Raw genomic sequence first — 236,052 nt, 5'->3', positions numbered from 1 at the left:
TCTTGAATTTAAAGCTTTTAGGGTACTTTTGGAACAGCAAAGATGGTGGTAGAAGCAGAACAGGAGAATGAAAATAGAGGTTTTAAGATTGTATTCCAGGGTCATAGTCATCAAAATCAAAGCAAATGTAACTGTTGACTTTGTGCATTCAGTTTTAATCTCTTAAAATTAAAGTTAATTTAGATGGTGCTTTAAAATAAATCCACAAATAAGTGTCTGGAGTGGTTTTGGGAAGCTTCTGAATGCTGACACTTGCTGCTTGTCAAACTATGGGTCACTGCTCATGAAAATCATTCCACACAGGAAATCTTGCAGTCTGGAGAAGTGAGAAACTAACAAACTGGAGACAGAAAGTTTAAGTTCAATTCAACCAAAGCACAAGAGCATGTTCATTAAAAAAAGAAGGATTTTAAAAGATTCAAACCACTTAACTTATAACCTATAATAATAATAAATAAAGTACTGTACATCCCAAGGTAGTTTGGATTTAGGATATAGTTTTGAATGCTTTAATAAAAAAAACAAAACACAAAAAACACCTTCTTTTGAGAATAAATGCTTGCTGATCATCCGTAAAAAGCCAAACATAGAACTATTTCTATGTCCCCTGAGATGTGCAGCTTGAATGCTGCTATTTGTAATCTTCTGAATTTTATTGTGCATGTAGGCAGTTTGTGAACTCCACACTAACTCTGTTGAAAAAATGGTGGCATGCAGTGATTCTGCAAGTCTTAAAAACCCTGTATTTGGTTAGAAACAATGCAAAAACAATGTATTTAAAAATAAATCTTATTTTATATCTTATATGTTACGACCCGGCTCGAAATGACCGTAACAGGAGCGGGGTGTCCCATGACTTCCCACGCCCAAACAGACACAGTCACAGCATCGGACTTTTAACAATAGTTTATTCACAACAATGGTAGTGGCAGTGTATAATTTCGGGGTGAGCTAAGGCCAACACAACAAACAAAACTCAACCTAGGCTTCGGTTCACCTCTGACCTGTTCAAGGAAAAGAAAAGAAAGAAATAACACAGTCTGACCTCCCTGGTCTAAAAACACAGGAGAAAAGAAGGCTTCCCAAAATAATCGGCAGCTCACCCCTACTTGCTCCGCACTTCACACACATGCCCGACCTTTTAACCAAATAGCTACGGCCGCTCCGTCTGGACCTGAGGCAAGTGCACGGGAAGTCTGCCACACCCCCCGCACCGCAGCTTTTCAGTCGCCCTTTTATAGTTCATGTCCACAGCAGGAACCAGTTACATCAGGTCGTTCCTTAGGTCCACCAATCACAGCCGAGCCCCTGCACAGGTGAATTTGCATACACACATTAGGAAACAAATAACCCACCAACACACGCACGTAACATTATACTTGATTGCAGCTATATTGTGTTAAACTAAAATCCTTATAAAAGCGAGTGTCTCGTAATTTTACAGCTATTTCAAAATACCTTCACGCACATGCATCCATGTGTAAAAATACGTTTTTATACAGCTCTGTGCAATCCTTTGAAGGTAGCATAACATAAGCAGCATGGAAAGTGATAGGAAAACAGCACATACCTGTTTCACATATAGGACCTGCACAAAGGAACACACAGTGGTAAATATAACCAAACTACATAAACAAATGAAAGATTCAAATCGACTAATGATTAAGTGACATTTAGCTTTAGGAACACAGATGTACTGAATGTAACCAATGCTACCACAAACAGAGATAGTATGCAGAGCCAAGGTTACATGTGCTGTGTTTACATTAAAGCATTATGATTGACTAAAACATAACAGAACACAAAATAACAATATATGCAAGTGACAAATGGTAAATGAATTCAGTCCTAGCCATGATTCAGTAGCTTGTAAAGCCAGCTTGAGCTGATATAACTTGAATTTGTGGAGAGATTTTGACCTACTCTTCTCTAAAATTCAGTGCATTGAGGTTTGTGGACATTTGTTTATGTGCTGTCAGGACTTTCAGTGGGCCACTGCAACACCGCTAGTTTCCGTTTATAGACATTTTGTTGTAGATTTGCTGCTGTGTTTGGCATCATTGTACTCTTTATTCCTGTCACAGAGATGACCTCGTATTTAACTCTACAATACTTTGGTGTTCAGAAGAGTTCATGGTCAACTCAATGACTGCCCGGTACCCAGCTTTTGTGGGTGGAAAACAAACCCAAATGATCATCTCTCCACCACCTTACTCGACAGCTGGTGTGAGCTGTTGGTGCTGAAATGCTGAGTTTGGTTTTTAGGCCAGTTTGGTTTGGTTTCATCTGAATAAAGTACATTGTTCCAGAAGTCTTGCAGTTTTCTTCAGATGCAGCTTTGCTAGGATAAGCTAAGCTAAGCCATGCTGCCATGTTCTTTTTACTGAGAGTGAACCTGTCATGAATCGCTGTGTGGCAGGCAAGCAGGAGCGGTGGACCCAAAATGCAGAACTCAGACACGGAAGTGAAACTTAAGGCGCGGCTTTATTGCTGGGAAAAACCTCGTACAACTAAACTCACCAAAAGAAAACCAAAAGTCAGAACAGCGGAACCAAGGACTGAAACACTGGAAAGAAACACTAAACTGGAGCAGGAGACCAAACACTAGGAACATAGAAGCAGAACACACAGCTAGTTGAGGGTACGACGCGACACTGACACAGAGAAACACAGGGCTTAAATACACAGACGGCAGAATCAAGGGATGAGAGACAGGAGGGGAACACACCTGGGAGAAATCACAGCTGACGAGACAGGGGAAACGTAAACTGAGCACACTCACATATGACACAAACCTTCACAATAAAACAGGAAACTCAGACACATGGAACCAGACAAGACATTGACCTAACCAGACAGATTCACAAACAGATGGGGTGACACCATAGACAGAGACAGACTCAAAGGCAGACCAAATATAACACACAGAACTCAAACAATAATAATCATCATCATCATAAACTAGAAAATGATAACTAAAAGCGCTGGGTCACCGACCCAGGACCATGACAGAACCTTTCCAAACAAGCCATACTTAGAGTCTGTAGAGTCTGAGATGTAGCTCTTAGATTTCTTTGAGTATTGCATGGTTTGACTGTGCAATGCTGGGATTTGCTTGGACATCCACTCCTGGGGAGATTGTGGCATTGTGTTTACACGCACCTGAATAGGCCAAACCCGCAAACTGTAAAAACCTCTGCTTTGATATAGGTGTTCACACAGATAATCACGTAAACAAGTTATCTTTCATTAGTTTTTCTGCATAAAGTCATGGAGTAAACTTAAAGCTTGCAAGAAAATTCATGAAATGTAGTTTTATTTGCCCCAAAATAAGTCTCTCAAAAGGCTTCTCTTAACTAGGGTTGCCAACTCCCTGAAAAATAAATAAGGGACACCTCGTGGCCAGGGCCGGGCAACCCAGTTGTCTTCACCCTTCCCAGTGTGGTAGCTCTTTTTTTGTGTGTGTGAAATTATTTTTTAACCATTTGACTTGAATTTGATTTAAGCAGATGCATATTCTTTGTGATATGACCATATGGGAAACAAATGATCATTTAGCCATTTATTTTTAGCTCAAAATGACAACATTAACACAGTAAAACAGGTCTCTTTCTTAAACAGAAGCCTGTCATGCTTAACTTTTGAGAATATAAGTAAATCTTTCTTTAAAAGAACTCTGTCCTGCTTAACTTAAAATTATATAAATTAATAGAAAGCAATAGAACGAAAAATATTCTTGTAACAGTGCACATATAGTGCATTTAGTACAATTGGCTTCAGTTGAGGTATTATTTCAGCTTTTCTAATCAGCTGCTCCTGTTTGTAAACCCACTTGTTCCCATGATTACGCACCTTAACTCATCATCATTATTCATCTATGTATTACTTTTATGTATTAGTCATCAATTTGTTGTAATCATCCATCCTTGCAGTTGTTTATTACACAAAATAAATTATATTATCACACTTCTGGCCACATAGCGCTGATATTCACCGCACATGCCCATATTAACCTTAACCAGAGGGTTTAAACAACAAACCAGTGTTTACATACCATATCTGCTTCTGCCGTGGCCTGGTGGACAAGAAATTGGTTAAGGGTTCCCCGAGCTTTCACGCCCCTCATGTTCTTCTTGTGCCCACCACTAGAAGCATGCCTATGGAAAAAGTGCGCCGGCACACAGTGCAGTGCGCTTTATAGGTGTTATCGTGCACGATTTTGGCCTTCATCGTGCCTCGTGTAGTATACGTGGGGTAACGAGAAGCGATTAACACCTCACGACCAGCTCCCGATCATCAATCGCTCGTGAGGGTGTCACCACAGCCGCTCACACTGCTCACGCGCAAACACGTAAACATCGGTGAAAAAGACGGCGCAGCACGGCTGTGCAGCGTGTGATCTGGACACAAGTGATGGAGGCACTTGTAGAACTTTGGAAAGCTCATCCGAGCCTTTTCGATGTGGCATCACAAAATTATCACGACCACAACAACCGTGAAAACAGTTGGATTTACACTGCTGCTCAATCACAGCTGCCTGATCATGTTTTTCATTAGCAATTTAGCAAAGTTGATGGTGGTGTGTCTGTGTGAGTGTAAGACGGAGAGAGAGAGCGACAGATTGTCTGTTATAACCTTCATGTTATGTTGGCACAGTGTGAGCACTCAGGTCGCATCAGAGCATCGGGCCGTATAGTGTGAGACCTGCATCGTGACCTGCAAACTTCTAATCCCTGCGAGTCAATCGTGCAGTTTGAGCAAGAGCTGAATAACGTGACTGAAAAAAATCGCACAGTGTCTGCCCAGCTTTAGGTGTACTGTCATCCGAGACGTGCACCGCAGTGTCGGCGTTTGTTTCCCTGTTGGCCATGCTTGTTGTTGTGGTCATCTGTTGTCTTCCGGTATTTTCTCCGCAAGCGACCTTTCCTCGACCAATGAGATAATCTGAATTGTCATACTCGAATTGTCATAAGTGTGCTGTCAGCTCATTGGTCACAAAGCAGGAGAGGGGCTGGGAATTATGTTTTCAAACAAAGCGTTAATTCCATAAACATTTATAGACTACTTTTGATTCTCACTGTATTACGGGACAAAGTGCGTCCCTTATTAGCTCAATACGGGACGTGTACTTTTGTTTCGAAATACGGGACGATTCCGTTTTTTAAGGGACGGTTGGCAACCCTACTCTTAACCCTCATCTCTTCTCCTATTACACTTCGGGATTCTTTTCATGCCGTGTATTTCATAATATCTCTGAAACTGGCCAGCCTGCATTCCTGAGCTGTCACCCACTGAAAAAACATTTGGAGCATTACAAAATGAATAATACAACAAAGCAGGCTCTTACCTCCTGAGCAGCTGAAATCCTGCTGCAACAGTGCAAAACCATTTGGACTCCTTAGCTCCCAAACACTCAGAGGAGAAGAGATGATGCAACACAGTGGTGCCCTGCACACTAATGGTACTCCATACAGTCACATATGATTGCTTGTGAGCTGTGCACCAAAAACAAGCTATATGGTGTCTCTTTCTAGCCCAGAAATGGCTGTTCCATGATTTCCTGACTTTGATTTATCAGACCAGATTACAGCTTTCCACTTTGGCTCAGTCCACCTTAAACGAGCACATGCTGACAACAGATGAACATTTTTCTAATTCACTCATTCATTCATTCTTAATAATATTGCAGGGTCTTCACCTTACAATATAATCTAAGAAAACTGGTTCAGTCTTTAACCAAGAAGATCCTATGAAAGCGTATTTGTTAACAACAGGAATTTAATGTGAGGAGTTGTGATGTGTCCTCATCAAAAGCCCAGATGAATTTTTTTGTTTGTTTAGGCCTACTTTTTGTTCCGTTATTTGAGGTTATGGATGTTATTTGACTGGAGGCATAACACACAGACACACGAGACGCCCCATTACTCCTATGAGTGTCCTTTATTATTTTTCCATCCCCCCCCACAACAACAACCCAGCAGAAACGTTCCTACCACTTAACATTTACCATGATACTACATCCCCCCTACTAAATAGGATGTGATGCTGGAATATAACCAAGAAAACAGATTAGACCCGCACGCTTTAAAGTATACTATTACTATGTCCTTGTGCTTTATCTGGTAACAGCTTGTTTACTGAACTCGCTTGGTTTCAAACCAGACTACTCAGAATGTCCAAAAATAAACTCTCAAAGTATACAACTCTGAACACTAAGCATAAGTGCACATTTCTGAACTATTCAGTGCAGCTACAAACAACATGTTTAAACAGTGCAACCATTTGCTTTATTTCTCATTGTCTCTATGAGGGATGGGGTAGACTACCCAGCCCTCAGCCTGAGTGTGGGGATTATTCTGCCCCAGTGCTCACTCAGTTCCAAGCCCTATGAGCAAACATAGTCTTTTAGGTATGCTGGAGGCCTCCTGTGAGATAGTGTCTGGAACCGACACAATCTGTGCAGCTGGAACAGAGTTCTCAGGTGAAGCCTCTGGTGGATCGCCAGAAATCTCTGGTGCCCCAGGTGTCCATGTAAGATGGTAACGGTTTCTTCTCAGCGTGCCCTTTGCTGTCTCGATGATGTAGGACCTCGGTGAGCCTGCCATGGACACGACTGTCCCTCTAGTATCCATGTCTGAGACCCACACTTTGTCTCCAGGATTGAGCTGAAGCATATCATGTGCTCTGTGTCTGCGGTTGTAGTTTTGTCTTTGCTTTTGTCTGTACGATTGTTCTATAGCTTTGAGCTTGTCTGTGTCCGTACCTCTTGGATGTAGCTGTGATGGGATGACAGGAATAGTTGTCCTTATCCGTCTACCCATGAGAAGCTCCGTTGGGCTGTAGCCATTTGCCAATGGAGTGGTCCGGTATGCCATAAGGGCGAGATAGGGATCGCCAGACTTTTTAAGAAGACTTTTGATGGTCCTGACTGCCCTCTCGGCCTCCCCATTGCTCTGAGGGAAGTGGGGACTGGATGTCTCATGGCTAAAACCCCATTCTTGTGCAAATCTTTTGAAGGAATCAGACGAAAACTGAGGTCCATTATCAGAGCGAACCCGCTCTGGTATGCCATGACGTGCAAAGATTGATTTACAGTGCACGATCACTGCCTCTGATGTTGTAGATGTCAGTTTGGCAACTTCGAAGAATCTGGAAAAGTAATCCACAATGACCAGGTACTGTTTATTCTCTATCTGGAACAGATCAGTTCCCACCATGGCCCACGGTCTTTGTGGGAACTCGGTAGGTAGCATGGTTTCTTTGTGGTTAGTCCGCTCACGGCAGCAAGTGTCACAGGTCCCAATCACTTTTATCAGCTCACTGCTCAGGCCTGGCCACCAAACAGATTGTTTAGCTCTCTCTCTGCATTTCGTTATTCCTAGGTGTCCCTCATGTAGTTTAGACAGAATGTCTGCTCTGAGCGATGTGGGAATCGCTATTCTGCTCCCATAAAGAAGCAAACCATTGTGGACTGTGAGGTCACCTGAAAATGGCAGATAAGGCTGGAAAACCCTTTCGATGGAGTACTTATCTGGCCATCCTTCCACACAGAACTTCTTCAGCTGGCTTAGAATGCTGTCATTGTCCTGATGTGTCTGGATTTCTCTGAGTCGTGGCTCTGTGGCTGGCAGGCTTGCTATGACGGACTCCACATACAAGTTGATTTCTTCCTCCGGCAAACCCTCAGTTGTGTCACATACAGGAGCTCTGGACAGTACATCTGCTGTTGCAATGTCTCTACCAGGAACATGAGATATGGTATAAGAGAACCTCATCAATCGCATGCGTAGACGTTGTATACGAGGTGGAAGCTCGTCCAGGCCCTTGGAGCCAAGCAACGAGACCAGAGGTTTGTGGTCTGTTTCAATGTGGAATGTTTTCCCAATTAGGAACTCTGCAAACCTCTCACAGGCCCATGTTGAAGCGAGGGCCTCCTTCTCAATTTGAGCATATCGCTGCTCTGTCGCGCTGAGAGCTTTTGAAGCGTATGCTACTGGTTTCCACCCTAGATCGGCGTGCCGCTGGAGAAGCACTGCTCCCAAGCCATACGAAGATGAATCAGCTGATACGCACGTTTCAGCATTTGGATCATACAGAGCAAGCCCTGGGGGTGTTGTCAGTTCTTTTTTGATGCCGTCGAAAGCCTGCTGCTGCTGTGGCCCCCATGACCACAGGTTGGACTTCTTCAGTAGATCTCTTAGGGGGCGCGTTTTTTCCGCCAGGTGAGGAAGAAACTTTCCTAGGTGATTCACCATGCCCAGGAAGCGTCTCACCTCACTTACGTTGCTGGGCTCATCCATGGAACTCACGGCATGCGCCTTGTCAGGATCTGCGCTAACCCCCGATGCCTCAATGACCTGCCCCAGGAACTTTATCCTGTTCTTGGAGAACTCACACTTGTCGTTCAATGTTACTCCAGCCTCCTGCAGTCGAACCAGTGCTTTTCGAAGTCTCTCATCATGCTCTGCTTGTGACGTCCCCCAGATGAGCACATCATCCATCTGGCAGAGGACTCCTTCTAAACCCTCAAGAATGCGTGCCATCCGTTTCTGGAAGTGTTCTGGGGCTGATGAGATTCCAAAGCACAGACGATTATAACAATACCGACCAAAAGGTGTAATAAAGGTCGTGAGCAAAGAAGAGTCCCTGGATAAGGGAATCTGCCAAAATCCTGCATTGGCATCCAGCTTTGAAAACACTTTTGCTCCTGCAAGCTGTCCTAGTGTGTGTTCTACTGAAGGGAGTGGATGCTTCTCTCTCATGACATATTTGTTTAGTTCAGTGAGATCGCTGCATATTCTCACTTTGCCTGTGCGCTTAGGAACCACCACCATAGGCGCGCACCAATCAGTGGGCTCCTCCACCTTGGAAATGACACCCTGCTGCTCCATCCTGTTCAGCTCTTCTTTAACCTTTGGTAAGAGTGGAAGAGAGATTCGCCTAGGGGTCGAGAGGGAAAACGGCTGTGCCTCTGGTTTCAGAACAATATTGTACTCCCCCTCCATTTTGCCTAAGCCGTTGAAAAGCTTGGGGAATTCTTGTTTGACAGCGTCAATAGAGTCTAAGCTAATATGATTAACTCTAGCAACCAGCTGTAGTGCCACTGCAGCATGCCCGCTCAGCAGCGGTGTGCATAAACCCTTTACGACATAAATGTCTTCTTTGGTTTTGTGGTTGTTCTTGCTGAGAGTGGCTGTGAACATGCCTTTTACCTTCAGACGTGTTCCTCCTGGGCCCTGCAGAACCCTTTTGGGCTTATCCAATCTCCCCAACTGATGCTGTGTGTAGAAAGTCTCTGGGACTGCTGTGACATCCGCTCCGGTGTCGATTTTAAAGAATGTGTTGCATTTGTCCACATGTATCTCTGTTACCCATGGACTCTCTTTGGTGTCCGCAGAGAGGGAACCCAAGAAAGCGACCTCATCATCTGTATCGCTGTTCTCTGAAACTGTTGCAGCATTGACTTCACACAGTTTTTTGTTTCTGCACCTCCTGGCAAAATGTCCTTTTTTCTTACAGTAATTACATGCGGCTTCCCTCGCAGGGCATTGTTGAAGATTGTGACCTTTTATGTCTCCACATCTTCTGCATTGTGTCTTTTTTTCTTTCTGTGTTTTGGCGGTTTGTTTATGTAGCGGTGTCAGCTGCTTGGGACGTGCCCCTTCTTGCCGTTTAGCATGGACACGGTTCAGTTGTGAGTTGGTAATATCCATTTTAAAGTTAGTGCTTAGCATCTCTTGTTGCTTCTTTACAAGCTCACTTTGTCGGGCTCTGTTAAGCGCTTTCTCTAGCGTTAGTTCTGGATCCATTTGTAGCTGTTCTGTCAATCGATTGTCTTTCAGACCCACGACAAATCTGTCTCGCACCATTTCGTCATGCAAAGTCCCGTATCCACAATGTTCTGCCAGACAATGCAGTGCAGTATGGAAGTTGTCAACTGACTCACCCGTCTCTTGTTGGCGCTGGTTAAACTTCGCTCGCTCAAATATGATGTTTCTTCGGGCTACGAAGTGAGCATCCAACCTCCTTTTAACGGTCTCATAATCGCTCGCCTCTTCGGGAGTCAGGTGCAGGGATACCAATATGTCCTCTGCCTCCTCGCCCATAGTGTAGATAAGGGCGTTCACTTGATTTTCGTCCGCTTGCGTCTCCAATCCAGACGCGATGCGAAATCTGTCAAAACGCTTTATCCATTTGGTCCAGTGAACTTCTCCGGCGGGGTGACTTGAAACTGACTCATGACGCCACGTCTCTTTTCGCGCAGCTCCTCTATGGCCGACCTTTAACCTGGCACCGACGCCGAAACCTTTCACTTATGCCCAACTAACGTTTCCAGTTGTCTTCTGACACCATGTTCCGTTATTTGAGGTTATGGATGTTATTTGACTGGAGGCATAACACACAGACACACGAGACGCCCCATTACTCCTATGAGTGTCCTTTATTATTTTTCCATCCCCCCCCACAACAACAACCCAGCAGAAACGTTCCTACCACTTAACATTTACCTGATACTACACTTTTGAGGGTTTATGTTAGGGCTGTTCGATATAACGATATATATCGGATGAGGATATAAAAACGTCTATAGTTTCATTTTACGCTGTCGTTTGTTTCATGATGTCGCAAAATAAACTATTTACGGCAATATTTTTTCACCATTTTGATGGTCACTGTAGTGCCTATATTAATTTCGTAAAGTTCTCTCTTTCTCTTATATTTTATATAACCACACTATGGACAGACAAGCACCTGTTTTTATGCGTTGTGGTTAGCAACAACGATGGTAACACCATCGCGTGTCCGCTTGTTTATTTTCCACATAAACCTTTCACAATAAAGCTCAAGATCCTGTTGAGACTTTTCAAAATAAACTGAATCACGTGAAATAGCAGATTGTTTACGGATGACAAGTAAAAAAGAGCCGCCAGGTGCTAAAAAATAAACCTTAGACTCAAACGTTAGAACAGGCTTTTCCCCGCAGCACGCCGTGTAATAAATACAAAGAAAACGGCGGCTGTTACAACTTATGTCTAAAAATGTATAGTTTCATGCATCGGTTAAAACACTCGACTCCAGCTACATGACGCGCAGCTGGAAACACTTCCAGCAAGACGAGCTGCCCGAGATTCACAGAATTTACAGAAAATGTTACATTTTTGTGATTTATATCGTTATCGGACGATAGAATTCTTATATCGGGATATGAGATTTTGGTCATATCGCACAGCCCTAGTTTATGTGTAACCTGTGAATATTGGGGTGCTTTGTTTATTTTTTAAATGTGTCACATGTATTTTGTAACTCTTTGTCTCACAAAGTAGTTTGAGCTACTTTTTAAAAGCATCTTTAGTTGCTCCTAGTTTAACTCCTGGCTCTAGTTTCTCTAATACTACCTGAGCATGTCTGTGAAGATGCCCCTGCTTTTCAGTAATCACTTTCAGTCACACATTTTCCGGTTATATCAATCATAATCCTCGTGACCCGAGACCATGTGAAATAGGATTACATCCTTGCCACCCACACACACACAACCCTCCCACACACAAACGCACTCTTTGAAGTGAAGACTGATATGGCTGGAGATTTGTCCTTTCATAGCGAGTCAGATATTAATGTTCGTTTAATTGCCTAACATGACTGAAGGAATGAGGTGTGTGTATGAGTGAGTGCTGTCCATGTGCACAAGTTGTGTAAGCTTATTAGCAGCGCCACTGGTCTGAGGAGGAGATTGAGGTTAGTCTAAGCCCTAATCCTCGTGGACCTTATGCTTGTTATACAGCGACAAAATCCTGGCTCCACCCCTTTTGCAAAGACACACAAGAACACACACATACTCTCACACACTCACACACACGTGCGTCACAACAACACAGTTTCCCTGCCTCCTTGTTTACTGCTCAGCTCCATCTCAACTCTTCCTCTCTTGTCTCGCTCTCAGGAGGAAAGCGAAAAAAGGGGAGGAAGAGGAGGAGGTGGTGGGCACTGTGGAGTAGTTTCCCAGTCGTCATGACGACCTCACACCCCACCATCCTGCTATCTTCTTGTTACCACGGTGACCTGATCCCGTTTCATCTCCGCTCTTCTTGATGATCCGGATTGGCTCGATAAATAAGTGCGATCCGGGAGTGCCTCTTCTTATTTCAGGAACGAGCTTGCGGACGCGAGAACAGATCCCACGCAGGGACGCAGATTGGAGGACAGGACTGGGAATGCTGTGGGAGTAACTCCGGAGCGTTGCCTGGAAACAGCAGCATGCCAGTACAACAGATAACTGTGGTTCCGTCCAGGGACATAGCCAACAATGGCAAGAGTGCTCTTCGCTCCAAAGACAAGACCGAGGTGAGTCTCTGACCTCGAAATTTCACTAAGGGTGAGTAAAGGCTTTGTGTGACCGTTGTGTTGTTGTTTTTTTGGTTAAGGCTTAAAAGTAGCATAAAGTTGGTGATTTAAGATTGCAAAAAAGTTGTTTCTGCTGTCAGAAGGCTGAGGTAAATCGATTCAGTATTAATCTTGTGGACATTGTGTGTGTGTGTGTGTGTGTGTGTGTGTGTGTGTGTGTGTGTGTGTGTGTGTGTGTGTGTGCGCGCGCACGCTTCTGTGCGTGTTTTTTATCAGCCTTCAGTTTCAGTTCCCAGGCTTTTCAGCTCACTCACTAAACAACACACATGTACAGTATAGATGTATCACAGATCCTTCACTTGGGGTTTGGTGCTTTGAGGTAGAGCCTGACATCATAGCTATCATATCACAGACTGAAGGATTAAATTACATCACATCAGTTCACAGCAAGTAAAATATCCCACAGTGACACATCATGGCACACACACAGCTGTAGGAGCTGATGGAGCACAGCTCATATACGTAAGCATTTTTCATGCAGGAGAGCTCGCTAAACAAATTGAATGGTCAAATTTATCATCTTGATATTTAAGCTGTATACAATTTTAATATAGCATCAACTTATCCAAAATAACATTCCATCTTAAAATACTCCTTGATATCTGCAGTTCTTCAGTTGCTGATTAAAGTTTTCCACCATCAGAGCAATGGTTTCATAATGTCAGGAATGGGCCTAAACTTGACCTCACTTCACTTCATGGTATGCTGTGGTACAAAAACTGCTACACATCTGGTCACAGGTGATAAAGTCAGATGCATAGCATAGTGCTGTATTTCTCTGACAGTACTGATAAAGAACAGGATGAGTATAATGCCCATACATTATCTAACAAATAATACTCATACATAATTTGTTGAATAAGTCTTCCCAGGCTAGTTTCTTTGTTTTTGATATCCCCCTAATCATTACAAATCTGCTTATGAAGCGAGAAATTGCTGAAATAGCTGTGCCAGCTTCCTCAGGTTGGTGCAGTGTTGTGTTTTCTTCTTAATCTTGTAGAGCAGTCCCAAAAGTATACAGACTTTTGGAAATGTTCATCATTTCATTACATTGTGGGGGGGTTTTTTTGTTTTGTTTTGGGTTTTTTTGTTGCAATTTTCCTCTTTTTTTCAGTTGCAGCTGAGAACAATCCAGTGAAGAAAATACAGTTAATGGACTCAAAGTTAATCTGAATAAATCAACCATGATACATCATGTGTACCATTACTGTTTGGTTACACCAGTGGTTTAAGGCTGGATTTGTGGGGCACTTCCACCAGAGGAACCTTATCCTGCTTCTATTGCAGAAACACCTGCAATAACTGTAATATCTAAACATTGGTGTTTGTACAGTAAGCTGTTCTGATCTTGTTTAAAAATGTATTCTACTTTTACCACAGGGATAGAATATTATTTTTGCACCATCAGTGTGATTCCTTGTTAGTGAGCTCTTAGCCAAAAACTTCTTGGCATGGTGTGCAGAGTGTCCTTAAAAGTTTGAGGAAAATGGATAAGAAAATAGCAGATGAAGAAGTGGCAGGCCTAAAAACTATCTGCAGCAGATGAACACTATCTGAGAGTCATGTACTGAAGAAATGGGAAAAAAAATCCAGCAAATACCTGACACAAAACCTGAGAGATGCATCCGGACCTTCAGCAGATCCATCTACTGTTGGAAGGGTTGCTGTCAAGAAGTCATTCTTTAGGAAGGGAAACGGGAAGAAAAGGTTGAGGTATGTCAAATTGCAAAACAACTGCGCTGAAAATCAGGGGCAACAGGTCTCATGGAGTGATGAATCCAAATGTTACATTTTTGGTTCAAATTACCATTACATAAGGAGGAGGTCAGGAGAGTCTAGGGCCTTTTGTAATGTGGAGGTGGAGGCTCTGTATGGTTTTGGGCTGCATTTCAGCCGGTGGTGTTGGAGATCTTGTCAGAACTGATGGATTTGCAGTACTACATGGAATAAATGGAAATACAGTATATGAAGTAAAAACAGAGTTTGTACAATTTTGGCAAGCTTGTACGTCAGAATTTAGTATAACCACTTTTGATCATCAGCACAGCCTGAACTCTCTATTTCTTGTAAGTTTTCAAGTCGTCTTCAGGAATAGTTCTCCAGGCTTCTTGAAGAACATTCAGAGCTCTTCTTTGTATGTTGGCTGCCTTTTGTTCTGTTCTCTGTTGAGAAGATATCACACTGCTTCAGTAACGTTGAGGTCATGGCTCTGATCCATGACTGATGGTGTTTTATCGTCTGTTTTTCTATCCAGGTATGTTTTCACTGCATTGGCAGTGTTTTTGGTGATCTTGGTCATGCTGAAAAACGATGCTGCTGCTAATCAGACACTTTCCAGATGGTGAGATGCATAGTTGTTACATTTGGATTTCCATGTTTTTAAATGCTACGGCTTGTGCTCGTAAAGCACTGAAACACTGTTCCTTTCTACCGTTTTGATCTGCATCTTAAGACGATCTGTTTATGGTTGATATTCGGCTGAAGTTTCAACAAAAAACAAACAAAAAAATATATTGTTGGAACAATCAGAACTTGATAATAAAGTCAGGATTTGCTGACAGTTGTTGGTCAGTTTGGTCTGTGACTCTGGGTTTCTTATGGAATTGTATCTGTTGTTTTCACCTGAACTTTCACTGTGGCTCAGTGAACACTTTGTGTTATAAAGACACAAATGCTCTGAGGTTGTTTAAAGCTGGAATTTTGTCAAATGCACCGTTTTCAAATATAAAGTGTGCAGCTGCAGTGTCACGGTTGGTTGTCTAAATGTGGCTGTAGGTGTGTTTGATCGTATGCCAAACTACAGAACCAAAATACATCCCTCAGTCCATGCTACATCACTTAATCCCCTCTGAAGAAACATGCACATGTCCACACACAGACTCGCCAGAGTTTCTGCTGTGCATCAGAGCCAGAGTGCCAACAGAGGATTCGAGGTTCAGGTGAGCGACAGCAGTACGCTACCTCTGAAACTTCACTTCATTACTGGAGAGCTATCAGTTATAGCTTATAGAAGCTAAATCTAGAGGAATTATGTGTTTTGCTGGAGTCTTATGATGGTCAGTTTCTTATTGCCCTCTTTTGCTGTGGCATTTAAAAGTTGATGCACTTAAAAAATTTGATGTCGTGTATTTTCTCTAAGAATTCATGACCAAAGTATTTTTGTGAGTGTTTAGCCCTGATATTAGGAATTGTAGAATAGCATTTGCTCTTATATCTTTGAATAGTATTTTTTAATCTCTGTTATGTGCCAGCCAAAGAATTGAAGTGTCAGTACTGTACCAGTGCTATGAACGCAGTCATTATTATGGTATTATGGTGCTTTATGCTCGTCTGCTAAGGGTAAAGCTTCTTTTTGCTTTTCTCTTGATTAACCTTTGTTGTCACATAGATGTATTTCGAATTGATGTAATGTCCTTTCGTTTAGAAAGGCAAGAAACTGTTTTACATATTCACACAATGAGCAAGCTAGAAAACGTCTATAAATACACAAAGTGTTATTTTGTCTGCTAGACTGCTGTTGTGCAGTTAGACACATCTCACCCCTTTATCATGTAAAGCATATTGTGCACACGTGCTTTATAAAAGACAGGTTAACTATCTGACTGGGTCTGTGCAGTATTTATTTTTAGGTGTAGGACAAACTTGTGCTGCCTCCCTTGTTTTTGGCCTCTTTTCTTACCTGAGAGGTGCTTCTTCTTTATTTGTACGTATGCTCCATCAAAGGAAGTGTGCTTGAATTGTTTGGGCTTTGTTGGCCTTAGAAGGGTGAAAGACTCAGTTGCAGGGTATCGATAAGTTGTAGCAACTCACACATGACGTGTTTTGGAACTTTATCTATGAGTTAAGGTTGGTCCCAGATGTGTTTAGCCTAGCATAGCACAAAGACTAGAAGCAGGAGGAAACAGTTGGCCTGGCAGGCTCAAGTCTGTTTCCTGTTGATTTCTTTTTTGTTGTTTTAAGCAATGTTAAACACTATTTAGAGCAACAGAATGCAAGAAGGAAAATGGTATTAATCGCCCCATCTATTACTTTTTTAAAATAATAAAACAGCACATACATGTCCATGCACGTCTTTTCCAAAAGATATTCTAGTTTGGTAAAATAAATCAGTTTTGTTGGAGAATGTCTGCTTTAGCTCACTGGTTGTGTAGCTGATGTTGGTTGTGTTTTGGGGGTAAGCATTAATGTTAATGGAAAAAACTCCAAACAAAATCAAGATCTCATTATTTCCTTTCATAGCTGTAGTCTTTGATCACCCACTTCTGGGGGGTTTTTTTGTTTGTTTTTTTGACGCATTAGAGGTTTACCACAACACGGAAACCAACCTGACTGGAAGGAATTACACGACTCCCAGGCATCAGTAGTTGTATCTTCTTAGAAATACCCTTTTTATTATGAAACTTTGGAAAGATGATGTGAGTAATTATAACTGGTCACATACATGTGAACACGTGTCCATCTCCTCTAAAAGGCAGAGGAGTGTTTGCTTTGAATCCAAGCAGGGCTGCACTGATTTAAAAGTGGCCATCAGAAAATCCCTTGATCAGCTTAGATGATGCAGTTCTCTGCTTGTCAGTGTCTCTTATTTATTTCAGTGATTTTCACAGAGTGTACCTACAACTGTGGCTGTGTATGGGCTGATGCAAGCTCAGGTTTTCCTATTTTATGTCAAGTATTTAAAAAAATAGATCTATGGAAAAACCACGCACATTTAACATTCCAACTTTGAACTCCACAAACATCCTGTAAGATACATAAAACTTAACAAATCTCAGCCCTTTAAAGTGTCCACTTTCATACTGACAGGTGTTATAGATACTCTATAATATATGACATTAGGATCAGATGGGTACTGGTTTTGGGAAAAGTTGCAGTTACATCTTTGGTTTTAGGATTTATTGACAGAAAGGAAAATACAGCCAGCTTTATCCATGATGTCCATTGTCCTTTTAACTCCTGCCAGTTCATTCTCCACTGCCCACCCACAGCAGTAGCAGACAGTTGGTAGGTTATTAGCTTGAGCTCATTGCATGTATGATACTTAAAACAGTATCCAACAAATATCTGCAACAAAGCCAGATTTAATCCCATAATGCAGGTGCAAAGGTCCATGTGGCTGAGGATGAAAGCGAACCAGAAAAATAATTGCTCGCTGTGACTGCTTCGGTTCATCTGCATTACTTATTCAGCAATCTGTAGCTTTCCCAACTCACAACCAGCTGATTTCATTTGAATTGAGCCATGTTGTTGATGTGGTTCATACGTAAACTAGAAGCTAGGTTTCAGTGATATGATGGTAAGAATTTTGGGATCAGGACAGATCGAAAGTGTCTGGAAAATAATTTGGCACCAAATTATTATGGAGAAGATATTTTCCTTCTTGGTGGTTTACCAGCTGGTCGTCACTTGGTAGCTCCCACTCGCCACCATCTCATTGGTAAGTAAAGCTGCTGCAGGCCACAGATGTCTGCTGGCGAAGCCCAAGGTCTAATAGGTGAGTTCAGACAATCAGCGCTCAGGGCAGATTCTAGAAAAAGTGCCTTAAGTTGCCTTTAAATAGAGACACATTGCAGAGCAGCATCTTGAGCTCTTAGCAGGACAACCAGGTAATAGGATTGGCTGGCTTTAGCTCAGGTCACAATGAAGCAGCAAGGACATGAGGCTGTGCACGACTCTTGATGCTGGATTTTCATCGGTAAACACAGTAGGACTGATCAGCGCTGAATACCTGCTGGTGTTAAAAGCAGCTTAGTTTGATTATTGGAGTTTTGTTTTTATTGCAGATTTAAACTTTAGTGTCTTTTCTACAAAAACAGACACATTTCTCACCTCGCCTATTTTTGGAGGTCTTGGTGTTGGGTGGGTGGGGGCACGGGGAAGATTTAAACTTTAGTTTGAACGTTAACAGCATGCCTGATGTGTGTAATCATTTGATTTAAATTATAATGATTGCAGTTTGAAGGTGAAGCCGCCAGGTGATTTAGAAGTTATTGCTAAAGCTATTATGCGGCATTCATTTCTCAAAAAAAAAAAAAGAAAAGAAACAAACAAATATAAATGAAAAAAACAAAACCCTTTTGCTGCTTTTCTGTGCATTAATATTCACCTTCCTGAACTTGACATGGGCATATTTGAGTAGTTTAAAAGACTTTATCTATCATTATCATACACAGAAAAAAAAAAAAAGCAGCAGCAGCTCTGCAGCAGATTGCACTAACACATATTCGGGTGAATCAGCCATTAGCTGAAGTCGACACAAGGGCTGTAAAATATTGTTCCAATATGATTTTATGGTTCTGTCTGGTGTTGTGTGCCAAAGAAATCATTGGTTTAAAAGCCTCAGGCTCCACAGCTGCTGCGCACTATTAAAGCATCACATCCTTCAGCGTGTTTATTGGGCTCTAATGATTTTCTGTCTCTCCATCTCCCCTGCAGGGGAGGAAGGCACCTGGGCGCTCAGGGAGTCGATCCAGCAACATCTCCAAGGTAACTGTTAAATATCGGTGCTTAAAGCATTAAAATTAAGGTCACAGTTCATAGTGTACGGTAGCATTGCATGGGAAAGCACAGTTTGATGTACGAGAATGTGGTTAGGGTGTGTGTCACACTTAGAGTAGAGATGGATGTTCACAAAACACCAAGTGCACACTGATGCATGACTCACACAGAGTACTCAATTTTCATTTAAGGTCCATTAGTTCAGATTTCTCATATAAACATCAATCATCATTTGAAAAGCTACAGATCACTTTTTTTTTTATCACATCTATAAGTCTTTTCTATTTTTTTTTTCGCACGGCCTTCAAATAAATAAGGCTCGCTACCCTCACGCTGGTTTTTAGCAGCACTAGGCAGCTGTTTTTAACAAAAACAACATCACCGGCTGAAGACTGTCTTCAGTGTATTCCGATGAATCATCTGAGACTAAACCCGATTTGAAAGTAGAAATCATAACACGGAAGTTAAGTTTTTTACATGACCAGAAATGCAGCTCAAATAGCTCTAGTTACTCTACTTTTGCCAGAGGCGGAAATAAGCAGTTTTTTGTTCACATATTAGCTAAAAGAGCTTCAAAAAGCAGCAGCGATTTTATGGGTGCATAAATGAGGTGCAACCTACTCAGTGTCACTGATTATTGAATGCAAGCACAGTGGAAGAAAACTTTTTGCAGTGTGTAGGAGAGAATCTAAAAGCTGTTTTCCCTCAGAAATTAATGATTCACCTTCAATCTTATTGTAGTATTTTATATATATCTACTGTCTATATTTTATGCATTAGGTAAGTTAAATTGTCAGTACCTACAGTAAGAGTTACAGTAAAGGGTCACCCACATGACAAATGATAGTACATTAAGGAGTATGTTTGATACTCAAATCTTAGGGTTTTGGGTATTTCAGGAGTACCTTCTACAAAAAATAAATGAATAAAAAAATTAAAATGCAACCACATTTGAGCACCAGTAAACATTTACTGGCACCTGATTCATAAAACAATGTGTGATTGGTTGTTTAGTAACTCATAAGTAATTGTAGAATGCACTAAATAGAGGATGTTGGTGGTTGCAGGCTAGCAACTCGACTGCAGGGCTCACTACAGCCTCAAGGACATCCATAACACCATCCGCTCAGGACATATGCAGGTAAGATTGGCTTCTCTTGCAGTTACAGTTACCTGGGAAGAGAGACTCCATTCCTTGACTATCTGCAAATATCTGTTCAGACATCTCTTTTAAAGCCAGGAGCAGCCAGCCTTCTCTCTGTGATATTAACATGCACACTTCTCTTCTGAGTGGGAGACTGAATTAGCATGGTCGGCTGCACCCCAAGGGCATAACAAACTTAAAATGTGTGCTGTGGCGCTCCCATAGTGCAATCAATGGGGGGAGATGACTGATTGCAGAAATGGAAACCTTCAGCTTGTTATACCCACTGGTGCCGTGTTGGCCACACTGACAGGCTCAGTCCTTTGGCTTCATGGTCGAAACAAGCCTCTGTGTGTGTGTGTGTGTGTGTGTGTGTGTGTGTGTGTGTGTGTGTGTGTGTGTGTGTGTGTGTTAGCACCTTAATTTGCTGTCCTAAGTTCAGTCCATGTCCACTGCCTGCTTGTTTGATTATTTAGTCTGATCATAAGCTGTAGTTTCCATTCTGTTTCCTATTATCCATTTCCTGTTTTGCAGCGGCAGCTTCTGTCCAACTACTCTCAGCTTCAAATGAAACAGAAGCTGTGTTAGCAACCTCTAATAGCAAATAACTCTTTGTTATCTACATTAATTAAAGAAGAATGAGATATTCTGTGATCATAACGTGTTTCCAAGTATAAGAGAGAAATCATAGGCAGCCCTAATTCTGTCACTTAGAAATTAATCTGAATGACAGCAGAGAATATATAAAGAGAAGTGTCATTTTACCGTAAATACACCAGAAAGCCTGAAAAAGAAAAGAATCAGTGTTGCAATGGTGTAAAGTCCAGTTACTTGTTACTGTAAGTAATCAAAATCAAAAATGGTAGCATAAATTGTTACTAGTAAATTGACTAAACTTAATCTTTAAAATCATGCAGCTATGTTTCAGCCCATTGCTTTAGTTATGACAGATTTATGTTTTTCCATCTTGTTTCACTTTATTTCATCTCCATCTGTGTGTGAATGTGTGTGTGTGTGTTTAGTTCTGGACAGCTGACCCGCTTAGAGGAGGATGTGTCTGAGTCACGCAAACACAAAAAGCACACGCACAACTCCTCTGCAATGACGGTCACTGGCACCACTCTGGGCTCATCGGCTCAGGCACAGAAAAAGCAGGTGAAGCGACGTCACCGCCGCAAGAGAAGCAGCTGCACGGCCATCGACTGCGTGGAAACCAATGGCAAGCACGACCACAGCGACCGGAGCCTCAGCTCTGACCGTAGTGAGCTGGGCGAGAAGAGGGAGCACTCCTTCAGGAACCGGAGGGATCTCCCGCCTCGCTTCCGGTGCACAGGTGCGCCGCATTCAGACTCCTCTGAGGATGAGGCGTGCCGCGAGAGCCGCAGCTGGAGCAAAGAGAAAGCCAGAAGAGCGCGCCGCCGCAGCGGGAGCAGCCGGGACAGGGAGGTGATAAACCCACACAAAGGAGGAGAAGACAAAGCCGAGATCATGGAGCTGCAATCTGTGGGCTCAGATGAAGGGAAAGAGAGTCAACCTCTGATGGAGGACAGCAGCGGCCTTAAGAAGCGCCACAACCACGGGAGCTCAGTGAAGAGAGACGGCCATGCATCGCAGAGGGATCGATCGCAGGGCAGAGATAAGGATACGAAGAGCTACAAGTCACAGAGCCCAAGAGGCAGCTCCTCATTGGCCGATGACGGCGAGGAGCTCATCACCAAGAGATACCAGGAGAAGGGTTCAGGGGGCGGGGATATGTCAGTGCCCACACTCCAGAAACACTGTGGTGCGAATGGGAACACACCGCATCCCTGCTCTGACGACTCTGAGCTGGAGGTCTGCAGGTTAGTTACATAAGTGTGAAAACTGATCATGTACTGACCCCAAGTTTATCTTCATTGCCCAGATGAGGCCAAACAAACAAAGACAAAGAGAGGCACTAAAATAAAACAGTGCAGAGACTGCAGGTCATTTCTCCTCCTTCTGTCTGTGTGCAGGATCTGCCACTGTGAGGGGGACGACGAGTGTCCGTTGATAATGCCCTGTCGCTGCACGGGAAGCCTCAGTTTTGTTCATCAGGCCTGTCTCAACCAGTGGATCAAATCCTCCGACACTCGCTGCTGTGAACTCTGCAAATTTGACTTCATCATGGAGACGAAGCTCAAACCTTTAAGCAAGGTACGCCGCACACACTTAGGTCTTCCTGAAAAGCGTTAAGCGCTGAGATATGCAGGGCAGTTCTGAGCGTGTTTCTCTGTCTCCCTCCTGTGTTCGCGCCTCTTTCTTCCAGTGGGAGAAGCTACACATGTCGAAGAGCGAGAGGAGGAAGATCTTCTGTTCAGTGCTGTTTCACCTGATAGCGATAGTGTGTATGTTGTGGTCGGTCTACATTCTGGTGAGGAGAACTGCTGAAGAGATCCGACTCGGAAAGAACGGTCAGTGCTTTCCCTTCGCCTCCCCGCCGCTCACACGCCAGAGTCAGGCAGCATGCAGTACGGTCCCTGTGGTGTCTCCTTCACTGTTTGCATGTCAACACGTGTGTCCATAGTTACATGTTGGATACTATTTCTCACCACATGTAACATAAACAAAAAGCCTTCTTTTTTTATTATCATCTACTATGATCAATGTGTGGATCTATATTTATAATTATAATTAAATTGTCTGCTGATAGTTTGTCTTTTTTAAATGAGAATTATAATTGAATGTCACCTTTCACCCACTTACTTCACTTTCTTTTTCTGGATGTGCGTAGCGTTTGTTAATGCACCCTATGAGCCATAAAATCCCTCAGATTTCATATTCACCTCTTCTCTTATAGAATAACCGACAAATACACAGAATTAGTAAGAACTCCTAAAATGGGTGCATTAATGTGTGGGTGTTGTTTTCCTTTTCATTGATTCATTCATACAGATGGCATGAGTGAGTGGAAAGGAGTTTCCACTCACTCACACAGAGTAGGTTTAACTTCTTTAATGTTTCTTTTCTGGTGTAGTCAGTTACTTATGGCCGGTATTGATGTGGGTGGAATGGATTTATACAGGATTGTAACCATGCAAAGTGTATTAGCTTCAACTCTACTGGTACAATATGTCAAAGAATACAGTGTGCATAATCCACTCCCAACATGCCCCCACAGCACCCCACAGGGTACCTTTAACCTGCAGGTATGCCTGACTCTGGTTAAGTGATTTTAAAAAGTTTCGCCTGTTTGGGTATATTAGGTACATTATACATTAGGTGTTTTACTGTGATAGTCGTCCCTAAACATTAGACACATTAGGCGTCCTGCTCTAGTGTGGAAGACGGACTTTGCTTTTAGACATCCTCTGAAGAGTTAACTTGCAGTTTCTCAGACAGTTTATAACATTTGAAAGTCTCAAAATAAATGTGTGAAGCTGCTGAACTGAGCATGTTTAGCAATACTTGTGGTATGTGGCCAAGTAACTACATCGCGCTTGCCATATTCACAGGCCACTTTATTAGGTACATGTGTTCAACTGCCAATTAAAAGAAATATCTAATCAGCCAATCACATTGGCTGGTTAGATATGGTCAAGATCATCTGCTGATGTTCAAACTGAGCATCAGAATGAAGAAGTAGGGCCATTTAAGTGACGGGACGCCGTCATGGTTGTTGGTGCCAAATGGGCTCATCTGGGTAGTTCAGAAACTGTTGATGGACTAAGATTTTCCCACACAACCAGTGTGCAGCGGTTCTATGGAACGAAATTCCTTGCTAATGCCACAGATCAGAGGAGATGGGCCAGACTGATTTTGTCCCCTTATGAGAACAGTATGCACATCTCCTGATAACGCACCATGTCACACAATGTTCAAATCAATGTATTAACTGTACACAAATGGCCTCCACAGTCACCAGACCTCGGTCCAAAAGAGCAGCTTTGTGATGTGGTGGAACGAGAGATTCACATCACGACTGTGCAGCTGACAAATCTGCAGCTACTGTGTGATGTTGTTGTGTCAATATGGACCAAAATGTGTTTCCGGCACCTTGTTGAATCTGTGCAACGAAGAATCAAGGCAGCGGGACCTAATGAAGTTGAAAGTCACTGTTAACGAATATAAAAGAGCTTTTAGTTTAATGTGTCATTTTTGTGTTTCTGGGGAAATTAACATTTACTGAAAATGTTTCAATTTTATTATAATCAGATTTTTATTGCATTAACATGCAGTAAAAGTCAGTGTTACCTTACTGAACAGAAATCTTTGCATTTTTCAAGTAAACTGTCGCCGCTGGTGCATTTTCTTTTGACACTGGTCAAATAGTCTTTCTGGGACTGTTTGCAGGAAAATCTTTGTCAAGTCTGCGATGTGTTTACAGGAAGTTATTTTGACAAAGGTGACACATTCTTTGGTAATTCTAAGAGAAACACCTACCAAATTTATTGGAAAGTGAAACCCAAAGACCAACTGTCTGCAACAATAAGGTTTCAGATGTTATACTTCAAAGACAGGAAGGTTCCCACTGCAGCCTCGGAGTATAATCTTAACAACATAATAATAATAATTTTTTTAAAACAGCCGGATGGAGAAAACCACTTGGAAACTAATGCAAAAGTAATTTGCATGGTACACTACTTATACCTGAAATCTGTGAGATGAACACTCTCAGGAATGTGAAGATGATGCGATTGTTGATCAGTATCCTCTGATCCACGAGTTATCCTTCAAGTCACAGTTAACACCCCTCAGTGCTCTTCTACATTCATGGTTGTGTTCAGTGGTGGTGTGTGTCGTGTTGTGTTTACGATGTAGGACGTAAGAGTAGATGCAGAAAAATACATATGACCTATAAAATCATAAGCATTAATATTTAGAGTATTTCTACAGTGTTTGCACAATAGAATATTTTCTCCAGAGATTAAAAAGAGAAATCGCTCTTGATTGCAGCCGAATTATGGAGAGTTTCTCTTCTGAAGTACTATACGCCGCAGGGTAAGCACAGCTCTGCACATGCCACCATCTTGACCCCTCACACGTCTGCGAGGGGCACTAACAGCTGCTGTGTGTGTGTCGGTGTCCTTTCAGGTGTGCTGGAGTGGCCCTTCTGGACTAAGCTGATTGTGGTGGCCATTGGCTTCACGGGTGGCCTCATCTTTATGTACATCCAGTGTAAAGTCTACCTGCAGCTGTGGCGCCGCCTCAAGGCCTTCAATCGCATCATCACTGTGCAGAACTGTCCTGAGAAGGACCTGCACAACCCCCAGGCCCGGCAAAGCACCATCGCCAATGGCAGGCATGAAACCGTGGAGGTGCCGGTCAGCCAGGCCCCAGCTCCGGCAGCTCCGATGGACTCTGACACGTCAGTGGAGGCTGCCGTGGCGCCGGCGCAAAACCCTGTTTGACTCATCTCCTCCTGCTCCGAGAACAGTCCATAATCCCACTCTGCTCATGGTAATGTCAATGAGCACAGTGAGATTTGGACTTGTGCAGTGTTGTAATGTTGTTCTCAACTCCAGTGGGTGCTGTTGGACAAACGAACTGATCCAGTCCTTCGGTGATCCAGAAAAGTTGGGGTCAGAAGGGCTTCACGAAGAAAAGAAGAGGGGCAGAGTGTGGAGAGAGGACAGAAACAAAGCCATCGGCACAGAACGCTCGTAAAGACCGTGTTTTGTGGTTTACCGACACTATTTTATCCCAGTATGCACTTTCTCAACCTGCACTGATATGAGTTAAAGATGTGAACACTCTGCAGATGCTCATCAAAGGTCTCAGTATGTTTCAAATGAATCACGCATATGACTCGTAATCAGTCCCCACATCAGCTGACACTGTCACACATCCACAAGGCGGGACAATTAATAAGCTGCTTCAGCTTTTACCACCCAGCTTCTCTGACCTGCTTTCACTGATGCTGCCACTGTTCTGTGAGGGGGACTTGCTGCTGCTCTTGCTGAGAGCTGGGAAGTCCCAGAAGAGAGCCTACACAGTCCTGATTGGCCCAGCTGAAGCCTCGCATGAATTGTAGAATCAGAGATGCAACATTGTAGCAGATAAGGGCTACTCTGAAACGCTCCAGATTCAGTCACTGCAGCCACGGTGCTGACTCTGAGACCTGTAACACATCTGTGCCCCTGGTGTTCACTGAGACTTCTCCATTTAGAAGTTGAGCTGCTGTCGTATTTTTGAAAAAAACATATGGACCAATCACTTTACATGAAGTGCAGATCTATGACCCGCAGACACACTACTCAAAAGTTTTTAATGAATTTGGAAAAGTTGTCAAAAGTGAGAGTGAGGCAGGATAAAAAAATACAATAGCTTGAGTTTGTTTTAAACCTGCCTGATCGGGCCTGTGTGACAAGCTCTGAAGCATACTGAGACCTTTACTCTCCTTTTGGACAATCAGGTCTTCAGACACCAAAGAGTCAGATGTTATAAGTAGAGAAACAGACCGTAAACTGAACCTTTAGCTCAGTCGGAGATCTAAAAACGTAATAGTCTGAAAGTTATCGTCAGATTATTTGTTAAAATAGAAAGTCTACAGTAGCCCAGTCGTTTGCAGCTTCGGAGGTCCTGAGCTGGACAACCTTTATTTATATGTCGATGTAACTAGAGCTTTCATGGTTTCCCCCCATTCATGTTTTTACATTAGATTATGAGCATTTCTCTTGATTCGAACCAACACAAAGTCGGCCTACTCAAAGCGACTGTTACTCACACATGACCACTTTTATAGTCTCGATTTGGTTTCTCACCTCACAGAAAATACAGTTTCCTCTGTGTCTTAAACCCACCGCAACCGCTATTTTCTAAATAAAACAGAGCATTCTGGTTACATGAAACGCATATTTGTTTGTGCAATAAATGATGAATGTAGAAACCTCTGAAAGGCTGGTGTGAAGTCACTGAGAAACTTTTAGCAGGAGTTCAGACTGGGAAAAAAAAAATCTGACTTTGCTATTTGAGGCTGTAGCACCATCTCGTGGACGGTCCAGGAATAGCAGCAGCATTTTCTCACACATCACATTAAGTGTGCTGAAAGTCTTAATACTCCAGCAGGTCCAACATGAAGAGTCTCAGTGGGAGTCTGAAATCTCATCCATTTGCTCACTGTCCAAATCGCTTCCATCTTCCTCATTATCATCATTCTCCTGATTCTCCTCGCCCTCGTGTTTCTCCTCTCCTTCCTTCTTTGACTCTAAACTTTTGTTCGAGACCTTGCGCAGTTTAATATTCGGAAGTTTCTTCAGGTCCCCAGTCCACTCTCTGCAAAATTTAAAAATGCAACAATACTAATGACCAGTCTTCAAAATCGAATCATTTCAAGTTCAGACTTAAGAGTCCATGTATGCACTTTTATCAGCTGATCAGCCAATCCGTGAAATGATGGAAGCTGAATAATTATAACATCTTCTCAAACAAAGAGAAACAAGAGGTTGAGTTTAGCTCATTAAAGCTCGTCCACTCACCTAAAGGTCTTCAGATGTTTTCCATTGATGATGTCGGGGATTTCTGAAACACCGCAGCAGAGGATCAGACAGTTTTACAGCCAGAGGTGTCTATAAATTACTCGTTTTTTTTTATTTCTTTTTTTTAAAAACGAGGACTCACCGAAACCGACACCCTCAAACTGTGCCCGCTCTCGCTCGATGGTCTGTTTGATTACGGCCTCTCTGGCGCCATGGAGACGACCCTGCCGACCTTTGATCCCATTCATGAGTTCAATCTGCTCAAGTTCAGAGTCAAATCTGTGGAGGTATCTGAAGACAGAAAACATACTACTGTTCATACACTTTGTTGCTTCATTTTATTTTAGGATACATATACAAGTATTTCATGAGTTTAAAACACTTTCATTGGGGGAAAAATATAATTTATGCGTAAAGTCAATGTTTACAGTATTTAACCTTCTTCTTCATGAGATCTGCAGTTCTTTGTGGTGTGCTGGATATCAGTGTCCGGGCAAAATCCTGACTGATTGCGATTCATTCCTGGCTCATCAGTGCTCCAGGTTCATCACAGGTTCTGGGGTTCTGCTTGTTCACGTTCAAGGACTGTAACTAGATTATGGTGGCATTAGGATCTAGGTAGTTAATTTGATGATCTTCAGGCCGCTTAATTACCATTTTTTCCTCGGGACACGGTGCTCCTTTGTGCTGGAAAATGCAAAGATTGTCACCAAACTGTTCTGGGAGCGATAAAAGAAGCTGGTCTTTTAAGATGTTTTTATTGGCGACAAACTGATCGACTTGGGAACACAATCAGGATTTTCCCCTGACATGGATATCCAGCACACCATAGAGAACTGCAGAAGTTATGAAGAAAAGTCAGTGCTGTAAATTCCTTGCTTAAACTGTTATTTATGTGACCACAAAAGACTCTGAAACTCATAAAACACACATATGATTGATCTGTATCTTCGTTTCACATAAAAAGGAATACATTCGAATAAAAACTGCACAAAATTAACGCCACGGCTCAAACTTTTGGTTGTGATTGTTGAAGGTGATGGTTTCTGTTTATAGTCGGAGTGGAACCGACCAATCATGGTAGAGGGGGTTGGGTTCATGCAGGCTGGAGAATAAAACGAGGGCTGTATTAGGGCTGCCACGATTACGTCGACTATCAAAATTGTCGACGACTGATTTAATAGTCGATGCGTCGTTTGAAGCTTTGTAAGATCACAAAAGACGCAGGAATAATTAGTAAGATTTAAGAGTGTAATAACGGACTGAAACAGAAGATGGCACCGCTGCATGTACAAGGATGGCAGCTGCCGTTACACCCCGAAGAAGAAGTAGCTCTGTCCCAGAATTCATAGCGCAGCCCAGCTCAGTTTCCAACAATGGCGGCAGCTAATTAGTTTTAATATTACTCTTTCTGGGTCACAAAATAAACGTTTAACATATTTTCAGGCAAGAATGTAGCTGTGTAAACCTCAAATATCTGCTCAGTTTATCAAGACACCACATATTTTCAAAAGCGCGCCGACGTTTTCGGAGACGTCTGTTAGCGAATAGCTGGATAGCTAGCCGGGGGCAAGGCTAACTAGAGCCTGTGAGAACACCGAAATCGTTTTCAAACCCACCGCCGTCTTTCGCTACTCAGATTAAACATATATAAGTCACTGAGATAACTTAAAAATGTTATTGTTTGGCTTTTTTTTAGTATTTTATTTGTTCCTGAGTAAATCGGTTTGGCTGAGATTAAAGTTATAGTTTTTACACAGCTGAATAAACGTCAAGCAGACAACTGATCATCAGAAGTGTGAGATGCTCCAGAATTTACTCCAGTGTCCTGTTATATTTTAGATAGAAAGGAGTTTATTAAACTTCACCGAGACAATCTGCAAATTTCATTCAAATTTAATAAACTATCATCTTGTCTTTATTTTTAGTTAGCACCTTAAACACTTAAAGCTGTAAGCTAATGATAGTTATATAAGAGCAGATGCTGCTGGTGCAATAAGCTGTAGTTTTACGTCCAATGGATGATGATCTGATTAGTCGACTAATCACAAAAATAATCAGTGACTAGTCGACTATCAAAATAATCGTTTGTGGCAGCCCTAGGCTCTATTTGCCCAAATGAAATCATCACCTGCTGTCTGATGACATGTAGCGTTTTGTAAACAATGGCCAGCTGATGGATGATGAAGTCTCAGCCCTGAAAACATGAACCACTCTCACCAGAGACTGGGGCAGCTCACAGACTGGCTGATGGGCTCACAGTTTAATGCATGTACGGGCTCTCTCTCTCTTTTTGTTTGTGCACTTCCAAATGAAAAATAATGTACTCCAAATTCAAAATGAACATAAGCCCAGAGCCAAACCTCTCAATGATGTCGCAGGCGTCTTTTTTTGTGTAAGTCGCCTTAGCTGGATCCAGCTCACTCTGAAACCACAAGAGCTTCTCACCTGTGATTGGAGATACAAGAAAAAAAGGAAAGAAAACATCAATAAACACCTTTTTCTTTTTTGCTCTTGCAATAACATGAACGAAAAGCTTGCTCTCACCAATGTTGCTTAGACGAGTAGCTTTCTCAGTCTTTTGCCTGCAGCATCAGAAAGAAACCAGTTAAACCTCCTTTAAATCATCACACAGACGCTGTTTACTTCACACAAGAGGTTAAAGAAAACTGTCAAGGCAGGATGAAGTGTCTCAATCAGCCCAAGTTACATTTAATAACATGTCCCTGGAGCCACGCTCGTATTTGCATCTGCAGACTCGCAGCGCGGAGGCGGAGACATGGCAAGAGTTTAACACAATGCTCAAATGTGAGGCTAACAACATGCTATTGATTCGTTAAGGTGAGCTGATCTCTGCGGCCATCTACAAACCTCTCTTTCCTCCTAAGTCTGCACTCCTCTCGGGCCATATAAGCTGCCTTCCGGCTGTACGGATGAACCACTTTCTCCGCAGGTTTTCCCCTCTGAATCTTCGGCTAAAAAACACGACGAGCTCCGATCATTTAGAGGCCTTTTATTAACGCTACACAAACAGAAAACCCCACAGTTCAACATACTCACCATTTTAACTGTGGAAACACGTGTGCTGCGGGGTCTGTTGACAGCTGGACCGGAAGTGGTCCGTCTTCAAATTAAATCCGGACGTCGTGCGGGGAAACTAGAGAGGTTCCTCCAACTTAATGAGATACCTCTACTACTACTGCTACTAATAATAATGAAATTTTAAGATGCGATCAAAAATAAATTGAGAAATTTATACACACACACACACACACACACACACACACACACACACACACACACACACACACACACACACACACGTATATATAATAAGAAATTAATGAAAATTAATGAATTTTTCCTCTTCATGTTTTTATAATTAAAGAAATGTAAACACTGAAACAGACTGCACAATAAATATGGATACATTACAAATTCTGTAGCTAAATTACACAAAGTAATCACTCCATGAATAAAATTAAAATGATAAAGAATGGTGCTTTATTCTCCTTCTTATCCATTTTTTAAGTAAAACCCAGACATTTGGATCTGCTTCACTCCAATACTGATATTGCGTTTATTGTTGAGAAAACAAGTGTACTTGATTTGATCTATATCTGTGTTTGGCAAGATTTAGGTGCTACTCCTTGACTCAGGAATAAGTATCTGTAGAGAAGAGGAAATTATAATATCAACATTCATGTCCACACGGGTGCTGAATGAATGCAGCAGCATTAGTGGGACCAGTTGAGACCAGTCGGACTCCCCCTGCACTGCAGGCTTCATTGAAAAGATTGGATATGAGGAGAGGAGCGAGCCTCCGTCTGCCTGAAATGCACTCATTTTGGAGCTACAGGCAGGCCCATAAGTTTTTGGACAGTTATACTTTTTGTGTGTGTTTGTTTTTGTAATTTTGCATCTGCATTCGTGGATTTTTATAGAATAGAAAAATATGGTCGATGTAAGTTTTATCACACTAAAGCATTTATGAAATGTGAGTAAGCAGACTAACCATGTATGAATAGCTCTGTCTCCCAAGCCTAGTCACAGTTAATAAGGTGGGATGCCTTTCTGCCACAGTCTTTTTTCTCTGTCAGTAGTGACGGGAGAATTCATTTACTTATATAAAATAATAATATACTAGGATAATACCCCATTAAGAGTAAGACACCTGGTGGTACTTGCTGAGCATTGAGTCTGACTTGGGTTAATGAGCTCTCAATTATAGACTACTCTCTCCACACAAGTACAAACTGCTGCACAGATCTGCTGTGGGAGAAGTATTGCAAAAGTCGGGTGTAAAGAAACAGCCAATTTAAAAGCTGAGTGATGTGAAACTGATGACTTGTGTGTAAATTCAGTGATTTGAGCAAGACGTCAAGACTTTTCAACCATTAATATCTCCTACGCTTGCAGATTTATTACACACACACAGATGTGATAAAACAGTTCCTTAAGTCTCTTGAAAGCCTTCTGAGCAGATTCATGCCAGCTGATTGGAAACTTTGGAGAGGTGAGAGTGGTTTCCTGCTTGGTCTGGGTGAGTTAGTGTTTTTCCGTAGTGCCTGGCGCTGCTCCTCTGGGTCATCATCACTCCTCCCAGGGCTTCCAGCTGGAGCTGATTAGACCGGCAGTACTTAAGACCAGCGCTTACAACTAACCCTTGCCAGAATGTCTGCTAACCTATGTTAGTTTGCAGCTACTTGTATCCTGTGTTAATCATAGTGCCATAGTACCTTCTCTTGTCTTCTCTGTCAGTTTATGGACATACTCTCTCCATCTTACCATAATTTCTCCAACCTGGATGCTGGTCACTTCTGCTCCATCAAAGCCAGTAATATCTCACTGAATGATATCCATCCACACCTGCCTGCCCCCCTTTCACTGCTTGGAACCTGAGGATCAATCCTCACTGGACCCACCAAGACCACAACCACTCCAACCAAGACCTTCCCCTCCAGCTCACTCTACCTGCAAATAGGTAAGACTTTAGACATTTCACCTGGACTTTGCTCGCACTTCTCAGAACCACCTTGACTCTCTTTTCGCTCTGTTTCAGTGCCCCAGTCAGCCAACTCTTGAGCCACAGTTTCTCTGCCAAGTCCGTTTTCTCATTGCTGGCAACTGAGCCCTGACATTAGTGGCAGTACAATCTTATTGTGTTTACGGATGAGCTTACGGTAGAAATTGGCAAGGCCAAGGAAACACTGAAAATGTTTTCTGGTAGCTGGTTCAGGGCAAGTCCATAACTCCCTGGACTCTGGCTGGGGTCTGTGCTAATTTGATCATTTGACGACACAGCCAAGGGACAAGATAGAGTAAGGATTAAAATTTAAACTTCTCACTTTTCACATACAATTTGTTCTCCAGTAAGTGATGGAAAACCTGACGAATGACAGACTGACTCTCAGAGAGGTTCCTGGAAAAGATCCAGATCTTTTCAAGAAAGGTAAACACAAACTAGTTCAGAAAGTCTCAGATGATGTCATTTACCAATATCAGAGTTGTTGGTGCGTCAGAATGGCATTACTAAGTATTCAAAATGAGCAAGTTGGGTTTTGAATGTTGTTTTCTATCCATCTCCTTGACTGATATGAACAAGATTACAAGTATTGCATAAATCCACTTAAAAAAAAAACAAAAACAAAAAAACAAACAGAGAAAAACAGATGTAATGGGTATTTATTTTTAACAGTAATGTTGTTCAAACCTCGAAATATCAATGCAACAGCAAAGGGACCTGTCTGTTGTTGTTGTAGCTGTTAGAACTGATGTCTGAAAGCCAACAAAGATGCCCAACGGATTTACTTTGCCAAGTGGATCATCACGGCCTTGCTTTTTTGGTCCATTTGATCAACCTTTGTTGTTATTATTTATTTCATTTTATTTTCAGTTGTTACAGACATGGCTGGGGGATAGGAAAGAGAGAAAGAAAGATGAAGGGGGACAGTGAGAAAGGACACTTAAAAAGGAAACAAATCTCCCAGATCACCTGTTGAGAGAAAAAGCAAAAACGAGGGCGACATAATAAACACAGCACCATCGCATTAATCTAGCTAACAGTAAATACTAAATATTGAATGTTGTTGTGCAGCACGCAGGACTGACAACGATTGCTGTGACTTAAATAGTCACAGCAATCGTTGCTTGAACCAGAAGAAGAGCTTTTGTTCCACGTGAGGATTGTGGTTGCTTAATGAAGGGTGTCCTAATACCAGGGGCTTCAAAGAGATGCATCTCAATATGTTTGGAGTGGTTGGCTGATAATGAGAGCTACCACTTCTGTAGGATGGGTGATATCTGGAATGTAGATACTAATGTGGATAAGTGAAGTGTTTCTGGCAGCTCCCCCAAAGGAATATTGAGCTTGATGGCTTTGGTTTGAGCCCCAAAATGTGTTTGTCTTTGGAATCTATGAGTGCTCGAAGTGAATGGGAAACTATCTGAGAGGTGAATTTAGCGCTGAGCAGAAGTCTATGTAGAGATGCTTGATTAATTTTGCCTGCCGTTATCCCTACTATGACTGCTGGATGTTGGTTAACCGCAAAGAACAGGTGTCAATAAAATGTCCTTTTGTGCGACAATAGAAACTCACCAGCTGTGATCCCTTCCTCTCTCTCATGGAGGGATACAGATTCTTCTCCCTGCCTGCTTCCTTAGCCAGTCAGCAACTGTTACTTTGACAAAAGGTGATGAGTTTATGTGATGCTGTGTCACAAGTTCAAGCCTTTGTTAAACACACTAATGAATTTTTTCAGGAAGGCTATCTTTAACTATGCCCCAATTCAGGGGCTACTACCTTCGAAGGCTGCAATTGAAGGCCGATTATTATGTCACAGCCAGGTGCTGAAGGCTGTCCCAATTCGAAGGCTGCTCCAAATGCGGCCGACAAACGCTCCTTCATTTCCCCGAATTTGAAGGATAGGTCGGATGTATCGAAGGAAACGCCATGATTCCCAGAAATAGTCTCTCTTCCTCTTTTTGCCCTAAAAACAAACACATTAGAATTTTCACGAGCTGATACAAACTCTCCGATGTGAATGTTTCATCATTCAGTGCAGTCACAGGCACATGTATGAATGCTGGCACTTTGGACATACGTAGTTGTCTTTGGTGGACCGCTGTGGATGCTCGTTTGTGTGACGCCATCTTTCTGTCTCCGCCCGATCGAAATATTTCGCCTGCTCATCTTTTGAGAGCAACTTCCACTGTGGACAGAAGAGCACAGGAACACACTGTCAGCATATACAAATGCACAGCTACACTGTTACTACACATTACTACAGGACAGCTGGTACACATGCATAAACACGAGCACAAAACACGAACAGATCCATAAATGTATGTAGAGTTAGTTACACACTTACTCTCGCTCCCGCAACTGCATTCACAGCTGCACTCCCACTCATGTTCAATTCAGCCACCACCTTTGGCCTCTGCTCTTTCAGATAGACCATGAAGGCATTTGGTGGCTTCTTAATAGAAGGGCGTCCGTCATCCTGATGGGATTGACGCGGTCGTTTTCTACAGGGATAAAACACAGAGTAAGAGCACATGTCAACACTGTGAGAAACCTGCAGGACGGTGAGAAAAAGCAGCACAGCAAGCTTACCTTGGAGTGGACCTGGTGGGTGGAGGAGCAAGAACAGTGTCTGGTGGTGCTTTGGGGATCACATTTACAGGCCACTGATACAGTAGCTTCTGTGGAGGGAGGGAGAAGGTTAAAACCCCACGATACTGACACTTAGTCCAGCACTTCAGAGGCTAATAATGATAAGCGCCACAGAAACATGTACGTGTGGACAAATTCAAACTTTGGTAATTTAATCTTCACCAGATTCAAAGAAGATTGCATGAACAACACAAAGTGATCAGTGGGAGGAGAACATGTGCATAAAACTACATTTATACATAGCTTCACTTTGCGCTCCTCACTTATTTTTGGAATTATAATTACAGACAGTGATTAAGTTTACTGATCAGCAAAGCTTCACACCACAGTTATACAAAGGTAAAATACAAGGAAGGTGGCAGCAGAAAAACAATTTTTCTTTCATCTGGCCTGAAGTATCTGACAGTTTTAAGCACCTTTATCAGTAAACACCTGCCACCACCTCTGGCTGTCTCACCTGGCCATCAGTTCCTGGCTGAGTGAGGAGGTGAGCTTCCACCGGGATAATGGGAGTGACCATCAATGGAGCTTGCTCCTGAAACAGAGATGGAGCTGATCCCAGGAAAGATTCTCCAGTATGATTCATTGCTGCTAGCTGAGGGGAGGCGGATGGTCCAGCAGGAACAGGAGGAGGAGGTGGAGGGTTGGGTGTTTGCTGTTGTATTTCATACCTGGTGTCCATTTTAGTGACACAGGGCTTATGTGGCGTTTTTTATTTGAACTCGGCCAGAAGAAAGACACTGATTCTGTCTGGGATCCTGTGGCACACATACATAGGAGGTTTTGATTCTGTTAGACAGAGACTGACACCTTACATAATACACAACTAAACCCAGGACAACTATTGTGTGACTTACCAGTTAAAATCAGTATCAAATGTAAATATTATATTGATTTTATTAAAAATTCAACAACCTTTAAATGTGTTGTATTTGTAAACTAATTGAAACCAAACTGAAAAATGTAAAAACATTCAAACCAATGAATACACAAAACTATCAACTATTGCAGCTATCATTAAATGTCTGCATGTACATATAATCACTAGTTCTTAATTTGTTATATCACACAATCAGATTTTAAAGTGTACTTTTTCTGATAGTACTACTGCACTTTTTGTTCAGACTTTTACATGTTGTGAATTACTTAGTTCACTGTTCACTCATCCACAGTCATCATCATGGCTGGATTTCCCTCTTGAGGGTCCCCAGGGCAGTTTTTCTGAGCCTCCCACTCATGGGGCTATTATGGTAGAAAAAGCATTTGTGCATGATTTCACTGTTTTCTGCTAATCCAAATGTTTGTATCAGAAAGCCTGGTTATACTTTGACAGTGATATGCCCTCCTCTTTGACAGTGTTTTTTTTAATTTGGTTAGATATGTTGAAGTTGTTTTTTTTCATCGTGGTGTTGTTGAGCTGAGACAAAACAACCAAAACTATGTTTATCCAAAAACCTATGGACTGAAATATATTTTGAAAATGAATGCATTGCAGGCACACAGAGTCTTGTTCCCCATCATCATATCTGATCTTTTCAGGCAAACCTAACTGGTCTCAACTCGCCCCAGAGGCGAAACTACAAAAACGTTTGTCCAACAAATTATGGACGCAGCTGTCTCTGTTGTAGATCCCTGAGGTGGAGTTTTGTTTTTCTGCTTATGTGGCCTATTGTGAAATATTTTGAAGTCAAATGGACTCTTGGGTGGAACCACAGATTGCTTATAGACGTTACAAAACACATTCAGTCTCCACCAGAGATTTTTCTTTTAGAAAAAGTAACAACACATGCAATCTTATTTCTATAAAATAGTGAAATAGAATTATTAACAGAAACAGAAATACTGAAGTGAAAAACAGAGTGGCACTGATGGTATGACTCATGGTATACGTAAACGCTTCTGTGGAAGAGACGCTAGTCACGGATGATTAGACACTGCCAATGCTGTAAAAGCAAATCACAGCGCAAGACTGGATAACCCAGAACTGCAGATAATAGAGCTGTCTATATCTGCAAGAATGAAAAGCTTCCAAAATTTTTAGTACTGATTTATAGACAATAATAATAATAATAATAATAATAATAATAATAATAATAATAATAATAATAAGCATTTAATGAGAAATCGGTTTGGCCTGAAGAGCAAAACAAAACAAGAAAAGACGCTCACTGTTAAACACATTAATGCACGCCTTTTAAGCACTGCTTCTGGTAAAGTCTTAAATCAGGGGTGTGAAACATCAGCATTTTGCTTCTTGTTGATTCAAACCACCTGTATCTTTTGTGTTGTGTCAGGAAGGGTCAAACTCTGCCACATCAAACATGCAAAGCTACCTGCTGCGGAGGCAAGAAACCAGCTGAAGGTAGGTTTTTCAAACAACCTCCTGAGATATAAAAATAATTTTCCTGCACATTTCCATTCATTCTCTGCCTCTCTACCATAGGGTCCAAAGCGGGTACACCATGGACAGATCACTGATCTGACGCAGGGCTAACACAGAGAGACAGACAACAATTCACACTGACAATTTAGAATCACCAGTTAACCCAACGCCACTAACTGCCTGTCCTTGGACTTGGGAGGATGCCAGAGTACCCAGAGGGAAACCACAAAAAAAAATAAAACAGGGAAATTTGCCCAGAATGGTCCCAGTTGAACTCTTTGTTGCTGTGAGGCAACAGCACTAACAACTGCACCACCATATTACCCAAACAGTTCTGGTTTTGTATTTTATTAAGAAATAAGTAAGACGAAGAAGAAGACTTCTGCAAAAGTTCTATGCAGGGGCCCGATTGAGCCTTCTGGCTGGCTAAAATGATACATGAAAAATATTTTTTAGCGACTACTGACGAAATTGACAGATGCTTTTTGTTTTGTAAGGAATTTTAAAAAGACTTATTTATTGAAGACACCGATGGTTTTTAGCCACAGCTACACCTGTTGGTCTTCAAGGTTTTTGGGCCAAACAGTCTCAAACACGAGGCTCACACGGTTGAGCACATCTATTTTAACCCCAAAACACAACCCATTTCCCCAATTCAATGCTGAAAACTCTACTAGGTGGTGATGTGGTGGGTGTATGCACTGTTGTGTGTATTGGGAAGCAAGTGGGTGCAATGCAGACTTTCTTGTCCCCATAAGGATGAAGCCTTCTCAGCAGCACCATGAGGTTTGCAGGGGTTTGATTCTTGACTCGTGGCTGTAAAATCTGATAAGACATTTACTTTTCTTCAGTCAGGCTCAAATAGAAAACCTGTGCTAACTTCATATCATGTCAAACCATAATTGTGAAAATTTTACTGAACATTTATATCAGAACGCTCAAAACATGCAGCCCAACTTCTCTATGTCCATTTATATTCAATTAGATATTCATTTTCTATCATTTCATTTATTCTTGTTTGTGCTAACAGAGTCTCATTCTTCTTCTTTTCATGGGAATCGAACAGTAATTCTGTGGTATACATTTTATCCCCACGTGACTCTTGAGGTGATCTGAACAGATAAAGCTGATGGAAATCGCAAAGCCCGGCCGTCATGTTGAAACACATCACCGTCGCATTTCTAACGATGAGAAGAGAAACTGTGGTCTTTTTAAAGTAGGCCAAGAACCCACAGCAGCTGACTGATAACCAAGGCAGCATGACCCTGAGGTTCATGATCAGTGTTTCACCACAAACAGTGGCTCAAGCGCCAGCTATAGTGGACACAGCAGACACGCAGCAGTTTCACACTTGGATCATTTAATGCGGTAGCTCGGTGACAGCTTTCTTCTCTTGGCAGAGCTCACGCCACCTGTTTTTTTCTTTTCTTCCTTTTTTCCTTCCTTAAAGTTTGTTCAGCTTCCCCCTTCACTCTGTTGAGCTGCATACCTAACCACCAAGAATGCCATGAGGCGTGTGGCTACAAGCACACAGCTGATTGCATCACATCTCAGAGCGTCTGAGGGTGTGCGAGTGAGACAGAGAATCGTTTTTCTTCTTCTTCTATTTAACGTTAAGTCATATCAGGAAGTGCGATGCTGTGACAGTACAGAAGGAAGCGGGCGCACAATGGCACTATGTCTGTCTCTTGGATTGGTAACATGAGCACCCCGAGGGTGAAGGTCCCCCTGCTCCTGCTGCTGCTGCTGACCACTGTGCTGCCTGGGACAGGTAGGACCGGGGACATTAGTTTCTTTACTTTCAAACAAAGCAGTGCTCTCCGCTTTCCTGCCTCCTCCCCGCTTTTGCCTTTTGTGCGCTTCAGTTTTTCTTTTGGGGCACTCTGAGAACGTCTTTTTGACTGAAAATCAAAGGCTCCTATTGCTCACGCTTTCAAAATCAAAAAAACTTCTCCTATAGTTAAAATGTAACAAGCAGAAATTGACAGTATAGGGCTAGAAGAGTCACAGGTTTGACTGTGAGATGAGCGCCATGTGTAGAAATCAGTTACCTGTCTTTATAGTTTTATAAGTCTATAACAAGGTCAGCCAAAGCTGCCTCTTACAGGCGTCACAGTCTACAGTTAGTACACTCTGAAAAGGACAGTTTCAACACAACGTTATTGTTTTTTACTGAGTGGAAAACTTGCTTTAAACCAGTTGCTCAACATCATCACCTCCTAGTCCTCGGTTTTGCAACAGTTTTGATTTTTTTTGCAATCATTTGGACTAAACTAGACGGAAGTGCTGAGTTCCTGTGCGATCTGACTCGGGTTCGCTGTTTTTCACAATGTTGCCAATGAACTCAAGCAGAAGTAACAGTCTTCAGCCCCAGGTGTGTTTCACTTTTGCTATGAAATGCTGCAGATGCTTTACTTTCAAGTGTTCGCCGTCCAATTTCAATGACATAACAGCTCCCCAACACAAAGTAACGAGCTGTGTCCAAATACAGGGTTTGGCCAAGAAGAAATGGAACAAAGCGGGTCAGGGAATGACACAGTAACCACAGGTGAGGTGTAAATAATATGCTGCAAAAGTATGTGGACATGTTTTTTCTGTCAGTGCTCTGAGAAACAGATGTCTTAGTTTGTCTCAATCTTGATATCTTGATATCTCTAACTGAAGGCCTGAAGTTAAAAAAGAGATACTTGCTCATAAGATCACCATAGAGAGTAACCTGCGCGCATATATGTATAACCTTTGCCTTGAATTCCCTTTATTGAAACAATATCTTATAATAATATAATTAAAATTTACTTCAATTTATGTGTCTTTTAAGCATTTATTTGATGCATCAGTTTACAGCAGAACTTAACACCAATGTATTTATATACATTGGTGTGGATTTTAATCTTTTTTTCTGTCGTACTGGAGTTCCTGAGTGCACTTACACTGAAATTTTGGAGAGGAGAGCCCTCCCCTCTCCCCCAGATCCTTAAAGAATCACTTCTCCTCAGGTCTGCACTGAGCCTGTGGGCTGGGCTGTAAATTAAGCATTTACAAGTCTGAACTTGCAAAGAGGGGAAAGAAATCCCACCATGTGACGGTGTTTCAGTATTAATCAGCCCACTCAGCTGCAGTTCTGCAGACGCTGTCACCCACTTCAACACGTTCTCTTGGATAAACATCCAACAGTGAGCATGACTTCACCACCAAACGTCAGGTGCCCACCTCGCTGAATGGGGGAAAATCCCAGAGTCTCCAACACTGTGGCGAACGTCTGCAAAATATGATTTCTTTTAAAAATCGCGAGTATTTATGACTTTTTCCTCTAATGTGTTACAAGTGTTTTGTTTTTTCTGCGATGTTCACTCAGAGACTCATGCGTGCCTCTACTTATCAATACAGCCATTTTATTGCTTTTTTCTGCCACTAAGGTGTATTAAAGTAGCTTTTACTTTCCTGTACTTATTTTAAAGCTGTAGTGACTAATTTTTAGATCAGCGTTTCCCACGAAAGAGACAACACAACACGCTTTAATGTCTCATGACCCATGCAGCCAGCGATTCTTACAAAATTTCAGAGTATTAGCGTCCCTGCCCTCAAATACTCTGAATCATTTCAGAATGTACAACACTAATCGAAAGCATGACATGAATCATTCAGTGACTGTAAAGGAGGAAGGAGAGGGGCTTATGCTTTTCAAATTAACACAGAATTGTATTCTTTTTCTTTTCATTTCGTTTCTTTTTTAAAATTTATTTCTGCTGTTTATGGTTTTAGCTCTGATAAATGTATTTTCTCTGGGAGTCTGCCTAATTTAAATATATTTGTTTTTACTTTGAGAGTGCTTTTCAGTTACTTGTGCAGGCGTTGCCTACACATTAACTAAAATTACTAAGAATTTAAGCATCTTTGGACTTCATCAATGTTAATTTTGTAAGGGAGCTTATGGAACAATTTTTTTTAAAATTTCCTGCCCAATATAAACTTAAAATCATCACAAACCTCCAAGTGAATGTGTCACATCATAAAAAACAGCTTCAGGAAATGGTATGAAACCTCGTTCTTCTTCTTTCCTCTCCCCGCAGTCGCCTCGCATTTATCTTGTGACCCTTTGAATGATGCCTGAACCCTAGTTCAACTCTAGCGACGACAACAATAACACTATTTTTTTTTTTAACACATCCTCGGGTTTCTGCAAAGAGAGAAATTTTACTTACGTTTTGTTGCTAAAAATGAAAGCGGGCCTCGTATTGGGGTAATTGTGTTGCTTTTACTTAAGCAGTAATCTGGATATTGGATATTTTTAGCTTTACGATATTAGGTTTTTCTTTGTTGCTCTGTTTCTTTCATATTACAATAAAAAAAAACTGTTATGATGTTACTACAGCATCTTTTTTGTATTTGGTTTTCAATTTAGATGCTTAGCAACCACACTTTTTGGATATCTACATACTTTTGTCCAGGAGTATGAACACATCTGCTCTTTCTGTTGTTCCCAGTTGTTACTGACACCAGTATAGTCATCAATCAGACCAGTTCAAATGGGACTCTGTACGGTGGGTCCACAGCAGCTTTTATTTTACATGAAATCATTTTCCCCTCATCATTACATGTGAATGATGCTTTGCTTTGTTTTTTATCATCATTTGTTCTGTTTTTGCTCCCTTTTCATTTTGGATGAAACCATCTCACAATTTCTGGTTGTTTCTACTCGGGGTTCATGCAGAAGGCAGTGCCTCCGGTAGTGGTATGTATAACTGACTGCTTCTTTTACCACATGAGTAATGATTGCATTAATTATCACCTGTGCAACTGTAGTAGTCACTGGGCTGAATTGAATGTAATGTCAGTAATGCCCCATGGTTTTAATTCCTGTGAAAATCCCCTCTTTGCATATTTTTATGCCAGTGAACAAATTTTAAGACCGTTACGAGGCCTGGGTGAAACGAATGATTAAACTGCTGTCTTCCTTCCACAGTTGCCACATCAATAGATGAAAACTCCATGGATGAAACTGAATCATCAGGCCTGGACCCCATCATTATCATTATCCCTGCAGTGCTGGTGGTCTTAATCATCTGCATGATAGTTTGTGGCATTTTCATCAACCGCAAGTGGAACAAACAAAAGAGAAATCCAGGTATGTCAATCAGAGGAGGGAATATTTTAAAGTTTCACTTCTCTCACTTAATCCTGGTGTCATAGATTATTAGGCAGAGGACTCACTCGCAGGACTCTGAAGTTTAGAGAGAAGGTGAGGGTTTATTTACAATGTGACACCAAGTGAGGATATATACATATATACAGTGAGACAGATAACACAGGGGGTGGAGCTTCAACTTAATCCACAACTCACTCAGAAAGTCCACTCCAAAATGCTCATGCTCACTCACACACATCCACAGAAATCCAGACGGCAGGGAAGACGTGCAGGGAATCTAGAAGGCCTGTACACAGAGAAAAACAAAAAGTCCAAAAACAAACAAAAAGTGAAGGACTGGGGGTGATAGACTGAAGTATCTGAAATAATTTAGTGTTTGGTGGTTTTTAATGACTACTGCAATTCTCTTCTGCATGGTCTCCCCCAAAAATCCCTCCATAAGCTTCAACTGGTTCAGAACTCTGCTGCTCGAATTATCACCAGAACCCCCTCCTACCAGCACATCACCCCTGTTCTTCAGGAAATTCACTGGCTCCCTGTGAAATTGCGGATAATTTTCAAACTTCTTCTGCTCACCTTCAAGGCCATTCATAACCTCGCTCCTTCTTACCTTTCTGACCTGTTAACCACCACTTGTTCTGCCCGTTCACTTCGTTCTTCTTCTTCTATCCAGCTTACTGTACCTTCCTTCCGCCTCACCACCATGGGAAGCAGAGCTTTCAGCTGCTCTGCTCCCAGGCTGTGGAACTCTCTGCCCCCAGAAATAAGAAATATTGGTTCTCTCCCCCAGTTTAAATCCCAACTCAAAACTCATCTGTTCAAATCTGCATATTCACTGTGAATCCACTGTTTGTTCATTTTATCTTGTGCTTGTATTTTATTGTTCTTATTCTGCCATTGTTTTACTAAGTGTTTTATCCTATTGTAAAGTGTCCTTGGGTGACTTGAAAGGCGCTCATAAATAAAATGTATTATTATTATTATTTAATGTACAGATTATCTGATTTGTTTTTTTGTTTTTTTATGACTGCGGCCTTGACTGCTGCATATTCTCTGCTTGTAGACCTGAGTAAGGAAGATCCATATTTGGATGGATCCAGTACAGAGAAGGTGCCGATGTAAGTGTCACCCATGTCATTTTGCTACAACTGCTTATTGAACCTGTTAAAGAACTGATATCATCTCGATGTTCAGCGCTTTGTGAGAATAACTTCCTGCTTGTGGCTGCAGCTGAATGATACTGAGAGCTGTAAAGAAAACATATACTACCCCCTGGCTTCTGTGCAATCTTTTACTATAATACTACAAACACGTCTTTCTTTTTTATTTAAGTCCGACTTATTAAAGATTAAAAAATGTGGCTCTGAAGTCCTTTGAAATTATATTTGATGTGATGATACAAAAGAAAGAAAAAAAATATGACTCTCAGTCCTTCTTTGCGTCTTTCAGGCCGATGTTTGAAGAGGACGTGCCCTCTGTACTCGAGCTCGAAATGGAAGAGTTGGACGAGTGGATGAAAAAGGATGGTAGGTTTCACTGGATGAAGAAGAGAATTTGGAAACAAAAATACTGTGGCTAGGAATCTGATAGAAATACAGATCACAAAAGAAATACGTCGAAGTTCACTGACATCCAGGTTTTGGTGGTGTCGAGTGACTAAAAAGAAGGCACCAGGTCTTCTTTTTGTCTCTTAACCAAGAGACTCTGTCAGTTCTGAAACAACTGGCCAAGCGTCACAGGTATTTAAGCCCCAGCGAGGGAGGCTGTGCCCTTGGAGGTTGTCCTGAAGGTCACTGACATGCCATTAATCGTATGTGAGTCATGACATGAGTTAGGGTGTGGAAAAAAAGTCTTGCCACTGTCACTGGAGCTAAAGTGCCAGTAATGCTCTCAGACAAAAACTGGTTCAACCGAAAGATAAAACGCAAGCTGAGCATCATAGTGTAGTGCAGTGACAGGTGCTCAGACTTTTGCAACCACTCCACCAACGTGGAGAGCCACCCGCACAGGGAAAGACCCAGCTGGTTTGAGAGAGGCGTGAAGGAGGTGCCACAGTTTATCCAGCAGATGTCGCTGTTGTTTACATCAAGTAATCTCCAGCAGAGCTTCTTACGCTGAAGTTGCTTTATTCCACACTGACTGATCTCATGACTTTTCTTTGAATTCTTTGCATAGGTGAAACTGCAGAGGACTCTAAATGTCTGTAACTGAATTTAAGGTGAGCATACCTGTGCATATTATCAAGTTATTAACATTTACAGACTATTTTGAGAATAATTTCTCTCAATTGCAACCTCACTTAGGATTTGTTTATATATTAGATCATTAGATCTCCAAAATGTGTTTTTAAACCAAATGATGATCAAGCATGAAGAAGTGTAGAGTTTTGAGTGACATTTTCCTGCTGCCTACTAACAAAACTTCACTTAATATTGATTTTCTCATAGTACAAACACAGAGCGTTGCGCAAACAAATTACTTATAGCATGTTGCACAACAATGCTAACACAACACAGATCAACAGCTGACTCGGGCAATAAAAAGTGTTTCCAAGCCGTTTCCTCTCTGCTGCCAGCCTCTGTTTGTTGTGATGCACCAGCTGGTTTTCAGCAGAGCTGTGACTGATGAACTGTGACCCTTTCGTCACTGCACATGTTTGAAAGCGCAAACACCACTAACATCTGTTAGTGATTACAACAGGCATGCGTGGAAGTGTGGTGCAACTCAACCCTGGAATAGTCTCCTTTACTGGAAGAGCCGGGAAGGCGAGGTCAAGGTCCGCTCCGCGAACTGTTGACCAACGTCATTTACACATTGCTTTTTCCCAGGGTTTTATTTCCAAAGCTGTACAAGGGCTAGAGGTTACTTGCATTCAACTAGGAGGCACTTTGTACACACGAGGTTACACAAGAGATCTCAAAACAGAAGTAAATGTGATGTTGGTGTTGCTGCGGTTGCTCAATGCGATGCCATCTAGCGTGGCAGCTGTGCCCTGTTTGTCAGACCTGTGAATTTCCACGGTGACTCGGGCACAATGGTGGCTGGGAGTAAGAAAAGAAAGCATATGCAGTGTTGCTGAAAGCAAGTTTGTTAAAATAACCTAGAATAAGTTTAACCTTTGTGACATTCAGACGAAAACCAGTCTCATGACCAGTTTTAACCTAGTGATTAATTCGAGGATCCTGCAGGCTTCATTTATGTTGCCCATGAATGTAGATGCTTTTAGGTGCTTCAGTCAACTACAGCTTCATACCAGACCTCTTCATCAGCTTATTTACCACTCAAATATGAAGCTCTGGTTAGTGTGTAGCAAGAACGGAGGCTGTGAAAGGCATTGAGAGCAGAGCTAAACAGGAAGTTTCTGATGTTTGTGAAGCAAAACAATGAGCTGAAAAACACCAAAATGCAGATGCTTGGTTCTAAAGCGTGTGAAACCTTTATTCTACACAAGAATAGATTCATTGCCAAATATGCTCAGGAAAACAGGATGAATATCGGCCACTGCAAACGTTGCTTTCAAGTTAAGCACCTCCGCTCTGACTTTTCACACTTATGTTTTTTTTAGTCGTGTGTGGGATCATCACCTTTCCAGCTCAGCTCACGGGTAGCAGAGGAGCTGTGAAGTGAAGGTTTTATTGTTTTGTTGCTGCCAGAGTCTGAGGTTTGTGATTAGTGATCCTTCTTTGACGCTGCGTGAACCAGTGCTTACCATGTGTGCAGCGAGGCTGTGATGGACTGTACGGCACTGTGAGTCAGTGAATGTGGCACACTAGAGATGGAGTTGGGCTGAATTATGCTGTAATTTAAACCCTTTTGATCCCAAATATCAGCTGAAAAACTACCCGAATGTGTCAGTTTTACCACATCAGCTGCAAACACAGGACACTGGAGTTACATTTTAGAAGGTTGACCTTTAAGTCTGACATGTCTACCTCTTTCTCTTTCCCATGATTCCCTGTCTGCAGGTTAAAGGAGACACTGTCAACACAACGCAAGCCAGCACTGATGTTTGAACCTCCTCCACCAGCAATAATCCAGCCATGTGACTGTCTGGAAACAACAACACTTAACACTCATTTTTACAATTTTGCTGGAAAACAGCAACAAAAATTCAACCTCAAATTTTTTCTAATGCAACACCTCTGATAGCCGTTAGTGAACAGCAGCATATAACAACCGAACCAAAACCGTCTCTCTGTGATCCGTTTCACACCACATGGTGTTCTGCTTTAATATGCTGCCAGGTACATGTACAGTATTTTATGGCTCAGATTCATAATGTAGTAACTGATGATGTTACAATTAGGTCAATATCTCTCTCCTCTCCATCATAGATTGCACTGTTCTTTGTTTCTGCTTATGGCTTTTTCCTAAGCTCAAAGCCATTTTGTTGCATTACACTATGAGTCCCTCCAGCTGGAGGTTTTAAAGGGGAGATATCCAGCTGAATGCATGACAGAGAAGCAACTTTTTTAAGTGTTTTGTTTGAAATCTCAAAGCCTGTTTCTAAAGCTTTGGATAAATTATTTCCCGTCATCGAAGCAGCTCTCAGAAAGCTGCACCCGATAAGATTTTTATCTCTCCACAGATAACAAATAACTCGTTGACTGAACACTTTATATTCTTTCCTTTGTCTTTGAAAGTGTTGAATCAAAGCAGTTGTAACATTGATCCAAATGTGAGCTCTACTTTCTTATAGCGTCAGTCAGTATTGTGCGGGATCCTGCACTGTAAATATGAGAATACAGTATACCAAAAGATGTTTGTAAATATTTCATAAAGGCACTTGTGTCATTGATTTGCTGATGGTGCTTTAAGTAAAATTTCAATAAATAAAACCTTGCCATAAAATTCGTCTCTCTTTGTGTGTGTGTGTGTGTGTGTCTTTGTCTTTGTTTTCCACGAAGATGGATCCCCTTGAAATTTAGACATCACAGTCAACTGATGATGAATCCTGTACTGGTTATGGTGGTGCTTACGTTTCCTTGAGTGCCACTGTTCAGTTTGGATTTTTGATTGTCTTGAAATTTGACTGTAGGAATATCAGCAGCTCAAACCTTTTACTTCACCCAGTAAAATTTTGTATCCTAGTGATTTTGGTTTTTTCCTCTTGTTGTGTACCCATGAAATTACAATTTGTGGATCTGGTCTGTGTGTGTGTGTGTTTCGTCTAAACTAGTGCTTGCCCATGTTAGAGTAGTCCTTGAACCTTTCTGGAGTGTTAGCATGCTAATATTACTGGTATTCACATTTATAGATGTGAAAAAAGAAAAGAAGGAGGTCTTATATGTTAAACGTGGGTTGATTTAAGCTGTTGCTAGGTGGTTGCTAGGCATGTATAAATCAGGTTTTATGGCTATAGATGAAATCTTGCGAAGGTGTGAAACTAAAACAACAGGATGTTTTCATATGGTGCTAAAAATAGATAATTTTAACCCGTTGCTAGGTGGTTGCCAAGCAATGTGGTGATGTCATAATATATCATGCACAGTTCAACACTTTGGATATAAAGCAGATTTTACTGTGATTAAATTAAGACTATAGGATGTTTTCATAAGATGTTGTCAGTGCACGAATCCATAAACAGGCCGTCTTAACTCATTGTGAGGCCGTTGCTAGGCAGCATGATGCAATTATCTGATATAGATAAGAACCTTCAGAAGCCTAAAGGGAGATGAACCTGTGTGCCAAGTTTGGTTGCTCAACTTCTGATGTTCTAGGAGGAGTTGGCGGACAAAGAAACAAATAAACGCAATTTCTCTCTTTCTCACACACACACACACACACACACACACACACACACACACACACACACACACACACACACACAGTAAGATGCAATCATTTCATTTTTATGACTAAGTACCTGTAAAAACAAACCCAGCTGAAGCCTGTGGTTTTGGCTAATTAGCGCCTCTTTTTCTAACACACTAAACATGTAGCGCTGCACAGAAAGCTGCTTTTCTTTTTATACTGTGTGTGATTCTAATGTTTTAGCCATTGTGCTGAAAAATATGCAGCCCGTGAAGTCATAAATGAAACTGTAGCTCGATGCAACAATGGCTAAAGCTCTTTTAAAGCAACCACTGGAGAGCTGGCTTGCTCGGGGGTTGTGTTTTTTTAAGCGAGTACCTCTTTTCACAGTTCTGCTTCTTTGCACAACACTTACAGCATCCCCTCCCCTGACCACTGGCATTAGTCAGTGCAGTAAGGTTTGTAACAAGCTGAGATTGTGTGGTACCACCAGGAGCATGGTTGCTGCTTTATCATTGTTTGCTGCTCGTAAACACCAACACCTGTTACGCCCATATCCACACGCTGTTTATATTGAAGTAAGTCAGGTTAAAGAACACCAAAGTAGCACCACTTACCTAAAAATTGCACATTCAAGACCACATTACATGATTTCCTATTTTCAGCTTCATGTTAGTGAAACTCAGAGTGGTTGAAGTTACATTTTCATTCATTGCACCACTTTAAAGTGGTGACATTTGTGTTCATTCAGGCCCATAAGTATTTGACACAGCTTCTCTGATTCAGCCTTTTGTCTCTTTCATAGGTTTATTTTGGTTTTTCAGCCATGGATGGCCTCCTTCACTTCACATGCAATAATATTTCTTTGGACAGTGGAAAACTACCAAATAGGCATTCAACACTTGGAATCACCTGGGTGTGAAACTGATGGCTGGTTTTCCAATTACTTTTGATCCTCTTTGGTTAAACAGCTTGAATTAAATGCTGAAAGTCTGTGCTTTAATCACATGCTATTTGTTTGATTTAAAATCTTCTCTGGTGGTTTACAGAGGCAAAGTTAGAAAAAAAATGCCATGGTCCAAATACCTATGGATCTAACTGTATATAACAGCAGATTAAAGCACAATAAGACACGTGTTTCTGTCACTGTGGGCCTACACTCCGCTTTAGCTCATACTGCCTTGAATCCACTGATGAACCTCTCCTGTTTCCATCTACAAGCTCTGTTTGTCTGATGGACACTTGTGAAAAGCTGATGGGATTTATACCACAGGAAGGTCTGAGGGAGCGAGGCCAGACGATCCATGCAAAGCAATGAATACAAATGAGAAAGAAGTCTCTCACAGCACTTTTCCCCCTCCTGTTCTCCCTCTTTCCCATTAAATTTCCAGACAGCAGTTCTGTCTGTCACCGCACGCATAGTGTCAGCGCTGACTTAACACCGAGATTTTGACAATCAACAGCTAACAGAGTAGAAAATTACTCTTTACATGCATGTATCAAACTTACTTGGTATCAACATTATCAAGTAGCCGTTCTCTGGCTGTAATTTGATAGGGTTTCAGTTTGGGGCATCGCACCGAGGTTACGTTTTTAAGACCTGCAGAAAAAGAAGCTTTTAGTTTACCTTATATGTAGTTAAATAGCACTCTTCAAAACAGAACAGAAGCTTTCCACTGCTCCCTCATTCACAAGGGTTCATCACAGCAAGTAGCTCTACATATTTGTTAGATTTTTTTTAATGCTGGATGCCAGATTAATGGCACCATCCCAAAGAGGTTTGTGTGTCCTCCTGTGATCAGAATGGCGAGATTTTGCTCATTAGGTGAATGTGTAAGCGCTACCCTGTAGAGGGAAGTGCTAAACAATAATTAACACAACAATTTTGAGATCCTCAGTCATGGAGGCTGAACTGCAAAGGCTCAATCACCTTTAATGATCAAACATGTGGCTGGGACCACTGACGAGGCCCTGCCACAAGGTCTCAGGCATAGGGCGAGCACATACAGACGCAGCAGCTGGTACACGTAGGCAGGAGTTTTAAAAAACAGCAATAAAACCTTAAAATGTATTCTAAAACTAACAGGTGGCCTCTGAAGGGCTGTAAGAACAAATGGGGGTCACTCCTTTAGCTAGGTGTTAAAAGCTCAGCAGCAGGATTTTGAGTTTTGTTGCCTCACACCTTTATTACAGCTTCTTCACTTATCCTAAACAATGTGCTACAGAAATCTTCTAAAGAAATCCAAATAAGCTTCTGTACACTGACTCCTAGACAGTCATTAAAGAGGTCTTTCAGTTTGCAAAAAAATTCTCAGGACGAGGTTTGATAAATGTCAAAATGATATCACTCATAAGTGTTTCGAGAGCTTGAGAAGCCAAACGACACATTTCAACTGAGTGTTTGTTATAAGGCACTTGGGCTGCTTTTGGAACTTCACTATTGGGTACTAAACGTTAATAATTCTGCTATTTTTGACCTTTGGTTGCTCTGACTTTGCTGCAGAGCTAGAATATGCTCTCCATGGCTTGCCTCTTTGCTATATTTCTGACACTTTAGTCTTATGAAACCTTCATTCTTTCTGACCCTCATATTGTTTGTTTGCTGCAGGGTTTAAATCACTTAAGGGTAATTCATGACTTTCTTACAGACATATCATTAGATTAAGCTAGTTTCACTACTACTTATGTTTGTTTACGCTTTCTCTCCAATTGGTCCTTCTTAGTTGACTTGCTAGTATATTTAAAAATAGAATGAAAGACAGAGCCTTGAACTTCCAGCCCCTCTTGTGTGGAACAGTTTGGATTCAGGACACAGACGCCTTCTCTGTTTTTAACATTAGGCTTAAAACTTTCCTTTTTGATAAAGCTTTTTATTAGAACTGGATCAGGTGACCCTGAGTCATCCCTTAGTTATGCTGCGATAGGCCTAGGCTGCTGTTCTTCTTCACTCACCTTTTTTCATGTGTTTATACACCAGTCTGCATTTAATCATTAGTTATTATTAATCTCTGGCTCTCTTTCTTCAATTGAAAAATTGAAGTAGTGTTTTTGTTTTTTAATTGGAAAATGTATCATTTAGGAAAATATTCCCAGACCTAACCTTCTCAGAAGTAAGGATTTCTTGTTCGTCCTTGTCTTCAGAGGGGTTAAAAGTACACAAATTATTTAGGTAAGTAAAAGTACAAATGCGTGTTCCAAAAAAATACTTTAGTTAGAATTTAAATACTGTTTCAACAATTCAAGTAAAAGTGAAAAGCATGTACTCAAAGTAAGAAAGTAAATCGTCTTTGAAGGGCGTTTTTGCCAGTTAGCTTTTTGTGCAAAGCTAAGAACCTCATGCTATATTCATGTGCTAATAAAAGGATATTAGAGCATAGAAATACAAACATTTTTGTTTTTTCTTTCACTTTGCTTCCACAACTAAAAATACAGTGAGAAATATTGCATTTGAAATGATCAGACACTTAAAAATCATCCCTACCTTTATGCTGGCACTAGCTTGATTCTGCCCACCGAATCTTGTTATCGGCACCAAAAATTCTGTCCAAATTCTATAGGCTCGTGATTTAGGCCCAAATCAGTTTGATATTTGAAATAAAAAACTTCCATTATATGAAGTGATGATCCTCTTTTGAAATGAGTAGAAAGTACAAATAGTTATTTGCACTTTTAATCATCATTGCTGAAAGCTGCAGCACAAATGAAGTTGATCATTATGCTATAATTACACTGTGATCCAGTGAAAGCTTGATGACAAAGTGAAGATGCACTTCAGACTCTGGCTTTCAGGTCGATGTGCTCCAGCAGCAGGTGTGGAATTTAATTTACTGGTGGGATCAGAGGATCAGATTATGGTTAAACTGGTTTGAATAAAACAGCAAAGTGATTCAAATCAAACATGACCCGAGCGCTTTCATCTTCTACTTGTGGCAAAGGAATCTCTCACAAAGGTGTGTATATTCGCAGATATGTGGGTGGACAGGTGCATTTATAACTTTGCTTAAAGGCATGTCTGTCACGGTGAGCAGACATATGATGTAATCCCCTCCAGGATTCACTCATAACATCATATTTCCAAAGCCCCCGTCTTCTCCAAATTTACAGGCTTTGTTGACTGAATCAGTGTCTACCCAGCAGGCACTGTTGCTGCCTGTCACACTCTATCAGCTCGATTTTCACAGACGCACCAGCATCCGTGTTTGTTTGCCTTCGAGAGTTGACAAACTGTGTGCGATGTCACAGAGCGTCATCTGTCTGTCGCAGTCGCCGCGTTCAGCCATTCTTGGGCAACGTTTGAGTGGAAAACAGGGACGAGGAAGTCTGCGAGCGTCATTAAAAGAAGACTTTCAGGTCTGATTTCGATACGTTGGAGTCGTGATGCACAATTTAATGCACATTATTTCCTCTGCGTCCCATTAAAGGTTGCTTCAGAGACATCTGCCAGGGCTGTAAATGTCTCTCTAGCTTTCTAGTTTGTGAGTGTTTGCAGTGCATAAACTATTTGCTATGCTTTCTTTTTTGTGTATATCTACTTCTTTAGACCTCTAAAAATGTTTTTATTAAGACAATTCAAGAGGAAAAATGCTTCCTTGCTTCTAATAATATATGTTACCTCTAAAGGCCTTAACCTGTGACGAGGAGTCAAAAACAAGGCAAAAAGGCCTGGAAATCACTGTTTTAAACAATCATTAGGAAGCTCTAGGGAAAGTTCCATGTTTAGGTGTGGTGATGACCACAACAGCAGGCAGAGAAATCCCCCTGACACAAAATTTTCAAGCTGTGGTTCAGATTTCTTTGAGAACTCACTTACAGGACCTCTTTCCATAAAGCCCAGCTACAGCAGCTTTCAAACCCTATTTGAGAGAAAATTTAGCTAGAAAGTGTGGATATTTACAGTCATTCTTTGTTTCCAGGGTGTGCTTTCATTGACCGGATGCCAGCCTCAATTCCACACTTCTCATGATCACATGTTTGGTGCTTAGTGATATCTCAGGGTTTCAGACTCTCCCTGCAGGATCCAGATACAGGCCATGAAAATGACCATGAGCCAAAGCTAACCACAGCTGGCACCACATGGCTAACTTGAGCAGGAGCAGCCTCACACTAATCCACAATAACTCTCTTCTTTTTTTTTTTGCCTTTGAATAAATGCGGCTCAATATTCTGGGAAGAATTAGGGCAGCCTACATGATTTCTGACGTGCTGTGTAAATTTCCATTTATAGCCTCTCACTTCCTGTGTTATTACTCAAACTTTAATGATTAGAAAATATATATTTTCAGTTTCCAGTCATGAATACAAAAAATGTTTTATTAGTATATATAAAAATATTATTACATGTATTATTGTTGCTGATCTTCACCTAAGCATTGGTTTTGCCTCTTTTCATAAAAGGTGTCTATCTATCTATCTATCTATCTATCTATCTATCTATCTATCTATCTATCTATCTATCTATCTATCTATCTATCTATCTATCTATCTATCTATCTATCTATCTATCTATCTATCTATCTATCTATCTATCTGGGTTTTTAAAGCTCTTCTTTGGACGTTTGCTGCCTTTTATTCTGTTGTCTGTCAAGATGATCACAGACTGCTTCAATAATGTTGAGCTCCGGGCTCTGAGGAGGCTGATCCATGACTGATGGTGTTCAGTTGTTTGTTTTTCTATCCAGATCTGATTTTACATATTTTACATTCTTACCAGATGGTATTACATAGCGGATCAAAACCGGACTGCACTTTTCTGCGAAATGCAGCCCCAAACCATGACAGAGTCTCCATCGTGTTTTACAGATGGTTGTAGACACCCATTCACTGACAATGATCAGACCTGTTGCCACTGAGTTTCAGTCCAGTTCTTGTGTAATTTGGCATATCACAGCCTTTTCTCCCTGTTTCCTTTTCTTAAGAATCACTTATTGAAAGCCACGCTTCCACTGAGACCATTTGTGATGAAGCTTCAGTGAACAGTAGATCAGCCGCGTCAGGTCTTTGCTAGATTTTTTTCCTATTTCATAAGGAGATGACTTCCAAATACTGTTCATCTGCAGTGGATTGTTTTTTAGGCTTTCCACTGGTCCTTTTGTCCTCCTCTTGTCCTGTTTCCTCAACTTTTATTTATTTGTGACTGCATGTTAATTGTAAAGATACAATGTACAATGTAATACATGTAAATTGCCTAAAGATACACTTTAAAATTAGATCTTTGCTAAGTTGTCTATTATGTGTAGACACAACACTCGCTCATCTCTTGGTTTAGGTGCCCTTTTTATCCTTGAGTGAGTCTTAGGTCATTGTTAGAGCTTAACAAAAAAATTAAACAAAAAACAAAAAAACAACTACAAGAAAGTCTGGCTCTTTGGAAGAAACAAGGGGTCGATCAAGACTTTTGTACTGTAAAAATTCTTCATATAATGATAAACAAATGCTTTGATCGCAAGTAAGTGTTGTATGAGGGTAAGATGCTTTGTTCATGACTTTTATACATCATAAAACTGAAAAAACTTATACAAAACCAAACCTAGAGGTTTTACTGATCAGCAGTGATGTTCTTCTGTGGTTAGTAAGCAGAACTTTTCCTCTGTTTTACTGGTTACTATGATTTGGATCATTCTCATGTTTAGATCAGTATACAGCTCTGAGTCGCCCCTGGATTTGATTAGAGGCAGCCAACTGGGAGTGTGAGCTCCTTCAAAACAGCCCCCAGACCCAGAAGAGGGAGCCTGTTTATAAGCAGTTAAGTAACTTTGATGTCTTGTGTAACTCAGAGGTTCAAAGGATGGGAGCAGTGATCTGGAGCCCCCACTCCTGCAGCCCCCTCCCAAAGGTCACCCAGATTGAACCAGATCACAGCACTCCAGCTACAGTGAATGAGGAGGAAACAGAGCAGAGGGATACCTAATTAAATCATTCATTTATTCATATAAAAAAGAATGATGAATTAATTTATTAAGTGAAAGAATTACCTAAACCTTCCTTGACCTGTGTGAAAAAAATAAGAGCTGCAATCAAATGTTTGTGCTAACTGCCAATGAGTCATTCACATCAAGTATTTTCACCACATTGAGGGGTTTTCCAACATAGACTTTTTAAGGTATCAACTTTAACTAGGTCACTCGCAAACCCCATTGTTTTTTTTAGCCATTCAGAGGTAGGTTTATACGGTCGTTAAGTGATGACATGACGAATCCTACTTCCGGGCCTAAAGTAGTCTGCGTTTAATATGGCTTTTGTGTTGTTAACATTGTTAATGTTATGTATTTTCTTCTATTTAATCTCAAAAAGCTCCTAAAAAAAGCTCCTAAAACAGTCAGTGATCACTGTTGACCTCCCTCGGCTTTTATTACCGCTAATCATTTATTTAAGCTCAGTTTTTAAAACCTTAGGATGTAACTACAGCCCAGCCCATGAAGCAGTATATGAATGACTAACCTCGTATTGTGGATGGATTATCTCAGTTGTTCTCCTGGCTGAAGTTTGGTCTTTTAACAGCATCCTGGCATGCGATTACATTTGTTCCTGACCACCGAGAACACTCACATTAACTTTTATCGAGTGGAAAAAAATTGAGCTTGTTTATATTATGCTAACATAGCTGTGTCGCTAGCGGTCACGTAGCACATAATTATATACCAGCTAGCCCAACTTCAGTAACCCTACAAACATCACTGCTGTTTAGTTTTCTGTCTTCATTTATGTTGGAAGTGATAACAGAGCTGTACGTTTTAATTTGTTTCCAAAACCCCGCAGTCAGGACATGCTATATTGTATTTAGATAGAAGCTAGCGAGCTAACTTCCTGCTAACTTCTAACTCCGTTAAATGTCATAAATTCCGTTTTCATGGATGCCTGGATGTTAAACTCAATTGTTACACCTGGTATTAAAGATGAAAGACTTTAGACAGTTTTTCAACTCTCAGTAATGCCATAGTGATCGTTTGATATATGGACCTGCAGCGAAGTTTAGGCCCAGACATGGCTAGTGACGTCAGACTTAACGACCGGATTGTTGTGTTTCTGATCATTGTCCTCTTGAGGGGGCATGAACTGATGGCCAGACACTTTCCTTCAGGAGTTTCTGGTAGAGAGCAGAATGATTCAATCAATAATAGCAAGCCTTTCAGGTCCTAAAGCAGCAAAGCATCCCTAGACCATTGCACTACCACCACCATGTTTTACTGTTGCTATGGTGGTTTTTTTTTTTTTATGAAATACTGTGCTGAGCTTTATGCAGATGTAATGGGACTCACCTTCCAAAAATAAACTTTTGTCTCATTAGTCCACAGAATATTTTCCCAGAAGTCTTGGGGATCATCAAGATGCATTTAGTCAGCACTGGTTTTCTCCTTGACCCATGGATGCTATTTTTCATGACCTCTAACCTTAACAGAGACAAGTGAGGCATGCAGTCCTTTAAATGTTGTTCTGGGTTCTTCTGTGACCTCCTGGATGAGTCATCAACATGTTTTGGAGTTATTTTGGTAGGCTGGTCACTCCTAGGAAGGTTCACCACTGTTTCAAGTTTTCTACGTTTGTGGTGATGGCTCACTGTGCTTCACTGGAATCCCAAAGCCTTATAAACAACTTTGTTCCCATTTCCAGATGGACAGATATCAATGATTTTGTTTCTTAGCTGTTCTTGAGTTTCTTTAGATTGTGGTATGATGTGTTGCTTTTTGAGGTTTTTTTTAGCCTGCTTCATTTTGTCTAACAGGCTTGATTTCAATTCAATTCAATTTTATTTATATAGTGCCAAATCACAACAACAATCCCCTCAAGGCGCTTTATATTGTACAGTAGATCATACAATAATATATTCAGAGAAAACCCAACAATCATATGACCCCCTATGAGCAAGCACTTTGGCGACAGTGGGAAGGAAAAACTCCCTTTTAACAGGAAGAAACCTCCGGGAGAACCAGGCTCAGGGAGGGGCGGCCATCTGCTACGACCGGTTGGGGTGGGAGAAGGAAAACAGGATAAAAGACATGCTGTGGAAGAGAGACAGAGGTTAATAACAGATATGATTCAATGCAGAGAGGTCTATTAACACATAGTGAGTGAGAAAGGTGACTGGAAAGGAAAAACTCAATGCATCATGGAAATCCCCCGGCAGCCTACGTCTATTGCATCATAACTAAGGGAGGATTCAGGGTCACCTAGCAAAAAGGAAAGTTTTAAGCCTAATCTTAAAAGTAGAGATAGTGTCTGTCTCCCGAATCCAAAACGGAAGCTGGTTCCACCGAAGAGGGGTCTGAAAACTGAAGCCTCTCCCTCCCATTCTACTTTTAAATACTCTAGGAACAACAAGTAAGCCAGCAGTGCGAGAGCGAAGTGCTATTTAAGTGACTTCTTAATTTAACAGGTCTGGCAGTAATCACACCTGAGTGTGGCTACTGAAACTGAAATCAACTTTTCAAATAAATAAATGGTGAATCACAGTTCATTCATGATTTAACAAGAAGAGGACAATTACTTTTTCACACAGCTCCAGGTTGCTTTGGATAGCCTTTTCCTTTAATAAATGAAATCATCGTTTAAAAACTGCATTTTGTATTTACTCTGGTTATCTCTGTCTAATATTAAATTTTTTTTGATGATCTGAAACGTGACAAATATAAAAAAAAACAAGTAATCAGGAATGGGGCAAATACGTTTCTATATTGTAGCCATAGGCTTAGACCTGGGAATGGTCATCACGACCATTAACAACAAAAATGATAATTCTAATATTAATTGTCATATAAATAATAAGGAGAAGATGACAAGACAAAGAAAAGAAAAACGAGGTGAAGTTAATCTGATGGCTTATCTAGAGTGTCTCACATTCACCAGGGACCCAGCTCCGTTAGGCACAGGAAAAGGTCATAAAAGGAAGAACTACTGCTTGAGCCTTACAGGACACCCCCCACCCCAGGAAGGTAGGCACATCACGCACGTCACATGTGTATCTATGTTTTCTCCGGACCTATGCATGTTGCATTGGCTCTAAAGTTGCTAAAGTCGGGTTTAAGGCCATGATATAAATGCTTTCACAAACCCCTCTTTGAAGCCTTGTCAAAATAAAAATAATAACGTAATAATAAAAGTACTGCAGAGAGGGAGAAATAAACTCCAGGGGAATATGTTTGGAATATTTCGAAATAAAATCCCAATCAACTACTATCTTTAATTTCTACTTTAAAAAACAAAAAACAAACTCATTTGTCTCCATAAATAAATGTCTCTATAAATGTTTCCATAAATTTGTCAGTTATTTTTGTGATTTTTTTTTTAAAAAGTGGAATTTTAACATTTAACACGAATCAATTCGTAAGACTTGATCCGCCATTGGTTGCATTTATAAAAATTAACCTACTTTATTTATTTTTCACATGGACGTATATCTCACGTAAGCGCGCACAGGAGCAAACAAAAACGTGCCATCATCAAGTTGCGACAGCCCTTCTCTCCAGTCGGTGGAGAGCCAGGAGAGGAGCAGACCTGGCCCCTGTTGAGGAGCTTGCGGACGGCAAGTCTTTTACTACTGACGCGCTATATGGGCTCCGTGGGTTTCTTCTGCCTCTTGTAATGATCGTAAATCACCGTGTAAGAGCACAGAGTCAACGGGTCGAGCAGTGCACTGGTCAGTTTGGCAGAGCAGCTAGCGTTAGCAGTGTTTGACTAGCCAGTTAACAGTATACGAACTTGGCTTGTGGAGGCTAGTTAGCAGGTCGTGCTAGCGTGCTAGCCTCGGTTGGTCAGGTGCAGTGACTGCTGCTGCTGGGAGACCCAAGAAGGAGCGTTTACCTCCAAGCGTTAGCTTCTTCAAGCCTCAAAGGATACCTCGCTGTGGATACCCGACCGGGAGGAAGCGCTGGAAAGTCCTGCTACTTGTGTCCATCGCCACATTTCCCAGGTAAATAAAAACAATGCGAATTACAAAGTACAGCACCGCAGCTCGGGGATATTGCAGCGGTGGACCGGTGGGGAAAAGGGCCTAGCATTAGCCTGCTAACGCAGTCGCTAGCTATTAGCAGTGCTAACGTTAGCCAGCTTGTGTTGATGTGGAGCTTGGTAGCGCTCAGAGTTGAAGTTTAAGTTAGCAGATTTAGCTGAATGTGCTGCACGGGATGAAGTTTGTTGCCTACTTCGGCTGCCTCTCCGGCCAGCGCTGGGCTTTTTAAACAAACCGAGTCAACAGCTGCAGAGTGCGAGGACTTTAATGCCCGTGCACGCATTAATCCGATAACCGTGGGTCTTTAACTTGACTTTAACTCAGTCAGTCTACATCTTTAAAAAGTCACTGATTTGCCTCGAGGTTTTGAGGTAATGTACAGCATACAACTTTCTGTTCTTAAACCCTCGATCAGAAAAAGGAAACGTCCTAAAGAAAGCAATGTACTGGGAAGAAGCCACAGGAAGAGCAAGTTGATGTCTGTGTGCAGAGCAAACGATGAATCTAAAGTATGGACGTCAGGATGGTCAAATTATAGATTGCAAACCTGTATGAACAGTTTGAGACATGCCATGAAACACATAGCTGCACAGACTCCACTCCTCCTGGGCAGCTGCCAGGCAGCTTAAACACACCAGAGGCAACTTTGCTTCACTATTCACATATAAAGGAGAAAGGAAAGGAGCACAAAAGCACGAAGTGTAGTAGAAAAATGCTGTTTAGTATGGCAGCTCCTATTTCTTCATCTGTTCAAGGGTTTCTGTTTAAAAAAATGTTTATAGCGCCACTGCAAAGGTCACTTCTGTTAATTTTATAAAGTTATCCAAATCCAGACTTTATCTTGGGGAACAGAGGACTAAATTCATGGGATGTTGACAGCTGAGAGATTTAAGACTTTTAAGGTTATTGTGGCTGTGCTCTGATTTCTTGCAAATCACAGGACTTGAAATTGTTTTGTCACAGGAGGCAGCTTTAGTTAAACCAACACTGAGCTGACAGCTTGATGCACAGTCCACATCCCTTATTCAGTTAGTCGCCTAACATGCTGTAAATGCAGCCTAATGCAACAGTCTTGCAAGCCGTTATGAATATTATGTTCCTCTTTTGTCCAGACATTTTTAGAAAGTTGTTGATCTAAAACTGTATGGCCATTTCTTTTTACTGGTGCCTTAATGTTTACTCTCCTGTGGTGGACAGGCTTGTCTTTGTGTCCCTGACATCCAATTGTTTCAGTTCTAACAGAGTCGCAACAGCAGAGTACAAACCAGCCCAACAATACGTATTATTTTCAGTTCTTCATTATGCTTGTGAGACCTTAGCTTGTGTTTCATCGTGTAAGCCTTAATTACATTGTTTTTACCATAGTTTTTTTTGTTTTGTATTGTTGATTAAATGCAATGTAACTCGAGTCAAACATGAACTTGGAACTACCCAGATTTCTACTCCGCTGTGTAAAACTGGAGTGCATCAAGTTTAAACTCAAACTTGACCACAACCCCTCATATGCAGCGATAGCCAAACCCAAATGGGTGTGCATTCATTACATATTTCTCTTAAACAACAGAAGTGCAGTACTGAAGCGCACCATTAAACGGTTTCAGATTCAATTCTCTCTTATTTAACCATGCTGCATCTTTCTCTTGTGCTGTTTTGTCAGTTTGGATCAAATTGTGGAGCTCATGTTAATTTCAGTTTGGGAGGGAGTCGTGAGGTCAGGTCAGATGACCAACTTTGGTTAAGATGCACAGATGTCAGCCAGTCCATTTGAATGAATCTTCTGTCACTTCCCTTCTATATTTGTTACGCTGCTATTCTAAGAGCGATGCTTTGCACACACATACTTGTGTAATCTGTGCAGTATAAAGCACCACATTGATTACAAAAGTGCAGCAGCACTGTTGCATATCTTTTGCCATACTGAGTTTGACTGCAGAAGTGTGGACACACTGCTGATAGGATATCATTCAGTTGCCAAATTACATAATTTACAGCTTTCTTTAAAAAAAAAAAAAAAAAAAAAAGGAGATACAACATTTCTCTGGAAGAGTGTCAACAAAAGCTGAGCACCAGAAGCTTCATAAAGGGAGCATTTATTTCAGTGCTGTTGTATTGATTGCTGGTTAAAAATGTGCTTTGGGTTGCACATAACAGATGAAACGGTCCGATCAGCCAGGAGCTGGAAATCTGCCTCTGTTTGATCAAAAATTGATGATGTTCTTTTTCTCAGCACTGGTGTTTATTAATCATTAGAAATGGAAGGATAAAATGGGTCTCATTTGTTAGTACTGGCTTAACTTTGTGTCATATTGAAGTGACCTATGTATGCATGCCCAAGATTGACGATCAGAGATCTGTTAAGGACAATATTTTATTACATTTTTTGTACCTGTTCAGTTTCCTTTAAGTGCCTGCAAACATTTATTGTATAGAAGACGAAGGCTTTCTGAACCCATAGTATTACTAATTATGATCAGACTGCAAATAGCCTGTATTGTCATTATGAACAAATCTGGATGTTATTTTCTTGATTAGCCAATCTGTTTCTGAGAATTGCTCTTGCTGTGTCCTGTTGTCCGATCAACTGTCCAAAACACAAAGATAAGGTCATTTACTGTTGCATAATCCTGAAGAGGGGGAAAAAATCCAACCCAAAACCCAGCAAATCCTCATATTTAGAAGATGAAGCCAACCAATGTTTAACACTTGAGTTTGTAAAATCACTGACAGTTAATAGATCTCCCTAAATAGTAGGGGGGGGGGGCTCAATGCAGCATAGTATTGCGATATTTTTTTGTGCCGATATAGTATCAATACAAGAACACCAAATATCGATATTTTATTAAATAAATTAAAATAATCTGGGAATCTCCTGCACCAGCATCCTGAAATAAGGTTATCAGAACAAATTTAATAAACCATCCAACACTGGATGCATTTAGCTTGACAAAGTTATTTCCTAATTCCGAGCAAGCTCAGTCACACTAGTAGGAATAGGACAGGACGGCAACCTCCTTACATTTACCAGAAGAAGTGGTGGGTGTCTGGCGACTGTATTGAATTTTTCACATTCCGCAAGTGATGGCAATTTGTGGTAACTAAATGGTTGCCCACGCCTTCAGGGTTTGCACATTCAAAGCCACTTTTGATCGTAAGGGGAATGCACAGGTCGGCAAACAGTTGCAGTCTGACTTGGACTGACTGTACTCTGAGAGATGTTGAAGGTTTGCAAATAATTACTATCTGACTTATAAATGCAGACAGATTGCAAGCACGTTGCCTTAAATCTGAGTCTTTGTCAATGAGCACAACTTGAAGAGACTTGATTTGACTGGCTGCCAGCTGGTTGTATTCTGGCTTTATTCCTGTAGAACAGTTGCAGAATGCAGATGTGATAGTTGGATTTCTGTCTATGTAGACAGCAACAGATATGTGGTTTTTCAACAGCCCCTATTCAGTCTCAGACTGACTCCGTCTTATGGCAACATTTATAGCAGGTTTTAGTGACAGGGTTGATTTTTGCAGCAAAAAAAAAAAGAAGTGGGATAACTATGTTTTGATAAAACAGATATTGCCTAAGTTTAACATAATTAGCAGTTTGAAAAAGGTGATAAATTGCAGTTTGTTATTGTGCACTGCAAAAAGTTAATTGCAATAAAACGCTAACATGATCATTTCTGTCAGGTGAGCAGTCATTGCAGTTTAAAATTATTTTCAACACCTATGACATGTACAACCACTTTACTTGATGCTGTGTGCCTGATCATACCAGTGTGTGATGCTCTGCATTCTCATGTGATGAATGTTCAGATTTTTCCAAGATTATTTCAGATTTTTATGGCTTTTTCTGCAGCGCGTCTCTCTGCCGTCTGTAAAAAGCCAGGCGGCGGAGCAGATGAATAGGAATGGCAGATGTAGTTGTTTTGAGAGGATGGTTTTAATTTGGTCTTTTACTGCGTTGAACAGGTTGTTGTTTGGCAGCACTTCTGAAACTGTGTTGGAAGAGGCTGTTTTAATATGTACAAACTAAGCTGCTCTCTGGGGTTTGTTTTTCATAGCCAGCCCATTATGTACCCCCTTTGAAAATGGTTGCAACAAGAACATTATTAACATTATTAAACCCTTCAGTTAAATGTATGCTGGGTTTTTTGTTTTGGGTTTTTTTGGGGGGGGGGGGGGGGGATGTATGCTGGGTTTTTTGTTTTGGGTTTTTTTGGGGGGGGGGGGGGGGGATGTACTCTATCTTCTCCTCTCTCCTCCAGCAGGGCAGTGTATGCTAATGAAGATCAGAGAATTCACATTCAAGGATAGGCTGAAAGTGTTTAAGACGAACTGCATATTTTCAATTTATTTTTACACAAAAATATGGATCAGTATTGATAGGATTTTAGTTATTCCATTATCGATTGTTTCCAAAGGTCAAATACTTTATCTTTGTTGTGATTCCTGTTTTTCTTGTGTTTGGGGAGAGGGAGAGATACAAGCAATCTTCCCACCTGCCTTCACTGCCAACTGTATGTTTCCCCCACTCTGTGCATCTCTCTTTTATTTTCTTTTTTTCTTTTTCTTTTTCTTTGTTTTTCTCCCCTCAAATTTGGTTGTTGGTGTGTGTCGGAGAGCTGCTACTGCCCTGGTCAGGACTAGCAACTTTTCTGCCACCAGCAGCAGCAGAGCTTCTAGCTTTAAACAAGATTCAAGGTTGTTGAAGAGAGGGAGAGAGAGTGGGGGGGAGAAGACAAAAGCTTAGCTTCTTTAAAGCTGGAAATCTGTAACCTGTTATGAGTACAGGGTAAATGACAGAAACAAGGTAAAGCCTCTCATATTGCAGTGAAATGAAACTGGTACACAAAATTAGGTTAAAAAAATTACTTGAAAGTTTAGTTTATGGATTGCTGCAAGCCCTTAAAGATTATGACAGGGTATCCTGGACGTTGTTTGCGTAAAGCTTCACATTCCCACACTCCTTACTGTTGCTGTGTTACTGACATCAGGGCTTTCCTAATACTGTTCTCATGGACGGTGAGATTTCCTGTCTTTGAAACTTGTGTTGGCAAAGCATGAAGATGGTGGACATTGTTTACGTTGCATATGGGGAGACTGGCCTTAGTAAATCCACACTCAGTCTGAAATCTTCAACTGAGGAAAACATATATGCATATTTTGTAACCAGTGAGTGAATCAGTCTGCTTTCCAGATGCTGGCTATTCCTAACAAAGCTACTACTCAGGGTTGCTTGTCTAGTTTTAAGACTCCTTACATATGGAGAGAGATAGTACAAGTCAGTTACTCTGTGGGGGTTGTGTTTTCAAGTGGTAAACGGATGTTCAAGCCACTGTTTATGTTTGGAGGAAAGCTTAAAAGTGGGAAGTGTTGCTTGAATCTTTGAGTTGTGTCTAATATACCAAATTGAGAGGGTAATGGGATTTCTACAGATGGACAGCTTTGGAGCAGAGGGGACAGATGGTTGAAAGACATTAGGTTTAAATGGTGCAATCCACAGAGGGAAACGGGAAAGGGGTGACAGCAGCAAATGTGTAGAGAGGTGCTGTGTAGTTTGCATACTTAAAGACTTATTCAGCTGTGTATGTAAACTGGGAAATGAGGAGGGAAATGAAACTGTCTTCATAAGCATGGGAAGGACATTAAAGGGGCTTTTCCGTGGGGAGTTCCAAGAGGATCTCCAGTCTCAAGGAAATCTCTTGAAGAGTAACTTAAAGTCATCAAGTGGTCCTTTGTGGCAACAAAGTACAGCAACATAAAGAAAAAAGGGCACAATTATTGTTATTAGGGTCAGACATTACAACACACACTAGAGCCTTTATCTCCACTGCTGCCTCTCCTCAGCTTGAGAACCTGCAATTCTTTGTAATGATGGCTTACCTTGTTTTAAAATTAGCATTGTTGTTGGGGGCGTTACTGGGAGTTGTGAGTAGACATGAAACCAGAAAAGTAAAATAGCTGTTTAGTTATTTCTGGTGATTTTAATTCTGTGGCCTGATATGAAGAATTCTGTATACGTGTCTGCTGCCTGGGCAAGGCCTTTCCTGATGCAGCTGCAGTTAGTCACATCGACACATTAGAGGAGTGGTTCTTAAACAGTGGGTGACTCCCACAGGTGGAGTATAGGGGTGGGGTGGGGACAATGACGACAAAGGGTTTTATTAAGAATTTGCTTAAAGTTAATTTGCTTAAAGTTACCTGGTTTGATTTATATGTATGTGTAGGTCTGGGCGATATATCGAGTTTTTAAAAAATATCGATATATTTTTATACGAGATATAAGGTGTGACAATATCCTTTATATCGATATAGTCTACGTTATAATTATACTTGTGGAGCCGCAAGTTTGCCTCTCTTTCGTCCACTTTTGTCTTTACGCAACGTTACTCGGCCTCGCCCCTCCTTCACTGAACACAGCTCCCCCTCCTCCCCCATCGCTTCACCTGCAGGAAGCGACAAGATGTTAACGGAGATTTGCCGTGTCCGAGTTACTGCACTTCGCCCCGTGCGTGGGACTGGACGCCGTCAACGTGTTAGCTAGCTAACCACGCTAACGAGCTAACCACGCTAACGCCATGCAGCCCAGAGGCGCTGCACAGCCTAAAATCCTTGCATTTTCTCAAAAGTTGACAGCGCGCCTTATGTATGAATTCTGTTTGTGCTTGATGGCCGCGAACCGATTTTTATGTGGAACACGGCGCTCAGCAATCTGTCAAAAAAATGTTTTAGTACGACGTTGGTAAGCTACGGTGCTGCACCGCTTGATGGATTGTCAGAGCATTACGGCTACCGAGGAGCCTTCGTGGAGTGATACGTACTGTGCTTCAACGTAATATTACCTTACTGTGTATAAGGACTATAAATGGCACCTGTTAAGAGACGTGGTTACGAAGAGGATTTCAAACTCAATGCTGTCAGTCACACAGTAGAAGTTGGGAACAGAGCAGCTGTGAAATCTGTCTTTGTTATTATGCTCAGCGTCTTTTAGTTTACATTTTGACTGCACAATTGTGAGCTTTTTGTTATGCACAAAAACAACATTGTTTTCTTTTATTTATGGAGCATTATTATTTAATAAATGCTCATAATTTATTTTTGAGTAAATCTTATGTACATCTATGCTCTATGTTAATAGAAATGCCTGTGTGACATCTGGGACACAGCTTGGACTAAGAACTCTCTTTTTGTTCTTACTTTATGGCTTTAAAAAAAAAAAAATCGAGATATGAATTTTGGGTCATATCGCCCAGCCCTATGTATGTGTATATATGATACGATCATTATAGTAATATGACCATGATGTCAATGCCACGACATCCCCGCATGATATCTATGAAACCTATCTAATTCACAGCTTCAGGCCTTCCCTAGCTATCTTATCTTACGCTATCAGACGCACATTTTCTCTTCCTCCTATACTCATGAAGAATGTAATAGTTATAATATTTGAATTCTCTTTCTCGGCTTATTGCATACCTCCATCATCTGTAACTTTGTCGTTAGCAGTGTGATACCATCCTCTGTTTTGTGCCTTTTAAAAATGCTCTCTTCTAAATGCTTGCTTTATCAGTTTGAGTTACTCTGAGGATTTACTGGAGCCTTAAGAGCAAAGTATGGGTTTATTCTGTGCTTGTAAACGGCCCGTTTGCTCAGTATCTGTGAGGCGCAAGGAGTATGTTAATAATTCAGTGCTGTGCCATGTAGCTCTGAGCTGGGTAATGAACATGGGGAGAAATCTCCCAGGCATTTTGCTTTGATGTGGGCTGTGTTTTGAACACTAGGTGACACAGTGCAGGGACAGAAGAAAGTGGCAGTCTGGGACAAAAGTCAAGAGTGGATATATTAGGGTCCACAATTATACTGCAGCAGAGCATATTATCAACAGCCAAAGATATGAAAGTACAAATAGCATCTCTTTGTCTTTGTCCTCTGAGAAGGAATACTTTATTTCTTCTTTGAAGTGTTGATCAGGCACAACTCGAACAGTGAGCTGCTTTCACACCCAATTGATGGCTACGTACTAAATATCTATGTACTGGTTACGTGCTGGAGCTGAAACTAGAGGAGCAAGTTTTACATAAACACAAATGAGCACTTTTCACACATGCACTATACCCCCTTAAACGTTTTGATGAAAGTGCATGTGAAAAGAAAGTGTTAGAGGCAGCCAGATCAGACTTTGCCAGCACCCTGGAACAAAGTGCACGTGTATGCTTGTGCACAGGTGAGAATTTACAGCAGTATCTTTTCACGAGCTTTTTGAAAGTGAGTCGCTCAGATTTACATAATTGTAACAGTTGTAACTTTACAGATTTGTTATAATCTTAAAAATTATCTCCACATCAATTATATATGTGTGTGTGTGTGTGTATATATATATATATATATATATATATATATATATATATATATATATATATATATATATATATATATATATATAAATAAATATTTTTTTTTTCTTTTCCATTGACGTGGCGTGTGTATGTCACTTCAGGCACACAAGGCACCACATAGTCACAGTTTATAAGTCCCTATTGAAGACCTGAACTTTCAATAAGTAACTTTTACTAAATGTGGATCTATAATGCCTCACTACACATAGAAGTAGTTTTCATAATCAGAGTTACTAGCGAAACATAGAGCCTCCATGGTATGAAAAGTCTGCTACAATGCAGTTTCTGCCAGGAAACTTTTTCAGTTCAGCTCATTTATATAGGACCAAATTTTTATACTAAAAGGTAAAGACCCTACAATCAAACAATCAATCCCCTGTGAGCAAGGACTTTATGATAGTTGGAAGGAAAAGCTCCCTTTTTAAAAGGAAGAAATCTCCAGAAGAACCAGGCTCTTCGAGGGGCAGGGGCAGGTGAACAGGAGACTAGACTAAGGGAGAGACAAGACACAAATATAATGACATGCTGCAATGGTATATCCTCCTGAGAACCAGCCTTTTCATTTGTGGCCTGTGCAATGGACATTTTTGGATGTTTTTTGGTCTATATATTTTGACTTATTTGAGCTACCTTAATAAGTCTTGTTGTGCTAAATAGAGAACATCCTTTCCATTGATATCTCATGCGTTTGGGTGGCCTCTTTTAGCTCCAAAGAGGAAGGAAATCAAAACGTTCAATCGGAAGAATCTCTTTTCCTCAGTTCTCAGGAGGATATAAATGTATGATGAATGAAAAGAGGTGAGTGGAATAGTAGTGCTTAGTGCGTCACATGAAATCCTGCAGGCTGTGTCTGTAGCAGCATAATTAAGGGATAGTTCAGGGTCACCTAAATGAGCATCAACTATAGTCTTTATCAAAGAGGAATCCAAACTGGGAGCTGTTTCCTGAGGTGAAGGGCCTGAAGGCTCTGCCACCCATTCTACTTTTAGAAACCACAAGTAAGCCTGAAGTATGAGAGTGAAGTGCTCTGTTAGGGTAATATGATATTATAAGAACTTTAGGATATATTAACCCTGTCAACACTGGGGAAATGGGGAAAGATGGTAATTAGTAGACATACGTGGATGGCTGTCATTTGACCAGATAAAATGGTTTTAGTGTTGTGTATAGTTATTATTTTTTTTAAATATTTGTTTTTCATTTGAAAAATATGGGGAAAATATTCATGGCAGCATGCTAATAATAAACATTAGCTTACTTGGCTGTTGAACCTTTTTGTTTCTATTGTGTCTAAACCTCCCACTATGCTTGAGCCTGTTATGGGAGTCAACTAAAGTTAGGCAGGCTGCTGGGGCTGGAATATACAGCCTAAACCCAGTAATGGATTATACAGCACTTGTATTGTCAAATTTCACTCATACCACACATTGATTTGGGTACTGCGGCTTGTTCTGGCAATATTGTGGGTCTGCTGGCGGACTGACAGAATGCCGTCACTTTGACAGATTGATAAAGCCACCGATGTTCCTATGTCTTCATACGTTTAAAAGGGACAAAAGTGATTTGAGCCGTCTAGCCTTTTCTTTTGTAATTTCCCATCACAAAATGCCTTCAGGCTGTGGGTCATTTTGTTCAGTCCTTTTCCATCTCACCTTAACACAATTGCATCTCTTCACTGCCTCCCACAACCCATTTCCTCTCAAATGCCCACCGGTCCTTCTCTGAGACTGCAGCAGAGGTGCAGCACAAAACCTGTTTGAAAGGCCTCTTTGCTGTTGGCATGGAAACGTCTGCCTTTGTGAATGGAGGCTTCCCTTACATGCCTGGTCAGAGGTCTCCCGATGTCTCATGGTCCAAGAGGACCTGGCCAGACCTCTGTGCCACATCACCAAGCCTGTGTTGAAGTCATGAAGTCAGGCACTTCTGCTCACGTAGTTTGTGTCTGTTCCTTGTTCACATTGTGTTACTGCAAGTCTCGACTTGACTTACATGAACTAGAGTGCTCTCAATCATGTCCTGCTGTAGTAACTGAAAACTAAAATTTAGAGAACTTTACAATAAAATTTGGGAGGGAGTAGTTTGTGCAAAGTCCTGGATTTGTTTGAACTAGTTTCACAGCACTTCACTTTGGAACGGGTTCAGAAATCTGGCTAAACTTCTGTGATTAGTGGCTCTCTGCTAATATTTATAAAATGTAGCGTGAAAAGAATATTTTATCTTCCTGCTCAGAGACTGAAGTTCATTGGTTAGAGCTATTGGTTAATTAATTGAGCATCTATCCCTCAGCAAAATGAGCATTTTACACATTACTGAAATAGGATAATATCCTGAGCATCACAGCTGGGTTTTTGTTTTTAAATACATAATACAGTATTTTAAAGATTAATTGGTCATACTGAGTGATTTGTTTGTGGAACAGTCATACAGTTTGGCAGGCTTCCCTGTAGGTTAATGACCTATTAGTTAAAAGGTAGATATACTGACCTTTTTATTACAATTGTTTTGACGTTCTAGACAAAAATGAAATGTTTCAGACATTGAGCATCCTCATATTGCCGTAGGCCTACAACTGTTGAATAGCTACTGTTTCATAATAAGCTGGCATTTCATCAGCCCAAAAAGAGGTCAGAATGAATAAACTCAACAAAGGAATGCAGGTTGTGTCTAAATTAGTCCATGATTAGATGTCATGAAAGAAAATCAACAGGTCTCTATTCCCTGTGGACCACAACAGAGAAGCCTTGACCTAATTATTCATTTTCTTTTTCCTAACAAAAGAGCTGAGTTTATTGCAGAATCCTGCGCTTGTCTTTTGCTGCTGTCTTCACTTGGCACAGACCTCACATCTTGCAGTTTCCCACATTGGCTGAGAACAGTAAATCTTAGTTTCGCCATAAATGTGGTGTTTATTGTTGGCGTTTCTATATGATGTGGGTTCTACATGACACCAACACAACATAACAATCTGCGGTTTTAAGTTATTTTGTGTGTGTGATTTCAATACATTTAATCAAAGTCGTTTCTTTTTCCATGGCAGTGTGTGACACAGAAATTGCCTTAAAACTCTGCAGTGAAATTCAGAGTTATGCAGATTACAGCTCTCTGGCCCACATTTTCCTCCTCATGGATGAATTATTTACTGTTTATCAAAAAAGTAGGTGTGGAGTGTGTAGCTGCTTAAGCTCTGGTCACACTTACTGTAGCTCTGTAATACTTTAACAGTGTGAATTTTTTCTTCTTCTATACACATATTTTAAGAATACATATTGTAACATTGCCCAAGGTTCACATCTCATGATGGTCGTGAGTGGCATTGTCGTTGCAGCTGTTAGTCTTCAAGCTCTTGTATGTGTTTGCGTTGAATGTGAAGTAAGGCTGTTTTTCTGTTCTACTAAATATTTAATTTACTTTCAGTATTTGGTACGAGTGGTTACATTTATTTTACTTTGATGCAAGTTTGAGGCACTCTAGGAATGTGTTGCATTGTCATGGTAGGATATCCTCCCTCAGACTTGACCTGGGTTGCTTTCCACCAGGGACGCAGGCAGCTGGCAGCTCAGTTAAAGTGCCTTTAAGTCTATTAGAGAGGATAATCCTTGAGGGAGAGTTTCGGTGAACAGAGGGAACAGGCAGAACAGTCAGTCGATTCACTTTCCTTGCCATCCAGCTCGTCCCATGTACTTCCCCTCTCCAACCTCGCAGCCAATCGTTCAACACATGGCCACCATATGCTTTCTTCATTACTCGCCAAAGGAAACACGGCTGCCCCAAACAGGACCTTGAAAAAGGAGAGGAAAAATAATCATGTGAATTTCCTTTGCTCTGCTTCAGAAATAACAGTGTAAATAGTCTCTGAGGTGCATGTAGTACATCACAAGTTAAACTGTTTGTGCATCTGATGTTTTCTGTACCTCACTTTGTTGGTTTCTATACCCCCCCTTCCAGCCTCCTGCCTTCCACCTTCACTGTCCCTGGCGCAGTCGGTGGTTCAGCAACACTTCAAAGGAGGAAGGTCTGTGGCGCTGCAGATAACACATTGTACCCCCTGCCCCTCAAGCACAGGCAAGCTTTTCCAGAGCTACTACGCAATCCATTGACTGACAGATTTTCTTTTCTTTAGAAAACTGTTGTTTTTTACTTCTTTACTGACTTTTATGTTTTTTTGTCCTCCTCTCCAGTATGAATGATTTAAATTTTTAACTGTTGTGCAGAGCATAAGGTTTAAATGCCCACTTCTATTTGAAATGCATTGTTGGCTTGAAACATATTCATGCAGTGATGAAACTTTAAAAGGAGAAGATATGTTGTTAATATAGAGGAGTTGTAGTCCAATATATTCCTGTATATTCACTGGCGACTAGGGTCGCCAGTGAATGTGCATGAGACATGTTGGCATGTGTTGTTCTACTAGATTAGGGAGTACAATAAGAAAAACTAGGTATCCATGGTGGTAGCAGTTGTCTGTTTCCAAGGGACTGTAATCCTGGCCGTATTAGCCGATAGGTAAATGGCAGGTGAATATCTGGTCATATGTGCACTTATGTAATGGGGTTCGTAAGTGTAACATGGTTTTGAATACTTTGAGAGAGAGATTGTTTTGCTGTTGACACCTGTATTTAAATAATGTATTTTGTTCACCCTTGGCCCACAGTCAAGTTTTTTTTTTTTTTTTTTTCCCTGAGAAAGAAACTGACAAATCCAACCAAATCTTTTTATACTGAAACATGATCACTGTATTATAAGCCACCCTACGAAACTATTTTAGCATTCCTTTATGGCTTTGAGTAGTTTTCAGTATCTGTTCATCTCCAGGTCATTTTCTTATCCATTTATTGCAAATATAGGAAAAAAGTAAATATGTGGACTATCGTTTCCAAAAGCCCAGTCTTTACATGTTTTCTTTGTTTGAAAGCTATTCGTTAATAATGAAACGGCCTCACAAAATTATCACAGCTGTATTTCTCATTAATTGACCTGTCAATTAACTACTTGTTGCAACAGTTCAACGTATGATTCAGTGGTTGACATTTGTTTTTGTCTTTCCCTTTTCTCTGATACATATATATATATTTTTTTCCCCCCTGATTTTTATTTTTATTTTTTATTTTTACATTTTTGTCTCTTTTGGGCTGAGCTGTGTAAATGCTATATAATAGTTTTAAAATTAGCTACAGGGGTTAAAGTAAAGGTATACTTTAGTGGGGACTGGAAGTTCGTCTACCTGAAAATAGTGGTTTGCATAATCATCCTGAGCATCTGTGGTGTTGAATTTATTTATATAGTAGGAGGAGTTTATATTTATGTAAATATTCTTTGTGTTCTATTTATATAAATACTTTGGGCTCCACCAGCAGCATCACTGACAGATGCACACGGGCTTCCAGCTAATCACCTGTTACAGGTAGAGTACAAAAGCCAGCTAGTTGCTTTCAGTACTTGCGGGTGTACCGCTTAACGTCAATTAATTAGATTGTAGCTGTTTAAATTAAACTCCCATCTCATCTTTCCTTAAAGTGATTGCTAGTCAAGCTCACAGTTAAAATAGGTGAGGAGTGAGGGATGGTGTTTTAGACACTTCACTTCATTTAACTACTGCGGCATCCCGTTCTACATATTTATTAGGGGTGCAATGATACTCGTATCGATATTGAACCGTTCGATACAGTGCTTTCGGTTCGGTACGCATATGTATCGAACAATACAAAATTTTAAATTTATTTTATCAACTTTTCTTCCGACGATGCTTTCTGTGTTGAACGCTCAGTGGATCTGCGCTCGACAGTGCAGCCTAGGCGGAGTAGTCGAACGCAGATTCACTGAGCGCAGGGCAAGCTAGCGACACAGAAGTTAAGCTCTCCTTGCAACATGGCAAATTGAACCTCCCCCACCCTCATTCAGATCTGGCGTTTGGAACTATTTTGGTTTTCATGTGACGTATGACCCTGAAGGTAAGCGCGTCATGGACTAAAGTAAAACAGTATGTTGGATGTGCCACGCAATGCTCAGTTACATGGGTGGGAACTAGTGTGTTAGCGCAGTTAGCCGTTAACGTGTTGGCCGTCCAGCCCCATGCACGGGGCGATCCGCGGTAGCTCGTTAACGGAGATTTGCCGTGTTGTGGCGTTAACGTCATTTCAACGAGATTTACGCTGACACACAACGAATATGACTGCACATCATCCTAGTGCAAAGACAAGTGGAAGCAGACAAAAACAACAAGCACGCATGCTACTAACTTTACCCGAGTCATTTAGACAGCCGTTAGCACATGATTCTCCTTATGGGGACCTGATATGTTTAATATGCTGCTGAGAATATAGCCCAGAAGAAGCGTATAGTATAGCTTTTATTTTGGAAAGAGCCATTTCTCTGTGATAAACTCTTTTCCAAAGATGAGTGATTTCTCCATCAGATTTATTTTTTTTATTACTTTGTTGTTTCAGCAACATTAAATTTAAACACTGTACTTTTGAGTTAAAATATATATTTATAATTTTAATAAATGACAAATTAAAAAGGCATGAACATTTTTTTTTTTTTTGTATCGAAAAAAAATATCGAACCGTGACACCAAAGTATTGAACCGAACCGTGAATTTTGTGTATCGTTGCACCCCTAATATATAAAGCGCCGCACATATAAGAATATGGTTGACCACTCAGTGTTAGTGTATGCTAATACTTAGTCATGGCATCTGTTGGCCTATCAATGTTTCCATGGTAGCGGCACAGTGCTGTTCAGGTTTCTCATGATTTCCTCTGGGATGAAACACCTCTCACTCCAAGAACATCTCTGTCAGCTTGTTGATTGCTCTGATACACATGGCCTTTGCAGATACAAGACTGTTATACAAGCATGCATTTATGTAATCAGGAGCCAGATGAAATCCTACCAAGTATATGAAAAGCATGTAACATTATGGCACTGGTGGGGAGAAGGATGGAGAGAGGAATACATTTAAATTCTAGTCTAACCTCTAATGAGATCTACTGTAAATTAAAGGTTGTATCTGCATTCACAGCAAAAGGGGCAGGTGGTGCAGGGAAATAGCAGCAGCTTCTGCTGCTGTTGTGACATTTTACTCTGGCATATGCTTTTTGGTTCCATGAAAATTGATCATCCTCTAAATTCATCCTTTAAATTATACGATGATAACCACAGGAATAACTTGATAACCTGCCAGTTCTCTCACTGACATTTACATGCTTGCTGTTTGTAAGTTTAAATGATTGCTCATTATTTTTAGCTATTGGAAGCTCATTTACACTTAAGTATTTACAATACAGCTGAAGCTGAACTATCATTTTAGGTCAATGTAACACTGTGCTGTGGATCAAAATTGACCAAAATTCACTTAAGAAAAAAAAAAAGTGGTCTTTTCCAAGTTTTACCTAGGATCATTTCTTTTCTGTCTAGTTTGTTGGTGGATGACTTTTATCTACAGGGTAACAGGTGGGTCCAGTATCCAAAAATTACTCAAGAGTAGCATTACTTTAAAATATTTTTACTCAAGTAAAAGTGAAAAGTAGTCGTCCAAAAAGTTACTTAAGTAGGAGTAAAAAAGTAGTTGGTGAAAAGACTACTCAAGTAGCGAGTAACTATTTGTAATGTCTGATTTATTTTTTAAATAAATGCTATTAGACAAACAAATGAATAAATATGCACTGTAGTATTTTCAAAAAGGCAAGTTTATTTATATAGCACAATTCAACAACAATGTGGTTCAAAGTGCTGTACAGAGACTCTAAAAAATAAAAACAAATAAAAAGCATGATTTAAAATGAAAAAAAAAAAAAGGAACAGTAGATAAAATCAATAGTTCTGAGAGTTTGTTCCAGATATATGGAGCATAAAAGCTGAATGCATCTTCTCCGTGTCTGGTTCTGACTCTGGGAACTGATAAAAAACCGGATCCAGGTGACCTGAGGGATCTGGAAGGTTCATACTGGGTCAGGAGGTCACTGATGTATTTTGGTCCTAAACCATTCAGAGCTTTATAGACCAAAAAGAACATATGTAAAAAAATTAAGGCACAACAATTCTAATTTCCAGATTAAGTTTTTCACAACAAAGCTTTTTTAACCAATACATACAGTAAATAATATAAATATATGAACAGTGCAAACCATTTCCAGTGACAAGATATACTGTATACTTATATTCACTTTTACTCTAAATGGTACAGCAGCCTCAGAAAACATTAGAACGACACAACTTCAACATATGTGTATATACAAGGCAGCTCACTTTTACCATAAATTGTGTGGTTGTGCATCTTTTTCTGTATATTTAGCAAAAACGTGCCATTTCTTCACTCAGTAAAATGATGGTTACGCTTCAGCAGCAGTTTGCTCTAAAGGTTCTTGCTGTGAAGCTGTAACTGTTTAGCAGTGAACGAGGAGTCCTGCCTGACTAAAGAGTCCTTCACAAGCTCTAGATGCAGCAAGAACTGTATTGATTTTGATTGACAGCTTCTTGATGTGAGGAAAGCTATGCAATAGATCCACACCTCCAGCAATTGGACATGAATGGTAGCTCTCCAGCTCCAATGCTTCTGGCTTTCCTGACCCCATGGATCTAAAGAAGTCATCTTGATCAGATAGCTGGCCTCATCCAGCTCTGTGCCTAGTTGGCGTCTGATGAAGTTCAGACCTGTGGAAAGATGTATGGTTTTCAAAAGAATTAAGTCTGGGCATCATAGTGCTGTATAGACTCCCAAGCTGCAGATGTTTGGCATGAAAATTTGATCACACTGGAGATGTTTTTACTAACTCTTATTGGAAAAACAATCTTATCATTCATATCCCACGCAAACAGTTTGCAATGAATTCCAGATTAAGTTTAAAATAAGAACGTATATTCTTATTTCTATTGCACATACGTTCTATTGCAGTGCTAGCCAATAGGTCCTCCTCGCACTGTTTGGCTGTTACTCCGGGGAAAGACGAGAAAGACGGTGATGAAAGCTGTGACTGGGGCTGCAATGTAGCCACTAATCTCTGCATGGCTGTCCTGAGAACGCAAACAGCTCAGTCTGCATGGCTGCCAAAAGATGAAACCCTGTCCCTTCCAACCACAAGGGAGGGGAGACGGATGAAGCTAGCCTCCTAACGCAGGATGTTTAAACTAAACAAGCTGCTGTTTCACATAATAAACCCTGTCAACCGCAGTATTGCCTTCCGATTTAACAGTTAAAGCAGTAGAGATGAGCTGTCTTTACATGTGCATGGAACTCTAGCTTCATTAACCAGGCTAGCTGTTAGCTTATAGCTCACGCTAGCTAACCAGCAAGAGGTTAAAAGGACAGCCAAAGCTGCGGACACAACACCCACAAACTTGTCTCACTACAATGTAGTGCCGAAAATATGATGTGATTCTAGTTTAATCAAACTGGGGGCAGGAGGAAAACCGCTCCAATCCTCGACGCCCAGTGTCCTGAAACTATTAACCGCGTCTTCACCGCAACACACCAGAATAAAATCATTAGGTCATTAGCAAGACTCTGTAGTACTTGACTGCATGCTGAGGTGGCAGTTTAGCCATTTAATTCATGTTGGACTATGGACATATCAAAAAGTTGACCCTCAAGGAATTGAGCTTGACATAGCTGCTGTAACATAGACTGACATCCACCTAACCACAGCTAAAAAGAAATTCAGAGTAAACTTACCGCAACATATTTTCCTCAGTACAGGGTGAATACTGATGTAATGCACCTTGGAATGACACAAGCTGTATTCCATTCACTTTTGTGATTTTTATTTTTTTATTTTTCTCCCCACAGCTGATGGGGTATTGGCACCACCCCTCCTAGCAGGCTGGCAGGCAGCGTGGACAAGTTTCTGAATACGATAACTCAGTAAAGAGGTGACGTAGTATTTTTAAATTGATAACAAGAGTATATCTATTAAAAATCTTAGATGTGTTCAAATTTCAGCAATCTGTATCTTGAGGTCAGAAGTCAAGTTTTTGCAAAATGACCAAATGCGATGACTGAAGAAGAAAGTCACCTAGGATTCTCAAATTTATACCATACGTGTGTCTACTAGGAGGCTGAGTGGTAGCACTGGCGACAGCCAATATTTTTTAATGTTGAACTGGAGGATGAAAATGGTGTTTCCTCCTATAATGGTAATCTAGCAAATTTAGTTAGGGAATTGTGTCTTATTCATGTTTGAATATGCTCTTGATACTCAATGGAAAGGTTGTAGCATTGCATATGTTCTCTCTCTCTTGGTTTATGGTTGTGTCCATGAGTATTTGCGGTGAAGAACTAAGTAAGAGTAGCCCACAGACCAGTTGTACCACATGCTCTGGGCACTGTGTGTTTCTGAGCTATTAGTGAAACTTGGAGAAAAGTGAAGTCAAACGGGAAACTGACACTCTTCACCTTCAAAGTAGTTGGTGTTTGCAGACAAATCGGCATCTTCCATGTAAACTGTCAACCAAAGCAAATGCAAGGTGGTTTGTGGTGCAGCACCCTTTTTGTGATTTCATCCATTGACTGAAAGAAACAACCAGCAACTGCTCACCAACCAGTTACAGAACATGATCCCCACTGGTTGCCATATGATTGCTGACCAGTCTCTAGGTCTGTGTGACTGGAACCAGCATTCCTGAGTGAATCAGCAACTTCTCTGCTGCCTGCCAGATTTAGACGCACAGCTCCTGGTTGGTTTTGTCCAGTGTGCTCTGTGCCATCTTAAAAGTGGCATTTGTACACTGACTTTAATTGTTCAAATTACAAATGAAGCTATTGCACTCATCCTAATGCATGTTTTTATTTAATTTTATACTTGAGTAAACATTTCTTCTTGACAGCATGGAGTGCTTTTAGTGCTTTAACTGTTACAGAAAGATCTATGGCCACTTTCCGGCCAATTTCTCTGCAGCACTGGCAAGATACTAAACTGTAATTCCAAAATCGAGGTTCATACAGACTCATCTATCTTTGTTATAGCATTAATCAGCTCTGCATCAATTGTCAGGTCAGACATACGTGATCTTACCCACTCATTAGTTCTGCTTTTTCCAGCATCTGCTCTGAATGGGGTTTCTTTGTGTGGGGCAAACTACAGACAATTAGAGTTATAAGCCAAGTCATGATTGGGATGTTCAGGTCTCAGCTACTTGGTGTAGAGAGCTCCTAGAGTTGAAGGAAAAAAACTATTGCTGTTGGAGGTGGGGTCAGATAGGAAATGAGGCTGCATTCCAGCCATGATTTATGAACTGTCTTTATTCTCTTTGTACTAGTGGCTACTTTGCAGCTGCTCCAGATGCTGTCACTGACTTCAGTAGAGCTGTATCCATCTCAGCTTACATGTTCAAAGCCAGTCATATGTTGCCACATAACCAAAGCCAATGTGGTTTGAGGAAGTAAATGTGGCAAAGTTAAAGATCCTCCCGTAGGTTTGACTTTTTTCCTTTTTATTTTAACCTCCTTCCTTTTTGCTTTTCACTAAGACATCATCTGTGGCTTTCATTCACTAAATAAATATCCCAAATGAAGCTCTGGTGTAGACCACAAAGCTTGGAACTGAAACTAAATGCAGAACAACTACACAATGATTCACGTCTTAAGCCTGGACCAGTATGACTAGATTAGACCCGTTTTATTAATAATCTCTGTGCGTCTGTAGCACGCTGCTGTGTGAGAACATGTTAATCACACTAGGCTCAAAGTTCACAACAGGAATTAAAGACTTTCCTTCAACACCTGTCAGTGCACTGAAGACTTTGTACAGTATCAGTAAATGAAATCGATTGGAGTGGAAGGAGTTGCATTAAGTTTGCAGTATGAAGTTGGATTTGCCAGTAGTTACATGCAGGTAATGGTGGTTGATTTCTGTAAGTTATATTAAGATTTTAAAGGTGGAGCAGTGATTGTTCATTAAATTTCCTTGCTTGGTCTCAACAGTGTTTCATAATGAAGTCAAGAGTTCAGACTGTCATAAGTGCCCATCCTGACAAACTAAGCCTCCTTTTTTCCCACTTTGGCTGTTTTTAATCTACTTTTTTTTGGGTTTTTTGTTTTTGTTCCCAAAATCTGATGTGGCATAAATTTACGAAGATTATCCAAAAGTAATGAAGGCTGTTCTGAAGAGTCCTCTAATGCAGTTATCTAAATTTGTGTAAGAACGCGGAGCTGCTGTGGTTGTAATGTTTCCTAATTTGTAACATAACATTGTAATATGAAGGAGTTGTGGAGTTCATAAACATGTAAGAGAGACTGACGATGTGACGTTTCCTTTAAATTTATATCATACAAATTGAAGTACTTGGAACATGATTTCTTATATTTTCAGTGAGGACATTTTCCTTTTTATTTATTTATTTTTTGAAGTATTTCAGAGGTTTTGGTCAATTTAAGACTGTTGCATAACTCGTGCGTCTGTCTCAAACTTTGACCAGAGTTAGTCAGAGTGAATGAAGGCCAGGAAACACAGCAGTTGCATTCTTACATGTGAGCTCATATTCTTTGGCATCTAGATGCGTATGACAGCCTTGAAGTTGCAGGCACCCATGACCTCTGTGTTCAATTGACTCTGAGAAACTTTCAGAATGTTTCCTAGAAAGCTCTGGACTGACTCCCTTTTAAATGGAGTCAAAGGTTAACTTAATTTGTTTCTGAATACAAGAGTTTGCTAACATGCAACCTGTATCGTGGGCTACACAGAAGTAGCAGACCTTTGTGCAAATTGTTACTCACCCTCACTCTTGTCAATAGTAGACTAACTGTTGTCTGATCACCTTACATTATTTAATGGGTATTTGTTTTGAAGTTCAGATCATGACTGCGCCTTTGACGGAGCATTCAAACTTTGTTGGCTCACAAATAAAATTACAAGTGTGGTTTTCTCAACTGTACCCTAAACAATATTTGATTATTTGTTTGTGTGCATGTATGGGTGATGCCTTTGAACACAGACCTAGAGACTGTCTAGGGAAGTCCATTTCCCAGCTGGTTGCTGGGAAATTTCTGTTGCCCACAGTTTGCATGGAAGCGACTGACCTGTCTGCAAACACGAAAATAAGTTGCACCTTTTAAACCTTGAAGGTGAATGTTCTGTGTTTCCAGTTTGAGTTGCACTTCCATGTTTTACTACAGCTCAATGAGCAGTTGACATATGTTTATTCACAAGTTGGGGTCTCCCATGCAACCTATGGGCGACTGAGACCATCGCAAAGGGATTTCTAGAGTAAGACCCTCTTTACCAGAAGTTCCTGACTGTCACAAAGTGGATAAATGGTTGCAAATGCTGCTCTGCTTAAAAACAGAAGTGCATTGTCTGCAATAAACTTTCATCATTCATAAATTAGCACTTTAAACAAAGAATAGTCGTACAGTCAGATATTCATACTTTGCTTTGTAATGTGCAACAAACATGAGAGGGAGAGAGCACATGTCATTATCTCCTCTCTCCTTTAGCATTCCTCACAAAATCCACTTTCCTGAAGGAGAAATCACTTTTTGTGTAAAATTGATATTTATAGGAATTTTGTTGCTCAAAACCTCTCATATCTGAACAGGTCCAACAGTAGCTGTCTGTGACATGATTACACGGTGAATGATTTCCTTCTGTGCAACTTCGATGCTGCACGTCATTACAGATAAAGGCTGTGAGATTCCTGAATCGTGAAGCTGGTCTCTCTGCAACCTTTCTGTCTCACAGTTATCAAGTGTCAAACAGCTGGAAACCCTCTCTTGGCAGCTGTTCATTTCCCACAACTCAGTGTCAATATCTCGTTTTATTTACATGAACTATCATTTTCGCTCTCAGCCTGGGAGTGTGCTGGGGAGTGTAGCAGGAACAATTTCTCAGATTGAAACGCCTCTCTTGTTTCGTTTTGGCTTGTTAAACAAATTAAATTAAATTTTGATAGCTGACACATTCATCCTGTTGCCCAACCCTCTCCCCATGTCATACTTTGACTCATGGTGTAATGTCTTGAGTACTTGGGTTGCAAGAATACTTGCTGACTTAAGTTTTGACCATGTGATTACTTGCTATCCTCAAACCTGTGCCTAGAGCTAAGCTCCCCTACCCTATATACTTTATGAACACTTATTATGGTGCAGTGTTATTTCTGGGGCAGTATGAAATATTAAAGTTAAAGTCTGTCTTTTTAGGACCCGTGATATTGCCATAGCAGGTCCTAAGCGGAAGGAAAAAGTCAGTTACCATTCATCAAAGAGGCTGACCAACTTGTCTGGGCAGTAGGCGTTTAAGCTGCCTCCTTTAAAAGTTGTCTGAAGGATCAGTTACCTCTTTGTTTTATTTCATCAGATTAATTTAGTCAGGTAATGACTAACATTTTACTCACTCTTTAACCTAAAACTAAATCTATTCTTCTTTTCTTAATGTACAACTACAGTGACTGTAGTACTCTGATTACTGCAAAGCTGCAGGTGACCTACAGTCAGTATTGTGGCTGAGCTCATCTTGTGTGCACACAGATGGAAGGCTGAAGCAACAGCTGTTGCTGCTACTTTGCTAACATGTGCCATGTAGAGATTGTGTCGGTAATGCTGGTTCTCAGATGTTGGCCAAAGGAAACACCCAACCACAGGCTTCAAACCAAGATGCAGTTTCCCCCCAAAATATTTTTAGCTTCTTTTTGAAATGAGGGGGGAAAAAAACATGCCATGTAATTGTAGCATCAATACATCTATGATTTCCTGAAGACATTTTTAATTTCAGTTCAGCTTTAAAGTAACATGTTTTTGTGGGAGCTGCCAGAAGCTCTGTTCACTTCCCATCGGACGAGACGGGAAGAACTGACGCATCTATGATGGTGACTCACCGGTACATGCTGATGCAGGTGTTGTATGTTGTGCCAGGTGGTTGAATTGTTCTTTGGCAAACCTTGTTGAAGAGTTGTCGTGCTTTGTCTGGGGTTTGCAGGAGAAATTGAAATCCCATCATTCTTACCTCACTACTCTTGTTTTCTTCTCTCATATTCCAGACAGCCCCGTAGCTTGTGAACTCTGTAATCCCTCAGATTGCTGTACTGACTGCTCACTCTTTGTCCACAGAAAGAATCAGCTCTTGGAGTCAGATTTGGAGGGGTAGAAGACCAGTTGTGGCCTAAACTAAGAGACACAGAGAGAACTGTAAGTAAATGCTGCTTGGTTAAATGTGTACTGCATTGTGTGTGTGTGTGTGTGTGTGTGTGTGTGTGTGGTTTTTATTTTTTTTGTTTGTTTGTTTGTTTTTTGGGGGGGGGACAAGAAGTGTGTGTGTGTGTGTGTGTGTGTGTGTGTGTGTTCTAGTAAATCTTTTTTTTGTATCAACATATAGAAACACACATTACTGCAGATGTGTAACAAAGGATAAACAAAACAAATTACTGTTACAGAAATATATGTAATGCTGAATTATGGCGTGTGCCGCGTGTTACAGCATTGACAAACTGAACAACATAAACAAGCACATTATGAAATCTGCTGTGCCTATGGTCGCCTCTCTGCTTATGTATAGACCATTTTGCAGTTTCTTATTTTCAGAAATGCTGCAAATCACATCCACAAACATTATAAATGGGCTCAAGTTTATGCTGTTTGTTGTTGTCGGCAGCTGATGGGATGTAAGCTTGAGCCCAGTTGTTTCCTAGCAACAGATTTCCCATGAAAGTGTCTGTTATCAAGTGAGTTCATTCCTACTTCACGGTGTTATCAAATACCATAAATAAGTTCTCAGCCTATAGGAAACACAATTTAATGATTTGAAAATATGAAGGATAAATTATTGACTACAAGCTTGGATAATGTTGAGATTTAGAGATGGCTCTCTTTTTGAATCTATAAGAGACTTTATGGATATGATGTGAATACTGTCACATCTCTACCTTAAGTGCTCAAAATTTAAATTCAATTATAAAATGTATGTGTTATATTTAAACATATATTTGAGGTAGTGAAAATGTCCAAGTTACAGTTGGTCAGAGCTCAAGTTAACAAGTCAAATTGCTCAGTCTGTCTGCTTATAAGTTCTGAACCAATATTAACGCTACCATTTGTTACCAAAATACACAGTAATCAGTTTTTACCCTTCAGCTGTAAAAGGCTGATGGGAAGGGACGTCAAACAAGTCTGTGAATGGAATAACTCCTAAGCATAGGAGTAGTTTCAATTTGATACCATTGTTGTATCTACTAAAATCTCGGATGAGTTTGAAGCTGGGACAGAGGTCAGGTTTTTTCTAAATCTTGTAAATGCAAAAACTTGAGAACAAGGCGATGAAGGACTTTGAAATTGATACCATAGGGGTAGCTACTAGGCTAGGAAACTGAGCAGTATCACTGGCTTCCACCAGTATTTTTCTTTGGTACCTTAGGCAGTGTATGTGCTGAGGCAGCAATATAGGCGGGTAACATTTGTTCTGTTCTATTCTTACATATTGAAGAAAGAAACCCACAAGCACAGGAAAAACTACATATGGAAGATTGTGATTAGCGCAGGTGCAGCAGCGATTAGCATTACTGAGGACTTTGTGTTCGAAGGGGGCTGGAGGTGATCACCGAGGGAATGATAATTGATAGGCAAAGGGAACTATGCAAATTCTGATATTTGCATATTCTCCCCCTATAGCATAGATGGTGGTGGTGTTAATCAAAGGGCACTTTGCAACTTCCCTATTGACAGTGCATGTTTGAAAGGCCACAAACACAAGAACCAGCTATGTGAACAGTTGCACGGAGCTTAAATGGCTAATCCACCACTTATTGTGCATTGACTTTTGTTGACAATAAAACAAAACCTTTTTCCATGCATAACTAATCTTAGAGAAATCAAATTGTTTCTTGTGTTTGAAAGGGGAAAATAAATCTGCCGTTATATTGCATTTGCTATCCATCCATCCCTTTTCTTCCGCTTATCTGAGGCCGGGTCGTGGGGGCAGCAGCCTAAGCAGAGAAGCCCAGACCTCCATCTCCTCCAGCTTGTCCGGGGGAACACCAAGGTGTTCCCAGGCCAGCCGAGAGATTTAATTTCTCCAGCGTGTCCTGGGTCTGCCTCAGGGCCGCTTCCCAGTGGGGATATGCCCGGAACACCTCACCTAGGAGGTGCCCAGGTGGCATCCTTATCAAATGCCTGAATCCCCTCAACTGGCTCCTTTCAATGTGGAGGAGCAGCAGCTCTACACTGAGCCCTTCCCGGGTAGCTGAACTTCTCACCCTCTCTCTAAGGGAGAGGCCAGCTACCCTTTGGAGGAAGTTCATTTTCGCCGCTTCTATCCGCAATCTCGTTCTTTTGGTCACTACCCACAGCTCGTGAAATTGAGAGCTTCGCTTTTACACTCTGCTCTCTTCACCACGATGGACCGGTACAGCGTCCGCATCACTGCAGCCGCTGCACTAATCCCTCTGTTGATCTCCTGCTACATTCTCCCATCACTCTAGAACAAGACCCCTGGACACAAGGGCCCTCCGCGAATTGTTACCTTATCATGGTGGAGGGGTTTGTGTGTCTCAGGGATCCTAGGGGCTATGTTGTCCGTGGGCTTTTGCCCCCTGGTAGGGTCTCCCATGACAAATTGGTCCTGGGTGAGGGACCAGACAAAAAGCCATTCAGAAGACTCCCGTGAGTGCACGATCAAGGGAACAGTTCCCCCTGCCTGGGATGGGGTTACCGGGGCACCGCCCTGGAGCCCGGCCCGTGGAGGGTCCCCGAGGCCAAGCATCTGGTGGTCAGCGTTTTCTGGTTTTTAAATGATCAAGTATTATAACTTAAACTTTCATTAGGGCTGGGCCATATTATACCGTTCACGGTAATACCGGTATAATGTTAGGCAACGATAGGAAAATGAAATATCGCGATAGAATATGAGTAAAACGCGCATGCGCAGTGCCTTTGTTTTCATACGCACATGGCCGATTGTTGAGTGAAACAGATGAAGCCCTTAAATCTGGGAGTAATCTGGGTCCTAAACTCCGTATACTTCAGGTCAAACGAACACTGCAGCATCACTAAGAGTTAAAAACTGTCTAAATTCTTTCATCTTTAATAAAACGATCAGCATTGCTGCTTTACCAGGTGTAACTATGAAGTTTAACTTCCAGGCATCCATGAAAACAAAATGTATTACATTTAACGGAGTTAGAAGCTAGCAGGAAGCTAGCGGAAGTTAGCTCGCTAGTTTCGCTAGTTACCTAAGCATGATATAGCATGTTCTGACTGAGAGATTTCTGAAAAAAATCAAACGTACAGCTCTGCTATCACTTCCAACATAAATGAAGACAGGAAACTAAACAGCAGTGACGTTTGTAGGGTTACTGAAGTTGGGCTAGCTGGTATATAATGATGTGCTACGTGATCGCTAGCGACACAGCTATGTTAGCATAACATAAACAGTGAAGCTGGAGGACGAACACTAACACTTTCCCACTTATAAAAGTTAACGTTAAGGTTCCTCATGGTTAGAGACAAATGCAATCGCATGGCAGGATGCTGTAAAAGGACCAATCTTCAGTCAGGAGAACAACTGAGATAATCCATCCACAATATGAGGTCAGTCATTAATATACTGCAACAACATGGGAATAGAGCCGCTGCCAGAGAATTCAACATTAATGAATCAATGGTACAGAAGTGGAGGAAGCAAGAAGAATGAGTTTAATAAAGTTTGATTTATCTGACTGCTTTGTTTCGCTTAATGTGCCTTATAATCCCGTGCACCTTACGGTCCGAAAAATGCGTACTGCACACTGCAGTTTAATGTTGCAAAGCACCTCTTTTTAACTTCAGTGGATATTATACATGGTTATGCTCAGGATATGTCAGCCCATTTCTACTGGAAATGCCTTTTGGTTAAACTTTCAGCAAGGAATTTGCATTTGCACTGTTACATTTTTATAAAGCTTTAATGTACATAAAAACCAGCTTCTTGTTTAAGTGAAAATAAATGGAAGGTTGTCTTTTTGCGCTAGTAATGTTGTGGAGTTGTATTTTGTCTCGCATCAATTATATCGTCAGTTATATCGTTATCGCAAATTTTCAAATATATATCGTGATAAATGTTTTTGGCCATATCGCCCTGCTCTAACTTTCATATAAAAAATCTTTAAATTCAGAGTAACTTGATGTTTGCTCGGCACGTCAAACCTTTCTGGCTATCGGAAACTTTCCCAATCAAAAGAAACAGCATTGGCAAACTTGTCAGATGATCAGAAAAATGTATTTTTTGTGAGACCTCCTTTTTTGAGTCATAGTAAACAATACTTTAGATATGCAAATATTGATCATTTTTTACCTTGATCTCCATTCAAGTGTGACCTTTTTTACTTAATAAAAAAAAAAAAGTGTTTAGCACATTGCTCCCAGTTAATGTGAATGTGTTTTCTGCGTTGAGCTGTACGGGTGACTCTTCCATAAAGCCAAGAGTGTGGTGCAAGGCATGAATTATTCATCCCATGCACGCGCTGGTGAATTAAAGGTAAAGTAATAGCACATAGCTGAGGCTTGCTTGGCTCACTGCTGCATTTTTAAAGTGTGGATTGGCACTCAAATGTCCAAATGTTAACGTTGTCTTTCCTCCTAAAACTGTTGCTCTGCTCTCATGGACCGGATAAAGGACATTTGATAGGGAGTTTGAATAATTCAGGTTGATGGTCTGGGATTGGATTTTCTTTCAAGTTTAACTTTGTCGTTTGTATTGCCACTTGGTGCTTTTTGTTCCAGACGTGAATGCTTGCTATGGTGACCTTTACAAAAACAATAAAACAAGCATATGCATATTTAATATGTGGTGATTGCCTGAGTGATGGTAACGAGATGGCTTATTGTATAAATATCAGTGCATGGGTGCAATAATGTGACACTCTTCCTCTTTTCATGAATGATGGAATTGTTATCAAGGAGGAACTTGACTCTGAAATGACAAATATTTCTACAGAAGAAAGATGTATCGTTATTTCTGATGGTAGAACAGTCACTGAGCTGTGCGTTTGCCTGCTAGGAGGAGTTTTTGCCTTTTTATGTTGAGCATATTAAAGAATAGCCTCCCGTCAAAAGCTGACCTTATGCGGCTGAATATCTGTAGGAGGTACACTGCTGTCATTTTCTGAAAAGGTTCTTTAAATTTAAATGCAAAACTGCTTCCTAAGCAGACTGAAGGACTGAGATTTCACTATCCTGTGTGTCTCTCCCTAATCAGTCCCACACCTCTCACCCACTCATTCTCTGTAAATAATTCAGAACAGCCTTTTGCCTACTTCAGAGAAGAGCATTCTCACAATGATGATGAGGGATGGCCAGGGATGGTAAAAATTGCTGCTAATGCACATTTCAGAAATGCAGAAAGTTTAAATGGCTGTGACATTTTAAATCGGGACCCACTGCTGGTAATTGGCTTTGTGCGTATCTGTGGATAGTCACACAGGTCCAATAAAACACGAGTGAAAGTGTAGCAGAAAGGATTCAATTGGATCTTTAAATAAATGCTCTCATTTTTCACATTAAAGAAGGGAAGTTATTTAACGGGACTCTCTAATATGTTAAACCCTGTAAAGGCTGAACCATGAGAGTTTTTGAAGCTGAAGTGTTTATTGAACCTTCTGACAGATTAGTTTGAATTTGAATCAGTGTTGCTAAATCCAGCATTTGGGGGCAATTTATCATTGTCCCAAAATGATCATTGGTCTCAAAACGTCGTGAATCAAATATGATAAACTTGGTGTTACAGTAATATAGGTCACTATTTTATGAGGCCAGACTCACTGTTTATTTTCACACCCAATATTTGACTAAAACTAACATTGGCTAAAACACCAAAGTTTAATCTCTCATCTGCAACAAAATCTTGAGATTAAAATAAGAGCTATATGCTACTTTTCTTACGTGATGATGATGTTTGTTTTCATGAAACCAGTTTAAAAAAAATGGACGCCCTAAAGTTGTCCTGATACATTTGTCCATGCAGTCTGTTGAATTAGACGTATATTGATCCATTTAGCTAACCTCTTGTAACATGACTAACGCCTCATCTTTTCTTGTAATTTGGAGATGATTTTAGTTAGAGGTGATTATCTTGCCAGTTGTTTAAATGAGTTCTGTATGGGGATTATTAGTTTTAAATGATTTATTCATTTCCATCAAGACATGGGAAAACTGTAATAAAAGTATTTATAAAACTTAAGTAACCGATTAAGCTTATACCTCAAACCTGTTTGTTCATGAACAAATCAGCTGCTGGTGTGCTGTTTTGTCTTGTAAAGCTGCGTAGAAACGTGTAACACCAGTAGGTGTTGATGTAAGGGTCTGTTAACTGTTGAAGGGCGTGGTTAACTCTTGATCAGTTATTCATGCTTTTGACTCCTTGTTCAAAACAGGAAGTCCTATGTCCCTGTGTTGGAGACAGGAAGTTGTAACTTTTCTGTGTCTGTTTTCATTGTCCTAGAGTGAATGAATGTTATTAATGGGGTGTGGGTTTGTGTGTTTGCGTTTGCACAGCCTTAAGTAGTGAGAAATGATCCTAAATTAGCCTTTTTATCAGCAGCTGTTGGATATTTTCGGCTTTGCCCACTAGAGTGCAGCCTACTCAGAGGAAAAAGGATTGCCTGCATCCTTAGTCAGATATGCTTGTTGTATGGTATTATCACATTACCTATAGAGACACACACAGATGTGTGGCTGTCTAAACTCAGCATGAGTGTCGGTTCTTCATTGTACAGATTGACTTCAGTGTAATTTTTTTCTCAGCGTGCCAACATTTGGATACTGCAGGATAATTAAGGACATCATTTGCAAGCCCACTTAAATGTTTCACTAATTGCTTTGAAGAGATTAATGGCAGCATGTTAATTATCACATATTTGCCACTTGATTAACCAATGAAATAATTAGTCAACAAATTTGATCTTTTTAAAGGGCGTGTGTGTGTGTACACTCCTAGAGATTTAAATTATTCAGACTGGTCACTGAGTATTATGAATAATGTTGCATGAATGCTTGAGTAATGTTCAGTTTTTTGTTATTTTGGAGTCTTTGTTTTGCCCTTTAGGTTTCTTCATTAACGTCTACACCACATTAGAGTGTTTACATTTAACGGTCAGACTGCGCTAGTGTGCTTGACCTCACAGAAGGCAGCATTTTGTAAAAATGTTGAAGCTGAATTGGAGAAAAAAGAATACATTAATTGGCTTTTAAAAGACTTTAGTTTACATACATAATGTCTCTTACGTACGCTCCATGAACAGCTGAGTTTCAACAAAAACATCACATCACTCGTTTTTTTTTTTTTTTTTTTTTTTTGGACCTGTCTGCATACCCTTGGTTTTATGCAACACTTCTAATTGACTCTTTCAGAGTTTGGAGTTTTAATTCAGACCCGTTACTTTCAGGTAGAGGTCGGTGAGCTACAGCAAGAGTGGGAGCAGCTATCCTTCTCTCTGAGCTCTCACTTTACTTTCAAATGCCAAATTCTCAGCACAGTTGTTGTATTTGACAAATGTGAATTATGAGATGATCAGACCACAGTAATTGTGAACTGTGTTGATGCAATGTGTAGTTACTTTAGCTACCCCCCTGAAACCCTACACCTTAGTCTACACCGTAACCTAACATGCGTCTCCCTAGAAAGGTAGATTTATCACTTTTTTTTTGTTTAAAGACCTACAGCATTCCTGGCTGACCTGGCATTTAAGATTTTCAAATTGATATCATACGTTTATCTACTGGGAAGCTGAGAGGTAGCACTGGTGACTGCAAGCGTTTGTCCCTCTAATTTTTCCACTTCTTTAAACAATAAATGTAATAAGATGTGTCTGATAAATTTAAAAGATGTCCAAAAAAGTAGCCGGGAATGCAGAGGAAGTGCTGTGGTGGTGCTGAACAGGCCAGTTGTTGTGTTGACTGGCTTGTAGTTGCATTTCAATGGAAGGGGCACATCAGGTTACAATGTAGATTTCCCACTGAAGCATAGTTCAGGTGCAACTCCTGCTGGTTGCCCAGTTTCTTTGTGGAAAAGAGAGAGGAGCTGTAATGGGTTTGTCAAGTGGGGAAGCGACCTTGTTGCCATGGGTTGGAAGACTGCTGGCTGTAAGCTACTTCAGATTTTCATAGCTCATGCTTCACACCTCAAAGTGGGGCTGCTCAAATAACGATATATATCGGATGACAATATAAAAACGTCTATCGTTTCATTTTACGCTATAATTTGTTTTGTGGTGTCGCAAAATAAACTGTTTACGGCAATATTTTTTTCATCATTTTGATGGTCACTGTAGTGGCTATATTAGTTAACGTTCTCTCTTTCTCTTATAGTTAATATAACCACACTATGGACAGACAAGTGCCTGTTTTTATGCCACTGCGTGTCTGCTTGTTTATTTTCCACATAAACCTTTCACAATAAAGCTCAAGATCCCGTTGAGACTTCAAAATAAACTGAATCACTTGAAAGAGTATGTAGAGAGTTTACGGATGATAAGCAAAAAAAAAAGAGCCGTCAGGTGCTAAAAAATAAATCTTAGATTCAAACGTTAGAACAAGCTTCACCTGCAGCACGCCGTGTAATCATGTTTCATGCATCGGTTAAAACATTCGACTCCAGGTACTCGACGCCCAGCTGGAAACACTTCATGCAAGTCGAGCTGCCCGAGATTCACAGAATTTACAGAAAATGTTAAATTTTCGTGATTTATATAATTATCGGGACGATAACGACGATACATGTCTTATATCGGGATATTAGCTTTTGGTCATATCGCACAGCCCTACCTCAAAGTATAAAAAACTCATACCACTTCATTGTATGGGACTTTTTAAGAGTGTAGATTGGTTTGGATTGAGATAAATGAATGGAGATTCACCAATGCAGGACGTGATGGAACTCTGTACAGTATAGACTTTGTTTGGTAATTACTATATTCACTTATTCTTAGCATGTCATGGTTATATTTTTCCTATGTTATATGCAAAGCTCCGTGAGCTGCCGACGTGCCAGTTAGATGCTCTATAAAGCTGCAGTGTGTAAGCTTTGTCGTTATTTCTTCGTCTGAGATTCTGGGCTGTGGTGCAGCCACCCTCCTTTTATAGATCAATACTGAGGCAGTGAGCTGACACAGTGAAAAGCAATATTCATAAATAATGAACAGAGCACCCTTTCACCCTGCCCTGTCTGTCACTCCTGGGCAAGAAGAGAACAAAAGTATAAACACATGTATTTAGCTTACATTTTGCCAGACACTGCCTCAGTGTTGGTGACTGCATTACGTGTTGGCACGCTTGCCTGCTTCCTTGTTCCGGGCTGATGGTGTTATACCTTTTGGTACAGATTGTCTCTGATGATTGCAGATAAAGCCTTTTGTGTTTGGAGTGTTTCATTTCTCTCCTGATGGGCCGTTTGTTTTTGGATAGATGGCAACCCGGTGATTGAGGAAAGCTACGCCATTGAATCACAGTGAGCTGTCTTATGTAGTATCATTCCCATCAACAGCCCAGAGATGTGCCAGTGAGCACTGATAACAGCTTTAAGTGCTTCATCATTTCTCTTTGCAGCAACTTTTCATGTTAGGCACAGCTCGTACTTGGTCACAGCTGTACATCAAATGTGATGCACCTCATTGAATAAACAGATGGAACAGTTTTTACATTTTTGCAGTATTCCCACAAAATGAGACTAACAGTCATTTGTAGAGTGGATCTGTACATCGCTAAATTAAGGGCTCTGTGGTGAAGTCTAGTTTGTACTACTTCAAGGTGTGTTGAAATGCAATACAAAATGAAGGACAGAATTGTTCTGCTTACACGGAAAATAAAACTGCTCGGTGCACAAACTGAGAGTTGACATTGGACATGAAGGCGAAGCGTCACCTCCTGCTAAATATTGAAGTAAAGTCTGTTCAGTGCGTAGCTGTGTGCGTTTTATATAACAAACGAGAGTCTGCTGATGCTGCCATACTTGTTTCGATTTCACTAATCAACCACAAGAAGGCAGGTAGGGGAATGAATACAGGAATGGTCCACAGCATGCTTATGGTGATCTAATACATGTGTGACTGCTTTGACCAAGGCACCAAAAATGGCGCAATCTTTTGGTTACAGCTTTGCTGGTTGTTGTGTTAACGATGATGATGATGATGATTTGAGAGAAGAAAACCTCCACTTGAGGATATTGACCACACAAGCACATTTACATCGGATTAAAATTGAAATGACACCAAAACTCAACAAAAGCATTAGTAGTCATTGGTTATAACTGAGGTTGGCTGGGGAGATCGAGTGTCATGAATTTGTATTTTCTTCCTGCTGGGTTTTAATATGAAACTCATAAAACCCATTCTCATTTCTTCCAAGAGTGCAGCCTTTGCATATTATTTGTCGTTACTGAATATGAAATGTAATTTTTATGGCTACATATTTTTTCACTTTCTTTCATTACAGTTTCCTGCTAGTGATTGTACCAAATGTTAGGTGTTGGTTATGAGACAGAGCTGAGATCTGCTGGTAAATATGAACAATAGCTGTCTCTTTTTGCTTTTACTAAGCTAAAAACACAGAAGCCCTCCGACAACAAGGGTCACAGCTCTCTCTGTTTTCGGACATGGCTGAGGCCCTTTAATATCTGTTCTGAGTCTGTGCTGGGCATCAGTGCCATCCTCTATGGCACAGGTGTTGAACTCCAGGCCTCTAGGGCCGGTGTCCTGCAGGGTTTAGATGCGTCCTTGATCCAACACAGCTGATTTAACTGACTAAATTACCTCTTCAACATATCTTTAAGTTCTCCAGAAGCCTGGTAATGACCTGATCACTTGACTCAGGTGTGTTGACCCAGGGTGAAATCTAAAACCTGCAGGACACCGGCCCTCGAGGCCTGGAGTTCGACACCCCTGCTCTATGGTGTAGTGTTATGGGGCAGTAGACTGAGAATAGCAAAGAGAAACCTGCTTTACGAACTCACCAGGATCACCTGTAACATTGTAGGTGTAGAACTTGATTCTCTGGTGGTGGTGTTGGAAAGCTTTGAATATCAGGAAGTACTTCATGTGCTGAGTCACATGCCAAGGGCATGGCCTGGTCCATCCCTAACATGTTTGACAACTTAAAAAAATGTTTTTCTGTCTTTCTTTCTTTTTCTCTTTTTTTACATTTTGAAACTTCCTATCTTATGTAGCAAAGCTGTTTACTCCTGGGATTCATAAAATATTCAGATTCAAAAATCCCCACCAATATATAAATGTTTGAGAGGTCCAGTTCAGTTCCACCTAATTAGCTGATGTGAAGCTTGGACAGCTATGGGCTGCAGTAGCCTGTGTTGACATATGTTGGCACTTAATTAAGCATAACTACTCTTGGTGGTCATTATTAGCATATTCTTGGCTTGACAAATTTCTCCCTCTTTCACTGTCTTTGATGTTGGTGATTTCTAGTTGTATAACACTGTGTGCCATTAATAGAAAGCTATTGTTGGTCCTTCAAAAGGGGCCCAGTCTCATTTTATTGTGCATCTGTCTTTGTCTTGCTGTTCATCCCGCCCCTCCCATTCGTTGTTTTTCCCACTTTCAAGGAGCTCAGGCTTTATGAGCTCTGATAACTATTAGCTTGAGTGCTGAATAATGTGCAGGTTGTCCCTGAGCACAGATTCCACAGGTTGAGCATCTGTGATGAGGTGAGCGGGGAATGTGTGGGTTCAACAAAGCTGGGACATGAGACACAAGGGAATTAAAAAGGATGTATATTGAATATGCTGCAGGTGTTTAAACTAGGTGTGTGCAGGTGGCATGTGCCATGTAAAACTGTGCTCTATTAGTTGCTCCATTACAAGCTTAATAACTAAATTACTGCAGTGGAGCAAAATAACAACAGATTGCAGAGTTCCTCTTTAGTTTTTCTTAATCAGTTAAAGTAACTGTCACACTGAAGATTTTCAGCTCTTTATTTCCTTCATTGTTACAGTGATCATCAGCAGCAAGCTGACCACAGTTACAGTTTATCACCCACCATAATAATCCTGCCTCCACCGTTATTGTCTCCTAAACGCTGGACCCCTCCCCCACCGCATCCTGACTGTATCCTGCTTATCAGTCCTCCTGGTGCTTGCTGAGTGGCTTGGATTTCTTATAATATTCAGTCCACTGCTTCCTCAATTAATGGAGCAACTCGGAGCTCGAATGTCATATGAGGAAAAACATTTTAATCGGCAAGTTGGAGGAGCTCAGTCTGAGTGGCTTACCGCTGGAGGAGGAGGTGGTGGTGGGGTGCACAGTGGTGGCAACAGCCTTGTCGGGGATAGCATCCTCATTGCACAGCAGTCGAAGGCAGTGAAGGGAATGGAAAGAAACGGATGGAAATTGTGAGAGACAGAGGGGAGTAGTGTCAGACACTGCGTCCGGTGTATTATTTGCAGCCAAAATAAGGTGTTCTGTGGATGGAAGTGAGTTTGGCCAAAAAAAAAAAGAAAAAAAAAAGGGGGAGGGAGACTAGAGCAGGAGGCGTGTTGTTCAGAGATAGAAGTACAGCAGAGGGAGTGGAGTAAGTGGGAAGCAATCACAAGGGAAATGGACCGACAAACTGTACTTCCCAACTCAAGTACCTTCACTGTGGATTAAGGTGAGCCGCAGCATCTGTATTTTTACTAAAACCAGCCTTATCTCTGGCGGGAGTACCTGTGGATTAGTGCCATGTGGAACACAGTACAGCAAAGGCATCAGCTTTGAGGACAACTGAGGGGATTCAGAAAGGACCAGGAAGTGGCTGCGGCTCACAGCTAGTCTCTTTTCTCCACACCCCAGAACAGCCAGGCTACTAATGAGCAAGTCGATGTGTGGCTGTGGCTGCAGCATCATCTCCTCTCTGATGAAGAGACTGGGCCGCACAGCTTGCTGCTCAGATCTCCTCTCCTGCAGCCACACTTCAGAACAGCTGCAGCGACTGGCCACTGCCTGCCCACCTCGACCAAAGGTAATAGTGTGCCAGCTTCCATTGACACAGCCACGTCATGTGTCCGGAGACACTGGAATTGTGCTCTTTGTGAGCAATTCAAGAACCATATAGGTCCTGGCAGCATATGAGGGTGGTGAAGCGTAGTGTCCTTGTGTATCTGCTTTGGTTGTCTGAAATGATTTTTCAGGTATAAGAACTGTGCAACCAAGGAAAGCGGCACAGTAATTGATTCTCTAATGGAACCAGGTGATTTAATGGATGTCTTGCTGCCTTGACAACAGTAGACTTGCTAGCAGGGTGCACAGTCACTTAAATAGATGCCTTCAGTCTGCATGTGGTTTACAGTGATTGCTGCTACCCCCCTCCCTGTTGGAGAAAAAGCTTTTTCTAATGGAACAAATAAAAGCCAAACAAGACTGTGCACACGTCTGAGTGCCCTTTCACATTCGGCTGTGTGTGACGAGTGTTTGACTTTACTTTAATGCAGGTTTCTGTCGCATGGCTGTAGCTTCTAGGGTTCCCTCTGCTTCCCTGCTTGTTGTGCACACGATTGTTTTAGTAGTAAGCTGGCACTGAATGGGAATTTTAGCCCCTTCCAGAGTCTTCCTGGCAGTTGGCCATTCTCACAAACAGAGGAGATTGATTCTCTTGGTTTCCAAGAAGATTTATGCTCTCATGAGTAATGATTTAAGAAAAAAAATCCACAAAGGAAAATGTTGTGGTATTATTGAGCTGTTGCATGGCAACAATTCAAATGAAAGAGAGGTAATGAGTGACGATTTTAGAGTACGTGCAGTGCTTATAGACAAAGCCTTAATATCCCTTATGTTGAACAGAAGTCATTGTTTTCCAGAGGAAAGCACTGACATAAAATGAAACATTTTGCTGTGGAAATGAATGTGGGGAGATGATATCCCTCCAATCTAGCAGCTCAAGGACTTGAGTTTCACTTTTTCCTCAGACATCACAGGGCACCAGCTCAAAATAGAGACATTGATTAATTGCTTCTGCATCGAACTGAAGGGGAAAGATGTTTCAACAAACGCTGTGTATTTATAGGATTACAAGAAACCATCCCAAATATTGCGTTTCTTATCTCAAAGGATTAATAATTGGAAACGTCACTCTTTTAAGGCTCACAAGGTTTTGTGTTACATGTTGCAGTCTAGAGGCAGAATGTGTCCTTCAGCTTTTATAATATTGGTCTGGTCCATCTTTGCTAATCTCCTTCTGTTAATGCAGTTTAATTTGGGCAAAGTCACTATGCAGTGCCACATTTTGCTAGATCTTCAGCTGCATCTGCGATGTTGTCTGAACAACCAATATTTCCCTGACACTGGAACTGTTCAAGTCAGTTCAGTGTGATTTATTGCTCCAATTTGAAGTTGAGCTCAGTCTTCTAATTTTGTTTCCTTATTCCCAACATGGTTTGTCTCGTAGATAAATCCACTGGCGTTGAAATGATTCCCCCCCCCCCCCCCCCCCCCCAGCTTAGGACAGATTTTTCACTTTATCAAAACTGGAAATAATTCACTGTTTTTTAGTTTTCAAAACCATTATCAAACACAGATATACTCTGTGCAAGTTAACATGAATTATGTCATTGTTATTGAAAATTCAACGCATTACATTTGTAATGACTGCGGAACAAAATACTTTTCTACAGCTTAAGTAGCATTTTGAGGCTTACCCTGCTATTTGTAGTTTAAATACCTGCTAAGGATTTAGTTTTAAAGACCATGAACTGTATTTTTGAAATTTAATGTATGTTTCTTTAACACTGGACAAGATGATTTAAGACCTACACCTTTTTTTTATTTTTTTTATTTTTTTATTTTTTTTATAAATTTAATAAAGACTGCCCAAAGGGCATTCAGGCCTAATGAGTCGTGATGAACAATTAACATGCATTTATTGAACTTGCATTGCATATTGGCCTGGGACTACCCTAGAAATTATTGAGAAAATACATTTACAGGCAATTTCAAATTTCCTGCCAATTTCAAATTTCCTACTTCTGGCATCCACATATTAGAACTGGGACTGGACTGCAGCTCAGTCTGCTTTGGGGTTTTTAGTTTGATTCGGCAGTCATTTGAATGCTGTAGCTGTTTTAACACACAACACTCGGCTGTTATAGTGTAGCTCAAACACAAGGTTTCAGTGTGTTCTTGGTTTATTTCTATAGCCGGAGGAAACGAGTTTAGATGCAGGCTGTGTGGTGGGGCAGGAGTGTTGGCTGGCTACACTGACAGAGTTAATGCATACCTGTCCACCCCGTCACAGGAGCTAGAGAATGGTCCAAATCCATCCAAGAGAAGATGGCATGCCTTTGCTGTTGAGTCTAAATGTTGAGTTTGTGCACTGAGACTCAAGTAATGTCTGTGTGTACCACAGCTGAAGCTTCATCTATGTGGTGTCAACTTGGAACAGCATACAGAATAAAAATCCCTAACCCTTCCCCAACCAGTAGCTGTACTCAGTGACTGCCTGGATGTCTATACAGATCAAATCCCATTAAAACAAACAAAAAAAATTAAATAGTTTTAATTTGAATGATTTGCATGTTATTGAGCGACATTCACTACAGCCTAAACACAATTTGGGCTCCCACAGATTGAGACCAGGGATGTCCATGCTCATGTGGCACACAAATTACAATCAATTTGTGTATGAAACACACCTGTCCACAATCAGTTTCTTCTATTCCAACCTCTCCACCACCATGGGTGAGACAAAAAGGGCTGTCAAAGGATGTCAGGGGCAAGATTGTAGACCTGCACAAGGCTTTAATGTGTTACAAGACCATCAGCAGGAAGCTTGGTGAGAAGGTGACAACTGCTGGTTCGATTATTTGGTACTAGGAAAAATATAAAATGATAATCAATCACCTTTGGTCTGAAGTTCCAAGCAAGATCTTACCTCAGGGGATGAGGATGATTATGAGAGTGGTGGTGGATTGGCCCAAAGCTGCACAGGATTGTTAATGATCTGAAGGCAGTTGGGCCCGCAGTCACCAAGAACACCATTGGGATTATGCCTATGTAATGGAGTGAAGTCTTGTAACTAGGACTGGGCGATATATCGAGTTTTTAAATATATTGATATATTTTTATACGAGATATGAGATGTGACAATACCGTTTATATTAATATAGTCTACGTTACGTTATAACTATACTGGTGGAGCTGCAAGTTTGCCTCTCTTTCGTCCACTTTTGTCTCTACGCTGCGTTACTCTGCCTCGCCTCTCTCCTTCACTGAACACAACTCCCCCTCCCCCATCACTTCACCTGTAGGCAATGACAAGATGGACACGGCAGCTATCAAAGAGGAGCTGGTCGGTAAAAAGAAAACAATTGGAGATTACTATTTTAGTGTTGTCACCGTGACGTTAACGCCATAACTGCATTAACGGGGCAAATCTGTTAACGAGTTACCACGGATCACCCCGTGCGTAGGGCTGGACGGCGTCAGCGCGTTAACAAGCTAACCGCGCTAACGCGTTGACGCCTAAAATCCTTTCATTTTCTTAAAAATCGACAGTGTGCCTTATGTATGAATTCTGGTTGTGCTTACTGACCACGAACAGATTTTATGTGGTACACAGCGCTTTCAAAAAATGTTTTGGTACGACTTTGGTAAGCTACGGAGCTGCACTGCTTAAAGGATTGTTGGAGCATTACGGCTACCGAGGAGCCTCGCGGAGTAAGACGTACTCTGCTTCAGCGTAATATTACCGTATTGTGTGTGTATGAGGACCACAAATGGCACCTGTTAAGAGACATGGTTACAAAGACGATTTCAAACTCAAGGCTGCCAGTCACGCAGTAGAACTTGGGAACAGAGTCTTTGTTATTATGCTCTGCGTCTTTTAGTTTACATTTTGACTGCACAATTGTGAGCTTTTTGTTATGCACAAAAATAACATTTTTATTTTATTTATGGATCATTATTATTTAATAAATGCTGATCATTTATTTCTGAGTAAGTTTTTTTTCTTGTATATCTACACTGTATCTTAATAAAAGTGCCTATGTGAGATTTGGGACACAGCTTTGACTAAGAACTCTTTTTGTTCTTACTTTATGGCTTTAAAGAAATATCGAGATGTATATCGCCATCCAGCTAAAGAATATCGAGATATGAAGTTTGGGTCATATTGCCTGGTCATGTTGCCTAGTCCTACTTGTAACTTGACCTCCTGTGTTTGGAGGAAGGAAAACACACCATCCCCACAGTTAAGCACAGAGGTAGAACCATTTTGCTTCAGGGCTGTTTGTCTGCTAAGGGTACAGGGTGATTTTACTGCACCGACTCACTGGAGATTAGTCGGTGGACAGAGCTCCAGCATGACAATGACCCAAAACATACCAGAAAGTCAACAAAGGTGTGTCTAAAGAAGCACATTAAGGCCATGGAGTGGTCGTGCCAGTCTCCTGACCTCAGTCTTGTAGAAAATTTGTGGATGGAGGTGAAGCTTTGAGTTAAGTGGCAGCCAAGAAACCTGAAAGATTGAGTTTCTGGAAAGAGGAGTGGACCAGAATACATCCTGCGAGGTGTGCAAACCTGGTGACCAACTACAAGAAACGTCTTACAGCTGTGAATTGCCAACAAGGGTTTCTCCAAGTACTGAGTCATGATTTGCTTGGAGATCAAATATTTAATTTACTCAATGAAATGCAAATCAAATTTTAACTTTTTTTCATTTCTGGATTTTTATTAAAAATTTCTGTTTCTATTCTATCTCCATTAAAATGAAACTACCATAAAAATTAGACCCTCAATTTCTTTGAAAGTGACCAAAGTTATAAATTCAGCAGGTGATCAAATAAACATTTTCCTTTAAAGGAACTGCAAACTGCTGAGCACACATTGTAAGCCTTATAACAAATGGATGAATCATTTTCCATAAAAGTAGGATTGAAATTAAATTTAGTAATTTACTTTATTTGCACCGCAGTCAGAGAAATTATGAAATGTGTACATGAAATGGAATAATCATCTTTTCAAACAAATTGGACTAATAAGTTTTAGATGTTTTATACATCTTGTTTATGTCCAAGTACATTTCATCACTCTTGAGATTGCCTATAATGTCATACAACAAATGGAAACACACGGTTGGCAATAGTAAAGTGCCTATTTTCATAAGTCTACATGGAATTGTTTTATTTTGTTTTTTGACTTCCTTTTTAATATCTCACTATATACTTGTGGACCTTTACTAACCACACTGAAACCTATTTGTTTCTTTGCTTGTTTAACTTTTAATGCGATACTGTTTCTCAGTCTCACATGAATATGGAACAAGATAAATAAAATGAGGCCAAAAGGTCTGTCGGACTGCAAAGTCTCAGTTGGAGCATTTATCTTAGCTCAGGAAATGGCCCTTAAAACTTTCTTCTGTAAGTTTCTTAAATGCATCACGATTTACAGTAATTTATATCTGTAAGGCTGAAATAGGAAATGATGCAAGAATATCAGTCCCTAAAGTAACGTGCTTTAGGGCCCAATTAAATAGATGCGGTCTTAAGTGGCACACCACACTATAGATGGCAATAGCAGTAAATACAGACAGGATATTCTTCCACTTGAGGGCATCAGATAACGTTGTTGTTTTCCTACATATTATGTGTAATCAGACAGTTCACTTCCAGTCGTAGCAAAATAACACAGCAGACAATACTGACTTCTTACCTGTCTTTTGGGTCTTAACAGATTAAGAGAGGGATGGAAAATGTTCATCTGCCAGTGGTGTGCTTATCTTTGCTCTCCCTCCCTCCCTCTCTTTTTTTTGTTGTTCCACAAACTAGCTGCTGTGTCAGATTAGTGAAGTTTGAAAGCTGGAGGACAAACTGTGAACTAAATGATGCTAAAATGGTCCATAGCATCTCATAGAACTGCATCATTGCGGCTAAAGCTCAAAGGAGTTGTGTGAAAGAGGGACTCCTAAGATTATCTTTAATTTTCTCTTTGGTCTGAGACGTCACAGGACTGATGCACCAAATGATGTTTCATTCTAGGAAAGTTTGGGGCGTGTTAGGTGGCTTTTAAATCATGAACAAAGCTGTTCATCTGTCTCTAAACCAAGTGTGTGTTTTTTGTGATCATAATCTCATAACAATCTTGATACTAGAGCAGGGCGATATGACCAAAAATATTTATCATGATATACATTTGAAAATTTGCGATAACGATATAATTGACACTAGACAAAATACTTTACAACTCCACAACTTTATTAGTGCAAAAACCCCCCCCCATCAATGTATTTTCATTTAAACAAGCAGCTGTTTATTATGTGCATTAAAGTTATATAAAAAATTTACAGTGAAAATGCAAATTCCTTGCTGACAGTTTAACCAAAAGGCATTTCTAGTGGAAATTGGACAACATATCCTCAGCATAACCATGTATAATATCCACAAAACTTAAAAACAATACGGTAATATTATGTTGAAGAACAGTACTTATCACTCTGCGAGGCTCCTGCCTACGATAGCCGTAATGCTCCGACAATCCATCAAGTGGTGCGGGTTCGTAGCTTAGCAAAGTCGTACTCAAACATTTGACAGATTTTCGAGCGCCATGTACCACATAAAATCGTTTCGAGGTCAGTAAACACAACCAGAATTCATACATAAGGCACACAGGATTATAAGGGACACTGTCGATTTTCAGAAAAATCAAAGGATTGATTTTAAGTGTGCCGTATTTTCCAAAAAAACACGGTAATAACGACGGCCCACTAGCATGCTCTACCAAAAATAGTGCTTTGTTGTGTATCTGACGGACGAAAGCTAAACCAGTTCCACACCACTGAAGTTGCAGCATTTTTACAAACCAATTCTGGTTCACCCGTTTCATTATACCGGTATTACCGTGAATGGTATGATATGGCCCAGCCCTACTTGATACAATTCTGTGCATTTGCTCTCAGAGGCTTTCTATCAGGAGCCACAAATTCACACCTGCCCTCACTAGTTTTCCAGAGCTATTTTTGTCCACTTCACAGCTTTTGCTGGACTAAGAATAGCAACTGATGAATGAAACTTGTGTGTGAATACGAAAGGCCATTTGGCAAGTCTTTGCTCACTACAAGTGTTACTGCTTTCTCTGCTTTGTTACCTGCATTGAAACACCACTTCACCGACTTTAACTGTACAAGCTGCAGGTCTGATCATGTCTTCTACCTATATTTAAGCTTTTGAACAAGAACTGAAACTTCAGGGTTAAAAACAAAACACATATTTACCACATCTTGTCTTTATTTCCCTCCCTCGTCTTCCTGTCAGCCTTTGTCACCTCCATAACCAATTTCAAGTTGGACACCAATTGCTGAATCTTGGCCATTCCGGTAAAAGGCAGGAACAACTTCAGCTATTCATAGCCTTCCTCTTCTGAGCTCACAGAAATGAACTGGCAGTCCCATGGGGTGTGTGTGTGTGGGGTGGGCTGTGCAATCTGAGATAGGTCTAATGCTTCCCACCACAGCGTTGGGACTATGCAGCAAAGAGGAAGACGAGCCTTACAAAGGGACCAGTGACTTTTTCCTCAAGGTCAAAGCAGTTGGTATGAACTGAAGCAGATAAAGCATGTGAGCGTCCCCAAAATACTTCTCATCACTCGTTTTGCGCATCGAGAAGATTTGGAAGTGCAGTATGCATCACTGATTCTTAATTTGTCACACTTAAGATTAGCTAGAGGCCTCGTGGGCATATAGAAGGACGGTTTAAGCTACATTGACAAAGCTTATGTGCCATTTAACAAAATAAAAACTTCCCTTTAGACTGTGTAGTGTCAGTAGGGAACAGAGGACCTCATATGTCAGACAGCAAACTGCTGCACAGCTTGTAACTGACCTGTTTTCCCTCTGTGGTTGTGCATCGTATCTGTAGCTCTACTGTATTGGTAGCAGGAAAGTAGCTTGGTTTAGCTATGATATTTTAACTGCTTCATGATACACTTGCGAGTACCTTGTACTTGCCTTTGTTTTTGCTTTCTTGTTCACGCCCACCTTTTAATGCATGCACAGTTTGTATGTTTGCAAGAATAAACTTGCAGTTTGTCTCAGAGCTGCACATGTGTCACTGATACTAAGGTCTAAAGATGGAGGCTGATTTGCATGCTACATACTCAACCTACTACCACTTGCATGAGGCAAATCCACAAGTCGCACGTCCCACTTACCTTTACTTGTATAATCCTTTCTTACCACACACTTGGTCACAGTAAAATGTGTTTGTTGGGTTAGTTTACCTTGAATACTTGAATGTAAGTGCTCGGAGTTCTTATCAAAATAAAAAAGGCAGTCATTGTTTTGAAAGTTTTGAAATGATGTAGGGTGAATCTGGTCAAAAGGTTGTTAATCTTTTGGAGTGTAATCATGATCCACAATCTAATTTTAATTTGGCTCTGCTGTGGGTGTTCATTTGGTGGCCCATGCAGAAGGTTTGTCACCTCGGTTTAAGCGCTAAAAGCTCATTTCACCCATTACTGCATCTTGTTTTTGTTTAATTTTGAAAGCTCGGAGTGACTAATGGTTTATCTCAAGAGCCTTTTTTTGCACTTGCTTTTCTGTTCTTCATTGTTCATTTACCAAGTTTACCAAGTTATTCATTCACAATACACAGTCATTGTTTCCAGTAATTGTTGTCCTAATTGTATATTATCTATCTACACATCCTCCTAACCTCTTATCCAGTTCAGGATTTGGAGACTGTCACCGCTGTCACTGGGTAAGAGGTGGGATAGCTTCGGGACTGGCTACCACAGGGCCATGTGCGATTGCTTTAACTGTTTTAATCAGTCATCCTTTAAATGACTCGCATAGCAGAACTTTTATTTAATGACTTTGTCAGTATAATATCGCCAAAAAGCAGATCTTGTCTTAAATTTAAACTGTCCTGTCATCTTGGACCTGTCTACACATCTTCCTGGAATTCGATCAGGGTCACTGGCATGTGCTTCACAGCAGCTTCATGGTTCTCAGACTCTTGCAACAGGGGGAGAGAACAAGGTCCCAGAAGGACGTCATTTTAAAGGGGAAGCCTTGGCTGGTAGCATACACCACTTTTACCACAACATCCACATTGCACTTATACTCTATTTCTCACAGTCATTACCAGATGTAAACAAATGGATGCGATGCCTGCGATGGTTCTTCATGCAATGATTCAGCAGTATTAGATAAACTGCACAACAGTACCCACTGGCAGGGCAAGTAGCCACTTTTGTATTTGGTAAGGATAACCAAATACAAAGTGAAACTAACTTAAATAATATTTTCTATAAAAAAAATAAAAATGAACAACCAGGTTTGGTGATGTTGTTGAACTGACTTTTTTCCATTTTTATTTTTTAAAATGGTTAATCAAGTAAAAAGGGCAGTGCAGTGGGTGTGAATCCACTATCTATCTGCCTGGGACCTTTCTGTACGGCATATATTCCTTCTCTCTGTGTGCACGTGGGTGGTTTCAGATCAGGTACTCCCACAGTCTAAAGACATGCAGTTAGTGGGGTTAGATTATTTGTTTGTTTTTGGTTTTTTTAAAATTGGACATGGGTTTGAATGTGAGGGTGAATGGTTGTCTAAGATAAACAAAGATGAACCGCAAGCCCTCAATAGAAGAAAGTACATAGAAGGATGATCAGTAAAAGTGTAGACACGACAGGAAAAAGTTGAAACACTGTGATAAGATGATGATGGCTGTAAAAAGGTATAAAAATACAGATATGATGAATGTGATAATTTCATGGTGCTGTCAGTTTGTCAGTGTCCTATAATTGTTCAGTTTTAACATGAACGTTCAATTTATTAGTCTGTTTCCCCACTGTGCATTTCTTCCTTACGTCATCTTTAATAACTTTAGTCACTTTATCATCTTTCATTTGATGGGATCAATCAAGAAGTATCATGAGGTAGTGAGTCTGGTAGGTCAGACTAGCAGGGAAATGCATTAAGTCCTTGCATGTTTTAATAAAATCATCAATACATGGAGCCAGCCTGTCAATAGTCCCATCATAGCAGAAAGCATTATGACATATTGTAATGCTGATGGTTTGTCCCACTTCTAGGCATCAAGCGCAATAGTATTTCTGGCCAGGTTTACCCTGTACGATCCAAACAAATGCATTTTTATTTCATTTGCTCAAAGAAAGTGGTGCATTTTTTTTCTTTTTTCTGTTTTGTATGTTGTTCTTTTTGAACACAGTCCGTAAAAGCTGACCTCATCCAGCGTTCCTCGTCATCACCGACACACCAGTATTCATAGATAATAGTTCAGTGACTCAGTAATGCTTTTCAAAGCGAGATTTTGTAAACAGTGAATTGAGGAGTTTGTCACTGGTAATATGTCTTTTCCTGTACCTGTAACAGCTGCTGAGCTTTATGAATTTACACATACTGCTTTATTTGTTCAGTGATTTCTTACTCATGTTGCTTTGAACCCAGCTCAGTCTGAGAAAACTGTGCAGTTCTTGGACAAGCTTTTCCTTGCATTGATGGTGTCCTATATTTTCAAATTTCAAACAGCCTGACTTTAATTTTATTTACAAATAAGAATAAACACACTGCACTTAAATGAATACAACTATTGTAGGGTGATGTATATTTTGCACATAGTATTGATCTGCACTCAGCTTTGTGTATTGCTGCCTCTGTCACTCGAAGAGTGAGGTGGTGACAAAACTCGGACTGTCCTTCAGTTCCATATATATTTTCAGATATTTCAAAGGAAAGCAATGCAACTTGTTTATGTTGACACATCCCAGTAAATTCTTTGTAGGAACACACAACTGTCTTTTCTGTAGACCGAAGAGTGTTTTTTAAAGACTTCAGGAACATTAATGCGGTGTGGCTTTTGTGCTCAGTGGATTGGATTTTCTTTTCTTGTTCACTTTGGCTTTGTTGGAAGTAAGAACACTAGTAGCACTCAAGGCTGTTCTGCCCATCCATCTGCATTTGAGCATCCACTGCTGTGTGATCTGAAGCCAAGTACAATCACTCCCACATTTTTCCTTGTCTGCTGCTGAGCAGCATCAGTGCATCTCAACGAGCGAATGTCTAATAACAGTTATTTTAATTCAGAGAAAACAAAGGAACGTGTATAACACAGACATGTTCCCTCCTGATGAGCATTTTGCCCGACTGTCTGAAGACAGTAGAAAACAATCACTAAATGTTTATCAGTTTCTCATTTGGGTTAATGCTCACATATATTTTTGTGTCTGTCTTTGCAGAATGTCAAACCCTTCTCCTCCTCAGACAGCCTAGCGAAGGTCCAGGAGGTAGCAAGCTGGCTTTTGGAAATGAACCAGGAACTGCTGTCGGGGGGCAGCAGCAGCAGCGGCGGGCGGAGTCGGGGGCCTGGGGGCCCGGCAGTGCGAGGTAACGCCTCCTCCACGGCTCGGGCACCCCAGCAGGCGGCAGAGGAGGGCGATGAGGATGAACACATGAACCGGGTGGTTGAGGAGGAAGAGCAGCTGCCGCAGAGGGTGAGGCAAACTGACATTTAAGAAATTTTTGATTTCAAAGTTGATTACAGAGAAAATGTCTGTGGAAATATGAACTTGCGTAAGAAGACTTAAGTTATGTAACCTAAACATCGAAGTTTGCGCTAGATTCACAGTTTGGTGACCAGGCAAGAGTCTCTGTGCAAGATCACATGCAACAGATTGAGTTTCTCACGAGATCATTCCTCACTGATATTGTATTTTGGTTTTCTGGCTCTTCACAGCCCGAGGCGTCGCAGGTTGATGGCGAGCGAGAACAACCATGGGCGCCGAGCGAGTCCGGAGCCAGCGACGGCCCTCGGGAGGACGGGGAAGGGGAGGAAGACGAAGAGGGCCTGCCAAACGGCGTGAACGGAGGTGACAAAGGAGCCCGATGGATGTGGGGGGCAGAGCAGCGACGACTGCGAGGGCAGCCGCTTGCTGCTGAAGAGGAGGAAGAGGAAGAGGAGGAGAACAACAATAGCAGCACCCACCAAGAGGAGGAGGAGGAGGCAGAGGAGAGGACAGAGGGAGGGGAGGAGCAAGGGAGGGAAGAGGAGGAGCGGGAAGAGGGTGAGGAGGAGGAAGAGGAGGATGAGGAAGAGATGGACCAAGACAGTGATGACTTTGAACATTCAGCGGAGAGCGGGAGGGAGGAGGAAGAGGAGGAAGGCTCTCTCTCTCTCAGGAACAGTGTGTCTGCCCCCAATAATAATGAGGACTCGGGATGTACACGCCAAAGCTCTTCCAACAAAAAGGTAAGCAAAGCTATTTGTATTGAACAGTTTACACTGGAACTACTTTCCAGTGACGAAAGTAGTTCCAGTGTAAACTGTTTAAATGTGTGCAGGATATTTTTCGGTGCTGTGAGCATCATCATTAAGGATGTCGCTGCAACTCCAGAAAAACTTATTGTTTATGTCATTTATACATCTCTGTGTGAAACTGTTGAATGTGTTGCACTTGCGCCTACGTGGTCCATATTTAAGATGGTAGCACCCTCTTGTGGAAAACGCTTGTTATTGCAGGAGCTGAACCATCTGCTTGGAAATAATTGGATACTGGAACTGCATTATATATTTGGAAGGACAAGTAAACATTGTTGAAAAATTATTATTATTATTATTATTATTATTATTTTTTTTTTTTCTTTTTTTTTTTTTTTTGGCCTGTCCCGTTTGGCTCTTTTGCCATCAGAATTGTTGTCTAAAGGCAAAGAAAGATGCCCAACGGATTTACTTTACCAAACTGACCATCCCAGCCTTGCCGTAATGGTCCATTTGATTCACCTTTTATTGTTTATTTTATTTTCACTTACTGAATACGGGACAGACTTGACTGGGGGAAAGAAGGGGAGAAAGAAAGAGGGAAAGAGAAACAGCTGAGAAGAGGGACGGGGGAGAAGGGCAAAAGACAAAAACCAACAGAACGGGCAGAGAAAAAAAAATGCATTGTTGAAAAATTATAAAGATGAACCTGAATGGCTGAGATGAAAAGTATAAAAGCATTGTTTTAAGTAAGTGCTGAAATTGCATTTGTTAATGGCAGTTTTGGCTCAAGACTGAGTTGATTCAGAAGAGAAAACAGCTGGGATTTGGGTTTAAATCTGTTCATGGTCTGATGTGTCTGGAAGACTTGAAGGCACGTTTTCCCCGTACTCATAAGTACACCAGATAGCCCCACCTTTTGCTATAGCATAGACCAGGGGTGTCAAACATAAGGTAAACACACAAACATAAGGAAGTTTCACCGGCCCAGCCCACATAAGGTCACAGGGAGCTGTATGTGGCTCATGACATAAACTTTGCCATCCTCGACAGTAGAGTGGACCCTCCTTGCCACTCAGTGCTGGCAGAGTAATGATAGAGTGCTGAGAGTTTTCCTTATAGTGACTGCTCACTCATATCAATTGCTGAACTTTTATGAAAATCCTGACAGGTCAGCGCCTGCAGGTGCAAATTAAAGGTTACTGCAAAGAATACGGCTTTGTGCCTCTCAAACATTGTCACCCTGTTGGAAGTTGTTTCTTTGGGGGTGGCAGAGCTCACCATATATTTGGAAATAATGTGAATCTTCAGTGTTCAAATCAACTGAACACTAGAGCGAGATCATGTGGCGACATGCTCGTCACAACAGCTCATAACGGCTACTCCGCGCTTGCAAGTTTGAGTGACAAGTCCTGCCTTGAACTGCATGATTACAATCAATGTAAAGGTGGCTGCTAATGCTTGTGAAGCTTGTTGCGACTTGAGGAAACTGATGTGAAGACTCTCCTGAAATATGTGGAGAAGAACTGTTTAAAAAGAGCAAAGTCGCTGATTCTTTCTGTTGTGACTTAGATAAAATGCTCATACTGGAGATGCGTATTTACTAGTGTACTAGTCTTTGCTTGATACAGTTTGATACTTTACTGAGACTTTTCATGGTATTTTTTCTCTCCCCTGTGTCACACATGCATACTAATTTTGTCATGACAGGTTAATCCTGAGCATAAATATTAAAAGAAAGCACAATTTCCTTTCTCTGCTTTAGCTCTACTCCAGGAACATTTTGTACTGGCTTTTGCAGTAAAATAATAACCGCGTACTACACACACCCACAGCCTGCTCCCGGAGACAGTATTTCATTCATATGTGCAATATCCAGGCGCTGTTTTAGGAGCTGGTAAAAGCACCTTCATGCCTCACTGATTGATGTCTGACATGATGTGTAATGATTGTAGCTGGAAGCGAGGCAGCGCTTGATGTTCTAAAACTAATTCAAAAGGCTCTGATGCACCAGTGCTTCAACAGTAACGCTGGTGTCCAGTTTCAGTGATGAGTCTTTCAGTGTGGCCTTCACAGCACCTATATTTAAAAGCCAGAAATCGAGCTGGTTGGGAAGTTTTCGAGAGGCTCAGCGTGACAATCATATTTTTGTTTAGCAATTTGGATGGAACGAGCAAAGTAGTAAATCTGTGGCTGACAACTTTTAGTACCAAAGGTTTAGTAAGTGTTTAGGTCTCCATCCAAATGTCATTGTTTAACAGTCTCTGTACATGGCAGATACTAACAACATATTTTCACTTTGCACATATTTGTTGTGTATATTTAAATTTTGAGCATCTTAATCCAATATTTGTCAAGTTCTTAGTCCCGTTTTGGCAGACATCCTGAGACTTCATTGGCCACTTATTTTAGGCATTATCTAATTTAACTTTAATATCACGGGGTCATGAAAATACATATCCCCCCACCCCAGAAATTAAACTTCTACCACAAATCTCCCTTATGTTTGTTTTAACTTTGACTTATAATTTCCATTGGCTGTCCAACGTTTTTTACTATTTTGTCAGATTATTCCTTCCTTTTTTAATATACTCTTGGAGCAATGTGGAGGACTTAAGAGGAAAGTTCTCTTCTCAGCAGTGACTGAAGTTATGGATTTTTCAATAGCTCTGCAGTCTTTGCTGTTTTGCTCTCTAAAATCTCTTTGAGCAATACTTTCAAGAAGTTTTAGTATAGATGTTGAAGAGCATGTGGCATTGTTTCCTGTGTGTCATACCAGAGAGTCGGTGTTGTGTGAGGTTTAGTGTGAGAGGCTTTGATGCTGATTTTGTCCTTGCTTATATTATCTTAAATATAGCCATTAGCCTGAATTTGCTCCCCCTGTGCCTCTCACCATCTGACACAGCTGTCAGATATGTTTTCCAGGGTCTCAGTCAGTGTAGTGGGCCAGCTGGCTTTGATGTTGATGAACACATTTATTTCAGCTGTGGATGCTGTATGCTTGGAATTAGGAGGTGGTGCAGGAGGACTGCTTTGACATTTATCATTAGTTCAAGTGAGAAGGTGAAGCTCAGAAGAAGAAGCTTGTGTAAGTCATTCATCACAGTCACACGTGTATTGTTACTGAGCTGAATTTAGTTTTATTTGATACCCGAGGAGCAACCCCCCACCCTCAAAAAAACCATGAAAACTTAATTTCAGAACTCTGTGGATACAATATTAAAAAACTGATGTGATCAGAGGAGTAAAATAGAAACACGTCATGATATATGTGGTAAAATAACAAGGTGGGTAGGAGGAACAAAGATGTAAATGCAGAACACAAAGAAAGGAGCTGGGTTGTAAAAATAACCACATTAGCTTAGGTTTGAAAGCAGAGCCACTGTGATACAGGGATAGAACTGGTTCCGGTGCTTTAAGACTATTCCTACCAGTCCATTCACCTTTGTTTCGCACTGAGCACATTGTGAAAATATGTGAACTTGTTGTCTAATGTAAATGCTCATTGCCCGGGTTGCGATTCTGCAGAAAATTTATTTTGCTTTCCAGGGCATGGGTCGCAGGGGCAGGCAACAGGCTAAGCAAGGATGCCCAGACCTCCTACCTCCTCCAGCTTATCCAGGGGAACACAGAGGCATTCCCAGAGATGTAATCTCTCCAGCATATCCTGGGTCTGCGGTGGGATATGCCCTAAACACCTTACCCAGGAGCCATTCTTGCTTTCTTTCATTGTGCAGTAGCAGCAGTACTACTCTATGCCCGGATGGCTGAGCTCCTCACCCTGTCTCTTGAGGGAGAAGGCAGCAACCCTTTAGAGCAGGGCTGGGGGACTTACAGGCCTCAAGGGCCGGTGTCCTGCAGGTTTTAGATGCGTCTTTGATCCAACACAGCTGATTTAAATGGCTAAATAAGCTCCTTGAAGCTCCTAGCTCCTATGAACTAATCATTTAATTCAGGTGTGTTGACCCAGGGTGATATCTAAAACATGCAGGACACTGGTCCTTGAGGCCTGGACTTCCCCACCCCTGCTTTTAGAGAAAGCTCATTTCCTCCTCCACTTGTATCGACCTCGTTCTTTTAGACACTGACAAAAGAAGTCGGGACCATAGGTGAGGATAGGGACGTATATCGACCAGTAAATCTAGAGCTTCACTTTTATACTTGGCTTTGTTTACGGCAGTAGACTGATGCAGCGTCACTACAGCTGCAGCCCCAGCCCATCTGTCTCCTGCTCCCATCAATTGTGATGACACTCAAACATAAAGCGATGATGAACTAAATTACAATAGGAAGACTGAGATTCTGGAGAGTTAGCAGCATGAGAAGTTAGCAGCAGGTGGTTTCACGGTTTGATCCAGGAGCTGAAGCTGTGTCACAGCTGTTCTAGAGCATAATTCAGGATGTCAGAGGTGCAGAGTTAGGACCACATCTGAAGAGTCAGAGTAATAATTTCAGAAAGCTGAAAAAATGGTACTTATCATTTATGTAGTCAGTACTGCAGCGCGGTTTGAGCTACGATGGCACTGTATTTATATTAGGTTACGTTTATATGCAGCTGTAAAATGGAGCATAGTTTAGCAAAGAAGAAAAATAAATGCCTAAGAAATTGCACAGCTGCTATGTACAACTGCATTAAGATTAGGTGAGTAGAAACCACAGACAGAATTTATGCGTCTGGTGTGGTCCACTGTTTCCATACAGGAAGACCAAACCCTGGTCTTTTTGTGTAGAGATTGCGTACGGAAAGGCTTGGGGGGGGGGCAGCAAACACAAAGTGATACTATCTCTCATAAACTGCCTCACTACTTCACCCCTTTCTGAGTTAGTCTCCAAAAATTCGAGAGCTGCAGGTGCACCTACGAGCAAAAATGTTTCCTTCCGTCTCAGTCTTCACACCCACGCTTTTTGAAGTTGATCACATCAAGTTACCATGGCGACTTTGTGCTGATGCACTACTCGGCCCCCTCATTGCTGCTTGAGCTATATTTGAATTTATTCTCTTATTTAAAGTGACCAGCAGCCCGTCCGTGTCTATTTACTGAGTCATTCATTCTTAAAATAATTCAGGTTGGTTTTAAAGACTCCATGGAGACAAATATTTCACTTGAAATATAAATCTGTTAATTTGGACTATTTACGAACTATAGGAGAATATATATTTGCAATCTGTGATGTTCGTTCATTTAAAGCTTAGAATTATTTTACCACGTTGGAGAACCAGAGTTAATGTGCTTGATTAGAGCTTGACAACCTGATATTACATGACAGCATGGTTTGTTCCTGTAGTTCGGATAGAAAATGTACAGTTCTGATGATACATGTGTGTCAACAGTGGAAGATCAGCACGTGTGTGGTTGGGTCATGTTGCTAAAGTTTGCAAACTTAAAAATATATAATATATATAGATGTATGAAAGTTCAAGCAGCTCTGTAAAATTCTAAACTTGAAAAATATTCCGCACTCTGCATGTCCCGGAATGTCCTGTGTGCACAGATTGTGTTCCCAGGTGCCGTAGGCTCAAGTCGCCCAAATGAGAATCTTCACCCTCTCCTCTTACTCAACACTCCCATCTTGTGATCTTGTGCGAACGAGGTGAGACTTCGGGTCATGCTCATCAGTTGACCTTCTAAATACATCAAGAGCCTTATGAATCTAGATACTGGCTGCGCATTAAGATTGCTGAAGGTCTAAAGAGCAAAGATGGTCTGGATTCAACTGAAAACGTAACTCAGATTTACATTTTAAACACACTCCTTCCTGTTCAAAGGTATGTGAACTAAAAGGGCATGCAGAACATATGTTCATGTATTAAATAACTTAAATGAATATATGGTGTTGAGGTAACATGATCCCGCTTGGCTGTAGCAGGTGTATCTCAGTACAATGTCTCATATAAATTAGTCGATGGGAAGGCGGTTTATAAAAATAAATGTTTAAGGATATTTTAATTTGGCACTACAGGTTTATTACAATAGTTTTTAACAGGTAAAAGGTCAAGGTGCAAATAAAAATGGTTTGTTTTACTGTTTCCTTTCTCTGCAGAATGATCTATTATATCTACTACTGTAACTCTTGAATTTGAAACCCTTTGATGCAAATCAGCATCACAAAAACAAACATTAAATGTTTTACGGTATTTTAAGAGTACAATTCAAATGGGAAAGCACATTGCAAAATCCAGTTAAATTGCATCTTAATTACACTTTTAAACAGTTTTTAAATAAGCAGGAACATAATATACCCATTTTGTTCTCACTACAGTACACTGCTGCCTGTCCGTCTTAGAATTAATTTTAATATATCACTCATGAATAAGGCATTATGTGATCTTACAGGATTAGATGTCTCATCATGACTCATCAGAGACCTTTGGTGGCAAGTGGATCTGCAGAGCCACAATAAGGCAAAACAGGAAGGTGCGATAAGGGGAGAGGGTACCGACCTCCACTGTGATAGAATAAAGTATTGAATTATTTGGATTCAAAGAAGATGGAAATAAACTGTCAGTGCCGCCATGTGCAGGTCCGTTAAATAATTTTGCCTTAACTTAAAAAAATAAAAAAGGGGAGGGGGGGGAGAAAAAAGAAACTACTGTACGTTATCCTGACCACAGTCCAGCTGTCTGGGTAATAAGTTGGATGAAATCTGCATAAATTTACATCTGAGGATAAAGGTGGGTGGGGAACTTGTTTGAAAATCTGAGAAGCTATCAGAAGAAAAAAAGGAATAATATCTCAGCTACAATGGATGATACAGAGATTAATGAAAGTCGAGCAAACTCTTTCAGAAACCCCATAATTGGATTTTCTTTATCTTTGTGAGTAATTACAAAAGGACATATTAGGAGCTGCGTCTGCTCATGACTTTGGTGGCATTGACTCCAGTCAGGTCGAAATATTTCTCACGGTATCCCCGTTTCCATAAGAACGTATTTAAATCTGTATTTATGAATAACACGATGACGAATGCTTAAATTCATAATGTGCATTAAACTGCAGTCGGCTCTGTACACAAGCAAAGTTTTTATATTGTCTTAGATGGAATGACTAATAACTTCTTAGCAAACTTGGACACAATTTATAACACACACACACACACACACACACACACACACACACACACACACACACACACACCTCTATTCGCTGCCACCAATTAAATATATTTCCAAAGAGAAGGCAGATGTAGGTGGCATCTCCCACACACTGGCCTTATCACACAGGCAGGAATGAGCCACAAAGGACCAGTGTTCTCAGCCTCCCACATGAAAGCAACTAGTTTGAGTCATTACCGATATATATTGATGACGATTTACTTTCACAGAGGCCCTCATTATAAACTAATACACCTCCACTGGCCTGCTGAATTGTTCTTTTTGTGTGTGTGCGTGTGTGTGTGTGTGTGTGTGTGTGTCTACACAAATAACACAGATAACTCTATTTCAAAAATAGTTTAGTTTGGCTAATTAAGGTAGTTAACTCCTGCTCTGATAATTAACCAATTCTCACGTTGCGCCTTTCTGAAGCATTCCTGGCATTCATTACAGCCACCTTCAGCTGATTCTTGTTTTGGGGTTACTCTGCATATAACTTCCAGGTTATGTATTCTCATTTTCTTCATGCAGGTCTTTTTGCGAGCTGGACTTCTGTTTTGTTTTTGTTTTTTAACCTGGGCTTTCTTGAGCCCCTATTTGAACATACCCAAACCTACCACAGCAAGTCACTGTTTCAGCAATATAAAACTCTCAGTTGCTTCCCATTAACTAACACTTTCATTCTTGCAGCTCATTAAGAGAATTTAACTTTCATTTTTATTCACCCCTCTCTTATTGAGGGGTGTTTATACGGTTTATCCCAAAGTCAAGGGTATTCCTGAAAGTTCAAGTAACAAAACAAATATTAAGTAACCGGCTTAACCAAAATATATATATTGCTGTGTAGCTCAATAAAATAAACAATGAATATCTGATATTAAAATCACTAGTAATGGAAATTTTTAATAAACGACAAAATAAAATAATCAAAAATCAAGAAAGGAAAAACAGAATATGAAGTGGCTTACTCAGTGCAGTACAAACAGCATAGCAAATATCAGATCATGTATAGTATAGTGTACTAGTGTACTGCAGGGTTGAAACAAGCACCTACAAAATCCAGTTCTTAGTTGAAGATCATGTAAGCAGTGCGTTGTATCACAAAAGATTTTAGATGTAGCTTTTTCAGTGCAGCATATTTGTCCCAGACCTTCACACCAGAGGGAGGCAGTGGTGTGAGGGGTCATGTTCATACACAATCCAGGTGGTGGTTGGCTTTCGGCGGCTCAGCTCAGATTGCCGATGCAGAGGAGCAGAAAGAGTGATGTAATCCCCCCTCCAGAAACTTTCACTTTAATCATTTATATGTACCATGGAGGTGTTTAAAGATAATAGCAGAGTGCTGCCTTTTTCCACTTCATTATATATTATAGTTTTGGAATACCTTGATATTATTATCGTTTAACTAATTTAAGGCTGATGGGTTTTCTGTCATTGTCACACAGTATAAATATATTTCATCTATATTTCATCTGAGTCTGTAGAGATTTACTTTTCACAATCACCTCAAGTTCTCCAAAACTGCTGTGATGGGCTATGAAGGTAGTTTGGCAGCATTTAAGCAGAATTTATGCTCGGCCCGAACCAGTTTAATAGCCGGACCAATGAGTACTACTCATGAATCTGAAGGGGTTCCTCAGACCATGTCATTGCTTGGCTCCTTTTCCAGGAGCAGTTGAAAATAAAGAAAATAATGACCTGGCACTCCCACTCTTTGCCCCTCACACACAACCCAAGTTTTTATCCCGTCACATCAGTCACTTTGAAAAGCTGGGAGTGACCCGTGTAATGATGTTGAGTTACTCCAAGCCAAACATTCTTGGCCTCTGGCCTCCAGTAGTCTTTTCAGGGATTGCAACCCCTCTGACCCATTAGTAACAGTGAGGCAAAGTAATTTAAAAAAAAAAAGAAAAAAGGAGAGATAAATGTAATAATACAATAAATTTGTAATAGGCCATGACATATTGTCAGTATCTATTAGAATGGTATGAGGTTTCTTTTAATTGTTCCTGTTTGGCTAACTCTTGATTATTTTTAAGCTTGTGGGATGCATGTTCCTGTCTACTTTGTGCCAGGGATATTTTTTGCCCTTTTATGATGGTGCATAACCCCAGGCCACTTTCCACCCCATAGCAAACTGGGAACTTAAAATACATTTTTCACTGGAAGGATAATCTTTAGGTTTCTTGGTCGTGGACAAAGCAAATTGATATTTATTGATAACGTTCAGGGTTTTTGGATTATGTGAAATTGTTCTATAATGAAAGAAGAACAAGCAAAAAACAACACCTGCATGACTTGCAGTTTAACAACTTACTTTGGGGTGATCATGTTGTAGCAGACTGGAATAGCGTGTCTTTCACATAGCTTGTTGACCTAAGATTAGTCTGAAAGCTCAAGTAACCTACAAGGCCTGAACCATATCAGAAAAAAGCGGCCGCTCACTGGTGCCTCACTGGTTAGTACACATTGGATGTGGACTAATAGTAGTGGTTATTTTCTCTATGGGAAAACTAAATGGTCCCGTTCATCGTTTCGGATAAGTGGAGGAATGGGGCATCCATCTTTTCAGAGTAGTCAATAGTCATCAGACAATTTTATTTTGTGCATATGTGTAAGGCGACACTCTGCATCTCTTGTCTCAGAGGATTGGTGCGCCCGTGTCTTGGCACACCAAGCTGAACTTGGATGCCTTGTGCCAACAAACAATTGACTGAGCTTTTAACAGGCAACATTAGTTGTTTTGGAGTATAGCAGATTTTTTTTTGTTTTTGTTTTTTTACATTTTTATTTTGTTGTTTATTTTACATCACATTTCCTCAATTTGAGTATTCACCTAGTCTCTCTTTGACTTTTGAGAACAACATAAAAAACAAGTCTTTGTTTCTCTGCACGGGCTGCAACCTGCATAACTGAAGAGACAGATTTTATTGGGATTTGTCTCCATTTGCAGTCTACTGGTACTTTCAGTTGTTGACGTGTTGGAGGTTGTCATTCATCTGCCTTGTTAGCCATTATACTTTTCGCTGAAAACCAGTTGTTCCGAAGAGCTTAGACAATTTCCTGTTTCCACTGTGATGATACATCCTCTGGACAGGATCTCTTGATTGGAAACTTGTTGCAATCATCTGATGATCATGATCAGCCTGAGTGATTGTTAGTGGAAGACCTCAGTCCTCTAGGCTTGCCCAGATCTCACTGTCAGATGTGTATAGGAAGCACCACAGCTTTATAGAGTGCTTGCTTTGTTTTTCTTGATGTCCAGACCTTCTCCAACATCTATTTGGCTGTAGCTCCAGAGCTGACGCCACCTAGAAATGCAAGTTTGTGTTGGATGACCATGGTTTTTGGTTGACAACAGGCACCATTTCTTGCCTCAAGTGTTTAAGGAGTGAGTGACAGGCTGGAGGATGATGCACCAACTGGAGGCTGGTGATCGGTCTTATTCCTGGGGTTCCTAGTTGTGATCAGTTGACCTATAGAAAAAAAATAGCGTTTTTTAAAAATTTATTTTATTTATTAACGAAACCTTGAATCTATTGAATGTGGTCGCCATTGTTAGTCCAGCAGGTTCAGTTGCTTGTTCCAACTGTGCTAAACATACTGTTAAAAGCCATGGGTGTTGGTCTGCCTACAACACTCAATGGCGTCCAGCGGCTGACTGTCAGAGTGGTGTGTCGGGGTCCTCGGCGTACTGTCGGATGCTCAGGCCCTGTAATCCTCCTCAAACAATAGTGGATGTGAGAATAGAAGGGAGGTTAAGCCCTGTAGGTCTTTTGTTACCATGTGCTCGGGCATTTAAATGCACAGAGGGATAGTTGTGTTTTGCCACTCACTCGAACTGGAGATTCATTTGTATTCGCTGCCAATTATGAAAGGTTTTTTCTGCTGCATATTAATTTTCTTTTTTGTAAGTTGGCATAAAAGCGTACGTAGAGAATGTACATATCCATTTTCTCTGCCCCTTCTCTCGTTCTGCCATTTGGACCTTCACATCACTATTCCTTTACATCTCTGACACTGTGTTCGTGTGGTGCACGGTTTAATTAAAAACCATCGCATCCTGCTGCTGCTTCGCTTTCATAGCTTCATGTGAAAACACATGCACTAGACTTCAAAGTGCATCCCTCACTGATTAAGTGAATTCTTGTTTAAATGCATGTGTCACACATACTGACGTTGGACAGCTGTGTCGCCTCCTGAAATATCCTCAGCCTCTTTGCTGACAAAGTTACTGACATTCCCTAACATCACGGTTCAGGGATGAACCAGAGAAGGTTGGTGTAAAACAAATCCTTCCTTCCACAGGCATGTTGACATCTGATTCCAATAAAGATATCTGTTTTTTTGTCGTATGCTGACAATTTTGTGTGTTCAAGTTAAATGGGCTAAATGATGATGTAGGCCACAGAGGTAGGAGGACCAGGAGGGGCTCAGAGAATGACTACAATGAGGAAGTTCCCTGGATACACGTGCTGCAACAGACGACTCTTGGTACACATTCCACCACAGAGGGGTCATGAGAGCAGATTCCACGGTGCCTGTCTGAGGGGGGAGAGGCTGCTGGATCCATCCTCTTTTCAGGCCCCGACAGCAGCTGCTCTGCCTGGCTTGGGCGCAACAGTGACCTCACACTCCGGAGATATTTTAAAGGGTGCCAGTCAGCATGAGCTCTGAGTAGGTAGGAGCTCGACAAGTGCAGTTTTAACACATCTGCTGCACAATGTTCGAGAGATCCGAGGGAGATCCAGCAGTGGTGTAAGAAAAAGTATCTACTTGCAAGTTGGTCGGTTTTCAGAGCCCCTTAGTGGGAAATGATACGTTAGACATCTCTTTCTTTCCTTTTCTGTTTCTTGTTTCTTGCAATGCTGCGGCATTGCCCTATTCCCCGTTTCTCGTCATCCGGCGCTCAGAGAAAGATGCCGAATGTTTCGTGTAACAAAGAGAAGACTCTACACGTCCCGCCAGAGAGCCAGGCACTCAACCCGGCTGATTCTAAAGACATCGCCACGGAATCACTACCTCCTCAGAAAGTACTCAAGATATTCAGCATCAACATCATTGCTCAGGGTTTGCCTTTCTATCGTAGACGGGTGAGTGTTGTACATATTCAGCCAGTCGCAGAGTTTGGGTTTGGCCGATCCGGAAATGCCAGAGGTCATCGAACACGCTTACCCCTTTTCACCTTGGTTGGTGTTGCTTTTATAGCTGCCTGTTTATAGAAAACGGCAAATCAAAAAAATTAAGCTGCTGTGTTGCTTTCGTTCGTTACTACTCTAGTAATAGTTTGCATTGACAGGGTTATAACTGAGTTAAGCGAATGTTTTTCTGACAAATTGTAAACGTAATAGACTTGTTTTTGTTACATGCTACAGATAAATTAAAAATCTTGACCTAACCCCCCCACTCCTTTTTCCCCTTTTTTAACATTTCTTCTTTCTTTTTCCACAGTACGTTGATTGGTAGTGATATGACTAGTTTAAAAATGGCAAATGTAAATACAAATTTGTCCTTTTGTCATCTCACTATGCACTGATACAAGCTTCGCGTGCCCCAGCTCCACCCATGGCAGGGGACGGACACCAGCTTATAGCCTTAAAAAGGCCGTAAACTACGAGCCTATTTTTAGGGGAAGTTTTTGGATAAAGTATTGATTAAATGGAAAACCTTAAAACAAAAGTGTCTTCAGCTGTTGACTTATGATAGGCTATAGAGCAACTGATCCTGCCTTCTATGACATTTGTTTTTTCTTTTCTTTTTTGTTAATTGGCAAATACGTTTGCATTTTTTTGTTTTTGTTTTTTTTATTTTAATGTAGAAATCAGTATTGTTGGTTGAAGCCATAAAATTACGTTACTACTTAATTACGGAATTAGTTAAGTTGCCTGTAATGGTAACACTGCTCGCGTTGAAACTTTACTTTGACTCATGTGCTCACTGGAATCGGTGTGATAATTTAATGTGATTGGAAATTAATGAAATCAGATTGCCAGAAATCAGCTTCCCAACTGAAAACAAAAAAACTTTAAGACCACCTTATTGTCAGATTAAATGCACAAAAGTACAATTCAAAGTCTATAACACAGTTGAGGGTTGGTTTCGTTTTCACAATTTTGCAATGAAGCGAGTAATACAGGCAGTAATGTAGTAGTTGTATTTTGTCAAACTTTTTTTTTTTTTTTTTAAATTGTCGATAAGAAGGAATGTGTGGTTTGTTAGGTTTCTTTTGTTGGTTTTGTTTTTTTCCCTTAAAATGTTACTTAAAATCAACTTCATTAGCTGGAAAGCTTTCTTATTGTACTCAGCAACATTGTACTCACGCTCCATTTAAAGAATCTGATTTGGTGGGGAACTTAAATATTAGAGCAGTGACAGCAGATGTTTTTATTGAGCCATAATTGTCCTGGTGACCTTTCGCCAATTATCTGGGTGCTGTGATTGGAGTTATAGATAGATTAGTCAAAAATGTCACCACTGGATCTGCCACAAAAGTCTGAAGAGGACTCTGATGGTGAGGAGAGAGGTTGTGAAATATGGACTGAAATAGAAATGAGAATAGATGTGACAGTCACTGGGGAGGGTCGGCTTGTCCTTTTCTTCTTCTTGGGTTTTCTTCCAGAACAAAGCAAGCTGCTTTGTTGATTCGATTTTTTAAAAACGAAATGTCTGTTAAGATTTGTGCCTTTTATGTAATGGCCTGTATCATAGGTTAAAAGGATAAACTGTGGTATGTCACAACAGGCAGTTTCTTCAGTTTAAACAGGAACAGGATGGGTAAACAAAGCAGAGTTCAAACCTTCATTGCACTTTGTTTTACAGCAAAGTGTTTTATTATCTCTAATTACTATGTATGAATATAGCCTGCAGTTTTCATGCTGACTAAAAATGTCAATACAATACAATAAAACCCATTCTATGGTGAATGTAGTATAGTAGCAGCGTGTAAAAATCCAAATAGCTCAGCAAATTAAATGGAACAAAATAAAATACAATAAAACTGCTAAAAAAATAAATAAAAAATAAAGGTAAAGAAAAGTTGATTAGCCATTTTTCCAAATCTGAATTATATCTGCCACATCATCATTTATTTGCAGTTTATTGTTTAAAATTGTATTGTGCAGTTTTATTTAGGTTTTTCAGGAGAAACAAAATAACAAAGATGTAGAAGTCTAGAACTCGTGTTTCAAATATGGTACACTTGGCTTTCAAGCATTAAGCAAGAAAACTGCAAAAATGATCGAAGAGGTAAAGTCAAAGGATGAAACTCTTCTATCTTGGGCTTTTTATATCGTCATCCGATATATATCGTTATATCGAACAGCCCTACTTCTATCTTCATCACTGTTTATGCAGCAGACTCGGCAATGGAAATACCAAAGCATATGTGCTTTGTTTAAGAATGCTTTTGTTTTACTATTTCGTTGGTTTAACATACACACGTATGTCTGAAAAGAATCTTGAGCTTCCATGTCGTTTACTTTGGAGTAAGAACTAAATGGAAAGGTCCCACAAGGCCGGTTCTTGCTTACACTGCTGCATGTAGAGCACATGCCACGTGGACTATGCTGCATATGTGACAGCTGTCAGTGAATGGCATAGCAGGGGTTTCTTATGGTCTCTGTGGTTTAGTATAACCTGGCAGTATGAACGCATTTTAAGCTTGGACTTTCTGCTTTGTTGCTCACAAAATGTTTTCTTACAATTATTATTATTATTATTTTTTTTCAATTGTTAAAGAGGTTTTACTAAGAGGTTATTTCTTGCATCTATATGTCTGCTGAGTATCTCAGAGGGTTGCACCCAGGCTCTAAACCTTCTCATACTCTGCTGATTAAAAATGAAACTACTTTTAGTTGCTCCCTTATTAAGAAGAGGTCTCCACAGCGGGTAGCTCCACATGTTGGTTTTGTTTTTTTTAAAACACCAGATGCCCTTTCTGACACACCCCAAAGGGTTTTGTCTCCTCGTGGGATCAAACCTGAGATCTTTCACTTGTGAGGCAAACATATAAACCACTAAAGTTTGGAGCTACTGCTGTGCTGATTAAAATAGTCTTGAATTACTCCAGTATTAAGGTGACCAGGGGAATCCGCACTGCCATCTCCTCCAACAGCTTGATACCTATTCTGGCTGCCGGAAACACAGTCACGATATAGAACATTAACAGCAGGACATTTTAGTTGGGGTATTAATTTTCTCAGCCACCACACCCTGCACTGCAGGGCTGTTGAGTAAGGCAATCTATTCTTGCCCATAGCAGCTATGCCTGCATCAACGGCTATCAGCAAGAAGCATCTGTGGTTTGAGCAGGTGCTCCGGGCATGCTACAACTTTCTTTAGCAAGTTTCTCACACCTCAGTCTCCTGTAGGTTTGTCCATGAGTAAGTTCAATAGTGATACAGATCTATATATTGGCCTGCTTTAGACTGTTCATTAGGATTGTGAATTTTAATTATACCAGTGGTTAATTGGGCTGAGACTTTTCCAGTCAGATACAGTTGTTGCCATTTTAACTGCTCTCTTCTAGAAAAACTACAAACCTGCTACTGTTATGAAAACCTTTATGGTGGTTATGGCAGCAAAGATCTGATGCTTGTTTTTCAGGTTGTATCTCTACAGCCTTCTCTCCTAGTTCCCTTGGGCACTTTAAGATTATATGTGTCATCAGTTTTATGATGATGCATATAGTTTAGGAACATCGGGTGCGATTGTAGTCATATTTTATATGTAGTCAAAGAATTGGTCATAATAAACAAGATTCTTCACTGTGTGTATTATGACTGCGGACATGCATAGAAGTATACTCTCGCTTGACTAGTTGGTGATGGCATACATGCGCAGGTCGGTAAATCTGGTTTCCTGTCTATTTTTGAGAACATGTGCCTGGAGACACTGAAGCCGCGCTCACTTTCGATTCGAGTCGTGTGTCCCTGACCGGCACGTGACAACTAGGGTGACATGATATACACACCGGATCCTGCTCCTTGGAGGTCAGATGATTTGATGGAGGCTCAAGTGTTATTTGTCGTTGGTCAACTGTTTTCCGTTCTGAAAACCTTGATTTCACCTCAGTTTATTGCAGTGTTTTGACTGTGCTTGCTTATTTTTAGCAGAGGAGGACAGAACTTGGCTTCCCAATTAAATGTTTGACGGTACACACTAGATGCACTATTTACAAGACTGTGTAACAGGAGCAAAATGCAGTTCTCTGCTGCTTTATAATGAGAAATGGCCACAGCAAAAACACGACTACAGCAACACTGAAATTGCCTGATTTAAAAATATGGACTTTGTTAACAAGATCAGCAAGACCATTTAATTGATCTTTATTATGCACTGTCCACTTTAAGTAAGGTAAATTATTCTGAGTGCCCAGCATATTTGGAATAATTTAATTTTAAGCTATCTTTTTTCACCTTAAAAGTTCTACCAGACTTCTTCTTTATTCAGCAGCACTCGTGTTTCACCATATCACTGCCTGCCTGCAAGAAACGGGTTAAGCATTTTAAATAAACTAAAGCCCTCCTGACAGCATCATTCAGTTCTACAAACGGCATCAGTCGGGCATCTTAACCATTTTTGTCCTGTTTAGCCAAATACAGAATATTGTGTTTGACAGGATAAGAAGCTAATTAATCTTTTGAAGTTTGCATCCTTTATTTTTGTTCCTCCTTCTTTCCTTTCTATTACTGATGCAATGCGTTGTAACATACTGGAGGGAGGTTGGCATGAAGCTCCAGAGAGAGCCCCCTCTTTGTTTGGTGTTGCTATTGAACTGGTTGATGAAAGTGCTCGAGCACTTACAAACTTACATGGATATGTACTTCATGGCATGTTAGGTATTTGAGTTTTTTGTTTGCATCTTACAGCAGTAACCCCGAAAAGCAGGAAAAAAAACTGAACTGTGCATTTTTTCTAAAACCAAGGCTATGTTCAAGAGATCTTGTTTATTATGTTGACTTAGTCATTCTGCAACCAAAGATGCAAACAGTCTGGTCTTAGGTTTTCAGTTAAGTGCTGTTTAGCTGTTTAAAAAAATAAATAAAGCAAAATTAATTTTAGTTAATTAATTTGTTAATTTAGACTATTAACAATCTAAATTTAAATGGTCTGTTGTGCAGTAGCATGCATTTGCACATGTTGCTGTTCTGTGTTAATGTCTAAAGTCTGCTTGCTGCACAGTTGTCGGACTTCTTTAAAACTTTTTTAAAAACTGAGTTCTCACATGAAGTTATAATTGAAAGTTGACTGATTTTTCTGCTCCAAATTTCAAGCGCTCTCTGCTGAACTAAGGTCCAAACCACAGTGCATTGCAAGAGAGTGGATTCTATTGCCCTTCGCTGCAAATAACAGAGGGAAGGCATCTGCCATTGGCTATTCTGAGAAGGAGTCCCATTCCAGGGAGTATACAGATCCAGTCGGATAGCTACTCACATCAGCCAAACACTTTTGTTTACCCGTGTGAAGCAGACTCAACACTGCGGCAGAAAACGGCCTATGTGGTTTGCTTGTGACTAAATTAAGTCTGCTTGGGCTTTTTATAAATATTATGACTTTGTGGGGGAAACATGAAATGAAAAGGAAAATGTTGTTCTTCTCAATTTTATTTTGCATGTAATTTCCAATGTCAAGTTGGCCTAGCTGATCGGTTAACTTGAGCCTGAACTAAATACCTCTCGAGTTCAAGCTGCTGGTGTACAGTGTTGTAGTGTTGTGGTGCTTTACATACAGAGCATGCTGCATAGCAATGTGCCTCCACCTGCCACAGGGCTGCCTGAAGGCTCTGACATTTCCCACGCTGTTAGACAGGAGCCGAGAAAAGATAAACTGCCTTTTAGTGTCCCAGCTCCTAAACATCGCCTTTTAAAACTGAAAACATGAAGCAAAATAAAACCTCAAACACTTTCTTTCACACAAATGCACACCCACGTCTCTTTAAATAATTCATCTGAGTTGTGGTGTATGGAACACATTCTTCTTTCATAATTCAGCACAATTGGATGCGCCATAGCCTTAAATCCGAGCCAACTCTAGTTTGTTTGTTTGTTTTCCCCCGCCTGTCCCGTTTGGTTCTTTTGCCATCAAAATTGTCTAAAGGCCAAGAAAGATGCCCAACGGATTTACTTTACCAAATGGAGCACCTGTGTGTACACCTGTGAGCATGAGTGCGCATGTATTTAAAAGGTTCCTTCATGTAATGATCTGCTAGAGGGTGTAGGGAGCCATAGCCCCGTCCTCCAGGGCATGAAGCAGGCATGGAGGAGATCCAGGCTCCAGACATCAGAGACCCTCAGAGCACAAGAGGCCAAGGCAGACCAACAGAGGGGCAACCGTGCCACTCTCCGGGAAAGAGCTGAGGAGAGTCACAGATGAGTGGTCACTCAGCAGCCGCGGAGCAGACGCCAGGGGGGGTTGCAGTGACGTGCCCATGAGCTCCACCGACAGCCAGAGTGACCGAGCCCCAGGCCCACAGGCGGAGGGCACCCCACCCGCCTCTAGTTTGTTTTTAACCCCTGCACCAAGTTCTTTATCACCCCAACCATTTATCCTGTCAATTACCCAGTGTTGAGCTTATCAAACATTTTTTGTGGTCTACGGAGTGATTTACTCGTCTCACACTGATCCTTTTGAAGTGTAGTTTGGATTAAATTGGAGAAAAAATGAAACGTAAATGAATTAAATCATTTTTCAGAGCACCATGTTTTAATATCTTTCTGCAGTAGTCTTCGATAAGACTATCAGAATAACAGCAAGTTATAAATCCCTGGATTGTCACAATTGCTAATTGAACCTGCTTTGGTAGGTTGGGTGAATATAATAAATGGTACTACTTTAACATGTTCAAAATAAAGGTTCAATACAAATACAGAAATATATTAATTGATTTTCAAACATTTTCACTACAAATGTAACTCTGGAAAATGTTACGAAATATACAGTGTTGTGCAAAAGTCTTTAGTCACTACTAATTCCACTATATTTGGCTAGGAAGATGAGAGTCAAAGTTATTGAACAGAAAAACCTCATTTTAAATACAATGTATATAAGGTAAAAACAAAGTCAGTTTTTGTTATGACCACCTCTTCTTCATCAGAATTTTCTCAGGCACCTTTCTTTTTGTTTTCTTTAAGCAGTCTTCAGGAAAGTTGTCCAGGGTTTGTGAAGGACATTCAAAGGTCTTTTTTTGGATGTTGGCTGTTTTTTATGTTCTGTCAAGATGATTCCACACTACAATAATGTTGAAGTCTGGTCTCTGGGGAGGCCAATCCATGACTGATACTGTTCCAGTGTATTTTTCGATCCAGGTATGCTTTACTGTATTAAAGTATCATTAAACAAGAATGTCGTTGTAAAGTATGAGGACTGAAACTGAGTGAAAAAGCAGCCAATGTCCACTGAAAAGCTTGGAATAACCTTCAGGAAGCTTGGAGGACTGTTGCTCAAGACCACTTAAAAAATTTGTGTTTTTTTCTCCTTGAAATTGAAACACAGAGAAACGAGGGGTGACTCAAGACTTTGACATTGCACTGTACAGTGGTTTGCAGATCAGTGAACCCTACATTTAATTAAAAAATTGTACAGTGGCAAAAAAAATATTGAAAGTATTTTTTAATGCTCATGTTGAATTTCATGTCAAGTGTGCAGTGGCATGTTTGCTGCAGTGTTGCATCATTGATGATGTATAAATAAGTGCACATTATTTTGTGCCATTGAACTGGTGTTACCTTTTCTGTACAGACTTCCCGTCTTACTACCTACAGTCAGCGTCAGACTTCAGTGGGCAAAGTATAAGGTATAGAATTCAGATGATGGTTGTAACCATGCTGACTGTTTTGTTTTTGGCGTCAGTGGTGTTAACCTCAATTTTAATTTTAAAACAGTGTTTTGAAATGACAGGGCCTTAGCTGTCTGGTGTCTTACCCCTGTCTGAGTATCAGCATTTCTCATCACTGACCTTCAGCGAGCCGCTGCTGTGCCTTTCACAGCGACCTGCTCGCTGTAATCTGGACATCAGTGAAGACAGACTGTGAACGGATAACTGACTGGCAGTAACTGATGCGACCGTCTGCATAGTTTATCTAATCGGTGTATGAACCCTGCTGTCTGAGTCAGTGTGTGGTCTCCCTGCTTTAATGTGCGCTTGTGTTGTGCTGCAGTGCAGTCTGGACATTACAGACCGTGACTCCCTGTACTGTTAAACCGCTGCAAAAATGTCAGTGTCTAATGTCAGCTTTGTGGGCTTTTCCTTATTTTTGCTACGCTGTGTAAAGCGTTATCTGTAATCTGACATTTACTTTGTGAGGTTTCTTTGAGAGGTTTTTAAAACTCAAAGAAAGGACAGTGAAAGTCGGGTCTGTTTTACACCCTGAAGAGTTTCATATGGAGTATTTGTAAGGGCAAATAACACTGAACTTGGGTCTTTTTTTTTTCTCTTTTTTTTTTTTTAAATAAATGAACCTACAGTTGATAAATCAGATCCAACTTTTATAATTGCAGGCATGGTATTGTAGGTAAAGTGAGGTATGCATGTCCATACCTTACAGGTGCCAGAGGGGTCTGTTGTTCAGAGATTGAGAAGAGATTTGAATATTTGCTCAGCAACAAGAGGATTACACTCTCTGAGGAACGCAAGGTCTCTAGCAGGGCAAGGCGAGCAGTCGGCCTTTATAAGATAGGATAGAAAGACGGATGAATAAAACTTGTGGTACTGTAGTGGAGCAGTTCGGCTGAAGTCATTTTTCACAACACCCTGGTTTTTTTGACTTTTTCAGATAATTCAGAAACTAACACTGGTGAACATCTTGTTAAAAACAACAATAAAGAAACAACCTTTTATTTTACCCAAACTATAAATCCATAAAAGATCTTGCATTTTATACTATAGTGAAGATGTTCTTTTTTGTAGCCCTCTTAAAGAAGTAGAATTTTCTCCGAGCCTAAAAGAACGCCTAATCTTTCTCTAATCCACCGTGCAGCACTAATCTCTGTACAATGCTTTGTGACGTTCAGGTATAACACCAGAATTGAAATGAACACAATACCCTCTGAGACATACAATAGCTGCTTGTGGCAGTGTCCATATTAAGCCCATGTGACTTGATTCCTCATCTGACATTGATTAGCAGTATGTACAGCGTGAGGGATGATGGATGACTGCCAGGTTTCGGCCATGACATCCATGTTTATAATTTGCTCAGTTTATAAATGACCTTCGCTGTGATGTATTGTACCTTCAGGTCTGACATGTAAGGCCAAGTTCAGGCCAAAAATAGCATTCTGTAAAAACCACAAGGGGCCACATTGCTACAGGTACCAGTGAGAAAATGAAATATGATCTAAGAGGTTTAGTTTCAGGAGAACATCAGTGAGTTTGAAGGCTTATCACATCCCTAAATGCCGCACCAGGGAAGGATTGTCTATCTCCGGTGTGATCACGATGGTCGTCGTTTGATCTTCAGTCACAATGTTCACGAGGTAAACAATAGAATTAACACAGTTGACGTTACAAAGTAAGTTCACAGGAGCGCACTTGTCTGTATTGGCCTGACAAATATAGCCTGTTGTAGCAGAGGACCTTAGTTTGTTTATGACATGTTGCTGTCAGTCATAATCAGGCTTGTTTGATTTTTATGGCCTTCTTACTGTGGCATTCATACTTTAATTTGACTTTCATGTTCATGACTGAGGATAATATGAATCCTTCCTGTGCTATAGAGAAGCATCTCTACTCTTCCAAGGACATAGCTCTCCTTTATGTCATTAACACTATAGCAAAGTGGAAATTACTGCACCTTTTTCAGTTTGCCCTCTGTGGGCACAGAACAGAAGGAGGATGAGTGCATGCCTGGCAGAGTACTGATTTCGCTCTTCATAAAACATCTACTCACGCTCTGCCTACCTTATATCACTTTCATAATTCTCTTGCTGCAGTCTTCCCCCTCCTCTCATTCATTCAGTTATTCTTCCATCAGGAAAGGTGAAGCCTGGCCTTATCTCTGAGCAGCAGAGCCTAGACCGTCACTCTTTACACTGGATGGGCTTCTTATTGTTCTAAATAAATGAAGTCATGGCATTTCACTACAAGTAGTTTCTTATAAGTGAGAATTTCTCCAAAGAGTGTCATTGCAACAAGTGTAAGCCTTGCACAGACGGGCGTATAAATATTGAACATTTTGAGGTAGTGGTTGACACATTTGCTTAACACGCCAAAGATCCTCTGTTTAAGATGGGGAAGGAGACAGATTCCTGGGAGGCCTGCTTCAAATCCACCTCCATCGTCCCGATACCCAAAAACTCCAACCCATCTTGCCTCAATGATTACCGCCCAGTAGCACTCACCCCCATCATCACTAAGTGCTTAGAGCAGCTGGTCCTAGCACACTTCAAATCCTGTCTCCCCCCCACCCTGGACCCCCACCAATTCGCATACCGCCAGAACAGGAGCACAGAGGATGCAGTCTCCATCGCAATGCACTCTGTCCTCTCACACCTGGACAACAACAACACCTACGCCAGAATGCTGTTTATAGACTTCAGTTCAGCATTCAATACAATCCACCCCTCACAACTCATCAGGAAACTGACAGATCTGGGCATCAGTTCCCTCATCTGCAAATGGTTACTGGACTTCCTGACCAACCGCCCCCAACATGTCCGGCTGGATAACCACTGCTCATCTACCATCACAATGAACACCGGTGTACCACAAGGCTGTGTGATGAGCCCTTTCCTCTACTCCCTCTTCACCCACGACTGCAGACCTGCTGATGGTTCCAACACCATCATTAAGTTTGCAGATGACACCACGGTGATTGGCCTCATCAGTGACAACGATGAGGCCGCCTACAGGGAGGAGGTGGATCGTCTGGCTGAGTGGTGCGACAGAAACAACCTGCTGCTTAACACTGAGAAGACCAAGGAGCTCATCGTGGACTACAGGAGGAATGCTGACCCACATCCACCCATCCACATTAAGGGGACGGCTGTGGAGCGTGTGAGCAGCTTCAAGTTCCTGGGAGTCCACATCTCCGAGGATCTCACCTGGACGACCAACTGCTCCAAGCTGGTCAAGAAGGCTCACCAGCGCCTCTTCTTCTTGAGGACTCTGAGGAAGAACCACCTGTCCTCAGACATCCTGGTGAACTTCTATCGCTGCACCATCGAGAGCATCCTGACCAACTGTATAACAGTCTGGTACGGGAACTGCTCTGCCTCGGACCGGAAGGGGTTGCAGAGGGTCGTGAAAACTGCCCAGCGCATCGCCGGAGCACCACTTCCTGCCATAAAAGACATCTACAGGAAGCGGTGTCTGAAAAGGGCTGGGAAAATCAAAGACCCCAGTCACCCATCGCATGGACTCTTTACCCTCCTGCCCTCTGGGAGGCGCTACAGGAGCTTCCGGACTAAGACCACCAGGTACCGGAACAGCTTCTTCCCCACAGCTGTCAGACTCCTGAACTCTGCCTCCTGACATCTGACCCACGTTAAACTCATGCACTGAACATACACACACCCACAATGGACAACTGTACCCTCAAACACACAATAATAACATGGACTGAACCACCACTCACAACCACTAGCACTTTATATAGCCTCTGTAGAAACTATCTACACCCTCACTTATCTTAACTGCACTACTGTATAGCTCTGTGTAAATAATCATTCTGTACATTCGATAATCTTTAATCCTACAACTGTTTACAACTTGCATAGTTCCCATTCTGTATAGCTGTATATCTCAGATTCTGTAAAGTTATTTATTTCATATTCTGTATAGTTTTTCATATTTATATCCTGTTCATAGCCTGTACATAGCTTGTACTCACGACAGCCTGTACATACTTATAGTTATAGAATATTCACAACATACTTCATACCGTGTACATTATAACATACCATAATAGACCCATTTCTGTAATATACTCACATATCTATATTATTGCTAATATATATTGTAATAGATCTATATCACTAAAGCACTTCTGGATGGATGCAAACTGCATTTCGTTGCCCTGTACCTGTGCATGTGCAATGACAATAAAGTTGAATTCTATTCTATTCTATGTAGCTTCATACCTTTTTTTTGGGGGGGGGGGGATATTTAATTTTAACTTCTATACGTTTGGCTATTGATAACTGATATTAAAGTTTGGTGACCTACCTATTATAGATAAATAGTAGATTAGAAACACAGCTGTGCAACCGGCCAGAATCACTACTTTTGTTTATTTTTATCAGTTAAGATTGAAATTCTCAGCTTGCCATTACATTAGGGACTAAATCTGTTGGAGTTGTTCTATAGTCCCGCATGTAGTAAACACACAGTGATGTGAACCCCCCAAAAAAATCACTTTTTAAATTTTTTTTTTTTTTTTTTTTTTTTGTTGTTGTTGTTGTTGTTACATTTGTTATTCCCCCTCCTTTAATTTTTTAATTTTAACCTTAATGGCTGTTTTGTAAATTACACACCCATTAGACTACAAGACATGAAAACAGGGTATGCTTTGTGTCTGACAAGCTGCTACCCTATGACTGTGCAGTATCCTTGATTTCTCATTCCATAGATGGTTTTAAATATGGATGTTGCTTCCAGGTCGGAAAAGCGAAGCTGCATTTTGTCTGAAGGCCACCAGATGGTGATAGTTGTGGTTGGCTTCTCGTCCCTGTAAACATGAGCTTACTGATGAGCTTGTAGTTGTTTTGCATCATTTTGAATAAAATTGTTATTGCAAATCTTGGTTTCAAAAAGGTTGATTGTTCAGCATCTGCTTATTATTAAAAAAAATGTGTTTGTTTAATAGAACACATGAGCAAAACTTCATTCTGCTTCTGATGGAGGGATACCTACACTGCATTAAAAATGGAGTTGTTTCAATGCTGACATGCCATGCAGCATGCGCCTACAATACAGATAAGACCTCAGTTGCTAAAACTGTAAAGCCACTGAACAAAATATTAAGCATTAGCAACTCGCTAACAAAGCAGGGAGTGGCTGAGTCATAGTGAAACTGAGTTGTTGGTGAAGTATTTGGTCTGAATTCTGTTAATTAAAAAGTCTTGATTTGCTTTTGAGAAAGTGTTTGGATTGAAAATATTTTGGTAATTATGATATTATCTTTCAGCTTGAATGTTTCCGAAGTATAGAAGTTGAGCTTTAAACAGAATCAGTGGGGTGACAAAAGTAAAAGATAAATAATGATTTAAACGTAAACTGGGTGTGGGGGGAGAAAGTGAAAAATAATTGCAATTTCATTTCTGTGACTAGATGCCTTGGTCTTCTCACAGCATGCAGACCTCTATGACTTCTGCGTGGGAGTTGTAGTTTGCACGGCTTGCTTTCAGACTACTCCACAGTAGCACTGTTCTTGATTGTTTCAGCTCTGGTTTGTTGCTTTTAAGCCAAACACAGAAATTGCTTTTACCTTTCAGCGGTCGGTGCAGTAAAGGCTCAGTGCCGAGTCCATTTCTGTCGATGCTGTTCTGAACAATTGGTGAAGAAACTAAGAAACCAAAATCGATTGCGATGAGCCAAAAGAGGATTGCTTCATCACCTTCACAATGTTGCATCAGCACCCACTACACACACCTTTATAATCGAGGTGTGAAACCCACTATTTTGTAGTATTTGCAATACAGCCTCACAAAGACCAGGCAGGCCTTTTTTATTTTATTTTTTATACCCACACAAACATTTCCTTAGGTCTGTAACATATTATTATAATAAAGGAGTCTTTGATTGCATTGGGAGGCGTTTGTGTGGGTATTTGTGGACATCATACAATCCAAAAACCTTAGTGTGGTTGAGATCAAACCATAAACAGAGTTAGATGGCTGTGATCAGAAGCTTTTGTACTCAAAACTTGTGTAATTATGTCGTAATGTAGTAATTATCTTAGTAACAACCCTACTCTATATAAGTCTCAGTCCACCCACAAAAAATTATTCTGAATTACATGCGGTCTTATCTAGAAATGCAATTGTTTGTGGCCTCACTTGCTCTTGGCTCTGAGTTGATGGGGCTTTCAGATTGAACAGCTCTGGGGACTGTCTGACGTGGGTGTTGGTACTTTCTGCATCCAGGAGTGTGGCAAGGTCGATGTGGTTTAATGTTGTCATCAAAGGATGAGCACGAGGCTCTGAGCATATGTTGTGACACTAAAATGCAATGCTCGAACTAACCCTGCATCCTTCAGAATGACTCCAAAAAGATTTGCATCGGCAAACTAGTATAAATCTGACCTGAGGGTAACTGCCTTCTTCAGTATCCACAACGCTAACAAGAACTCCGATGTGATGTTATTTCCAACCAGTGGTTGGTGTAAAAGTAAAGATTTTGGCATTTTCTTTATTGTCTATGGGCTAAATAAGGCCTGGACTTCATTAATCTGTGTTTCTATATATTTTATTAATGTTGTTCACAAGCCTAACATTTTATGTGCTTTTTTCACTTTAATTGTGGCTGCTGGTGCATTCATCAGCTCAAATCAGAATAGACTTATTTCTGGACCAATACCAAGATACTTTCTTAAAGGCCCTGCTTGTGCTAAGAACTGGTTGAACTAAGATTCTGTGCTGCAGATACACAAGTTTTGATGCAAATTTTATCTTGTTTTAAAGCATCGGTACAAAGTAGTTTAACCAAAAACTCCTCATAGCAATTTATTTCACTAATGAGTCCCTAGAAACGTAATTTGGTCACTGCTGTGAATTTTCATCTGTCCTGTTGGTTACAGGACAGGTTGCCTGCCCCTCAGCGGACTCTTTTGGGTTAACATCAAACATCCTGCCCAAACAGCTGCCGGGTTGATTTTCATTTATTAGATAGAAGAGGAGTAGGAGCAGGAGTTGGAGAAGGAGTTTGAGAAGTATGGTGTCTCTCCCCCCATTTTGGTTTATCTGCAGTGGCTTTACACTCTAAAAACTAAAAAACTAAAAATGTGTATTTTGTGTGCCTGTTTGTAAAAAAAAAAAAAAAAAAAAAAAAAAAAAAAAAAAAAGCACTTTCACTAATACAGTTTTGTGTTTTTTCTTTTCTTCCATGTCTCCCTTCCTCCTCACTATTTGCTGTTAACTTGCAGGTAAGACAAAAGTCCTCTTTTTAAAAATAAAATAAAATTCTTTATTCTGTCTGGTTATTAGTGCTGCTATTTCCATCTCATGCAACTGAAATTAAGTAATAGTATCCCAATGTGCTTTTGTTCTGAAGCAACTCAGAATGCTACTCTGCTGCCTCTAGGGGGCAGCATCAACTAAATGTTAAATGGTTGCTGTGGCAGCTTTAGGAGTTCTGTCCCATGTCCAGACATCGCTAAGACAATTTGTGCATTAAAGCTGCAGCTTAATTAGCATCTGTTGGATTAACCTTGTCTTGCTTTGGTGAGTGTATTGGTTGTGCTTTGTGGAAAGAGTGCAGCAAACTCTGAGTCCTCTGTGTTGTTTCTGTAGTTGGTTTTGTATCTTAGTGGCTCTCTGTGGTTATGGTTTAGTTGTGAAATCATGGGCACTGTCAGTCACCTCTGTTGTGCATTAATATTGTATGACTGGTTTCTACACCCATATCTTTTATGAGAATTAATATGCAGAAGCAGTGCATGTGCCTCACAAGGTAGCGTCCGCTGTCTTTCAAGCACCAATTCTCTCTCTCTTCTTCACTCATTTTCCACAGGCAGACATTACCGGCTAAGGGCTTCAATAAATGTTCAGGTTTTTATGATGACTATGAGTGCAACACTCAATACTGCATTAACCGTTTAAAGAAGCTCTTGTTCTGAGTGTTGCACATCGCTGTAGCTGTAATTCAGTGGTTATTCGGCCAAAAAAAAACCTCAGAACATTTCTTGGGAAATGTTTCCCAGCAAGGTCGGTACTAAAAGGTTGATTTGTGTTCATTAGAGTTTTGGTTTGAGAAACGACTTACATTTGACAGCAAAATAAAAAGTAAAATGCCAACAATCTATTCAAATAGTTCTGTTAATAGTTCAGACTAATCTGGGAAAAATGCAGGATTCCTACACTTTCATGACTACAGCTTGTCTAAATTTTAGATCTTGTTGGCAATGACTGGTTCATTTAAGCTCATGGGCACTGCTGACCAATGTTTGCTCTAAGCTGCGCGCGCGCGTGCGTGCGTAATTGCGCGCTGCTGGCACGGTCTCTGCTCACAGAAAATCTGCGTTGCACACACAAAAAAAATCTACCTGAATTGAAATTAGAGCTGGGCGATAGAACGATAACGATATGTATCGCGATATAACTTTTACTCGATAGAGAAATTAAGCTATCGCGATAGACTTCGCCGCTCTTGTCCTCTTAAAATAAATTTTTTTTTTTTTAAAAAAGGTCAGCCAATCCAAACTAAGTAGCGCAGAGCCGAACCAATCACAGCCGCAGCGTCACGTCGCGTGACTTGTTACGTACAGCACAAGTGCCAAGCCGCACGTGTGTTTGTTTGGGAAGCAGGCAGTGGGTAATGGAGCCAGCGCGTAATGGAGGAAATGAGTGTGCCGACTAGAAAAATCAACCGAGCGTGACCGAAGAGAAAACAGATGATGGTTCCAATGCCGGAGAGATTGTCGAACGGAAGAGCCATAGAAGTTCCGTAGTGTGAAGGTATTTCGGCTATTTCAAGTCTGACAAAAAACAGAGTAGCGTGCACTGTAAATTGCACGCTACTCGGCAAGAAAGCAAGTCTGGAAATACAATAAACTGGTGCATGCGTCACACTGTGCGCCACGTTATTGTTTCGGTGAAATGAATTTCTACAATACTGTTACTGTTAATTCTACTCTGCAGTGTTTAAATGCTTACATATACACACAGTTACTGTCCGTCCACACATACGACTCGGGTCTGCTTCTATGCCCCAGCTTTGTTTACTTTTTCCCACCGAGGCTTCTAGACTTCTGATTGGCCAACATTTCTGCACGGTTAGGAATCTAGCGCCACCTGCTGCTTTGGCATGTTCATAACAGCGTTTTCCTTCATTTCTGCGTTTATGTGTAGACGGGATTATTTTTTTAAAACGAAAACGGAAAATCTCCGTTTTCAAAAATACCCGTGTACGTGTGGACGTAGCCTCAGTCTCTGACTGGAAGCGCTAATTCGTCATTCGGCTTTTGTCAGACTAAAGTAACTGTTAAAACTGTTTGAAAAGCTCAGCTATACAACAAGGAGAGATTGAGAATTTCCTTTTAGTTCTCAGTTTATTTGATACTGACAAAAGTTAGTCAGTTTTGTCTGTTCTTCTGTAAAACAAACTAAGATTTATTTTTAGAATTAATATTTTGTTTCTAAGTGGAATTGACAATTTAGTCTGTTTCGTTTGTTCTGTTTTGAAACTTAAACGCTTTAGCGGCTGCCTTTTGTGTAGTTTGCAATATTTGCCTTTATTTATCTGAAAAAGTCTCATGTTCCTTAAGTACATCTACCCTGTTGAACTTATTATGGGAAATAAATATTTAAATCAAAACAAGCTGCTGATTATTTCACGTTTTACTTGTGAGCAACGGCACATTTAAATCTTACAAATATAGTTATTTGGCTTATATCGTGATAGATATCGTTATCGCCTGAAATGAAAAAAAAACATATCGTGATATGAAAAAATCTCATATCGCCCAGCTCTAATTGAAATTAAAATTAATACTTTAACAATTCTGTTTTGCAGTGTTAGTCAGTAAGTGACTGGCTGCTCCCGTATGGGATTAGAACGATGCCACCTTATCCCATAGTCCAGCCACTGATGTGATTCACATTCGTATATACGCAGCTAATCAACGTCGACGGGCTATGACAGCGTCCTTATGTGCCGACACCGGTGTTTTAGCTAGCAAAGCGGCGTGGCTGATGTGGAGTGAAGCCACGTTAATGACAACGTGTACAACCACAGACGGAACAATTGAGGGAAAAAGTGTGGACTTTATACCAGTTTTTAAATTGTGTTGATAGGCCACAAAAACCAGAGTTATGATAAAAATATCTGCATTGTTTGGTTTTCTTCCTGAATGCTATTGTTGTTTATATTTACTGCGCGAAGAAACTGTAAAAACGGCGTTTTATAAGGAAAATGCTTGAAAGCACTCTCAGCCTGTGAGCAATAACACCCCCCCTCCACCACCATGTCGACCAATCAAAAAATGATATGACAACATGGCATTTGTTTAGGAAGGGGGGAAGTTTTAGGAGTGACGGCGGTGTTTTGAGATGTGAGAGATTTGCCATGTTTGGCGCAAATCTTGTGTAGTTAGGGTGTTGTGTAGTCACTAGTTTTGTTGTGTGTGTCAGAACAATGAGGCGACTGCTGAATGTTACAGGTGTTACAGGAGTGATACATCTGCTGTTGTCAGGCCTGCAGGTTATCAGGCTGTTGTTCTCCTTTATCTCATAATGGACAGAAATAATTTTTTGGAGTGGCACAAACAATTTGTGCGGCATCAAATTTGATGCAGAACAGCTGATTGTTCTATAAATAAAATGAAATGTTTATTTAAAAAAACGCCTTGGCTGCATTTTTAGGGAAACAGCTGCAAAAAACGTTAATGTTTGCAAAACTCAGTTACTTTTTTGAAGAAGTAACTATATAATTAATTGCCCAGCATTGGTCATTATATACTGTATTTTGAAGACAGAGTTACAGGACTCTCTCCCAGACCAGACTCAATAAATAAATGCAAAAAGGTCACATGTTGAGCCACCATGAAGTACCAAAGTATAGGAATGACCTCAGACACATTGCCACTACAGTAAAAGCATACCTGGATAGAAAAACACACAACAGAACACCATTGGTCATGGATTTGACTCCCCAGAGGCCAGACTTCAACATTATTGAAGCTGTGTGGGATCACCTTGACCGAGAACAGAAGAAAGGCAGCCAACATCCAAAGAAAAGCTTTGAGTGTCCTTGAAGAAACCTGGAGAATTATTCCTGAAGACGACTTAAAGAAATTAGAAGAAAATTTGCCTGACAAAGTTCAGGCTGTGTTGAAAAAGAAAGGTGACTTAGTTGTACAAACGTTTTCCCTTGCATACTGTAACCAACAACTACAACAACTGGGGTTGTTGTTGAAATTTTACTTTCGAATTTTACTAGCAATATATGAGGGCTCAAGACTTTTGCACAGCACCGTATAGCCTCATCTGACACTTGATGCAGCTCTATATTCATAACCACCAAAAATACTCAAATCATGAATGCCCTGTTTGATTGTGTGTGCGTGCGCGCGTGATTTCTGATTAAACAAGGTGAGAAACACAAACTTAATCCAATCCCCCCCCATACATATTCTTACTGCTCAGGACTGCTTTCACCACAAGTTTAATAAAAGCATTGTCCATGTAGAAAAGAGTAAGAATCTCATTTCAGCTTCTCATATCGATTCTTATATTCTGCTGCCTGAGGGCATATGCCAGAGTATACACACTTTATCTTGGCATGAAAGAAAATTATTTTGCTGCTGTGGCACAATGATGGTGTGTAAAAGCACTACTTGAAACCCTCCACTATTCTCTCGGATGTTATCACCCTCTCATATTGCTCAGACATTAGACCATAGACCCAAAAAGCATGTCACAATTAATTATTTTATGTATTCTTCCACCAAGATGGTGTTCAGTTTCTTTTTATAATTAGAATTTCTCGCCCATTTTACAGCACAGTTTAGATTTCCAGTGACCGTAACAGTTCTGCAAAGTGTTTGTTTTTTTTAAAGTTTAGTTTTAATTGAGAATTCTCAGCCACTGAAAACCTAAACTATTGCACATGTTGTTTGAACCAACACTGCAAAACCTCTTTCTTGATATGAACTGCAGTATTACCAAACCTTTGAACTTGTGACGGTATTAAATTTACTTAGTTTTTGCAGGTTAGTTAAACTTTTAAACTGATTTAATATTTCCCCTTTCTTCGTCTGTTACGAGGAGTTGCTGTTTTCTTGATTTGGTCTTGTATAATGGACAACAAAATATAAACGCAACAGGTGCTTTGCTACATTTACCTGTTCAAATGCTTCTCAAGTGTCTGAGCCAATCACATGGCAGCAACTAAATGTATTTAGGTCAATATGACCTGTAAAGGCCAAACAAGTGGGCCAGTGAGTGAGTAGATTAAAGGTTTGGAGTGTTTATTAGACAAACAGCAATTAAAGGAGTGTTATCCTGAAAATTATAAATTCATGCTAGTAATCAGTGGTTGTTCCCCTAGGACAGAGATGTCAAATGCATTTTACATCGTGGTCCACATACAGCCTATTTTGATCTTAAGTGATCATGTTTGTTCACGTTTTCTTTTGTTTGAAAGTTTACATTACAACTGCAAAAGAACACTTTGCCATGACAGGCTTTTCAAATGAATGAAAACTAATTACACAAGGTCACAACTTGTGACTGTACTGTGTTTCTCGGTCCCCCAACAGTTTAGCTCAGTTTGTTAGTTTGTTTCTTTGTTTGCATGGCCAGGAATTGAATATTTATCCTGATGCAGTTCCCTGCTGAATGTGAATTTTGATTAGCAATTAAAGACCTCCTTAAGGCAGTATAACAAACCAATCAATATTCTCTCCTCTGATGAGAATAGAGGGAGCACGTTATAGAGATTAATTTACTAATACAAAATGGAAAATCAATGATGGGTTCCACGCATGCAGAAATGCACACAGCGCTGACCCTCTGGAACTGTGTTAGCGGTCTGCTATATTATTGTGATGGATGGCAGTGAAGGGGATTCTATGGTTACATTAGATTTTCCAACTGTGTTTCCTAACTGGGCAGCAACATCCGGGTCCTTTCATTTAAACAGATCTGATGTAATTAGTGCTGCGTCATTACTGTTTCTTACCCCTCCCACTTTGTTTACCATTAACAAAATGGAAAAACACGGCCGTCTCCCAGGTTATCCAAATTTGTTACTCTGAAGTTAAACAAAAAAGAATTGGGAATTTATAGCATTATATTATGGTAAATGGTAGATGGACTGGTTCTTATGTAGCGCTTTTGTAGTCTACTTGAGCACTGAAAGTATTTTGTATAACATGCCTCATTGTACACCAAAGTGCTTTCTGCACATCTACACTTGGTTCAGGGGCGCAGGAATAGAGATTGACAGACCACGTGACTTTCGCGCATTGCTTTGTGGGTACCCGTGGCAACAAAATCAAAACACTGCATCAAGCGCTAGCATTTCCAGCAGCGGTAATCATTAATTCTGCGGTTTTAATCCCTACTTGCATTTTATTTGCCTCAAAAACAGTTATGTCCAAAACGACGGAGAACACGGCAGGTCCGTACAAAGACAGACGTGACGAGAAGGGGGGAAAAAAGTACGAGGAAAAAAATCAAAGGAGTGAAAGGGTCAGACCCATACGAGCATACAGAGTGGAGTAAGGACGTTAGCGTGCTGCCCAACTTTCATCACGCACATATTTATTATTATGGTCCTAAGTTTTAGTGCATACGCTCACAAAATGTTTAGTAACTTCAGATCCCTGCAACAAGCCCAGGTCCAGTTTACTTTGGTGATTTGGGCTATTCCATTTAACAGCTGTTGTTAATTTATTTCTTTATCTCCTGTACAGGCCAACGCAATCTATTTGTCTTTTCAGGTTGTAGTATTACACAACATTTTCAGATCTAATAGAAATAAAATGAGTGTTTCGTAATTCATTCAATTTATTGTCTTTATTTATTCCTGGCATTATTGTTTCATTCTATTACAGAATCATACAAGAAAGACGCAAAATTGTATTCCATTGTGCTGTTTTAGCTGCTTTGGTTTCTCCCACAAAACGCTACGTCCAGATGAACAGAATCAACTTTTGGAGATTTACTTTCCTGGATGATTGAGACTGCATCAAGACATAAAAATGAGTACAACGCTGTATTTTTAAATGTGATTCTTTTGATCCTGCAAACGCACTGAATTCTTTTCTGTCCCTCATAAGACATTTGCAAAGGCCATAATAAAAACCTGAATCATGTTTTTAATAGCTAAAATTTCTTATTGTTGATTGGGCTACTTTTAATCCCCCCAGGGTCCTTTTAAATTTATACCTAATAAGCTTGATTGAGTAATATTAAATTCACCTACACCTTAATCAGAATAAATAGGCCCAAACTGAAATATTCCTTGGTTGGAATTATCCCTCTCATGAACTGATCAGCCTGAACACAATTAAAAAAACAATTAAACCCGATTACTCTCTTAAAACCGTAAGACAAGAACGAGAACTGCGCCTCAGGCTGATGGATATAGGAACCATCATTTGCATGACATGCTGATCATTTCTGTTGCCATTGGCACATGTAGTCAATCAAAATGTGGGGAAAAGTGTATTCAGAGCTGAGAAATTAGGCCATCTACATTATAATCCTACTGGAGCATTTTTCTGAACATTCAGGATGCAAAATGTCAGGTTGAATTCTTCAGCCAGAAAATGCACAATATTAAATCCACAAAGTTTTCATGCATATAAAAGTCAGTGGAGATGAAGTTTGATATAGTGGAGTCACTTAAGGCTCTCGCTACCCACATTGTGTGCTTCACGCTTCATCTCCCCTGATCTTCCCAGGGCCTCTCTCCACACCTCCTCAGATCAGCATGCTACAGTGGATCTCAGAAAGTGCTGATTTGGTCAGACTGGCCTCTTTAATTTGTGATGAGTGTGGGAGAGTAGGACCCCACCGGGAGCCCAGAGCTCCTTGTGGCCAGGTTGTGCTGCGACTCCATCCCCCTAGCCAGCTGTAGGTGCATCTGCCAAGTCAGCGCCAGGTACAAAGTTCTCACCACCACTAAGAGAAGCACAGTTTGAATAGAATTTTCCTTTTTATGTGTGATAGAGACATGAATTTGACGTTTTCATTGGGCGCTGCCGGTAAAATCAGCCTTTAATGTGAAGGGAATGCATATCAGCTGACCTTTATTTACTATTAGGCTATATTACTTTGTCTTTTCATCTTTTAAGCTGAGCTCCCAACTTGTGCCAGTGTACAAATTTAAGTTTTACAGTTCAAGCTTTTACAACCTTTAGAGCTGCCAGGCTTTTATAGCATTTTGTCATTTATGGACCTTTAACAAACCGTGAAACAGGAAACTATGTTGTAAAACCTTGGGGTTTGTTCAAGGTAATCACAAAAGACATTTAATTTCACAGTATTTGTTTTTGTGCAGTGGCAGATAGTACAATGTTTGTCTTCAGTACTTCTTAAATTCTCATTTTTCTTTCATAAGCAAACATTAAAGCTAACATCCAGTAATGTGAAGATTACGTGAAGATGGCAGACTGAAGGCAGAAGAGTCCAGATGGTCTTACCTTTAAGTTTCATCCTAAATTTTAAAGAGTTACAAAAGTTTGCAGAGATTGCAGAAAGTTGAGGGCAAGATCACAAAAAAGTCAGTGATATTCTAATAACTGAAAATCAAAGAGGTTATTGAACACATACAAAATTCAATTCTTCCAAAAAACATAAATACTCAGATAAAGTTTTAAACACAAGAGGCATATGCACACACATACTGCCGTAATATCTTTCAGATTTTAGTATGCGTGCATCTGTTTGTTTTACTCTTTATAATTACGAGGAAATTGTCTTTCTTCTTGTCCCTGGAGTTGTTTTAGCATTTTAAAAAATACTAAAAGCCCCAAAATGTTGTGTTTTCTTATGTAGATGATGTGAAAACAAGAATTAAAGTCATTTAGGATGCAATAAAGTGGGTAAGCACGATGTGTCATGCTGCCAGAACTGCTTCAGTGCACTTTGGTATTGATTCTACAAAGTAATCGATCACTCTTATTCTAAAACATATTCTTATATTTGGTAATGAGGGAGCCTAAACACTTTGGTCCAAAGTCTCTGAAGCTGAAGTCCATAATTCACATCCTTTTTATAGTCATAGAACCACTGAGTGAATCCTTGTGTTATGTATGGGGGCATCTGTTTCTTGGAAGAGCTCACCACACTCCGAATGAGAATGTTTCATTAGGATAAAGGTGTTCACTCGCAGTGACCATTACCTCAATGGGGACAAGATAACTAAAACCATGACAACAGAAGGGCCTGGGTCCCATCACTACAGGGTCAAAGGTTCAGAATCTGTCTTTAGTAATTTTGCATTAGTCAAGTACCCATGTGAACTGTAAAATGAATCCAGTCCTTGTTTATGGAGACAGGAGGAAAACCAGTAATTGTGACAGATTTTAAGTAGATATCTTCAAATTTTTTATAATTGTACAGATTTCCCCATTTGTTACTTTAAAAAAAAAAAAAAAAAAAAGGATTTCGCTCTCAAAGATGAGGTGAATCAAGCTCATAAGTTGACTTGCACTATATTAAAGACTGTATATGGGCTCTAGAGTGCAAGTTGGTGCATGAATCCATTAACTGACAGGGATTTATGTGAGATTTACAGGCCCACCTAATTTTCACAGACCCTTCAAAGCTTTTGCTTTGGGAAAACTGTATGACTTTTACTTGTTCACTTACTTTTACTTACGGAAAGTATTTTGCCAGCAGGTGAAGCGCACATGGTTTATTTCAGGTGCATCTTACGTGAGGCTGCGAGGCCCAAAGTTCAAACTCTTTTTCCCTTTTTCTGCCCCAGTGAGCACGCCGTCTTCCCTGATACTGCTAAACACCACCTTCTTTCTGCCTCATCTTCCAGTAACTTTTATCTTTGCATCAATTTTTTGAAAGCATTTTACCATTTTGTGACATTATCTTAATCATGATGCACATTTTAAGCCTTAAAGCATAGTACAGGGGGGAAAACAATGACTGATGGCTGTTTGAGAGACTGGCTGCTTAGTATCAATCCATTTTGCTGGAAGCAATGCTGTCGGTAATTACATCAGAGACGTATGGCATGGCCGATAAAAGAAATGAAACTCTGGAAGTTGGGCCATTTCCTTTTTAAAGATTGTTTGCGACGTCTTGTGCGTCATGGCATTGTTAGCTGACAGTCATCACATCTATGCAAGAAACTTGCTTACTGAGCTCTTTCATAAATTTCTGTCATAAAAGTTGTAAAGCTGACCTTATTCTTTAGAAATTGAAGCTTTTATTGTCAACCTCATTATGAACCTCTGCTGAATGCAAAAATGAGTAGCGAGCCCTGCGCCCTTTGCCAGAATTGGTTGACTGTAATAGCAAACAAGAGCCTTATTCCTGGACAAGGCCAGAGGCAGCACACTGCAGCCTGAAGGCCAGCCAGAGCGAATCCTGTTGCCAGGCAACAGTTTACAGGCAAAGGGGGAGCTATTACCGGGGTCCTCCATGGCTGCTCAAACCCCTGCGTCATCGTCACGTCAGGATTGGGTCTGCAACTTGCCTGGCCTTGAATTATTGATTCGATTCCGCCCAGGCATCAACGTTTTACTGTGCTGGTCCAACCTGAACACTCCTGTCTCCTGTCACTGTCTGCTTCTTTTTCAGAAACACAGTCCACTAGAGAGGAAAATACTTTACCATAGTTTTATTGGCTTAAAAAAACAGATTCTTATTTTCACTTACTTTAGTATTCTTATACCGTGAAGGGATAAGGGGACTGGGATTTCTGTTGTGTGCCAATTACTGCATGTATTTAGTTTTCAAAAGGAAAACACAACAAAGCAGCAGGAAGACGTATTCAGTCTCATCACTCACTTTAGATTTTTTTTTTTTTTTTTTTGGGAGGGGGGAGGAGTGGGTGGCTGTCTGTAGTCTTGTGTGTTTGGTGGTGGCTGTTTGAGGTGTCCTTCTGTGATGGAGCCTTATTTGTTTCCTGAATGTCTAATCTGCCAAGTTCATGCCTTTGGCTGCCCACTGAGAAGGGGTTCCTTGTTCTGTGTCTGCCTGGCAATCCCAGTGACTGCTGCTGTCCCCGGCCTCTTGTGCACATTAACATACAGCTGTCCCACAGGATGTAGTGAGAGACACCCAGGAGCTTCAGAGGGAAGTTGGGCACTCCCTCTCCTCTCCCCCGATTCAAGTCACAGCCAGCAGCAGTAGCAGATGGGCTGGGGAGATTAAACCAATCGGCACATGGCAGCTATTGTGAGCTGCCTATTGTGAAAGTTAAAGGTCATCTATAGGGTCAAGGCTGAATGGCTGTGATGAGCCCCGCCTGTTATAAATGAACTGTATTGATGAAGGTTTTGCTAATGATCGCTTTTTGGCTTGTCAGGAACATTGATCAGTGCTGCTTGCTGATGGGATGCAAGAGTGCCGGTGACACACAGGAGGAGTGAGTTTAGTTTTCTCCATCAGCTACATTGTACAACTACTTAATACTATAATAACTAACGTGATAAAAATACATTTAAAAAATTAATAATTTAAAAATAAATATATACTTGTTATCCTTACCGTGTGTGACATTTTTCTAATTCGTCTGTAGACATCTGCAGTGGCTTGAATGTTTCTTTGAAAAACTCGCGCTGAAGTTTACTAAAACAGCTGTGGATTTATCCTGAGTTCTATATTCTACCTGGGTGTGTATTTTAAAAACATTAGTGAGGTGTTATTTAATGAAGCTGTATTTTTGTGATCTGTAAGGATTTCAGCCTTAAAAAGAAAAGTATGAACAGGAGTATTTGTGGCACAGTCACACTTAAGTAAACCGTAGGACAACAACCTTCACGCGACTCAGAAAAATAGATGGCTGTGCGGTGGTTGCATTGAATTTATTTTTTCAATTATAATAGTTGCAGCAAACACTTTCATTTGCAAGGCGATTGTACAGGCCATCTTTTGGGAGGCAGCGTGTATGTCAAAGGCTCGCAAATAACTGCAGTCAACAGGTTGTGATCTACGCCAACGAGTACAACTCACCCGCGTTGTCTTTTTGCAGTAGGGGACCAATTTTTGTTGTATTGTGGTTATATGAAAGCAAGGTTTCCAAGTGCTTATATCACTTTGCAGTTACAGTTTCCGTAGGATGGTGCTTTATCACTATTTGTGGAGGAATTTCTGGCTTTCTGTTTAATGTCTCAGGTTCTTTCTGCTATCTGAAAGTAGTTGATGTGAATTTGTGTATATGCAGATGGCAACAGATTCGTGATTTTCGCCAATTTATCAGTATCATCACAAATGAATTGCATGTCACTGCCAACTTGTGTCGTAGCAGACAGACTCCATCTTATTGCTCTTTTATTAACATCTTGATGCATCAAAGTTGAAGATGAGAGTGGTTGCAGAGCTAGTCCCCCCATCTTTGACGGAGCCAAAGTGCGTTGCACGTTCATTGCACACAGTCGCAGTAATGTTGGTCGTCCTGTGGTCTCCAACCACTGTTTTCCCAGCCTGACTGTAGGATTAGAAAGGTTGGACGTGACGGAAAGTACAGAGAGTTGAGGTTTTGACATTAAGGGAAAAATCATTAAAACCCTCTAAGGTTTGTTTTATAGTTGATGGGAAGCCTTGAAGTGGAAGTTTGGTAAGAACAAATGTGCAGGCAACGTAATATTAAATGACTGATAAAGGAGATGCAAAAAGAATGTGGTCAAAGCACTTTTCAGTATACATTATTTCAGAACTAAAATGTCAGTTTACCTTGAAGGCACTCTTTGCATAATGTGTTGTCATCAGTGAAAATGTAAAATAAATTGTCGTCTACATTCTGAATAAGACATTCATTTCAGCCTCATATATCCCGACTGCTTGGTTTCAAACAAAATACTGCCGTAACACGGATCACAACAAATGCTCAACCGTCACTTCTTAGGAACCATTTTCTAAGCAGCTGCTCCCTTACCTTGACATTTGAAGTCATGAGTTTCAGGTTGAATTTTACTTAAAGGTCATGAAACATGGAAGACAGAATAGAAATTGACTGGAATAGTAATGCCCTTTGACTGGAACATCCTTTGCTTAGGATGCTCAGTTTAGCTGAGGGTTCATGAACTTCAGATCGCAATCTTGTATTCATTTTTAAGTCCTGGGAAACATTCAGGCACCATGTAGACTGAGAGGCTTGGATAACCAACTCTGTTAGTTGTGCTAGTTCAGTTTACTCTACTTTTTCTCTGTGTGGTACTGACCCCCCCCAACCCCCAGTTGTGTGCCTCTATTTTTGAAATGCAGGGCAACATCCCTTAAAGAAGATGGCGTGGTTTCTTAGCAGAGGAGAAAAAAGAAAAAAAGAAAGCCACCCATGCTATTTGCGGTGTGCGAGTATGATGCTGTGCGCGCAGAGAAGTCTATTTTTGGGAAATTGTTCCAACCTCACTTCCAGTTTCCACTTTCGTGCTCATTTCATTGACTGGGCCGTTGGCAGTGTCGGCTCTTTGTGGGGAAAAGTAGAGGAAAAGAAGTGACAGCGTGACATGTCAAGTTAACCTCTAAAATAAAGAAGTGACAACTGTCTACCCAACATAAGAGGTAGAAGATTGTGTGGTAATGATGGCAGCTGGAAATCTGTAATGAGTAAGCCCCTTCAACAGAGACCAAAGTCCCCTGATTGTGTCTCTAAAGCACATTATGGTCGCCTGCTGCTATGCCATTTCGATATAAACAAGCTTTTTAGCTGTGTTTTAACAATCCTGACATGAATAGCAAAATTAAAAACAATATTTTAAAATGTAAACTGTTTGTGCTTGCTTCTTGGCTTCGGGAGTGCTTGCACTATTAAAACAGGAAGCCATATTTACTTTTGTCATGCCATCTGTTGCCTCTGTGTCTGCAGTAGCTCTGCAGATTCTGCTTTGCTTTCACTTGCTTCTCTCAGGTGAGATGATGATTTAATATCATCTCATATACATTTGAGTGTGTGGGACAGGTTGAATGAACGATACACATCCATCATGGCAGGTTAAATTTTGCATGTTTGTAGTTTGACCTCAAGTATTCAAGTTAATCTAACAACTTGTGTTTACAGTGCAGTTACTAACAGGATGGTTGTCTATTGATAATCCAGGCCATCTGCATCTCTACACAGAATTCATCAACAAAAGGTTTTGGCATATAATCTAGGCCCAAATATTTCAGAACAGCAAATATAATACTATCAAAATGCTAATAACATGTACTGTGTTAATATTAAGAAGTGCCTACAAAGTACATGGCTGGTGAAGTCAAAAAGTGAAACATGTTTAATCCTGAATGAATGCTATATAAATAATAAATGTGTTGTAGTTTAGTCACTGTGCATCTTTTTTTTTTTTTTCTCTTCTAAATCAACCCAAACCTGGAACTTGCACTGCGCTGCCTGATGTATGCGTGTATGCATTATATTTTCCTGTTGTAGGTGTTCTTGGGGACTTTGATGATATTCAAAGATTATGTATGGCATGAACATCACACATGAGCACATAAATCAGCAAAAAAAAAAAAACCCACACGTACTACAGCTGCTTGAGGTGCCTTTCCAGATGACCTGTACAGCATTTTTCCTATTTATTCTGTGCAAACTAGGAAGTAGAAAAGTGGTGTTGCTTGTGTAGTTTTGGTGTGTAGGCGGGATCTACAAGTATTAGAAGAAATGTCAGAAGCTGTTTGAGTTGGAGGCGGCAGTGGGAAAAGACTGCAACAAAGGCTGAACCGAATCAGTGAGCTTTAACCACGTCCAGTGTCCAACCTTTTTGTAATTTTGAAAGCAAAATATTTACTTGGTAATGGATTTCAGTCTAGGGGTCACCTTAGTTTTATTTTGTGTCATAAAGTGCCAAAGGAAGGACAGTTAAACATCTGGACTCTTACTTTGGAGCTATATTGTTGAAATTTGTGCAGATGAAATGTGAAAAAAATATATATACAGTGGGGCAAAAAAGTATTTAGTCAGCCACCGATTGTGCAAGTTCCCCCACTTAAAATGATGACGGAGGTCAGTAATTTGCACCAGAGGTACACTTCAACTGTGAGAGACAGAATGTGAAAAAAAAATCCATGAATCCACATGGTAGGATTTGTAAAGAATTTATTTGTAAATCAGGGTGGAAAATAAGTATTTGGTCAATAACAAAAATACAACTCAATACTTTGTAAAATAACCTTTGTTGGCAATAACAGAGGTCAAACGTTTACTATAGGTCTTTACCAGGTTTGCACACACTGTAGCTGGTATTTTGGCCCATTCCTCCATGCAGATCTTCTCGAGAGCAGTGATGTTTTGGGGCTGTCGCCGAGCAACACGGACTTTCAACTCCCGCCACAGATTTTCTATGGGGTTGAGGTCTGGAGACTGGCTAGGCCACTCCAGGACTTTCAAATGCTTCTTACGGAGCCACTCCTTTGTTGCCCGGGCGGTGTGTTTTGGATCATTGTCATGTTGGAAGACCCAGCCTCGTTTCATCTTCAAAGTTCTCACTGATAGAAGGAGGTTTTGGCTCAAAATCTCACGATACATGGCCCCATTCATTCTGTCCTTAACACGGATCAGTCGTCCTGTCCCCTTGGCAGAAAAACAGCCCCATAGCATGATGTTTCCACCCCCATGCTTCACAGTAGGTATGGTGTTCTTGGGATGCAACTCAGTATTCTTCTTCCTCCAAACACGACGAGTTGAGTTTATACCAAAAAGTTCTACTTTGGCTTCATCTGACCACATGACATTCTCCCAATCCTCTGCTGTATCATCCATGTGCTCTCTGGCAAACTTCAGACGGGCCTGGACATGCACTGGCTTCAGCAGCGGAACACGTCTGGCACTGCGGGATTTGATTCCCTGCCGTTGTAGTGTGTTACTGATGGTGACCTTTGTTACTTTGGTCCCAGCTCTCTGCAGGTCATTCACCAGGTCCCCCCGTGTGGTTCTGGGATCTTTGCTCACCGTTCTCATGATCATTTTGACCCCACGGGATGAGATCTTGCGTGGAGCCCCAGATCGTGGGAGATTATCAGTGGTCTTGTATGTCTTCCATTTTCTGATGATTGCTCCCACAGTTGATTTTTTCACACCAAGCTGCTTGCCTATTGTAGATTCACTCTTCCCAGTCTGGTGCAGGTCTACAATACTTTTCCTGGTGTCCTTCGAAAGCTCTTTGGTCTTGGCCATGGCGGAGTTTGGAGTCTGACTGTTTGAGGCTGTGGACAGGTGTCTTTTATACAGATGATGAGTTCAAACAGGTGCCATTCATACAGGTAACGAGTGGGGGACAGAAAAGCGTCTTACAGAAGACGTTACAGGTCTGTGAGAGCCAGAGATTTTCCATGTTTGAGGTGACCAAATACTTATTTTCCACCCTAATTTACGAATAAATTCTTTACAAATCCTACCATGTGAATTCATGGATTTTTTTTTTCACATTCTGTCTCTCACAGTTGAAGTGTACCTCTGGTGCAAATTACTGACCTCTGTCATCATTTTAAGTGGGGGAACTTGCACAATCGGTGGCTGACTAAATACTTTTTTGCCCCACTGTATATATAATATATATAGGGCTGTCAGCGTTAATCGCGTTAAAGTGACGTTAACGCAGCATTTCTCCGTTAACGAGTTAACGCGGATCACCCTTTGCGTGGGGCTGGACGGCGTCAACACGTTAATCGAGCTAACCGTGCTATCGTGTTGACTCAAGGACAGCTTTTACAACAGGGCAATAGCCCTGATCAATGTAAATAGCTGACCTGACTGGATACCTCCCTGGACTTTTTAGGGGGAGTTTACAATGTTTAAAACGATAACAATAATATTTATATTTATAACAAGGTGCAATAATAATTAATGTGCAATAATAACAGTGTGCAATACACATACACTTATTCTTCTTTTTTATACTAAGTTAATATACTGTGTTGTGTTGTTTGTTACGTTGTGATGTGTCATATCGTGTCGTGTTGTGTTATATGTAGTGCCGACGTAGGACAGTTTTTCCAATTTCATTGTACTACTGTACTATGTATGACTGTGCAATGACAATAAAGAGTTATCTTATCTAATATGCATATGAAAATGTGCTAAATGTGTTTTCTGGATAGCAGCTCATGTGGCTACAGATCCAGTAACTCAGGACATCATCATTAAAATGGACATTTTAATAGTGGATTTAACGTAAACACATTTGATAAGCACTAAGTATACCAAGCTTCAGCATTTTTCAAATACCATAAATATACTAAGGATGTTCCATACATTCAATTTCCTAGCTACCTGAAAGAGACTAAATTAAAGGGAACAACTGAATTTCTAGAAGTGAAAAAACACTCAAGATTATGCACATTCTAGTGAGTGTCCATACAAATATTGCAATATAGCAAATAGTTTCTCAGATTCTTCAGCGGTTTCAAATGTCAATGACGATTAAAGGAATTCTCAGACATAATCTCAGATTACTCTGCCAAGTGTGGCTAGCGTCACCCTTGTTCTCTTGCCGTTTAATGTCTGCATGCCTTTGGGAAATGTGGTTTCATATTGATCAGCTGGTTATATGCTAGATTACTCTGACGGTGCTGTTCATTCTCTAGATCAAAATACTGCAGAATCACGCTGGCTCACAGGGCTGTCCGCTCTCTCCCTCTTTTGTCGTGCCACTTTTCTTGTTCACAACATCCTGTTACGCAGAGACAGGGGTGCTGCTGTACATGTTATTATTGTACAGCTGGTGTTGTGTAATGTGTTTACAGCAGGTGCTTTACATTAATATCAGTAATTAGTTTGGCTAATGTTTTGCCGACTGACGTGGCAAAATTTAATCTTTTAGCACAAATCCCTAACCAATAGAAAAATTGAAACACGTATCCATCAACTCAAGATCCGCTGCTCGGTTCTTCATCACCTCTGTCTCTGTGTTGTTCAGCACGAGCTCCAACTCCTCAGAGCCCCAGTCTTGTATAAAAAGTCTTTTCCATCCCAGCATTTACTGGGTATATGGCAAAACCTCTAGCACTGGCCTTAAAATTGTATTCAGTATTTCTAATAACAAACTAAAAAATTTGCGTGCCTGTTCACCCAGAAGGTTTTAACTGTCACATTTGTCTCTTACAGTAAGCTTCAAGTTTGTGTTAATTGTTTGTTTTCTGTCTTTTTTGTTGCAGTAGTTTAGATACCATAATTTTCTACCTGTGATCTTTATTTGTTGGATTGACTGAATGCATATGTCAGTAATCATTGCATCTCTTGTTTAAAGGTACTACAATAGTTTGATATATGTCTGCTTTTGCATGATAGGGGAAGGGGATACAAATAGGCTTGCAAAGCCCTTCATGGTTCACAGCTCCTCTTCCTTTCCTGAAATGAAACCTTTATGATCCTTGATCCTTGTCATTCTGTATAGCCTTTCAAATCTTGGGAGACATCTCTGTTTTGCTATCATCCATCCATCTATCCATCTTGCTCAAAAAAATTCATCAGTTTCCTTTTTTAATGCATTATAGCATGACCAGATCTTTTTGAAAACAGTAAGGTCCAGTGTTTCCCTAGTGTATAAAATATCTAGCCAACATTTCTTTTCTTAACTTGCATTGCCTGAGCCAAAAAGGTCACTCAGTCCTCAGTCCTACCAGTACGGCAAATTAAATGGTGAATATGATCCCATAGCTCGTATGCTTCCTGAACCATTGCTTTCCTTGTGATTGTCTACTCGTGCATTCTTTATCCTCAAGCACTTTTTTAGTTTGCCTCAGACTGTTTTGTTAAGTAATAGTCCCATGTCCTTTGCGATCACTATTCTTGTGTGGGTTTTTGTTAATGTGAAGCATTACAAGAAACATTTCACTATCATTTCTGAGTTGCGGTACACCCTTGGTAGAATTTGACAGAAACAATAGCAGGTTAATACAGAGGAAAATAATTCCCTTAAAGGAATTGATCTCGATCATTCATCGATTTTCCTGTTTATAATTTGTAGGACATAGAATAGGAGAGGGAATACATTTCTGTGGAACTACTCTAGATAAGGTAGGTAGGTAGGGTACATTTAAACAGATTTATTAAAAATTGTGCATGAATTAAAGTAATATGCTTGTCATTTAGCATGCTAGTGCTGTAAAAACCTGCTTTTACAGCAATATAGCAATCACAAAAACATGCTTACTTTAGTCATTGATATTTGAGGCCATGTCCACTCCACACTCTGCATGCAGCTGCATTGCTTTCATGTTGCGTCATTCTTATTAACCAACAGAGGCCCATGAATGTCTAAATGTTCATGTGCTGCCTGTTTGATCTCTCTCTTTCCAAATAAAGTCGTTTGAATCTCACTTTGTGGCATCAGACATGAGAGTTGATAGCAGTCAAGTCTAGCACTAAAAAGGTTGCTATCACCCACTCTGCTAGTGGGCCACCACAGATAACGGTAATCCCGAACAGACACTTTAGACAAGAGCCTTGGCTTTCGCAACATGGCCGGTGGACATGTCTAAAGAAGATCAAATGTACTTATCACGAACTGTATTGCGCATCAAAATGCGAGTCACGTATTTCACTGCTATCAAGTGTTTATTTTGTTCACCTCTCCACTAACCTCGGCTAGTTGAATAAGACTGACCAAACAAAGGCTGTGTTTGAAACTTTCAGCTGAGCAAACTTGAAAGATGTTCGGCCCGCATTTTTTCCAGATTAGCTGGTCAGTCAGGCTCACCTGCCAGAAGGACTCGCCTTAGTTTGACTCTCAGAAAAGGCAGAGGCTGGAGCTACACCTTGTCCTCAAGACGAAATTGCTTGCGCTGATGATTTGTTTACTCTTTGTTGCGCTTCATTATTCAGCAAGTTTAGACACTCACACAGTGTCTCGGCAGTGCGAGAAAGCTGCCATGCAATCTTTGTTCTTTTATCTGATTGTTACAATGAAGATGTTACAGTCTGTAATAGAGCTGCAGCTTTTAATTATTTTAGTAATCGTGCAATCTATCAATTATTCCATCAATTAATTGGATAAGAAATAACTGTCTCATGAATCAGCAATAATTAATATTCAAAAGTGAAAACATGTCTTTCAAAATAAACTGTTCATAGGTTTCCATTTTAGAAACTGCAGTGTGTTCATCTGTCAACCAAACGTATTGTATTTACCTGCCATGATAAAAGTGTACTTTTAATGTATGTATTTTTTACACAAAGTATTTCCTTAAGTGCAAAACTATCTAAATACACTGAAGTAAAGGTCAAAGGTCAAAGTCAAATAACATATGCAGTCTAAACTAAAGCCAAAAAAAAAAAAAAAAAAAGTAGGTTTACGGTCTTCCTCGAAGGCATTGGAGAATGTGGTGGCGGCAGTGAAGAGAAGTGAGCATATCAGCATTCTGAAGACTGCCCTGTGCTTTGATGCAAAGTCTTTGTGCTGCTGAAAACAAGACGTTATGATGGTGCAGACGTTAATTAATAGTGATAACTCTGTGTCCAACCTAACAACCTTCAGGTCAGTGGCTTAGCATTTTGCTGGCCAATCTTTTTTTTTTTTTTTTTAATGGATTGTGAAAAAGCTTTTATTTTTATATTTTTAAATATGAATGCAAATAATATAAATATATTATATATAAAAAAATACAAAATAAAGGGCGAGAACAGGTGCTTTTGATGATGATTTGCGAGTTCTACAGCAGTTGATGTCATTAACATGGTGGTAAAGGAGTGATTTAAAAGCTGGTTAAACGACTTGACATGCCAGGTAGAAAATGTATTTGTTTGTCTCACTAATGTGCAGCTCCTGCAGTTACTGAAGTTACAGTAGTTTTTGCTAAAGTGTTAAACAGTTGTATTATTTTTTTCCTTAGAATTTCCCAAGAGAGTGCAGCCTAGGCTACTGTTTTGCTTATATTTTACTTATGCTGTGTCACTGCTATTGCATTGTAATGCTGCTGGTACCTGGTAGCAGTACATTCACACTCGAATAGGTAGCTTGTCATCAATGACAGTAGCTCCTTGTAAAAGGAGGATGGAAAGTGCCCTTCATTTTGTTTGCATCTGGCAGGCAGCAGTATTTATTACTGTAACCACTGATGAAACATTGTTCAGTCGTTTTCTTTTAATGTCATCATAAATCATATAACTTCAAGGCCATATTGCCCACCTGTAATATACACAGTGTGGCTGAATAAAAGGCATGTTTATGGAGCCACAGTGAGTTGGTGTGCATGTGATGTACTAAATGTAATTTCAATCCATTTGATACTTTTGACCTTTTAAGTAACATGTTACATTCTAGATGTGCTAGAAGAAAAGTTCATCTTCTCGTAACCATCCATATTTTGTTAAAATCAGCATTGCCATCCAGAGAGCCACGCTGCTACCTTGCCTACTAAATCTTGATGCTAAAGCTTAAAAGAAGGGTAAATGTTCATTATTTGTGCTTAATTCACTGGTTATACCAGACGGTTCAATAGCATCCTCTAATCTCTGATCCGCTTAGATAAAGGTTAAATCTCACTTCAGATGTTTCTCATGCACATTTCCTTTTGAAACCTTTTATTTGGAACAGCAAAGAAGCAAATTACTGCTTTGTTGAAGAGATAAAGAGTAGTATGTGTAGACTGTGTTCCAGATGAGATCAGTATCAGAAGAGGGGAAGTACCAAAGCCAGCTTGACGAGCGAGTTTGTGTAGCAAGTTCAGGTCAAGGCAAGCAACCGAGCCACTGTGAGAATGTCCCCCACACAGTTTGCCGCCACCTTCTCAAGCATATTTGGGGATCCTCAGATGACAGGCGGCACAAATTGGCACTCTCTGATTCATCTAGGATAGGAGAGTGATCATTCTGGACGATTAAAGAGGTTTATTCACTCTGTGTAAATGTTGATGCCAGCCCTGGCCAAGTTTCACCTGGCTCATCTCTCACATTTCCATAACATTCTTTCATTTCTCAATGAGATAGGACAGTCCAGGCTGTATCCACATGCAAAACCCACATAGGCCTATCATGGGAAGAGGATTACAAAGAGAGGGCAACAGTAACACTGACCTTTTTCCTGTACAGTTTGCCTTCACAGGTATGCACACACACACACTTAAGGGCACATTTATTAAGTTATTGGACGGATAAGTTTAATTACTTCAAATGAATGGAGCCAAAAGCTACTTTAAAGCTTTTAAAGCGTCCCTAAATAAATGTTGACACTTACCAGCTACCATTATCATCTAGAGATATACCCATATTTTCAGGTGTTTTGGTTTAACATTTAGTTTTTAATTTTGGGATTCTGGTTTTTGTTTTTGTGTTTTTTAAACTCTAAATGTATACAATCTCACCTTTGGTGCTGGACATCTTGCTCAATATACTTCAGTTCATCTCACTGTTGCCTTGTTAACTTTGTAGCTAGATGTACTGACTGTTCATATCCCTTTAATAACTTTTTTTAACAAAACCTGCCTAGCAACAACTCCACAAGATTTTGCTCTCCTGCCTCAGACATTTTCTCTCTGCAGCACTCTGTACAGGGAGTGGCAGAGAAACGGGCAGTATCACCTGTGAATGAGCTGTCGGCACATGTGCAGTGTTTTGGTGGTTGTTGGAGGAGACTGTGCCGTGTAAGAAAGACTCTGTCACCCTATTCTCTTGCAGGGATTTTCCATAGTCTCTGCCATAGTCTGTAACATGGAGTATGAGTATAATATTTTTCAGACAACAAAAAGAGGTAATAAAAATCAGGATCATTAAAAATAAATGCCTCTAATTAAGCTGAAAGACTCGCGTCCTACTCAAACCATGTCAGCAATCACCAATTCCTCCACCCGCTGGCTGAAGCTTGGGATATTCACTGATTGGTACTGACGTGCTTTGGGCACTCTGATGATGGCCTCAGGGTTTAGCTATGATGCCTTTGATCGGACAACATAATGACTGAGAGCATCATTAAGTGGCAAAGCGACACAATTTCAGTCATTGATTACTTTGTCTTCATTGCCTGTGCTCCTATAAAATGAACCCTTTGGGAGAACCAATGAAACTGAGTCCATCTAAAGTTATAGAAGCTGTAGTTTGCCAGGGCGTGCATTTTTCTGCGTCTGTCATTTTCAAACTTCAGAACTGTACTTTTGCTTTATTTTATACATGAAAGAGATTAGCTGATAATGCTTTTTCTGGCACTAAAATTACCACAGTTTACACATAGTTAAAATGTGCCAAGTCTCAATTTTAGAAGTTTGAATGGGGGATTTAGAGGAAAATAGAAAAGCAGTATGTGTAGATTTATTATTTCTTATCAGATGTCATTATGCCCCAGATTTTGGGTTATGTTGCCATTCTTTCAGAGATTTGCGGAGCTGTGAATTAAGAAAGGCTACTGGTCAACTCATTTATAAAGTGTGAACAATTGTTACCCATTTTGGCTTTCAGTCTGCAGATTTCCATCTATTCTGGGTATGTGTTGAGGCCACATTGTCATTTTACCTAAGCACCCACACTAGACCACAATGTTTTCTATGGGGAAATTAGCTGCGTCTGCTATTTCCCTGCAATTGTTTCTGTGGTCAGTGTCAGTTGTACACAAAGGGAGGAGACATTATGGCTGTTGTTTCCAGTAATATTGTTTTATGACAAAACAGGGAGGCTGAACAGAGATCTGGACATCCCAGTTCTGCATGAGATGTAGCACCATTACAGGTTTATCTTTGTAGTTACCTAACGAGAGCAGAAGTGCACAGGAAGTCTGAACTTCTATTGAATAAAAGAATGGCCGCTGTATTCAGGAAGCCTTCCTTTGTGGTGCATGCTTTATCTCTATCTACTTTTTACTGCAAACACCATAGAAAACTATTTTCCTTTTTGTACAAAAATATGAAACTTTTACATGTCTTCTGCTGACCAGGTTATGCTAACTTCATCAACAAGGGAGAAATTCCTCTTTTGGTTCTGTTCATTTGTGAATCCCAAATAAAATGCAGTGTTATTTATGGCCAGTATTTGCTCTTATGTCTTCAGCCTTTATAGTGCATACACATGTGCCTCTGAGGGACAAACACTGGATACTGTCTCTTTGACTGTAATCATTCTCACTTTAGTGTTGGAGCTGTAATATATATTTGTCTTCATGTTCATTGTGATGACCTTTGCCTGTTATTTTCTCAGGGCTCCTCTACTTCTATACATTATAAAATGCTGCATCCACTTCCACTTCTTAAATAATTGCCGATAACTGCAAATACTGACCTCTGTTCTCCATTTATTTTTATTTAAGCCTATTGATGTCACAGGGGAGATGCCTTAGCCTCTTGCTTTAATTTCTTTGTTTTTTTCTTTTTGACCTGAACCCTTCAAACTTGAATGTCTCAGTCGCGTGGGTGGCTGTAGGATATGTTAATTCAACTCCATGCAGATGATGCCATTATTATCCACCACAGAATGCCATGATCCATGATTTCCTTATTCATTAAACCTCCCCCACACAGATTGCATCTGTCCAGTCTGGCATGGGGATCACACTTAACCCATTTGAGGAAAATCTACTGAATGCAGACCCCCTGCTTCTTTTTTTTTTTTTTTTTTTTTTTTGTCCAGAGAAGACAATCGCACAATGACATGACCCCATTTAGTGATGCATCGCTGCCCAAGAAGTATTTTCCTCCTTCAAGTTCACCACCTCACATTAAACATTTTCTCAAGAAAGCCCCTTTCTCCTGTAGTTCAGCTTTTTTCCCACCAACATCTGTTGATTGGAAATCGTTCCAGTCACCAATCCTGCAAAACAGCTGTGAGGCTTTACTTATTACTCCTCTAATTAGTCCGTGTTTCACTTATCACAAAGTGCAGCAATTAAATTATTGTGACAGCTTCCTAATTAAGGATTATTTTTCTCAAATTTTCTGCTTAATTGTTTGGTTTCTGGTGTACATTTTCAATTTCCTTTTTAAGCCCAAGTTGTGCAGATTGTTTGAAAAGTTTAGTTTGAGTCACCAGCAGCCTAACAGCCAGAGATATTTACATATGTACTAAACTTTGTATTTGTATTTGAGAGGCCACAGCTAGAGGGCTTTCATGGCTGTTCCTTAATTCTGTAATTTATGATTAATCTAGTAATTGTTTCAGACTTAAGGCAATGTCTGACATCATTTTAAATGTCAGTATTATGGCCTTGCTTCTAAAATCTGTATATTTTAATGCATATATTAAGTATATACTAATCCAAAGATTATCAAAAACTAGATTGATGGGAAGATCAGACTAGGTAGCCAATCCGAGGATGCTTATCTTACCTGCAGACTTGTACAATATCTGAGGCAATGTGCTAAAAGCTTGGCACCGAAGTTGTCTGTTTATGCACAGTCGAATAACACAGCATTTGCATTTATCCACAAGCATGCTGTGCTAAAATGAAATTACTATTTTTGTACATCTTCCTCTGTTTAAATATTCCAGACCTCCCATCAGCAACTGGCTGATGGGAGGCCTGTAACCTGTTTGTCATTTGTTGATTATAATGAACAAGATTTTTAAAATGCAGTTTGCTTTGAGAAGACGACACCTGCTTTGTGCAGGATTTTGGTTTTGATAAGCAGGAGACTGGTATCAGCAGGGAGGGGGCCTGTTAATGCTTTACCAACTGGCAGAAGGAGAGTGACAAAGGAGGCCACGGACCATTCAAAGGCCACCGTGCAACCCTGCTCGCATACCAAGCACTCCAATGTGCAGTGTAAAGGTTGGGCCGGCCGATAGCATCGAGAGAGCCTTTCTCATGAGAGCCACCTTAAACACACACACACACACACACACACACACACACACACACACACACACACACACACACACACACACACAGCTCCTAACCGCTTTGTCTCATGCACCCTGACGTCCACTGATTTGAAATCTTTTGTGTTGGTATTGCTGTGGTGTCCTAGTGTCTGTAATGCTTAGATTAGCCAAGTCCCAGTATACCTTGTATAAAACAATAAATCATGTGTCATACAGTACCCTTTAGGCACATTACAATGCAAAATAAGCCTCAAGATGTAACTCGGATTGTGCTAGATTTTTACCAGGCATCTCTTCTTTGCCAGCTTTAAAATTCCCACCTGTGCTAGGTCACTCTGTAATTACAGGTGTAAGCCAGGAGAGTCTGAAAGGCTGCCAGATCTCAGTGCACAGTCACCTGTGAATAGAGCCCATCTCATGACCCTTCATTGTCTCCGCAGTTTCGATGATCTGAAGCTGATGTCGTATGAGGTCAAGTGTTGCAAATGTTGGATACCACTTGAAACGAATGGTGTAGTACAAACTCTGCACCGAGTGTCAAAAACCTTTTTGTAGGAGAAAATGTTGAGAAATCAGAAAGGATTGTCGTGTATGACCAGTCATGTTGTCCAAATTACTCAAACAAATGCATTTGAATGTGTTTATTGTGAACGGCTAAGCAGAGGAGCATCATTGGTTTGTTTACTTGGTTCGGTGTTCCAGTGAGCAGAAATCTCACTGGAACATTGAATGTGTTTTGACAGATTATCTTTACCTGCTCAAACTAAAGCTCCCATTTTAAGGTTGTGGATTTTCCCATCTCTAATCATAGTTGTAAAGCTATCAGCAGTACATAGTGTTTGTAACTGGACAGGTGCAGTTGGCTATTATCTGCCATCCTGAAATGCAAATACTGTCCTGCAGGAAGCAGGTGCAGCAGATATAGATCCATTCACATATTGCCTGATTGGTTTTAATGGCTGACTGTTTTCTGTCATGTGATCTGTTGACAGTCATTTTAATGCAGCAGTCCGGTGCAGAAGCCTATATAGAGCCAAAGCACGTGGGAAAGAATATGTTAAATTCCTGTAAAAATCCAAATTACTCAATGGCAATACTGGGCATCGGCTTTGGCAGAGGTGTGCGGTCTGAGTGCCTAGTGAGAATTGAACTGTTGCTGGCCAATATTTAGCTAATTTGTTTGTCTTTTATAATGTATACCTTTGGGTATTACTACTATATCAATCACTTGGGTCACTTTTTCTAGGCAGAAATAGCCAATTAAGCTCTCAACGTTTAGGTTTTCTCACATGACAGTGAAATACATGTTGGATTTGTGCTGGGAGTGGAATAAAACGATAGATTAAAGGAAGCAAGGCAAATTGTCACGGGCCAGCTTTTGCACTTTCTGATATTTTAAAATATTAGAATAACCTAAAAATAGCCAGATCATTCACAGCGCTAATATTTAATAAACAGATATTTTGTTACGTTTAATTTAAAATGAAAAATAAAATAAAAATCCCCATTTTTAGTGATGAGAAGTGAGCGGTGTAGTGAGAGGACTTTGACTTTCCATCAGTGCGTAATAAATGTAATCTTCAGTATAATTTGACGCAGAGGATGGCTCCTGTGTGTTTTTGGAGCTTGCAACAAGTGTGTGTGCGTTTGGCGGGGGGTTCCGCCTTTGATGCGACGAGTGAAGACAAGTCCGTATCCCACCTGGTCTCTGTGTGTGTGCTGCATGTCGCCTGCTACGCATATGTCCCCGGGTGCTCCGCTCGCGGACGGATGCGCTGCGCACAGTGTTGAATGCTGGACTGCACCATTCCTGTCGTCTCCAGCGGGGAGGCTGTAATCCGATCCCGTTCGTAGGAGCCGTCGTGCAGCCTGCGAAGAGGAAGAGGGCACTGCTCTGTGCTCTGACGCTTCTCTTCCTGCACTCCTCCCCCTTTCTGCCGAGTATCACCCTCTTTCTCCCCCTCATCTGTTCACTCCCTGCTCGGCGGCGCACAAGCCTCCGGAATCGTCGCAGTGCATTGTTCACCCATCGACCTAGCCCCTTCAAGTCGACGTGATACGACGGAGCTTTCCCCCCTCTTTCTTTCATCTACTACTTCTTTTTTTTCTTTTCCCCTGCTCATGTCTTTACCGGTGGAATCTACTGCATGCACGCCAGTCCGGTGACGTGCCCGAGCATGTTCACATCAGAGCCAGCGTCGGATTTACCTGAGAGTACACTGCCCTCACACTGTCAGAGCGATCTCGCCGCCGCGCACGCAGATTTGGACTTCACCGATTGTCACTGAGAAGCAAAGGAAAAAAGGGGGGGAAACACACCGGATTACAAGGATGGGGTTCTACGGCACTTTAAAGATGATTTTCTACAAAGTGAGTAGGATTTCTTCTCGTATTATCCGCCGTGTCACCTCCGGCACATCCTCATCTTCTCTCCGTGTGTTTGGCTCGCTCTGTCGCCCACATTATCTTTGACGCGCCTCTCGCGGCAGATCGTACGGCCACTGCGGAGGATGGACAGCATTGTAGCAGACCCCCAGAGATGCCTCTTTAATTGCCCAGGCCGTAATGTTGTGTTAGCGTTGCGTTAAAATCTTTTAATACGCTACTAAGCCGTTTGACGTCCTTTCCGTCATAGTAACTTCGGCTGTGTAAATAAACGCCGCCACCGCCGCGGTTCCGGGTGACATTCATCGCGTTGGTGAATTTGTTGTTGCTTTGGGGGTGCTTAATTCTGCAATCCCCGATAAAAATGTGCTTATAATTAGGCGTTATACACTCCTGAATGGAACGAAGCCCCCATTTTATTTTATTTTTTTTAATGTATTTCCCCCCTTACCTCCCATCAGTGTTGGTAAGATGCTCTGCACCTGTACATCAACTGTGGGTCCTCCCTTTCACAGACCCTAGTAGGTGCTTAAGCAATTACACATTTTACGTAATACAGCGCTGATGGAGCACCATGTATGCTTAGGTACATTCAGAAATAAGGGCTTCAAGCTCAGACGCCCAGGTTCCCCTGCAGTCCTGCCCAGTTTGCAGGGTTGTTATGATTGTACATTATGCAGCAGTGGCTATCTCCCACTGACCAAAGTAACTGCTTGAGATGCATGCATGCATCAGTCTGCCTGCATTTGCCTGTTGGAGTAGCCAATTCCCTGACACTGCACTTGCCTCAGGCTCCAACTATAGATAATGGGTCACTGTGTCAGACAGCATGAGGTAGAATATCCTCAAGGATGTTGGGTGTATTATGCTGGATTGCAGCCATAAAAATCGTCCTGTCTTAGCTGGAAAATGCAGAGTACAAACAAACGCGGGAAAACAACAAAAAAAAGCATGAAAGAGAATTTATAATTCAGACAATGTAAACAAATTCGTTAATCGTGTATAATTTTAAAACGCGGTTCAAAATATCCCTTGGGGTGGGGGATTTTTATCCAGTTAATCCTAATAATTGCACGAGAGTCTTGTTAATAGATGAATAGCGCTTCATTGATTTGAATGTTCATGCTCATTTGTATTCTCCATCCATTTTAAGGATGTACTCATTCTCAGATGTATCAGGATTTTCAAGTCATCCTGCAGAGCGCAAATATATTAGTGCTGCTTGCGGGGCTCGTAGTAGCAGACTCTCATTTTTGAGGATGAATTCAAACCCGTGTTTCTGATTTGATTGCAGTTTTGGTCCTGGAAAAACTCCTTCAACTAGCTCTCAGATCCCAAGCGTTTCTGTGCCTCAAATAATGCTGATTGAAATGAGGAGAAACTCTTTGACGAGTGCTTGAAAACACAATTTGAAAAATGAGAAAAGCCTTTTCTCGTGACTGATGCTGCAGGATGTAGTCGCCGTTAAAATGAATCAACACATTATGTAAGAATGATCGCTGTCTTTAAAATATCATTAACTCTCTGCATATCCATCTGTCGTGCTTTTGGCCAGATAGGGACGTGGGGGTGGGGGGGAAGCCAGAGGAAGGAGGGGGACGGCTGATTGGTGGTGATTTACAAACACTGTGTTCTCTGGTTACCTTTTCCCAGGCTGAAGCTGCAGAACAGGCTGGTTACACATTATTTTTTCATGCCCGCATTTAGTTTGAGGTTTTCTTACATGTGTGTGCACACACTCAAAGCCAGCCAGCACTCCCCTCTCTTCTCTCACACTCTGAATCACACACACAAAAAACATACGCGCGCGCACACACATACACACCCTCTGCATGCATTCACACACCCAGGCTCTCCTTGGCTACTGAACTGCCATTGCAGTGAGATCACCACTTTAGGAACAAGGCAGCCAGGTTTAAGAGCCCAGTCTTAACAATCCTGAATATCTTATAAACCCCTTTTTATATTATTCAGCAATCACACAAGCAAAAAATGTAGACAAAGGAAACACAAGCGATGTACCTGCCTAGCTTGGACTACATTTGCATTCTTGTTGCCAAATTTTCGAGTTTCTTTTCTGTACCTCCCCCTCATGAATTACTTCAGGTTTTTATGGTTCCTCCCTATGAGCTTTCAGCGGCTTCACGCATGAGCTGAGTTGTGAGGAAAGAATCACAAATCATTGGTCAGATCACAGTGTGGTCTCCAGCAGGCACCTTACCTGCAGTGCACATTGATGTGCTAATCATGCGCATGTGTTGTATAAGCTCAGACTTTGGTTGCCTGTCGGAAGTTTCAAGGCACAGAGTCTGTAAAGATTCAAAACTAAGGTAGGAATCCGTATCGATCAGAAGTCCATGGCTGCCAGTGCAGATGTGCTGCCGGTGCAGATGTGCTGCTCGTTATTCAGCATTTCTCTAGTCGTGGGCAAATGTTGCTTCCACATATTCTTTTTTTCTTCTTCTTCTTTTTTCTTTTTTTTGTGTGTGTGTCACTGTTCTCAACATTCACATGAGCAACCCTCACATTTAAAACACAGTGAAAACACACACACACACACACACACACACACACACACACACACACACACACACTAAATTATAGTGATAAACAAAAAAACACACATCTTTGAAGAGAAGCATGTAATCATTCCACTGTAGCGCCAGACAGTATGGAGTCAAATGTCCAGTGGTGTTTTCCTGTGTCGCATATGAACTACAATAATACACCAAAAAAAATGCATTGTTTGTGTCAAAGGGGGGAAAAGTTAAATTTACATTTGGTTTCTGGCTTCTACGCATAATCATCCGATTATACAGTCGCAGAAGCGTTCAAGGAGCAAACTTTCAGGTTGTGTGTTTGGAGCACAACAGGCTGGACTGTAACTGTAAACAAACTGTTGCCAAATACCTTTGACCCTAAACTGCTGCGCCACGAGTACTATAATCTTGTGAGAAAATCATTGATGTTAGAACTGCAGTGATGAGTTCAATAGTAGGGTTAGGAGATGGATTGCCGTTTTTACTTCATAAGAAAACAATCACCCCACACCTGTCATTTGTTTCAATTTCAGGGTTTGTTTTGTTTTTTAATACTTTTGGATGGCTGAGTGAACAAAACACACATTAGCATTTGGCTCCGACATCTTTACACCCATCAGATCCCTGACAAATATTCAGGGATGGGTTTTGGATGTGTTTCAGCCACATGCTGAACAAATACCTTTTCAGAAGTTAGAATTTATGACCTTTTAAATGAAGTCTCTTGTGCTTGGCCTTGCAGTTTTTTGTTTAGTTTTTTTTTCTTCCTTTTTTAAGCATTACCATTCGCCAGTGTTGACCTAACATGACCCCCTAACCCTGAGCTGTACCTTGAGATTTTAACAGTACTATAACTCTTAGCTGCTCCGCTTATCTTTCTGGTGCTTCAATTGTCAATACTTTATTGGAGATGACTCAAATTAAGAACAAGATATTGTGCATTAGTATATAATATAACTATTTCCCCCCATAACGACGATGAGTTGACGCCCCAGTTAATATCAATATAGATGTAGTTTGACGACCATTACAATGTGTTACATGTTTTCCAAGGGTAGCTCTAGTAGGCTGTATAGGCAGAGATCACATCACTAACCTCCAACTGAATCCCCTCGCCTGAATGTGATGGATTTTCACTAAATGTTTCGACAGGCTGTTTGTGTTTCTGCCTTTACAAGAAAAAGTTCTGCTGCATTTGTGGCAACAAGCACCATCAGCGAAGTGCGGCCACACTTTTGAGTTTGATTCTCCCCACCTTCCACACAAAGATCAGGGTCTGTGTATGGATGGGTGAGACGGAGCTGCACCCACTCTTTGCGTGCAGGCTCTCAGGAAGATACAGAGAACCCTCTTCTGCATGGGAGCTAGTATGACTGCATCAAGTCTTAGTCAGTAATGCAACTGGTCAGGTAAAATTTATAACATAACTTTTGCACCAATAATATATTTGAAAGCCGTACTGATGACAACGGGGCGAGAAAATAATAAGCTTATAAACTGATAATGAAAATACTTGTTTCTTGCAGATTTGATGCATAATTAAAGTGCATTTTGATATATATATATTTTTTTTTTACGTCGTACTTTTGCTGATATTACAAAGGAGCTGGGCTACAAGGATAAGGATCGGAAAAGGATTTGGTTTTGAATCCATGGGTTTACTTTTAAATCTCCAAAAGCCTTCACTGAAATATGAAATATATTTAAATATTAAAAAGAACAAGGCCAGGCTGTTAGATTGTATATTGTTTTGGCCAGACACTAAAAATCAGTGTTCATTTATTCAGCTAGATTGTTTATTCATGAGGGACTGGAGATGAGATGGTGATCACTTGCATGTGTGTTGAGAAGCCTTGCCAAAGAAAGTGGCAGGCATGGGATGAGGAAAATTGGCTTGCCCGGGCCTCTACACAGGCTCCTTTGTTTGCACGGTAGGGTAGGTGGTAACAGGGACTGGGTGGTGTTGCGTACGTGGAGGTGATGGAGAATAATAAAGAACTGACTTGCTTGTTTTTTTTCCTTTTCCTTCTGAATTATTGGCGCATTTCAAAGAATAAACCCTAATACCTGCTTGAGGAACTTGTTATACTTTGTGGTTATTTTGTGCGTACAGGCATGCTTTATCCTTTGAGTTTGGGTGTGAGTGCGGTTACCTATTATTGCATATTATTGGATTTCTGGTTGCTCAGTTCTCTCAATCAAAATTAAACACAGCACAGAAAAACACCTTTTCTGTGATGTGCCATCTCAGAGTGTATGCTGAGCTGTGTCACGGACAGATTGGTCATGTCTCTGTGCTTTGTTATGGCACATGTTAATTATTGAATCTCCAGCCCATGCATAAAAGTTTAATTTTTCCATTTGCATTAAACTTTTGCAAGACTGTGCTGTCTGTATTTTAATATGCAAAAATTCAGACGTTATGCTAACAAAGTCTGTAACTTGCAGGAATAATTTTCTGCTTCCAGCACAGTTTAAAAAAAAAAAAAGCTCCCTGACCCGTGTCCCTTCTTGATTTTCTTTTCAAGCGCTAATGTCTTAGAACTAAATTGGTTTAGATTTTGTTTCTAAAAGAAAGTTACCAGAATGGAGTTGAATTTATGTCCAAAAGGTTGCCTCTAGCTTTTAAATACAAAATTTCCCACTTTTGTGCTTTCACTGTTACTAAGGTTTTTGTTTCTCCCCTTGTTCTTCCTCAGATGAAGAGAAAGTTGGACCATGGTCCCGAGGTCCGATCTTTCCCTTCAGGAAAAAAGCCCTGCAAAGGTCCAGAGTATCCGAGGTAAGAGAGCTTTTTCTCTCATAAGGCACCCCAGCTATCCACAGACTCATTTTCCCTTGTATTTTTGTTTATCATCTTAGGATCAAAAAGATTATGGTAGAAAATAATAAAGTAAAAATTCTTCCTCCATTGTTTTCATGCTGAACATGTTATAATTGGGACTACCAAGGCAAGCAGTAAAAAATGCCAGGAGGCATAAACAAAGGTTTGCATTGTATATGTGTAAACAGAGGGATGCTCCCTCTTCCATTCTGTCTGCACCATCCAGCCAGCCAGTGGTCCCAGATGTTTCTCTTACCCTGAATATTTAATGCCCGTGTTCACATGTAGCTCCATTAAAATTCAAACTGAACACAGCCACTTAACTGTAAATGTTGCTATGTAACTCGCTCCGTCTCAGCTTCCTCTCCCATTAAAAATGAATCAATAATGAAATCGACCCCCAGCTTCCCATTTTGCTGTCAGCAAGCAGAATGTGAGGCATCGAGGGTGCCCAGTGGATGGCTTCTGCTGCTGCCCTTACATTACAAGGCTACATAGGTACACTTTGAAGTCCTGTGCTGCCTTCCGCATCCAGATACAGCAGGAGACTCTGGGCCTGAATAGAAATATGTGGGACTGTGCACACTTTGAAGTCTGAGTTAGAAATAACACTTGCCATTTTATTAAGTATACATAGCGAGAACAAATGCTCCTCTGCAATAAATCCCGTCTCCGTGAAGGTTGTATTGATCAGTTTTTGTTGAAATGGTTTTAAAGAGGTGTTGATTCATTGTAATGCACATTCTGGAGGTTGTAGCTTGTGCTGCTGAATGGTGATGAATTGCATTGCATTATACAGCGAGGCCTTGTGTTAATCAGTCGGCACTAATTCAGTCAGACAAGGTGGATATTTATTTTATTTTATTTTTTAAATTGCAATGCTTTTGTGAAGAGTAACTTTTTCTTACTGCAAATAATTATTTTTTTCTGGAAGTAATTACGATGTGATAAAGATGTACTTGTAGAGTTGTTGATTAGCTTGAAAATAATAATCATTTTTAAAGTAAATGTCAGTTTAATTGATTTAACCTATGACTTCCCAATAATAACTAAGAACGGATTTAATTAAGAAAATTGCACTAAAGTAAAAAAAAATAAAAAATTAAAATTTGCCTGCAAAATAAAAGCTTGGGCTTGATTGCTGTCATAATTGTCAGAGATAACACAAAAGATGAAAGTTGAATGTAAAAAGGTTTCGTTTTGTTTGTTTTTTTGTCCATGCCTGATTTGATTTAGCAGAGTTTGCAGCAAAGCTTATTTAAAAAGCCCCTTCATAATGGGCTTCCTGTTATTCTCATTAAGAATATGCTGGGATGTGTAATATTTACATGTGTTTTTCTTAATTGCAGTGACAGCAGTGCTTTTACAGCCTCCACACCCCTACTTAGACTGCAATTTAGTTACGCTATTTGTCTTTAAAGGTCTCATATCAGCATTGGTCTTCAAGATGCTTTGTTTCCTCCCTTTTAAAATTACAGCCCGACGGGAATTGTCCCATGTCCGGCCACACCCACCACATTTGGCCACATCAGAACAGCCAATGGTCAGGGGCAACAGAGACGACGTATCACCTCAATCCAGCCACCCACGGGTCTCCAGGAATGGCTCCGAACATTTCAGGTGAGCGCTCTGGAGTCTTTTTCTTTTTCTTTCTTTTTCCCCACTCTTGGGCGATTCTGAACCCTCGAGGAAAAGCTCATCACAAAGCAGATGTTGCGTCCAATCAATGTTCACTTAGTCTCCGAGATAATTGCTGCCTTGTTGTTGTGGCCCAGCACATTACCATAGGCACTGTAGCGTGGAATTGGGATTAGCCGTACCTGTTCAGACTGAAAAGCAGAGTTATAAGATCACATTAGTCTACTCTACACTTTTTATTTAACCTTTATTTAACCAGGAACTCCCGCTGGGATTAAAATCCTTTTAAAGGAAGTCATGGCCTGTGCTTTTCTTCTTCTTTTTTTTCCCTCTGCGATCCTCTGAAATGGAGACGTTACTTCAGTGTGAATGTCTTCCATGAGCAAAGTTGGCATAAAAACTTTTGTCCTCTTTTTAGCCACTTAAGTAATTAACTGTCATTTACTCTAGAGACTAGCAAAGACATGATGTAATATTATAGTTTACCCCCTATTTATGGTAAATTTCCTATGTTATCATTCTCTGATGGATACAACCTAATAGAGTCATTTCTTTCATGTTAAACTGAAGCGCTAATGACTTCAAGGAAATAGTATGTCATTTAAACATATTAGCCTGGATTGGGCCTCTCTGATTTTCTATATAATGGGTTGCCATGGATTTCATTACCTAAGAGAGTTTAAACCTATTATCTTTGAACAGCAGGGTGAACCCGTGACACCTTGGTGTTTGTTTTACATATATTAGTCCTCAGGCCAGAACATCAGTCTGCTCTCTTTAATCGTACAGCTGAAGCTACAGGGGGATAAACCTCAAGTTCACATTCTGTACATTCCCCAGTCCAGTCCAAGCCTGCATGTAGCTCCCGTTAGTGAGAAACACCTCTTACATACGTGCACCATCACCGACACCTCGCATATCACATCCCAGGATTAGTTGGAGATTTTTAGAAATGGGCTTATTTCTCCTTTTTGTCGAGTTAAATGAGGAATCTGCTGCCACTCGTGTCTTTAGATGAAATGTAAAGATACAACAAGTGGCTACTTACATTAGCTTTGCAGAAAGAGTGGCAACAAAGGGAAACTCTTAAGATGACTGTGTTAAAGGTAACAAAATCCACCTAATGTCTAAAGCTTATTCATTAGCATATCTCCGTTGTTTAATTTGTACTCGAGCAGAAGTGTAAAAACAATGGGCCTCAGTCTTAATTGTCATTGTCATTAGAACTGGTGTAAAAGATCACATGATTGCCTCTTTAGTCTTTATAGCTTGTAGACATCCTCCTTGTTGTAATCTGTTTTGTTCACAGTTGTTGTTTTTTAAAGAAAGTTTAGTTTGAGGGGCTGTATGAGAAGCTTGGACTGTTTTTTGAGTCGTCCGGGGGTTTGTGTTGCCCAGGTCTGGTCTACGGACACTTTGTCAAGCTTAAATTAGAAAAAAGCATCTTTGAAAAACACTGCAGGCTGTAGTTTGAAAGTTTACTGGACAAAAAGGTTCTCAGCACTGGTTGGGAACTGTGGAGCTCTGGTGTTCAGGTTTCTGTGGGAGTGCAAATTATCAGTTGTGAAAACACATAAGTAGCTGTTGCACAGCCCCCTCCCTCCCTCTGTCAGGGAGGGGGTCTCTTAACTGCCTGATTAGCTTTAGAACCAACACCTCTGGCTAAAGCTTTTAGCTGCCAAATTACAGGTGGTTTGCGTATGCCAGATTTTCCACCCTGCCTCGTAGCCTGTAATCATTGTCTGGATTTCAGTGCTCCACAGAGGGGAAAACAACTATGACTGTGGGGTCCAACATACGGTTAGAGAGCTGCTCAGCAGTAACTGAATGTTCAAGCAGAAGAAATAAGCATGCTGACTACTAATAATGGTCTTGATGGAGTCTAGTTCCTCGTATTCACATTTTCCACTGCTGGAAATATGCAGGTGCCTCGAGCAATCCGGTGCTGCAGTGGAGGGCACGTAGGGAACATTAAGGTGTCAGGCATCCTGCACAAGGAAGGATGCTTCCAAGGCGCTCCAATCCAAGTTCAGACTTGGAAGAAAAACGTACACAAGAACACGTAGGCGTCATTCTGTTCCCACAATGCCCCAATGCTGTTTTCAATTTGTGCTACTTGTGGATGTATACGAAATATGCTGCTGATGGTGTTAAATTAGTCCACTGCCAGGTGGTTTAGAGCAACCAGACAAAGAAAAAGGCACACAATTCAGAGGAACAGACCGAAATAAAAGCAGGGAAGGTACCTGTAATCTTTGTAAAAGTAGCAGGGACAGTTATTGTGGTTGGATAAATAAAAGCAAAGTTCATAAAATCACTTTAAAGTCATATTATTTTAACATAAACCTTCGGTTCCTCTGGGTAATCTCTTAACTTGCCTCATAGCTTTGGCTGCAAAGAAATGTTTTTACAAGTGGGTCACTGTTTTCTTTCCTCATGCACACAATCCTGTATTTAAATTGAAGGAAGAAAAAGCTTTGCATCTGTTTTATGGGAAACCAAATGCATTCAACACATTCATTAGGCTTCAAGGTAAATTACAAGAAAACTCCATAAAGCTCCTCTTTTTTTATGTTGCTGCAAAGTCATCAAATCCTGCTAGAAGCTCTGTAAACCCTAGATTTAAAATTAACTTCTTGTCATACATTTTTTTCCCAAGCATAATACATAATGTAGCGGCGAGGGAGAAAGTTTTGATCTAAAATAACATTACATTTTGCTGTGATGTTCTGTACATGACTGACACCATTGCACCTCTGGTGTTTTCTACTAAATTGGCCTTTTTTTTCCCATTGACCCAGGCTTCGACTTTGAAACAGCCACATTTAATGGTTCCCGTCTTCAAAGTAAAGTCATTTGAATAATTTCAATTTTCTCTCTTTGTGTTTGTGTTTGTGTGTGTGTGTGTGTGTGTGTCTCTGTCTGTCTTCCAGAGCTGGACTGGCCCAGAGAAGCTGCTGGCGCTGGATGAGTTGATTGACAGCTGTGAGCCCACACAAGTGAAGCATATGATGCAGGTGATCGAGCCGCAGTTTCAGCGAGACTTCATCTCCCTGCTGCCCAAAGAAGTGAGTTCCCCTCAAGCGCCTCGCCCCCTCTGCCTCGGCTTCCTGTGTATTCTGACCTGAACTCCCACAAGAAGCTTTTATATTTGTTCTCGAATGAACACACCTCAAAAAGACACAAGGCAGTCGTCTCAGCCTTGATCGTCCGTCGGTCTTCCCTTGCATCATTTTAGGGCATCCATAGTGGGTGTCTTGCTTTTTGCTCTACATCATAACTGACAAAACAAACAATGTAAAGTGGCACGCTGATAATGTGACATAGGGGATTCTTAACAAATCGGCCTCAATTTGCTGAAGCTTGTGTAGCAGATCAGAGACTTCACACCTTGTCTGGCAGGTGTCAGGATTGAGGGTGGGTGGGGGTAGCGTGGAGAGTGAGGCAATAGGATGCAACATTTCAAGGTGTTGGTGTCACTTGCTCTAAAGCCAAATATACAAACAGCTTTATGTGTGTTTGCACCGGTACATGAGACCTCTCCTTTCATTCTGTTTCTCCTTAAAAGAAAAATGAGCAAAGAAACCAAACAACAACAACAACAAGCGGCTTTGACTTCTTTTGATAATCCCACCTCTCCTCTTAGATCCAGCTTCAGGAAAAATATTAGGTGTGGCTGTCAAGTAATTTTAGCAGGACGGTCCCTGTGGGTTACACTTGAGATACAGTCGAAATTGAAACTATGAACAGATTCTGCAGAAGGCTGAGTGTCAGACTTTAAAAGCAATTTGAGATTGATTTGTAAAACTATTAAAATATCCTCTGGCCTGTAATGATGGCCGGCTTAGATGGGCTTTGGGGTGATTCAGGTATAACGGTGACTTGAAGTAGACCTAACTGTGTAGTGTAACACATTTTAAACCAAGGAGAAGAGATGATTGAACAAATTAAGACTTACTTTTGACTGATTAATTTTGTGTGGATGAATCTAGCATATTAATTCACTATAGCTGAATAGAGTATAGACAGATTCTCAGTCACTATTATGGATCCATCATTAATTAAAATGGAGAAGACAACTGATTAATTGGCTGTGATGGAAAAGCAATACGAGCACATCACTTTGAGCTGTCAGAAATGATATATGATGACGACTTTACATTTTTCCCTAAACTTTTCAGATCAATAATAATTGACAGCTGGAGACCATCCTAAGTAATTTGACTCCATGCTGATGTTCGTGGCAACACACCTGAATTTGTTACTCTGTCGTGGGGTCGCTGTCATCTCATATTGTTGTCGGATAATGAAAGAACAATATTTACACAGCAGCTTACGCCTCATACTGTCAAATGAACCCGTAATCCTTTTTTATGCAGATGCACAACAATCTCTTGACCTAACAGGTGATCCAGCTCATTGCTTTTGTGCAAATATATATGTATTTGAATTTGATTGTTAGTGGAACAAAAAAGCAGGTGACTATCTTTCTGGTTTATGCTCATTTGGTTCAATGAGCTGTGGCATTGTACCTGCGCTGAGAAGCTCAATGTAAAAATTTTTACAGACATGTCGACTCATCTCAACGACTGTTGTACAAGCTACACTAATTATCCTGCATTTGTTTTCTTAGATTTTTTTCTCCCCCTTATTCCTTTTTATTCTCCTATATTTGTTCAGCACATCCACACTAGAACACTTTAATTTTATCATGTGTGCTGCGTTTATGCCTAGAACCCACACCATGCCACAACTTTAAACCCTGAAATGGACTTTTGGGGGATAGTTTTAGTTTGAAAAGTCATTAATGTGAGTTTGGATGGACAGAAACGGGACTTCTGGAAACAATCATCCAGGTTTTCATCTCACAAGACTAAAAAAGTAAACCTGTCATCTTCTGCTTTTGGCTAATCCCATTAGCTTCAATCTCACCCTATCCCTAGCATCCTCTTCTCTCACACCACCTCCTGCATGTTCTTCACTACATCCATGAACCTTTTTTGCGATCTTTCTCTTATCTTCCTACCTGGCAGTCTTCCTTTGTCCAGTATGTTCACTATCCCTCCTCTGCACATGTCCAAACCGTCTCAGCTTTGCCTCTCTCTTTGTCTCCAAACAGCTGAACCTGAGCTGTCTCTCTAATGTACTCATTTCTAATCCTGTCTCTCCTGGTCAAGCTGTAAACTCTTAGTCTATTCTTCTTGGTCAATATATGATGTACATTTAATGTACATCATATATTGACCATTAGGTTATTGAAAATATGTTATGTATGTCACCTTAAACTGTTGTTTACATCAACTGTAGAAAGTTATAGCTTCTTTTTCCTCCCCCCATTACTGCTTTACACCTTTCACATTGCTCGTCCTTGTCTTTCAACAGCTGGCTTTATACGTGCTGTCATTCCTGGAACCGAAGGACCTCCTCCAAGCAGCACAGACGTGTCGCTACTGGCGCATCCTTGCAGAAGACAACCTGCTGTGGAGGGAGAAATGCAGGGAAGAGGGTGAGCCTAACTGTTTGCAACAGATGCAGGCAGACAGACACTATGCGGTCGCCCAGCGGGAGCAGTCTGAAGCGACTGCTGTGCTTAGAATTGTGGTTATTCCTGTTTGGAAAAATGCACTTTTATTGAAAAACAAGGACATTTTAGTCCAACTGGCTTCTTTTCTACCTTCTCACAGGTATCGATGAGCCCCTTACCCTGAAGAAGAGAAAAATTGTCAAGCCTGGCTTCACTCACAGCCCCTGGAAGAGTGCCTACATCAGGCAGCACAGAATAGACACTAACTGGAGGAGAGGGGACCTCAAATCACCTAAGGTAGCTTTTCTTTCGAACTTAAATTCCCCACAGGTTAGAGGAGTTTTACAGATCTGATCAAATGGCCTTGAGGCACAGAAAGATGGTTCAATAAGAGTCTGAAGTGTTAAACTGATGGAAAGTTAGTGAACAGTCAGGTTTGTGCTCCCAGGTATTTGTTTGGAATATTAATTGAGCTGGAGCACAGGAAAATCTTATTCTCCTTCACATTAAAGACTCGCCGTCTCTTTTACCTGTTCAGAAGCTTCTCATAGAGCATGACCAGCATGCTGAAGCTCATCCTTAATGGACCTTGTACGCTGTAGCTGTTTGTGAAACGGCTGCAGGTCATTTTAGGCCGCGACTGGCATAAATTAGTTCCCCACGCTCGTTATAGTCCTTTGCATATGCAGTGTGCCCTGTCAGTTGCTGAGCTCGCAGTCCTGTGACCCACTAGCTGAGACTGAATGTATGCAGCGCTGCTTAAAGCGCTGTGTACACCTGCAGCACTTGATGACATTTTCACTTTGATGCATAAGAAGTGTTACTGTCAGCATCATTATTTGCGTTGTCATTCCACATCAAATCTTCCTCCGTGCCCTTCCCGCTTCATCTCTTTTCATGTGTCCCATTTAAAGGTGCTCAAAGGCCACGATGACCATGTGATCACCTGCCTCCAGTTCTGTGGCAATCGCATCGTCAGCGGCTCTGACGACAACACGCTGAAAGTCTGGTCAGCTATCACAGGAAAGGTAAGAGTTGAATACTGTTACATTTTGGATGTACGCAGAAGAGAAGGGAGGCAGGCACTAATATGAATAATGGGCTGTTTGCTTAATCATACTACTTTTTACACTCATTGATTAGAAGTGAAGGTAACAACTGTGTTGAATTGATTTAAATACTGTATCTTTAGTGCTCCCACTGATATAATTTTGCGTTACACTACCACATAAAAATCTTCCTGGGAAGACTGCTTTCTGTCCCAGTCTCTCCTCTCTTATATTTATCTATTTTGCAGACTTGTAACACAGCCCATGTCCACACGCGGTGTTAGTATTCATAGCTGAAGCTGGTGCAGACACACAGGCGTTGTGCTGCAGCTTTACGCTGTGTATTAAAAAGAAAGGCAGTGGTTGCTCTGTGATATTGGAGAGCGCTTTACAGATCGTGGTAAATCACAACACTTTCATGCCTCAATGCTGGACTCCTTTCTCAAAAGAAGTTTTCACAAAAAGTCCTTCATTATTTCTCTTCCCAGTCTATCCCTTTTGCTTTTTTTACTCAGATAAATGACATAAGGCTGGGCTTGAACTTGGTCTTTAAAAATGAAAACTTTCAAAGAAAAACCTCTCAAAGGGGAAAAAAAAAGATGTTCTGCATGATCACAGTGGGGCGTTTCGGCCTCACTTTCACATGTAAAAGAGTTGAGTTTGCTTTTCATTGCTGCGGAGATTTGGCTGAACACATAAAGTAAAGTTGGCTCTCTCCCAACTGGTGATTACATGCATATCAGTCACAGTCACATTTGCTGATCTGAACAGATCTTGCCAAGGTCATCCGATAGGCATGGAGCACAGTTTGGCTCTCCTACACCCAAAGACTAATATCTGGATGACAGGTTGCTGAATTATAGCTGCAGTAGCTCCATATTGGTGGTGGAAGCCTGTGATGAGTCACATCACCAGCAGGCTCTAAAGCCCCCCCCCCCCCCCCCCCCAAACCCACCCTGCATTCAGAATGACATCACAGACAGAGGTTATTGTATGCGCTTTCTACAATGCTAATCTGCCTCAGGATTGTTTGTTTACATTAGTCATGAAGGCGAGATGAGCCTAAATCCGTGTTTGGTTGCTGTATTCAGAGCACACATTCCCTCTGTGGATTTCATCTCTTTGCCTCCTTAGCTCTCAGCACCACAGAGAGTGAATCCCTCACTGGAGAGGAATGGCCAGTTAAGCCGAATCGACCATTTCGGTGAAGTGGCTGTCGATGCCAGTAAAACTGTAAAGTAAAAATACAATGAGATTACCGGCCCCTGGATTTGTTTTTTCTCCCTGCTGTCAGAATTCTTTATAGTCTTTGCCAGCTTATTTGAAGACTTGATTGCTACTTTTTCTTAGTCCGTCTCTGAGATGCAGGTCTGTAAAGTGGCTGTCAGTGATCTTGAAGTGTTACACAGCTTACAATGGCTGCTGTAACTACCAGTGTTCATATCAATATCATTTCCCTTGTACTTTTTTTTTTTTTTTTTTTTTTTTGGTGGGGTGGGGTGGGGGGGTTGTCATATTGCACGTCTCCCAAGATTGTAGCCATTATCTTTTCTCTGTAATTTTTTTTGTAGTAATTTATTTTAATTTCCTGCACCTTTTTGTAGACAAATCTTTCAACTTCAGCAAAGCACAGTCACCCAGTCTCTACTTCTACAGCCCTGCCACTTAACTCTTACTGAGACCTGGATCAATAAGAGACTGCAGCATGGTGATCAGCTGAGATGAGAAACTGTGATTGTGTTATACTTTTTTTTTATATATAAATCATGCTCTGAAAGGACGGTATGTTTGATTCGGGGTCAGAAGTAGTCCCTCAAATCAGTAATGACTTTGGTGACTGATTATAGATTACAAAGGTAAATTGGCTCAGAGATCAGTGTGGTTACCTTTTCTCCAGGAGAGTGCAGAGATCCACCTGCAGCAGCATGCTTTGCAGGTGGGTGATTTAAAAAGTCGGGATGGGAAAAGAAATTGGTCACTGCGTAGACAATTTGTGCCAAAGAGAGACCACTATTAACGCTTCCCTCCCGTTTGTGCTCCTCTGCCTCAGAAACATTGCCTCCACTTTAGAGGCATCGGTACAGTTCCCCTGTGATGGGATACTGTGGGGTGACTCAAAGGCTGCTGCATTCAAAATGTTCTCAGTGTTGTCTTTACACCAAATACTGCATCCGATCAGATGTTTCCATCGGCTGTTTAATGAATCTGTTGACAATACCCTCTTCTCTCCCAGATTTGTTTGTGAATTGTGTATTTTTCAAACTCATTAGGTATTTTTTAGCATAGAAAGTGTGCATTAGATTAATAAGCCTCATTTGCATGAGCATGGCCTAAATTTTAATTGCTCAACAAATATTCATCAGATGCAGTTACTCCAGCAAAAATAGAGCTTTAACAAACACCACAACCAGCATTTGCCTTTTCATCTTTGCAGCTAGTTTTGTCCTGCCCCTCGATTCATCTTGTTATGTAAAACATGGCGACTTGAACCCGTTCTGTGAGGTAATCAGGGAATTATTATATGAGAATATTTTATATAAAGACTTCCACACCTGGAACAAAACTGGGTTGCTAGCTAGTAATCAGGTTAGACAGTGGGTTTTATTTATGGTGGAAGTACTGCAAGAAGCAAGCAGTGCTTAAATTTTAAACAATATAACATTATCTGCTGGATCTTGGAGACGTGTGGTCTGGCAGATCTTCAAAGCTTCTTTTTCCTGCTGAAGAAACTGTTGCGTAGACGGTTCTTGAAGGCTCCGTCTTTGGCTGGATGGACCTTTGTCTTTGCTTGTCTCCAGCTTCAGCCGGGGACGTCAATCTTCCATCCAAGCACACAAACAAACACATCTTGCTGCTTCAAAGGTGGCTACCTTGTGCTTAACAGAGCAGAGTGTGTCCTTGGTGGTGCCTGTCAGAGGCAGCCTCAGCTGTCAGGCAGATTTAAGATGGCAGAGCTGCGGACTACCGTCGTATTCAGGGAGAGGTGTCCTCTGTGCATTCATAATGAAGCCTCTTTTTTTTTCTCTCTCGCTCTTTCTGTGGAGGAAGCACCGTGTGATTACCCATACTTATGTGACACGTCTGTATTATCCACTTAGTACTTGGAGACAAACAGTAGATCAAAACCATGTCATCAAATCATCAACACAAGGAAAAGGCAAGTAAGAGAGGGGAAGAACACATTAGTAAGACTCTGTTCGCCTGCCGCTTTGGTTATGCGTTTCATAGTCTATCTTGAGACATTTGTAACCTCTCGTTCCTCTACTGTCAAACAGTCAAGTATGGAAATGAAACTATAGCCGCAGTAATCTCTTAATCATCTGGTATCAGGCTATAATTATCTGATGGCTTCACCTGAGCCAGTTTATTTTAACCTTTGCTAAGCATTAGTTGAACCCACATTGAGCCCTACATGTGGCCCACATTTTCTCATATTTGAGGTCTTGAAAGGTGGGCTGTTCAATACAAAGGGAAATCTCCTGCATTTGTCTTTCAATGAGGCCAGCTCTCAGGTTGCTAAAGCGGATACTCCCCCGCCACAGTTTTTAAACCAAGACGAGATCTGAAGCAAATGTAAAGCATTGTATGAAAACCCTCATGTGTTTAAAACGGGGGGAAAAAGGCAGGCCTTCACACATTCATTAAACGAGCGCTAATCTTCTTTCATTCTTTGGAACCGGCTTATTTTATGTTTGTTTCACAGACAGATAAAGATGCCTAAGCCCTTCATTTCAGATATTCTCTCTTCCCACGTAGTGTTTGAGTAGGCTTTAATCACACTCTCGTTCTTGGAGGCTTTGATTTATGGGAAAAATCCTGCATTATTGTATCCCCAGCGTGATGCAATAAACTGCAGGCCTGTAGTTGAGTGTTACGCAGCAGTATCGCTCATTCATCACTAATGGAAATTAAAATGTGTGCACAAACACTGAAAGTAATCCTCAGGATACAACGCAGTTTTCTGGGGGGTTACATTTCAGTGGCAGACTCCACTCTAAACCTGACATGAGCACAGCAACTGCAACTTCTACAGTTTTTTCCTCCCTAAAAGAATTTAAATTGAATGAGTTTGGGAGGCTCAAATGGGACAAACTGCTTGGACACAGATTGAGTTGATAAGAAAGATTTCCATAAGTGCTGTAATCAATAACTAATCTCCTGTCCCTAATGAGGATGAATGGAGACATTTTAGTGAAGACTGTCATCAACCCTTCCTGCAAATGATTTGGCCACTTTCTGAAACTTACGTTAAATCTTGTGCAGAGCTCTGGGAGGTTTTGTCCCAGCACGACAGCAGCAAGTGTGGACTCAGTTTTTCCTTACTGTAAAATGTCAAATTAAATTTTTTCCCCCCTGAAGGCAGCGAGAGGGCATGCAGGAAGAGAAAATCCCGAATGAGATTTTATGAATTCTTAAGCTGAGCTTTGATATGTATGAATGCCATCACCCCAAATGCCTTTCAAATGAACTTTTCTAACATCAGAAGTCTGTACTGTCCATCAGGAATCCTGATCAAGACTCTCCTTCTTCTCCTCTTTAGTGTCTGCGGACATTGGTGGGCCACACAGGGGGCGTGTGGTCATCCCAGATGCGAGACAACATTATCATCAGCGGCTCGACTGATCGCACACTCAAGGTCTGGAACGCAGAGACGGGAGAATGTATCCACACCCTCTATGGGCATACCTCAACAGTGCGCTGCATGCACCTACATGAGAAAAGGTACGGAGCAGCTCACTGCTGTGCTTTAAGCCCAAGCTTGAAGGCTCTATGATGCTTTCGATGAGATGAAGATTTGCCCGATCAGTCTTGAGCTGAAATGAGTAGAAAATGTTTAGCCTTTTTTTCAGGCTAAACTTATCAAATACTACCAGGTTCCACTAATTGTTGCTTTCATCGCTCGTGTGTGATATTAAACTGATTTTCTTTGCGTTTTAGATAAACAGAAAAGCGTTTTGTGCTATTGATATAGCAATCTCTGAAAATAATAGTTTTGTTAGTGTCATCCTTAAATGGGTCAATTTTAGTATTGTAGTGAGCTTTGCCAATTGTGTACTGCTGTGTGAAACTGTGCGCCTTCCTGTTTAAGAAATTGTCATGTTTTATTTAACCCTTAGATGTTGTTTTTCTTCAAAATCTTTAAAAGTTGTAATATATTCATATTCCAGGTATTCCTCATAAAATGTTTGTAACATGAGGCCATTTCTATTTTTATTTATTTTTTCATTAATTTAAAAAAAATGCAGTTTTTGTATCACTACCCCGCTCTTCCATAAGTGGGGTCAAAAATGACCCCAAGCAGTTCCTCTGGAATCTTCTGTGAAACTTTCATTCTTAGCAACTCTGACTGTCCCACTTACACTTCTGATGGATCAAGAATTCATTTTTACACAGTAACAGACATGATTTATAGTCAGGGCTGCACATAAGTGGTCCGCAGGTGTGCATTCGGTGTCAAAATAAAAGTATTCCAAGAAATTCCGAGAATATGCGCTTCTTTTGCAGTGGAGGAACACCAAAGTAATTGCTTACGGAGCTTGCTTCTTCGACATCTTTAAGAGTTCTGAACAAATGTCTGTCCTCCTCCAGATTATCTTATGTACGCAAACGCGCGTTGCAACTTGTTATCTGGTGCGTGTCTTTTATTTTGACAGCGAATGCGCACCTGCGGACCATTTATGATGTATTTTTTTTGTTTGTTAAATATCTAAAGTAACATGGCTGCCATGAGGCCAGCTAGAATCCCTGTGGCCCTACAAATGATCCAGGCCCATCGGAGGAAATGGATATCGAGTCTAACAGGATGAATTAGACGGCCAGGGCTTGCACCTGGGTTTAGTACTGTCTCCCCAATAGATGCATGGAAGATGCTCATGTCTGATAATATAATAGAAGAGGTGCTGACATGCACAAACATGGAGCCGTGAAGAGTAGCCACAGACCGGGGAAAGGTTTGAAAAAATGTAATCAAACTTAAGCTCCTAGCCTTCATTTGATTGACCATTCTTGCAGGAAGTGAGAAGAACTGGGATGTACCAGGTGGTGTGCTTTTTGGGAGTCCTCTGCATAACCCATTGTACAAGGCCACTATGTCAATTCAAAGATTTAAAGATATTCGCCGTTTCTTGCACTTTGATGCCAAGAGGACCAGAGCCTACCGACTGAAAACAAACCACATGGTAGCTTTCCGCTACATATGGGGCCTGTTCCTGGTCAACTGCAGGCAGAAATTCATCCTCAGTGATTGAGTTACAGTGGATGAACAACTTGTGCCTTTCAGAGGGAAGGCCCAGCTTCTGCAGTATATGCAGAGCAAGCATACAAGAGTGATACAAAAACTCCAATATCTTAAAATTAATGAAAAAATAAATAAAAATGCAAAGGGCCTCATGTCACAAACATGTTTTGTGAGGAATACCTCAAATATGAAAATATAACTCTTCGTTTTAAAGATTTTGAAGAATAACAACAGAGTTTATAGCAAAAGGCATTGATTTTATTTGGGGTCATTTTTGACCCCACTCGTGGAAGAGTGTAGGTATTGGTAGGTTGTGCATCCAAGGGTTAATACTCTTGTTTTCTTGCTGGTAGGAACGCTGGCTCTGCCTGATTTGTGCCTGAAATCAAAGTTGATCCACACATGAGCAAAGTGCTGAAATGAGTACCGGTTACCTCATGTCATGTCTGTGTGTGTCGTTCAGTTTTATACACGAGTATAGACTTTACTTATTTATTTTTATCCTTTTGTAGAAAAAGGTCCAAACATGTTGCCTGACCTTGTTCATGGATTTCAAAATTGGCTTCAAGTGCTAATAAGAATTAAATGAAACCTTTTTTTTTTTTCCCCATAATTTGTATAACTAGGGATAAGATTTTACTTCAGTCTTTTCCCCCAGTGTCTTAACAATAAGAGTCCATCTACTACAGTCTAAGCTTTTATTTTGAAAGTTCTTGGTAGAGACAAGCTTTTTTTTTTTTTTTTTTTTTTTTGCATGTGTACAGCATATTAGGCACCAGTGCCTCTTTTGTCTGTTTATTAGATGTAAGGCTACAGGGAGCATCTAGTTAGCATAGCTTGGCAGAAACAGTGAATCTGTCTGTCTCAAACATTTACAGCAGTCCAGCAGCATCTCCAAAGCTCACAAACTCATGTTTCACATGTTTTTTTTTTGGCTCTACTGTACTCTATGGGATAAATATTCGTTTTAATTGGTGTAAAAAACCATATAACTTTCAGAAATAAGAAACACAGGATAGATTAATCCTTGAATGTTCCTTATGATTCATCACACCCACATTTACAGCCATCCCATCTGGTAAATAAGAGCAACTGTACAACGGTAAAAGAGGACAGCATCTATGAAAGAGAGCATGTGGTTTCATAGTGATTAAATGGACCCTGTGAGGCGACTTAAGTGAACTGCTGCTCACTTATTCACTCAGTATCACACTCTGGAGACTCGAAGTGCTCTTTTCGCCTTAGGGCCCACCAAGGTTTTTGTGTAGCATTTGATTACTCACTCAGTGGAAATGCTGTGAGCTGCTGGTAGATGGTGAATAACATGTTGGTGATTTCTATCTGTGTAGCACCGTGAGGCGTTTAATAAATAGAGTATGGGCTGTGTGTATCTACAGCATGTTTTGTTTTGTTTTATTTTATGTATTTATTTATTTTTGGCTAAATTGAAATAGCCCGTAGAAAATTTAAGGTCAAATGCGGAGAGATGCCCGTCTTAGTCCTTACTGAAGTGTCTTGAAGCTGATGGAAGTTGATGAAAGTATTGACCTTAAGTGTGATAATCTGAAAAATGTTCAACTTGAGTAACTGTCACTCTAAAAGGAGTTTCTCTTCCTGTAACCGGTAATATATATTTCCATTCAGGGTGAATTCACAGATCAGGGCGGCTGTTAAAGACAGGTGTGGGGGTTTATTTCTACATTCATGTATGAACATGAATGTGATGCTGTGGGTTACTCATTGTCAGAGTAGTGAGGATCCGTGCATACGTGCCTCATTATTAAGGCAGCTATTGAATTCACGGTGGTTTGAACTGATTACTGCACCCGTACTCATCATCTCTCTCATTCATTCCTGAATCTCTCCTGAATATCTGTGTTGTGCTACGGTTACCTTTTTCACTGTCTGCGTTTGTGTCATGCAGGGTGGTCAGTGGATCTCGTGATGCCACGCTGCGCGTCTGGGACATTGATTCAGGTCAGTGTTTACACGTCCTCATGGGCCACGTGGCGGCAGTGCGCTGCGTCCAGTATGACGGGCGACGGGTGGTCAGCGGTGCCTACGACTTCATGGTGAAAGTTTGGGACCCCGAGATGGAGACCTGCCTCCACACGCTGCAAGGCCACACAAACAGAGTGTACTCATTACAGGTGAGGCCTCCCACAGCATTAAAGAAAAGACTGGTGTATACCAATCAACCTTGGAGCCAAATGAAATGTACGAGTTACTTTGTTTTAGAGTCTTTGAGAACTCGTATAAAAACATTCTCGTTTATGACGCAATGAATCAGATGCAGTTGGTAGTTTTTAGGTCCATATATGTAAGAACTCGTCTAACTACATTATTGTAAGGGCTGTCTGTAAGACTGATGTGAGCATAAAAGAGGCTTTAACCATGTTTGACTATTGTCAAAGGGCCGGATTTGCTAATCTAAAAGAAATAGCACAAGGCTTCAATAAGCATAAAGCAAGCCGGTTGTGTGCGTGACTTTCTACCAGAATTTATGAGCAACCAGTTCATCTCAGCCTTAACGAGAGTAGGACAGATTAAGGTGGCAAGCAAACACATGTGGGTTTGAGTGATCTACTAAAAACACAGCTTGTTGCTTACAATTTGTCAAACATAATACAGTCGTTAGTTTTATGCATGCATTTCTCTCTCAGCACGGCAGCATAGGCCAGAGACGGTGGAAGTTTTCTGTGGTAGAAACAATGATGTACTGGAGGAATGGGAGAAAATTTAAATAAACATTTCAAAATTACAATATCCAATCTTTTCTGCAAATGTGACACCTCTCCTACACTATTGGTGGAAGTTCTGTGGGTGGCTCAGGTGTGAAATGTATAGTTTTCAGGGGTTTATCAGTTTTCAGCGTTATTTTGTTATCGTTTTTATCGTTTACTCGTCTTTCCTGGGTCTTTTCACGTGTGTTATGAATAAATTTTCTTTTTTTCGGTACCGGTACTAGTTTTATTTTATTGTATTTATCCGCGACACCTTAAAGGCCGGTCCGTGAAAATATTGTCGGGCATAAACTGGTCCGTGGCGCAAAAAAGGTTGGAGACCGCTGTTTTAAAGGAAAAGTTTATCAAAGCTCTGCTTAACTTCTTGAAAAGAACTACAAGCCAAAAGACTGAAGGGCTGAAAGACATTTTGGCACAGTGGGCATGCATAATTTCCTTAAGTTGATAGTTGCAGGCTGTCTTTGATTTACACCAGCAAATTAAGAACCGTGTGCCTTGACAGTGGATGTTTTAACACCTTTTTGTGTTAAAAACAAGTGGAGAAAATCCTGAAACTAGTTATGTCAAATGCAAAATCTAGGTTTGACCTTCTGTTCTTTAAATGTTGAAATAACAGTGCAATTAGCAGCAAACTGATTACCTCGAACTTTTCCTTTTTTGATCCCCAAACTTTGGTGACGCAACAACAGGTGACTCAAGTAACACTTAAGGGAAAACAGTCATAAAGATGCTTTCACGCTCATGGCAGTTGTCATATGTTTGTGTCACCAGAGTGGTTTGTGCTATTAAGAGTACACAGGTTAATTTTAAATGAAGAGCTTCTAAACGGGCCTTTTTACTGTACACTTTTCCTCTTAACTGTCCTAAACTGTAGGAAGTTCACTGCCGCGTGTCCTCCAAGGACTTCTGTGGAGTGAAATATTGCTTGTTAGGCTCAGGCAATTGCTTTAAACCTGTGGTGCACAAAAACAACAGATCTCTCTTTTTGCATGAATTTTTTAGTCCTTTATCTTATATTCATGTGCAATTCTATATTCTTAATTTATTATGTCCCAGCATATATGTGTGCTGTTTGTTCGTTTGGAGGAAGGGGGGAAAAAGTTTATACCCGTTTGTCCTCTAATATGTCCTCTCTTCTCATCCACTCTGTGTGATGACAGAGCACTTTAGCTGGTGCCATAACCCTCACAGAGGAGGCTGATTACTGCACTGATAGATTGGTTTTTGTGCCATGCTGCTTTGATAGACTTTTAAAGTGTTGGTTCTCTCCAACTAGATTTGGGAAGCAGCAGAAAAGCTTTAACAGATCAATACTGTGCATCCATTTTAAATGGGTTTAGTCTAAGGTTAATAGAAACAAAGTACGCAGTGTTGAAATGTGAGGTGCTTTTGCCGTCAACTCCAACTTCAAGTGACAGTTTTGGTTATCTAGAGGCGGCCGTTTGATTTTCAGACAATTTAAACGTATTCATTGTTTCTGTAGTTCGATGGGATCCACGTCGTGAGCGGCTCATTGGATACGTCTATAAGGGTCTGGGACGTGGAGACGGGCAACTGCATCCACACGCTAACGGGCCACCAGTCCCTCACCAGTGGCATGGAGCTCAAAGACAACATCCTGGTCTCAGGCAATGCAGACTCCACCGTCAAGATCTGGGATATCAAGACTGGCCAGTGCCTCCAAACACTGCAAGGTGAGGAAAGTGAAGTATGAACAGTGTGAGAGTTACTGTAAAACTTCTGGAAAACCAGAGGCTGTCTCAGCTGTTATTGAAATCTAATTACATTTTAATGACAGGTTTAACTTTTCATGACTACATCTCACACTTTTCTGAGTCCATCATGTTGGCAAAGCTGCGGGTAGTTGTTGCTGCAATGGAAGTCTCCAGGACCACACACGGGCAAAACACGTTGTAGGATACATACGAAACTGCTGCACATTTACTGCTGTTTGGATAAACCCTAAAAGAATAAAAGTGTTCTTTGTACTGCATTCAGCTGAGTACTCACACAGCAGCTGGTGCATTGTCTCCCACTCAGAAGAGCTTGACCTTAGTGGCTCCAACGTTTTTGGGTGTTGTTGGAGGATGTTTGCTTATCACTTCCAAATTTCTGTGTTTATTTGCTGGGAGTCATGAGATCAGACTCTTAGCTGTTTTATTCTGATAAAATAATTTCAGATGTGGTCTTATGCGCAGACCTGACAGTAAAAAATCAGTACAAAGGTCTCATGTGACAGGACAGCCAGGCTACATCAGAGATTTTGGGGATGTAACTCTTATATTTTCTTTCTCTCTTAACTTTCTGTCCTGTCTTGATGTGCTACTGTTTTCATACCACTAGACTTGGTTATGTTGTACTCAAAGCAGCTACACCTAAGGTGGCTGCAAAACAACTTGACTGAAATGTAGACTTATAGATCCATGAATAAATGACTTAAAGTGTAGAAAAGTGGCAATGCTAGCCTTGGAGGATAACAACAACAAAAAACACGTTAGATGGGACTCTGTTTGATACTGACAGTCCAATTAAAAATCCATCTAAATTACCTGTTTGTGTGTGTAAGTGGAGCAGAACTGAGCCAACACCTTGCAAGCCTGCTGGTCCTGATTACAGTCTCATTTCCTTTGTGTCTGAATAGTTCTAACTCCATTAGCAGCACTGGTGCCTCACAGGATGTTGGAAATCCTTTGGCTGAATAGCAGTGGCAACCAGCAGTGCCCCACTCCTAACCGCCCTCATTAGCAAACTCCAAACCCGCATGCGGGTGCTGCGTCCACAGCGCACACAGCAGCCCAACAAAGGATGGTCGTATAAGAGCCTTAAGAGAGCAGGAGGGACGGCGTGCAGGGAGGGAGACTGTGGGTCTGTCTGGTGAAGAGAGGTGACTACAGTAAAAGACTGAGGGCCCGGGAACTTTGTAGGTCATATAATTAGGTCAGCAGACAATTTCTGCCATTCATTAGTGTGTTTTGATAAGACAATAGGCCAACAACAAGGCTGTCACTGTCAGCTCGAGAGCGCATAGGTAATCACGGAGCAGAGTGCTTTGTTGTGGTAATGGGAAGAGCAGAGGGAGGAGAGAGACAGGCAAGCTGGGGGTTGGTGCAGAGCAGTATTGTGTAGCCGGGTAAATAACTCAGCCTTTGAACTAATCAGAGACGGAAACAGAAAAGATGTGAACGCTTGTTCAGAGATTTCAGCAGGTTTCGCCGGTGAAAGGTTGTGTATCCTGAAACAAGTTAAATGCATCTGAGCTCACAATTCAGTTCATTTGCCTGCACTCGACTCTGCACTCGTTTTTGTTTTCGCTTTAATTGATTTAATTAAGGTATGATTTTCAAGCCTGAAGGAGTCACGCATACAGTCACAAATAAACTCACTTCAGCCACTACACGCTTTAACCGGTATGTACTGGCACCAAACAGACCAGACAAAGGTGTAGCTGAAGCTGCTTAGCGTCTGTGACAGACAGGAATGAGCCCTGGCAGCTCGTCCTAAAGCCTGCCAGCTGTACGAAGATCTCATTGTCACAGCACCGTCAGGAGTAGGAGCTCTTCTTTCACCTCACAGGCTGACAGAGATCTTGCTTTCAGATCTTTCCCTGTATCTGGGTTCTTCATTATTTTTAAATTCACCCATTCTTTATGTGCCAGTAGACTAGCACGTTTGACCAACATTTTCCACGAGCTTTGGTAGAAAGGGATTCCCCTATGTTACAGGTTTTAGGACCTGACTGATCCACACACATTTACTGGAAACTTTAACCTGAATGTAAATGTTTTAAGCCATGAAAAAAAAGACTTTTCTTTACCTCGTCCCACTAAATATAAGTATCTTTGTGTCTTCAGGTCCTCACAAGCACCAGAGTGCCGTGACGTGCCTCCAGTTCAACAAGAACTTTGTCATCACCAGCTCGGACGATGGCACGGTCAAACTGTGGGACTTGAAGACCGGTGAGTTCATCCGTAACCTGGTGACTCTGGAAAGTGGCGGAAGCGGCGGTGTGGTGTGGCGCATCCGGGCCTCCAACACCAAGCTGGTGTGCGCGGTTGGTAGCCGCAACGGCACAGAGGAGACCAAGCTGCTGGTCCTGGACTTTGACGTAGATATGAAGTGAGAGGGAGCACGGTGGGGAAGGTCGAAGAGAGCGAACCGCACAGGAAAGAGTAGAGAGGGAATGGGAGACCTGGAAACTGGAGAGCCAACATCCAAATGCTAGAACCACAACCACCAACAGTGGGCTGTCCTGTCCTCTACCATCATCTTCCCACGTCCCCCCCCCTGCTTTTTTGGGCAAATGTTACTGACAAAGAGACACACCCTCACCTGTTCAGCCCCTGCTTTTGAGCCCCTTCCACCAGCACAAGGTGGAGCCTAAAGGGGGATCGGGTTGGAAACGAGGCGAGGAGGGCGGAGCACGACTGGTCTGTCCCTTGATTGGCTGTGAGAAAGAAGAGGAAGAGGGGAAAAAAAGAGGAACGGCCGAAAATGACTGAACTCTTTTGAAGTGACTCTCAATCCTTTCAGTTTGGGGGCAGCTTCACTCAGAGACTTAGTTTCGCTCAAGCCTGACAGATTTTGACATGTACAGAGATATATTATTTTTTAAAAGCCCCTCCCACCCTCTGTAACCCCCTCCCATCAGTGTGCCCCCCCCCCCCCCAAAAAAAAAAAAAAAAAGACAAACACACACATACACTCAAAAGGCTGACCGGAAAGTGGGAAACGTTGACCGTAGGTTAAGGCTGAGAAAGGTGGATTTTCCACACCTAAAGAGCTGCTCGGTGTAGCCTGTTCAGGCTAGTTTCTCGTCACTCCATTTCTGTTCCTGTTTGTTTCTCCCCTTCTGTAGTCTGATTTCTTTAAAATACCGCACACAAACACAACTGTGAATTTCAACACCTCTTTGGTTTATCATATGAAAGGTTTTGTTTTTTCCACCTTTTCTCACTGTTGCCAACAGCAACAAATCCCAGTATTAGAAACCTGCCCTGTTTAGGTTTGCCATCTTTGTCACAAGGGTTTATTTTGTTTTGATTTGTTTTCTTCCTTTCTTCCTGGTTCTTCCTTTCTGTTTTCTACATACCTGGGTTCGGAGCGCCGTCTCCACATGAACATCAATGCTGTCCAGATTTTTCCAGAGTCTAGCTGGGGTGGTTTCCTCAATGCCAGTGCTGTGACGAGAAGAAGAAAAGGTCCTTTGCTCTAGGCGCTGTGGATTAATGCCCCCCTGAACCCCACTCGTCCCCCTCCCTTCCCCTCTACCGTTTTCCCCCCCAGTGGCCAAACTGTATTTATGCTGCTAGATGAATGGGGAAAAAGAAAGAGAGAGATGGAACTTTTACTTGCTGTGACGTTTTAGTCCCAGGCAAAATTCCAAATTGAACTCTATGTTTGGACTTACAGAAACAAAATATGAGAAAAAAAGGTAACATCCAGCTTTTTATTTTCTGTTTTGTTTTTGCCACTGAAACTTGAGCCAAACGTGCCTCTACGAGGCCGAGAGGAGGGAGCGTGTCCGACAGATACCGGCGGGGAGCGCCCGCAGAGAGGAAACAAGGGGATGTACACTGTTGGCGTGCGTGCGTGCGTGTGCATGAGTGCGTGTGTTTAGCGTGTTAATGGGCAACTTGTAAACACATTCCTTGGGACAAAGCTCTTTCGGCCTGTTCTTTGGGGAAATGTACAAATGCTGTTCAGACTGGCAAAGACAAAAAAAGCGAAAATATTAAAAAAAAAAAAAAAAATCCTAGCAGATGTATCGATTTTTAACAGGTGAATGAAAGAACTGTCCATATCCGTGCGTGTGATTGTTGTTCCGTTCAAAGATGTCTGAAGCAACAGAGGAGACCATCACAAGCATCAACTGACAGGCGGAGCTGCCGGGAGTCTTAGTGTTACATGTGTCACAGTCGAAATCACCCAGACGGCCTCGCGGGTCGTCATGGGGGGAAGAAATTTTAACAAAACAAAAAAATCCCACAAAGGCAACAAAACATGAACAGAAACATTGTAGCCAAACAAAAACCGTCCCAATCTCCAAGAGTCACAACTCAAGCTGAACTGTGAAAGTGGTATAACACTGTATATTAAAAAAAAAAAGAAAACAATCTTGCTCTATCTCCTCTTGTTGTTTTCTCCCTCTGATTTTAATTTATGATCTGGTTTGAGAAATCAGATTTGTTGCAGGTGATTTCATTTCTTTTTTTCTTTGTTTTTTTCCAGTTCATGTAAACTGCCTGGCAAAAAAGAAAACGGACAGAAAAAACCTTAAAGGGAATTGTGTATTTGTTTGATTCACTTAGAATTTTATTTTCTTATAACTTAAGTGCAATAAAATGTGGGTTTTTCTTTTTTCATTTCAAGCTGACAGTTGTCTGTTTTTGTTACCTGTATGAAGGCATCTTATGTGTTCAATAAAGCAAATTATTTGGTAATTACATCCACAAGGGAATAATTTTAAACATTAATCACAGCGCAGTCTTAGTCTTCTAGTTTTGTCGACGGTGTGATCAGAGCACCTTCACAAAAACAGATATCTGACTTCAGTTTAGTCTCCCCTTCAAGATGGGCTTCTTATGTCGCTCTGCACCATTTCCAGCACTCCTGCTGCTTCCTGTGTACTCCCTGGAAGTCCCATTCTGACCACTTAAAATGCGCACGCTTTCATGTGACGTCCTGCGCAGTTTTCAAACAATAACTTTTCAATTTGTCCCATTTCCCAGAAAATAAAATCAAAGTATCAGAGAGACAAATCTGTGGACCAATGCGAGATTTTCAGTAGTGACTTTATGTCCAGTTGCTGATGAAAAGAGCAGCTAAGGGCATTTTTCATTCCGCCATTATAATTTGTCGCTCCGGCAGGTGAGCGCGGGGTGTGGATCCATGTTTGTGAACACGAAAAGTTAGCGTAACATTATTTTCAAATTGATAACAATAGGGGAATCTACTAAACCTCAGATGAGTTTAAATCTCTGACTTTGAATTCAAAGTCAAGGTCAGTGTTCAGCTTTAATGAAAAATCACTTAGGGTTTTTACATTTTTACCACGGGTGCAGCTCCTATAGGAGGCTGAGGACACTGCCAGTACTTTTCTTTCAATAACGGAGGAAGGAGGCGGCCACTGACTGGTTGTTTGATCGCAAGAAGCTACAGACATGTAGATGACAGTCCTCAAAATCATCCACAGGCACTCCAGAGGACCAGTGCACAGTCATGTTTAAGCCATAAGGTTATGTCAGTGTAACAAGCATGCTCCTCGGCACCCAACTTTGTGTTTGGCTATTATACCAAACAGTAATAATTCTCAGTGTGAAGCAAGATTTTCAGGTATGTATTAAAATCATAAACACTCAAGGTTCATAAAAGGACTTCTAGAGGGTGATCAGGATATCTTCATGCCATCCAGAAGAACTGGACAACGAAATGACCTTCAAGGATTTTTAGCAGTATCAATAAGTAATATAAAGTTAGACCTTAGTCACTAAACTTCCTGATTGTGCATGGTGCTCATCCGATTGCATCTCCAGCTCAGCAGCAGTTCCCATTTGTCCTGTTTATTGTTGAAGTCACATTATCAAGAAATCCCACGAAATGACTGAACGCAGTAACAGCCCCTTAATTTAATTCACTAGTCAAACTTTTAATTCTGCATTTCCAACACGTTTCCACTTTTTGTCTGTCATGTTTTATTTGCCATTCACCCAGGAGTGCCTGCAGAATTTTTTTTCAAACGGGGGCCACTAAAAATACTGGGGTGGCACAACACAGAAAAAACTATGCCAAGTTGCCTGGTGCAGCAAATTTTGAGAGGTGGCTGCTGCCCCCTCCCTTGGTGCTACCATTCACCCTTTTAGCTCTGCACCATGAGCTACTTGACCTCATCACTACTCTTTCCTACAGAAAATGAAAATGGTTTGATTTTTAAAAACAGAAATTCTCCTCAGACAGAAGCACTCAAGCAGAAGTGAAATCTCAGAGGGTTTGACTATATGGAGGGTGAAAAAAAACCAGTTCACTGTGATGAAGCAACGTGCCTGCCAGCTTAACAACATGACAACTCTTGTTGTGTTTTTAAATAGTTTTTGGACAGTGAAGGATCTCCTCAGAGGAGGAAGCTGTATGGCTTTGGCCTCAGTGGTAGTACAATCATTTTTTTTCTCTGGGGATTTGTTGACAGGCGTTATAAAGACTAATGCCAGTTCTGTTCTTTTGGTACATCAGTATTATATGCACTGGTTGCAGTTCCCAGTGGTGAGCAGCTGACAGAAAATGAATCGGCAGCAGTTTGCTTGCAGTCAGCCTGCAACCGAACACCCAATGGGCCCAAATGTAGAAATGTGGCCCAAGTGTCCCATGATTATCTGCCTTAAATTTCTTGTAAATCCAGTTTTACGTTGAGCATTTCTAAACAGCAGGATTACTCGGATTTCTTTTTGTTATGTCGCCTTTTTTTAGGAGCCTTTTTATGTAACATATTCAAAAGGAACTGAATCCAGATAACCTGAAGTGTTAGACAAAACACTTATTCACACTTCCACTAAGTGTAATTTTATCAAAGTGTTGTGTTGCAGCTCAAAAATACTAATGAGCTATTTGTTTTCTGTTTAGTCTTTAATTATTTTTCAGCCTGTGAAGATAATTCATGCAGTTTAGCTTCGCATGTTGCGTTCATTCTGCTCTGCTCTCTCCTCTATATAAGAGACCGTGAATGGCGGCTGGGGAGCGATTTAAACGTGACCCACTTGATGCCCACCCCCCCCAAAAAAAACGTTATCTGTCATGAGTCCGTACAGCTCGTGTGGCAGCAGTTGCAGTCTAGCTGTGCTCCAGATTCCCTCCCGCCTGTTGCCTAGCAATAGTTCGTGTCTGGCCCGGCCTCAGAGCTCGGTGTCCACTCGGAGTATAAACAGCATTGTGAGGAAGCAGTGAGGGCTGTTCATCCTCACATGAATGGACATGAGGGGCGTTTCCACTTCGACTGAAAAGGTCACGTTATGCGCAGTTTGTTTCCAGGATCCACTTGTGTGGCGTGCAAGCAGCCCCTCTGCTCTGGAGAACAGTAAACAACCTGAGTGACACATTGTTGCCTATTGTTATTCATGTATCAGTGAGCGAGTGCACTTTACACTGAGAACAGTCTGTCAGGTTTGTTTTAACTGAAATTGAAACACACAGCTGCAAAGTGATGCACAGTGTGGGTTAAACATCCAGTAGATAAGTGTACATACAAACACACAGTCGAATATATAGTCAGCAAGGTGAACCACAGCCTGAATAACGATTGAAAGGAGAAGGTAACCTATGTTTTAAACGGCTGCTGAAAACGCATTTTCAAACAACAGAATCGGCACATGGTTAGGAAATCCAGTAGCTTCCTGCTGGGTTTCAAGCCTGCAGAAGGGCACCAAATATGAGAAGTGGGATCGGGGTGGGGTACATTTAATTTGATCGCCTTTAGGGACGTCTGGTTGTGCAGTTCTCGTCTGTCCCATTAGAGTCCCGTGTGCTTGTGCATTTGCAAGGCATGCTGGATCTCTTCCACTTTGCTAAATTTGCAACATTTCAATTCTAATTTGATTTTGTGGAAGAGAAAGTTTCAGAGGTGGGATGTGGCGAGTAACTATTGTGTTGCGATGACCGAAAACACCAATGCAGTGCCGTGTTTGTGGAAAATGGCAATCATGGGAGAACTCTGCTTCAACCAGCTGACCAGATACACCGCTTTCAGGCTTTGAAACCCTGAACTTCCACTGAAACCTCCTGTTTGGTTCCTGGGACCCGGGCTTAGATCCAGATCTCTCTACCAGTGATCACCCTGGATATGAAAGTCAGGTCATTTTGACCAAAAAGTGTTTGAAATATCAGGGTCATCGCAGCAGAGCCAACTGACTTTAATATTGCATGTTGTGAATCTGAAGGTTGAAGAAAGGATTACAAACAAAACGGTCCTGCTACAACTTTGAGTTGAGCCTTTTATTAAGGAGTTCAGAGTGTACTTACAATCAAATAAACAGGACAAGATGCCCCAACTAGATATTGTATTACATTTGTAAGAGTCGATACGCTAATCGTGAACTTAAAGTTCTCTTTGATTGCTTTCTAAATTTAATCTGAAGAAAATTAGTTCTCAAAATAATGGAGAATTTGTTGATGCAGCTTAGAAATTTTCAGTGTAAAGCAAAGGCAGATCAATGTTCACTCGAGCGTACGTTTCTCAGCTTGAGGTAGACCTGACATCCGTGATCCATTGTGTGTGAGATGAGGATGCTGTTGATTTCCATTTAAGGATTGTTATTGCACTACAGGCTACAGCTGGTATTGAGTTAGGAAACGATACACTGTCAGGAATGGTTCTGGGCCAGTGATGGAGTCTGGAGTGAGTCCACGCCTACAAAGGTGTGAGATGCAAAAAGTAGGAGTGTATTGATGAATGGCAGAATGCCAATCATGCACCCCCCCCCCTTTAATTCCTTCCCTTAACAAGTCAAACCAACTGTAGAAATTTCTATTGAGTCTATATCCAGGCATTTTAGGTAGAGCAAAGAGAACTTTAGACTTTAGTTACATTTTGTTATATCTCAAACGGTATTGCACTGTGAAGAAGTCTTGAGCCACCCCTCATTTATTTAGTTTTGCTAGAAAAAATATTCTCCCCCTCCAAAGGGAGGAACCTGTTCTGTTTGTGTCTGTTAGCAGTCTAATGTCCAGAGTTTTCAGGATATCATTTTTGAAATTTTATGTAACAGTAGATGCCAATAAAAGCTCGAGCTCATTTAGTTTTGGTGAAAACCTCGTCAAGGTTGCACCAAATGCAAACAAATTGTTAAAAACTTCACATTATCCACATTTTATTTTAATGGATTTTCTTATAATTTTCCAACAATATACTAGACTGTTGGCAGTGTATTTGGGATCATTGCTGAAAATGAAGTCGTTGCCAATCAGACACTCTTCAGAAGGTGGATCAAAATCTGAGAATACTTTTCTGTGTTCATAATTCACAAATTCACAAAATTGACACAGATTTTCAATCCAGTTCCTGTTTACTTCTTGACAACAACCCTTCCACTGAGACAATTTCTGATGATACGTTAGATAATCTCTTGAGGAGCCTTTTTTTCAATGCTAGAATACTTCATCAGTCTGTGTTAAGTGGTTTAACAAACATTAAGACGTTCCTCTGAAATTGGTCAGGTAAAAGGACTGGAGTCCTGGCATTAGAGCTCCTCCCACCCCCTAAATGTAACACCCAGTAAGTTATTTTCTGAATATTAGCAGCCCAATAGAAGTACATAAATAATCTAAAGCAAAACCTTCCGTCTCCCTCGCTGTGTCTCTTTCTGTCTCCGTCTCTCCGAGCTACAGTTCTGCTCCAGATAAATGAGGAAACGAGATTATCAGACTCCTTAAAATGATTCTTTTATGAAGGCTGGAACAGTAAGATTCATTTTATTTCCTGACATCCACAAATTTCAAGATGATATTAAAAACTCTCGGTATGAAGATATGAGGCTCTGAGATGCACCTGCCCCTTTCTGTATGCCTATCATACTTGTGTTTGCCTTCTGGGAGACAATCAAGAAATACATAGCAAAGGAAATAGGAGGGGGGCTCAAAGAACGGCTTGCTGGGTTTGCTTGAATAGAGACATCATCCTGTTTCTATAGACAGATGATCCTATTTCAAATTTTTATTTTGGTCACTTACCAAAACATATTGAATTTGTTGGAAAGAACAAGACCAAATCAAATCTGAGGAAATCTTGAGGAAGATTTGGCACCATACTTTTCAAAAGGAAATTGAACAGAGATGATTTTTTCCCCTTTAATTATTTCTTCAAAGTTTAGGAAGGTAAAAGTCCAGAGCTGGTTTCAAGTGTAGCTTATGAGCTCAGCAACATAAACATCAAACAAAAACTGGTGCATGATCACAGGATCCTTTCCATGGTAAGGAAAAGCTGCACTTTATGTTACACTATTAAGCATTATTAAAGTATTAGTAAGTCCTTAATTCATCATTTATACCATTACTCCACCTTATTATGCCATTTAAAAAACGGATATATTATGATTATGATTATTACTATCAGTGATACAGTAGAGATGACAGTTGCACATGGTATAAACGCAACAGATGAGCACAACTGTATTTGTAAATGACTGACTACTAATACCTTAGTAGTGTGACATTATTATAAAGTGCTACTGAAAAACCCTTCCCAGCAAACAGCTATGTGAAGAACAACCTCCAGGAAGGACACTTACTCATCATTTTAGCCTAAAGAGAGGTTTCACCACAAGATGGAAAATGATGATCTCATTAATGGAAAGGCGAGAAGACTAAAAGAGACTGTATGAAGGACGCTTGTAATGGTTCGTGATCCAAAGCACAGATCATCAGTTGAAACAGCCAGAGGAGGCAGCGTGATGTAATGGGCATGTCTGGTTGCCAGCAGGTTACTGGGGCATCCTGATGAGAAAGTCAGGTTAACTCTGAAGTGCACAGATCCTTACTTTCTGCTCAGACTCTGGCAGGTGAACCAGAGATGCACTGTGAAAGAACTCGGGAGCTTTGGGGAAATGTTCTGCGATGGTCGACTCAAGTCACCTGATCTCAGCCTGATCCAGCTTGTATTTTGGCAGAAAGCACAGCGACATCTTTTATTTAAGATTCTTATTTCCATGCTGCATTTTAAAGGCAATAATTTAATATATCTATTTCTAAAATGTCAAGAACATCACTGCCAAAGTAATTAACATTTTAATAAGAAAACATTAGTCGTAGCTGTGTTGCAATGCAGATTTTTCTGTCTTTTCAAAAACGTATTTTTCTTGGAGAAAATGTTTCACGGTTCACATACTGTAACAAACAAGATTGTCTTTAAGAGCAGACGCTGATGTATCTCCACAGGCAGTCCTTTAATGAACTTAATTTTAGGAAGTGATGAATCATCTCGTTCCTTGAGGTTATTAGCCATTTATCTGCTTTACACTTACTGCCTCGATTGCACTGCACTTCCTCTTGATGAATGAACACCCCTCTCTGTGCTCTCACCACTCAAAAGAAGCACGTCTGCCGTTGCCCTCAGCACTAACTCATCCAACGACAAACAACACGCCGCCGACATGAGAGATGGAAACGAGCGAAGGATTCTCCCCTGCTGAGCGTTTAAGGGTCGGGATGTTGCGATAGAAGAGGTGGAGAGGGGCTCTCGCACCTCATTCCATATCCCTCCATCTCTTTGTTCGGTAATCCTGCCCTGCAGCATCGTGGCTCTCCTCATTGCCAGCAGATTCTCAAAGGGCCGTAGCATGAGCAGTGGTAGCGTTCCACTTCTGTGCTTAATCCTATTTTGAACTTTGTTGTAGGCTGAGAACTGATAAAGGAGTACTTAATCACCATAACCTGTTGTCAGCGGATGATGCTGAATGGAGTTACAGTACTTGAGCTCACCAATGATCCATAAACCTATAGGTAGATCTGCAACACCCTTGTCTCCTTAAGGGAGCTGATGCTGATGTCTGCCATCAATCTTGATGCTTGCCCTCTGGATAAGCACGTACGTTTAAGGCAGGGAGGTCAGCAGGTACACCCGTTCCCTGTTACTCTGGCTCCAAGCGCGGGTTTTTGTATGAGCTCGACACCTCTGACCTTCTTCAAAACTTAGCGGTTTTGAAGGGGAAGCGGTAAGTTCTTGAAAGCCCTATTGAAATGCCAGATTTGTCATTGGCAAAATTGGCAATTTGAATGGATTCCTGTGTTTAATCACAGCTCAGCAGTGCACCAAATCACATCTTGTGTTTCTTAATGAGATGTGTCAGAGGCATTCTTGAGCACAAAAATCCTGTTTGAGAGAGACGGAAGCAGAAATATTCACTCACCTTTTTTTGGCTTTCTCCTCTCTTTTTAAAATCCGGCATGGTTAATAAGACCCAGGTGAATACGAGGCAGATCAGATCTGCTGCGGCTCTTTGATTGCCCTGATGGTTTTCATGCCTGGCTGCCGCTAATTCAGTATCAAGACCCTGTCAGTCTGAGGCAAAACTACAGGTGTCATTCGTATCGACACATTGTTATTTCAAATTATGGAAAAACTTCTGTTTTATCCGATGACAAAGTCAAAACCACATGCAACACTTATTTCACACCAGTTTTGGGCTTGTTACTCTCAAACATATAACTGTTAGCTTAAAAAACATGGCGTTATTTATTCCCTGCAGAAAGTAATGCATTACACTTCTTGTTACATAACTTTGTTCTTGGCCAGTTAACAGTATATTGTTAAAGGTCTTTGTCAGTATTTTCTTTGTCTTTACACACTCAAATGATCAACTTCCACTTTATAATCCATTATTACAGGTCAAAAGCTCTATACAGTGGTGTTTTCTAATATCTGTGGCTTCTGATAGAAGATAAAAATGACCTTCTCAGGTGGATAGACGGTGGTCTGATTTGTAGTCCTAATTCTGCTTTAAACTTTTGTTTTCTTGTTTTTTCCTTTTGATGCTTAACTTAAGGATCCGACCACCCCTTCCATCACTGCCTGAGGGTCACTGAGGTCATGTGTTAGTCATGTGTTAATCATGAGGGGGCATGGCAGTCATCAGTGTTCAAGGCCGCATGAGTTACTGTGTCAATTGGTAGCAAACTGCCCGAGGAAGGAGATGTCAGGATGTCATTACACTATCAGTGATTCAGTGTTTCTTTTCTAGCCCCCTACACAGAGCAGTTCAGGGCCATCCCCTCGGGGCACCTTGGTGTGTCACTGGCCTGGCATTTTGTAATGTATTTGTTCTGTTTTGCCTGTTAGATTTTTTTTTTTTTTAAGGTTTGTTCCAAGTTTCTCTTTTCTACTTTGTCCTGCTGTCTCTGTCATCTTGTTTTGTCTTAGTTTTCCTTCCTCAGTGTTAGTTATTAGTTTTACTTTGAAGGTTACTTTCTCGTGTGTCTTGCTCGAAGCAGGTTCAGCACCAGGATACATTTCAGTTATCTGACTTCATTTGCCCTCACAACGGCAGGATAAGCCGTCACGCAAAGGTTGTTATCAAGTCAATAAGTTAACCTGGGGTGCATCAATCAAGCTACCGTGCAGCGGTAACGTTAGCGGCCTCTGACCAATCAAAAACTGGAAGAAGTCTAGTGAAGTTGCCTGTTTTGTAGTGCAGGCCTCTGATCTTTCCCTTTGTTTGTCTGCCTTGTCCTCATTAGTTTACCTCTGTTTTCATTATTCTCACTATTCATTATTCTTCATATAAGAGAAGGAAGGTGCAATTTCAACAGTACATCTCAGCTTTTCTACATAAAGAAATTATGCTGTTGCAGATGGAAGAAATCTCTCAGCACCACTCTGAAATTACAGAAACAGTTCTGGCCAGAATATTCTGCAATTATAAAATAAGGTTTTCTGTAATCAAGAATGAAAATTGAACTCAGGACCTTCTTGCTGTGCGGCAACAGTGCTAACCACCGTGCTGCTCTGAGAATTTATGACCAGCAATTGTGAGGTCAGACACTGATTTTGGACGAGAAGGCGTGGCTCACAGATTGCACTCTAATTTATCCCAAAGGTGTTTTGTCAGGTTGAGATCAGGACTCCAGACCCACTATGTGCCTCAACATCCACGACCCTAGCTGTCATGGCCGTACGGCTCGTTTTGCGACACTAGTCGTGAAGATACCTTGGCCATTCCTGACAAGGTTTATCCACACTATCTGCATTTGTACTTTACAGGTAAATGAGAATCACATTTGTTTAAAAAATTAACATTTAACACAATTTGTGGTAATACGCTGAAAAAAATGTACTGCGGCAAAAAAACAGTTAAACCTATCCAAACTATTAAAAGGGGAAATTTGAGAGGCATGTCACCAACATTTAACACGCTTGTGTTACACTCTTATAATAACAGGTAGCTCTAGTTTGAGTACAAGCCATCGCTCAATTACACATGTTAAAATGATGCTTTTAAACAATGAAGAGCTGTCACTGATTACTGTCAAAATCAATTAAATTTTATTTTTTGCATCTTTCATAAAATATTTAAAATGGTTAGGACCCAAAATACCAAAATAATACAAAGGAAAACCTGCCACTCCTCTCATCTAGGAAGCTGTAAATGTTGATTTGATGAATGACTTTAATTACTTAACGGTCAGCAAACATGAATCACATTTGCGTCATTTCACTAATGGGTTAACTGACCAGTAGATTCTGCAAATGACCTCTGTGCTACTGACCTTGACTTCGTAAGATTTAAAGGTGAGCAAGTGACTGTGTGTTTTCCTTGCACGGAGGACTGCGAAGGAGCATTCACGCTACACCAGGGCCCATCTGCAACGCTCGTGTGCGTAGGCGGCGAAAGTGTGGCAGGGGAGGATGCCAGCACATACTGCTATGGAGAGGGCACACACGCTGACTATCCAGCACCACCTGTCTCACTCGGGTAACTGATGAGCACAAGGTGTGCAACGGTGTGTGCTCTCATTTATCTGCAGAGGAGATGAGTAAGCAAATTCACCCCAAGTGCTAATTATATGGTCAATTTTCTGCAACAGAGGACAGAGCGCGTGAGCATCGGTGAGATAGATTTATTATGTTTGCATGAATATGGAACAGAAGTTTCAAGGATTTAGCGGATTTTGATGTCAGACGAATAGAGTTTTATTTACACTCTTTTTTTCCCCCTCCCGGTTTAAGCACTTATGTGCGTCTGTTTGTGTGCGTGGAGGTTGGAGCGGGTGCTTTCATGCGCCTGCCTCTGCCCGCTGTGGCTTGGCAGGGAGACGCTGCTGCTGACAGCTCCGGAGCAGGAGAGTGCCGCAGGCAGAGCTCAGGCATGACAAACCCTTCTGGAGCACGCTTATGACTCAACAGAGCTCGAATCCCCGATGCCCTGACCTCCTGCACAATTCTGAAAATGCGTGTGTCCCGGGCTGAAAACATTTTTAACCGTTTTAAGGACCTGTGCAGTTTACCACGAACTGAGTCTTTATTTCCAGTAATTGAAGAAATTGTTAATAATGGGTGGGTGGATTCACACTCGTTTATCAGAAAACTGAGGCCACTGTCCCACCTGCCCTCCCACCCATTCTCATCATGTATTAACCCTTAGACACTGTTCATATTTTACGGTATGGTGACCCAGACCAATCATATCAAATCATGATATCACCATATCATAAAAAACTCTACCACTATAATTATCAACATTAATTCAACAGTATTTAACACTTACAAATACTTATTGCATATTAGTCTGTGCATTCAAAGCAATGGTGTGCATGCTTTTTCCCACGCTCACTGAAATTGCATCTCAGGTGCCCAAAGCACTTTCAACTACAAGTTGCACTTTAACTATATACTTCAAATAAGTTATCTACCTCACATAAATGGCCGATTTAGGTTCACCAATCAACTAAAAAGCACATCTTTGGATTGTGAGAGGAAGCTGGAGGACCCACGCAGGCCCAGGAAGAACATACACAGCCCACAAAGAGATGTCAAGGCATGCTCTGGCATCTGTATGACCTCTGTTACTTATATACCATGTACAATCACTCCCATGCTATTTTACTATTACACTGTTTGGAGATTTCCCCCATGATCCTTCAAAGACCAACAGTTCCCAGTCTCTGAGGGAACCTAAGCAAATGTGGACTTGGTCAAACTGGACCAATGTGTCCTTGGTTACTTCAGTTACACATTCCACAAGAGTGGCCACCACTGGAGCACTTTTAACTGTAATCACATTGTGTATATGTCATGTTGACCTCTGTCGGACTGGCATGTTGGAGAATACCTAAAGGGTACGGAGTGCATCACAATGTGAGGCGAGCAGTTTGTGAATGAGCAACAGCAGAGTTGGGAGTGAACACAGGTTGCTGCCAGGTATAACAGAGTGGCAGGATAGTTGGACCACAGAGATAAGTCTGTTCCTTTTAACAGTCCATGAGCCGGTGCTGAGTATGAAGTCATTCAGGCTAATCAAGTGGGACTGCAGTCCATCACAGCTGTTACTATGTCGGGGTATCTAAATATTTGTAGGTGGAATAAATGAGCTCATGAAATTATGGTAAAATTCGCTCATTGTACAGAACACATGCATGAACATCTGCAGTGAGAATTCAGGTCAGGAACAGGAAGTACTGTTTGAAGCATGCAAACTGTGACATGTTGACAGACACTTTGGGTCATAATTATTAGTTTCCAAACAAGCCTGACATGTGAAATCATGTGACTCGTGATTGAAGGATCCTGCTACTGACCAGTCGGGCTCTGGCACCACATGTGATCCTCAACCTCCTGTCAGCTTTGTAATATTTGTAGTATTTCTCTTTCACCAGTGTGATAAACATCTGGACCAAAGCTGATTACCACAACACATTTACAGATGATAGGGCCATGTGCTCATTTTCCCAAGGAAATAACCCCGACTGTTATTCAAACTACTGTTTGGCTTTCAAACATGTTGAAGTTTGATCTGGATCTGAAGAGTCACCAAGGCAGAAGCACCTCTGTTCCCAGTGGATAATAGGTCCAGGAGAAGCTGGTACATGGAGGCCTAAAAAAAGGACCTAAAAACACAAACACTAATGAAAAGTTACTTTTGGTAGATACACACTGGCATGCAGACTGCAAAAGGACAAACTTTCAGCCCACATCAGTGTCTCCAAATGTCCATGTGCTTAATGCTACAGTCATATCGGTGAATTATGAAACCACTGACTGAAGACTGGATCGTACTTCGTTCCCTAAAGTCTTTTTTTAGTTTTCTTTTTAACTAACTAAGCTGAGCTGCAGCAGAAAACATCTGTGCCTCTTTTCCAGAAAAGTTAAAGCACAGGTGCAAATGGGTGTCACCAGATTGTTAGAGGAAACTGCCATTAAGCTGAACCTTTCTCAGCTCTTTACTGCTGGATGACTTCTGAGTAGCAAACCACAAGCAGCTTCGGCAAGGCATTTTTATTTCCCTGCTGCTTGTTGTGTGTCTAGGGGACCGATCAAGTTTTTGTCACAAGTGCACACATCTGCACACTTTAGATACAGCTGGCATGCCCATTAGTTATTTAAATCCAGTCTCAATAAATCAGCATGATTATTCAGTGGACAGTGCCACCCGGTACCCAAGCAAGATGTACAAATCTTGCAACTATGAGTGAAATAATTGAAAGAAATTAAACTTTTATCTGGGTTAAATGCTACCCTGAGCAAGTGAGAGCAGGAAGGAACCATTACTGGAAGTGCCTTTAATACCAGGACACTAATTATACTCACCATCTGCAAAATATCGCGCAGCAGTGATTCCCGAGACTGCCATGTTGTTAGGCTTTCATCGTGATCACACTTTTCCTCAGGAGAAAATGCTTTCATCCAACTTGGGACCAATACAACCCTGCATTTGGCTGCTGTTAGGTGTTGCAGTGTAATAACATGAGAATTATCCCGTTAGAGGTCACAGCAGCTTTGAGTAAGTCTGTGCACACGTTGGTGTTAATTTGACAAATGCAATCATATACAGAAGTAGTGCAAAGGGCTTTCAGAGGTGTCAGAAAAACAATGAAAAGTGTCCAAATAAATAGACAGACATGGACAACTCCCAGTAAAAAGATATGTAAAACGGTAATTAGGTAAAGATAGTGTTTTTGCAAGGTTCAAACAAGCGCGCAGGCTGTTCTGTGCTTTGGGTGCATAAACACTGATCTCTATCGCCAGATTTAGAACGAGGTCTGGGAATTTGAAGGAGACATCTGTCTAGTGACCTGAGAAAGCTGTTGGGTTGATAAATTGAAAGCATGTCAGACATGTAATCTGGCTCCAGGCAATTAAGAGATTCATGGACTAGAAGCAGCATCTTTGAGTCACTTCTACTGGTAGCAAATGGAAAGGACAAGTTGTTATAAATCAGGATTCAGAAAACCAATCGGGATTTAGAGTTCATCATAGCACAGAAAGAGCACCAGTGAAGGTTACCAGTGATCTTCTTATGTAAAATTTTACTGCTACTACTATAGTTAAATAAATATCTTTCAAAAATTAAAATATTACCAAAAATTATTTACAATTCATTGAAAATGACTAGCGGTGGAGGAACTTTTAAACTATACCTTTAGGGTAAGAACCAATAAAATACCATGAAAACATCATCATTGTTTCCAAAAAATATATTAATGGAAAATTGTGCATTAAGTATCAAAAGTAAAAATAATTCATCTGCTGAAAAAAACCCTCTATCAGTGTTAAATAGATGCAATAGATAGCTGCATATGCTTAAGACTGAGCTCATTTTAAAAACTTTATATACTGCTTAATGTCCAGCATCATATTCTGTAAAGTATATGTTTGCAGCAGCTGTCCTGTTAGGATATTTGAAAAATAAAAAAATCAGTTCTTCTTAAGGTCAGAAATGCAGGGCTACAGCTTGAATTTTTGCAGTGTATTAAAATATTAATACCAAAAAATTTGCTGAGTTTAAAAGATTGATCAGCATGTGACATTTACTGTCAATATCTATGGAGAAAATTACAATATTAATTTGTTGTCTTGTTTTATGGACATAATCAGAGCTGCTATCCCCTCGCCATCATGGTTACAGTTTCCTTGCTAATGTAAGTTATCCACTATTTTTTCACTCCATCTCCTACACGTCACACATGTTGACCCATGGTGGCTACAACACAAAACTCATCTCTTATGATGCTAAAGCACTGAAGCTTGTTCACTTGCTTGTCAGACAGTGAAAGCAGACCAGCGGCAGCTTATCTCACACATTGTTCTCCCATGAGTTTACAGTCTCAGACCACTGGCTTATCCAGAAGACACATAAAACAAGCTACTGGCCCCTCAGCTTCAGTCAGTGTTGAGGGGAGACGGTGGATAGACATGCCTTCAGAGACAGCGAGGACTATGAGAAGTAAGCACTGCTTGCCTTGCTTGTCCTGGCGGGTTGCCACTGATATGTCCTTAACATCCCTTCTCTCAACTGCACAGTATGGTTAAAATTAGAAACATCCTGTCTTCTAGGATACCTAAAGTAATTCATTATTATCAGGTTGTTCTGAATGTTCCCTAAAAAGCCTCCAGTGAATAGAAGTACAGATCATATTTCCCCTGTATTAGTTTCTCTTCATTGGCTCCCTGTTAAATACCAGAATTGAATTGAAAATCCTTCTCCTCACATACAAAGTCTTAAACAATCAGGCCCTGTCACATCCTAAAGCACTCATTGTACCATATTATCCCAACAGAGCTCTTTGCTCTTAGACTGCACTTGTGGTTCCTAGACTTTCTAAAAGAAGAAAGGGAGGCAGAGCTTTCAGTTTCCAGGTCCCTCTACCATGGTAGAAGGTCTTTGTTTGAATTCAGGAGGAAGAAACTCTCTTTTCCTTTAAGATAGGGCTTCAAGTGCTCCTTTTAATAAAGCTTATCCAGTCGTTAAGTGATGACGTGACGAATCCTACTTCCGGGTCTAAAGTAGTCTGCGTTTAATATGGCTTTTGTGTTGTTAACATGTTTAATGTTATGTATTTTCTTCTATTTGATCTCAAAAAGCTCCTAAAACAGTCAGTGATCACTGTTGACCTCCCTCGGCTTTTATTACCGCTAATCATTTATTTAAGCTCAGTTTTTAAAACCTTAGGATGTAACTACAGCCCAGCCCATGCAGCAGTATAGGAATGACTAACCTCGTATTGTGGATGGATTATCTCAGTTGTTCTCCTGGTTGAAGTTTGGTCCTTTTACAGCATCCTGCCATGCGATTACATTTGTTCCTGACCACCGAGAACACTCACGTTAACTTTTATCAGTGGAAAAAAAGTTAGCTTGTTTATATTATGCTAACATAGCTGTGTCGCTAGCGGTCACGTAGCACATCATTATATACCAGCTAGCCAAACTTCAGTAACCCTACAAACATCACTGCTGTTTAGTTTTCTGTCTTCATTTATGCTGGAAGTGATAACAGAGCTGTACGTTTTAATTTGTTTCCAAAACCCCGCAGTCAGGACATGCTATATTGTATTTAGATAGAAGCTAGCGAGCTAACTTCCTGCTAACTTCTAACTCCGTTAAATGTCACAAATTCCATTTTCATGGATGCCTGGATGTTAAACTCAATTGTTACACCTAGTAGAGCAGAACGCTGATCATTTTATTAAAGATGAAAGACTTTAGACAGTTTTTCAACTCTCAGTAATGCCATAGTGATCGTTTGATATATGGACCTGCAGCGGAGTTTAGGCCCAGACACGGCTAGTGACGTCAGACTTAACAACCGGATAGGTAGTGCTGGATCACATTACCTGGAACCATCGGCTATGTCCACACTAATGCGTTTTTGTTTGAAAACGCATCGTTTTCTCTCCCTTTTGGCCTCCCGTCCACACTGAGGCTACGTCCACACGTACACGGGTATTTTTGAAAACACAGATTTCTCTATGTGTTTGCACCTTTCGGCGTTTTCGGTCACTGAAAACTGAGATTTTTAAAAACTGGGTGGAGGGTGGAGATTTTCGACAAGGACCAGGAAAACGGAGAAAACGCAGCGTCAAAGGTGTGCGCCATTTTTGATGTCACACTGTGCGCCACGTTATTGTTTCGGTGAAATGGATTTCTACAATGGCGGACCTAGACAAAATACTGTTACTGTTAATTTTACTCTCTGCAGTTCACTTGCTTACATATACAACAGTTTCTGTCCCGCCACACATAGGACTCAGTTCTGCTTCTATGCGCCATCTTTGTTTACTCTTTCCCGCCCAGGCTTCTAGACTTCTGATTGGCCAACATTTCTACACAGTTAGGAATATATCGCCAACTTTTGCTTTGGCATGTTCTTAGCAGCGTTTTCCTTCGTTTTTCCGTTTAAGTGTGGACGGGATTTTAAAAAAAGCAAAAACGGAAAATCTCTTTTTTCAAAAATACCCGTGCACGTGTGGACGTAGCCTTAGACGGTGTTTTCGCTGATGGAAAACGCAGCGTTTTGAAAATGCTCTTGAAAATGCATACATTTGGAAACGGTGCTTTAGTGTCGCAGTGTGGACAGCAAAAATGCAGACTTTCTAAAACGATGGCGCATGTTAGTCATGTGATGCAGTCATTTGACCAATTAAACTACAATAGCGAGGGCATTATACAGCATTTGTTTTGTTTGCTCTGAATTTTGATGGCCCTATTAAAGATTAATATCAGTCTGTACATGTTCCAGATAACTTTTCTTCAAATTTTTTAATTCTCACTCTCTTTTGAAACTTTGTACTTTTGTGTTACTCGCAGCAACAACTCCACCTCATTGTTAGTCCATTTAAAAAACTCGGTGCTTTTCATTTTGCCGTGATGTTTCAAAGAGCCAGAAAGTAAATAAGCGGCAGACTAAATGAGGTCGGTCGAATATTTTTGCGTTTCATGCATGTGCAGTACTGGAACGTAAGCGTTTTCGGCCGTTTCAATGTGGACGCTCAACTCTGTGAAAACGACTGAAAATGCTAGTGTGGACGCGGAGCTTTTTTTGACGAAAACGCAGTTTTCAAATCTATCCAGGCTAGTGTGGATGTAGCCTTACTTGTGCTCCTAGGTTCAGGCAGCTGAGGAACTTCCAAGTGTTTCTTCTCCACCCACATCTTTTCACTGCCACTATTGCCTATCATTAACTTTTTGTCTTCTCTCTTCCGTACTTTTTTTTTTTGTCTTTGTCGCTCTATTTTCTCTTTCTCTGTCTTTCTTTTTGCTCTCTACCCCCAACTAGTTCAAACAGATGGCTGCACCTCCTTGATCATGTTTCTGCTGAAGGTTTCTTCCTGTTAAAAAGGAGTTCTTCTTTCCCCACTGTAGCCAAGTTTGTGTTGATGTTTTCTCTCTAATAAGGTAAAGTTTTTAAGGTCTGTACCTTGTGACACCTTGTGACTGTTGTTGTGAACTGGTGCTACATAAATAAAACTGAACAGAAGTGAATGCTGCAGTGTAGTATTGACCAGTCAGTCCTGAGCAGGCAGATAACATGTAGCAAAACAGTCCCTGAGAAGAGCAAAAGAGGAATTGATGAAATGCAGTCTTGAAAGCATTGGCTCTCTCTTTCCATTTGTTTTAAAACAATGTATCCACAAACAATGGCCAGTGGATGAAACACCCCATCTAATCGGTACGCTGGACGCCAGGAAATAATAGTGGTCTTTCCTGCAAATCATCAGATAGCCAGAATTTTTGAAATTGCTGCTTTCTGATTATTTCCAAGAATCTAAGCTACAGAGAAAAATATTATTTTAGCAACATTTTCAGTGATGCTGGACTCCCAAGTGCAGCTGTTTTGCTCCCAATGATTTCACTACATAAAAAAAAAAATTATGTGCAGCAGATGCTTGTTTGCAGGAGAAAAGCATTTAGATTAACAAGAAAACCATTAGATCACAACGATACGTCAGGATGTTCAAATATTTAAATTATTTTCCACCACCATGCCAAATGCATAAACCTTGCACAACCCTCTTTCAGGCTGAATATACATGTATGATTACTGCTGCGGGGTGTCAGCTACAGCAGTTTATTGAAGTTGAAAAAGGGAGCCTGAAAGTGCATTTTTTAAAGTAAAAAGTGTGATTGGAGGAAACGCTGTAATACTGAAGAAGATGGACTGGCGCCACCACAGGGTGTGATTTGGATGTCAAGCTTTGAAGCTCTGCTGTTAACCCTTATAGAACCCCCTTGTATAAATCCAACTTCAGGTCAAACTCGAAACTGCTGTTGAAGTGGGCGAGATGTGGTGAAAAGAGCCAGAATACACTTCAGTAGTATGTGGAATAAAAATTATTTGGTCAAGGTCAAACCTTAATGCTCAGCTTAACAGTTTGTTATGATGACTTTATGATCACCGGTAGGGCAGTAAATTATCTCATCCCTCTCTGACCTCGCTGTGACCTGCAGTCATTGTACTTGTGGGATCTGCTACATTAGTTCTGCTACCAAATGGTTTTCTGTCAGTCTGTTGCATGTGATGGATCTCTCAAGCAGTGTTATATAGGTTCAGAGGCTGACATCGCCCGAAACGCTCTGTAATCACCATTGATTCTCATTGTTCTGGTTTTGTCTAATCACCTAAATTGTTAAAATACTATTTTAGAGACCAGATAATCACAACCTTAATAACTACGGTGCTTCTGCTAATCCCTCTACTGTATTTTCTTTCTTTTCTTTTTTTTTTTAGAAATCTCAATTAATTAGTTTTACATCAAAGGAGCAGTCTCTGTCTATAAGCAGGAAATGTAATTAGGCACTAATGAAGAAGACGACTGTGCTGTTTTCACTTTTTTCCCCACCACCCCACCCCCAGCTTGTCGCTAGGTGAGACTATAACCCCCCCCCCACCCATCCACCGCTGGGTGAAATGAGACGTGCACGAAGGGGAGGAAGGGGGAGCATTGCTCCTAATGACAAGTGCTGGAAAGCTCAGTCGAGAAAGCCCGACTTCAAAGGGGCGAATGAGAAAAGAGAGAGACGGCAAACACACAGGCGGGTGTAAAGCGTGAGAACAGAGAGCAGGGCGAGGGCGTCTGAGGGAGCAGAATATAAAGACTTCATCGGAAGCCGGATGCCCTCAAACACTTTCAAGGAAACACCTTGGTGCTCGAGTCCACTTACAAAGAGCGCACGGTACACTGTCCAAACTCTCGTTCTCACCTTTTGAAGCCTGCAGGACTCTGCATGTGATGTATAATTAAGAAAAGTGCGGCTGGTTGCTGGCGCTTTGTAATGCAATGCACTGTACTTTGATTGATAATAATGATGGTAGCCCCCGGCTGTGTGAAACAACTTGCATGATGATGTGCAGCACACAAAACTGATCAAAGCTCCTAAATATGAAATGTGAAGATTAATGTTTGAAATGAGGGTGAGAGAAATAAAGAAAGTGGCTTCACCATAGAAACAGCAAATGAGCGCATGAGTGCGATGCTGGTGTTTTACAGAAATAGGCTCTCTTCTTTCTCAGGGAGGACTCCTCCAAATCCCACTGAACGAAGGAGTCCATAAGGGACTCCCCCCAGTGGACTGAGATGTATGTGACTGGTTTGCTCAACACACAATATAGATGCTGCGGGCCTGTTCAGAGCAGATTCTGTGGATGTTTTCTGTGCAGCTGGTGACTGCCAGAGCCTTGGGATAATGAGGCCCGGGATAAGACGACTGTGAAGAGGGATTGGTGGAATCTGCAGCAGACTGTTGGCAGGCTTGTGCTGTCTGAGCCCGGCTCTTACACCAACTGCACCGGAGGACGACTCGTTCACACGAGGGGAGGGCGGGGAGGAAGGCAGAGGAGGCCCATTAGTGTGAAAGGAACAGGAAAGACAAAAACACCCACACTAATGGCAAAACATTCGTCCTTAAAACGTGTTAGATTTCTCAGCGTCGCCTGCCACTTACCTAAGAGACAGGAAGCAGTACAGAGGGATGTCAGTCAGGCGGTGAGTGGGATGAGACGATCTGCCAGCACACGAGATGAGTTGACATCACCAAACATACTGTATCTTGTCAGAATCAGAGGAGCAGCAGAACGATGTCCTGATTTCGGCTGTTTTGCTGTTTCGCATAAGTTTTACTTGAATTTTGTTTAGTTTTTTTGTCAAAAAGCAGACAAGCTTTTCGGTGCAGGACTGTAGTGTTGTGCATCACTCTGGAACAATTTCACATCTGGTGGCTAACAATTTGTTGTTTTGTTAATCTGGTTTTTGGTAATTTTGTGTCTCTTTACCTCCAACAACGAAAAAAGAGTTCCCTCGCTTCACTGCAAACTTTGACACTAGGGCTGTAGTGAGTAAAAGAAAATTCTAGTTGATTGAAACTGTACCCAATGATAGCAGGGAAAAACCTGTCAGTGTTATCTCTAGATGACCTAAACCAGCCATGGTCACCTGAGTCTGTCACATACCTTACATTAATTATAAGTAAAATGCTTTCTAGCGTATGAAATCTTTTAACCTAGTTATTTGACACTGAAATGTTAAAAGGGAACTATTATGCACATCTGACGCTCCACTGCAGTGGCCTCGCATGAGTCATTGTTTATAATATTCTTATTTAATTAATTTTCTCAGATTTTCAGTCCACTGTTGTAGCTCATCTCCACGTCTCCTTTTAGGCTTGCTTACTTCTGATTGGCTGCCCCCTACAAACACAACGGCAGGTGGGTGGGGTTCTGTGTGCCTGAGATGACCATATTAAGCATATCCCCTCTCACTGACATCACGCAGAGCCAAACGTAGAAAAAAAAGTTAAGTGTTTAACTCTTTCCCTCATTAAGATGACATCTGATGACCTCCTCTGTACTCAATGAAGACTCAAAAAGGCCTAAAATATGACAGAAACCACTAGGTTCAGAAAAGAGCTTCAAGGGTTACTCCTACTACTCCTACTAGTCAAACCAAGACTTAAACCAGCATGAAACCTGAGTTTTTGTTGCTCATACTCTCATTACTTTGGTTAATGTGAGCCCTCGGCATTTTAAAGATGAATCAGCCTATGAAAACCATTCAGCATCATCTCTGGTATGTCCATGACAGATTCCAGTGCAGCCCCTAACATTTAGATTGCTCCCATTATGACCACTTGCACTGGGTGAATTCAGTTATTTCGTCACGGACCTTGAACCTATGCAGGGAGCGAACATGAACTTCTGTTCGAGGTTGACCCAAATTTGGTGTCAAGGATCACTGTTGAAAGTGAGAGCTGAGTTTTAGCTTTGAGCAACAGCAGAGTAGCTTCCAGGTGAAGAGTACACCGACTCCGAGCCTGCAGGCAGCGCCTCAGGTGGGAAGCGAGACCAGGAGCGTGCTCCGCCTTTTTTTAAAAAAAAAAAAACTTGAGACTTTCACTGCATAGCTCCTCTCTAATGTCCCAAAGCATCTGAGGGAGAATATCCAACACTTTTGGTCGCACAAACACAATCTTCGCTCCTGTCTAGCACACGACCCAGAATTGGCTTCTTATGATTTTTTTTTTTTTTTGTGAAAACAAATAAAGACAAAAATAAAGGAATAACATAACTGCTCCACAGGCTGGGCACTTGCCAATATTCATGGGAAGACAGAAACATATCAAATGGTGACTCAGCACAGGAACTGAGCAATGATAAACAAAAAGTGATATAATTTTTGCATTTCGATGAGAGAAGAAGAAATAACTGCAGCTGCTGCTTTTTTATTAGATAAAAGGCAACTTCTTTAATCGAGAAACCATGGTAGACAGTTAATAAGTTATCAATTTAAATATTGATAACTTATTATGATATTGGTGCCATAGGAGCAATACTTTGTTTCTGTCTTCTAAGTTCAGTATGTAGCTCACAGAACTGTATGAAATATTGTTTAATTAAAAAACATACCCCAAACATGCACTGTGAAAAATATCTGAATCTTTTTGTGTTGACTGTCACATCTTTTTTTATTTATAGCCTGTAGCACATTTAAACAACAGAAGCTGGCACATTTACACTCCAGGTTTCCAAAAAAAACAAGTTATATTAAAAATAACTTAAAATCTGAATTTGCAAATGACTCATCTCATGACACACTGCTCTCCCATACACGAGCTGCTTTTATCGGTTAAAAATATCAGTATTGGCATTACTGGCCCTGTGTCGATACTTGGTGTCAATGTGTGCAGTATCGCACAGCCCTACAGCTGAAATCTCCACTAAGTCCAAATTTCGTACAAAAGCAAACTGGCAATTGTCCCATCAGTGAGAGTGCCCCATCCTATTGGCTGAAGGAGCACATATTAACAAACCAACCAGCCAACCCTGCAGACTATAGACCACAGTCTCCCCATTTCGTTTAAATTGGGCACTCTGCAGAGAGTTCAGTCAGACTGAACTCCAGCTCTTCAAAGGTATTTTGACAGATGGGTGAAATTGACCTCCCATCCAAGAAATACTGTTTCTCAACATTTTTGTTTTATAACTTCCTTACAAAGCAGCAGAAAGGAAGGAATGCTGACTGGGTGGAGGAGGATGGGTGGTGGAGCACCAGGGGGTGGCCAATCAGATTAGGACAGGAGCCTGTGATACCCACGGCCACCCTTTTTTTTTTGCCTCGTCTCTGAAAGGCTCTATCGAATTATTCTGACAGTTATGAGGCAGGCGCAGAGCAGATGGCATCAGGGGAATAGATAGACGATGATGCTGCCGCTGCAGCTCGTGTCTCCCAAATGAATAAAAAGCAGGATGTTTCATCACATCTTCGCATTTGTACAGTAAGAGATTCTTTTTTTTAACGTGCGTATGAATGACATTGTTCACATTTTCGGTTGCTTCAAACCGAGGCAGCTTCTATTGATCAAAAACATTAACTTCCTCAACAAAAACACAAATTTAGCACTCCCCTTTTCTGTTGCAGTGCAGTACCATTCATTACTGTCTCTCATTTATAGCTTCCCCTTGAACCAAAGGGAATGATTAAAAAGGCTCCCATTGGTTGGAGAGTTTCTGAGTCTGTAGTTGCCCCAGACTTCAATCAACCTCTAATTGAAAAGTTATAATGAGGTTCAGCCGAGCTCCGCTGCAGCACTCCGGCTTGACTCCGGTTCCACATCGAGCATGTCTCCCGGAACAAAGCGAAGACGCAGGCATTTGAATCTTCACACGCGTGCACACCTCCCCCCGTGGAAACAGATCTTCATGAGGAGGTTTTTTAATTTTTATCAGGCTTCAAATGAAGTGACATTAAAGCCTGAATTGATGCAAATTGAAAGCGCAAAAGCAGTTTGTGTTTTTCATTTTGCTGCACATGTAATTAGTTGGAGTCCATTCAGAGTCACAGAGGAAACCGCAGGAAAAACAATGCATACATATTGCATTAGGGAGCAGACGGCCGGGGAGGAGCATCATTAATCAAAGATCCATAAACACGGCTCGTAATGTTAATTCAGCACTTATTTTCAAAGCCGCGGACACATGTAATGAGCAGTCTATTTTATGCAGTCCTCCTAGAAAAATGGTGAAAGATCCGAGGCCAGATACCTGTTAAATTACCAATCACTACAAACGGCAGAGTTCACTTCTTTTTTTCTTTTTTCTTTTGCTGTCAACTTAGTCTTCCTGCACAGAAACATGAGTTCTACAATCCTCAGTGTAATGAAAGTAGTATGTCAGCCTGGATTCTTTTATTTTCCCCTCGAGCTCCAGCAAGGCTCTGTTGGTATTCCTCACATGTCTCATGCTGGTGCTGTAGCTTTGAGGTGTGTGTGTGTGCATACATATATGTATGTATATGTGTGTCTGTGTTTCTTTTTATTGTAGAGGTGCTCCAGATGAAGGCGAGCTGCCTTCCTTCGGGCATCACAGCAACACAGGAGGTAAACAATCAATTGCCACTCGCCTGTGTCGCCTCAAATTAATTTCCCAATGATCACCTCCAGGTATCTACGGCTGCTGTTTTCCCCCCTCTGCCGATCTATAATGTAAACACTTTGCAGCAGCTGCACATGTGTGTATGAGACGGACTGCAGCAAGCGAAAGCTCATCAAAAAATCCTCACCCCTGTGTGTTAAGCGAAGGGAAGCAAGAAAAGAAGGGGAAGAAGTGCAGGAGATTACTGTGGGCTTTTTTTTTTTGACTGAGAACAACCTTTCTCGGACAAGGGTGGTGCAGACTCACATGTTAAAGCCCTAACGAGACACACCAGTCATTCTGCTGTATGCACGGGATCCTCTCCTGTGTGTACGAGTTCTTCAAAAACTCAATGGCTCATTGCTGTGAACACAGCTTAGTCGTATAGTTACAGTATTATTTCCTGCTTCAGTGCACATCAGCTCGCTGGACCTTTTCTTTCTTATAAAAGCAGCGACACAGATCCCAAAGTGAGGCAACATGGATTCACAGTGTTTTCTTGTACATCTTCCAAATCACGGTGAGTCATTGCTCATCTCCATCCCCAATATCCTGTTGGCATCCTGCCAGAGAGGATGAGAAATAAGAAAAAAAAAAACTACAAGAAAAAGAGAGTAGAGGGAAGCAGCCAGCTCAAACTATCATAAGTCCAAATGAATCTATTACCATAACTCTAACAGCCATTCAGTTTTTTCTTTCATATCTCTGTGCTCGGGGGCGACGTTTGGAGCCTTTCCTACCCATCTCCATTACGCTGAGCTTGTCAGCCAGCAAGCCAAGCAGAACAAGGAAGGAGGAACAGCGGTCATAATGAGATAGACGATAACAAAGCGGAGGACAGAAATGGCAGTGACAGAGTGAGAAGATCAAAACAGCCCCAACAGCCTGAAATGAAGTGCTGTCATCCCTCACAAGGCCGGGCTTCTGCAAGAAAATCATAAACTTTAAACAAAGGAAATGACAATTAGTGAGGTTTTCATCGTCTCATGTTGCCTGCCCATGTTCGGAGCAATTTGGAGCACTGTTCTAACACTTCACTTCACAAAAACTATGAATTAAACATGGCCTCTTACCACCCTGGTGGATATTTGATGAGGATCAAAAACATTGCTGACGTGTTGTTATGTGATATTTGCTTAAACTAGTGGCCACCGGTCTCGGGGATTTTACAATGATGAGTGATTAACTGGGAGGTGAAACGAGCCTCGCTGTTGCTGATTTTCTCCAGTGTTATTGCCTTCAGCTATTGTAACACTGGTGAGAAATTATTCATTTGCAGCACAGAAATAAATTTAATCAGTGCTTATGCTTCCAGCCTTCCTGTTCCCCTTGTGTCATTACTCCTCTTTTGGATTCGGTCTGATGTGTGTGGTGCCTCCAAAACCTTTCGGTCTCTTTTGCTTGCAACTTCTGCCACAGTCCGTCACAGGCCACTGATCCTCACGCTTCCACCTGCTACCTGCAAGCCCTCCTTCAAGGCTGCAGAGATGAGGCAGTTCTTTCCACCACAATAAGAGGTCATGGGGGGGAAAAAATGGCGCCCCTTATTCCATTCTCAGTGAAGGCGTTCCAGTGTCCAGTCAAAGCCCTAAGCGCTGACTGAATCTGATGTGACATTCATGATCAGTGCCCGAGTGAAATGTCACTGTTTTAGAGCGCTGTTAATTGTGAGTACTTCCCACAGGAAAGCCCGCAGAATCGCTGACTTACAGAATGTGTCGTGAAAGGGCCCAAAAAGTCAACCAGCAGGCCCTGGAGCACGAGGGGAATTCACAGAGGCACAGCTTTGAGTCCTTGTAGACCGAATCTGAGTTCACGGTGACATTTGCAAAAATCAGAAAAATAAAGGAGAAGAAAACAAGCCCATTAGAAAAGAAGAAGCGGAAAGAAAAAAGAAGAACAAAAGTGAGTGATGTGCCTAAATACAGCAAACTCTGGCAAAAAGCAGCTAAACCTGGCTTAACTTTTGCCTCTGTGCAATCCATTATCAACAAAAATCACCAATCGAACTTGTTCAAGAGCCAACGTCTGGCAGATCAGCCCCAGCATTGCACCTTTTTGCTGATGGATGTTGTGCGGCATGGCTTTTTCCACAGTTTACCTTAAACTATTACACACAGAAGATTAAGGAAACCGTCAATGGGACATTTTCAAAGTCCTGCTTAATCCTGTTCAGTCATGGATCTGTTTCTCAAATCCTGAGCATCCTGGATTGTTAACTCCACTGGACTCAGCTGGTTGAGTCAATACAACTGGTTTTATTGTGGTTATATTCCTATGTAAAACCAAAGTTGCTGAAGACCTACATCATTTTGCAGTGAAATCACCTTCCTGCAGTGGCTACATCAATATTTGTGAAGTTCTTTTTCAGATCTATGGAGTTCTGGCTGGAGTCTGAATGTAAGAATTTATGCTTAACGGGAATTTCTATGTATGAGAAACAGATTTTCATAGTTCATTGTTGTATTATCACAAGTAGATTCTATGTAATTAACAACTTGACCCTGCAGACTGACTCCACCTTATTGCGTTTTTTTATCCCCTGGATGTAGCTTTGAAGACGCCAACAGTCCAGATCCCCCCTCTGTTCCAAAGCCAACAAGATCCCATGTTCCCTGCACAAGTTAACAATAACTACTGGCATAAAAATCAGTCTCCAATTATTGTTTGTTACAAGTAACACATAGCATGAATTATACTACTTTGCAACACTGATAAGTGGTTTGAGACCCTTTGTTTTCTGACTTACATGCACCATTTGTACCACCAAACTTGGTTTTAAAATATACTAGAGAGAGCTTCCAAGCTCTACATGAGCCCACACAACCTCAGCGACAGTGCCTGAAAGTCAAAGTTGATGTGCAGTCGAGATCAGCGCTCCAGGAACTGTGGCCGATGCAATATTGATGGTCAGGTCTAAATAATGAATTCAAAAGAAGAACAAAATGTGCAGCGGCAAATGTTTCTGAAAATACAGCAAAAATAAAACTGTGAAATCAATGAATTATCTATAGCTGTTCATTATATCCTCCAATATTTCCAAAATAGTCTTCTGGTGGCAAAACATTATTTCAAGAAATAGCCTAGTTTTTCGGTCTTTGTTCCTGTATTCCCCTTTTCTTTCTAATCATCTGCTCGATGGCAGGCAGGACTGCTGTATCCCTTTTGCAGTTTGCCTTATACAATAGCAAACGTACAGTATCAGAGCCCTAAAATGGAACACAATGGTGTCCCCAGATAAAAGCCCCCAAATTGGCATCCATGGATGAGGAACAACGGTATGTGTTTCTAGCCCGACTGTCTCTGTTTCTGACAGCTGTGTCTGTTTCACAGGCCTCATTATGAGCCTCTCTGTCTTTCTCCTATTTTTTTCTTCCTCTTTCTATCCCGGTGACTGGACCCGATCTTCTTTGCAGGTCCATCTACTGCCCTGATTGGCAGGTAATTACCACCCAGGTGACAGCAACCCATTCCAAGAGTTGAGAGGTCATCAGGCTGTTTTTTGGTGCACAGAGTTTTCCTGGACCTACTAAAGTTCTTAGAGCTGCTCTCCCCTCATGAGATAACAGCGAGCGGTAACCATGCAGAGCTGTTAGTTCGGCCTTTATGTGCATGGCGTTGTCAGATATGCTCCCATCCACATCTTCTCAAGCTATCTTTGATCCCGTAACTGAAAGACAGCAAGAGGGAAAGGGCTTGTTTTCTGTCTTAACCATTGTTATTACAGCAGAGGAGGCGGGCAATTGCTCTGATTCAAGTGCATGTGAGGTTATGTCGAAAAATACTGTAAGTGGATGAGGGAAAGGGAAAAGCAAAGCAGGAGGAAAACAAAGCCTGGAGAAAAAGTCTGTCAACAATGAGATAGTGGATTAAAGTGACAGTTTAAAGTCACAGTAAATTGGTATTTTGAAGGGATCTTTCTTGTAGGGAGGGAGCTCAAAAAGTAGTTGGACTGTAAAAAAACACTGAAAAAGCTTGGAAGTAGTACACAAAACTTAACTGGTGATGTAGCTAAGCCGATTCTGTGAGATCTGTGCTGACTTTATTGGTCAAAATCTAATCTTGACTCTAAACTATATTCAAGGGGCATTTATTTTACTAGTTTAACCTGTTCGGGGCAGCTGAGCAAGCTGTAAATATAACATTTACATATACATTTGTTCACGTTCACGCAAAAACTCCAGGGGCTAAAAAATGAATTGTGCTCAAACCTGCAGGTTCCTGATTAGCCACTTGAGACTGGTTCTAAAAGCAAGTCAGTCTTAGTCTCCGTTTACAGCAGGGATAAACATGGCTACAGGAATATGATTAATTTAGAGCTGTCAGCGTTAAACTCGTTAAAATGACGTTAACGCCATAACCGCATTAGCTTGGCAAATCTCCATTAGCGAGTTAACGCGGTTCACGTCGTGCAGCCCCTCGCATGGGGAGACCCGCGTTAACGGCGATCCACTATTCAAACGCAGCCACGTTAAACTGGGGTTTTGCATCAGTGATTTTTGTAACATACACTGTAATCTACGCTGTCACCTACTTCGCAACCAACACCCTAATCTACACCACAACCTAAACTGTAATCTACATTGTAACGTATACGGTAATCCCCTCTCCAGAAATGTAACTAAAGGTTCTTTAAAAACTTTTCCCACATAAATACAAATGCTGACCACGTTACATGCTCTATGCAGATTCACTGCAGAAGTATAAATCATTAAATTCAGCAGACAAAGAGCTTAGATGTGGACTTGTCTGGGCAATTGATAAATGTAACTCCTGTTAAACCTCTTTTTAGCTCTGATGGAAACTCCTGCGCAGTGTTCTCCGGCTTGTAGCTAAGTTTATCCATCTGCTCTATGCTTATTAGCAAAAAAGGAAAAAAAGAGGTGTTTATTGTGAAATAAAAAATAATAATTGGAGAGCTTAATATTTAACATAAAAACCTTGCTAAGTAGAGCTGTCATGTAACACACATAAAGAACATCATACATTTACCACAAAAATAATGTTAAGAATCAAAACTAAATGGAGTTTGACGTGAAAAGGAAAATATGCAAGGCAGTATTCTCTCATAACATTTCTTTCCTCAAGCCCATTTTCCCAGCGTGTACACAAAATGTCATGGATTTACCAGGCAGCCTGTTTATACTCAATTTCTGTTTCTTGGCCTTTTTATCTTGTTAAGCGCTATAATTGTTGTCTGTGTGATCTGGTCAGGTTTTGCTGCCCGCTACCCCTCATTTATCTCTTTCACTAAATTAACACATTAAACCAGGATCCTGCAGCTACATTTGTTGTTCAACGACCCATTAGCCGCTAATTTAGCATTAGCTTCTCAGCAGTAACACTGGCACCAGCTTGGTGACGATGATTCCAACTAACAAAACTGCTCTTTCGTCTGTAGATAAAGACGAGCAGAGCTTCAGGACTTGTTTAGCAAAGGCCTTGTGTGGAAATTTTAATTTTAGTTTCTGAACATTATGAATATATACTTAGAAACAGCTGTGCCTGTGAACAAGCAAGAGTTAAATCACCCTGTAACTACGTGAAACTTGTCAGCGAGACGCCCTTGTGATATTTTCAGAGCGACGGCAGCAAGTTGTGTCTCTTCTTTCTACTCAGTGTACTGTTATTGCACACTTGGACTTTGGTTGCATAAGACTCAGTAGCCTTTATTTAGCCAGAGAAGGCTCTCATTTGAGGTGCAGCATGAATGATGCAGAGCTCTGAATGACGCACGCAGACACAAAAGCAGTGGAAAGGTTTCCCACCACGGCCACCACTTAGGGCACAAACAGTCGCCGCCATGCTGGCACAGACGGCACCTCGAGTCCCCTCGCAGCAAGTAGATCAAAATAAGCTCTCATTTTAGAGGCTCAGGTGCATAATTCAAGAAGCAGATATTCAAGTATGAAAGCGGAGCTCACAGAAATGTGCTTTTGCTTTTAAAACATCACTCTTTGAGTTAAACATTGATGCTCCTCAGATGCTAAAAAGGCACACAGACCAGCAGACACAGACACACACACGCGAGGGTGTGGTGGAAGTTGAGGCATCCACTTCCACAGACCAACACCACAGAACATTTTGGAAACTGCTGACTGTTCCCGGCCACAACCACGCCGCCATCCAAAACCATCATTTACCAACAAGATGGTGCCTTTTGCACCAGCTAACCCTAATACTTTACTCCCACACATGCTGACAGTGCTATTATCATCTAAAATTACAGTACACTTCCTTCCCTACGGTCTATTTGTAAAAGCAACACCAGCCTCTAAATTCTCTCATTTAGCCCCGTGGTGCATCTGCATGTAACAATAGCAAGACACAGAAGGATGGAGTCTTCATCAGAAAGCGCCCTGCGTCCTGATTGATATGCACCAACTGTCCTCATACAGGCTGCTACTTCTACTGCTGCTGCTGCACTGGGATGGAAAAAAAATAAGAAAAAAAAGGCAGGCGAGCACCGAGCTACAGCACAGAGACACAGATGAAAAGCCCACAGCTTACTCTATGATCCAGCTTCTCCGATGAGCCCAAGGAAAACAGAACACTCTAAGCTAAACAGACCTGAGGATGTGAAATCATTAATCTCATGTAAACCAGCTTAATTGATGCCTCGCCTCTTCTCGGATACGAGTCGGTCCTTGATTTATGCTTCCCTGTGCTACGAGATTAGAAAGGTTAAAGAGATCCTCTGTGGAAGTGACTGTACTTGACAGGAGTCTTTGATCTGTGGCAAGAGAATGACAATTTGTCCCCGGAGACACAAGAAAGAGAAATACAGTGATCATTGTGTGTTTGTGGAATATTTTGTTTGGCCGTCCATTACTAAAGTTCAGAGCGATCACGCTGACTGGGGTGAAAAAAAAAAGAAAAAAGAATGGAGACGTTCACCGCAGCGAGCAGACATCACAGGGTTTGTCAGATGTTTATGAAATTAATCGTCTGTTCCACTTGTTTTGAAGCCGCATGACAGGGAATTATCTCCTTTGTCCTGGTCGTCATCGAACACTTCCAGCATACACACCGATCGGAGCTGTTGCTGCCAGATTAAACAGCCCCTCGTGCTGTATTACCTGCAGTATGGCAGCCCGAACCATGACTTAGCTCATTAAACGCAGACAAAAGGGGCCTTGACGGTTTACATAAACCACAACAGATATGTGCCCCGTAGGCCTAATCAACAACACCAAAACATCTCCTTAATTAACAATCATTAACTTGATGCATCCACTATTAACAGCACCAATTAATTACATACAGAGCTAATGTCTCATAAGTAATTGAAAGCATGGTGGATGGATGAAAGGATAGATGGAGCCGCTCACTGTAGCGCAAGGGGGGCAGAACAGATGGATGTACTTTCGCCTCGTTTTGCTGCGTCAGTTCACGTTCAGTCTCCCGCCCAGACCACTAAACTACACTAATAGGGGTCTGGTGTCAGCAGTCTGGCGGTTGATGGCGACAACTTTGTTTAGGGGAACAAATGAATCTGTCTGAACCTCTGCATGAGCCATCTGTTGAGGGAAACCCGCTTCCACATTGATGGTCAATTTAAACACATGAGGCCCCGGTAAGAGGGCCGGCATCATTAATTTCATTGTGTGTTTAAGAAAGCACAAGTGTCTGCACGCCGAACACACACCTGTGTGTTGTTTTGCAGAAGGAAGCATTTGTTGTAGCAGATGATGATTAAATCTTGGCCCACAATTGTGCTGCTTATTGTTATGATTGCATCCCTGCCACTAAGCCAAACACCTGTATTTCCAGGAAAGGGAAAGCTTTGAAAAACACGCTGTATTACAAAGTTATCTCTACTTCACAATAACTAGGAAGAGTAAAAAAAGGGTATTATTGAGACCCCTGACGTTTCCAGGGAAGCAGATAAGCTCCCGTCTCCCTAGATCTAGAGGAAAAAGTCAGTGTCCCTTCAACGCAGGCATTGGTTTGTCATTGCCACTGCACTTGGCTGCATGCTGGTGGGATCTTTCTTATGAAACTCTACACAAGGAACCTTCAGTACATTCAAGCACCTGCCTACAAAAGTGGCCACGGGATCTGGCTCACACAAAGGATTTGCCTTTTCAGGTGGATTCGATTTGTGGGTCTCGTTCCCATCTCCAAAGTCATCCATCCTGTTCCTGTGATGCTTGAGCTCTTCAGTTCCACGCACCTCCATCCTACTTTCCATGTGGAAAGGTGGAGAGGTAAAACCACTCAAAGTCCAGTGGTTCCAAACCCCTACTGCCTGGTTGGGTTATTGATGGCGGCCCGAAGAGTTTCCCGGCTGTTTGACGTTGAAGGGTTGTATACTGGGAGGACAGAGACATTCTGAAGCCAGCCGTCATCCGAGTCTTCCACCAAGCCCATCCTAGCAATCTCTGGTCCGTCAGACACTTGTGTAATTTTTTTACTTACTCTTCTCCTCTGTTTTAAAACCACCATCTTGTGTCTCTCTCCTGTGTGATTACCTGCTCCACCCAAAGTGTGCATCTACTTGACTCCCCTGTGTAATTAAGCCGTGTGTTTAGTGTTAGTTCTCAACCACATTGTTGATAATTCTGTCTCAGTTTCTTAGTGTTTTGATTGCTTCGTTTTTAGGCTTTGCCTGAGCCCGATCCCTCTGCTTCTTTCTGAACCTTCTGTCCTCAGTAAAGACTTTGAAGTGAGCGTCATCAGTGGTCAATATGCAGGATGAACTATCTGATAAAAATGTAACTAAGAAGAAAAAGAAAAACTTACAAATATGTTTAGAAAAGGAAGAAATGGAAAAAATGCCCCAAACTCTTTGGGTGGAAAAATATTCTCCCCGCTGCATCACAAAATGTTTTTTAAATTACTTTTTAAAAAGTACTTCCCTGATCTCTGACTATTTGGATCAGTCTATTGAACTTATTATTTCCACGAATCACTAAGCAGATAATTGTTCTGCCAGAGGTTTCTTCCTGTTAGAAGGGAGTTTTTCTTTCCCACTGTCGCCAAAGTGCTTGCTCATAGGGGGTCATATGATTGTTGGGTTTTTTCTCTGTATGTATTATTGAAGAGTCTACTTTACAATATAAAGTGCCTTGAGGCGACTGTTGTTGTGAGCTATATAAATAAAACTGAATTGAATTGGTATTAGGTTTTGCTTTCCAAAACATTTACTTATCAAATTCAATAAGGGGTACTGGAGCCTGCTCCAGGTACCAAAAGGTGAGAAGCTGTATACACCCTGGACAGGTTGACCAATTAACCTGTGGAAGGAAGCTGGAGTACCTGGAGAGAACCTAACTAGGGGACAATGTGCAGAATCCACACAGAAAGACACAGACAGTGGATTTGAACCCAGGATCTTATCGCTGTGAGGCAACAGTGCTTACCACCATGGTGCCATACTGAAAAAAAAATCCAGCTACATTGGAGAAGGAAAGCCTGCTCTGAATACTGTGGTGGTGATGAGAGGCTGGGAAACAGGTGGGCAAACACCCCCGCTGCAACTGCTGGGAGGCACGCCTCTCAAGACCTCCAACCAGCCACTGTGAAAGAGTAGGTGGTGAGAAAAGCAGAGCACTAGAGGTAGAGAGCGAGAGAGTTAGAGGAGCAAAAACAGAAAAGCGAGGATAAGGACACTAGCCCCCAGAAACATGGCACATTATTGTTTTTGTTTTTTAACACTCTTCCTATTTCTTTTAATTAAACAGAGGTAGTCTCATCCCTTTATATTCTATTCTAAGAAAATAGGAAATAGATGCAGCATTTTATTGAAACAAACATAGACATTTAAACATAGTTTATAAGGGAAAAACAGAGTTTGTGCAGTTCTAACAAGCTTGAAAGTCAATATTTGGTATGACCAGCTTTAATATTCAATACTAAGCTCTCTTAGGCAGCTTGTCATTTCTTTTGTTAGCATTCAGGAATAGTTCTCCAGGCTTCTTGAAAGACATTCAAAGCTCTTCTCTGGATGTTGGCTGCTTTTTGTTCTCTTCTCTGCAAAGATGATCCTTTCAGTAATGTAGAAGTTCAGACTCTGAGGAGTCCACTCCCAGACTGTAGGTGCTCTGCTGTGTGTTAGCAGTTGCATTGCCATGCTAAAAAATGAATAATAAAAAAGAAGCCGACTCTATGAAAAGAGAAAGGAAATAGGAAAAAAACTGATTTCCAAAAGCACAAGGGAAGTGTTTCTGGGGAGACTATAACCCGACGGACCAGTTGCAGGAACCAAAACATGCTAGGTAAGTGTGTTTTAATCTCATGGTTCATTTAATACTGGTGATGGATTTTTAGGCTAATAGTCAGGCTAACACACTTACCTCTCATCTTCTCTTTCCCCACAAAATCAATAGATCCTCCACTTCTTTTAAGTGTCTCCCAGTATAATTCTTATCATATTTTCATTCCTGCAACTGGTCCATCCGGTTATTGTCTACTCAGAAACACACTTCCCTTGTGCTTTTGGAAATCTGTTTTTTCCTATTTCCATTTTTGTTTGTTCTATTTCTGTTTTCTTTTTTCATGTTTCCGGTTTTCCTATTTCCATTGTGTTTTGTGTGTTTTTGCACCGTTTTTCTTATTGCTGGTGTTTTCGTAATTTGCAGTCCGCACACACCACTTTCGTTCATTGTTAGGTGCATTTAAAAAAAAAAAATGCTTGCATCAGTGTTAAGTGGCTCAAAGAAAAAGGGGAAGAATTCCTCTGAAAATAGTCACCTACAAGGACTAGACTGAAAATGAGTGAAAAAGCAGCCAGTGTCGAAAGAAAAATGCTCAAAGACCTTAAGAAAGTCTGGAGAACTCAAGACCATTTAAAAAAATAAAATAGTCTCCATCCTTAGAAAAAAAATAGGAGTGCCTCAAGACGTTTGCACAGTCTTGCAATATCTTTGTTTAATTGAAATCTCAACATTTCAGTTTGTCACTATAACATCTGCAATAACAACAAAGAATATTTTTAGGATGTTCTTGACATTAACAATTTTTATAACAAAAATGCTCTTTGTTTTATATCTAGCAGGAAAACAAAACCCCTGTCAGCAGAGGGTTTTGAGTTTCACAGTACATGTCAATAACGCTCATCAGTGGAGCAGACTCCTCTGCAGACCCTCCCTCCACAGATTAGAGGAAGAGCAACTCCACAGACCCCTCATTACGCTCCACCTCCCCTGACTTCTGTAGAAAAGGCTGAATAGGTGGAAAAGAAAGAGAGCGACATAAAGACAGATGCACAAGAAGGAATAAACAAAGACAAAGAATGAAGAAAACAAGAAAAACAGAGTTATGTCATCACATCACAAAATAAAGTTAATAGTAAACAAATGACAGATGCCAATCCTAGGCTACGTTCACACTGCAGGCGAAAACGCATCAAATCTGACTTTTTTGACCCTATGCGACCCATATCCGATCATGGTATGACAGTGTGAACAGCATAAATCTGATATTTTCAAATCCGATCTGTCGGTCACCATCATATGTGGTACTGAATCCGATACGTATCTGATGTTTTAGAAAGCGACTGCTGTTTGAACGGTCATGTCGCATTAAATCCATCTTTTACGTCACCGACACAAGACAAACGCCAATTATCAGCGCCGAAGAAGCGCCCGTGAAGACATCGTGAACGCTTCCTGGACATCCAGTGTAGATGTTAGTGAAACTGTTGGGAAGACAACGTTGGAGAAACGTTAACATTTTATTTATACTGCATAATCTGCAGATTCTGACAGCAATAAGGATAATTATTAGGCCACATGTAAATAACAAAATAACTTTATAGGTTAAAGCAAAAATTGGGAAACATAAAGTCCGAAGTCTTTATATTAAGGGCCATCAGTCAAACAATACTGTTTGCTCTGGGTTTAAACAGAGCGCGTTTGTGTGTGACGTCTTCTTTTGCGCATGCGGGCCACTTTGGGGTTTTTTTGGTCTTTTTCTTTTTTTTTGCCTGTCCCGTTTGGCTCTTTTGCCATCAGAATTATTGTCTAAAGACAAAGAAAGATGCACAACGGATTTACTTTACCAAATTGACCATCCCAGCCTTGCCATAATGGTCCATTTGATTCACCTTTTATTGTTTATTTTATTTTCACTTGCTGAATACGGGACAGACTTGACTGGGGGAAAGAAGGGGAGAAAGAAAGAGGGAAAGAGAAACAGCTGAAAAGAGGGACGGGGGAGAAGGGCAAAAGACAAAAACCAACAGAACGGGCAGAGAAAAAAAAATGCATATATCAATCACCTGGATCACCTGCTGAGAAAGAAAAAAGAAAACAAACAGAAGAGAACAAGAGTAATAGAATAAACAACATCACAATGATATATGGGAATATGACAGTAAATACTAAATATTAAACATTATTGTGCAGCACATAAGATCAACAGAACACAGTGTGCTTTGAGGTAGGAGCCAAAAAGGGTGTAGTTTGTGGGTGTGATCACCCGTGTGTACACCTGTGAGCATGGACGCGCTTGTTTTTTTAAAAGGTTCCTTCATGTAATGATCTGCTAGAGGGTGTGGGGGGGCCACAGCCCCGTCCTCCAGGGCATGAAGCAGGTATGGAGGCGATCAAAACTCCAGACATCCAGAGGCCCCCAGAACACAAGAGACCAAGGAAGACCAACAGAGGGGCAGCCGCGCCACTGTCCCAGAAAGAGCTGAGGAGAGTCCCAGATGAGGGCTCACTCAGCAGCCGCGGAGCAGAAGCCAGGGGGAGTTGCAGTGACGGGGGGAGTTCCAGCTGTGCCTGAGTGACCGAGCCCCAGGCCGAGAGGCCGGGGGCACCCCACCTCCTAAGTGGCCCGAGCGAGCCCCAGGCTCCAGGCCCCGACAAGCGGCCGCCAAGGAGTGAGCCGGTGTGTACCCGGACGCCCATCCCCGGACACAAAGAACCACCAACGCACCGATGTCTGAGGGAGTCCACCACCGGTAGGGGAAGTGGTGGTAGGGGGAGATAGGCCTCCAAACCTTGGAGGGCCTGAGATGTCCCCAGAGAGGTGGCGCCTGACACCCAACCTGACATATAGACACAGAAATACAGGCACACACAGATACAAACATCCATTCCCACCCTCATGCTCTCATATGCACTTACTCCACACTCAACCAACGTGGAGACAGACATAAAGAGACGCTGTACACACGATCACACTCCCCAAGCGTACTCTACGAACCGGGTCTAGGTACCATGCGGGCCACTTTGCGGGTTCACACTAGAGCGCGTTCGCTGTTATATTTTATTTGTAGTGTGAACAAGCAGACAAAAAAAATCGGATTTGATCAAAAAAATTGAGTATTAAGACCTGCAGTGTGAACGTAGCCTTAGTTTCAGCTGTGCCTTGTTACCCTGGTGTTTTCATTTTCATTGATTACCTCATACATTTCTTTTTTAAACACCAGTTTCCCTAATACCTTTGTCTCAGTGTCTGTTAACCTGCCCTCATGTGTTCTCAGAAGTGTCAGCATTTATGTCTTGTATCATTATATAGATGTACTTTGTTTATTAGATCACACCTGGACCTATTCCTTCTCATGGCAGTCACTTATTATTACACAGAATATCATTATAATTGGTGTTTTTAGTTTTTATATGTTTACAGGATAAGAATGATTTGGATTTAGAATAAATAAAATAAAGTAAATAAAACTAAGCATTGTGCTAAACATAATTCTTAGTCTTTTCAAAGGCTCCAAACTGAGGTGAGAAAAAAGCTAAACGTTTTCCATCAGAGCTGGTGCAACAGAAAATCAGCACTACAAATCATAAGAGCCATTGACATCTAATCCTGACACACGTCCCTCCTTTCTTAATGAGTTTCCTTCTCACAGCAGATGATGTATTTTTCCCTTCTTTGTTTCCGGTTACTCCTCCCTCGCTCATTTCCACTTCCTCTCTGCTGCAGCAAAAGTGTAACACACCATTACTTCATATCTTAGAGTGTATCAAAAAAAAAAAACCAAGGTGCCGTCCAAGTTGAAAGCAATTCTTTTAATATACTGCAGAACAATTTCATGCCCAATTCATTTATTCCCCCGGTACTTTAATTGTGAACTACTTCCAGATCCACTGTAAATTTCCCATCTAATATCGTTAGAGTGCTTCCAATTCTTTTTACAGTTTAATGTTCGAAACTTCATGCCGTCTAAGTATTTTCTCACATATTCTTAATGATGGCTGTTCAACTTACACTTTATCTTACTGAGCAAGTGCTGGAACTATAAAACGTTCGTTGGTTTGGGAAACACTGGTCTCACAAGAGCTAATGAGCCAAACTCAAAGTGTTCCTGTTGGTTTTCATGCACAAATCTATCTCTTGTTTTCAGTGACCTTCTCTTTTGCTTTTAGTTTTCTTCTGGAACAAGAGTTTTGCAAATAAAGACGGACAGCTTTGGTTACAACCTCTTTTTTCTCATCTGACTCCCACAACTGCCACGCTAAACTCATTAAACCAAGATCGATCAGTGGCAGCCACAGGTTACGGCTTAGTCACCACAAGCCACATCTGCCTCCAAAACAGGGCTGTGATAGAATAAAAAGTCAGCCCCTACCGGCAGTGCTGGCTTCAGGATGAAACAGGGTTACAGTTAATGGTATGTAAACGACACGCGAAGCATTTCTGTCTGACACTTTGAAATTGCTGACCGGTTAACAGCTTGCAAAGAATGTGTATTTATAGAGCATAATTAAGATTTTGAAGTTTTTTTTTTTTTTTTACATTTCGGTGAAGTTAATAGGAAAAAAGACCAGTCACATGGAAACTCCTTAATTATCACATCTGTCGGATCCATGAAATAACGGCTTCCAGATTAGATGCAGATGATTTTGTCAACAGACAGACCTTTGAATTTCCCCACTTTACAAACTGCATTCACCCTGACATGAAACAATGGCTTCTAAAGTGAAAAGGCTCTCAGTCCGATGAGTGCTGCTGGAGGGCTAATGAATAGCCAGTCAGCAATGGGCCGGACTAACGGTGCTGTCAAGCCGAAGAAAGTAGAGGACAGGCATGTACAGGCAAACATTTTTAGTCTGTCCTTCTTTACTGTCTCTACAAAACCAGCCTCCTTGCATGGATTTTTATCAGCGTCAACTAAAAATAATGCCAGATTTTCGGTCTCCGGGGACTGGTTAGGAGGAAATCGAGTCCCTTCCCAGAAAGAAATCAATGTGAGACAGAAGATGGAAACACAGTTTAATGAGTTGACAGTCCTGTCTGATATCAGGCACCCAGTCTCTTTAGGGAGGGACAGGTGGAACCTCTCACATGTGTGCTCGTTGTTCCCAGTATTGAAATGCATGCTTCAACTAAAGAGGCTTTAAAGCCCTCCAGGAAAAATCAAAGACAAAAAAAATGTTTTGGATGCCTCTGAGTGTGGCAACAGATATGAAGTTATACTTTCCAAATTTCCATCAAGGGGTAAAAACACAGGTTACGCAAATATGATCTGATGGCATGCCAGGAAAAAGGCTTTGCTGTCTGATGAAGAGCGTTTCAGCCAAACTGCAGTTTGCCATGAAAACAAAGGTAAAGATGAGGCCTTTTGAAATAATGTCCTCTGGACAGAAAAATCAAAGATGGAGTTGTTTGGCCACAGTAACAGTAAACATATTCTGCATGTGAGAAGAAAGTCATGCTACCTGTGGAGCTTGGTGATGGGACTGTTTTGGTTTGATGTTGTTTGACTGCCTCGGGGACTGGCCACGGCACAGTCACTGATTTAACCATGAATGCTACATGTATATGTGTGTTTGATGATAATGTGAGGAAACTACTCTGGAAGATGAAGATGAATTTGCAGTGGAGATTTAAGAAGGGTAATAATTCAGAGAACTAGAAGTATGATTAGTAGTTATTAGTTATTTACTTTTTTACCCACTTTTTTAAAGTTTAATTAAAAAAAAAAATCTTGTCACGGTCCGGAGGCTTTTGACTGCGTGTTTATGTTTTGTTTACTTATTGTTCTGTGATTTAGTGGTTTTTCATGGTTTTATCTTTTGTATTTCTACTTTCCTTAGTTGTTCTTTAGTATTTGTGATTTTCCAGCCCCTACGTTTTGTCTCTGTGCCTCCCTTGTGTTCCTTGTGTTGTGTCTAGTGTTCCTGGTTTTGATGTTCGTGTTGTTCCCTGTTTTACTTTGGAGAGTCTCGCGTCCCATGTTCAGTGTTTTGAGTTTTGCTTCCCCTTTGTCTCGTCAGGTCTGATTATGTTCAGCTGTGTTGCCTGCCTGTTTGTTTGTATGTGTACAAAGTGTGTGTTTTCCTCTGTTCCTCATCGGTTTATCTGCATTTTCTCTCCTCATCATCCCCTGCGTTTCCTCTGTGTTTCTATGTCTCAGGTTCCTCGTTCCCAGTGTCAGGTTTTGCGTTGTTTTCTATGTTCCTCGTGTTATTTGTTTAGCTTTTCCCCAGTTTAGATTTTGTTGGTGTTTTCACTTCCTTTCGTTTGTTGCTTTAAAGTGTTTCTATACAGCCACCAAATAAAGGCTCATTTTCAGTTAAAACCTTCCCTGGCATCTGTGTCTGCATTTGGGTCCTCATTCTCTCATCTCCACACAATCTGCCTTTGCAAATCGTGACTAATCTATTGCTCATTTTGAATGAATGATTGAAAGACCTTCAGAAATCAAGGTTTTTAAAGTATCTTTAGATACTTTATTACTAGCAACCCATCAAACAAAGCACATCTCATTTATTCCCATTTCTGCAACTGAAGCAACCAAAAATGCAAAAGATTACCCAGTTTAACAGGCATACAATAGTATTTTTGCTCCTTTAAGCTCCCAAAGAGCTATTAGCAAATACCTTGGCATATCACAACATGGTGTGCAGTGTGTCCTTCAAAAATGTGAGGAAATTTGACAGTTGGTAGACAAAAGAAGTAACAGCAGACCTGAAAAAATTATCTGCAACAGATGGACATTATCTGAAAGTCATGTCCTTAAGAAATAGGGAAAGAAATCCAGCAAAGACCTGACGCAGGACCTGAGAGATGCACCTGGCGCTTCAATTGATCCATCTACTGTTCAATAAAGCCTCCTCAGAAATGGTCTCAGTGGATGGGTGGCTGCCTTAAAGCCATTTTTTAGGAGGGGAAACAGAGACAAAAGGCTGAGGTGTGTTTTATTACACAAAAACTAGAAACTGAACGATGTCATTTACCTCATTCTCCTCTTATATAGTACTTTATTTAACTTAAAGTAGATTTTTATCTTTAACAATGTTTTAATAAATAAAGCACATGAAGTAATGTGTACATCAGGTTCATCAATATACTATGCTACGATTAAACAGGAGACTCAATAAAGTAAACTAGCACATTGCTGTGCTTTTAGTACGCTTCATGCATTTTGGTATTCTATCATATTATCCTTTTTATATTCAGAAGAGTAAGTGATTAGCTGCTCGAAAGAAGCCTCCCATCGTCAGACAGGCACTGTATTCATCAAGCTATTGACATTGTATACATGCATCATTGATGGACTTGCTGGCCTAGAAGAAGCACAAAGAAACCACTGTATCAAAACACCGAGCATGTGCAAACACATTCAGTGCCCATGCAGACACAGAGCCTCTTAAATCAGAAAAGCCTCTTCAATCTATTCTTCGCAGGAATCTTACTATAACAGGACACCTCTTATCCCCGATAAACAACGGCACACAGGTTCAGTAATTGAAGCACATATGCCCTGCATGCGTGATATTTATGTAGTAAAGTATTTATCAGGTTTTAATTAAAAGATAAACACAGCACAGCTTTAAAAAGAGGCTTAATTTTTACTAACAGATTAATGTACACCTGCTCCTTCAGGATGCTGGGGGACGGATTAGATTTTGATTAGAATCTATCGCTGTTCGGGCAAGGCGTAGCGGGTCGTTACCACAAACTGCTTGAATTACAAACCACACCAGCTCTACAGGGGCCTTGCATTTTACTTCTTAATACTCTGTGGTAGCTTAAATAACAGGTGGAGCTTTCAAGGCCAGCTTCTATGCCAAAAACAATGCCCTGTTCCAAATTCTGACTGTAATGCAATCAGACTAATATTTTAATACTGTAACTATGCAGAAGCTCATCATTCAGTTCCACAAAGAGGTGGCAAGCGATCCCAGGAGAGCAGCTGTAACTCAGCTGCATGCTAATTGTTCCTCCTTCAAGACGATAGCTGGGATTCTCTGTTTGTCTGTCAGCCTGATAACAAAAAACTACCGAGCTGGATTTCATAAAACTTGGAAAGGAGGAGCGCAGGCGAAAGAAGAACCCATTAATTCTTGGTGCAGAGCCATATCACCCTCTCTGAATTCGCACAGCAGGGCAGTCGTCATGGGGGATGTACTCTGTGAGTGGCCTCTCAGAGATTAGATAGACAAATTATTGCCATTTCTTTTATATTCATTGATATGTAATGTCAATGTTTAGTGTTGGTGAGGCGTTTTCTATGTGTAGATCAAAGTTTCATTGATTAATGGGAAATTTGTTATGCACAATTATGTAATGTTGTGTGCCAAGATATGCCGAGTTAAACCCGTGTACATAACCTGGTTCATTTTTGTACCGTTCTTTCAAATATTGATTTAAGGATTCATTTAGAAAGGGCCATCCCATGTCAGTTCATCAAATGCTTGCCACCTGACCACAGACACCTGGATTCACAGATATTAAAGCATGAATATGAAGGGGGGGAAAAAAACACATTTTCATCTATCTTCAGAGTGATATTCCCCAGATATGACACCATATACCAAATCCAAATGAGCTTTTGTGGAAAGAGGAAGTTTCTGTTAATAATAAATCTGAAATTTAGATGGCGTTCACTCTCATTTTGCCAATATAACTTTCGGAAACTCACATTTACGTACGAGTCGGAAGACATTTTAATTAGATTCATGCTACCGCATGATGCAGCAAGAAGGGTTTTCTGATCAAGATGAGAAGATGATTTTATGTTGCTTTTTACATGAGACAATGTAAACAAAGTATGAGTCCCTACGTGACAAATTATGTCATCCAAATGTTTTCAATTATCCATCATTTTATGTGAACTTGAGCAACACTCCTGAGAGTTCATATTCATACAGCCATAGTACCAGATAGTGCTGTGTGATTTTTGGTATTGATCTGATACCAAGTAAATACAGGACCAATATTGCCAATACTGATACTTTTAACCTATAAAGGCAGCTTATGAATGTGAGAGGACTGTGTCATGATTTATGAGATGAAACATCATTAATTTGCAAATTCTGTACATATTTTTAAGACGACTGTAATTTTATCTTTGCACAATAATGATTTGACAAAATAAAACAAACCTTTCAGCTTCTCATGTATTTTAGACCTGGATTGTACATTTATTTATGCTCTCTTCCAAAGTATGTCTTATGTTCTGTCTCCATCCCTCAGCCTGGTTTTGTCAGAGATTTCTTCCTGTTAAAAGGGAGTTTTTCCTTCCCGCTGTCGCCAAGTGCTTGCTTATAGGGTGTCGTCTAATTCTCTCTCTATATTATTGTAGGGTCTTCACCTCACAGTATAAATCGCCCCTTTAATCAACTGAACTGAATCTATGCCTGAGTGTTTTCTAACATTTCACGCACACTTACCCCGTAATGGCTACATCAGGAGCAACCTAGATCATCTGAGTCACAGCCACACATTTTTACCCTAAAATATTTGAAGAGCCTAACTCGAGCAGTTTTAAAGTGTCTATAAATACCCCTAAATACTGTTTTTGAGAAAACTTGTGACAGAGTCAATTTTGCATAATTCACATAAAGGTGAATCTTTCTCCCTGATGTTTCTTTTCAGGCTTCTGTGCTGGTCAGGTGGGAAGCTTTTTAACTTTATTTATGTGTAATGAATTTCCTACACCAAGTCATTTAACATAACATAAATCAGAACCCCTGAAACTATCCAATTATTCCAAAAAACTGTAGCTTAAAGTGTCTACACTTCCAGCACTCCCAGCAAAGGTATCCTTTGAAGATAAAGTTGTGCCTTCCCTCAGTTATTTTGCATATCTACAATCATCATTATTCACTTTATGACACGTGCTGCCAGACAATTCTGTAAAAAGCAGCTTCATTTTTATATTGTGACTAACCAAAATTATTTTTATTCCACTAATAGAAGAGAATACCACTCACAGTGTAATCACATGAAGTCATCAGCTTCTATTAAATTTGTTCTTGCAGTAACTGCTTAAATCAACATTTTGGACTTGGA

At 40.9% G+C, this 236,052-nt stretch overlaps 4 protein-coding genes and 2 long non-coding RNA genes across 18 annotated transcripts; 4 read left to right on the top strand and 2 right to left on the bottom strand.

Moving 5' to 3' along the window:
• Window positions 1–11,837: 11,837 nt before the first annotated feature.
• On the top strand, window positions 11,838–26,900 carry marchf1 (membrane-associated ring finger (C3HC4) 1). Of its 4 annotated transcripts, none has more exons than XM_026171394.2 (8): window positions 11,838–12,342; window positions 18,838–18,888; window positions 19,968–20,041; window positions 21,067–21,885; window positions 22,039–22,219; window positions 22,332–22,476; window positions 24,959–25,003; window positions 25,097–26,900. In XM_026171394.2, exons 1-8 carry the CDS (start codon window positions 12,256–12,258, stop codon window positions 25,411–25,413), a joined length of 1,719 nt encoding a protein of 572 aa, XP_026027179.2. In that variant the 5' UTR covers window positions 11,838–12,255; the 3' UTR covers window positions 25,414–26,900. The 4 variants fall into 4 exon arrangements, with proteins under 4 accessions (XP_026027179.2, XP_080159145.1, XP_026027181.2 ...); XM_080303019.1 differs by having other exon boundaries at window positions 11,839–12,373; XM_026171395.2 differs by lacking the exon at window positions 11,838–12,342 and adding an exon at window positions 14,489–15,341.
• Window positions 26,567–30,680, bottom strand: tma16 (translation machinery associated 16 homolog). Its single transcript, XM_026171397.2, has 7 exons — window positions 30,541–30,680; window positions 30,352–30,455; window positions 30,028–30,065; window positions 29,844–29,928; window positions 27,623–27,771; window positions 27,481–27,523; window positions 26,567–27,277 (listed from the first exon to the last, which is right to left on the bottom strand). Exons 1-7 carry the CDS (start codon window positions 30,541–30,543, stop codon window positions 27,088–27,090), a joined length of 612 nt encoding a protein of 203 aa, XP_026027182.1. The 5' UTR covers window positions 30,544–30,680; the 3' UTR covers window positions 26,567–27,087.
• Window positions 30,681–37,447: 6,767 nt separating this feature from the next.
• LOC145429471 (uncharacterized) lies at window positions 37,448–37,779 on the top strand. The gene is made up of 2 exons (XR_013909715.1): window positions 37,448–37,517; window positions 37,599–37,779. It is a non-coding gene; the product is annotated as an uncharacterized LOC145429471 (long non-coding RNA).
• Window positions 37,780–39,042: 1,263 nt separating this feature from the next.
• Window positions 39,043–47,535, top strand: tmem154 (transmembrane protein 154). Of its 6 annotated transcripts, none has more exons than XM_026171390.2 (9): window positions 39,043–39,309; window positions 40,030–40,086; window positions 42,023–42,079; window positions 42,250–42,270; window positions 42,502–42,663; window positions 43,748–43,802; window positions 44,134–44,210; window positions 44,860–44,902; window positions 46,650–47,535. In XM_026171390.2, the coding sequence occupies exons 1-8, from the start codon at window positions 39,216–39,218 to the stop codon at window positions 44,889–44,891; spliced, it is 555 nt and encodes a 184-aa protein (XP_026027175.2). In that variant the 5' UTR covers window positions 39,043–39,215; the 3' UTR covers window positions 44,892–44,902; window positions 46,650–47,535. The 6 variants fall into 6 exon arrangements, with proteins under 6 accessions (XP_026027175.2, XP_026027176.2, XP_026027177.2 ...); XM_026171391.2 differs by having other exon boundaries at window positions 39,086–39,309; window positions 42,253–42,270; XM_026171392.2 differs by lacking the exon at window positions 44,860–44,902 and having other exon boundaries at window positions 39,086–39,309.
• An 11,235-nt stretch (window positions 47,536–58,770) lies between these two features.
• On the top strand, window positions 58,771–191,921 carry fbxw7 (F-box and WD repeat domain containing 7). Of its 5 annotated transcripts, XM_080302493.1 has the most exons (16): window positions 58,771–59,341; window positions 71,719–71,835; window positions 77,558–77,640; window positions 82,811–82,888; window positions 106,897–107,151; window positions 107,394–107,906; window positions 168,159–168,241; window positions 169,762–169,903; window positions 172,855–172,989; window positions 175,304–175,427; window positions 175,606–175,742; window positions 176,360–176,473; window positions 181,035–181,216; window positions 184,657–184,882; window positions 186,960–187,170; window positions 189,328–191,921. In XM_080302493.1, exons 5-16 carry the CDS (start codon window positions 106,966–106,968, stop codon window positions 189,594–189,596), a joined length of 2,322 nt encoding a protein of 773 aa, XP_080158619.1. In that variant the 5' UTR covers window positions 58,771–59,341; window positions 71,719–71,835; window positions 77,558–77,640; window positions 82,811–82,888; window positions 106,897–106,965; the 3' UTR covers window positions 189,597–191,921. The 5 variants fall into 5 exon arrangements, with proteins under 5 accessions (XP_080158619.1, XP_080158620.1, XP_080158617.1 ...); XM_080302494.1 differs by lacking the exon at window positions 71,719–71,835; XM_080302491.1 differs by lacking the exon at window positions 77,558–77,640.
• On the bottom strand, window positions 179,077–184,754 carry LOC145429235 (uncharacterized). The gene is made up of 2 exons (XR_013909467.1): window positions 184,626–184,754; window positions 179,077–179,530 (listed from the first exon to the last, which is right to left on the bottom strand). It is a non-coding gene; the product is annotated as an uncharacterized LOC145429235 (long non-coding RNA).
• Window positions 191,922–236,052: the final 44,131 nt, after the last annotated feature.

This window comes from Astatotilapia calliptera, chromosome 6, assembly GCF_964374335.1.
Source record: "Astatotilapia calliptera chromosome 6, fAstCal68.1, whole genome shotgun sequence".
Classification (NCBI taxonomy): domain Eukaryota; kingdom Metazoa; phylum Chordata; class Actinopteri; order Cichliformes; family Cichlidae; genus Astatotilapia; species Astatotilapia calliptera.
This window is presented reverse-complemented; position numbering and strand designations above follow the sequence as displayed.

Coding starts and splice junctions, on each gene's coding strand:
- marchf1 (XM_026171394.2), top strand. CDS start 12,256: ATGCCAGTACAACAGATAACTGTGGTTCCGTCCAGGGACATAGCCAAC. Junction 18,889..19,967: donor GATCCAGCAACATCTCCAAG/GTAACTGTTAAA, acceptor TGGTGGTTGCAG/GCTAGCAACTCGACTGCAGG. Junction 21,886..22,038: donor TCTGAGCTGGAGGTCTGCAG/GTTAGTTACATA, acceptor GTCTGTGTGCAG/GATCTGCCACTGTGAGGGGG.
- tma16 (XM_026171397.2), bottom strand. Junction 27,524..27,622: donor GTTTGAGGGTGTCGGTTTCG/GTGAGTCCTCGT, acceptor GCGGTGTTTCAG/AAATCCCCGACATCATCAAT. Junction 27,278..27,480: donor AAACATCTGAAGACCTTTAG/GTGAGTGGACGA, acceptor TAAATTTTGCAG/AGAGTGGACTGGGGACCTGA.
- tmem154 (XM_026171390.2), top strand. CDS start 39,216: ATGTCTGTCTCTTGGATTGGTAACATGAGCACCCCGAGGGTGAAGGTC. Junction 42,271..42,501: donor AGGCAGTGCCTCCGGTAGTG/GTATGTATAACT, acceptor TTCCTTCCACAG/TTGCCACATCAATAGATGAA. Junction 42,664..43,747: donor CAAACAAAAGAGAAATCCAG/GTATGTCAATCA, acceptor CTCTGCTTGTAG/ACCTGAGTAAGGAAGATCCA.
- fbxw7 (XM_080302492.1), top strand. CDS start 106,966: ATGAACCAGGAACTGCTGTCGGGGGGCAGCAGCAGCAGCGGCGGGCGG. Junction 181,217..184,656: donor ATGCACCTACATGAGAAAAG/GTACGGAGCAGC, acceptor TGTGTCATGCAG/GGTGGTCAGTGGATCTCGTG. Junction 184,883..186,959: donor ACAGAGTGTACTCATTACAG/GTGAGGCCTCCC, acceptor TTGTTTCTGTAG/TTCGATGGGATCCACGTCGT.